The 288,358-nt window shown below is 38.1% G+C and overlaps 3 protein-coding genes and 1 pseudogene across 9 annotated transcripts; 3 read left to right on the top strand and 1 right to left on the bottom strand.

Annotated features, from left to right (window-relative positions):
* Positions 1-134,041: 134,041 nt before the first annotated feature.
* SMARCAD1 (SWI/SNF-related, matrix-associated actin-dependent regulator of chromatin, subfamily a, containing DEAD/H box 1) lies at positions 134,042-231,322 on the top strand. Of its 7 annotated transcripts, XM_036411223.2 has the most exons (24): positions 134,043-134,246; positions 134,577-134,827; positions 153,496-153,643; positions 159,254-159,422; positions 162,633-162,699; positions 172,464-172,567; positions 184,702-184,803; positions 185,957-186,038; positions 187,668-188,053; positions 200,588-200,787; positions 208,232-208,322; positions 211,541-211,640; positions 212,563-212,622; positions 212,724-212,799; positions 216,973-217,108; positions 217,609-217,746; positions 220,298-220,393; positions 220,491-220,608; positions 220,839-220,960; positions 223,240-223,428; positions 224,525-224,643; positions 225,770-225,952; positions 226,782-226,891; positions 229,520-231,322. In XM_036411223.2, exons 2-24 carry the CDS (start codon positions 134,638-134,640, stop codon positions 229,579-229,581), a joined length of 3,048 nt encoding a protein of 1,015 aa, XP_036267116.1. In that variant the 5' UTR covers positions 134,043-134,246; positions 134,577-134,637; the 3' UTR covers positions 229,582-231,322. The 7 variants fall into 7 exon arrangements, with proteins under 7 accessions (XP_045426694.1, XP_036267124.1, XP_036267116.1 ...); XM_045570738.1 differs by lacking the exons at positions 211,541-211,640; positions 212,563-212,622; positions 212,724-212,799; positions 216,973-217,108 and having other exon boundaries at positions 134,042-134,246; XM_045570742.1 differs by lacking the exons at positions 134,043-134,246; positions 134,577-134,827; positions 153,496-153,643; positions 159,254-159,422; positions 162,633-162,699 and adding an exon at positions 163,267-163,377 and having other exon boundaries at positions 172,467-172,567.
* Positions 188,741-192,587, top strand: LOC118708372 (annotated as a pseudogene).
* A 5,578-nt stretch (positions 231,323-236,900) lies between the features above and the next one.
* Positions 236,901-268,768, bottom strand: HPGDS (hematopoietic prostaglandin D synthase). The gene is made up of 6 exons (XM_036411390.2): positions 268,622-268,768; positions 254,064-254,205; positions 250,529-250,621; positions 249,563-249,672; positions 241,990-242,088; positions 236,901-237,571 (listed from the first exon to the last, which is right to left on the bottom strand). The coding sequence occupies exons 2-6, from the start codon at positions 254,194-254,196 to the stop codon at positions 237,407-237,409; spliced, it is 600 nt and encodes a 199-aa protein (XP_036267283.1). The 5' UTR covers positions 254,197-254,205; positions 268,622-268,768; the 3' UTR covers positions 236,901-237,406.
* Positions 268,769-281,449: 12,681 nt separating this feature from the next.
* LOC118722503 (protein TASOR-like) lies at positions 281,450-283,036 on the top strand (the record flags this gene model as incomplete). Its single annotated transcript, XM_036444056.2, is given in 3 exon segments — positions 281,450-281,890; positions 281,892-282,066; positions 282,340-283,036. Coding segments are annotated over 3 exon segments (1,071 nt in total), but the record flags the coding sequence as incomplete, so codon positions are not given.
* Positions 283,037-288,358: the final 5,322 nt, after the last annotated feature.

Below are 288,358 nucleotides of genomic sequence, written 5' to 3'. Positions count from 1 at the left end.
TCAGTCTCTTCCTGCACCCCCACTCCCCTTTTCCCTGAGAATCGTCAGTCCACTCCCCTTCCATACCTCTGATTCTATTATATTCAACAGTTAATATTGTTCATCAGATTTTTAAATTCCCTTGGTTTTTAGATTCACTTGTTGATAACTACGTATTTGTTGATCATAATTGTTATCTTTATCTTCTTCCTCTTCCTAAATAACCTCCTTCAGCAATTCATATAATTCTGGTTTGGTGGTGATGAACTCTTTTAGCTTTTTTTTATTTGTGAAGCTCTTTATCTGTCCTTTGATTCTGAGTGATAGCTTTGCTGGGTAGATTATTTTAGGCTGTAGGTTCTTGTTATTCATCACCTTGAATATTTCTTGCCATTCCTGTCTGGCCTGCATGGTTTCTGTTGAGAAATCAGCTGACAATCTTATGGGTGCTCCTTTATAGATCACTACCTGCTTTTCTCTTGCTGCTTTTAATATTCTCTCTTTGTCTTTTGCTCTTGGAATTTTAATTATGATATGTCTTGGTGTGGTCCTCCTTGGATTCCTTTTGTTTGGGGTTCTGCGGGCTTCCTGGACTTGTAAGTCTATTTCTTTCCCAGGTGGGGGAAGTTTTCTGTCACTATTTCTTCTAGTACTCTTTCGGTATCTTGCTCTCTCTCTTCTGGAATCCCCATAATTCTGATGTTGGTTCGCTTGAAATTGTCCCAGAGGTTTCTTACACTATCTTCAACTTTCTGGATTCTTTTATCTTCTCCCTTCTGCAGAGGAGTGTCCTCTGGCTCTTTGTGTTCTAAATCTTTGTCTTGATTCTTGCGATCTTCCAGTCTGTTTTTAGGACCTAGGTTATTTTTTTTTAAACCTTATCTTGCAAATAGTCTCTTATAGAGAAAGAAAATATATTCTTCTTACAATTAATCTAACAAAAACTTGTGATGTCTTTACCTTTCTCCTTGGGGGCAGATGAATGCCATTTTTCCCCTTTAATGGGGAAAATATACTCCTTATATTATGGAAATAAGCATTCATACCATTTTCTAGTTGGTGAAACTCAGATTTTAAGTATTTGACCATACCAAAGTCAGAAATACATTTACTAAATGGTACCCTGCTCTCTATTTCCTTCTCAAAGTGTGTCAGTAAAAGCTCCATTAGTAAAATAACCAGGAAAGCAGAAATGCTCTAGATATTTTAATTGTTAAACAGATAATCCTTAGAAAAAATGGCTCAGAGGCTGCTGCAAAATCTCATATCTACAGAAACCCACACATTTGCCTGCTGCTGCCAAAGGAATAAAAATATGACTTACACTTCTCCCCCAGCTTGCAGATATAATATGATTGCACCTCCTCATGAAACCTAACCTAGAACATGGCTGTCAGGGATTCTGGAAATGCAGTTCCTTCATATATGTACACACATGTCAAGGACAACATAGAGTGATGCTAAACTGCTAACAGATAATGTATAGGCAGGACGTAGGAGATAAGATTGAAGCAAATTATTTCCCTATCATATTGGCCAGATTTAAGCTGTAATTTAACAATTCTTGCAATAGTTATAATATTTAGGAAATTAAATTTGGGTTATTCTTTTAGGAAATTTTACTCTCTGATCTGCACTTTTATTTCTTTGACCACTTGGATAGAAATTTTAAATTTTCAAAATACCAGTTTCAATGATTTAACAGATACAAAATATACATTAAATCACTATATATCTATAGCCACATTACTACATATCTATTGAGAACATCCAAGTTGCAAGGCATTTTGCTGGAGGTCACGGTGTGGGATGAAAAAAAAAAATGGCCTTTGCCTTTCAGTTTCACAGATATTGGGAAGCAGCTGAAAATACAATCACTACAACTGAGGCAGATTGCATCCAGCTAACAAGTGGCAGGTGTAGTAACTGGAGCAGGAGAGAGTCCTATGAAGTAATGGTGAGTGACTGAAGAAAGCCGTGGGGAGGAAATGCTTTTTGAGACGTGCCAATGCAACAGGCCAGAGTGAGCAAAGTGAAAATGTTGAAGAACCTGCTAGAGTTAGACTAGCAACAGGTACCACAAACTCAGGTGCCTATAGGGACCAGCAGTAATGGGAATGAAGCAGCCTACGTGGGGACCGTGGCCAAGAAAAAAATGTAGAAGCCACCACCTAAGGAGGCATCCCTGGTGAGAGTCTCGGTCCAGTGTTATCAGAGCTTCTAATTGTTCAAAAGAAGGTGGAAATTCATATTCTAAGGTAAAACTTCCATTTTAAAATGCTGGCACATAACTAAAAAATAAGCAAACAAGCAAATTAAGGCTTTCTATTTGTGGATATTCTTTCTTTTCTCAGAATTACTTATCAACTAAATCAAATAAAACACAGTGACAGCCCATATATTGCCCAAAGGTCATCCATTTGCAACTTCTGGTCAGATACCTTCTAAGATCTAATCCAAGGAATTCTGGTTTTATTTATAAACTCATCCTCATTGAATAATATGTATTTATCTTTTAAAATTACACCTATTAGCCTGGCTGGTATTGCTCAGTGGGTTGACATCCACCTATGAACCAAGAGGTTGCCAGTTCAATTCCCAGTCAGGGCACATGCCCAGGTTTCAGGATGGATCCCCAGTACAGGCTGTGCAGGAGGCAGCCAATTGATGTTTCTCTCTCAATCTCTCTATCCTTCTCCCTTCCTCTGTCTCTATAAAATCGATAAAAACATATTTTTAAAATATAAAAAATAAATGATGCAGATTACCTCAGAAATTTTATTCCTATAAATTGGTGTCTTTAAGTTTCTTCATAAACCACTGTAGAGCTCTTAAGATTTTCATTTGCAAGAGGCCCAGAGTGAAGAAGAGAAGTGACAAAAAGAAAACATAAAGAAGGTAAGACCAATGAACTAATATTAACCAATCTCTGAAGACTGATGACTGTTGAGTTTATTTATTTTTACTAACTTGGGATAGAATAATGAAAAAAATTTTTGTGATAGAGGAAATTCTAACTTTTCTGGAATAATAACCATTAGCTACTTTAGTAGAATAATATACCGAATGCTTGTGGTTATTTATTTTTATTTTTTTTAATATATTTTATTGATTTTGTACAGAGAGGAAGGGAGAGAGATAGAGAGTTAGAAACATCGATGAGAGAGAGTCATCGATCAGCTGCCTCTTGCACACCCCCTACTGGGGATATGCCCGCAACCAAGGTACATGCCCTTGACCGGAATCGAACCCGGGACCTTTCAGTCCCCAAGCCGACGCTCTATCCATTGAGCCAAACCAGTTTCGGCTGCTTGTGGTTATTTAAAATCCAGCCTACTGTAATGTATAAAACACCCCCTTCTATTTGTGGATATTCTTTCTTTTCTCAGAATTGCTTATCAACTAATTATTTCTCAAAAACTATGTAAACATACCCTTTAACATATCAGGGGGGAAAGGTAATAATCGCAAGGCACGTGTCAGGAAGGAAATGAACACCTGAGAAGTAGGCTCAGTGCTGTCTTGCTTCACATGCAGTTGTAAACCTAGTTGAATGCTGCACTACTGAAAAATAATTAGATGTATTTTTGGCAAGAAACTATCCAAAGGAGCAAATAATAACACAAGCCATTACACAAAGAAGGTTTCTACTTTCAATCAAGTGGGCCAGAGCTAACATTGAGTTATCTATGTTAATACGTCTGATCACACAAACCTTGTGTGTGTGGTCTGCCACCTGGGGAAATCACATTTATCTGAGTTCCAAGGTAGGATAGGGCTCTTCGGGAGAATCTCTTTTTAATAGTGTTGTTATACACTCTTAGAGTCATTTCAAACTAGAAACTTGGATAGATATTTGAATTGAGCTTTTTCCCAGTAGTGCTGCGTTTTCAATAACACAGTATACGAGTACCTAATGGGACATAATGAAAAAGATCGACAATTTCAGAAAGAAAAAAAAAATCTCCGTGACAATGTTCTCTTGGTTTATGTGTTACCGCTTCATAGAACAAGCACTACAGAGTGGATGTAAGCATACATACTTTGAGCTTCAGAACAAAGAATAAAAATCTAAAAAGGTAAAAATGAAAATGTGTGCTGTTCTGCCACGATGTAGCTGAGAGTTATAAAGGCCCTGTGAGCAATATTGAGTTTGCAGTGGCACAATCACATCACGAAAGATTTACCTTCACTCTGCAAACTCAATATAGGGCAATAACAGTCTATTACTAGCAGAGCAATACAACATCAAAGAAATGTTTAAAAGAACTAGACAGAACCTTTAAATCAAAACAATCGAGTTACCTTTCCCCAAAGGAAGCACCATGGGAGAGCTCATAGCAGGGTTTTTCAAGAGGTATTACTAATTTACCATAAGTTATATTTAATACACTTTTTAAACGTGGTTTGTAACCTCTCTCCACTTTTTAAAACACAGAGCAATAAATTAAAAGAGAACCAGTCCCCAAAGAGTAAGAGACTGGTAGGGGGAAAAAGTGACAATAGTTTTATTCCTTGGGGCTAACATACCAAATAGTTCTTCCACCACTGACAAGGCCGTATTGAATCTTTTTTTCCCAATTTCAATAAGATTCTTCAAATCTGAACCTAGAGGAGTAATAAAAATTTTTACTATTTATATTTACAAAGTTAATCAATATTCAAATTCTGCTTAAAATAGCAATGTTCATGGTAACATTTTAGTAAAGTGGTAAGAAATCACCTTTAGCATTTCTAATAGAGAAGTAAGCAATTTTATCCTGCCTTCTTATGACTAAAATGCACATTTGAGGGGTTGAGTTCCTTATCCAAGTCATGTCAAAAATGGCAAAAGGATTTATTGTGGAGTAATGCTGTTCATTGTTGTCAGTTCTTAGACATTTTTATTGGCATTTTACTATTTCCCCCATGCACTCCTATTTTTAATTTTTTACAATAGTGTGTTTAAGTTTAATAAGGTATTGATATAAGATCTTATATTTACATTTTAAGGTGTATAGCATGAGTTTTGTTGTTATAATTTTGGTCTAAATCCATTCGTTTGTATTTCCCATAAAGATAAATGGAACTAGTATTACCAAAGCTTTTCATCATCTATTAATGTCTGATATTTGCACACATGAAGTCATAATTTTTATAAGCTGATAGAACTCTTCCAATTCTTTCAAAAGTTATACCTGTTTGCCTTTTGTTTAGCATTTTTGTTTGGGCTTACAGTCTCCTGATTTATACAGAGATATTTATGCAAAAAAGCTTTGAATTCTAGGTAATGTGTATCTATAATGTCTTTTCAGTACATGAATTATTTTAGTGCTGGAAACACACCCACAACAGGTGCATGAAACTGCCTGTAACACATGGCATATGGGGGAAGAATGAGGTTTGTCCCTTCTGATATAGAATGGTTTTATTGGTGTCATACTGCAAGATTTTACAATAAATCAGATTGTATGTGAATATATACTTATGTATCTGCTGTTGGAAAATATTTAATTCATGTTTATAATGCTTTTAATTTTATAACTAGCTTCCTAAATTTCTTTACAATTGACCTTTATCTCAGAACTATTTCATTTTTTTAATATATTTTATTGCTTTTTTACAGAGAGGAAGGGAGAGAGATAGAGAGCTAGAAACGTCGATGAGAGAGAAACATCGACCAGCTGCCTCTTGCACACCCCCTACTGGGGATGTGCCCGCAACCAACGTACATGCCCCTGACCAGAATCGAACCTGGGACCTTTCAGTCCGCAGACCGACGCTCTACCACTGAGCCAAACCGGGTTTGGGCAGAACTATTTCATTTTAAACTGCCCATTGCCAGATAATCTTTTCTTCAGATATTTAAACAATATTGTTTTTTTTAAAAAAAACATTTTTAAGTCCATCCAACTTCTTCATACTAATATTGTGATTTTTTTAAGGCAAAACTCTGATTCATATTTGTTATATTCTTGCCTGGGCAGTATAAAACTAATTTCATCAATTATTGTATTTTCTCAGTGAGTTTTTATAGAGTTCCATTATTTGAAATATGCAAATGTAATAGAATTTTCCTATTTTATATTGATGTATTTAGAATATATGTTGGCAGATTAATCAAGATTAGCTTGTTTATAGTTGTCACACATGGTCCGTTAAATCACAACTAAGACATATCATTTTCCCCATTCAACCTACATTAATTCTGTCTCTAACATATGATGAGAAGCTCATATCATATATAGTTCATATAGTAAAAACAACCACACTGATGGCAGTACAATGGTTAAAAGAATAGATACTCTAGGGCAGTGGTCGGCAAATTCATGGGTCAACAGAGCCAAATATCAACAGTACAATTATTGAAATTTCTTTTGAGAGCCAAGTTTTTTAAACTTAAATGTCTTCCAACTCCACTTCTTCAAAATAGACTCACCCAGGCCGTGGTATTTTGTGGAAGAGCCACACTCAATGGGCCAAAGAGCCACATGTGGCTTGAGAGTCGCAGTTTACCGACCATGTCTTTAGGGTCAAACCTGACTTAGAAAATCTACTCAACCTCTTAGTAATTGTATGGCTGTGCCTTTGTTTCTCTTCAATAAGAGAATATTTATAGGTTACTTTAAGGATTAAACCAGATATTGCCTATAAAATGCTTAGCAGTATGGTATATCATGTGTATTCTAGAAATGTTAGCTATTCTTATTGGAAAACTAACTTCAGAACTATGTAGTCCTGGCTGGGTAGCTCAGTTGTCTAGAGTCTCATCCCAATATGCTAAGGTTTCAGGTTCGATCCCCAATCAAGGCACATACAAGAATCAACCAATGAATGCATAAATAAGTGGGACAACAAATCAATGTTTCTCTCTCTCTCTTTTCCCCCCTTCCTCTCTCTCTAAAATCATTTTTTTAAATCAATGTTCTGATGCCTATCAGTTAACATCATGAGTATTATAAAGTTTTATCCAACCATGGAACACACTGGCTGTGATAACACAGAATAAGAATATTGACTCTTGTGCAGAGATTATAGAACCAGCACCTGTTGCCTAACAGTACTGGGACTTGTACCAAATATCAATGAATGAGTAACCACCCTAAACAGCTATCACAGTCATAAGGCAGCTGGTTCTACAGTCTAGACCTACTTAAGAATTGAACTAAGTCACCTGCTAAGTATAATAGTTACCCAGAAGAGTGATATAAAAGTTAATGTCAGTGATTATCTGCTTTGATACATCATGTGTATATCGCCTTCCAAGTTTTGTTTGAAGGCCTTTTTTTTTAGAAAATTTTTTTTATTGATTTCAGATAGGAAGGGAGAGATAGAACTATAAATGGATGAGAATCATTGATTGGCTGCCTCCTGCATGCCCACTACCAGGGATTGAGCCCTCAACCTCCTGGTTCATAGATGGACACTCAACCACTGAGCCACACTGGCTGGGCTGAAGGACATTTTAACATTGATACTTGGGAGTGTTCTGATATTATTAGATGTTAAGCACCATCAGTTTACTAAATCCTGGCCAGTAAAAAAAAAAAAAAAAAAAAAAAAAAAAAAAAAAAAAAAAAAAAAAAAAAAAAAAAAACAAACTACAAATCAGTGGTATTTAGTTCATCAGTACTTTTAATTAAATTGGAGGAGAGAATATGATTATTATCAGAAAGAAACAATTCATAACAAAATGGCTTAACAGAGAATTTTTTATTAGATTATACTCTTTCAACAGTGAATACTGAAACAAAAAGTTACAATAAATGTTTTATTAAGGCTTTATCCATCTTCTTTCAGCATTTGGTATTAATTGACCAATTTTATGCTTGAGTTTTATTTGGGAATATTGTTGCTTCTGCAATGGTATGTCCCTTTTTATCCTTAACCACCTCCTATTCAATGGTAGACTCTCACAACTACCTTAGAAGACACTCTTCCCTCCTGAAACAATTCTATGAATGATACAAAAATAGCTGAAAGTTAACCCTAACTTGGTAGGTACATTCATAAATTCATTTAATATGTATATTTAATATATATTAAATTTATTGCTTTCTTTAGTTATTACTTCCATTATGATTTCATATGTGTGTGTTTTTTTATATTTTTATTGATTTTATAGAGAGAGGAAGGGAGAGGGAGGAAGAGATAGAAACATTGATGAGAGAGAATCATCGATTGGCTGTCTCCTACATACACCGCCCCCACCACCACCACCACCACCAGGGATCAAGCTCAAAACCTGGGCATTTGTCCTGACTGGGAATTGAACCAGTGACCTCTTGGTGAACAGGAAAATGCTCAACCAACTGAGCCATCCTGGTCTGTGATTTTGCTTGTGATTGTGTATTTATTTGGGCTTGTTCTGAGTTTATTATTTTCTTTCAAATTTCAGATACAGAATCTATGTCTTCCACTTTTGTTTTCTATTTCCTTAATACTTGGTACAGTGCTTTTCAAAACCATTTAAATTGGCATATAGTATATATTCAAGAACATAACAAGTAATAGTTTTATCTAAGCTCCATTAAAAGATCAAGATGCTTTTAATGGCCTATCTGGTTTGATTTCCTACCTTTTATTATTATTGCTTCTATTTTAATAAGGATAAAAACCTATCACTAAAGAATTGTTACTACTCTGGCATATTTTTAGATATTACACAGCAAATATACATATACACTTCAATGAATTAATGCATTAGGACAGATAGGAAAGTTCCAGGATCCTTCAGTAAATCACAGTCAGCAGTAGTTGATAAGCAAGGTGAGTTTTCCATTTGTCCTCATCCTAGATATGCTGTTGATCATAAACTAGTCCAAGAACCTAAAACTTAGTGAAATGCTGCCAATGGCTTCAAAGAACCAATTCTGGCTCTACTATTCTTTGGTCAGAGAAATATCTGGAATCCTGGATGAGGATTACCTAAACCTCAGATTAATCCTACCTAAACTCCCAATATCCCTCAAGGTTTTCCTAATCTCTTTTAATTTTTTATAGAATGCCAACATTTTTCAGATTAGATCATTATTATTTCCACTGCACCATATGCACATTCCTACTTACTACCTATGAGCTTTCTATTCTTTCTCCTGCTAACCCTCCTAACAAAATGTTAGGCATCCTTCAAGATCTGGCTAAACATCATCTCTTTTCTCAAATTTTCAGGACTATTTTCAAACCATACTACTTACATTCCCAATATCTCCCTCATTAGTCAGGCATTTGATTATTCAACAAATATCTTTTGAACATCTGTCATTAACCAGGAGCTCTTCTTTGTACTTGCTCTGTGCCAAACAGATAAAAACTCCTGCCCTTATAATGCCTAATTTCTAAAGGAAGAATAATTATTCCTTGAATATCGTCATATTACTTTTATTGCATTTATCTCGTGCATTGTAGAGAGTTGTTTATGTGTCTCTCTCACTGGATAATAAGGCCCAGGTAACATTTATCTTTTCCATTTTTATCACCAGCACCCAGCACATTGCCCTGCACCATGCATAGGGGGAGAGACAACATACTTTACAGCTTGGAAGCTCCCTATTAAATTTGAATTGCCTCAATATTTAATATTTATGTTTGGTTTATCTGTTGTTGCTTAAGAAATTAGCCTAAAATTTAGTACTTACAACAATGCATCTATTTTGCTCGCAATTTTATAGATCAGAAATTTGGAAAAGCAGGGTATTTCATCTCTCATCTAGTTGGCTTCAGCTACAGCTTTTTAGTATCTTCCAGCAACTCTCTCTCCTTCCCCCCCCCTCTCTCTCTCTCTCTCTTTCTCTCTCTCTCTCTTTTTCCTCCCCCACTCTCTTTCTCTCTCTGTCTCTCTCTCTTTCTGTCTCTCTGTCTCTCTCTCTGACTCTCTCGTGTGTGTGTGTGTGTGTGTGTGTGTGTGTGTGTGTCCCACTCTCTTCAGATAAGGTCTCATTCTTTAGGGTCTCTCCAACTTTCTAGGAGGAACGGGCTTCTATAGCATGGCAGTCTCGGGAGAATCACACTTCTTACATGGTGGAGCCGGAGGTGCATCATTTCTACCACTTTCTAATGGACAGCACAGTCATGCAGACTGCCCGGATTTAAGGAGATAGAGAAATAGACACCATTTCTTGATACTAGTAGTGGAATGTCAAGTAGTACAGAGGGCAGTGGAACAGGCCATATGTTTGTTAGAATATTTGGAAAATATTGTCTGCCATAATATGATATCTGTCTAATGTGTCTAATCAGCCATACTGTGTTTAGGGGAAGCAGTTCAGAATTGAAGTGAAACTTAAAATGTTATTTTAAAAAAAAAAAAAAAAGAAAGAAAGAAAGAAAACCTACTTCTATCTTAAGGTTTTTATTTAAAAATGATAAATGAGTGGTGATTAAAAACATTGAGCAAGCAAAAATTCTAAAAATGTCTAATATTAATATTTTTAAATGCATCAAAGTTATTAAAGGGAATTTACTAAGTTTTTTAAATTTAAAATCTTTGATATCTAAATTATGTTTCTTCTAAAATTTATAGAACTTCCAGTTATTTCTCAAATATATTTTTCTCATTAATATTTAACACAATTGTATCCTTGACTCTTGGCTAATTTTATTTTATTTTATTTTACTTTTTAAATATATTTTATTATTTTTTTACAGAGAGGAAGGGAGAGGATAGAGAGTTAGAAACATTGATGAGAGAGATAGATTGATCAGCTACCTCCTACACACCCCCTACTGGGGATGTACCTGCAACCAAGGTATATGCCCTTGACCGGAATTGAACCTAGTACCTTTTAGTCTGCAGACCAACACTCTAACCACTGAGCTAAACCGGTTTTGGCTTGGCTAATTTTAGAAGTTTCCCAAATCAATTCCAACAGGAACAAGAAGGCCAAGCACGTCACCTCATTTCTAGACTCTTCATGGTACAGAATGTTATATGCCCGATTTTATTCCAGTGACTTACAATTGATTGGGGGACTCAAATGTTTATTAAAGGAAAACTTTCCACATAGTAGAAGGCTAAATGATTGTGTTTTCTGGGAAATCATGGGTATGTACATTCATTGTGGTTTGATGAATATATTCATATTTGTGGTGTTTTATTTCATTTTAAAACAGTAAAATGGCCTTTATCTGTTGTAATGGGCAGTGGGAAGAAAGAGGACATGACAGCTCTTGCTCCTGTGGCAGCATCACAGGCTCTGTGGCAGGACTCGGAAAGCTGGTGTTTTAGTTTATACCATCAACTTTGTATTATCATTGGACAGCAAGTTGTTCATTGCTCTTTGTACTCTATCAGTGTTATGCTATTTATAAAGCATTACTTTATATTAAATCAATGTCTATTTGGTTTAAGTAATCCAAAGTGGAGTTTATAGTTTTATTGTAATCTGAATTAGTCTGAGTTTATTTAAATGGTCAACAGTATTAGCACAAGGAAAAGCATTGTCATAATGCAGATATAGAAACTCTGGCTTATTACCTGAGGTTGAAAGGCCTTTTATTTATAATTTCCCTTAATAAGATATTCAGCTTGAAAACATGCCAAATCCCCTTAAGAGGCTACTGAAATGTCTAGAGAAGAAAACCTGCTATTAAAGCAAACTTTTTGAGAATCAAACTAAGCGCTTTGGCCATGAAAAAGTCAGGGTATATAGGAAAGTCAAATTGGACCTAAGGAGTTGGTGAAATAACCCTAAAAGAATCCTACTCATTCTCTGTGCATTTGCATACTATAGGATGGGCTCTGCTGATATGCCCCTCCTGTTACCCATACAAGTCATAATCCTGTGATGAGCGTCATTACTCCTGAATGCAGTCATGTTTTCTGTGTGAAACATTGATGGACATCAGCATAAACCAAATCAATACTTTCACAATACTACTTGAAACTCAAGCTTCCCAGTGGTGGCTAAAAACATAACAATAAAGTTAGTCTAGGGGACCAGAGCTGAACTCTTCCTCTTGTATTGCTTTACAAAGTGTTAAACAAAATAATAAAAAAGAATTCTTAATTAGGTATATATTTATTCTGCTTCCATAATTAAAAATATAAGCTTTAAGGTTTTTTTCTAAACATTTAGAATAATCAAGTTGAAATGATTTAATGACATTGCAGCTCAATTAAGTGAAATCTCAGGATATCTTTATCTTCTGAGTTTATTAAAAATAGCCATCTTGGCCCAACCAGCGTGGCTCAATAGTTGAACAATGATCTATGAACAAGGAGATCACAATTCGATTCCGATCAGGGCCCATGCCTGGATTGTGGATTCAATCCCCAATGTGGGGTGTGCAGGAGGCAGCCAATCAGTGATTATCTCTCATCATTGAGATTTCCATCTCTCCCTTTCTGAAATCAATAAAAATATGTTTTTAAAAGCAGCCCTCTTGGTAAACCTTGTGCAGAGATCTTGGTCTATAATACCATTTCCCATTAAAGGGAATCAGGCTCCTTGGAGAAATGGCTGAATCCAAGCTGGAACAGGAAATATACAAAATTTGGTTAAGCCCAAAACAGGCTAGAAAATCTGGTTAAGCCCAAAACAAGGAAGTGCTCCAAACAAATAAGTAAATACTGGAGTGTGTTACAAAGAGTCAGGAGACAATCTGAAGTTCCCACTGGTCAAACCAAGGAGTAATTATGTACACTAATGAATTATAAACAATTCCAAAAATCGCAATTCATGAAGTTCGTATCAATAATAAGTATAAATAGATAAATAAGTAGGGGAGAAGGGAGACTCTAAATTACATTAAAAAGGTTAAATGCCAACTAGTAAATAAATAGGGAATGTAAGAGCTGGAAAATCAGCATTTTGTAATCAGAGAAAAGACTGGATCAGGCAACAATTATTTATGAAAAATAAATCTGGGGAGAAATTTTGATGAAGAGCCCTTTATTTGCATGGTCTTAAAGTGTCTTTCCATAGATTGCTTATTGGTTTTAAGGGGAAATGAAAATTATATATTGGAGAAACCAGACAATACATTGACTGAATGAGCAAAATTAACGTCACCAATGAGAAGTGTATGAACATCGTGTGCTTTCAGATGACATGCCCTGAGAAGGCCATAATATCACTACATAGTATTCTGAACATACCTAGTGAGAAGCTAAGCCTAAGTTAACATAGGATAAATGCCTAATGAGAAATGAACATTCCTGTAAAAGAAGGAGGATCACTTCATAAGTTATGTAAATATCTAACCACTATGCTGTACACCTGAAACTAATATGATATTGAATCTCAAATATAATTAAAAAATAAGAAATAAAAAAATGGGATATTGTAGTCTTCAAAACTGTCAATAGTATAAAAGACAAAGAAGTTTCTGGAAATGTTCAGGATTTTTAAAAACTACAAAGACATGACGACTAAGTACAATACCACACCCTAGAGTGGACCCCCTACTAGAGAGAGAAAAGATATTGGATCAGTTCCTAAAACTGGAGTTAAAAGGATAGTAGATTTGATAAAGGTATTCCATAAATCTTAAATTTGCTGAAGTTGTTTATTGTGGTTATGTAAAAGAATATCCCTATTTTTAAGAAAATATTAAAGGTCGGCAACTAGGTAATTGCGGATTTTTTAAAGAAAATCAAAGACAATTTTTTCATGGAACTAAATAACTTTATTCTGTAATGTATTGCCCATTTTGATCAATGACCTTTTGCCATCTTTCAGGCAGCATCATAATCCCACGTTCAAAAAACTTCTGGTTTTTATTAGCAAAAACTGAATCAGGTACGATTTGACATCATCATCATTATTGAAATTTTTACCATTCAAGGAGTTTTGTAAAGATCGAAACAAAAAGTAATCAGATGGTGCAAGGTCAGGACTATATGGTGGATGTGGCAAAACATCCCAACCAAGCTCCATTAATTTTTGCCGAGTGACCAAAGATGTGTGTGGCCTTGCATTGTCATGATGGAATACAACACCTTTTCGATTTGTCAATTCGGGCCGCTTTTCTTCAACTGCATTGTTTAATTTCATTAGTTGTTCAATGTAGACATCAGAATTGATCGTTTGGTTGGGTGGTAAGAGTTCAAAGTAGACAATTCCTTTGTAATCCCACCAAACTGATAACAAAACCTTCTTTTGATGAATATCAGCTTTTGATGTTGTTTGAGTTGGTTCACCTGGCCTGCTCCACGATCTTTTCCGCTTGATATTGTTGTAAACAGCCCATTTTTCATCGCCAGTTATCAGTCGTTTTAAAAATGGATCATTTCCATTACGTTTCTTTAGCAAATCGCAGCTGCTAATGCGTTGCGTTAACTGTGATTCTTTCAGTTCGTGAGGAACCCATGTATCGAGTTTTTTAACATAGCCAAGTTGTTTTAAGTGATTTTCTATGCATGTATGTGATACATGAAGCTTCTCTGCAATCTCACGTGTTGTACTGTGACACTCCGAATTGATTATTGCTTTGATTAGGGTGTCATCAACTTCAACTGGACGACCAGAGCGTTTTTCATCTTTGAGTGAAAAATCACCAGAACGAAATTTGGCAAACCAATTTTGACACTGCCGTTCTTTTAAGGCTTCGTCACCATAAACAGCACATAACTTTTTATGAGCTTGCGATGCGTTTTTCCCTTTGCGGAAATAAAAAAGCAAAATATGACGAAAATGTTCCTTTTGATTTTCCATTTTTCAACGAACGCCAAACGAAAACTACAAAACAGATCAAAAAACTTTTTTTACTGATTAACAGCTGAATAGCCAACTATCAAATAACAAAATGTGTTTTACATTTGTACTACGTCTGCAAACCTAAAAATTCAACTGAAGCCATATATGTGTGAAACCCGCAATTACTTCGTTGCCGACCCATATTAAAGGGTAAAGGATCATGATATATGTAGCTTACCCCAAAATGGTTCCAAATATATGTGTATGCAGAAAGAGTGTGCAGAGAAAGGGAGTGAGAGAGAATTTGAGCCAATGATAAATCAAATGAGGTAAAATGATGACGGGTAAGATTGAGTAAAAACTATCAGGATGGCTGAGACTGGTTTGGCTCGGTGCATAGAGCGTTGGCTAGCGCACTAAAAGGTCGCAGGTTCAATTCTGGTCAACGGCATGTACCTTGGTGGTGGGCACATCCCCAGTAGGGGGTGTGCAAGAGGCAGCTGGTTGATTATTCTCTTTCATCGATGTTTCTAACTCTATCCCTCTCTCTTCCTCTCTGTAAAAAATCAATAAAGTATATTTTTTTAAAAAACTATCAGGATGTTATTTGAATTATACTGATTTCTGCAATTTTTTTGAAATTTTAAAATTTCAAAAGGGAAAAAAAATAGAGGGGAAAAAACAAACAAAAAACAGCTCTATTGAAGTAGCATATGTAAGAAGAAAAATATTGCTGTTTCCCACCGGCAAACTTATTCCAGAGTGTAATGTAGTACGCCAAAAGCCATTATGCAGAAAACTAGGAATTACTGTGTGCCCACATCTCAGGCGAATTTGATTCCGATTAATGTAGTAGGCAGTCTTGGTAGTTAACTAAACTGCCTTCGAATCAAAGGCAGTGTAGTACAGGTCATGGGATTGAGTTAACTGTAAAAAGCCTCGTTCTTAAGTCCCCAGGTGATACCTGACACACTCAAGCACTAACTTTGTAGGCTTGGGGACAGGAGATAAGCAAAAAGTCACACAGTGGTTCCTTTGCATTTGGCCCAGCAGCCAAGTTTAAAAGGACAAACAGGCTGTACTGCATAGAAGGTGAAATGCTTAAATGTCAGCGACGCATTGTTAGGACCTATCTGTATGCACAGCAACTATCATGTGTTCCAAAAAGAAGAGAGTACATTTCATGAAGGGAAATGAGAATAAAAGGCTGTATCCTGTTTTACCATTCCCAGAAGGCTCAGAAAAAAATCTTTAACAATTTAAGTGTTGTTGACTTTACTGACCTGTCTATTGTGTCAGTCTCAAAACCAGGGGAAAATATACAAAGTGTTTACATATTTCTCATCCGGGAGTAAAACAGGAAAGCCAGTCAGCATTGGTTTTCATTTTTAAAGTTGGCTTCTTCTTTATAGTAAGTGCAGTACATCATTAAAAGGTATAAATCTTGACTGATTATTTTGCCTTATATGCCTTCCACTAAATGTTTTTATGATAGGCTGGTTAAAGAATTATTTTCTCTTTACTTGGCATAAAAAGACATTATGTCAAATAAGGATTTTTTATGTTTTTTCCATTCCTTAAAAAATAATTTTTCATTGTTTTTATTTTATCTTTTTAAAGTACATTTCCTCAACAAATGGAATGATTTAGCTGAAATTATTTATAAATGGATTATTCAGTATGAAGAATGATTCTTTACATTTTTCTCAATAAATTGAAACTCTTTGGATGAGATTGAGAAACTGAATTAACAGGGAGAAGTAACTGAGAGTTGAATTGTCATGAAAGAAAGGGGTTGGAGAATGCTGGCCCTCTCAGGAGGGAGTCCTCTGGCTTACTTGGATTGGGTGGTTCACCCAGCCTTAAGTACCTCTTCGTACCAGTTATGAATTATTTTCTCACTTTATAGTACTCTTTGTTCAAAACAACACTTTTTCCTGTATCATCTCATAAATTCATTTCTTCCTTCCTTCCTTCCTCCCTCCTCCCACCCCCTCCTTCCCTTCTTTCCTTCCTTTTTTCTTCCCTTCCTTCCTTCCTTCCTTCCTCCCTTCCTTTCACTCTCCTTTAATGAGTGAGAAGATGGCAGTTTGGTTAATTAAATAAAGCAGAGGTGGAAGGGGGACAGAAAAAAAAGTCAGAGTCTTCAATTATAATCCTTTCTCTATTAAAAATAGGACAAATCGGAGAATCCAAGATGGCTGCAAAGGTAAACACCTAGCCACAGCCGTACACAACAATTTCAATAAAATACAACTAAAATATAAAATGGACATTACCCAGAACTACAGGAAAGTCGACTGACTGGAAATTCTACAACGAGAAGCAAGGAGAAAACCAGAAGGAAGTGCGGAGGAGCTGTAAAAGCCTAAGGTACGGAGACATGCTGCGCACGCTCTGAGAGGATGGAGCCGGAGAGGAGGGGCGGCTGAGAGCCTGGCTGGCGTTCCCTAGCGGGAAGGAGAGAAAAGCTCTGACTGTGCTGGGCCCCAGTTCCGACTGCTCTGAACCCTAGTTCTAGGCCATACCCCGGGGACCCAAGCTCATCCATAGGGAGCTGGGCAGTAAGGCAGAATCCCAGGGGAGCGGTGAAAGGAGGTCCCGGAGGCACGCACATTGCACACAGAAAAGGGAGGGACGGTTGGCTGTGCCACGGGATTGCCCTGGCTGGAAGGAGACAGGGGCTCCAGACTGCTCTGAATGCCACCTCCAACTCCACTTCCAACTGAACTGAACCCCAATACTGGGCTCATTGGGGGAGAGCATAGACTGTTTGGTAGCAGGCGAAAATCGAGGGCACCTTTCTCTCAGAAGTACTTGCACGAGTACTGAAGGACCCTGGGGATTACTGAGACTCAGGAACCACATAGGGTGGGGCTGACAGAAGCCGAGGCTGTAGGCTCCACCCCGAAACCCTGCCCCATCAGGGAAGCTGTGAAAATGTGACAATGAAATATATCACAAATGAAAGAAATGGAGGACAAAAAGTGACTGGATATAGAGTTCAAATCTATGCTTATAAGGTTTTTTAAGAATTTCCTAGAAAAGGTCGATAAGACCTATGAGGATATGAAAAGAGATCAACTAGAATTAATGAGGAATCAACAAGAAATGATAAGGGACCAACAAGAAATAAAGAATACATTGTCTGAAATAAAAAATATTATACAGAGTCCTAAAAAGAGAATGGAAGATTACAAGAATCAAGTAAAAGATTTGGAACATAAAGAGCCAGAAGACACTCCTCCGCAGTAGCAAGAAGGCAAGAGAATCCAGAAAGTTGAAGATAATGTAAGAAACCTCTGGGACAACTTCAAGCGAACCAACATCAGAATTATGGGGGTCCCAGAAGTTGAGAGAGAACAAGATATCGAAAACATACTGAAAGAAATAGTGACAGAAAACTTCCCCCACATGGTGAAAGAATTAGACTTACAAGTCCAGGAAGCACACAGAACTCCGAACAAAACGAATCCAAAGAGGACCACACCAAGACAATCATAATTAAAATTCCAAGAGCAAAAGACAAAGAGAGAATATTAAAAGCAGCAAGAGCAAAGAAAGTAGTTACCTATAAAGGAGCACCTATATGATTATCAGCTGATTTCTCAACAGAAACCATGCAGGCCAGACGGGAATGGCAAGAAATATCCAAGGTGATGAATAGCAAGAAACTACAGCCAAAGATAATCTACCCAGCAAAGCTATCACTCAGAATCGAAGGCCAGATAAAGAGCTTCACTAATAAAATAAAAAAAAAGCTAAAGGAGTTCATCACCACCAAACCAGAATTATATGAATTGCTGAAGGGGGTTCTTTCAAAGAGAAAGTAAATAAAGATAAAAATTATGAACAACAAATGCATAACTAATCTAAAAACCAAGGAAATTTAAAAAAAAAATCAGATGAGCAATATTAACTGTTGAATATAATAGAATCAGAGGTATGGAAGGGGAGTAAACTGACGATTCTTGGGGAAAAGGGGAGAGGGGGATGTGGGAAGAGACTGAACATAAACTGTGCACCTATGGATGAGGACATTGGGGGGTGGGGAAAGGGCAGAGGGTGGAGTGGGAACCTGGTGGAGGAGAGCAATTGGGGGGGGGGGGAGAAAAAAAGGAACATTTGTAATAATATGAACAATAAAATTTTATTAAAAATAAATAAAATTTTAAAAAATAGGACAAGTCACTTCATTTCTTTATAATTATGTGCTCTTATTTAAAACTTGTGAAACATAAAGAATTGTTGAAACAGATTTAAACATTTTATAAGAGTTTAATTTGCATAATAAGCAAATCTTAAGGAATATAAATCTCTGAGTCAGAACTTCCACCTTTGTGGTTAAGTTTCCCTGAGCAAGTCAACTTGCCTGGTTAAGTCCCAGTTTCTTAGTTTGATAGTCATACAAATATCTGCCTCCAAAGTTCCTCAAAAGAGTAATTGAGATCATGAGCAGTGCCTGGTAAGTAGTGAGTGTTAACTGATATGAGTTATTGGTGTTTTCATTATAAGTACATGAGGGTCATCTTGTTTACTGTCCATCACTCCACTTGAACACTCTTTTCAAGACTCCTTGTTCCATTATTGTGTCCTCATTCTTCCCAGGTGCTAGTGCAGAGTGAGTCTCTAATACCTTTGGGGATTATAAGTTTACATGTCTGTTTCTTCCCCCTGGGATAACAAGCTCCTTCCGTGCATAGATGATGTGTGTTTCAGCTCTGAACCTCAGAGCAGAGACCAGCCTGCCCTGAACCCAGACCTCCATAACACACTTGTTAGGTACTGCTGTTGGCATCTAAACTAGGATGTCTTTTCTTAAGTGAATGTTATCTCATTCTACTTCTGTTAATTAGGGAGTATTACAGCATGGTTTGAATAGTACAGATGAGGAAACTGAGGCACTGAAAAATTAAAAATTGATGAAGGTCACATAGTAAGAGGTGAAGCTGCCGATTTATTGCCAGGCTGTCTTGCATATTGTTCTCAGGGAGTGTGCAATATACATAAACACATGGAGACCTCTCATTCACCTTCAGGGAATGATGAGATCAAGCTTAGATGTTACAACCAACAAACCAAGTGGAACTGGCTGGGGAACATGCTTGCGCCTTGTATTACGCAGAGTATCCTTAATCCTAAATGAGACAACTTAGTCTCAAGGGTGAGGCCACCCTCCTAAAATCACTCATTTGATTTCAGTTAACTATCCCCTAGTCTAGGAGTTCTCAAACTTTGACATGCAACAGAATTTTGTAGAAGGCTTGTTAAAACACAGATATGGAGATCCCACCTCCAGAGTTCCTCATTCAGTATACCTGAGGTATTTGCATTTCTAATAAGTTCCTTATAATGCTGGTCTGGAGACCACACTGAGAAGCACTATCCTAGCCCAAAGCTCAACTTATAGTCCTGTATTATGTGCCTTCATGACTGATTACCTGAAGGCACACATTTATAAACTGTGTTTTATGCACAATCATGCAGTCTGGCATCAGTGATATCTGATCATGATTTCTGTTTATAAATTTAAGAAATGGCATTTCAGAATAACCTCCTGCTACACAATAGAGGCATTTTCCATGTGTCCACCACCATTTGCTGATTGACTCAAATTCTCCCTGACTTTAAGGAGAATAAGTCTGATAGGGAAATATGAGTTTGTCTGCTTGAATTCCTGCTTTTGTGTGAGAAAGAAGATAAAATTGTACCACTAACATTATGTAAATTATGTCATATGGATGAGCATTATTCTGAGTAAAAAGCAATGCGGCATTTGTGGCAGAATAATATTATCAAGCTATAAGTGATTTTTGGCCACCTGACTTTGTTTCCCCTTTTCCTTTCCCTCATCCAGGCAACTGGTCTGCTCTCAATTCTCTTCAGTTCCAGAAGAGATTGGATCATGATGAAAACATTGTTACAGATCAGTGTTACTGCTTTGATATTCTAAAGCCTAACCCCTTGAGACAATGAAAGATACCGCCAACGCAAAATTCATGAGGAAATTAAGGAGGTATTTTTCCCAAGACTTAAAAAAAGAAAAGATTTCGGAGTGGGAGGATGAAACGTCAAGAGAAGGTTCTGAGAGCCCAGCCATCACGGCTCAGTGATTGAGGGTCGACCTATGAACCAGGAGGTCATGTTTCTGTTCCCGGTCAGGGCACATGCTCAGGTTTAGGACTCAATCACCAGTATGGGATGTACAGGAGGTAGCCAACCAATGATCCTCTCTCATCATAAATACCTCTATCTCTGTCTCTCTCCCTCTCTCCCTCCCTTCCTCTCTGAAATATATATCAGTTAAAGGAAGGTTATGAGAACAGAGGTTTGTGGGTAGTGGAGAGATATCCCCCATGCTCTGTTTCTGGGCAGATACCTGTGGAGCCAGAGAAGAAGTGCTGCACAGAAGAAAAGCCACAGACTACTTCATGGATTGGTACACTCTCAAGCAGTTTGAAAACAAAAACAAAAAGATTTGCATGTGGTAAAGCATAGTGGCAGGTGATGAGGAATGTCGCCCATTTGGCAAGGGCCATAAGTGAGAGACAAGGAACATGTAAGTGGTTAGCAACCTGTTTAGGGGAATAAGAGGAGGCCAGCAACTCCACAGATGATTCCTTGGCCAGATGCCTCCCCCTGCATTGCCTTGGACTATACAACCCCATCCACTTTAATCCAATTTCCTGCAAGATAACAGGAGACTACAGATTGGCCCAGATGAACGGCCCACAGCCCTAGAAATCAATTTGCACAAGTGAATTTGTGAACTGAGAATTGTGCTCCATAACAACCTAAACAGGAAAACCCTAAGCCCTCATACTTAGTAAAGAGCTCTAACTAAAATTTACCATCTCAGGAGGGAAAAGAAGGTTTTATGAATTCCAGGAAATATTTCTAGGAGCTAACATATTACGAGGAGCCAAAAATAATGTACAGGTAGACTGCATTATCAGCCTCAGATATAATTTTTCTTTCTGCATATCAAAAAGTTTTTTCCATTTATATCAACATTTAAATATTTTAAAATGTCAGAGACATACCTAAATTCTGAGTGGGTGTTGTTATTTTCCTACCCTTCGCCATGTCCTCATATTGCTTCCAGGACAATACCAGGGTGTAATAAGCACTGTTACTTAGAGAATAATATACCCTCAAATTGGGTATACAGTTACATCAAGTTTTTATTATTAAGGGCAGTGTCCTTTGTTAAGGCACATAGTTAACTCTTTTACAAAATAAGTATAGTCCACTTAACCCTTCCATTTTTAAAGGCTGTGAATTATTTTACTCATCACAAGATGCCATTAGCATTTCGCTTTTCCTTCTGGGGTACAAATCGTTTTGCTCTCTAATTTTTCAGCTAATTCCTTTCTCCTCCTCCTTGCTGATCGGAGAACTGAAAACACAGCCACTGTGGGGCTCCCTAACCTCCAGGTAGACATCTTGGGAACACTGATGGAACTGATAACAGGCCACTTTATAGGGCCTTAAAAGCTACTCAAGGAACGAACAAGGCCCATTAGACTTTCTGTCATGCATATGACGGGGAAAAATATACCACCATAAGAGCCAGTCAATTGTCCCGCTGTGACAGCAGCAGCCATTGTGTGCCAGCGGTTTGAGGAAGGTGGCTGCACCCCGGTGTTTCTGCTCCGCTGGCTGGTGGGAGTCTCAGGTACGGCCTCCTAACAGAAGGGGCTTTGTGATAGGCTATCCGTGACAAACAAGAACAACAACATGCAGCCCAGCGGTTCGACAAGGAGGAGAAGCGCAACAAAAGGAGAGTGACCTGCTTCAGTTTCCCGTTTCAGTCTAACATTCACTTCCCCGCACAAAGCGTAGCCTGGTGTGTTGGTGTCCAAATCACATTCGGACCTTGTACGGAGTGTTGGAAGCCAAGCTGGGGTATTTTAAGTGGATTTCTTTTCTCTGCAGCCTGCTTTGAACTGCTTTTAAACCTGCAGATGCTTGGCAGAGCCTCCCAAACGATGTAGCTGAAAAAGGGAACCATGGAAAAGTATGTTCCTAGCTTAACGTTTTATTTTTAAATATGTATATGTAAATATGTTAAAGTAACAGGCTCTGAGCACTACTGTGTGCAACGTGCTTCGGAGAGCACTGCTCCAAGACATGGCTACAGCCCTGAGCTCTGATTTCAATGACTGAAGTGACAGGGGAAGGGATGATTCAGTTGTGTGGCAATAGTGACTGTTTCAGCTTTGGACAGAATTGCCCAGGGTATTATCTTCCCCAGGGAACATTTTACGAAAACCACTGGTTTTCTTAATCCCTTGCCTCCTCTCTGTTCTTACATTTTTTTTTTCTCTACTCTTTTCCTCTAGCCAAACTCATTTATCTGTGGCCAATGCCATAACTTTGGACCTTAACACATTAATAGATATACCAGAGGGAAGAAAACCATCTCAGTGTGAAGTTCCCACCTTTTTGACATGCATCCTTTCTCTGTCCCTCCCCGCCCCCACCCCCAATGCCAGCAATTATTCAACTGAGTGGAGGGAAATGAATGGTTTTTTCATTCCCATCATCTCACAGCCCAATTTCTTACCTCCCCCAGTCTATATTCCATGAATGATTATTATAATCCACCTGCTTTTCTCTCTTTCCTATTTAATTTCACTCCAACTCTGGTAAAACTCAACTGCCTGCCTTCTCTGCACTTCTGCCCAGATGGTGAATGTTCTTGGAGAAAATCAACAACCATGCAGACTGATCTTTCCCTACATGTATGATCACTAATCTTAATTTTCTGGAATCACCCGTATCCAGAAGTCCTACTGCACATCCATTATTTGAGACAAGCCTCAGATCTTTCTCTTCGAACCTCCAAAACCCCCTCCCCATCACAGCTCATCAACTCTCTGCATTCTTCCCTGAGAAAAGAGTAGCAATCAGATGGGAACTCCCTCAACTTCCCACCACCAACTTTATTAACTTATCTGTATCGGCACTCACATTCCCTGCCTTCTTCTTATTACAATGGTAAAAAAAAAAAAAAAAAAAGGTTTCCCAGTGCCTAAAAATAATAAGCCCTCCCCTTTCTTTCTGGATTTTTATCCCCTCTGCCCATGTTCAATTAAGTTAAGTCTGCAATTAATCTGGGACTCTACGTGTATTATTAGACTCTCTCTGTCTACTGGATCATTTCAATAAACATAATATCCATTTTAAAAAAACACTCCTTTGACCTCACTTCACTGAACACCTCATTTTTATGACTCCTCCACAGCAAAACTTAGCAAGAGGTGCCTAGATTTATTGACTTATTTTATCATCTCCCTTTTATCCTCAATTCACCCAGTCAAGTTTATCTCCCCTCCAATCACTTGTTAAGGTTAAAACAATGTCCATGATGTGAAACTAATGGTTATTTCTCTGTCCTCATCTGACAAACTTTCAGCAATTTCCTTCCTTCCTTCCTTCTTGAAACACTGTGTTCTCTAATTCCATGTCACAAGATAAAAATGGACTCTCTTCTCAGCCTCTTTTGCTACCCTGTTTCCCCGAAAATAAGACAGTGTCTTATATTAATTTTTGCTCCCAAAGATGCGCTAGGTCTTATTTTCAGGGTATGTCTTATTTTTCCATGAAGAAGAATATGGTACACATTTATTGTTAAATGAAAATAAAGGAAATTTATTACCTGTATATGGTACGGTAGTACGGTAGTTGTCAACACAAACAAGACAAACTGTGAATCCTGCAGTATCAAGAATTTACCCATTTATTCAATGATAATTATGTCATCATATTCTGGAACATCATCATAACAATCCAATTCCTGAATTTCCTGGTGAATTTCTTGTGACTCCATTTCTTTCAGAATCAGTGGACCAAATCTCTCATGGTTAGCCTGGGGGAGGGGGAGCGTTATTTTCAGGGTGATGCCTTATATTTCACTCAGAAGGAAACCTGTAAGTAGGTCTTATTTTCAGAGGTTGTCTTATTTTCGGGGAAACACAGTAGCTTCGTGCTGGTCCTCACTCGTTTGTTGATTTAGACTTTCTCCTGAAATCTCACCAGTTCCTGACTTCATGATCTGTGTGCTGTTGATTCTCCATTTTGAATCTCTCGCTCTGAATTATTCTCCCAAGATCCTAAACTTGTTTATGCCCATGTTTCCCCTAGTTAATGAAGGGTATCATCTTCCAACCATTTGTTCAAACAAAATTCCTACCAGACATCCTTGATTGCCCTTTACCTCTTACACATCCCAACTCACTGATATACATATTTCCTAATCAAGCATCAAGTCTGACCGCCTCTACCTCAAAAATACCCCCTTTATCTGTCCACAAGTCTTCAGCTCTGCTGCTTCCACCTTGTCCATGTCACTGTCATCTTTTCTTGACAGTAGTGCAGGAGCCTCTAAACTCCCTCTTTGCTTGTTTTTCTATAGCCCCAAGATCTATTTTCATACATAGCAATTCAAGTGAACTTTCTACAATGTAAATAAAATTATTTCAAGCCCCTTAAAACTCGCCAGTGGCTTCCCTTTGCACTCAGAATCACTTGTAAACATCTTTTCTTGCCTAAATAATTTACCCTGGTCTATCTTTCCCACCTCCCCATATCCCACTCCTCCCACTTCTCACATTGTTCCAGCCACACAAACTAACCCTCTTTGTATTCTTCACGTCCACCAACTGCTTCCCAATGTAAAAGCTTTGAAATTGCTTTTCTTTTTGCCTGGCATGCTCTTCAGGTTTCATCTCTAGATCAAGTCATGTCATCGCTGAACACCTCCCCTAACATGAGTCTCTACTCCAGTCACTATTATTAAGTAACTGTTTTATTTTTCCCGTAGCACTTATTATCATCTAAAATTATATCACAGCATCATTTAGTGTCAATCCTTCTCCCTCTAGAATATGAGCCTTATGACAAGATAGATCTGAACACTGCCCAATTCACTCTTCCATTCAACTTCTTTAAAGACACTATCCTAGCAAGTAAAAGGTGATTAAAATTATTTGATAAGAAAAAGAATTCATGGACACGGACAACAGAGTGGTGATTGCAGGTGGGTAAGAGGTGGAGGAGAGTATGGTGGAATAAATGAAGATGGAACAAATAAAATAAAATAAAATAATTTGTTACATAAATAAATGAATTTTGGGCATTAATTGTTATCACTAAGTAAGATATAATATTAAATATCAAGCTTATTAGATCACTAGAGGCCTACTACACAAAATTCATGCATGGGGTTGGGGGTGTCCCTCAGCCCAGCTTGCACCCTCTCCAATCTGTGACCCCTTTAGGGATGTCCACCCACTCATTTAATAAGTGATCAAACATCCCTCTCACAACTCAGGACTGCTGGCTCCCAACTGCTCACCTGTCTCTGCCTGATTGCCCCTAACAGCTTCTGTCTGACAGCCTGATCACCACCTAACTACTCCACTGCCAGTCTGATAATAAATGCCTAACTGTTCCCCTGCGAACCCGATTGCCCTTAACTTCCCTCCCCTGAAGGCCTGGTCACCTCAAAATGCCCTCCCCTGTTAACCTGGTCCCCCCCAACAGCCCTCCCCAGTGGGCCTGGGACCCCCACAACTATCCTCCCCTGCAGGCCTGGTCCCCCCAACTGCACTTCTCTGCCAGCCCCATCACTCCAACTGCCCACAACTGTCCTCCCCTGCCAGCCATCTTGTGTCTTAGAGTGATAGTCAATTTGCATATTACTCTTTTATTAGATAGGATGTTATTCTTTCTGTTTTGGGATAAATGCTTGAAATCCAGAGTTTGGTTTGTGACATAAGACTTTTACTTCAGGATTCCCTAAAAAGCATTCACTGCAACAAAAACATACATCATTGTAAATTAGGTTTAAATTAAAGTAAATATATACATAACTATTTTATACATTAAAAATATGTAATTGTATAGATAAATAATCTACAAAATAATAAAAGTTAATCAATAAGCTTCCATACTTGCTACTCTATCTCTAACTCAATTATTATAAATTGTTCAGAGCTACTGAAGTTTGGAGATAGACTATAAAAGTATAATATAGCACAGTTTTTACAGAGGAAAAAACACCTCCAAGACTCATAAGATAGATGCTTGCCAGCATAGTGCTGAAACCAAAGCAAAATATTTTGAAGCCATTATTTTACCTTAGAGTTTAGACCATGTCAAGTTGACAACAAAAATATTTTAATTTTATTCTTTTAGACCGAGTATTTGCTATATGGTCCACTGACAACATGGCGGTTATAGTCTTCTAGGCATTTAACAATCAGAAGTATAGTGAAGAAAAAATGTAATCCTAACTAATAAAACAGCAATATGCAAATTAACCATCACTCTGCTATACTCACAAGCCATGCCCACCAGCTACACCCATCAGCCAATCAGTGTGAGTATGCAAATAAACCCAACCAAGATGGCTATAGCCACAGAGAGCAGGAGGGAGGCTTGGGTTTCCCAGGCAATGGAAGAAGCCAAGCTTTCCGCCTGCCCTAGCCAGCCTAAGCCTTCACTCAAGGCTACAAAGTTTCAATTATAGAAGGTAAACAAATCCAAACAGAAATGGCAGCAGCAAGCAGAAGGCTTGGCTCTGCTCCAGGCTACAAAGTTTCAATTGTAGAAGGTAAATAAATTCCAGATACCAGGACCTTTGCTTGAGTCAAAAAGGGGTGTGGCTGGCCTGCAAACCACCACAGACCCCCTCCCTCAGGCCACCCCACGCCCCAAGGGAACCCTCACCCTGATCTGGGTGAGGCAAACCTGCTGTCCCCCACCCATGCACCAGACCTCTATCCTGTCCTCCACCCATGCACCAAGCTTCTATCCTATCTAATAAAAGAGTAATATGCAGATTGACCATCACTCTAAAACACAAGATGGCTGCCCCCATGTGGTAAAAGATCCTGTCCCCATGTGGACACAAGATGGCCATCAGAAGATGGCCAGCAGGGGAGAGCAGTTGGGAGGCACCAGGCAAGCAGGGAAGGGCAGTTGGAAATGATCAACCCTGCAGGGTAGAGCAGTTAGGGGTGACCAGGCAGGCAGAGGAGGGAAGTTAAGGGCAAACAGGATGGCAGGAGAGCAGTTAGGCATCAATCAGGCTGGCAGCAAAGTGGTTAGGGGGTGATCAGGATGGCAGGCAGAAGTGATTAGAGGCAATCAAGAAGGCAGGCAGGTGAGCAGTTGGGAGCCAGCAGTTCTGGATTGTGAGAGGGATGTCCAACTGCCTGTTTAGGCTCAATTCCACAGGGACTGGGTCTAAACGGGCAGCCAGACATCATTCAAGAGGTCCCAGATTGGAGAGGGTGCAGGCTGGGCTGAGGGACACCCCCCTCTGTGCATAAATTTCATGCACCAGGCCTCTAGTGTTATAATAATGCAAATACCAGAAATATAAAAAACTGAGAAAAAGCCAAAAGAATTAATCACAGTTTTTCTTGACTTAGTTAAGAAATAATTACAAACTATCCTTTACTCATTTTAAAATAATATACTCTAGAAAATCCTATCTAATAAAAGAGTAATATGCAAATTGACTGTACCTCCACTACACCCACAAGCCACACCCTTCAGCCAATCAGGAGCAAGTATGCAAATTAACCCAACCAAGCTGGCTGCAACAATGAAGAGATCAGGAGGCTTGGGATGCCTTCAGCAATGAAGGAAGCCAAGCTTTCCATCTTCCCTCCATCCAGTTTCAATTATGGAAGATAAATAAATCCCAACAAAAATGGCTGCTGCCATGGAGCGAGCAGAGGCTTGGCTCCATTCAAGGCTACAAAGTTTCAATTATAGAAGATAAATAAATTCCAGATAACAGGACCTCTGCTTGGGTCGTCAAAGGGCATGGTCAGCGTGGAAACCACCGCAGGCCCCTTGCCCAGGCTGCCCCACACCCCAAGGGAGCCCCCACCTTGATCTGGGACACACTTCAGGGAAAACTAGCCAGTCCCCACTTGTGCACCAGGCCTCTATCCTATCTAATCCTATCTAATAAAAGGACAATATGCAAATTGACCATCACTTCAACACACAAGATGGCTGTTCCCATGTGGTCAAAGATGACTGCCTCCACATGGACACAAGATGGCTGCCACAAGATGGCCAGCAGGGGAGGTAGTTGGGAGGGACCAAATCTGCAAGGGAGGGCAGTTGTGGGTGATCAGGCCAGCTGGAGAGGGTAGTGGAAGGGACCAGGCCTGTAAGAGAGGGCAGTTAGGGGCGATCAAGCCTACAGGGGAAGGCAGTTAGGGGTGACCAGGCCAGCAGAGGAGGGAAGTTGGGGGTGAACAGGCCTGCAGGGAAGAGAAGTTGAGGAGGAACCCAGGCCTGCAGGGGAGGGCAGTTAGGGGCAAACAGGCTGGCAGGGAATGGTTAGGGGATGATCAGGCTGGCAGGCAGAAGTGGTTAGGGGCAATCAGGAAGGCAGGCAGGCGAGCAGTTGGGAGCCAGCAGTCCTGGATTGTTAGAGTGATGTCCAGCTGCCCATTCAGGACAAAGCTGTGGTGATGGAGTTGAGGCAGAGGCAGTTAGGGGTGATCAGGCAGGCAGGCAGAGACAGTTAGGGGTAATGAGGCAGGCAGGTGAGCAGTTGGAGCAATCAGGCAGGAAGAGTGGTTAGGGGCTATCAGGAAGGCTGGCAGGCAAGCATCCCAGATTGTGAAAGGGTGCAAGCAGGACTGAAGTACCACCACCACTCCCCCTCAATGCACAAATTTCCTGCACCAGGCCTCTAGTGGAAGTAATATCATAGCTGAAATAAATGAAATTGAATCTAAAAAAATAGAAAACAATACAAAACATCAATGAATGCAGGAGCTGATTCTTTGAAAAAATAAATAAGATTGACAAACTTTTAACCATACTATACTCATCAAGAAAAAAAGAGAGAGGACCCAAATAAATAAAATTAGAAATGAGAGAAAAGTAACATCAGAAACCACAGAAATAAATACAAGGACTGTAAGAAAATATTACAAACAAGTATATGCCCACAATTGGACAATATGAAAAAAATGGATAAATTTCTGAAAACATACAATTGTCTAAAACTAAATGAGAAAGAATCAGAATATCTGAATCAAAAGATTACAACTAATGAAAAAGAAGCAGTAATAAAAAAAATTTAAATTCTGAATTGAATGGCTTTATAGGTGAATTTTACCAAACATTCAAAGAACTGGCACCTATCCTTCTCAAACTATTTCAAAAAATTCAAGAAGAGGGAAAACCCCCAATCTTATTTTATAGGGCCGACATTATACTAATTCCAAAACTAGATAAGACACTGCAAAGAAAGAAAATTACAGGCCAATGTTTCTAATGAACATAGATGCTAAAATCCTCAACAAAATATTAGCAAACTGGACCCAGCAATACATTAAAAAGATTATACACCATGAGCAAGTGGGATTTATTCCAGGGATGCAAGGTTAGTATAATACAATATCCACAAATCAATAAATGTGATACATCACATAAACTAAATGAAGGGTAAAAATCATAAGTTCATGGCCAGGCTGCCATGGATCAGTTGTTGAGCATTGACCTATGAACCAGGAGGTCACTGTTCAATTCCAGATTGTGGGCTCAGTCCCCAGTGGTGGGGAGCATGCAGAAGGCAGATGGTCAATGATTGTCTCTTATCATTGATGTTTCTATCTCCCTCTCCCTTCCTCTCTGAAATCAATAAGTTCCACTCCCAACTACTTTCTGTATATCTTTGTCTATCAGCATTTGAACCAGCTGCCTCTTATTTCATTCACCAGTATGTCCTACTGGACTAGATTCTCAGAAGTTAGGGGCATGTTTTGTTACTTTATATACCTCAAACTTGACATATAAAGGTACTCAATACATGTTTACTAAATTAATGAGATAAAGACATGTTCCTCTTCTTTTCTTTCCTTCCTTCTTTCTTTTATTCTTATCTTTAAAGAATATAATTCACAATCTGATAGAAGTGCCAAGCACGTGAAAATTACTTATAAAACAATGTAATGAATGCTAGAAGTAGAGGGAATGTAGTTTTATAGAAGTTTTTTATACAAGTTTTCTATGTAAAACTTAAAATTCAGTTTTTCTCCTATAAGGAACTTCAAACATACCATATTTTTCCATATATAAGATGCTATTTTTTTTTCTAAAATTGTTAGACTGAAAATCAAGGGGTGTCTTATACATGGAAGTCAGCCTAGGAGGGAGCTGCACAGGTGCATAACTGCCCATACCTTGTCAAACAGGCTTCCTCCAATCATGAGCCTTATTGTTACTGATGTCAGCTGATGCTGTCATTGGAGGTGGAAGTGGAGTTGGAGAGTACACAGATGCATCAGGGACCAGAGCGTTCTGAGCCCATAAAGATGTTAAAAAATAAAAAGATAAATACCAGTAAGCTATTGTTTTACTCTGCAAAATTCAAACTGAATGTAATCAGCTATGCAAAAGAGCATGAAATAGAGCTGCAGAGAGACAATTTGGACCTCCTCCCACTGAGTGTCTGATTAGACAGTAAGAAAATGGAAGAACAGCTCCTTAAAATGCCAGAAAAGAAGAAGGCATTAAGAGGAAAGCCTGCAAAATGTTTAAAATATTGAGTTCTTAATTTTGGGTTGGAAAAGTTGGGGGGAGGGGGGGCATGTTATACATGGAAAAATACAGTAATTTCCTACAAAATTCTCCTAAAAGCTACATTTGAAAACTTTAGATTTCCATTTTGATCATTCATTTTCAACACTGGAGTTCACTTACAATCTTTACATTATTTTTATTTGATAGGGGAAGTATTCTTTGATGTATATGAGTATCAAGACATGGATTCAACTCCCACATAGTAAAATTCACTATAATCCTTTAATGTACCATGTGATATTTAATACACACACACACACACACACACACACGCACGCACATGCACATACAAACCTCTGATGTATAAATTACTATTCTCACTAAACAGATAAGAAAAATGGTGCCGAGACCGATTTGGCTCAATGGATAGAGCGTCGGCTTGGAGACTGAAAGGTCCCGGGTTCAATTCTGGTCAAGGGCATGTACCTCGGTTGCGGGCATATCCCCAGTGGGGGATATGCAAGAGGCAGCTGATCGATGACTCTCTCTCATCCATGTTTCTAACTCTCTATCTCTCTCCCTTCCTCTCTGTACAAAATCAATAAAATATATTTAAAAAAAAAAAGAAAGAAAAAAAAGAAAAGAAAAGAAAAGAAAAATGGAACCCAGACAGATAAATCAGCTTACTCCAACAAGACCTTACTAGTACTTGTGGCAAACCAGGGACTAACCCTGGATCATGGAATTCAAACACCAATGCTTTTTATACTTTGTCACATCTATTTTTGTACATTACCAGTGCATCTTGTCATTGAATGAGGTAGCTAGTGTATTTGCATTATCACAAATCTGTTACCACAACAAACAAAACAACTGCATGAGCACCCCTGATTGATAATTAACCTACGTTTAATTCTTGATATAAAAGATTATTAATCAAAAGATTGTTAAGGATATTTACATTTATCTTAACAGCCCTGTGTATCCATTCAATTGAATCACTGTTCTCACAAACGCATGATAAAAATACAAATGATCAAAATATAAATATCACAGCAATAAAAATCTGTTGGCCTATAAGAAAGAGGCTTGACTGTATCCTTAATGTTACTCAAAAACATACTAGCAGGAAAATGCTTACTTTTTATTAATGTTGAAACTTATCTGAGTAATTGAAAGTTTTTTCTGTAAGCTGTCAGCATTTATTATGATCTGTGAGTCACAACTGAAATCTTTGTAACAAATAAACAGAAGAGACACTGTCTAAATTGAGAGAAGACAGAGGGCTAGAAAGGGAAAATGGGATGAAAAATTAGACATATTAGATTAAACAGAAGAAAGTATAAGTATATTTTATCCCATATTTTGAATAGCTACAATAGTTATGCCCTTTGTGATCCTTTTGTTTCTTTTATTTCTTCTCTGTATTCAGCCACATTTTCAATACAAATTATCGTATTATTTTGCAGAAACACTTTGTGTCCCTTGGTGGATTTATTCAGCTAATTAATGTTTTAAAAAGAATTACTGAAAGCAAATATTGCGAGAAATAATTTCCAAACTGAAATTTATACACTTGAAAGCTGATTCCTACAAAATTGATTTGGCTCTATAAAAAAAGAAGCAATCCATCAGCTCCACAGACCCAGACATGGGCCTGATAGGATTTCTTTTTCATAGGAAATTACTGCTCTGACTGATTCTTGTTAATCCAAGCAGGGTGGGGGAATCCAATGGCAGAGCCTAATCAGAGATGGAAACAGAGTGTCCTATTGTCTGAAATGATTGTCTTTGTGTAGTAGTTGAAAGACAAAGTGAATGTGTTAGAATCAAGTGAAATATTCATCTTCCCTCTTAACTTCACAAGGCTACCTCACTTTAACTGAATTGCTACTAGGTGCCTTTGCTCCTTAGCTCCTCTTGCATCCTGATAATTAAATACAATATATATCCCATATTTCATTTTCATACAGACTTACAGTAAATACTCTCTGCTGGTGAGAATTAATGAGGCCTATCCTAGTACCCCTGCCCTGATATATTCTCTACCTCAACCATTCCCTAAGACCATCTCATGCTGCTAAGGGTCATGTCAGACACAACTCCTTGTCATATAACCCTTTCGTAAGCGGCTTTAAAAAAAAACAAAACAAAACAAGCTTTTATTGATTTACTGGAGGCCCAGAGCACGATTAAATCATGCGCGTGTGTAGGGTCCTCTAGGCCTAGCCTGCCATCAGGGCCATGTCCACCACCCCGTGATGCCTCGCATGGTCCGTGGATGCTGTGGCACCCCATAATGCTCCCAGCTCACACCCTTACCCCACACACTGCCTCCCCCGACTGCCCGCCATGTGCACCCCCACCCCTCCCCTCACGGTGAGATACAACTAGTATACTAGTATAAGTTTTTTTAAATAAATAAAAAGAAAAACCTATTAGAGGAAATTCTACAACTGTTAGAACATTTGGCAATACATTAGTTGTTTTCATGTTTTCATTCCTTTTTAACAGATCTATAATTTCTCTTTCTGGTTTTTGCTAGGAAGCATTCCACTACATAAACTTTGTTTGTCTAACATTTAGATTGTCATAATATTATATAAAATAAGAAATTACAGGCAGTTTTCATCTGTTTATGCTAAATGTTTGTTTTTTATCTTTGTTTAAATTAACATGTCCAGTAAAATCAGGTTCTTTCTCTGCATGCAATGTTTCTGGTACAATGTAATGTTCAGGACCCATCTTTTCAAAAGCCTACTATTTAGGTTTAGTCTTTGTCATGAAGTGAGTAGCTAGTGATATCATTGTTCTTTTTTTATATTGGTGAAATCAATAATTTCTCATTTTGCTGCCTGAATACAACACTGATTAGACTTTTGAAAGATATTTGCTTACAAAAGTAAATTAATTCATTTTCTCTCAGCCATAAGTTAAATCTTCCTGGAAATCTTGCACTTTTTTTTTCCACTATCTTTTCTGCAGCCAGAAAGGGCAGAGGATGCCTGGAGAATGTCAAGTTGTATTTTGTGCCTTTCAGTCAATGTGGTAGAGAGTGAGCCACATAACCAGACACCCTAAGAGGAGTGAAAATGGGAATGCAGAAAAACAGCCCCTATACAAAAGAAAAGGAGGGATTACCAGGGAGAAAAAAGTAAACAAAGTGGAGGCAAGCAATTTGTCAGAGAAATAATTCAGAACAATGGACATGAGGGTGCTGAAAAGGATGGAAGGCAAATTCAACAACATGTGTAAGAATCAAGAGGAAATGAAGAACCAAGAAGAAATAAAGAATGACATTGCTGCAATAAAGAACACAATATAAAGCATCAACAGTAGATTAGAAGAGGCTGAGAACTGCATCAGTGAACTAGAAGACAAGGTAGGGAGAAACACCCAAGCAGAGCAACAACTGGAAAAAAAAAAAAAAAAAAAAGTGAGAGGAGAGCTTTGGGACAACACAAAACGAGACAATATCCACATTGCTAGAAGGAGAGGAAACTGAGCAAGGAATAGAAAACTCACACAAGTCCAACAAGCACACAGAATCCCAAACAAGAGGAACCGAAAATGACCAATACCAAAACACATCATAATTAAATTGGCAAACATCAACAACAAAGTAAGAATCTTAAAGGCTGATAGAGAGAAACAGAAAGTTACCTACAAAGGATTCTCCATCAGACTAGTGACTGATTTCTCAACAGAAACACATTAGGCCAGGAGGGAATGGAATGAAATATACAAAGTGATGCAAAGCAAGAGACTGAATCCAAGAATACTATACCCAGCAAGGGTATCATTCAAATTTAAAGGTGAAATAAAGAGCTTCATAGACAAAAAGGGCTAAGAGACTTTATTACCACCAAACCAGCAATGCAATAAATGCTAAAGGGACTGCTGTAAAAAGAAGAAATAGGAAGGGAAGAGGAACACAGGCATAAAGAGTAAAAATGGCAACAAACAGTACTTATCAATAATAACCTTCAACCTAAAAGGATTAAATGCTTCAATAAAAAGATATAAAATAGCTGAATGGATTAGAAAATATTACCCATATATATGCTATCTACAAAAGATACACCTCAGAACAAAGGACTCACACAGACTGATAGTGAAGGGATAGAAAAAAAATTTTTCAGGCAAATGAAAATGGGAAAAAAAACAAAAAAACAGGATAGCAATACTCATATCTGACAAAAATAGACCTCAAAATGAAGGTCATAACAAGAGATAAGGAAGGCCACTTTTTCATACTAAAAGGAGCAATTCAATAAGAGGATATAACACTGGTAAACATATATAAACTCAATACAGGAGCACTCAAATACATTAAAAAACACTTTTGGAAGATATCAAGAGAGATAGACAACATTACAATCATAGTAGGGGACTTTAAAACCCCACTTACAACACTGGATAAATCCTCTAAACAAAACAAAAAAATCAGTAAAGAAACACCAATACTAAATGACTCACTAGATCAGATGGAATTAATTGACATCTCCAGAACATTTCATCCCAAAGCTACAGAATATACATTCTTCTCAAGTGCACATGGACATTTTAAAAGATATACCACATATTGGGACACAGGTAAAGTCTCTCTAAGTTCAAGAGGATTGAAATCATATCAAGCATCTTCTCAGATCACAATGGCATAAAATTAGAAATTAATGACAGTAAAAACAATCACAAAAATTCAAACACTTGGAGGCTGAATATCACACTATTAAACAATGAGTGGGTTACCAAAGAGATCAAAGGAGAAATAAAAAGCATCATGGCAACAAACAACAATGAATACACAACAATCCAAAATCTATGAGACACAGTGATAGCAACCTTGAGAGAGAAGTTCATAGCTCTACAGGCCTACCTCAAAAAACAAGAAAAAATGGTAATAAATTATCTAACCTTACAAAATTAGAAAGAAGGCAATAAGAAAAGCACAGAGTAAGCAGAAGGAAGGAAATAATAAGGATCAGAGCAGAAATACATGACACAGAGACCAAAAAAATCAATACAAAAGATCAATAAAAACCAATAGCTGGTTCTTTGAAAGAATAAACAATATTGATGAATCTCTAGTCAGGCTCACCAAGAAACAAAGAGAGAGAACCCAAATAAACAAAATCAGAAATGAAAGAGGAGAAATAACAACAGACCCCACAGAAACACAAAGATTGGAAAAAAAAAAAAAATTCTACGAACAACTCTTCTTTAACAAACTGGACAACCTTGATGAAATTGACATATTCTTAGAAAAATACAAGCTTCTAAATCTCAATCAGGAAGAATTTTAAAAAACTTGAATAGGTCAATAACTATCAATGAAATTGAAGCAGTTGTTCATCAAAAATCTTCCTGCAAACAAAAGCCTTGGTCTGGACAGCTTTACCGAGGAGTCTTACCAAACATTCAAGGAAGAACTAAAACCTATCCTTCTCAGACTATTCCAAAAAATTCAAGAGGAAGGCATACTTTCAAGCTCTTTCTATGAAGTCAGATTACCCTAATTCCAAAACCAGATAAAGAGACCACAAAGAAAGAGAACTACAGACCAATATCCATGATGAATATAGATGCTAAAATCCTCAACAAAATTCTAGTAAATCTGATCCAGCATTATATTAAAAAGATCATACACGAAGACCAAGTGGGATTTATTGAGAACTGCTAGCAGGGTCACCTAAAACCATTGGAAAACACAGATATTTACATTACGATTCATTAACAGTAGCAAAATTACAGAAATGAAGTAGCAATGAAAATAATTTTATGGTTAAGGGTTACCACAACATGAGGAACTATATTAAAGGGTCATGGCATTAAAAAGATTGAGAACCACTGCCTTAGGAATTTATGTATATACTAGAGACCTGGTGCATGAATTCAGCCTGTGGGATTGGGCCAAAACTGGCTCACCCCCAAAAGTTCCTGATTGTGAGAGGGCACAGGCCAGGCCAAGGGACCCCCACTGGTGCATGATCGGGGCTGCAGAGAGACTGTGGGAGGGCTGCAGGGCACATCCGGCCACTGGACTCCAGCAGCAACCTAACCTACGGGTTGGAGCATCTGCCCCCTGGTGGTTAGTGCATGTCTTAACGAGTGGTTAAGTGGCCTTAACATATCATTAGCATATGATACTTTGATTCGTTGAATGGATGACCAGATGACTGGACACTTAGCATATTAGGCTTTTATTATATAGGATTTTGTAAGTGGGAGTATTTTCCATTAGAGAGTTCTAAATTGCCCAAATTCTGTCTCTGCAGTGAAAATCATCACCCAAACTAAAGCTCGGGTTATGAGCAGGAAGCCCAGTCCAATACTAACTGTGTGACGTTCATTTCCAGCCATCCTCACTGGATGGTAAGCTACTGCCACTACATTTCTGACCCTAACACAGCAGGTAGGTAGGGCACCCGCTCTGCAGAGCAGATGCTTCTTTCTGGTGAGACCAGCAGAGTCTACACTGAATGACATCTTGCTCTGAGTCATGGCTCAAAAAGACTAAGAAATCCCCCAAGAACAAGCAGCAGTCATGCACTTTGAGCTGGCAATAGCATTTAACCATCAAATTTAAGGTACCATATTTTCTGGCATATAAGACAACACTGTGTTCTAGTAAAAAGCCTGCTCAGATTGGCCAGAGTCAGAGAGGCAGTCTATTAAAAAAAAAAAAAAAAAAAAAAAGAACTGGTGTTGCCTCGGAAGTGGGGGGTAGCTTATACAGCAAATATAGGCCTAAATCTATGTTTTAACTGTAAAATTAGAGGTCGTCTTATACGCTGGAAAATACGGTATATACTGACCAAAAGAGAAAATATTAAAAGTTTCAAAACTTTTTAATACAACCCTAGCCAGTTTGCTCCATGGATAGTGTCAGCCTGTGGACCAAAGGGTCTTGAGTTCAATTTCGGTCAAGAGCACCTACCTTGGTTGCAGGCTCCTCCCCCGTCTAGGCCCTGGTTGGGCTCATGAAGAAGACAACCAGTTGATGTGTTTCTCTCACATCAATGTCTCTGTCTGTCTTTCCCTCTCTCCTCCACTCTCTCTAAAAATCAATGGAAAAATATCCTTGGGTGAGGATTAACAATAAGTAAGTAAATGGGTTTGTTGTTTTTTTAAAAAACTTTTGAACACATAAAATGTCTCATAGGGTGTTATTTATTTATTTATTTACTCTTCTGAAAAATAAAATGTTGTGACTGACGATCGGCATACTTCTAAAACAAAAATATATAAACCTAATTCAGTAACAACTAGTCTTAAAAAGAATATCATTGCTTTGTACATCATCTAAAGATTGTTTTTTTTAAATATATTTTATTGATTTTGTACAGAGAGGAAGGGAGAGAGATAGAGAGCTAGAAACATCGATGAGAGAGAGAGTCATCGACCAGCTGCCTCTTGCACACCCCCCACTGGGGATATGTTCGCAACCAAGGTACATGCCCTTGACCGGAATCGAACCCTGGACCTTTCAGTCCCCAAGCCGATGCTTTATCCATTGAGCCAAACCAGTCTCGGCTGTACATCATCTAAAGATTGTTGAAATTTTCCCAACAATACCAATTTGGCAAATAAGCTGTGAAGAAATTTGCTTTTTTTTTTTTTCTAATTCATATTTATGATGAGGTGTCTATGCCAAAAAGAGAAAATAAATAAAAACAATCCAGGCTAAATAGATAAAGGTGTGTGACTTACCAATGCGCTTATTGTTGAGACAATTTGGGATTGTCCTTTGAGAAAATTCAATAGCCTTTTAAATTAATAGTCATATTTATTTGGTAAGCCTTGCTCTGTAGATATAAATCATTCCCAGAAAAAGGTTGAGTTCCTTTTATGTTTTGCCTTTTTATTGCCAATGCATTGACAATAGATGTTTGTTTTCTGTAACTAAAAGAGAGGTCTTTGCTGTTGGCAAAGGCTTATGTCAGATTTATTTTCTACAAATAACAGTGTTGAGGGACTTTGAAATAACTCTCAACAATCACCTTAAACCAGTGCTACATGGGTTACTGACACCCGAAACTTCCATTGCTTATAAAATCACGATCTTCAAAAGTAGTGCCTATTGGATCACTTGTCTCTAAACGCCATCACTAAAAACAATAAGCTAGAATCTCAACTCAAAGAGTTCTTTTCTTCTTTTGAATCTCACAGGATGAAAATCTGACCCACTATGTAAATACTCACTAGTACATCCTTTAAAATGTATATTGGATTGTATACAGTTTGTGCTTTGAGTTTTTTTTCTTTTCTTTATCATGTCCAATAGAGATCTCTGAGAAGAGTAACTTAGCCCTTACAACACTACCATTTTCCAGGATGCCTGCCAAGTGAGTACTTAGGAGGATGGCCTTTGGGCTGGGAGGAGAGTGTTATCCTCTATCTGGGCACTAGACACAATCCAGGAGGCCCCCGGAGGACAGGCTCTGTTATCTGATAGCTCTTTTCCATTTCTGACTAAATAGATGTCAGGAGTTTCCAAGGGGTTAATATTTCAATTCAGACCAATAAATATACTTCTTCAGCAGCTTCCTTGAATTTAGCATGTCATATTTGTATTGTTTTTAGTTTCTTATTCTCAGAAATATGGATTCTAGAAATGATTTCTGCGATTAGAAAAGAAAATGCAGATTTTTCAACTCTTCATTGAACCCAATTAGCAATCTCCCCATGCCACTCTATCTGGGTTCATACAAAAAGAACAGTTCACTTCTTCCCTTTGAAATATTTATATTTTGAGGGCCTTGAGAATTCTATTTTGTCATAATCATAATGTGTTAAAATAATATTCATCCTTTCTACATTTAGTCAATTCAATTTGACAAATTAAATTGGTTTATGTCCCTTTTTAAAAGTCACTTTATACAACTATTATTATATTTTAAAACCCCAATCTAGCACAGCACGAACATCATAGTGACATTTACAATTTAGGCCAAGGTTTGCAACCATCACTGTAGTAAGTTAGAAAATTTTGTTCTAACAGGATGCAAGGGGCTCATACCCAAAGCCCCTGATTTAATACGTCTAGGTCAGGGCCCTAGCATCTGTATGTTTTTAGAAACCTTAAAATAATTGTATCACTTTACACATATTGTTGTAAGTGTCCCAGACATTCTTGTGTAGCCAAGGCTGAGAACCACTGACTTAGTGTCTAAAGAATTTAGATCCCTTTCTATATGTTAGTGATTTCCAAGGATGAGAGTGAACTGTACCAATGAAACTTCACAAACTATTTAAAAACAATGATCTTGTAAACAAAACAATAACCATCTTGTTATAAGGTTTAATGATAAACATTATACAGAATGTCAAAAGATATTCTCTACACTTTAGGTGTATGTTTCCCACCCCCCTTGAGTAATGGGATTATTATCTGACTATTTTTTTCCTTCTCCTTTATTCCCTATATTTTTGAAATTTCGCAAAGCATTAACAATTGAATCAAGTGGTAGAGAAGAAAGAAGAGAAAGTACGGATGGTTCGGGGGAGAAACTGACATTTGATGAGCTAGATCTATCAGGAGTCAGCACTGTCATTGTCTCTGTTTCCTTTCCTCCTTTTAACCACTTTGAGGAGTACGCTCTTAAATCCATTTTCCGAGTGAGAAAACGACTTCAGAAGGATTGTGTGTGTTTTCCAAACTTACATCACGAATAAGGATTTTAAACCAAGATTCTTTGACTCATAATTCACATTATTTCCACCAGCCCCAGAGAAAAATCTAACATTTGTTTTGTTATTTTTTCCCTGGCAATGGTGAAGGGGGAAGTAAAAAGAGGAAGGAGGTTCTGAAGAAATACGTCAGCATTTTTGTGATTATTTTGGGACCTGACACCATCGAATTTCCATGCCACTAAACACAATGACCAGGTGATTTTACACTAGTGCAAAAAGTCAGCTGCTGCAGCACATTGCAACCCATGGGGCAGAGAGCAGTGAGGTGTGTGTGTGTGCACAAGCACAGAGAGAAAGTGCACCTCTCCTGACACTAGACCTGCTGCAGCACACCCCCCTCCAACTCCACGCCTCACTGGGGGCAAGCTCCAAGAACAGAGATGTAAAATTAGGAAGAGCACAAGGGAGAAAAAGAAGTTCTTATATCGTCACTCGACCACAAAGCCTACGATAGTCTGATTAACTTGCTCTATGCACTAAAGAAAATTAAAATGTTCTTCCTCACTCTCTACTACCCTCCTCTAGGCAAACAGTTCTCACTGTCCCAAACTGAAGGAGTGTGGAGAGGCCGTGTGTGTGTGTGTGTGTGTGTGTGTGTGTGTGTGTGTGATAGAGACTTGAGGAGCCTCTATCAATCCCTGCAATTTCATATTGTGAGTGTATGAAGAAATCAAACTCCCATGCAGCAGCTAGAACTTGCAAGAACCTAGCCCAGCAGTCCAAGATGGCAGTAGAGTAGGTGAAGGCTATGCTTATCTCGTCCCAGGACCAAACTGGAATTACAACTAAAATATAAAACAATCGACCTGAATAACCAGCTGAAGATTAGCTGAAGAGAAGTCTCATAAGAAGGTTTTACAGAAGAAGCCATATGGAGATTGGTGGGAAGGGCAGACAGGAAAAGGGCTGGCCCCACTCCCACAGACAGGGCCTGGGATTCCAGAGGGACACCTCAGCTGAAAAGGTCCCCCCCGCCTCGAGGAGCATGGGGTCTCAAGCCCACACCAGGCTCCCCAGCACAGAGCACCAGTACCTCCTCCCATATAACATCTGGGTGAAAATCAGTGGGGATTCTGTCTACCAGGGAGACACAAGAGTCCTCTTAAAAGACCAGTGCCATTAAAAATAAATGGCAATCCTACCTTTTGTGACAGCGTGGATGAACTTGGTGAGTATTATGATAAGTGAAATAAGCCAGTCAGAGAAAGACAAATGCCATATGATTTCACATATATGTGGAATCTAATTAATAAAATAAGAGAACAAAATAGAAACAACTCATAGATACAGAGAACAGAGTGACAGCTGTCAGAGGAGAGTGGATTCGGGTAATTGGGTGAAAAAGGTGAAGGAATTAAACAACACAAAATAAAACTTATAAACAGACAAAATAAGGTTACTATCAGAGGGAAAGAGAGGTGAGGGGCAGTTAGAGAGGGTAAATCAACATAAATGGTGATCAAAGAAGACTTGACTTGGAGTGGCGAACACACAATACAATACACAGATGGTGTGTTATAGAATTGTACACTTGACACCAACATAATTTTATTAACCAATGTCACCCAATAAATTCAATAATCTCTCTGTATATAAAAGGCTAATATGCTACCATTACTCAGTGCTCACTTATCACATGACAAAGGTTCCTACTCCTTGGCTCGGTTTTTGTTCCTTGCTTTCATTTACTTGAATCTAGGTTCTTTTTTTTTTAAATTTGTTTTAAATATCTTTCAAATCAAAATGGAAAACTACCATGAACACTGTGGAACTTTAAAGTATATTCATTGATGTGTATGTATGTCACACTTTTAATGACAACCAAGAGAAATACAGCATTTGTGGTCGCTTGCAAGTCTGGCTGATTGACTTGGAAAAGTTGTTCCCATGGTCTATAAATGTCAAGAGCTACTGAGCAACTTTAACACAAGGCAACTTTTTCACACATCTGTCCTTTAATTTACCTGACAAACTTACATTTTGTATTATTTCTTTTTAGGGTGTATGTCTTTGTATAATAAATATAAAATTTCAAAACACTAGGTGCACCAGGGTTATAGTTGTGCTAAAAGAACAGGGTCATCAAGGTTATACCAAATGGCTTGATGATGGATTACCCTAGACAGCATTTCCCAAAATCTTTATACAGTATGTCACAAGCAGGTCAAAGATCATGTTACTCTTCTCTTGGGCACTCTGTCTTAAGATGTTCACTCTGACTCTGGGTTATATACCAGAAGAAGGCATGAGTGTTTATAGATGTTTAATAGTCACATGAAAAGTCCTAAGAATGCAGGCACCTAAATTCCAACTGCAATGTTGCCTAAGAACCTAGCAACATAGCATCAAATCAAAGGCAAGCTAAGATCTAAAATATCAGAATGGCAAATATTAAGGGAGGTGGACCTCCTTGGTTTAGCAAAATGTAGAGCGTGCCTTCAGTTTGCTCTTTACCTACAGAAAGCAAGTTATAGTTATTTTTGCAAATAAGGAAAGTCTATAGTTATTTTTGCAAATAAGGAAATGGTGCTAACAATGTTTCTTTCATTTTTAAGAGTTATTGTTCTTTCTATGGAGTGCTATTTTGCCTGAAGTAGCATGATCTCTCCCTTCTAACAATTCCGTATGATTTAAAGTTATAAATCTGTGATTTAATGTTATTTAGAAATTAATTTTGAAATTAAAGTAAAAATATTAATTTGGCATTTATTCATCTCATTCATTTCAATAGAAAATGAATGAGATAGAAAATGTAATATTTAAAAAATATTTTGGCAAGCTATTCTTTTTTTTAAGTACCAGGTATATGTCAAGAATTTTATCTCCTTTTTTGCAGATAAAAATACTAAGATTTTGAGATTAAGTAAGTTTATAAAGATTATAAAGATGCTAACAATTGTGCAAAGATTAGAAGCAGAAATGTATGCTATTTTGAACATAGTTCTATTAACAGCCACTCTATTGTACATTATAGTTATTTTTTAAACTGTATGGGAGAACATATTTGGCAATGATACATCTGATAAAGGGTTAATATACAAAATATATAAGGAACTCATACAATTTAACAAAATGAAGAAAAACAATCCAATTTTAAAATGTGCAAAGGACCTAAATAGACACTTCTCCAAAGAGGACATACAGGTGGCCAAGAGACATATGAAAAATGCTCAAAGTCACTGATCATCAGAGAGGTGCAAATTAAAACGAAAAGGAGGTACGACCTCACACCTGTCAGAATGGCTTCCATCAACAAAACAGCAAATGACAAGTGCTGGCGAGGATGTGGTAAAAAGGGAACCCTCGTGCACTGTTGGTGGGAATGCAGATGGTGCAGCCGCTGTGGAAAACAGTATGGAGTTTTCTCAAAAAATTAAAAATGGAATTCCCATTTGACCCAGTGAGCCCACTTCTAGGAATATATCCTAAAACAAAAAAAGACCCTGAAACACCAATAAGAAAGGACATATGCACTCCTATGTTCATAGCAGCACAATTTACAATAGCTAAGACCTGGAAACAGTCTAATTGTCCATCAGTAGATGAGTGGATAAAAAAAAGCTGTGGTACATTCATATCATGGAATACTATGCAGCAGTAAAAAAATTTAAAAAGTTAAAAAAAGAATCTCTTACCCTTTGAGACTGCATGGAGTGACATGAGAGTATTATGCTAAGCAAAATAAGCCAGTCAGAGAAAGACAAGTATCACATGATCACATGCATATGTGGAATCTAAGTAACAAAATAAACTGATGAATGGAGTGGATCCAGCCAGAGACATGGAAGCTTGCAACAGAGTGCAGAATCTCAGAGGGAAGGTGGAAGGTTGGGTGGGTGGGAGGTAATCAACCAAAGACCTTGTGTGCATATATGAATAACCCATGGACACAGACAATAGGGTGCTGAAGGCCTGAGGCAGGGGAGTAGGATGGCATGGAGAGAGTTAATGGGGGGGAGGGGGGAAAGGGGATATATGCAATACTTTCAACAATAAACAATTTAAAAAAAAAAAAAAAAACCTAAATTGCCGAAACCGGTTTGGCTCAATGGATAGAGCATCGGCTTGGAGACTGAAGGGTCCCAGGTTCGATTCCAGTCAAGGGCATGTACCTTGGTTGCTGGCACATCCCCAGTAGGGGGTGTGCAAGAGGCGGCTGATCGATGACTCTCTCTCATCGATGTTTCTAACTATCTCTCTCCCTTCCTCTCTGTACAAAATCAATAAAATATATATTTTTTTTAAAAACCTAAATTACAAAAAATCAAACCTTAAATCTATCCTCTTAATACTTCATATATATCTACTGATTCTCCAATAATACTAAAATGTAAAAAAAAAAAAAGATGCTTTATTTACTTTTGAGTGACACTATATATAAAATGCTGTGTCAATCATTGTGTCAAAAAAAAAAAATGTTCTTTTATTTCAATCCAGGAGAAGATAAGCTTTTCTTATCTATACTAGAGGCCTGGTGCATGAAATTTGTCCATGGATAGGGTCCCTAGGCGTGGCTGGTGATCAAGGCTGATCATGGCCTTTCAGCTTCCAACAGGGGCTTTCGTTCGTTCCGTGCCGCCCCCTGGTGGTCAGCACATGTCATATCAAGTAAGTGAACTTGTCTCCTGGTCGAACTCCCACAGGGACACTTTGCATATTAGCCTTTTATATATATAGATTCCTACATAACCAGAATGGTAATTTTCATTACATTAATAAGAATGTGTTTAAAATCCTTAAATGTGTGTTTATTCTATTTTCCTATTATCAAAATGAAATATAACATTTTAAAAACTTTTCATTTCACTATCTTTATCATATTTTTTCATAGCAAAACTGAAACCATTATTTTATAAAAAGTACTGGTTTTGCCAATACAGAAACAATCTTTGTGCTTTCAAATTATAAAAGGAATAAATGTCATTTCTAATTTATTTTATTTATTGATTTGAAAGAGAGGTCAATTTGTTGTTCCACTTATTTATGCATCCATTGGTTATTTCTTATATGTGCCGTAACTAAAGATCAAACTCCAGCTTTGGCATATCAGGATAATGCTCTAACTAACTGAGCTACTAGGCCAGAACTCCTAATTTTTTTTAGTAAAATAAGTCTTCAAGTCATTCAAGTATTTACATATTTTATTCATGTATTATTAGACTTCACTTTATTCTTTGAAAACATATAAGAAACCACCATGTTATATATTTGACTTATGGCATTTTATATTACAACTAGTGCCCTGGTGCATGGATTCATGCACATTGAAAGGAAATTAATTAGAAGGTGGTCAGTAGGGGAGGACTGGGCAATACGGGCCGAACATGCCCTGGAGCCAACCTCCCATGGTCCCTCCCAGCCCGCAGCATCTGGGGTGGCACCACAGCTCCAAGGTCATCTGCGGAGCCTTTCCTTAACCTGGCCTGCAAAAATTGGGCCAAAACTGGCACTATGACATCCCCTGAGGGTTTCTGGATTGCAAGAGGGCACAGGCCAGGCCAAAGGACCCCACTGGTGCATGAGTCCATGCACCAGGCCTCTAGTATGCATATACCAAGATCTTTGGTTAATTTCTTCCGGCCCTCTTCCCTCCCCGCTTTCCTGAGATTCATCAGTCTGTTCCATGTTTCCATGCCTGTGGTTTCCACTCCTGCATTGAGCACCTGTCCACTGGTGGACAATGCACATCATAGCTACCAGTCAGACGGTTGGAAAAGTCAGCCTGTCCCTTAGGCCTTTATAGAGAGAGAGAGATAAGAACTTAAATGGGCCTCCAAGAGTGAAAAATCTCATCTTCAAGTAATCATTAAGATAGTGGTTCTAAAGAAGTTGGTCCCCCTGCTACTCTGCCTTAAGGCCAATCAATCTCTCTTAAACTTTACATCTGCTGTGACTTGACCAAAAGAGCCTGCATTCACTAGACACTGTCAGGAAAAAGAAACGGTCTACACAGGGGTTGGGTTGGGGATTCAGATATTGCAAAGTAGCAAGATGCACAGACCTGGAGTGGTTACTACATCTGCAATACCTGTCTACCATTTACTACATGTATGACCTGGAGCGAGCTACATAAACTTGCAAATATTTTGTGTCCTAATCCATTGGTCAGAGGTAATAACTGCACCTTCCTTTTAGGTATATTATGAAGATTCAATTAAATAACCCACACACCACACTTGATGTAGTGTTTTGCACAATTTATAATTAGGCCAAATAGAGGAGATGCTAATGAAATGAAAGATATAAGACTAAATAAAGTCCTAAATCCCTTCTGGTTGTCAGGTTCTGGAAACTACTCACTTTTATTTCTCTAAGACCACTTATTCTGTAGTTAGTGAGTGAGGAGGGCACATTTTCCTTGGTGCAGTATTTTAATATGCAAATTAGGAGTGGAGTAGGGATCTAAACATGTACCTGTCATTTGCTTTGTGGAGAAATAGAGTTGATCCATTTCAAAATGTAACAAGTAAGGATGTGAGGGCCATCTGGCTGCGACATCTGTCACCCCATTGATCGCCAGGGTTGATTTGGCTGATCTGGCTGGCTAGGCAGGTGTCCCCCTCCTCCCTCACCGATTCATGTGCGTCCCTCCCGAATCTGCGCGCTCGGTCTAAAAGGACAACTTTCCCCCAAGAGGAGAGGACGGTCTTCGGTCAAGGGTATAGAGTAGCTGCGCTCCCCTGCTAGAACCTCCAAACAAGCTCTCAAAATGTAACAAGTAAAAAGAGATGAAAGATATTAAAATCTCAGAGCAAATTAATGGCAGGATTGCTCCCCTCATGATCCACAACTTAATTCATTTTGAGGTATAATATATAAATTCAAATGTAAAAATAATTAAGAATTCAATAGTAGGAAACTTGTTTTATTCAAATATATCTGTGGGCCCTGATACAGCTCAGTGATAAGAGCATTGGCTGGACACCAAGGGTGGAGCGTTGGATTCCCAGTTAGAGGTGTGTACCTGGTATACAGGTTTGATGCCCAAGCTGGTCATGCTGTGTGAGAGGGGGCAACTGATGGCTTTTTCTCTCTTGTATCCAAGTGTTTCTCTCTCTTCCTTTCTCTCTCTCTTTCTCTTCCACGCTCTCTAAAACATTAAAAAATAATGAATGTAAAACATTTTGGGGTGAAGATTAACAAACATCTATGTGGCAGGATTTGCCATATTATCCTACATACCTTGGGAGCAAAGACAATAATGATGAGTAATTACAGCTATTTATTGAAAAGTTACTATGTGCCAGGAACTATGCTAAGCGCATACTATGTACTATCTAATTTAATTTACATTAAAATTCTATTATGAAAGCTCAGAAAAGTCAATCAATTTTTTGTACTTGCATAATTACTAAGAGATGGAGCTAGGATTCAAATCTAGGAGTGATAAATTAAAAAAAAAAGAATCCTGCCCTTATGCTATGCCACACAATTGCCAGTGATCACTGAACAACTTTGATCTTTCTTGAGACAAGATACTGCCCGTGCATTTGCCCAGGCATCCTGGACCAAGGCCTGGGGTATTACTGGGACAACCCATGTTGGCAGTTCTGGGCACTGTTATCACACCTGTTTTAAGCTTTGTTTTTCTGATGACGATGAGGAAAATAATGATATCAAAGAGAAGATTTGTCTTCACTCACAAAACAGGAACATGGGAAATCTAGCCAACATTAGAAAATTAGCTAGCCTCATCACTGTTTACCCCAACTGTCTCATAATAGAAATCATTTTAAAGTGAAACAACAATTCCATTCCCAAGCTTGATTTGATCTTTCAAGTTTCTATAATACACTCACGATACCAAGCATCTTCGTTTCTTTCGTATCTTGACCACTTGTACTAAAACTGTCACTTCTGTTCATACAGAGTGCTCTAAGGCAAAAGTTGCTCAGAAGACTGGAGGTTATTTTTGCTGTTCACCTGGATTCTGAGATAGTGACGTCACCTGGATAGAGTTCTATCCTATGCCCAGCCTTTCTGTGGCAATAAGCACTTGCCTTTGTACTCCAGGATGACAAAAGGAGGTTCCCTAATTAAAAATGAAATACTGCTAAGTTCATCTCAGCTTATTTACAAATAGCACAGGCGTGATTCTAACCAGCAATGGATATAAGTGTCTCTCAATTCACATTTCTTCTTGTCACCTGAGGGCCAGCCCACAGAGTCTCTGGCTTATTCTCAGCGCCCAAGCTCTATCTTATTTTGAGACAATAAGTTTTCTAAAAATAAGGAAATGTAAGCTATTAAAATTGCATACTTAATTAACTTATTCCTACATTTTTAGGTATTATCCTTTTTACCAGTAAGCCAGACATTTGTGCAAGTGCACCTGATAAAAAATAAACCGTTATTAATAAGCATGTTAATAAATATATAGGTAAAGAATTATATGAAGATTTGCACAAGGAAATCACAAAATTTTCTATTGCATTCATGTCATTTACTTATCATATACCTTTTGAGTCTTTAATATATGCCAGGCATCGTACTTGGCACTGGAGATTGCCAAGTCTAATGAAATGCATGGAGCAGTTATCTCTGCCCTTCTACTGGCCTCCAGTGTAAATGGCAGAGGAAAGAGTACTGTAATTAAATTCATTTTTCATAAACAAAATGACGAAAACAGTGAAAATGACAAAGGTGTCATTTCTGTGAACTTACTGCCAGGAAACTGGAAATAAAAACCCAATGTCTCTTCATGCACCAGTGTTTGTACTCATACAGCAAGGCTTAATAGAATTTTTTAATTCTAGAGCAGAAGACATGTCAAATGCAGTTTACATTTCTCAGCCAGTAATTACATTTTCTTACAAGTGGCTATTACATTTTTAGAGACAGACACAACAAATAATAAGAGGTTTTATTTGAGGGGAGAAACAAGCATGCTGGGTTGTGGGGGTTTTTTAGATGAAAGGAGTATAATAAATTTATGAGACCTCACATACAGCTATAATATAATAAATTAGAAGGATTAATAGAATTGTGAGCTACAGTAACCTGCACTAGTAGAATGCCTATTTTATGGAGCTCACTAATACAGTTTATCATTGACTCCATGGGAATTCCCACAATATATTAGCTCTGGTGTAACAATAAAGCACACACAGTAAGGGGCATGTCCCTTTTGACACACATTCTCTTCCCACACTTATTTTACCAGGGAAACAACTCTGGTGCCGTTTAATTAAACTGCACCGCAATGAATTAGTCCAGGTCTTAGCCCTCTGACAGAGAGGGGCCTGGCAGTACCACAGGGGTTTGTCCCCTTATGACACCAGAGAGACTTCAGAAAACCCAGGGGGGAACATGTAGGGTCCCTCAAATGACAGGACCACTGGGCAAGTCCAGAGCTGTCAATCAGGCCACTTACAGAAGCATTCATCCCTTCGGAGAAAGTTTATATTTTCCCCATTTGTTGACCATCAGTCAATCTTTGGGGGACATCTAAATGTAGCAGGAAGGTTATGTTCTATTCCCCTAGTTGGGAACAAGCCCACTATTGCTCGCTTTAAAGAAAATTAGCCTTGCTCTTTTCAAACCCCACTGTGTGGTCATAATAAATTTATAGCCAGCTTTGGAAAGGCAAGCAGGAAAGTAATAACTGGGAATAAACTTAAGAAGATGGCAAGTTCAAATAAACTCTATTGGGGAAAAAAAGGTATGAATAAAAACATTGTTGCCCAAAGTAAAACACGCTCCAACTAAACGTGATCTAGAATATCCAAGATAGAAATGTATTACAGAGGATGTGTTATTTCCCCAGAGTTTCTGATCATCTGCCTAGTAAGGTTATATCCCCCCCAATGACACAAAAAAAACACCTTGCATTATTGATGAATATTCTTATTTTATCTGAATGCTGTTTATTAATTCATGAGGATGTTTCAGAATTGAAAAATAAAAATTTACAAAACAATTATATTTTTAATAACTGCTTCCAGCTGGATACATTGAATATTTAAGTAAGGCAACACACAAAGACCTCAAAAGAATCTATTAGACAATGGCAATTAGATCTCCAATAACTTGGCTCCGCTGGAATTACTGAGCTCCATTTAGATGCCAGACATGGCACCTTAGTGATGGGTACACCATGTCGCCACCCTGCCTTTGGCTGAGGACCCTGAGAAATGACAGTCACATTAGGTGTCGTGTAAAGCAGCTGACCCCGCACTCTGAGCACTTGATATTTGCTCCGCAAGTGACCTTTTGTCATTGTTGTCCAAAGATAGAACTCAGGTGACTCAATGTCACCCCTGCCTTTTCAAAGAATAAGATAACCATGAGTTCTTCCCAAGCCTAGCACAGAAGATGCAAATTGGCTTAGAAAAAAAAGGATAGGTGAATTAAAAGCAAGCAATAGAATATTTTACTCATAAAGAATATGCTTTCACTACTAGTACAAAAATCATCTGGACTTGGACAATTTTTTGATCCAACAAAAAGAAGATGTATGGTTGCCTAAGTGGATCATAGAGAATAAAAGTATTTCTACCAGAGTAAACACATCAACAGAGGATACCCACGGAGGCTCATTTACAGAAAGTAACATCGCTCTTTCCCTCCCAAGCAAGGATTTATTTTCTGTAAATTGGGGCTCACGTCATAGAAAAATTCCCACTACCCTATTTTCATGCTTTGGGAATAATATTATCTCCTCTACTTGTGCCTGAGCATCTCAGAAGTTGAACTACTTAGATAAGAGAAGAGCTCCTTTCATTTCCAGTCTCTTGGAGTGTTTTCACCTCAAGTGATTCTGAAATCTCTGTGTTGATTTCAAGTAGTGGCAGTTGTGCATCGTCACACATAAGCACTGTGCTAAGGCCAATTTTTTTCAACAAGATTCTTAAGAAATTAAGTCATGTCTCATCTTGACTTTTCATACTATGTAGTGACAGAAGTTGAACTACTGTTCTACTGAGGAGCAGCTTTATTATTTGTCTGAACTTACGTCTCCTTAGAAAAGAACTTGTTCACATCACTGTGCTCTTGCCCTTTCTTCATGTACCTGAGTCTCCACAAGAAGGGAAAAATGGAAAAATTTCTTTCCACTGGGCATGCAACTCTGACACCCAAAATAAAACATTGCCTTAAATGTCAAAGAAGAAACAAGTGAAACTCAAAGTTATGATAAGCAACCTGTAAGTATCTTCTCCTTCATTACTACCTCTAACATCCCAGTCAACCCTTCATTAGAAAAATTGGGACTGATTTACTGTTGGAATTTATAATTAATCACTTTTAATGTATTGGAATTAGAATAGCAAGAACAATATTTTGTGAATACAGCATCTCATTCTTAGCATCCATGGCCTTTATTTTCACAATTTATTTTAAATTCTCACATTTTCCCACTTTATAGTACTTATCAAACAAAGTATTATATCGCCCCTTGAATTTTTATTCTGAAAGGCCAAACATATCAATGAAAAATAAAATGTTGACACTCTTAATGTTTCCATATATTTAGAACAAATATTTGGCTGACCTTGAACATGGCAGCCTACACAAAAATTTTTAAACAAATTATAATGTTAACATATTAAAAATATGAAAATGCCAAGTACATACATAATAAGAAGACTTAAATACATAGTTGATGTCTATTGAAAGAAAGAGGAACATTCAGGTGCCAGAGAGAAGGCAGAACTGGCAGCTCACAAGACAAATGGAATGAGTCAGGGAGATGTGGGAGAATTATAGACCCAGGGGCAGAGGCTACGGCTTCCATTTTTATACATGGATAATAGATGTGGCCTTGAACCCATTCCCTGGGAAGAGGTAGAAATGAAACCTTTCGTGAAGTTAGAATCCCAAAAGACCGCTTCTTCAGTGTAAGATAAAGATTCCACCAAAAGTTCAAGAGACAAAAAAGGAAATTGCGCCTTCCACAAGCTCTATAAGATGTTTTAAAAATTGATTTGTGAAAGTGACTGTTCAGTCTGTGTTATCTTGTGGCATAAGAATCCTTAAGAAAAAAAAAAAAAAAAAAAAAATTAGCATATACATTCATTTTCAACTATTAAATTTAAAACAGCCGGTAGAGGAAAATGCAAAGCTACTCTGTATTAGCATTACAGATTCCTAGGTTGACAGTTATTTTCCTTCAGCATTATTCTCCAGCCTGGACAAATAACTACACACAATCATCAAAAAGATTATATGAACTCCAAAGTACAAATCCAAAAAGGAAATACTCCAACATAAATACAGCAAGCATTACAACAGAGAGCTTAGGACCCAAAAAGTTCTGGTAATAAGATAATCTGAAAGAAACTATAAAATAAGCACATTTTAAATTATTTTTTTAAATATATTTTATTGATTTTGTACAGAGAGGAAGAGAGAGAGATAGAGAGTTAGAAACATCAATGAGAGAGAGTCATCGATCAGCCGCCTCTTGCACACCCCCTACTGGGGATATGCCCGCAACCAAGGTACATGCCTTTGACCAGAATCGAACCCGGGACCCTTCAGTCCCCAAGCCGACTCTCTATCCATTGAGCCAAACCGGTTTCGGCACATTTTAAATTATTAAAGAGATTTTTTAAAAAGAGCAAAAAATATAAGGAAAGAACAGAACATGATAAAACCTCAAGATATAAAAAAATAAATAAATAAGGGGACTGGATGAAAGAAGATGAAGGGATTAGCCAAGGAACATATATGCATAACCCACAGACACAGACCACAGTATGGTGATGGCCAGAGGGAAGGGGGGTGAGGGCTCGGTGGAGGTGGGCAAAGGGCAGGGAGCAGGGAGTTGGGTACATAATAATATCAACAATATTATAAAGTTTATAAAGATAAATAGCTGCAAATGCTTCCAGTCCAAGCTACCCTTGAAAATTCTGAATACTCCTCAATTAATCTGAGATGGCTAATTTGCCTATATGAGTATATACGTGAAACTTTTAGTAAATGAAAATAAAATCTTAAATGGCTGCTTTATTCCATAATGTGTACAAAAATTTTAAAAAGAAATGGAAACAAATAAAAATCATCACCAGAACCATAGAGGAGAATTAAAAAGTTTTTAGTGACTTTTTTTTATAATGGCTAAATATTTTTAAATAAAATTGACTAAAATATCCAAATTTAGATTTATAGCTGTGCAAAATATAAATTCAGAATGGAATATTAAGCATACTGAAAAAATATGTTAAGGAAAAGGTTTACTGCTATTATTTTTGTTTGTTTTTTATTTATTTCAGAAAGGAAAGAAGAGAAAGAGAAAAAATGTCAATAATGAAAGCGAATCATTGATCTGCTACCTCCAGTACACCACCTACTGGGAACTGATCCCCCAAACCAGGCATGTGCTCTGACCAGGAATCAAACCAGGAATCAAACTGGCAAGCTTTGCATGTGCAAGACAATGCCCAATGAACTGAGCCACGTAGGCCAGGGCAATGAGAGGAAAGTTGAAGCAAAAAGACTAACATATGATACATGTAACAGAGCTATGTTTCTTAAGATGCAGTAACATATTAAATTGTAAAAAATACTAACAATTGTTCCTGGAAGCGGCAATCATGGATGTTTGACTGATTAATGGATAGAAGGATTGATATTAGATCTTTATACTTCCAACACTTCCCAAGATATAAATTACAATAAAATTATTTTAAAATACTTTTTTAATAAAAATTGCACAAAGCAAATAAGCCTCTCCTTCTAACCTAGAAGTGGTTCTCAAAGCATCCCTAAAATTGTAAGGCCTCTTGTTGGTGAGGAACTTTCTGAGAAAGCTTGACTAACATCATACTTACCCATCCTCAGAGACTAAGTGTAATAGGGAAAGACAGGAGCCCATGGTTCCCACCAAAGCAGCTGCCAGTAAATCCTGCAGCAACTCTCCCCCAAACCCCACCCCCCACCCTCACCCCCACCTCCCATGTCCTTGTACTCATAATGAAGAATTTGCCAGAATGGAATTTGCCTGTTGCTTCTGTGTCATTTACTATTTTGTAACGTGTTGAAAAATATACTAAATTGTCCCTGTTACATATATAAGACTTCTTTAGTAAACAGTATTATTTAATGAGGATCAGGATAAATTATTATTTAAAAAACAAGACTAAATAATCAAAACAAACCAAATTAAAAGAAGAAAAATTAGAAAGAATAGAAAATTAACAAGTATCAATTTAAGTCATCCCTTGCAGGTAGTGTATTTGAAAAATATTAAGATATCAATGAACTTATTGTGTTTCTCCATAGTTCCATTGGAACTTGAAGGTCTATAAAATAGCTCAATATCACTTTTATTGTAATTATTAAAAAAGCAACATATACATGTGACTTTTTAATAAATTCAAATAGACTAATAAAATAAATATATTCTTCTACTCCAACTTCAAGTCTCACTTTTTGTAACATTAATAATTGATTGGCTTTCATTATAAAATTTGGGGGCATATACAAGAATATACACACACATACACATTTATTTTATACATGTGAGAAACAAAATATGCCTGTATTCTATAGTATCTTTTCTCCCTAAAAATACATATTAAGAAATGCTTTATGTTGGCACATAAGACTTCATTCTTTGTAATAGTTAAATGTTATTTCATACATTATTGTTCTTAATAATTCCCTATTGACATATATTTAAGTTGCTTCTGGTTCTTACATTGCAATCTGCTAAAATGAGCACCCATGGAGATATATATATATATATATATATATATATATATATATTTTTTTTTTTTTTTTTTTGCATATTAGTTCAAATAAGATAAATTCTTACAATGGAATTACTGGACCAAAGGCATATGTATTTCAATTTTTGAGAGATACTAGCAAATTATTTTATATATAAGTTTATACTAACTGATCCTCCCAAAAATAGTGTATAGCAATAATTCTTTTCCTAAAGTTTCACTTAGCAATATTATTCTATGACTGCAAAACATATACTGGTTTGGGCATTAACTGTGGAATTTAATAGTTGACACCCTCATTGTAATGGAGGGAATAACTGTATAATCTAATTTTCAGAATCTTAGGAATGGTAAAACTGGCTTAGATGGTACATCTAAAGTGGTCATTAAAGAAATGTTTTAAAAATCAACATTCATTTTAATAATATTCTTTTATTTCCATTTATATTGTTTTCAAAATAGAATCTTTAAAAACTTTTGAACATTCTTCATGCCTCCCAAATAACTTTTGAAATATTTATCAAATCTTATCCTAACATCTCCCAAAAGTACATTTCTCGAACCTTAGTAATGAAAAATCAGCTTCCTAATTACCAACAATGTAAAAATAAACAGTTTCTTACCTGAAATTCTGGAACTTCTCTAATACCTCTCTTAAAGAGTTCTGTAAAGTAGAAGCTGTGGAACCATATGGAACACCCAAGAAGGAAATCTTTAAATTTGGGAATAAGCACAAAGTGGTGGCTCTTTTAGAAGAGGGCTTTCCCAACTGCAAATCAGCGGTAGGACCACTCTAGTTATAGCCCTCAGAAAAGCTGAGCTGTGATATATTAATTTACACCTACTGTGCACTGAATGAGAAGCCAAAGGCCATGGTCTAGGCACGTAACTTATTACCCCAACATAAAACAGGTATTACATCTACTAATAAAAATATTTAAGGTATGATGTCTTGGAATTTGTAATGTGACCTGTAATAAAGAGCCAAGAATTTGTGGTATAATCAGCTATCCCACGATGCCAGAATGTCCTTAATAAATAGGAAAATGACCAACTCGAGCTTGAAAATTGAATCAAATAATGCCACAGTTGATAATTACTAAAATTATGAAGGCCATAAGTCAATGTTTTCACACCAAATCTATGACATGTAATTGGCATCAATAAATCTGGCTGCATGATGCTTATTCTTATGCCTAAAAGCAGTATGGAAAAAGCAGTGACTCTGAAATGGCAAAGTCCTATGTCTCAGGAGCATAATAGTAAATAATTATACCTTTCTTATAAGAAAAATTCCATTTTATCGGACTACTTTTACATGAGAAAACATACTTAAAAGAATAATACTATATTACTCAGACACTATTCATGCCACCCAACATTGTTGACTATCCTTACATTAGGGCACTGTTTATTGCCTTTTCTTTCTTATCTTTGTTTCCTGGGATGGCTTCCCAAATAAGTTAACTGCATCCAAATCCTTGTCTCAGAGTATGTTTTGGGGGTAACCCAAACTAAGAAAATCGCTTATATATAAAGAAGTTTACTGTCCTTTTGTTGTTATTGTTGTTAATTCTCACCTGAAGATATATTTTTTTTCTATTGATTTTTAAAGAAAGTGGAAGTGAGAAGGAGAGACAGAAAGAGAGAAATAACCATGTGAAAGAGACACATCAATTGGTTGCCTCTCACGTGACCCTCCACCTCCTTCCAAGAGGGTGGGAGATCAAGCCTACAAACCAGGTACATGCCCTTGACCAGAATCAAACCCGAGACCTTCAGTCCTCAGGCTGACATTCTAATCACTGAGCCAAACCAGCTATGGAGCTTATTATTCTTTCTCGAAATCAGAAATGTATAGTTGAAGGCTGATAGAGTAGTCCATCCATCCTTGATATGTTTCTTCATCTAATTACAGGATGTCTAAGTTGGCTGCTCCACCTCTCACCACTTCCCTGCCTATGGAAAAGGGGAAAAAGCAAAGAGCCCTCACCAATACCCTGTGATTAGGAGGTTTTCTATTCCAGCTGAAGGGAGCAGGCTCTCAAGTGGCCCTATGTGAGCCCTGGGTACAGTGCCCTCCAACCCTTTTGGCTGGTTCTCTTTCTGGCTTCTGGCAGTTCCCTCCTGTGCATGTACAAAGCGGAGTGTTCTGGGGCAGCCCCCTGCAGCTCTCTGGAGATCAGTTAGGACCTTTGTAAAGGCTGAGCCAGCCCCGGGTCGGGAGGGGGAAGATAGGGATGCTCTGCCTCTAAAACAGAAGATTTTCACCTGTAGAGGGGGAGAGTGAGTTTATGTGGGTGACTGAGATGTAAAAAGTTCCCCTTATTTACGCTCTCATCTGCTGTGTCTGGAGGGCTAGGTCCCAAACACAGGTACAAGTGCCAGGAAGCCTCACAAGGGATGGTAAATTACACATGGGAGTCACGGTCCCTTGAAAGGGTTTTCCAGTGCCCCTGCCCAAATTCTGATGGTCGATTCTTAGATTACAATTGACATTTTTGCAAGAGTTTACAAAAATCTACCTAGAAAATATGGGTGGGTAATGAACCTTTAACCAGCTTGACAAAAGTCCAGAAACTGTTAGTATAGATAGCATTTTTAATCCCCATCCCCAAAACTTATTTGTATCCATTGATGTGTTCAGGATATTTTTTTCATTTTTATTTGTTATTAAGTTGAGAATAGAAAATAAGTTTGTGATTGTAGCAGGTTCAGAGGACAGGTGAGTGAAAAAATTAAATAAGGAACTGCCATTTGACCCAGTGGTTATACTTCTAGGAATATATCCTAAGAAACACAAAACACCAATCAGAAAGAATGTATGTACCCCTATTTTCATAGCAGAGCAATTTATAATAGCTAAGATTTGGAAACAGCTTAAGTGCCCATCAGCAGATGAGTAGATAAAAAAACTGATATATTTGCATCATGGAATACTATACAAAAGCATAAAAGAAAGATCTCTTACCCTTTGAGACAGCATAGAGGGGCCTGGAGTGTATTATGCTAAGCAAAATAACCCAGTCAGAGAAAGACAAGAATCACATGATCTCGCTCATATGTGGAGTCTAATGAACAAAATAAACTAATGAACAAAGTAGATCCAGAGACATAGAAGCATGGAACAGACTGTTGAATCTCAGAAGGAAGGCAAGGGTGGGTGGGTGGGAAGAGGTCAACCAAAGACCTTGTTTGCATATATGTGTAACTCATGGACACAGACAATAGGGTGGTGAAGGCCTGGGGTTGAGGGTCAAGAGTGGATTCGAAGGGGTTAATGGGCTCAGGGGACATATGTAATACTTTCAACAATAGTTATTAAATAAAGAAATAGATAAATAAGAATGAGTCATGTGTTCACATTAGATATGAAGACATCAGAATAACTCATTTTAAATTAATATAGACATAGATAGATAAAAAAATAATTAAGTATTACATATGTGTATGTACACAGTATGTATACATATATTTCCTAGCTCTGTTCACAGAGAAGGCCTAGGACACATGATTTCCTGCTCTCCCAGTAGCAACTAACATATCCAATAACCAAAACTTGGCTTCTAATATAATTCTCCAATAAAAGGAACCAGGTCCTCGGCCAAATGACCAATTCAGGAGCATATTTTATTGCTAGAAAGTAAGAAAATGCCAAACACACACACACACACACACACACACACACACACACACACACAAAAATGACACAGAAGCCAATATGAAAGAACTAATGAATAAGACTATTAATAGAACAACTTAAGCAATGATTTAAGGCAGTCTTTATATGATCACAATGTCCTCAGGGTTCATTCATGTTGGAGAATGTGTCAGTGTCCAAGTCAGCTTGGGTGGTCATAACAAATACCATAGATGGGGTGGCTTCAACAACAGGTACTTATTTCTTGCAGTTCTGGAAGCTAGGAAGTCTGAGATCGATGCACCAGCATGGTCGGGTTCTGGTGAAGACCCTCTCCAGAGTTTGAAAACTTCCTGCTGTGTCCTCACATGGTGGAGAGGGGGCTCTAGTCTCCTCCTCTTCTTAGAAGGCCACTAATTCCACCATGTGGGCTCCACCCTCAATACCTCTTATAAACCTAATTACCTCCCCAAGGCCAACCTCCTAATACTATCACCTTAGGGATAAGGTTTCATTGTACAAATTTGTAAGGAACAAAACATTCTATCCATAACAGTCAGTTTCTTTTTTAAGGCTGAACTGTGTGTGTGTGTGTATGTGTATGTCCCACATTTTGTTTACTCATCTATCAATGGACTCTTGAGTTGCTTCCATCTCTTGGCTATTGTGAATAGTGCCACTATGAACATGAGTGAGAAAATATCTTTGAGATCCTGCTTTCAATTATTTTGGTTATCTATAATAAAAGCATGATATGCAAATCAACCAAATAGCCAAACAGCAGAACCACTGTCCTGACAACCTTCCCAACAACCACACTATGACACGCACTGGTGCCAAGCCAGCCAAGGCAGGTGCAATATGCCTGCCATCACCCCACGATTGCCCCAAAGAGGGAGGCTCAGGCTCTGAGGGGCAATAGATTGGGGGGAAGGGGGCCTCCACAATCTATCACCATCCAGAGGGAGGCCCAGGCCATTGGCCATGGGGCAATCAATGAGGGGGTCTTCAAGATGGCCCCAAAGAGGGAGGCCTAGGCCACCTTCCATGGGAGATTATCAGGGTGTTCCATTGAACTGGGGAACGGAGTAGGGGGAGTGGCAGCAAATGTGGGCAGTGCCAGGCCAAGGTGGGTGCAGGAGGCAGGCAGGCAGGGTCATGAGGCAGCTAGGGCCAAGAGGCAACCAGGGCTGAGAGGACCCTGGCAGCCAGGACTATGAAGACCTACCCTTGCACGACTTTCATGCATTGGGCCTCTGGTATATCCATAAGTGGGACTGCTTATTCATAGAGTAAGTCTAGTTCTAATTTAGGTCTCAAACTTATGTCTTTGATTCATTTAAGTCAATTTTGTTATATGGTATTAGATTAAAGTCCAATTCAATTTTTTTAATTGATTTTTTTACAGAGAGGAAGGGAGAGAGATAGAGAGTTAGAAAAGTCGATGAGAGAGAAACATCGACCAGCTGCCTCTTACACATCCCCTACCGGGGATGTGCCTGAAACCAACGTACATGCCCTTGACTGGAATCGAACCTGGGACCTTTCAGTCTGCAGGCCGACGCTCTACCACTGAGCCAAACCGGTTTCGGCCCAATTCAATTTTTTTATATGTAGACTAGAGACCCAGTGCACGAGATTCATGCACTGGGGAGGGGTGCTCAGCCCGTCCTACACCCTCTCGCAGTCCAGGGCTCCTTGGAGGATGTCCATCTGCCAGATTAGCCAGCAGAGAGACATCCTTCTCACAGTTCAGGGCTCTCACAGTCCTGGACCCAGCTTCTTATCACCCACCTGCAGCGGAGGCAGGAAAGGCTCCCGTCACTGCCACTACACTCGCCAGCCGTGAGCCTGGCTTCTGGCTCAGTAGCACTCCCCTGTGGGAGCGCACTGACCACCGGGGGGAAGCTCCCTGCATTGAGCATCTAGCCCCTGCTGGTCACTGCACATCATAGTTACCAGTCAGTCTGCCATTTGGTCGATTTGCATATTACACTTCATTATATAGGATATCCAGTTTTTCTAACACCATTTGTTAAAGAGGCTGACTTTCCCCCTTTGAATGGTCTTAGCATGCTTGTTAAAATCATTTGACCATATATGTGAGTTTATTTTTGGACTTCTTATCTGTTTTATTGGTGGGTACATCTGTCTTTATGCCAATACTACACTGTTTTGATTATTACAGTTTCACTAGAGGCCCGGTGCATGAAATGCATGAAATTTGTGCACGGGAGGGGAGTCCCTCAGCCCAACCTGCACCCTCTTCAATCTGGGAGCCCTCATGGGTTATCCTACTGATGGCTTAGCCCTGAGTGGGCCTAAGCTGCATTCTGGCCTTCCTCTGCAGGAGGTAATTGGGCTGCTCAGGGGAAAGTGCCACCCCCATCACCCCACTGCTGCTGCTGCTGCCACTGCCAGCCCTCACAGCCACCAAGGTATTTTCATCAACATGAATTCTAGTCCCTTCACAAAAAAAAAAAAAATAAAAAAAAATAAAAAATAAAAAAGACAACTTTCTCTAGGCATTTTCAAAATGTCTCTTTCATAAAATATGAAATTTCTTCCTTTCTTTTTTTCTTTCTTCCTTTTCTTTAGCTTGGGAGAGGGAAAGACAGAGAGAAACATCAATATGAGAGGGACACTTTGATTGGTTGCCTCCTGCATGATCCCTGACCTTGGCCCCAGCCAGAGAGGAGCCTGCAACAGAGGTACATGCCCTTGACCAGAATCGAACCTGGACCCTGCAGTTGGCAGGCCAAGGGTCTATCCACTGAGCCAAACCAGCTGGGGCAAGATATGACATTCCTTAGCTCCTCCAGCAGTGGACCTTCATTTTTTCCCTCCAGGAGTGAGGTTGAAAAACACTAGATCACCTTTTGGTTCTTATTACCCAAGTTACCAAGAAAAGTTTGAATGGCGTACAGGAGCTTAACCAATGAGCGGTCAGAAATAGTGTTTCCTCTGCAGCTCACGTGCAGAGACAGGGCTGCCAGTGCACTGAGGATGGCAGACCCTGCTTTCTGCGGGCCTGCTCACTCACTCGCCATAGTGCCTGGCAGCCAGGCCCTGCTGTCTGTCTGCGGGCCCCAGCACCTGGCAGCTAGGCCCTGCTCTCTGTGCCTGCCTCACCCCACCCACTGGGCCACCAGCCTTGCTGTGATAGGAGCCTGTGGGCCATGGAGGCACAACCTAGAAGTGCTCCATGCACTTCCTAATGAGTGGTCGTCCATCTGGTTGTGACAGCCCTAGGCTATTATTAGTATAGATAGTAAATTTCAAAATTAGGAAGTATAAGACCTCCAACTTTGGGTGTGTTTTTTTTTAATATTTATTTGGCTATTCAGAGTCCCTTAAAATGACATTAAAATTTTATCACATTTTAAAAAATAAATCTAAAATTAAAAGTATAAAAAGATGTCATGGATATTTTTCTCTGTCAACAAATATAGGTATTGCTATTATTTAATGACTACAAAATATAATACTGTGTAGACGCACTACAATTTCTTTACACAATTGCTTATTAATGGGCATTTGGGCTTTTGCCAATGGTGTGCTCTCCAAACTGCTTCAGTGAACATCCTTTTGCAGATACCTTTTCTAATAAGGGCAATTCCCTTTTTAGAAGTTAGCACCTAGACTAACTTTATTTTTTACTTTCCTTTTTTTACTTAAGGGAAACTTTAGTCTCCTTTTTAAAGCAATATAGTTTTGTGGGGTGGGAGGAACATATTTAATACTTTCAACAGTAAAGATTTTAAAAATAAGAATGAAATAAAGCAGCCTGGTTTTAAAATGAGTTGACATTAGAAAAAGAGAAAGAACATGGTACCTTTTAACATGGTTAGACAGCTAAATGAAAAGATAACGCTCATTTTAAATGCTGATTTATACTAAACTGTACTATAGGTTAGTATTATAAATTTACATCCTATAAACAGTGCATAAGAAAGTTTGCTCTTCTCTTCTTGATGTACAGTTCTATCATTTTCATCCTTGCTAATTTGATGGGCTAAATTAATTTTTTTAATTATAGTTTATATTCAATATTATTTTGTGTCAGCTTCAGGTACAGCATAGTGGTTAGACAATTCTATTCTTACAAAGTGTACTCACGTAGTACCGTATATGTTGTTACAATATTATTAAACTAGAGGCCCAATTCACGAAGATTCGTACAAAAATGGGCCTTCCTTCCCCTGGCTACAAGCACCGCCTTCACTCCAGCCAGAGCCACCTTCTGCCTCTCACCTTGTCATGTCAATTTGCATATTCCCTCCTTATTGGTTGTGGGCACATCCATCTTTGTTACTGAGTTATGGTCAATTTGCATATTCCATCTTTATTAGATAAGATATATTTCCAATGATGTATTTTACACCCCAGTGACTATTTTGTAATTACCCATCTGTTGATGGGCTAAAGTTGATATCTCTTTGTTGCTTTAATGCATTCATTTGTCATCACCTAAACTTTACAATTCAGTGTTATATCCTCAGATTATCATGTAAATTTACAAAACTTTAGCTTTTCCCATTGTCTTTAGTAGAAATGTTTCTTAGTACATACCATAGCAACTGACTATGACTAACTTTAGTAGAAGAAAATGTATTTTTAGTAGATGATTTTTTAATTTTTTATATATTTCATTGATTCTTTACGGTGAGGAAGAGAGAGGATAGAGAGTTAGAAACATCGATGAGAGAGAAACATTGATCAGCTGCCTCTTGCACACCCCCTACTGGGGATGTGCCCGCAACCAAGGTGCATGCCCTTGACCGGAATCAAACCTGGGACCTTTCAGTCCACAGGCCGACACTCTATCCACTGAGCCAAACCGGTTTCAGCAGTAGAAGATATTTGACTGAGGCTAAAGAATCAGATTTTTAAAACAACAAGAAAGGTCACTGTGTGGGAGAACATATTTGCAAATGTTATCACTGATAAAGACTTAATCTCCAACATCTACAGACAGTTTATACAACTTAATAAAAGAAAGATAAATGATCCATTTAAAAAAATGGGCAATAGAATATTTTCAAATAGAATATTTGAAAATAGACCTAAATAGAATATTTTCAAAAGAAGAGAGAAGGAAGGCCAAGAGGTACATGAAAACATGCTCAAAGTCACTAATTATCCAAGAGATGCAAATCAAAACAACAATGAGGTACCATCTCACACCTGTCAGAATGGCTATCATCAACAAATCAGCAAACAACAAGTGCTAACGAGGTTGCGGAGAGAAAGGAACCCTCGTGCACTGCTGGTGGGAATGCAGACTGGTGCAACCACTGTGGAGAACAGTATGGAGTTTACTCAAAAAACTGAGAATGGAACTCTCATTTGACCCAGTAAGCCCACTCCTAGGAATATATCCTAAGAAACTAGAAACACCAATCAGAAAGGATATATGCACCCCTATGTTCATAGCAGCACAATCTACAATAGCTAGGATTTGGAAATAGCCTAGGTGCCCATCAGCAGATGATTGGATCAAAAAAACTATGGTACATATACACAATGGAATACTATGCTGCCATAAAAAATGAATTCTTATCAATTTCAGTGACCTGGATGGAATTGGAAAACATTATGCTGAGTGAAACAAGCCAGTCAATGAAAGAAAAACACCACATAATCTCACTCATTTATGGATAATAAGGAATATTATAAACTGATTAACAAAAAGATAGATACAGAGACAGTAAAAGAAACAGACTGTCAAATTATAGCAGGGAGATAAAAGAGATATGGGGGAGATAAGAGATCAACCGAAGGACTTGTATGCATGCATATAAGCATAACCAATGGAGGCAAAACTCTGGGGGAGGAGGGCATGTATGGGAATGGGAGGGTGGGGATTGGTAAGATATGTACACATATAATACCTTAATAAAAAAATGAGAGAGAAAAATGAAGAGAAAAAAAAAGAGAATCAGATTTTTTAAATAGGAGATAGAGACTTCTGAGGGTAAGGTAAAAAAAAATCCACAAGAAGGCTTTTATTTGGTGAGCAGATTACCACAGAAGCAATAAATAACCTTCTGCTACCCTCTGTATTCAATATTCCAATATGCTGAGAGAGAGAGAGAGAGAGAGAGAGAGAGAGAGAGAGAGAGAGAGAAAGAGAGAGAGAGAGAGAGAGAGAGAGAGAAGTATCTGATTGGCCAGGTTTAAAGCGCATGGCTGCATCAGGGATAAAAAACTGACCTCTTCAGTTTCCACAGTGGGAAGTGATTTCTGCCTCACATCAAGCAGATATCTCTGCACAAACTGTGAGGATTCCCCAACAAGGAGATGAGAATTAAAGACAGACTGAGATGCTGACGTGACCTAAATTCACACGGGCACTAGATTGGGGGAGGGCAGATCAACATGCTTATCACCTAACAAACTTTTCCTGTGCTTATATTAAAGATTAGATTAAAATACTAAGTGGATTTTCCAATATTATGAGTACCCTTAATCTTTATAAGTAGACTAGTGTTCCTCATCTCAGCCTGTACCCTCTCCAATCTGAGACCCCTCGAAGGGTTTACAGGGATCAGGCCTAAACTGGCAGTCAGACATTCCTCTCACAATACAGGATTTCTATCTCCTAACCACTCACCTGCCTGCCTGCCTGCCTAATTGCCCCTAAATACTCTGCCTGCCAACCTGCTTGCCCCCAACTTCCCCCTGCCGCCAGCCAACTTACCCCCAAATGCCCCCCATGCTAGTGTGCTCACTCACAACTGCCTCCCCTGCTGACCTGCTCACCCCCAACTGCCTCCCTGCTGGCCTACTCACTCCAAACTGCCCCCCCGCTCCAAATGACCCTCACTGATGTCCTGTTCTCCCCCAACTGGCCCTTCTGTTGGTCTATTTACCCCCAATGGCCCCACCCTGATCACCCACAACTGCCATCCCATTCGACCTGTTTGCCCACAATTGCCCTCCCCTCTTGGCCTCTAACTGCCTCTACCTCGGCCCTACCACCATGGCTTTGTCCAGAAGAATGTCCAAAAGGTCTCTTGGAAGGTCTTCTAGCCTAATTAGCATGTTACCCTTTTATTAGTATAGATAGAGGCCTGGTGCATGGGTGGAGGCTGGCTGGTTTGCCTTGAAGGGTGTCCCGGATCAGGGTAGGGGTCCCGCTGGCCAGCCTGGGAGAGGGGTTTATGGCTGTTTGCAGGCTGGCCATGGCCCCTGGAGACCCAAGCTCCCAGTCCCTCCTTTTTTGTTTTTTTGTTTGTTTGTTTTTTTCAGTACCTCCTTGAGTGGAGGCCAGGGCTGGCTGGAAGCAGGTATCTGGGATTTATTAATCTTCTATAATTGAAACTTTGTAGCCTTGAGTAGAGGCCAGGGCTGGCCAGAGCAGGCAGGAAGCTTGGCTTCCTCCATTGCCAAGGGTGACCTAAGCCTCCTGCTCCTCCAGCTCCGTGGCTGCTGCCATCTTTGTTGGGTCAATTTGCATACTGGCTCCTGATTGGCTGGTGGGCATGGCTTGTGGGCATAGTGGAGGTATGGTCAATTTACATATTTCACTTTTATTAGATAGGGTTGTTTTATACATATTTTGGACATATGATATCATCAGTAAAAGTTATGCAAATAAACATATAAGTTTATATTTCTAATATATAAATTTCTATTGGTTATTGAAACTTTAAAGTCGGGGGTATCTTTCTTAGAGTGAACACTATAGACTACTTTTTCTTCTAATCTCCATATTCTACAGTAAACCTAAGTTAGATCATTCAAATTGTATTGAGGATCAGCCTGCCATATAATTGATTTCAGCCTATCTTCATCTCCCTTCCCAGCAGATTTCCCTACCACTATTAGAGTCTGAAATTTTTTGACAGTTTTAAGTTCTGAAAATATACCTGCCTATACCCATATCAAGTGTTGATATAAAGAGATTCTAAGAATTTTTTCTAATTTAATTCACAATATTCATCATAAAAATATTTGGTTACTAAGAGAGTTGATGTTTGTATATCAGTAAACACATTTTATAGATGCCCAATGATTAAAGCTAAAATAAAGCAAAGTATAAAGTAGAAAATGTTAACTATAAAATGCTATATAAGAGACATCATTTACATGGGATACTTTTCAATAAGCTAAGGTAATACCAAGAAACCATCTATTAACTACAAAAAAAGGTTTATTTTATTATTTTCAATTTCACACTTAGAGAGTCCCTTCATAAATATTTGCATTACATTTGATAAAATGGGTATAAGTACATTATTAAGCTAAATTATTTTATGGTTAAAATAAATAGCCAGCTGAAACCGGTTTGGCTCAATGGATAGAGTGTCGGCTTGGGGACTGAAGGGTCCCGGGTTCGATTTCCGTCAAGGGCATGTACCTTGATTGCGGGCATATCCCCAGTAGGGGGTGTGCAAGAGGCAGCTGATCAATGACTCTCTCATCGATGTTTCTTTTTTTTTTTTTAAATAAATCTTTATTGTTCAGATTATTACAAATGTGATCCTCTTCCCCCCCCTCAATTGCTCCCCTTCACCAGGTTCCCACCCCACCCTCTGTCCTTTCCCCATCCCCCATTGTCCTCATCCATAGGTGCACAGTTTTTGTTCAGTCTCTTCCTGCACCCCCACTCCCCTTTTCCCTGAGAATTGTCAGTCCACTCCCCTTCCATACCTCTGATTCTATTATATTCACCAGTTAATATTGTTCATCAGATTTTTAAATTCCCTTGGTTTTTAGATTCACTTGTTGATAGCTACATATTTGTTGGTCATAATTGTTATCTTTATCTTCTTCTTCTTCCTAAATAACCTCCTTCAGCAATTCATATAATTCTGGTTTGGTGGTGATGAACTCTTTTAGCTTTTTTTTATTTGTGAAGCTCTTTATCTGTCCTTTGATTCTGAGTGATAGCTTTGCTGGATAGATTATTTTTGGCTGTAGGTTCTTGTTATTCATCACCTTGAATATTTCTTGCCATTCCTGTCTGGCCTGCATGGTTTCTGTTGAGAAATCAGCTGACAATCTTATGGGTGCTCCTTTATAGGTCACTACCTGCTTTTCTCTTGCTGCTTTTAATATTCTCTCTTTGTCTTTTGCTCTTGGAATTTTAATTATGATATGTCTTTGTGTGGTCCTCCTTGGATTCCTTTTGTTTGGGGTTCTGCGGGCTTCCTGGACTTGTAAGTCTATTTCTTTCCCCAGGTGGGGGAAGTTTTCTGTCACTATTTCTTCTAGTACTCTTTCGGTATCTTGCTCTCTCTCTTCTGGAATCCCCATAATTCTGATGTTGGTTCACTTGAAATTGTCCCTGAGGTTTCTTACACTATCTTCAACTTTCTGGATTCTCTTATCTTCTCCCTTCTGCAGAGGAGTGTCCTCTGGCTCTTTGTGTTCTAAATCTTTGTCTTGATTCTTGCGATCTTCCAGTCTGTTTTTAGGACTTCGTATAATATTTTTTATTTCAGACAATGTTTTCTTCATTTCTTGTTGATCCCTTATTATTTCTAGTTGCTCCCTTTTCATATCCTCATAGGTCTCATTTATTTTATCGGCCTTTTTTAGGATATTGTTGAATAACCTTATAACTGTAGTTTTGAACTCAATGTCCAATCTTTTCTTTTCCTCCATCTCCTTCCTTTGTGTCCTTCTTCTTGTCTGCATTTTAGTTGTTTCCCTGATTTGATGGAATAGCTTTGTGTGCTAGGTGTTCTGGTAGAGCCCAGTAGCACAGCCTTCCCAGTTACCTGCAGTGGACAGTCTTGGTGTAGCCCTTTGTGGGCTGTGTGTGCAGTTTTGTTGTTAAGCCTTGCTTATTGTTGGTATCACTGGGAAGCGTTGATCTCCAAGCCAATTGGCTGTGAGGATCAGCAGTGTCTCAGCTAGGAGGGTTTCCTACTCTGCTTGAATAGGGCGGGGTCTCGGGGTGGCGCAGACAATCTTTGGTTCCCTGTCAGTCTCGCCTTAAAAAAGTCCTGTTCGTGGAGAGTTTTGGAAGATTGGTTGCAGGCGAGCACACCTCTTTGGTAAAGGCGCAGATAAGCTTTGGATTCCTGCAAGTCCCTCCTTAGAGAAAGCCAGCCTCTGGGAGAGCTTCTGTGCTCAGCCACAGGTAGGGCGGAGTCTCGGGTTGGTGCAGACAAACTTTGTTTTCCCTTCGGCTCCTCCCCAAGTTCCGCAGTAATGGCCTCTGGCTTCACACACCTCCAAGAGATCTCTACCCACTGCCTGACAGTCTGGCCTCTCCCTGTCTGGGGCCGTTTATCAGAGCAATAGGCTGATTCTGTTTTCCTCTCAGACAAGAAAGCCAGCCGCGTTAGCTGTTCGCCCTCTCCGCGCCAGGAGTAAGCCAGTAGCAAACTCAGCCCGGCCCGCCCTCTCTGCGTGCAGGGAGTAAGCCAGCAGCAATCTCGGTCTGGCCCTTCCTCTCCGCACCGGGATTAAGCCAGCGCCTTTTCGCGCACACAGTTCTCCGTACCTTCACAGTTCCTGAGGTTCAGCATGCCTTCTCTCTCCTTCCCAGATGGCAGAGCCTCCTCTCAGCCAGCCGTCTGGCGCTTCAGGGCAATGCCTCCCCTGTTTTTCAGTTCTAAATTCAAATTTGTTGTGGTAGGCTGCATTCGGGTGTCTACCCTATGCCGCCATCTTGGTTTCTCCTCTCTCATCGATGTTTCTAACTCTATCTCTCTCCTTTCCTCTCTGTACAAAATCAATAAAATATATATTTTTTTAAAAATAGCCAACAATTTCACAAAATAAAAATATTTTAAAAACTAAATAATGTTTTACTTCATCAGTAATTAATAAAATATAAAGTCATTTTCACTCTACTGGACATAGAATTTTTAATTTTTGAATCGGCAATTCAAAATTGGTGAATGTGTATCTACCTCTCACAACTAAAAAAATATAATTTCAATGTGAATCTCTCCAATATAATCTATTTTGTATTCTTACCAAAAATGATTAACACTAATCTAATCATGAGAAAATAATCAGGGAAAAAAATGTATTGTGCAACATTCTACAAGACAATTGGTCTGGCCTTTGCAAAAATATAAAAATCATAATAAAACAGTGGGAGTAGGATTATTTATAATAAATAGTCTTATCTAATCTAAATGTAAGTATATACATGTGCTTGGACCTTGCATTGAAAGGGAGGGTAAGAAGGGAAGAAGGATCATAACTATATAAAGGGTATTTTGGGGACAATTGAGGAAATCTGAATAAGGACTATATTTTATAAACTATTATTATATTAATTTTTAATTCTTGGGGGAAAGTAATGTTGAGATTTTGTAGGAGAGTCTCCTTGCACTTGGGAGACACATACTAAGATATCTAAAAGTAAAATATCATGACATCTGCAACTTATTTCCAAAGGGTTCAACAACAACTACTAGAGATTCCAATATAAGGCATTCAACGCAGTATAATTTATATGGTGAATTAATAATTACAGTTCAAATGTCACAGTTGAAGTCTTTACATAATGAGGCTTTGCTTTGGTTATTTTTCCTAAGGAAACATATTATTTAAGGGGAGCCTTTCTAAAAGGTTCCTTTTTCAAAATAAAATAATTATCAATGTGATTTCTTTGAAATATAAGAAGTACCAATGAGTCACCAAACCTAATGCAAAGACCAATAAGTTTTCATGGATAACTCCTTCAGAGTCAAGGATTCCATGCAAACAAACCCATTGGCAAAAATAAAATAAACACATCCGTGACTTCTTCAAACTTCAGCTGCTATAGGCAAAACAAGGACTGAGGAGGAAAGACAGAAAGGAGAGAATGAAGAGCTGGGTAAATACTATGTAGATTAAGAAGACTGAAATAATAGACTTCTCGACATATTCAGATTTTCTGGAATAGGTCACACAAAGCGATTATGAGCTAACACTTTACTAACAAAATGCAAGAAATATTCAAAAACAGTAATCATGTGAAGGAAAAAATAGAGTGCTGAGGCATAAAATGTCATAAAGATAAACTTTTCCTACTACTTTTTTTTTCTGGGGTCAGTCTGGCACCTACATAAAACTCTCTCTGGATTCCTTTCCATTGTATACTGAACAATGCTTTCATGTCATCGTCGGCATATGTGCATAGGTTAGTGATTGTTCCATCTCCCTGTTGCCAAACAACAAAAAGGGTAGAGAGTGTTGAGTTGCAGTGTCTTGGGTCTACAGATGGGACCATTTGGGAAGGCAGTTTTCCTGTGGAACCTGTCTTCCCTGACTGAAACCTATTCAATAAGACTGCTCATTCCTGACCTCTGCCCCCTTGACACTGATCTGTCCTAAAGAGGATGCCAATATATTGTCTGTCAAATGTATATTAGAGAGCCATAGCATAAGGTCCCTATTTCTACATTGCACACAATGCTTTATGTCAAAGTTTGATAAACATGAAATCACGTTTTGAAAGGTTAAAAAAACAAGTGTCAGTCAGTCAAAAATAGTTGACCACTGTGAGTCTCTCTCTGCTTGACCTTGAACTCTTCCATGACTCTGAGGTCAACGACATGTCATTAGAGGAAGAATTTCTTGTAGATTTATGATAAGCTCACTTCTTTGACTCGGATCTTGACATTAGAAATAGTTTGAAGTTGTCTATCTTCAAACACCTACCTCGTGAGTGATAACATAAAGCTGTAAAGGAATCAATCTTCTTTTCAATTGTGCAAAGAACTAACAATTTTCATGCAATGAAATTGATGTTACTAGGAATTATATATGCATATCTATGAGACAAAGGACCTAAGATTTCAATAGAATCTAAAACTCAATAAAAGAGACAAAAAGGTAGAAGAAAAACAGAAAAAGTTCAGTATTTACCACAGACTCCATTTTCACCCTATTACATTTTATATGTAATAGAAGAAAGTTAGCAGGTAGAATATTATGCTAGCATATTAAAAGTTCTGAAAGAATTGTTTAAATTCACCTTTAACTTTATTATGGCTATGGTATGCCTTGGAAATATTGTTAGTAATTTATACTATGCCATAAAATATATTAATTAATGTTATCCAAGGGTAGTTAGGATCTCTTTAATATCAGATATTAAGGAATTAAATATTACTCAAGACAGGGGTACTCTGTTTAGATAGTAGAAAGTGTCATGTATTCAATTACTCTCAAAGCGCAGTGTTTTCCGAGAAATAATGTTTTTGGGGAGTCATTTTCGTTATTTTGTTTAGTTGGTTTTGCCTTCCTGAAAAAAATTTTATTTTGTTTCCCTTTCTCCAATGTCAAAGTTATTAGCAAACAGAAAGATTGTAATGAATGGCAAAAATCTGTTTCATATACTCAGTGATGATTATAATGAACATCCTTATGGGGGTTTTTTTGTTTGTTTTTGTTTGTTTGTTGGTTTGTTTTCATGCTTTAAACATTAAAAAATTACTTACCATCTTCCCAGGAATGCACAACCGGCATAAAATATATCTTATAATTTCTCATCTATGATTTAAAAAAAAGTGATATACACTTGAGTGCTCTGCAAAGGTACAAGGGCATAAATATAAGCAGCTGTCCTTAAATATTTGTTAAGCTATGTGTTTCCAGCCATGTGATACTCTCTACTGTGTGTTTTTATATCACATGGAGTGTGACTGAAAATTTAGGAAGCTAGCCAGCTTTATTATTATTTAGCAAACACAGTTCTTCAACCCATTTGAGTTTCCAACTCAGAACATCAAGTTCATTACACTTTAGTGTCTATGTACATTCCCTTACTGCCAATTGTTAAGACTTGAGTAAAGAGAGTCGCTGAGAGGAAGACAACCCTTAAACCCTATACTTGGTAACTTTAGACTCACAGCTACTTGCAGGAGAAATACATGACAGATCTATTGTTCTGTATTAGCAGGACATTGTCCCAGTATATGAACACATGCAAACTACTCAGGAAGGCCTTTGAATATTTAAGGCAAGACACTAGTGGCTCATCCCAGTGGGAACCACCGAAGAGGGGAACCTGATTAAATTTAATGTCATTGTCACTTTTTTCATTGCGAAGAATTATATAGGTAGCCATAGCTACCACAGTGTTCAGACAGCATGACCACAATATTCCCCCTCAGAGGTTGGCGTCAAGGACTGAATTATTCACTCAAAGAATGTGATTCATTGCTGGATGGGGTTCTTACAAGATTAAAAGAGTCATTAGTATATAAAATACACATACATAGAGGCAAAAATAAAACATATTGCAATCCTTTGATCACTGGCAAGGCTTTGAAAGAATAATATGTTTTTTTTAAACTACAAATGTTTATATTTTGAGTATAATTTGGACAGAACTCAGGTCTCTCTATTTAAAAATCAATATATAGTTTAAAATGTTTAATGTAAATTGTTGGAGGAGTTTAGAGCAAAATCCTTTTCTTACTCCTATTCCTTCCAAAAGGTAAGCCATTTACCCAATATTTAATTACGCTCTTCTGTGAAATGCAGCATCTCAGAGTAAAACCTGCTAATTCACAAAAAGATTGCTTGTTGAGCAACAGCAAATAAGCATTATAATATCCTAGCAATATTTACCAATTATAATGTCCTTTATTAAAATGTGTTATCTCTTAAGTCTCTAAATTTACAATTTTCTTTGTCTTGGGTAAATTTTTTCAAGTGTTCAGTCATTTAAATACATACTTCACCTAGTTAAGTCAAATAAGTATTTTTTTTTTTTAAGTAAGATCATTGACAATTAAAACTTCAGTTTTTTTTCGAGACTGGTTTTGCTCAGTGGATAAAGCGTCCGCCTGCGGACTGAAAGGTCCCGGGTTTGATTCCGGTCAAGGGCATGTACCTTGGTTGCGGGCACATCCCCAGCAGGGGTGGTACAAGAGGCAGCTGATCGATGATTCTATCTCATCGATGTTTCTAACTCTCTATCCCTCTCTCTTCCTCTCTGTAAAAAATCAATAAAATATTTTTTAAAAAAACTTCAGTTTTTACTTACTCATCTAATCAAATAATATTGCAGAGGAAAACATTATTTAGCTATCTATGTTATTAATAAATTGCTTAGACTTTTTTTTTTTTTTTTAACTACTATGAAACTCTGCTCTTTTAAAGGCAATATAGCCCTAGCTGGTTTGGCTCAGTGGATAGTGTGGGCCCTCAGACTGAAGGGTCGTTGGCTTGTTTCTGGACAAGGGCACATATCTTGGCTGCAGGCTTCATCCCCAGCCCTGGTAGGGGTTCATGCGGGGGGCAACGCATTGATGTGTCTCACATCAATGTTTCTCTGTCTCTCCCGCCCCTCACTCTCTCTAAATATCAATGGGAAAATATTCCCTCATGAAGATCACCAAAGTATAAAATAAATAAAATAAAAGGCAATATAAAACTAAAGGTTATTTGCTTCATAAGGTAGGTCACCAAAGAAGTAATTGCTGGCTTTTGATAATCTCAGGGGGCTAGTAACAAGCTTTCTCTTGCATAATGTCAGTTCACCAGTTGAAACTCAGTCCGTGTGGGCCTGACTGAAAGCCATGCCACCTGAGAGAAACTCACTGGAGTTTATAATATGAACTGGAGGCAAACCCAGTCTGATTTATGGTGGACACAAGTCGACAACCCAGCACCCACCATCATAATTAGATCCCTCGTTTGAAGTCTCTGGGGACTGAATGGGCAATGGAGTTTGAACTGCTTCTGGTCTCACCCGAGAAAGATGAAGGCTCCCTGGTGAGGCTGCTTGGAGGAGCCAGTAAAGTTGCTGTTGTGCCTTGGGCCTGTCCTCTTAGACAGCTTTCCTTGGTACGAGTACGCCCACAATTACTTTGAATTACTTTGGAAAACCAAGTAATTCATTTTGCATATATAAGGTTTAAGTAATGTTCTTTTATGATTGCCTCCAAAATAAATATGCAAATGATCTTTGTTTTCATCTAGATGGTAACAATTTCGTTAGAGGATATTAATAATATTACAAATAACAATTTACACTCTACATAAAACCTAGTTACATTATCTTCTAGTAACATTTTATTTACTGAGATAAAATCACATCTAGAATTTTCCTAAATACAGTCATGCTACAGTATGCAAATATGCTAATATCAAATTCAGAAACCATAATTCTTACGTGTTTTTAAAAAATCTCTATGTAGATTCTGTGTATTGATTATTTAAATAAGATGCCTACAGAGAGATCGCTTAATTGAAAGTTGAGTTGATTATCACGGCATTTTTCTGTAAACAGAAAAACTTTGGATATGCAACTTTGCTGTTGAAGTACCCGTGTGTATTTTCCTCGGTGAAATGTTGAACAGTGTGCCTTCAACAATAAACGGACAATGCCTTTCCTGAGGCTTGCGGTGTGGTCACGGTGTTGATCTTGTCTTTTCTTCTTAATGTGCTCCCATAGCAGAGACATTACAACGGTCATTCACAAAAACTACAGTAGAGAGAAGTTAAGATGCTTCTTCTGTAATGTTTCTTTCTTCCATCTGCAGCTGGGGGGCTACAGCTGGTGTTTGGTTTTTTGGTATCTTTTTTTTTTTTTTGGTTACCTGAATGGATTTCCGCTTCTTAACTGTACCAGCTTGTCACTCATTGTGATGATAGGGTCAGTCAGAATATTTTAGTATCCTTTGGCTTCTTCTGAGTTACCTTTCACCCTTTAAACAGTTTTAAAGCAAGTTTTGCTAATGCTGAGTGTTTTCTTATTTCATGTCCTTAGTTTCAGGGCCTTTATAATTATCTGCAACTCTCATATAATAAAATGACTAAGAGTTGCAAGTAAAAATGATTGAGAAATGTTCTCCTTTAATCCTTACCCCAGGATATGTTTTTATTGGTTTTTACAGAAAAAGAGAGGAAAGGAGAGAGAGAGAGAAACATCAATGTGAGAAATAAAAATCGATTAGTTGCCTCTAGTACTAATGAGAAATCAAACCCAAAACCTAGGTAGGTGGCCAGGCTGGGAATGTAACCCACAATCCATGGACAGTGACATACATGTTCCAACCAACTGAGCCTCCTGGCCAGAGTAAAAAAGTTTTTATTTATTGTTTTTAATATGTTTTATATTGAATTTACTTGTATTTATATGTTTTTTTTATTTCAAAGAGGAAGGAAATGGAAGAGTCCCCTGAGTTTAAGAGAGAATCATTGATCAGCTGTTTCCTGCACACCTGTCTCTCCTTCCACCCCCCCAGGGATGGAGCCCATAAAGCTGTGACCTCCTGATTCATAGGTCGACGTCAACCACTGAGCACACTGGTCAGATGAGGAAGTGTTTAAGTAATGTCTATGTGTAAAGGTTTTTTTCTTTTCAAATGTATATCATCAGAAGGGATCTTCTTAAAAATTAAATTACTTAACCAGTTTCTAATATGATATCTGTAAATATTTATGGCATTTACAGCCGGAACCGGTTTGGCTCAGTGGATAGAGCATCGACCTGTGAACTAAAAGGTCCTGGGTTCGATTCTGGTCAAGGGCATGTACCGTGGTTGCGGGCACATCCCCAGTAAGGGGTGTGCAGGAGGCAGCTGATCGATGATTCTCTCTCATCGATGTTTCTAACTCTCTATCCCTCTCTCTTCCTTTCTGTGAAAAATCAATAAAAATATATTAATATATATATATGGCATTTACAGAAATAAGGGAAAATGAAGCATAAAGTAAATAAAATTAGGTTGTCTGCTTCTTAGTCTAGATTCAATCTAGGACCAGCCATGGAAGACTCAATCCAAGGTCACCACCAGGATTGTCCAAAACCAAATATTGAAACATGACAAACTTGAGTGTCTTAATGACTTAATGATTTGCATATTTATAATAACAGCTACCATTTATGATGGCCTTATTACGAACCAGGCACTGTATATAGTACTTCACATCATAATATTAAATTAATTCTCACATTATGAAAGTTTTGAGGTAGATACAAATATGCCCATTTCACAAATGGAAACTAGTGATTAGATAAGCTGCATACATTGCCTAAGGTACATCCTGACTTCAAAACCTTTGCTCTCAAACGCTGCATTATACAGTCTCCCCATGTTTATATAGATAATTGAATATTCCTTACTTATGGATATTTTGACAAAATATTACTCAAGTATCCCTTGGAAGATAGCCCCTGGTATTTCTCAACATTGTCTTTGATTTGTTTTTGTTGACAAACTTAAGACTTACCAGATAGGTGACCTTGTGTATGTCATTTTATCTCTATGAATCCCAACTCTATGAGCTCAAAATTGAGTTAAATGAGTCCAGCCGGTGTGGCTGAATGCTGAATGGTTGAGCATTGACCTATGAACCAGGAGGTCATGGTTCGATTCCTGATCAGGGCCTATGCCTATTGCGGGCTTGATCTCCAGTGTGGGGCATGAGGCACCCAATCAATGATTCTTTCTCATCATTGATGTTTCAATCTCTCTCTCCCTCTCCTTTCCTCTTTGAAATCACTAAATATATATATTTAAAAAGCAGCTTCTAAGTTCTTCCTGTTGTACTCAAAGGCCTGAAAGTGGATGTGCACACGTAGTAGGTAGATAATAGGTATTATTCTCTAACAATTGTAATTATTCAAATTATTACTAAGAAATTCCTTCTAGCCGAAACCGGTTTGGCTCAGTGGATAGAGGGTTGGCCTTCCGACTGGAAGATCCCGGGTTCGATTCCGGTCAAGGGCATGTACCTTGGTTGTGAGCACATCCCCTGTAGGGGGTGTGCAGGAAGCAGCTGATCGATGATTCTTCCTTATCGATGTTTCTAGCTCTCTATCCCTCTCCCTTCCTCTCTGTGAAAAATCAATAAAATATATTTAAAAAAAAAAGAAATTCCTTCTATAATGTACACTTATATTAATAGAAAAACATTAAGAAAAAAAAAAAAAAAGATGGCTGCACCCAGGTAAACACCTAGCCGCAGCAGCACACAACAATTTCAATAAGATACAACTAAAATATAAAATGGACATTACCCAGAACTACAGGAAAGTTGATTGATTGGAAATTCTACAACGAGAAGCAAGGAGAAAACCAGAAGGAAGCGCGGAGGAGCTGTAAAAGCCCAAGGTACGGAAACACGCGGCGCGCACGGAAAGGACAGAGCCGGAGAGGAGGGAGGCCGAGTGCCTGGCTGGCGTTCCCTAGCAGGAAGGAGATAAAATCCGACTGTGCTGGGCCCCAGTTCTGACTGCTCTGAACTCCAGTTCTAGGCCAGATCCCGGGGACCCAGACTCATCCACAGGGAGCTGGGCTGTAAGGCGGAACCCCGGGGAAGCGGCGAAAGGAGGTCCCGGCGGAGCGCACATTGCGTGCAGAGAAGGGATGGTCGGCTGTGCCGCGGGATTGCCCTGGCCGGAAGGAAACTGAGGCTCCAGTCTGCTCTGAACGCCACCTCCAACTCCACTTCCAACTGAACTGAACCCCAATACCGGGCTCATTGTGGGAGAGCATAGTCTGTTTGGCAGCAGGCAAAAATCGAGGGCACCTTTCTCTCAGAGGCGCTTTGCAGCGAGTACTGAAGGACCCTGAGACGCAGGAGCTGCATAGGGTGGGGCTGACGGAAGCCAAGGCTGTAGGCTCCACCCTTAAATCCCGTCCCATCTGTAACTGTGAAATGCAACAACGAAATAGATCACAAACGAAAGAAATGGAGGACAAAAAGCGACTGGATATAGAGTTCAAATCTATGCTTATAAGGTTTTTCAAGAATTTCCTAGAAAAGATGGATAAGGCCTATGAGGATATGAAAAGAGATCAACTAGAATTAATAAGGAGTCAACAAGAAATGATAAGGGATCAACAAGAAATGATAAGGGATCAAGAAGAAATAAAGAATACATTGTCTGAAATAAAAAATATTATACAGAATCCTAAAAACAGAATGGAAGATCGCAAGAATCAAGTCAAAGATTTGGAACATAAAGAACCAGAAGACACTCCTCCGAAGAAGCTAGAAGGCAAGAGAATCCAGAAAATTGAAGATAATGTAAGAAACCTCTGGGACAACTTCAAGCAAACCAATATCAGAATTATGGGGGTCCCAGAAGATGAGAGAGAGCAAGATATCGAAAACATACTGAAAGAAATAGTGACAGAAAACTTCCCCCACCTGGTGAAAGAATTAGACTTACAAGTCCAGGAAGCGCACAGAACTCCAAACAAAAGGAACCGAAAGAGGACCACACCAAGACATATCATAATTAAAATTCCTAGAGCAAAAGACAAAGAGAGAATATTAAAAGCAGCAAGAGCAAAGAAGGTAGTTACCTATAAAGGAGCACCTATACGATTGTCAGCTGACTTCTCAACAGAAACCATGCAGGCCAGAAGGGCATGGCAAGAAATATTCAAGGTGATGAATAGTAAGAACCTACAGCCAAAGATAATCTATCCAGCAAAGCTATCACTCAGAATCGAAGGTCAGATAAAGAGCTTCACTAATAAAAAAAAAGCTAAAGGAGTTCATCACCACCAAACCAGAATTATATGAATTGTTGAAGGGGGTTCTTTCAGAAGAGAAAGTAAATAAAGATAAAAATTATGAAGAACAAATACGTAACTATCAACAAGTGAATCTAAAAACCAAGGAAATTTAAAAAATCTGATGAATAATATTAACTGTTGAATATAATAGAATCAGAGGTATGGAAGGGGATTGAACTGATGATTCTTGGGGAAAAGGGGAGAGGGGGATGTGGGAAGAGACTGAACATAAACTGTGCACCTATGGATGAGGACAATGGTGAGTGGGGAAAGGGCAGAGGGTGGGGTGGAGGAGAGCAATGGTGGGGGAGGGGGGAAGGAACATTTGTAATAATATGAACAATAAAAACTTATTTAAAAAAAAATAGAAAAACATTAATACTAACACATTCCATGGGAGGGGGGCAATGGTAAGATATGTACACAGATAATAATTTAATTAAAAAAAAATACTAACACATCCCAACTTGAATGCTTGTTTAGATATCCTATTAATACTTCTGTATTGTTTAAGAATACAACAAACATATTCTGCTATTAGAGTTTAAAATGTTTAAGATTTTAACAAAAAGAACAAAAGACTAAAAAATAATAATAATAATAATAAGTAAGATGTTTAAGATCTTGTTACTTGCCTAAGGAGAGCCCTCTACCCACAAGATGCACCTGGCTACCCTGAGACACACATCTTTGATTTCATTTTTAGCAGGATCCAGATTTATATACATTCCACTCGTCACCAACATGCATTAGTTTAGCTTAGCTCTAGTTGTATTAACTTAAAAATAAAAAAGCCTTTCACAATGAGAGACAACAAGCATTTATTTAAAATCAATAAGAATAGCTACCTGCTATACATTGATTCCGGCAGAAACCCAAATAATGTTCCAATTAGGCGACAAAAGCAATGGTTATTTATGAGAAAGGGAAGGAATTACATCAGTAGAAGGAAGACATTGCCCAGACAGCGAGTCTCAGTGGTTGAGCATCAATCTATAAACCAGGAGGTCAGGGTCTGATTCCCGGTCAGGACACATGCCCAGTTGCAGGCTTGATCCCTATTGGGGGGCGTGCCCTCACTGGAGATGGAACCTGACACCTTTTGGTGCACGGGATGACATTCCAACCAACAGAGCTATACCAACTAGGACCTCCGTTTATTACTATTTTTATATTTTTGACACTTGGAAAGCACTTTATTTATACTTTTCAAGGTGCTTAAAATGATGTAAACGATATTCTTGATGCTCAATTATGTTCATTGTCTAACAGTTTCTTTCTATATGATTTCTGATACAGATACAATTTCCTTGAAGAATTCAAGGGTTAATGGTAAAGTTTGTCATTAAAGCAGACTCTGTTTATCTAAGAAATCACTGGAAATAAATATAGTATATTTGCCATAGTAGTATCATTTAAATGTGGGGGGAAATTATTCTTGAGGACTTAGTTTCTAGGTGTCCTTCATCTATAAATAACATTTTAGGCTTTCAATGCTTACTATTAAAAGACAATCATAAAGAAACTAGAGTGAACAGCAATCTATTCTTATAGTAACTTGTAGCAGGTGTCAAACGTTGTTATCTTGCTTTGTTTACATGAATCCTTTTTACAAAAGCACATTTTGATTCATCAGTTTTCTCTAGTTTCCTTTGGAAAGTTATCACAAATTGCATATGTTTCTCAGTGAATGGAATCTTTAAAATAGAGACTATGACCCAGCTGGCATAGCTCAGTAGTTGAGCATCAACTTATGAACCAAAGAGGTCACAGTTCAATTCCCAGTCGGGGCACATGCCCGGGTTGCAGGCTTGATCCCCAATGTGGAGAATGCAGGAGGCAGCCAGTCAATGATTCTCTCTAGACATTGATGTTTCTATCTCTCCCTCTCTCTCTGACTTCCTCTCTTAAATCAATAAAAATATTGATTTTATTTTAAATATCAATAGATGTTATGTATATAGGAAAAAAATACTAGGAAAAATGTGAAATAACAGGAATTATTTTTATAACATCATGGTACAGATATACAAATCTTTCAGATTGACAATTCAAACCAGTTTCCTTAATTTGTTTGTTTTTGTTGCTTAGTTTGGAGATTTGTTTGGTTGAGTGTTTTTTTTTTTCTTCTCTGTAGAACTTATTTTATTCCATAAACTGGCCAGTAAATTTGATCCATCTTATGTCAGTTATCAAGAGAGACCTTTTCATACAGATTATATTGAAAAGGATTTATCTGAAAATTAATCTTTAAAACACATCCATTTAGAAAAAGAAAAAAATTCCAAACCAACTGGTAAATTCACTAGTTACTCCAGCAACTAAAATAAGTTTGAGTGATTTTATTTTTTAAATATATTTTTAATGATTTTTAGATAGAGAGGAAGAGAGAGGGAAAAGAGATAGAAACATCAATGAAACATTGATTGGCTGCCACCTGTACACTCCCTACTGGGGATTGAGTCAGCAATTCCATGTGCCCTGACAGGGAATCCAAGCTCTTGGGCCATAGAACAATGTTCAATCCACTGAGCCACACCAGCCAGGAAGTTTGAGTGTGATTTTTTGAAATTTACTCTAGATTCCTTAATGACCAGATACAGTGATCACATCAGCAAAAGATTTTGGGAATAAGAAAAACACAATTGCTATAAAGTTGTAATTTCCTAGAAAAGAATTGCTCAGGTGACTAGTAATCTGAAGGAAAACAAAGAATGGGCCTCAGCTTCACACTGTCACATGATTAAGGCATGCTATTTATGTTATATCACCAAATACTAACCTTAGATTACATTCCCATAAAGATGCCATAATTAACAATTCACAGATACATCAAATACTGTGACTCTAAGTATAAGTACTCAGAATTCTCAATAGTCCTATTAGGTTTAACTCACAGCATTAATTGTAAAATTAATGTCTTATACTTCTTTTTTGTTTTTATTTTTAATGTTGACACTCTTGCAGATGCACCCCATTTCCCTCCCACCCTGCCTACCTCTACCCTGAGTTCTACTCATTTCATTATTGAATTCAGCCTACTACACATGTCAATGATAACTGATAGATCTTTTTTTTTTTCTGTTTTAAAATGGCTTGATCTTTAAAATCAGTAAATGTAAGCTCCTTGTACTCCTTCAGAAGGATTTTAATAGAACTTTACAAACTACCATTCCTCTGCAAGGTTTGGATGATTAGGCATATTAATGGAAAAAAGGCATCAGAGAGCAAATATATGGAAAAAGGCCTTTGAATTAGGCTCTGTTACCAGATACAATAGCATCTGCATTAAGTTGCCAAGAAGCCAAAGTACTGCCTTACTCTGCAAAGGAAGTGTGGCATCTAGTGGACGTTTCACTTCTGCAATACCTTCCTGTATTTTGCAGAGAAATAGATGCTAATGGATCTTTGAGGTTTAATAGTTCTGTTATTATTATTGTCATTTTAAATAAGCTATGTTTTCATTTCCCATGTTGTGTGACTTTTTTCATACTACCTTAGCAATAAAATTCAAGCTGCTTTTATAAAAACATAGTTTAGGATCCATAGTTCTACATTCTTAACTGACTGTTTACCTTTAATTTTTGAAAAATATTGCAATATGAGATTATTAAATTATATTTACAGTAAATAAAATCTTTTTTGTTTTTCTTGGAATATTAGGTCTCACTGCTTTAAGAAAGTTAGAACAAACAGTATGCAAATACATTGCTTCATATCATGAAAATCTTTTACAAATCAGAGATTTCAAAGCAATGGCAGAAATATTGAACTTGAAATTCAGAGTTCTAAAGTGCGTGTTGATTCCATTTTGGAAAACAATATTTTCAAAATAAGATATTTTAAATTAGAAATTACAAACAAGCCGAAACCGGTTTGGCTCAATGGATAGAGCGTTGGCATGGGGACTGAAGGGTCCCGGGTTCGATTCCGGTCAAGGGCATGTACCTTGGTTGCGGGCATATCCCCAGTAGGGGGTGTGCAAGAGGCAGCTGATCGATGACTCTCTCTCATCGATGTTTCTAACTCTCTATCTCTCTCCCTTCCTCTCTGTACAAAATCAATAAAATCTATTTAAAAAAAAAAAAAAAAGAAATTGCAAACAACTTTTAGGATTTGTTGACTTAGTAATTCCCTGACAAATAAAACAATTGGACGTGGTTCCAATAAAAATTTGCTTCTGAATATTCATCATGACCTAAAATATACTAACTTACTACTTTATGGAGTCATATTTCAAAATTCACCTTTGTCTTATAGTCAAATGAATCAATGGTTTTAAATTTTTTAAATATATATATTATTGATTTCAGAGAGGAAGCGGGAATAAGAAAAACACAGAGAGAAACATCAATGATGACAAAGAATCATTGATCAGCTACCTCTTGTATGCCCCACATGGGGAATCGAGTCCGCAGCCTGGGCATCTGCCTTTACGGGGCATCAAACCGTGACTTCCTGGTTCATAGGTCAATGCTCATCCACGGAGCCACACTGGCAGGGTGGGTGGGTCAAGTGTTTTAAAAGAAAACTTATCAGGGTTCATTTTGGTACCTTTTTATTAAAAGATAAACAATTTCAAAATAAGTTTAGTGCTTTTTTATGAATTGACTAAACTTTCAAATCATCAAAGACTCTATGCAAACTTTTGTTCTACTCTAAACTGTTTTCCACTATTGATTCCTCAATGTTTCCATAGATTTGTGTGTATGTCCTGATAGAGTTGGCCTTTTAGCAATAGGAAGTTTTGAAGAATAATTTGTGAATATCAGAGGGGTAGTCTGAAGTGGCTTGGGTTTTTCACCACATTGGGGAATAGGAGCATGTACTCCTGTGTGTGCTTTGGTCCCCCCTAGTGGACATTAAGTAACACTGTAAATTGAAATTCTTTTGTAATTACCTAATGGTCAATCACAATAATAGAGACTAGCTGTAGGTTCGGCTGAGGGAACTGAAGTAATTATCCTGTGAATCTTACAGTTCACACGTAACTTGGTATCTAACCATTTATTCAAAATGTAGGTAAGATACTTCTAAATATAGGCAAAACCGTTAAGAAAATTATAAACTTCTTAAATTAAAATCTTAATAATTTGAAAAAGATTGAAATAATACATTATGTATTTGGAAACTTTTTGGCTTTCATTTAAATAATCATTCATACTTTTTTCCATGAGACTAGCAAATTTGGAAATATCCTTCATCCACTTCCTAAAAATACCTCACTCTTAAGATTATGCAGCAGCTTCTAAACTGTGCAACAGTATTTCTCAAATTATACTCCTTAGAATATAATATTCCTTCTGCATTTTTATGAATATGATGAGTAAGAACATAAAATGAAACAATCTGTGTGTGTTTTTTTAATGTAATATTTGTGTTTCATGAATTTGCTCTTTAAAGATTTAGTAAAAGTTTTTGGGAGGATGAAAGGGGGAAGAAGTGGAAGGGAGGAGAGAGGTGGAAGGGAGAAGAGAGGTGAAGAGTTGCTCTGCAACCTCAGGGCAAGGGGAATGCCCTGGAGCAGACAATTGAGCACTGTCCGAATAGTCACGGAGAATGCAACAACTTAACATAAATGCACTCCGTGTGCAGAGCTGCAAATGGCTCCAGTATCAATTAGTTACAGCAGGGTTTCTACTAGTATTAAATGTGAAACTTTCATAATGTCTAAGGCACGACACAAATATAAGGTAAGTGCTATTAGTATTCCCATTTTTACCAGCAGATCCTTAAGATTAATAGGATCTCTCCTGCAAATAGTAAACACACAAATAGTATGCCACTTTACTTGATTCTCATAAAAACCCTGCAAGGTGGGCTCTGTTTTTGTCCTTATTTTATATAGGAGGAAAAGGAGACACAGAGAGTTTAGTTGCCCAAAACTATACAATTAGGAAATGGTAGAGTATATTAGCCAGCAATCCTAGCTCTTAAAATCTGTGTGATTAAGGTCTGAAAACCTTAAAAAATAACATTAATAATGCTAATAATAGTAAAGGGAATAAGATCCTAGTAAAAAATATATATTAAGTGAATAAATTAGAACCAAATTATTATAACCTCAACTTTAGGTAAATTCTTATTCAAAATTGTAAGCATTACTATCATACATTATAGATCTTGATATTGTCCTTTAGATTGATTTGTTTTTGTTGTTGTTGTTATTATGTAATCCTCACTAGAGTATTCTTTCATTGATTTTTTTAAATATATTTTTATTGATTTTGTACAGAGAGGAAGGGAGAGAGATAGAGAGTTAGAAACATCGATGACAGAGAGTCATCGATCAGCTGCCTCTTGCACACCCCCTACTGGGGATATGCCCGCAACCAAGGTACATGCCCTTGACCGGAATCGAACCCGGGACCCTTCAGTCCCCAAGCTGACACTCTATCCATTGAGCCAAACCGGTCTCAGCTCTTTCATTGGTTTTTAGGGAGAATAAAAGAGAGAGAGAAAGACAAAGAGAAACACATTGATTGGTTGCCTCCTGCAAGAGCCCTGACCAGGACCCAGGCTGGGGAGGACCTGCAGCCAAGTATTTGCCCTTGACCAGAATTGAACCCTGAATTGGATCCTTTGGTCCACAGGCCAACATTTTATCCACTGAGCCCAACCAGCTAGGGCTAGATTGACTTGTACATTTGAGAAAGCAAGCTGCAAAAAATTGCCCTCTTGTGAATCAGCTTGTTACTATAGATCAGTGATTTCCAATCTGAATGCTGCAAGACTTTAAATAATTCAATACCTGTCTATTTCGTCGGAGGCACTGACCTCTTTTCCCTTATATTGTCAAATAAAAAAAAATTGACAATAGCCAATACAACAATAGCCATCCTGTGTGAATGCCCTGTCTTGAACCATAAATATATGGGTTATATAATAAAGTTGGCATCTTATTGGTCATGTCACATAATAAGGTTGCATCTGATTGGTTCTTTTTTCCCCATCACCATTTATCCCTTCTATTCCCTTTTCTACCTTCATCCATCCCAACACCATCCCCCTGCCCACCGCAGTCACCACACTGTTGTACGTGTCCATAAATTCTTTGTCTTTTTTTCTTCTTTGCTCAAACCCTCCATCATCCTCCATACCCGTCACCCTACCAGAGCTATCTGCCTGATCTCTACGAGTCTATTTTTCTTTTTCTTGTTAGTTCAGTTTGTACCACTTCTGGGAATTTATCTAACGAAATTTGAAACACTAATTCAAATGAATATATGCACCCCTATATTCATTGCAGCACTATTTACAATAGCCAAGATTTGGAAGCAGCCCAAGTATCAATCAGTAAATAAGTGGATAAAACAACTATGGTATATTTACACAATGGAATACTACTTTGCCATAAAAAGGAAAAAAATCTTATCCTTTGAAACAGCATGAATAGACCTGGAGAACATTATAATTGGTTAATTCTTGGTAACAGAAATCCTTATATACAAATATAGGTACCTGGTGTGGTGTTTTTTTAAGTCACTTTGGAGCAAAAACGATAAGTGATTACTTTCATTATCTTTTTATAAATCAAACAAAATTATACCTATTCTTTGCCAGATTGGCAAAAAATATATAACATATTTTTGGTGTGCTGCAGAATTGTAGTAATATGTTCATCTGTGCCATGAAACGTGAAAGGTTAAAACCGTTGCTATAGATTAATATTTAGAATAAAGCAGTAACATGACAAGGCTCTGTATCTACTTGTAACAAGAAAAAAATGTATTTAATCCAAGATATTCATTTATTCTTTTTTTTTAATTTTTTTTTAAGTAATGAACTACTTACAACATTTCAAAGGCATTGGATTAAGGGAGATTTACCTTTCTCTTTAAAAACAGCTTGCATGCAAAGGTTTGGAAGCTCCCCAGTTCTAGGTGGTAAAAGGTGAGGGTTATATAAATGTATTATTCTTCAGAAATATTTGGAAGTGAATTAGTTATATGAAACATTAAATAAATAACAGTATTTCCAAGGTATTTCTTAAAGTCATAAAAGTTCAAAATATCCCATCTGCCATTGATACACTTTAATACAAATATTTGTAGTATTCACCATTACTTTTCACACAATGAAAATGTTTTTTTCTGTTTTATGACATTGATTTACTTCTATCTCCTGGAATAATGTTCATATTAGTGACATGACCTGAGATGAGAAATTACAGATCTCAAATTTCATAAATTTCTTATACTAAAAAAGATTTTAAAATGATCTTTCACAAATTTTCTCTTTTGAAAACTGGTATGTTCCTGATTGCTTTGCAAGTGGGATATTTTATTTTTAATAGATCAAAAAACATAAATACCAATATATTAGAGTCAACACCAAAAATAACCCAACAGAGTAGGTTATTCAAAGAATAAATAACCTAAAAGGAAAAAAATGTTTTAAATTAAAACACAAATGAATAAACAAAAAGAACAAATGACCTTTGAGTAATAAAGGAAGTGAGTAGAAGCAACAATAAAGAGGTACTGCTCTGACCAGTATCTCTCAGCTGGTTGGAGCATCCTGTACACCAAAAGGTGGCAGGTTTGATTCCTGGTCAGGTCACATTCCCAGGTTGTGGGTTCTATCCAAATGTATACACACTTTAACGGCTGACCAATTGATGTTTCTTTCTTTTCAGATTTAGCCTATTGAAATTAAGAGTTTTCAAAGTACGTATACATTTATTTTGTCACACCCATATATATCATTTCATTAGTAACCATAAAAGAGCTGTAAGTGGGTATATTAATATCAAGCAGAACAGGCTTTAAGTAATATCAGGCAGAATAGACTTTAAAAGAAAAATATTTCTGGAGACAAAGATTGACATTCACCCTGACAAGTGTGCTCAGCGATTAGAGTGTAGGCTGTAAGCCAAAGAGTCATGGGTTCAATTCCTAGTCAAGAGCACATACCTGGGTTTCAGATTCAATTCCCACCCCAGTAGGGGGTGTGCAGGAGGCAGCCAATCAATGATTCTCCCCCTCTCCCTCCCTCTTTCTCTAAAATCAATTTTTTAAAAGAACATTTTTTGAAAACATCAATTCATCAGGGAGATATAACAACTATGATACAAACATATACCCATCTAACACTGAGTCTCAAAACATATAAAGCAAAAAGTAACAGAATTAAAGGGAATAATAAATAATTCAAGAATAATAGTGAGTGGCTGGGTAACTCAGTTAGTTAGAGCATATTCCCAAAATGCCAGTGTTGAAGGTTTGATCCCCAATCAGGGCACATGAGTATATAAATAAAATGAGCAACAAATTTTTTTTCTCTCTCTTTCTCTCTCTCTCTCTCTCTCTCTCTCTCTCTCTCTCTCTCTCTCTCTCTCTTTCTCTCTCAAATAAATAAATACAATTTTTAAAAACTGAACACAGCCGAGACTGGTTTGGCTCAATGGATAGAGCGTCGGCTTGGGGACTGAAGGGTTCCGGGTTCGATTCCGGTCAAGGGCATGTACCTTGGTTGCGGGCATATCCCCAGTAAGGGGTGTGCAAGAGGCAGCTGATCGATGACTCTCTCTCATCGATGTTTCTAACTCTCTATCTCTCTCCCTTCCTCTCTGTACAAAGTCAATAAAATATATTTTTTTAAAAAAAACTGAACACACAAAAAAAGAAACAAACATAAGATACAAAGAATAAACTGATGGTTGCCAGATGAAAGGAGGTTGGGAGCTGAATAAAAAGGGGGGATGATTAAGAAATACAAGTTGGCAGCTACAAAACAGGGATATAAAGCATAGGAAATATAGTCATTGATATTATAACAACTATGTATAGTGTCAGGTGGACACTAGATTTATCTTGGGGATCAATTCATCAGTTATCTAAATATCTAATCACCACACTGTATACTTGAAATTAATATTGAACGGTCGCTTAGATATATATCATATTTATATTTATATTTATTTATATTTACCTAAGCAACCGTTTGACCTAAGCTATGACACGCACTGACCACCAGGGGCAGACGTTCAACCCAAGAGCTGCCAAGCTGCAGTGACTTAGCAGCTGTGGTTCTCAGGTGACACACCTGGAACCAGAGAGGAGGGAGCTCAATTCCAGGGTGTGTCACCTGAGAACTGCCCTCTCACAATCTGGGCCCCCTCAAGGGATGTTGAAGAGCCGGTTTCAGTCTGATCCCCACAGGCTAGGCAGAGGGACCCCCGCAGGTGCACAAATTCATGCACTGGGCCTCTAATTGAAAAATAAAACAATAACGGGAGGGGGGGGGCGGGAATCTTCACACAAAGAAAAGCTCAGGCCCAGATGACTTCAAAAACTGAACTAATAATACCAACCTTTCACAAATCCTTTTAGAGAATAGAAAAGAGAATAATTCAGTTTATTCTATGAGATGAATACTATCTTCATATTAAAAAATAATAAAAACTGATCAAGAAAAAGAGAAAACACAAACTACTAAAAATCAGTAATGAAGGAGGGAACATTATTAATGATTGTATACAAATTAAAATCATCATAAGGGAATACTATCAATAACTCTATGCAAACAAACTGGACACCTAAGATAGACAAATTCCTAATTATTGCTAATTGAAATTGACTCAAATAAAACAAATAATCTAATATTATATATCTACAATAAATAAAAAAATTGAATTAGTAATTGAAATTTTCCCACAAAAATGAAGCCAGCCAAAACTGGTTTGGATCAGTGGATAGAGTGTCTGCTTTCGGACCGAAAGGTCCCAGGTTCGATTCCAATCAAGGGCATGTACATTGGTTGCTGGCACATCCCCAGCAGGGGGTATGAAAGAGGCAGCTGATCGATGATTCTCTCTCACTGATGTTTCTAACTCTCTATCCCTCTCTCTTCCTCTCTGTAAAAAAATCAATAATAATATATTTTTTAAAAATTAAGCCAAAGTCTAGATGGCTTCATGGATGAATTCTAATAAACATTTAAAGAAGAAAGATTATCAGTGAAGAAATTGCTTTGGCATATGTCTGTGATTTCACTGCCTGTGGATTCCTCTAATATTTTTATGGTTTCCCGTCTTATGTTTAAGTCCTTTATCCATTTTGAGTTTATTTTTGTGTATGGTATAAGTTGGTTGTCTCATTTCATTTCTTTTTTGCATGTATCTATCCAATTTTCCCAACACCATTTATTGAAGAGACTGTCTTGACTCCATTTTATGTTCATGCCTCCTTTGTCAAATATTAAGTAAGCATAGTGGTTTGGGTTGATTTCTTGGTTTTCTATTCTATTCCATGATCTATATGTCTGTTCTTGTGCCAGTACCAGGGTGTTTTGAGAACAGTGGCTTTGTAATGCAGCTTGATATCTGGTATTAAGATTCCTTTATCAATTGCAACAGCATGGATGGAACTGGAGCCCATTATGTTAAGTGAAATAAGCCATTCAGAGAAAGATAAATATCACATGATCTCATTCATTTATGGAACGTAATGAACAACATATACCGATGAACAAAAACAGATCCAGAGACAGAGAAACATCAATCAGACCATGAGACCTCAGAGTGAAGATAGGGAAGGATGGGGATAAGGGGGAGAGATCAACCAAAGAAGTTGTATGCATGCATATAAGGCTAACCAATAGACACAGAAAATAGGGAGTGAGGGCATGAGGGGGGGGGGGGGGAGTTGGGGGGATAAGGAGGGGATAAGGACACATATGTAATACCTTAATCAATAAAGAAATTTTTAAAAATGTTTTTCAACCTTACAATGGTAATTTATTATACTCTTTAATAGCATGGTTGTACTGTTTAATGCTTCTTTAAGTTGGGAAACAATAAAATACTTTTAAAAATAAAAATAAAGAAAGATTATAATTTCTTCCCAAACTTTTCCTGAAGACCAAAGAGAAGGGAATACTTTCTAACTCATTCTGTGAAAACAATATTATCCTCATATCAAAGACAGACAAAGATATCACAACAAAACTATAAGCCAATATCCTTCATGAATATACACACAGAAATTCTCAACAATATATCAGCAATATACAAATAGGATAATGCATCATGACTAACTGGCATTTAAAACTTGGAATGCAAGGTTGGTTTAGTGTCCAAATAGCAATTAATGTGATATCTCATAAATAGAATTAAGATCACAATACACATTAATCTCATAATAAATTCAACATAAACCTGATCAAAATTCCAACAGCCCTTTTTTCAATCTTTATTGTTCAGATTATTACAGATGTTCCTCTTTTTTCCCTCCCATAGCTCCTCTGCTCCCTGTTCCCACCCCACCCCAGGCCCTTGCCTCTTCCCCCTCCTCCAGCACATTGTCCATATCCATAGGTATAAACTCTTTGTACAATTTCTTCCTGCATTCCCCATACCCCTTACCCCCAAATAATTGTCAGTCTGCTCTCTTTCCATGCCCCTGATGCTATTACATTCACCTGTTTATTCTGTTCATCAGATTTTTTATTCATTTGATTTTTAGTTTCACTTGTTGATTGATATGTATTTGTTGTCATTTTGTTGTTCATCATTTTTTATCTTTACCTTTTTCTTCTTTCTCTTCTTAAACAATATACTTCGGTGTTTCATATAATACTGTCTTGGTGGAGAGGAACTCCTTTAGCTTTTTCTTATGTGTAAGGCTCTTTATCTGATCTTCAATTCTAAATGATAGTTTTGTTGGGTAGAATAATCTTGGTTAGGTTCTTGCTATTCATCACATTAAATATTTCTTGCCACTCCCTTCTGGCCTACATAGTTTCTGTTGAGAAATCAGCTGACAATCATGTGGGTACTCCCTTGTAGGTAATTGTTTTTCTCTTGTTGCTTTTAAGATTCTCTCTTTATCTTTTTCCCTTGGCATTTAAATTATTATGTGCTTGGTGTGGTCCTCTTTGGAATCCTCTTGTTTGGGGTTCTATGAACTTCCTGGACTTGTAAGTCTATTTCTTTCACCAGGTAGGAGAAGTTTTCTGTCATTATGTCTTCAAATAGGTTTTTAATATCTTGCTCACTGTCTTCTTCTATCACCTCCATAATTCAGATTATTGGTAAGCTTGAAGTTATCCCAGAGGCTCCTTACACTATCTTCATATTTTTGGAATCTTTTTTCTTTTTGCTCTTCCAGTTGGGTGTTTTTTGTGGTGGGTTGTTTTTTTTTTGTTTGTTTGTTTGTTTTTATTTTTTGTTTTGCTTCCTTGTAGTTCAAATCTTTGACTTGATTATTGGGACCCTCTACCCTGTTTCCCCAAAAATAGGACAGTGTCTTATATTTTTGACAAATATAAGATGCACTAGGTCTTATTTTCAGGGGATGTCTTATTTTTCCATGAAGAAGAATGCGGTACACATTTATTGTTAAATGAAAATAAAGTAAATTTATTACTTGTATATGGTACGGTAGTACGGTAGTTGTCAACACAAACCAGACAAACTGTGAATCCTACAGTATCAAGAATTTACTCATTTATTCAATGACAATCATGTCATCATATTCTGGAACATCATCATAACAATCCAATTCCTGAATTTCCCAGTGAATTTCTTGTGACTCCATTTCTTTCACAATCAGTGGACCAAATTTCTCATGTTTAGACTAGGGGGTGCTTGTTTTCAGGGGGATGCCTTCTTTTCACTCAGAAGGAAACCTATAAGTAGGTCTTATTTTCAGAGGATGTCTTATTTTTGGGGAAACACAGTAGTTTATTGTTGAATCTCTGTATATTATTGTTTATTTCAGTCTGTGTATGCTTAATTTCTGACTGGTTTGTTTGGTTTTTTTTTGTTTGTTTGTTTTTTGCATTCTCACTAAGATCCTTGAACGTCTCACTAAGTTCCTCAGAGGTTTCTAGAATGTTCTTAAATAATCTTATAACTGATTTTTAATTCTATACCCAGTATTTTGCTTTCATCCATTTCTTTCATTTGTGACATGTTTCTTTGTCTCTGAATTTTGGCTGCTTTCCTGTGTTTATTTCTAAGTATTGGGTAGCTACTTAATAACCTTTGAGTTGATAGAGTGGCCTTATGTAATAAGTGTCCTATAAGGCCCAGTGGCTCAACCTCCCCAGTCACCTGAGGTGGACACTCTTGGTGCACCCCTTTGTGGGCTGTATATGTACAGTCTTTTTGTAGTTGAGCTTTGATTGATGATAGTATCACTGGGAAGAATTGACCTCCAGGCCAACTGGCTATAGGGACCAGCTGCAACTTCAGAGGAAGAGCTCCTGTGCAGGAGACACCCTTATGAGGCATGATTTGCTTCAGTGGGGCTTTGGTGCTCACTGAGCCTGCTCCTTGAATGTGTTACTTATGGATGTGAAGTGTTATAATCTGGTATGGAATCACTCTGACCACTAGGTACATGGCTCTTGGATCTCCAAGGAGTTGCAAAGTCAGCCACTGCCTGGGGCCACCCAACAGGAGCTATAGAGACATCTGCAGATTCCTCCTCTTTGTATTAGGTTTGGAGATGCCTACATGAGGCCCAGCTGTGAAGCAAGGCCTTCTTTTGATAGTTTTGGGGCTCCCTAACCCAGCTACTGCCCATTTGACAGGTTTTAGGCTGAGAAGGACAAGCCATTCATATGCAAAAGCCATTGTGCACCGCTTGGGTGGGGTTACAAATTGGGTGGTGCAAGGTTTCAGGGAATCACCTGGGTGGATAAAACAGCAATGGCTTTGGATGATAGTTGTTCTGTCTTTTGGTTGTGAGAGGCAGCAAGTACAGGTGTTTATCTATGCCACCATCTTGGTTCTTTATCCAACAATCTTTTTTTAAGTGGACATTGACAAACTGATCTTAAAATTTATACAGAAATGCAAACTGCAGATATTTTGAAAAACAGTTTAGAAGTTTCTTTAAAAATTATACCCTAGCCAGTTTGGCTCTGTGAATAAAGCATCAGCCTGTGAACTGAAAGGTACCAGGTTCAATTCCAGTCAAGGGCACATGCCTTCGTTATAGGCTCAATCCCTTGCAGGAGGCATCCAATCAATGATTCTTTCTTATCATTGATGTTTCTGTCTCCCTTTTCCTTCCTCTCTGAAATCAAAAAAAAAAAAATATAAAAAAAAATTAAACTTACCTTACAAACTTAGATTTCTACTTTTCTTAGATTTATACATTTTCATACACAGACTTGACCATGAATATTTATAGTAGCATTATTCATAACTACCGAATTGGAAAATTTCAAATGATCATCAACATTTGAATTGGATAAACACTATGTGCTATATCTGTATAGTAGAATTCTATTATGCAATAAAAAGAAACAAAATACTGAAACAGGTGGGCCTAATGAAAGAAGCTAGCTACAAATATTAGGAGTCTCTCTATTTGAAATACCCAGAAAAGGCATAACTATAGACATAATTTTTTTTTTTATTAGTGCCTCCTGGGGTCTGGGGATTGACTGAAAATGGGAAGAAAGGACCTTTGGGGAATACTGCAAAATTAGGTTGTGGTGATTGTTTAATTACTGTAAATTTACTAAAAAAAAATAACATTGAATCATACACTACAATAAAATGATTAGATCTTATGATGCTGGGCCTGCCGGCTTTAGTCGAACAGTACGTGAAAGGGAGGTGAGGATAGAGAAAGGGTGACAAAGAGACAGACAAAAGATGGGATCAGGAGGACAAACAGTTCAAGACTGCAGCCCCGAGTTTATTTCTCTCAGCATATTTATGCAGTTATGATTACATAAATATCAGGTGAGCATAAGCAATTTTATTATTAGATCTGCACTGCTTTTTCTTGTTAGACTTTACAGACTTACCAACTTCCTTCTGACCTGCCTTGTGGCTATAGCCAGCTTCCTTGTTTTCCAGCCATCCTGCTTACTTCCCTTTTCTCACACTCTGACTGTCTCATAATATCTTGCTTTGTCTGCACACTGGCAAGCCTCAGGGAGCCAAGGGAGCGGGTGCCAGACAGCCCACCTTGTGAAACACTGTCTTCTCAGGACTTTGTCAAACCAAGACCGCTCCCCACATTATGATATCTAAATTATACTTCAATCAAGCTGTTAAAAAAATTTATAGTGTTTCCACAGTAAGTGATAGGCCTAGGATTTAAATCCAGGACTAACTTGCCTTTAAATCTGTGTTCTCTTTTATGCTGACATAATTCCATAAGAAACAGACCTTTCAGCTATAGAGGTAGCTGAGACTGAAATATTTTAGCAAAAGATGCCTTTGAGCCTGGCCAGTGTGTCTCAATGCTTGAGTATTGATCCATGACCCAAGAGGTTACCGGTTTGATTCCCCGCCCAGGGCACATGCCCAGGTTCTGGGCTTGATCCCCAGTAGGAGGCGTGCAGGAAGCAGCAGATAGATGTTTCTACCTATGTTCTTCCATTCCTCTCTCTCTAAAATCAATAAAAACTTAAAAAAAAAAAGTTGTCTTGGACCTTGTATACATATAAGCATGGTCCGTGTACACAGACAATGGGGCAGGCTGGAGAGGGTAAATGGGGGGGAAAAATAAGACATATGTAATATTTTCAGCAATAGAGAATTATATTTTTAAAAAGTACCTTTGATAACAGTAGGCTTGTGAGACTTCACATTTCTTTGTCAAAGCATGTGTCCTTAAAAGTCAATGATTATGATTACCTCCCTGGCCTGTGTAGCTCAGTTGGTTGAGCATTGTCCTATGCACAGAAAGGTTGCCATTCCCAGTCAGGGCATATGCCCAGATTTTGGGTTCAGTTCCTGGTTCAGGGTGCATGTGGGAGGCAACCAATCAATGTTTCTCTCTCTCCCCCCTCTTTCTCCCTTCTACTCTCTCTTTAAAATCAATAAAGAAAAATAAAAAGTTAAGTCAATGATTATTCGCAGATTAATATCCTTAATTAGCTAACAACTTTATTAACAAAAAGACACCGAAAAGATGTTGAAATTCTAAACATAATACACTTTTAAAAATGATTTGTTTTCCTTTATTCAACAAAGTAATAGATCATATCAGCAGCCCACTCATCCCGATTTCTGCTCTCTGCATTCTTGCAGGAGCCAGAACAGACTAGGAGTGAGTCACCTTATCCAACACCTGCATACAACAGAATCACCCCAAAATTAATTTCACTAAGATTTTTATCTACCTCATTTTTCTACACCTCTAATGATCCAGGTTTAATAATTAAATATATACATATATCAGAAAAACATGGCTTCTTTACAAGAAAAAATGTGAGAATATATATATATATATATTTGAATATTCCTGTTTCACAAAACAGAGTAAAGTAAATTTCTAATCCAATATTCATGACACTCATACACACCCTTTACTAAACTAAGTACTAGAAATTCTTGTGGTCTCAGTTTAAAAGTTACTTCATTTAGTCGTTTTTTGTTTGTTTGTTTGTTTTTACCAACTGCATTTTAAAGGCAAGTTGTTCTGCTGAGCTCTGAGAAATTAGTAGGGGAAGGAAACATTGCAACCTAAAACAAATACAATACTATAGCATGGTATAATCACTAAAGGATAAGTACTAGATGATAGAGATGCTGGTTACAAAGAGTAAAACCAGATCTAATTTAAATAGGATGTCTCCAAAGACCTCTTGATAAGTGACATTAAAATTGAAGCCTGCTGTATTATGGTTTCTCATCTTATGTTTAAGTCCTTTATCCATTTTGAGTTTATTTTTTTTGTATGGTGTAAGTTGATGGTCTAATTTTATTTTTTGCATGTATCTGTCAATTTTCCCAACACCAGTTATTGAAGAGACTGCCCTGACTTCATTGTATGTTCTTGCCTCCTTTGTCAAATTTTAATTGAGCATAGTGGCTTGGGTCAATTTTGGGTTCTCCATTCTATTCCATTGGTATATGTCTGTTCTTGTGCCAGTACCAGGCAATATTGAGAACAGTGGCTTTGTAATACAGCTTGATATCTGGTATTGAGATCCCTCCTACTTTGTTCTTCCTTCTCAGAATTGCTGCAGCTATTAAGAGTCTTTTTTTATTCCAGATGAATTTTTGGAGAGTTTGTTCTAGGTCTGTGAAATATGCCATTGGTATTTTAGTAGGGAGTGCATTGAATCTATAGATTGCTTTGGGTAGTATGAACATTTTAATGATGTTGATTCTACCACTCCATGAGCACAGTATGTTCTTCCATTTGTTTATGTCTTCCTCAATCTCTTTTTTCAGTGTCCTATTGTTTGCCAAGTACAGGTCTTAAGCTTCTGTACAGCAAAAGAAACCATCAACAAAACAAGAAAGCCCACCACATGGGAAAACATATTTGCCAATGTTCTCACCTATAAGGGTTTAATGTCCAACATTTACAGGTAACTCATACAACTTAACAAAAGAAAGATAAACAATCCAATCAAAAAATGGGCAACAGACCTAAACAGACACTTTTCTAAAGAAGATAGAAGGAAGGCCAAGAAACATATAAAAACATGCTCAAAGTCATTAATCATCAAGAGATGTAAATTGAAATGACAATGAGATACTATCTCACATCTGTCAGAATGGCTTATCATCAACAAATCAACAAATGACAAGTGCTGGTGAGGATGTGGAGAAAAAGGAACCCTCCTGTACTGCTGCTGGGAGCAGACTGGTGCAGCCACTGTGGAGAACTGTATGGAGTTTCCTCAAAAAACTAAAAATGGAACTCCCATTTGACCCAGTAATTCCACTTCTAGGAATATATCCCAAGAAACTAGAAACACCAATCAGAAAGGATATATGCACTCATATGTTCATAACAGCACAATTTACCATAGCTAAGATTTGGAAACAGCCTAAATTCCCATCAGCATATGAGTGGATTAGAAAACTATGGTTTATTTACACAACGAAATACTACACTGATGTAAAATATATATATATATATATATTATTTTTTTAATATATTTTATTGATTTTGTACAGAGAGGAAGGGAGAAAGTAGAGAGTTAGAAACATCAATGAGAGAGTCATTGATCAGTTGCCTCTTGCACACCCGCTACTGGGGATGTGCCCTCAACCAAGGTACCTGCTCTTGACCAGAATCGAACCCGGGACCCTTCAGTCCCCAAGCCCACGCTCTATCCATTGAGCCAAACCTGTTTCAGCTATTCTTAACATTTGCAACAGCATAGGTGGAGCTGCAGAGCATTATGCTAATTGAAATAAGCCAGTCAGAGAAAGATAAATAGCACATGATCTCACTCATTTATGGAATATAATGAATAACATAAACAGATGAACAAAAACAGATCCAGAGACAAAGAAGCATAGATCAGACTGTCAAACCTCAGAGGAAAGGTAGGAGAGGGTGGGGATAAGGGGGAGAGATCAATCAAAGGACTTGTATGCATGCATATAAGCCTAACCAATGGACACAGACAACAGGGGGTGAGGGCATGAGTAGGGGAAAGGGGGGTGTGTTAGGGGGGTAATTGGGGGATGAGGACCCATATGTAATACCTTAATCAATAAAGAAAAATAAAATTGAAGCCTGCAACTCAACACCAAAAAGAAAAAAGAAAAAGAAAAACAATCCAATTAAAACATGGACAAAGGACCTCAATAGACACTTAGATGGCAATAGAGATATGAAAAGATTCTCAATATCACTAATCATTAGAGAAATGTAAATTAAAACCACAATAAGAACAGCTAGTCAGTGGCTGAGCATCAACTCATGAACCAGGAGGTCACAATTCAATTCCTTATTAGGGCACATGCCCAAGTTTCGGTTCGATCTCCAATACGGGGTATAAGAGACAGCAGGAGTGCTGCTCAGAACTACTGAGTGTGTCTGATTCATATATTCTTTTTTTTTTTTTTTTTAAGTCTCTGTTTCTGTAAGTTCACTGTTGGTGTATAGAAATGCCATAGATTTCTTGGAGTTAATTTTGTATCTTGCTACATTGCCCAATTCATTTATTAAGTCAATTAGTTTTTTCATGGAGTCTTTTGGGTTTTTTATGTACAACATCATGTCATCTGCAAATAAGGATAACTTTACTTCTTCTTTTCCAGTTTGGATGCCTTTTATTTTCTCTTCTTATCTAATTGCAATGGCTAGTACTTCCAGTACTATGTCAAACAGGAGTGGCGAGAGTGGGCATCCCTGTCTTGTTCCTGTTCTTAGAGGGAATGGTTTAAGTTTTTGCCCATTGAGTATGATGTTGGCTGTGGGTTTATCATATATAGCTTTTATTAAGTTGAAATATGATCCTTGTACTCCCACCTTGTTGAGAGTTTTTATCAGGAAAGGGTGTTAGATTTTATCAAATGCTTTTTCTGCATCAATTGATATGACTATATGATTTTTATCTTTCAATTTGTTTATGTGATGTATCACATTTATTGATTTGCAGATATTGTACCATCCTTGCATTCCTGAAATAAATCCTACTTGGTCATGGTGTATGATCTTTGTAATGTTCTGCTGGAGCCAATTTGCTAGAATTTTGTTGAGGATTTTGGCATCTATGTTCATGAGGGATATTGGCCTGTAATTCTCTTTCATTGAGTTGTCTTTATCTGGTTTTGGTATTAGGGTAATGCTGGCTTCATAGAACGAGTTTGGAAGGGTTCCTTCCTCTTGAATTTTTTGGAATAGTCTGAGGAGAATCGGTTTTAGTTCTTCCTTGAATGTTTGGTAAAACTCTCCTGTGAAGCCATCTGGCCCTGGGATTTTGTTTGTTAGAAGCTTTTTGATGACTGTCTCAATTTCTTCCCAAGTCACTGGTCTATTGAGATTTTTAGATTCTTCCTGATTGAGTTTTGGAAGGTTGTATTTTTCTAGGAATATGTCCATTTCCTCCAGGTTGTTCAGTTTGTTGCAATAGAGTTGTTCATAGTATTTTGTAACAATCCTTTGTATTTCAGTGGGATCTGTTGTTATTTCATCTCTTTCCTTTCTGATTTTGTTTATTTGAGTCCTCTCTCTTTGTTTCTTGGTTAGCCTGGCTAAAGGTTCATCAATCTTGTTTATCCTTTCAAAGAACCAGCTCTTGGTTTTGTTGATCTTATATATTGTTTCTTTGGTCTCTATGTCGTTTTTCTCTGCTCTGCTTTTTATTATTTCCTTCCTTCTGCTTACACTGGGCTTTTCTTGTTGCTCTTTTTCTAACTCTTTGAGTTGTAGAGTTAGATAATTTGTTACCATTTTTTCTTGTTTTTTGCAATAGGCTTGTAGGGATATGAACTTCCCTCTCAAAACTGCTTTTGCTGTGTCCCATAGATTTTGGATTGTTGTGTTTTCATTGTCATTTGTTTTCAGGATGTTTTTAATTTCTTCCTTGATTTCTCTAGTAACCCAGCCCTTGTTTAATACTATGCTGTTTAGTCTCCATGTGTTTGATTTCTTTGGATTATTTATATTGTAGTTAATTTCCAGTTTTATGCCACTATGATCTGAGAAGATGCTTGATATGATTTCTATCTTCTTGAACTTGAAGAGACTTTGCCTATGTCCCAATATGTGGTCTATCTTTGAAAATGACCCATGTGCACTTGAGAAGAATGTATATTCTGTGGCTTTGGGGTGGAATGTTCTGAAGATGTCGATTAATTCCATCTGGTCTAGAGAATCATTTAGGATTGATATTTCTTTGCTGATTTTTTGTTTAGATGATTTGTCCAAAGGTGACAGTAGTGTATAAAAATCTCCTACCATGGCCGGGACCAGTTTGGCTCAGTGGATAGAGTGTCGGCCTGCGCACTGAAAGGTCCCAGGTTCGATTCAGGGCAAGGGCATGTACCTTGGTTGCGGGCACATCCCCAGTACGGGGTGTGCAAGAGGCAGCTGATCGATGATTCTCTCTCATCGATGTTTCTAACTCTCTATCCCTCTCTCTTCCTCTCTGTGAAAAATCAATAAAATATATATTTTTAAAAAATAAAATAAAATAAAATAAAATCTCCTACTATGATTGTATTGCTAGTAATCTCTCCCTTAATATCCTCCAGCATTTTTTGTGTGTGTGTATTTGGGTGCTCCGATATTTGGTGCATATATATTTACCAAGGTTATTTCTTCTTGTTGGATTGCTCCCTTTAGTATTATGAAGTGACCTTCATTATCTCAAGTTATGTCCTTCACTCTGAGATCTAATTTGTCAGATATAAGTATTGCTACCCCAGCTTTTTTTTTCATTTCCATTCGCCTGGAAAACCTTTTTCCATCCCTTCACCCTCAGTCTATGTGCATCTTTTTTTCTGAAATGGGTTTCTTGTAGACAACAGATATATGGGTCTTGTTTTCTTATCCAATCTGTTACCTTATGTCTTTTGATTGGAGCATTTAATCCATTTACATTTAAGGTTATTATTGATAGGTACTTATTTGACACCATTTTTATTCTATACCCCTGTGTTCCTTCTTTGCTTTCTATTTCTTTATTTTTACAGTAGACCCTTTAGCATTTCTTGCACTGCTGGTTTGGTGGTGATAAATTCCCTTAATCTGTTTTTGTCTGTGAAGCTCCTGATTTCACCTTCAATTTTGATTGATAGCCTTGCTGGGTACAGTATTCTTGGATTCAGACCCTTCCTTTGCATGACTTTGTATATTTCATCCCATTCCCTTCTGGCCTGATGAGTTTCTGTGGAGAAATCAGTTGCTAGTCTGATGGGGGTTCCTTTATATGTAGCTTTCTGTCTCTCTCTGGCTGCTTTTAAGATTCTTATTTTGAAAAAAAAAAAAAAAAGATTCTTATTTTGTTGTTGGTGTTTGCCAGTTTAATTATAATGTGCCTTGGCATTGGTCTTCTGGGGTTCATTTTGCTTGAGACTCTGTGAGCATCTTGGATTTGTGTGGATTTTTTCTTCTCTATCTCAGGAAATTTTTCTGTCATTATTTCTTGAAATATGTTTTCCATGTCTTCCTCAGTTTCCTTTCCTTCTGGAACCCCTATTATTCTAATATTGTTTTGTTTTGTATTGTCCCAAAGTTCCCTTCGACTCTCCTCCTGCTTTTTAATTTTTTTTCTAGAAGCTGCTCTAATTGGGTATATTTTTCCATCTTGTCTTCTAGCTCACTGATGCGGTCCTCTGCTTCTTCTAGTCTACTCTTGGTGCTTTCTATTGAGTTCTTTACAGTAGCGATGTTATTTTTCATTTCTTCTTGGTTCTTCTTCATTTCCTCTTGGTTCTTACTCATATTATCATATTTGTCTTCCATTCTTTTTAGCCATGTTATGATCATTACTCTGAATTCTTGCTCTGGTAGGTTGCTTGCCTCTAACTCATTTACCTCCTTTTCTGGTGATGCCTGCTTTTCTTTCATATACGGACTGTTTCTATGTCTCCCTATGATCTCTCTTTTTAGGATGTCTGGTTGTGTAGTTCTCTCTCTCCTGCTTTGATTTAAAATATATTTTATTGATTTTTTACAGAGAGGAAGGGAGAGAGATAGAGAGCTAGAAACATCGATGAGAGAGAAACATCGACCAGCTCCCTCTTGCACACCCCCTACCGGGGATGTGCCCGCAACCAACCTACATGCCCCTGACTGGAATCGAACCTGAGACCTTTCAGTCCGCAGACCAAAGCTCTACCACTGAGCCAAACCGGTTTCGGCTCCTGCTTTGATTTAAAGGCACAAAATACAACACAACCAGGTACAACACATAAGCCACTGAATAGAAATGTGTTTGCCATATTAATAACCTCCAATAAAGGTGACTAGAACCCAGCTAACAAAAACATACAATCAAACAAAAAGAATAGGCAAATCAATCTTACAAAAAAATAGCATAAAACTTCAATATAGTTAACATTCAACATACAACTACAAAGGGATAGAGAGAAAGACTGTTTTTTTGTTGTTGTTTTTTATGACAGTGACGAGGGAGGTGTGAATGGGCTTGGAGCAGGAGGGTGAAATTAGATAAACACAAGTAGGATGAAATTTTAGGAGGGGGTAAACAGAAAGAATAGGAAAAATCTACAGCAGGAAAGGGTTAAGATAAACAGGGCACCAAAGGAAAAGGATAGGAAGAGTGATGGCATAAAGGTAGGGTTGAGATAGAATAAAGCGTTGGAGAAGGAAAGATAAATATAGACTGTAGAACAGTAATCCTGAAATAAAAATTAAATTAAAAAATAATAATAATAAAAATAATAAAAATAAACAAAAGAAAATAAGATAAAAAAGGTAAAATAGTAGTAGTAATAATGTTGATTACATATACAATGTAATAATTAAAAAGGTAAAATAAAGTGAGGAAAAAAGAAAAAAAATAGTTTCTTGAGTAAACATTGCAAATAATGGGAAAAAAATTTAAAAAATTTTAAAAAATAAAAAATAAAATTAAAAAATTTTAAATAAAATTTGCAGTAATGAAGATATTTGCTTCCTCTATTGTTCTGTTTGGCACGCCTGTTTCCCAGTCTGGACAGTATTGCAGTTCCCTGCATTTCACTGCTCCACAGTGTTGTAATCCAGTCCTGATTTTTAAGCAGTTCTTGCTTTGATTTTATTACACTAGGGTCAATTTGTGATTTAGCCTCTGGGTGGCAGTGTTTCTAGGTTGACTTCCCGGGCTCTAAAGCCTCTCTAGCTTTTTTTTTTCTCCTCTCTGTGGCACTGATTTATGGAGGGGAGGGGGGGCCAAGTCCGAGCCAACTGTAATCTCCTGTAATTCTCCGATATCCCTCCGAGTCAGATCCAAATGTGTTTCTCTTTAGATATCTCCCCTATTAGGAGCCCCGTCCACTTTCACGGGTGACACCCACCGAACAGCCAGGGGCTTCTACTTGTAATCACCGCCCCTGTCCTCCGGTTTCTGCACGCCGGCTCACACAGGCTTTTGTCTTTGCTGCAAGCACTCACTCATCCTCTCCCTGTGAAGTCTGACCTTTTCGCCATGCGGTGGGGCACTCCTTTGAGTCCAAGTGTTCCCGCCGCCTGGGATCAGCGTACTGGGGCTCACAGCTGCTCGGTGGTTGCAGCTGTGGATATTCAGGCCTCTGACACGATCCAATTTCCCTTCAAGGTGGCGAGATTTCCCAGTCCAAGCCCGTAGGTAGCTCCGGGAAGGGACCTAGCCCCGCCGTGGGTGCTTCCCTGTCAAGGGCACCCTGATCAGCGGCCCCCCAGTTTCTTCTGGTGTTCGCCAGAATCTTGGCTTGCTAATAAACACTCACAGCACGACCCTCAGCTGCTCTTTCCAAGGCTCAGAATCCGCCTATCTATTCTTCCGCCATTTTGTCTCTCTGATTTATATATTCTTCTAAATTCTTCCCAACTATGCCAATGCAGATCCTTCTCGAACCCTGCCCACTGTACTAACTATTGGAACTTAGTCCAAGTTCCTCCTTTATCTTCTGCTCACTAGTTACAGGTGTTGTGTCTGAGCCCCTCACCCCCCCCCCCCCCCCCGCCCTCCCTGCCCAGGGCTGGAGCTACTTGGACACCAGATGGAGAAGCCATGAGAAGTTGTGAGCATATAAGAATAAGGCTTTTTTGCAGAAGCCAGTGGCCCAACTGTCCTATACAAACAAAACAGTCCTTCACAGCAAAGTCCATACAGGCAGGCACCCGGACACATCTGGTGAACAGATCCATCTTTCCCACAAAGCAGCGTTAGTCTCTATAACCACAGCTATTATCACATAGTAGCGGTACCTAAGCTTTCTGCCTCAGCAGCTTTGTTAGCCTCCCTGGCTCAGCAACTTTTCCTGTCTCCCCTGCCCAGCACACTGGCTAGTTAACATGGTAGCTATATATGAGCTCTTAGCCTTACATATTATAGTAACAGTATCAGCTCTCAGCTCTGTCTGAGCTCTCCTCTCTCCTATTCACTTAGGAACTACATTCTCTGTGCCTACCACCTCTACTTCCTCTCTCTCTCTCTCTCTTTCTCTCTCTCCCTCTCTCTCTCTCTCTCTCTCTCTCTCTCTCTCTCTCTCTCTCTTTCTCTCTCTCTCTCTCTCCTGGTCAAATAACATGTATATTACTCCTTAGACAAAGAAGGCCGGTTGCCAACAGTGACATCAATCATTTTGGCTGCAAAGGGCACAGTGCACTGTGTGTCCATGTACCTGCTTACAGTGTCTTAGTTTAGGTGCAGAGTGGCCTTGGACAGTTCGGTATATTGACAACAAGGCCTCTGTGCTTTAATTGCCCTTGACTATCAGGGACTTCAGATGTAGTTCTCACAGAGGGCATGCAGGAGGCAGCCAATCGATGATTCTCTCTTATCATTGATGTTTCTATTTCTCTCTTCCTTTTCTGAAATCAGTAAAAACATGTCTTAAAGTGCGCGCGCGCCCTCACACACACACTCAATGAGGTATCACTTCACACCTACCAGAATGGTTGACATCAATAAATCAACAAACAAGTACTGGTGAGGATGTGGAGAAAAGGGAACCCTAGTATACTGCTGGTGTGAATGCAGATTGGTGGAGCCACTGTGAACATTATGGAGTGTCCTCAAAAAATTAAAAATGGCACTATCTTCTGACCTAGTGATTCAACTTCTGCATATACATCCAAAGAAATCTAGAAGACTAATTTGAAAACATATATGCATCTATAGGTTCATTGCAGTATTATTTACAATAGCCATGATATGGAAGCAACACAAGTGCCCATCAGTGTGGATGAAAATATGGTGGTACATTTTATAAAATGGAATACTAGCCATAAAAAAGAATAAGATCTTGCCATTTGCAACAGCATACATGGACCTTAGGGTATTACATTAAGTGAAATAAATCAGTCAGAGAAAGAGAAATGCCATGTGATTCCACTTATAGGTGAAATCTAAATGACAATATAAATGATCAAACAAAACAGAAACAGACTCGTGGATACAGAGAACAGACATGGTTGCTAGAAGAGAGGGGGTTTGGGCACTGGGTGAAAAAGGTGAAGGGGTTAGAACTACAAATTGGTAGTTACAGAATACTGCAGTCATAGGGAATGTAGTCAATAATATTTTAATAATTATGTGTGGTGCCAAGTAGGTACTAGAAATATTGGGAGAACACTTTATAGCATATATGATTGCCTCAGAATGTCATATAACCATGTTCCCCTTTTATCTCTGGATCTCTCCTGCATGCGGGGTCTCTGATTCTTTCCTATGTGCTGGATTCCCGTACATATGTATGTATTAAATTTGATTAATTTTTCCTTGCTAATCTGTCTCCTGTCTATTTTTTAAAGTTTTTACTTTATTGACACTCTCATGAAAAATCTGCACATTTACTACAGATAAACTCACTGAGGTATCTGTACTCCTTTTTGTCATCACCAACAATGGCTTTTGCAGTCCCCATGATTTTGTTCGTTCTGTTCTAGCATTTCTTTTGCTGTTTTCTTAAGGTCTTTTCATACAGGCCATGTCTTGCAAGTCAATGTTTGGGTTCATTTTTCTTTGGATAATCTAAGGAATCTAAAATCATGCCAAAGCCAGTTGTCTTGCCATTGCTAATATGAGTTCTAAATCCAAATCCAAAGATGACATCTGGTCTGGCCTTATACATTTTTACTAGTTTTTTTTTTCTTCCAGATTTCTGTCTTAGGTACTGTTGCCTTCTCAGGGTAAAGGACATCAATAGCGTTTGTTTCCCCTGAAGTAGTCTGTTGGTCATGAACTTCCTGGTCTGGATAGTTACTGTGTCATTATGAGGGTAGCCGGTCCCCAAGCAGCCAGAGAAAAAAAGAGGTATCGCCTGTCTATTTTACTGTGTTGTACACTTGACACTATTATAATGTTATTTGTCAAATATATCTCAAAATATTTTAAATTAATTTAATTATATACATACTCTTTGATTCATCAGTTTGAAATCTAGTTTACAGAAATAACAACCTTAATATTCATGTACAAATATGTTCACTGTCCCAGCTGGTGTAGCTCAGTGGTTGAGCATAGAACTATGAATCAAAAGGTCATGGTTCAATTCCTGGACAGAGTATATGGCCAGATAGCAGGCTCAATCCCCACTGGAGGACATGCAGGAGGCAGGTGATCAATGATTCTCTCTCATCATTGATGTTGCTACCTCTCTCTTCCTCTCTAAAATCAATAAAAATATATATTTTTAAAAAAAAAAAGATGTTCATGTACCAACAAAATAGCAAAATAGTGGAAACTGAAATGCCCATTTAATAAACCAATCATTAATAAAATTAAGAAATACTATAGTCATCTTTTTCATGAGATAAACTTATATGTACTAACCTAGAAAACAGTTCATGTTAAATCATTAAATTGTTGCTTTTAATTGGAAACCAATATTATTGGTATTATGCATGTGTCTGTTATCTACCAGTGTGTATAACTTTGGGGGAAAATTGAAGAAGACACAAATCATATATAAATTGATTAATGGTGTATAGCTTTGCTTTCATCCCGTACTGTAAATACTTTGTATTTATTAAACAGAACAAGTATAGGTGGCTCTTGTTGGTTATATCTATGATCACACACTTAATGGCAAATTTGAGCAATAAACCCCAGCCTCCTGGCTCCAAAGGCCCTGCTTTTAACGGCTCGCTAAACTACCTTATCTGGAGCACTATATACAATACAAGCTAATCATCTTGGAATTCATTTTATTTATTTCTTAACCTCTCATAGCCAGCGTGACTATGTAGTCCTGATTCCATCCTTGAGTCCAGAGTGCCTTTTGTTTCACATTTCAGGCCCTCTTTATTCTCTCAGAGATCTAGCTACAAGACTGAAAGAACAAAGAGCTAATTACAGAGGTGTAAGAGAAATCACTGTTAATTGTGGTTCCCTTAAAATTACAACTTCGTTTGGGCATGTAATTAAGCCAATTACCTTGAAAATACTACTGAAATTTTCAGTAAGCAACCACCCCTCTGGCCCCTTTGCCTGGCTTCTCTGACACTGTTTGGAACTTGTTTTGAAGCACAATAGCCCCTTTGTTGCAGAGACACGAGTAAAAAAAATGCTCAAGCTCCTAGGTGACAGGATCCCTTCATAATTAATCCCAGGATGACCCCACCCCACCCTCCAGAAGTTCTTAGGCTGTAAGGCTCTCACGAATGTGCCTGTTACAACCAAGTCCTTTTACCCTATTCTTGTCTCGCTCTTTCTACCTCCTCTGCAATTTCTTCTTCCTTAAGGCATTTTATTTAAGTAGAGGCTCTTAAGTTACATAAAGGAGGCAGAGAATATTTTCTTGCCTATACAACTAAAGGAATCTTCTTGAAATGGGTTGAGATAGGATTAATAAAAATAAAAAAAGAAACCTTCCTGCCAAAAAAAGCAAAAAATTGTTATTAATAGTGCCCAGAATTAATTAGATGGGCAATTACATTAGTAATTTTTCCCCTTATCTCCAGCAGCTTTGAAAAGGCACATTTTCTGGCAGAGATTTCTTTTATGGAAAATTTTGCTTTACCTAGGCAAAGCACATGGCAGCGATTTCAAATACATGTAAGATTTTGTATTTGATTTCAAATACATGCCAATTTTTCCTAAGCATATTTTTAAATTACCTGGTCTTCTCTGTTCCTTTTTATAATATATTAGTCCAGAAGCTTGAGACCCATGCATGCTTACTCATTGAAATCTAAAAAATGTTTTTGTCCTTGGAGTTGTGCATAAGACTCTACCACCGATAGGATGAATTATTGATGCTGGTCTTACTGTGATTTTGGAGAATTTACTCTGTAGCAATTTATAAACCTCATGCATATCTATGTACATATGATAAAAATGGTGGCTATCTTTAAAAATTGTCTCCCCTTGCCAAAACCGGTTTGGCTCAGTGGATAGAGAGTCAGTCTGCGGACTGAAAGGTCCAGTTCAATTCTGGCCACGGACATGTACCTTGGTTGCAGACATATCCACAGTAACTGGTGTGCAGGAAGCAGCTGATCAATTTTCCTAACTCTTTATCCCTCTCCCTTCCTCTCTGTAAAAAATCAATAAAATATATATATTTTTAAAAATCTTCTCCCCAAAATATATGGAGTTAACGCATACTGTAATATCATGATGCTAAATAATGCGTACACAATTCTTTCACCTACTAAAGTTTTTGAGGTTTTTCCGCCACCCAGAACGAAATGGATGAACCAACTTTTTCTACTCTTCATGTTACATAATTGAGAAACTGTCATGGCAGCCACTTCCCAGGACTGGAACGAGATGATAATTTGACTATCAAAAAGCACCCTATCAACCAGCTTGTTCCAGGAAATGGTCAGCCATGAAAAACCCTTCACTCTTAATATCTAATAAGAAATCCTCCTCTTTTAAAATGACCCCCAAACTGCTTACCCTCTTATAGCCAAATGTACCTGACAACCAATTAGAATCACATAAGAGCATTTATTCCAATACTCCCGGAAGTATGGGAGAGCATCATGTCATCAACAAAAATCTGCTTTGCAGCACCCCCATAAACCAGATGCTTATACAGGGTAAAACAAAGATTACAGGGGGATTATAGGAATGGGGAAGTAGGGATTACAGGTTTGGGGAAGAAGGAGGCTAAAGTGGAACTCCATTGTTTGGACAATGCATGTATTTGTCCAGTTTTCCCAACACCGTTATAAAATTTAGCATTATCTTTCCATGAGAATGGACCCCCTTCCAAGGTTGACTCCCAGGCCCTGGGGCTTACAACTCCCAGCCAGGTCACCCTGTCCTTCTTTAACCAACACAAGGCAAGCATGGTTAACAAAGCTTGATTAATATTTCTCGTAACCATAGCTAGTCCCTAATATTATAGTTTTTCTGCTATTTCGATCATCTCATATTTATGAGATTAGTTTTAAATGAAAAAGCCTCATCCTGATGGACTGCATCTGCTTCTGCCTTGAAAGCCATCCCCAGGGATGGGGTACACCAAATGCAGGGTCATGGATATATGTTCTATCAACTGAGAATCGTCAGAAAGATTAAAACATCATATTCCTTTAAATTCCTCACAACCATGGTTATGCTGTAAGAGCAAATAATCTACTGCTGTTCGATTTTCTAGAACTGTCTCCCTGACCTGGCTCAGCTCTTGATTTATCCCATGTAGAGTCCTCGAAGAGGTTTTCAGGGCTTAACAGGCTACAGGCCAGCTGGGTCACTTCTACCGTTACCAGCATAACAAAGATGGCAGAGCAATAAATGCAGCAGGGCTCCACAGCCCGGGTGGAGATCCTCCTGGCAGCCAGGTTCCCCGGCCTTCAGAAAGTCTCTTTTGCCTCAGGCTCTGTGATGTTCCTGAGGCATAAAGACCCCCTGGTGCTGTTAGCAGGGATAAAAAGTTATCCCACATAATAGAAACCAACTAATAGTAAGCAGTTTAGTATGTCCATTACTATAAGGAAAGGTGAAATTGTCAGAACAATTCATATTGTGGTTATTAGATACAGAAAGACAATAACTCAAACACTCCGTAACAGTCAGACATTTGCTACAGGGAATGACTGCAGTAACGTGTAGAGGAAACATCCCTGCATCCCTTTCCCAGACAATGGGTCCCAACATATAAAGGTCCCTGTATGGGACTCCCCAAAATGAATGAAATAATTCTATACACTATCAATAGAATTCTCCTACTCAGCAAAATGTAAAGGTCCATTCTACACAGGTTTCTCCATTGCCAGCTTCAGAGCAGTTGGAGTCATGAGAAGCATGCCCCGGGGTCTTGCCCATTTCTCTGCCTGGTGGGCCATCGTCCTTGCTCTGCTCAGGTCTGTCTCACTGTCTACCACATCCCCTCAAGGATCTTGGTTCTGAATTCTTTCAGAGAAAAGGGGTGCAAGGTCTCTTCTGTAACTGCTTCATGCTGAGGAAGAGCAAAGTTTTTCCTTCAGCCGAGACCGGTTTAGTTCAATGGATAGAGCGTCGGCTTGGGGACTGAAGGGTCCCGGGTTCGATTCCAGTCAGGGGCATGTACCTTGTTTGCGGGCATATCCCCAGTAGGGGGTGTGCAAGAGGCAGCTGATCGATGACTCTCTCTCATCGATGTTTCTAACTCTCTATCTCTCTCCATTCCTCTCTGTACAAAATCAATAAAATATATTAAAAAAAAAAAAAAGTTTTTCCTTCAGAGCCAAGAGATCCTTGCTGTCGGTGGGAAGATGAGGCCTAGTTTTATGGAAGGAGGTGGCAATGGTGTCTAAGGCTGGTATTCCCTGAGTGACAGTAGGGCTTATAACCTGGTAGAGACAAACTACGTTATAAAATTTAGCATTATTGGACAGAAGTTAGAACAGCAAGAATTACTACAAATGCTCTGGTAGAAGAAAAATTATTTTAGTTCTAATAATTTCCCATTGAAACTCTAGAGAATTTTATACGAATTTATTTGAGCCCAAACTGGCATTAATTGCCAGAAGATCTAAAATTGAAGCAAGACCTGAAATGCTCTGGTTAATGAGTTTTGTGGTTTCTTTTATGCATCTGAAATTAAGGAAGATTAGCCAGGGCCAGAGTGGCTCAGTTGATTGGGTTTTGTCCAATGCACCAAAAGGTTGCCAGTTCAATTGTCTCTGCTTAATTAACTCAAGTAGTGACAGTCCAGACCCATTGGTTGTCCAGTTTCCTTTCCACAACTTAAATTCAATCTTTAATCTATTTTTAGTTAATTTGTGTGTGTGTGTAAGTTGGTGATCTAGTTCAATTTTTTTTGCATGTATTTGTCCAGTTTTCCCAACACCATTTATTTGAAGAGACTGTCTTTACCCCATGGTATGTTCTTGCGTCCTTTGTCAAATATTAATTGACCATAAAGATGTGGGTTTATTTCTGTGCTCTTTATTCTGTTCCATTGATCTGTATGCCTATTCTTATGCCAATACCATGCTGTTATGATTACTATGGCCTTAAAGTATTGAAACTTTGTTCTTTTTTCTCAAGCTTGCTGAGGCGATTCAGTTTCTTTTGTGGTTCTACAATATATAAGTTTTTGGAATATTTGTTCTTGATCTCTGAGATATGCCATTGGTCAAATATGACAATTGTTTCTTAAGACAATTATTTCTTCAGAACAGTATACATTTATTTATTTCTCATCTTTGGGACTATTTTAAAAAGTGTTTTCAGACAATTTAATGAAGAGCATGTCTAAGTTGTATTACAAATTTTGTGCAAGGAAAATATTAACGCAAAGCTAGATTCTTGGTTAAAAAAAAATGGTTAGAAGTAATTGTTTGCCTAAATACTGCACCAATAAAGTCACTAGACTCTAATCTGGCAGTCAGCTTGGTGACTAGTAGTTATATATATTGTGGTACCAATGTTCCAAGCTGAGTCCCCCCAGTGATCTCTGTCTCCTAGTTCTCATGTATGGTCCTCTCCCATATGGCACTAGCATTAGCCTGTGTGACCAATGGAATTCAGCAGAAGGAGTAGTATATCAGTAATGACATAAGGTTATAAAACTTCCATCACTTTCTTTTCGGACCACTTGATCGGGATGCTCCTGTCATTGTCAGGCTTACTAGTGAGCACCTGAAGTCTGCAAATAACAATCTGAATGAGCTTGGAAGTGGATCCTCCAGTTTTGCTTGACTACAGCCTCAACTAAAAACTTGATTTCTATCTTAGGGGAGACTCTGAGCCAGAATCACCCATCTAAGTCATCCCCAGATTCCTGATCCTCAGAAATGATGTGAATTAATAAATGTTTGTTATTTTAAACTGCTATGCTTGGAAAATAATGTTTAATGTGACAATAGAATCTTGAACATATATATTTTTTAAACTATTGATTTTTTTTTCTACAAAAGCTTCTGGAATTATACTTGTGAAAGTATAATTTTATCATCTAAAATAAATAGAAGAGGATGAAGGTTGGAATATTATTAAAATATTACAACTGTTGTGTATTTTTCTTTGCCGGAATTTAGATACTTGTGGAGGCAAAGAACTAGTAAGATTGCTATAGAAACATCATGCATTATATATACGCTTTATTGAATCATCTACTATAAATAGTTAAGCTGATTTAAACATTCAAGGACTTCTCTTTTTTCTTCCTTCTTTCATTTCATTTAAAAATTAATATTCATATAGAAACTTATCTAGGACTGACAGTTTGAATTCTAGTTTGCAATTTATAGCAATGAAGAAAACCTACTTTTAATGACACTCAACTATCTTTGGAGACAGGCCCTAACACACGTGATACAAATGTTTCTTTCCAAGACAATAATGATAATGTGTCAATTTCAAACAGGAATCTGTTAGAATGGAGCTGTGTGCCAGTATTTATTGAAAAACGTAAAACAATCATGAATTGAGCATAATGCTCTCCAGGTCCACTCATGTTGTTGCAAATGGTGAGAGTTCCTTCTTTTGGATTAAAAATGGTGGCAGAGTAGGAGGATGCTGCACAGACATGCTTCCAGGAACAAGCTGGAATTACAACTGAAATACAGAAAAGCTTCTTAAATAATCCATGGAAAACTCACAGGAGAGAACCCTGATACCCAAGGACTGATGGGTATCTTGAATAGCTTCTTGAAAAGCTTCTTGAATAATCAATGGAAAACTCATGGGAGAGAACCCTAATACCCAACCCTTTTGTGCCTCTGCTCCTCCTATGAGTCTCTATGCAGCAAAGAACTCATAGGAGGGGCAGAGGCACAAAAGGGTTGGCCGGGCACCCACAGATGGCAAGTGAAAGTACCAGAGAGATATCTCAGCTGTGTGTGTGGACTGGGAGGGCAGGGGCGGGGAAGGAACTAAGAACTCTGGGATCTAATCCCAAAGCTGGGCTTCCCAGCAGAGAGCCCCAACTGAGGAGGGTACCCACATAACATCTACCCTGTTTCCCCGAAAATAAGGCAGTGTCTTATATTAATTTTTGCTCCCAAAGATACGCTAGGTCTTATTTTCAAGGGATGTCTTATTTTTCCATGAAGAAGAATATGGTACACATTTATTGTTAAATGAAAATAAAGGAAATCTATTACCTGTATACGGTACGGTAGAACCGTAGTTGTCAACACAAACCAGACAAACTGTGAAACCTACAGTATCAAGAATTTACTCATTTATTCAATGACAATCATGTCATCATATTCTGGAACATCATCATAACAATCCAATTCCTGAATTTCCTGGTGAATTTCTTGTGACTTCATTTCTTTCAGAATCAATGGACCAAATCTCTCATGTTTAGCCCTTATTTTCGGGGGGATGCCTTATATTTCACTCAGAAGGAAACCTGTAAGTAGGTCTTATTTTCGGAGGATGTCTTATTTTCAGGGAAACACGGTAGCTGTGAAAAGCAGTGGGATGCTGTCTGCCAAGGAGTGGCAGCTGAAAGTTTGGGCACCCTCTTAAAGGGCCAATGCACAAAATTCCCTGTGGAGCCACCCACCTTGTACTCTGGCAGAGAGAAGGTGAAGCAGACTGGAGCTGTGAGAGCAGAACCCAGGACTGAGGACTCAGGGGATAGAACTCAGAAGGTAGACATCCCAAGTTTCCTGGGCTAAGTCATTCCCTCACACAGAGAAGGAAGGATATCTTTCCAATATAAACATCTCACTTGCCTGGGGGGGGGGGGGGGGGGGGGGGGTGGGGGAGACAGTTAACACAACCTATTGGAAAACATCTTGCCCTGAGACCATTTAAGAGATTAAAAGTAACAATTAGCCTCCAGGCAGAAGCAACTCCCCTACCTGGTTGAAAAACTCTAGCCACACCTGAGGATGATTGCCTAGGAGCAATTCAAGTCTATACTGTATTAGTCTGTAGACCAGGGGTCCTCAAACTTTTTAAAGTGGGGGCCAGATCACGGTCACTCAGAGAGCTGGAGGGCCGGACTATATGAACTACTAATTCCTACTGTAACACCTCGGCTGCGCTCACTGCCCAAAAAACCTGGCGGGCCGGATCAGACTCCTCTGCGGGCCGCATGTGGCCCGAGGGTCGTAGTTTGAAGTGTAGACAGAGGTGGTCTCTGGAGGCTTTGAGGCTTTGCCTGATCCAATTAGTCAGAAATAGAGATTGAGAGATGTAAAGGATCTACCTAATGCAGAGTCACAAACCCAAACAGACAAAATGAGGAAACAAAGAAACAACCCCAAAAGGAAAGAACTAGTGAATTTTCCAGAATAAGAGATAAATGAAGCAGAAATAAGAAATTTATCTGAAACAGAGTTTAGAGTAATGATGTTGAAAATGCTCAACTATGAAAAAAGAATAATCTGAGATAAAGAATAACATTACACAAAATAAAGAACACATTGGAAGGAATACACAGCAGATTAGGGGAAAGGTAAGTATTGAATCAGTGAATTAGAAGACAGAGGTGAAAATATCATGCAATCAGAGAACCAAAAAGAAAAAAAAATTTTTTGAAAAAAGAGGACAGCTTAAGGGAGCTGTGGGACAATGTGAAACATTACAATATTAGAATAGTAGGTTTGCCAGAAATGGCAGAAGGGAAAAAGGAATAGAGAAGTTGTTTGAATAAATAATGGCAGAAAACTTCCCTAACTCAGTAAAGGAAAAAGTCACATAAGTTCAGGAGGCACAGAGAACACCAAACAAGAACTCAAATGAACCCACACCCAGACACATCATAATTAAAATGCCAAAAGTTTAAAACTATATATATATATATATATAAGGCATCAAAAGAAAAGAAAAATGTTACCTACAAAGGAGTTTCTGTAAGGCTGACACTTGATTTCTCATCAGAAACTCTACAAGCCAGAAGGGAATGGTATGAAGTACTCAAGGTAATGGAAAGCAGGTATCTGGGACTAAGATTATTATATACAGCAAGGCTATCATACAAAATAAATAGTCAAATGAAGAGATTCCCAGACAAAAAAAAAAAAAAAAAAAAAAAAAAAAAAGGCTAAGGTTGTTCATCACCACCAAGCCAGAATTACAAGAAATGCTAAAGGGATTGCTGTAAGGGACTGCTGAGAAGAGAGAGAGAAACCTAGCCATACAGAATTAAAATGGCTATAAATAAGTACCTCTCAATGTATATGGATTAAATGCTCCAATCAAAAGGTGTAGGGTAGCTGAATGGATACAGAAACATGACCCAACTATATACTGTCTACAAGAGACCCACCTCAAAGCAAAAGATACACACAGGATGAAAGTGAAGGGATGGGAAAATTTTTTCCATGCAAATGGAAAAAAAAAAAAAAAAAGCCGGAGTAACAATACTCATATCTGACAAAATAGACTTTGAAAGCATCATGCTAAGTGAAATAAGCCAGTTGGAGAAAGCTAAATATCATATTATCTCACTCATTTGTGGAATATAATGAACAACATAAACTGATGAACAAAAATAGAACCAGAGGGGAAAAATATTCTAGAATATAATAGAAGTAATCCTGTTATTTGCAGATTTTTAATATTTCCTATCACTTTTGTGATATCATACTATATTAGTATAGTTTTGTTAATATTATCATACTTAAAATCCTTTTATATGTGAAATATTAATGTTTGTTGCATGTAATATTATTATATGTAAGATCATTTTCTTGAATAATTGGTGTTTATTACATGTAACATCATATTTTAAATTGTTTTTCTTGATATTAATGTTTATTACATGTAATATTATCATATTTAAGATCTTTTTTTTGAAATAAAAAAAACTTAAAAAATCATGAATCAATTACCACAAAGATAAGATTTAAAGGAAATTGGCCTGCCTGGCTGGTGTGGCTCAGTGGTTGAGCATCGACCTACAAACCAGAAGGTCATGGTTCAATTCCCGGTCAGAGCACATACCTGGGTTGTGGGCTCAATCCCCAGTGAGGGAGTGGAGGAGGCAGCCGATTCAAGATTCTCTCTCATCATTGATGTGTCTATCTCTATCTCCCTCTTCCTTCCTCTCTAAACTCAATAAAAAAATATTTTTTAAAAAAGGAAATTGGTCTGACAGAAAACTATTATCTGATACTATTACATATTTTTTCTTAAATAAACTAAAATTTTTATTTGAGTTTATTTTTAAAACAAGTGTATTTAAAAAATCAATTTAATATTTCCCAAATCATTAAAGTCAGTTTTATAGAAATCACAACATAAAAACAAAAAATAATCTTAAATAACACAGAAGTAAATAACTTTTTGAAACTTAGAAGAACCTCAAGGAATTTGTAAGAGCCCATTAGTCACAAAATCATAAACTGGAACACAAATATTTTTCAAGCACTAGGAATCATTGAACCAAATGTTTTCATTTACATATGAGAAACAAAGGAATAATAATTGCAGTATTTCACTGAAGGCTCAGATATGTCAAACATAAGCACTCACATAAGCATCCATCCCTACTCTTGATATCCTCAATCTTGGTTTTTGCTTTTCTTTCCAATAAATAAATAAAATAAATCACTTTTTAAAATTGATTTGAGAGAGAGAGAAACATCAATTTATTGCTCTATTTATGCATTCACTGATTGCTTCTTGTACGTGTCCTGACTAAAGATAGAACCTGTAACCTTGACCTATGGGTACCACACTCCTACCAACTGAGCTACATGGCCAGGGTGAAAATATCACTTTCTAATATATCACATAACTTACATATTAATTATAGTACAGTGTTAGGTTAAGTGACCTACTCTCATGCAGTTCAAGCTGGGATTAGAATCTATACCTATTTGAGCTAATTAATTTAGTCAAAAAATATTTGTTTACCTATCATGCACCACAACAGAATTCATCTGTAGGCCCAATTGCTCCTTATCTTACAAGGAATATAAAATTTGGGGGGAGGGAGAGAATTATTCTAAAAACTTTTATTGCCTGAGAGCTTATTTAGAACATGAATGGATATTAGTGAACTACGTATTTTATTTCAATAGTCTATGACTCTCTTTCCTAAAGAATACTCAAATGGGTGTGGGGGTACATATCCTTTGCATAATCAGTTATTTTACCTAAAAGTGTTGTCACATTCATAGTTAACTTTGTGATTAGGAATTGGAATCCAGGCACAGTAAAGACACGTTTGGTTTGTGACTCATGCTATACAGATTTTGGGTGGCTTGGTGCCTCTGGCAGTTCAGACCTGTAATGACAAACAATTGCTGGAATAATTATTTTTCTCCCTCACTTTTTAATTCCTTCATCAAATGAATAAGTACACTTAAATAGTCTGTTATGTAGGCTGAATATCACATAAATAGGTTGGGGATTTTTCTGTTAACACATCTTTCCCAGAATTTTATTAAGTGCTCACATTTAATGAATTACATTTTGATCCCCATTTTCCCCCTATAATTGAATCCCCAAAATCAATACTATGAAAGGTGTTTGTAACAATTTGTATCAAATTGTTAAAAGCATATTTACTTATTTTCTAATTATTTCTTACTTAAGTCAGCTCAACTTGGTGAGTTTCAGTCTGAGCTTGGGTCATTCATTCCTTTGGTCCCAAAAGATTTATAAAGAATCTATCTCTCAGAGCACTTCAAGAGGTTCTGTCACACAGTTTAGCGTCCATGAGGGGAAACCCTGCATGATCTAAGAACACTGAGAATGGTTGAAGAAGGGCATGAAATGACACTCAGCTAACTGAAGTAGGTCTAGACATCATCAAAATGCAAGGAACTGTTTTTCAGGGCAAGACAACAGTTTGTGTAAAGGCTAGTAAAGGGAGAATGGTGCGTGGGAGGATCAAAGTTCAATACGACTGGAGTTGGGATGAGGAGGTCATGGCTATAGACAAGACCAGAGAGAAACCCAAAGGTCAAGGGCTAGGACACCTAGAGGCTTGTGAGCCAGGTTGAAAATTTTACACCTTATCCTAGACCCGTGGTCGGCAAACTGCGGTTCGCAAGCCACCTGTGGCTCTTTGGCCCCTTGAGTGTGGCTCTTCCACAAAATACCACAGCATGGGCAAGTCTATTTTGAAGAAGTAGCGTTAGAAGACGTTTAAGTTTTAAAAATTTGGCTCTCAAAAGAAATTTCAATCGTTGTACTGTTGATATTTGTCTCTGTTGACTAATGAGTTTGTCAACCATTGTCCTAGGGCAATGAAGAGCTACTCATGTGTGCAAAGCTGATGTGAGATTTTTGGAGAATGAATTGGGGACCGGCATACAAAGATATGGAGGTTAAAGCAAGAGGAATTGAAGATAGGGTGGGAGTATTATCCAAACTGAGAATAAGTGTGACATTGGAAATGGAGTTGAAGAATCAAATGATTTTTGGTAGGAAGATATGGGAACATTTCAGACAGAGAGAATATCTTGCATTCTTGAATTTAAGGCTAGTAATTTTCTTTACCAAACAGGAATTAAAAGACTATTGAGATTAAATGATGATGGAAAAAATAAAAATAAAATAAAGACTTTGGGATGTGTGGCAAATACTGTTGTCAACATGAAAACATTTGTAACCCTCTTCTCTTTGTCACTTTCTGCTGCAGGGCCAGGGAAACCAGGTTCTTGTTTTCCTGGCCCCTCTTTGATCCAGGAGTGACCCATTTTAGTTTAGTAAACTAATCGGGGCAACCATCTAGGTGGATTTCTAATAAGGCGGGGGGAGGGGAGAGCTCATTGCACTGCCCTTTCTTCTTGCCTTGAAAGTGGATGTGACATTTGGAATTATGCAGCTTCTGAAAAACATGTGGATGAAATGCTTGGAATGCTGTTAATGAAGTGGGAGAAGAAGTTAAAAAAATCTGGGTCCCTGATGATATTTTGACCAATTCTGAGTCCAACTGAAGCATTCATCTTACATAAAAACTGTTGTTGGAAATTTTAACCCTACTAGTTTGGCTTCTGTAAATGCTTGCTTGCTTCAATAATAAGGAAAATAAGACTAATCCCATTCCATAAACTATGCTCCAGACAGAGTTGTCAAGCCATTCCTTGAGATATGGTTTCACGGTTCCTTCCCAGCATGTGGACCTTCTTTCTCAGAAGACCCGGAAGTCTCATTCCAAATTTGGGAGACAAAAGAGCTAGAAAAAGTATAAATAAAAAAGTTTTCCTTCATGGAGGTCATGGTTCAATTCTTATTCAGAGCACATTCCCAGGGTTTTGGGCTCAATCCCCAATAGAGGGCATGATTCTCTTTCATCATGTTTCTATCTCTCTCTCCCTCTCACTTCCTCTCTCAAATCAATAAAAATCTCTCTGCCTCTCCTTTCCCCTCTCAAATCACTAAAAATATGTTATTTTTTTTAAATGTCACCTAGGGAGAAATGGGTGGTCTATATCAGTGTTTCCCAACCTTCTCTCATGATGAGAATCACCTGGTGGAGTTGTTAAAACACAGATTCCCGGATCCCAACTAAGAAGTGCTAAACTAGAATTTTTGAGAACATATAGGTAAAATTGCATACCTAACTTAGTGCTCTGTATATAAAATCTGTCTTAGAGCACTAGTTAGGTATGCAATTTTACCTATATGTTCCCAAAAATTCTAGTTTAGCACTTCTTAGTTGGGCTCCGGGAATCTGTGTTTTAACAACTCCACCAGGTGATTCTCATCATGAGAGAAGGTTGGGAAACACTGGTCTATATGATGATGTGGTTTAAAGGTCCAGAGATCCTGATTGGTGGTTGTCATCATCCAATGTTGATTCATCATCTCCCCCAACCTAGCTCTTTCACCTCTTCCTCCTCCTCCCTCCTTTATTCCCTATCTTAAGAGAACCAATATCTACATCATTGTCCATTCCAGAATTCTCCTCTCCCCCAGCTAATGTCCCCCATCACATCTCAAACTATCAACAAATCTTGCCAATTCTATTTTATAATTATGTTTCAAAATGTATCCTCTTTTCTCCATCTCCACTATCACTATTCTGGTCTAAATCACTGTTGTTTCTCACTTGAACTCTTACTACATGCTCTCTGACCTTCAGTAAAACTTAAATCTATTTATTTTTCCCTCTCCAAATTCTTACTTTGAAAGCAGTGAAAGTGATATATTGCCTACAAATCTTTCCCTTGACTTATCAGTTAACATTTTGCTACTCTTAATTTAAGTTTCTCTTTTTCTGTCTATACATCTGTAATTTTTTTTCTCCTTATACTTTTGGAAGTAACTTGCAGACATCTTTACCCCTAAATTGTTTCAGCATGAACAGCCTGATAAGGATATTTTCCTTCATAAAAACAGGACCATTATTACATCTAAGAAAATTAACAATAATTTCATAATATTTATAGTCCATATTTAAATTTCCTCAATTGTCCCAAAAAATGTCTTTTAAAAAATATATATTTTATTGATTTTTTACAGCAAGGAAGGGAGAGGGATAGAGAGCTAGAAACATCAATGAGAGAGGAACAATGACCAGCTGCCTCCTGCACATCCCCTACTGGGGATGTGCCCGCAACCAATGTACATGCCCTGGACTGGAATTGAATCTGGGACCTCCCAGTCCGCAGGCCGACACTCTATCCACTGAGCCAAACCGGTTTTGGCCCAAAAATGTCTTTTACAAAATTAAAATATCACCCCCCCTTAAGGATCCAATTTATGTTTACATATTGAGGAGTGAAAAATTACTGACCTTGCCTGGAGGGTAGAAAGTTGCTACTCACCCCTCCCAGACCTGAAGGCCAAGTCAACAGTCTGGGTTAGTCAAGGCTGAAGGCCAAATCAGCAGTCTGGGATAGTCAAGGCTAAGATAGCAGAACAAACCAAGGAGGGAGATTAGGCCATCTGGCTGATGCATGCAATCACAAGGTTAAGACCACCCCCCCACACCCCCCCTTGTTTGGAATGTGCTTGTTTGAAGAATGCTTAAAAAGAGAGAGACCGCTTTGTAACCGCTGCTGCTTCTGGCCCCGCCATTGCCACGGCGGCAGCCCAGATTCGAATCTGCAATAAAATTTGTAATTAGACTCCGCAATTGGCTAGTTGGAGTTATTTCCCGGGTAGGGGTCTCTGCCTCTTGGGTGGTCTCATCTCCATTCAACACATATTACATTTGGTTATCAGGTTCCTGTAAACTCCTGTTCATTAGAACACCCCTCTATCAACATTTTGCTTTTGTTTTATAACTTTGTTTGACATGTCCAGGTCGGTTGTCATAGAATGTTTCACATTATGACCTTATCAGAGTGTTCCCTTATGCAGTGGTTCTCAACCTTTCTAATGCTGTGACCCTTTCATACAGTTCCTCATGTTGCGGTGACCCCCAATCATAAAATTATTTTTGTTGCTACTTCATAACTGTAATTTTGCTACTGTTATGAATCATAATGTAAATATCTGTGTTTTCTAATGGCTTTAGGCTCTACTGCAGCGGTTCTCAACCTGTGGGTCATGACAGGCTAGCAGGGTCATCTAAGATTGTGGGTGGTTGGTCAGTTGGCCTCACCCCCTGGTGCAACTCCTGGTTGTGGGGACAATTTAGCTTTTTATTATATAGGATTACATATAACAGGATATCGTAAAAATTAAGTTACAAAATTTTTATTAAAACATTTCTTACACCGAAACCAGTTTGGCTCAGTGGTAGAGCATCGGTCTGTGGACTGAAAGGTCCCAGGTTCCATTCCGGTCAGGGGTATGTACGTTGGTTGCGGGTACATCCCCGGTAGGGGAGGTGCAGGAGGCAGCTGGTCGATGTTTCTCTCTAATTGACGTTTCTAGCTCTCTATCTCTCTCCCTTCCTCTCTGTAAAAAATCAATAAAATATATTTAAAAAAAAAACACATTTCTTATATACTGCTATATTGGCTAGGCCGGAAAAAATATTCGTTGTGGGCCGCATGTGGCCCATGGGCCACGAGTTTGACATTCTTGGATTAGAGCATGGTCCCTACACACCAAGATTGTGGGTTCAATCCCTGTCAGGGCACACTTAAGAACAATCAATGCATGCATAAATCAATGGAATAACAAATCAATGTTTCTATCTCTTTCTTCCTTTCTCTTTCTCAAATCAATAAATAATTTAAAAATAATATAAAATAAAAGGTGCATACAGGGATGGAATCATCATCACATATTCCACCAGTTACAAAAACTGAAGACTTCTGTTTCAGTGTTTCTTAATGTGAAGTTCATGGAGCACTAAGGATTCCACAAACCTCCTGAATTATGTACAATCTATTGTGTGCATATGCAGTTTTCTGGAATACATTTCATAGCTTCTTAAAAATCATATTCTCAAAATAGGTTCATGACATTCCGCCTATCTCCCTAAATTAAAAATGAGCACTCTGGCCCTAGCTGGTTTGGCTCAGTGAATAGAGCATCAGCCTGCGGACTGAAGGGTCCCAAGTTTGATTCTGGTCAAAGTCACATTCCTAGTTTGTGGGCTTGATCCCCAGTGAGGGATGTGCAGGAGGCAGCCAATCAATGATTCTCTCTCATCATTGATGTTTCTATCTCTCTTTCCCTCTCTGTTCCTCTCTGAAATCAATAAAGATATATATGATCACTCTGGAAAAAAGAAGTATTTGCTTACAAATTGGTAATGTTTGGTTTAGTTTCTTGTTTTTAAAAAAGAAAGACCCATTTAGTCCAATGATCTAGTATCTTGTCTTTTCCATTTCATATTTGTGTGTGGGAGGTAAGATTAGTTTACATAAGTTTCCATTACTAACCAAGTGTGGTTTACATTTTTAAGATATCAAGTTAAGAAGAAATCCAGGTTTGCAAATCTCATTTTTAATCTCTGTTGCTGTTTATGATTTTGCCTGGTTTCTTCTTCAATTCAATTCAAATTTGGAAGGGTGGCTCCTTCTTTGAATTGCTTTATGATTTTGTTTTGATAAATATAGAGCCAAAAAAATTGGTTTTTAATTCCCACAGTCTTTTCTCCTATTTAATGAAGACATTTGAGGATTCCATCAAACATTTTCACTGAGCCCATTTCAAAACTAGCAGGTAATTAAAAGAATTCCGACAGCTCTGTTAGTCGGGGTTTTCTGGAAAACACGGAAGCAAGAGGATATGTACATATGTAAAGAGGTGCATCATGAGAGATTGCATCACCCGATTTTGGAAACTGAGAAGTCACTCTGAGAGCTGGAGGTGCAGGAAAGCTGGTGATGTAGTTCCAATCCAAGACCCCAGTACAAGAGCCAGAGAAGAGGTCAGAGAGGATGGATATTCCAGCGGAAGCAGAGAGAGAGAGAATTTTCCCTTCTTATACCTCTTTGTTCTATTCAGGCCCTTAATGGGTTGACTGAAGCCCACCCAAATGGGTGAGGCAATCTTCTTTACTTAGTCTACTAATTCAAATGCTAATCTCTTTCAGAAACAACCTTAAGGACACACCCAGAAATAATGTCTTTCCATCTAGCTGGGCATTCCTTAGCCTAGTCAAGTTGACACTTAAAATTACCTATTGCGGCAGTCAGTCCTGCATAAATAGTCATTTTAAGTTAAAAGGTGAATACTCTCCCCATAGGGACCTTTGAAGCAATAATTTATTTCTGAAATCTTAGTCACCACATTTGAGCAGTCCTATTCACAAAGTTCTATTTCATGGTCTATACTCGTGAAACTACTATTTTTTTCTAATTAAAAAAAATATTTATTGCCTGGATGGTGTGGTTCAGTGGGTGAGTGTCGACCCATGAACCAGGAGGTCACAGTTCAATTCCTGGTCAGGGCACATCCCTGAGCTGTGGGCTCGATCCTTAGTAGGCTGGGTGCAGGAGGCAGCCAATCAATGTTTCTCATGTACGTTTCTATTCCTCTCTCTGAAATCAATAAAAACATACTTAATTTTTTTTTAATTTATTGAATTTATTGGGGCAAAACTGGTTAAAAAATTATATAGATTCCAAGTGTTGTGAAACTTCATCATAATCACATAAAACATCAGACAAATTAGAAATGATAATGCATTTCAGTGATTAAGTATATAGAGCTAAAAAAGAGGTGTCTTTAATCTCATTTATACTACTGAGAAAGAGGAGTTGATATTATTGTAGGAAATAATTCTTCTGGCAAAAAAAAGGCAGAGAGAAATTATGAGGACACACAAAGCCTATTAGATTATGGTGTTTCAATTCAGCTGCTCCAAATTTGAGGTGACTAGGAAATGGGCCTAAGATTTCCAGACCATTGCTGAGTCAAGGAATTTTAAGATGGGAAAATAAGGAACATCTTAATTCTACATTAAAATATCAATACACTTGAGAAAAAAATGTAGAAAAATGTTTGGGTGTGTTCCCATTACTGCCTAACATACTATATATATATATATATATATATATATATATATATATACACACACACATATATATATATACATACACACACACACACACACACACACACACATATATGTGTGTGTGTGTGTGTTTTATTAATTGGTTTTATTTATTTATTTTTGAAAATTAGAAAGTGAGCCGAAACCGGTTTGGCTCAGTGGACAGAGCGTCAGTCTGCGGACTGAAAGGTCCGGGTTCGATTCCGGTCAAGGGCATGTACGTTGGTTGTGGGTGCATCCCCAGTAGGGGGTGTGCAGGAGGCAGCTGGTGGATGTTCCTCTCTCATCGATGTTTCTAGCTCTCTATCCTTCTCCCTTCCTCTCTGTAAAAAATCAATAAAATATATATTTTTTAAAAACTATGTATTAAAAAGAAGAAAGTTAGAAAGTGAATATCTTTTATTTTTTAATCAGCATTTTGTGTAATTAAGATTATTTTTAATTTATTGATTAATTAAAGTATTACATATGTATCCTTATACTCCCATTGCCCACTCTCCTCACTCATGTCTTCACTCCCCTGTTGTCTGTGTCCATTGGCTAAGCTTATATGCATGCAAGTCCTTTGGTTGATCTCTCTCCCCTTACCCTTACCTTCCCCTACCTTCCCTCTGAGGTTTGACAGTCTGATCTATGCTTCTCTGTCTCTGGATCTGTTTTTATTCATCAGTTTATGTTGTTCATTATATTCCATAAATGAGTGATATCATGTGATATTTATCTTTCTCTGACTGGCTTATTTCACTTAGCATAATGCTCTCCAGTTCCATCCATGCTGTTGCAAATGATAAGAATTCCTTTTTCTTTCTTTTTTTTTAACCTCAGGGTAGTATTCCATTGCGTAGATGTACCACAGTTTTTTAATCCACTCATCTTCTGATGTGCACTTAGGCTGTTTGCAAATCTTAGCTATGGTGAATTGTGCTACTATCAACATAGGGGTGCATATGTCCTTTCTGATTGGTGTTGCAGAAGATAAACAAAACAAAACAAAACAAAACAAAACACCCCAAGTAACGCTTTTAGAGAAAAGGAGTGACATTGTTTATTTATGCCGGCAGACCCAGAGGAATAACTTCCCAAATCTGAGTAAAGTAACATGCAGGGGCTTCTCTTCTATATCTTTCTGGGGTCTTTGTCCTGCAGATATGGATTATGCTTCTGGTCCTTTTCACGGGCTTTGCAAGAAGGTGTTGGGGGTTGGGGATCTCCCAAGTATAGGGGGTCTCCCAGGTGTTGGGGGTCTCCCAGGTGTTGGGGGTCTCCAGGCCATACCTGATGGGCTGGCCTGGCACCAGTGTTAATAACCCTCCCTCCAGGGCAGTGCACTGTTCACAGTTTTATGGCCTCTGTAACAGGTTCTACAAGACCAGTTTCTGGGAAAGAGGTAGTGACTTAATCATAGGTTTTCAAGAATGTACATTGGGCTTACTGGCATGGATTCAGATTGCTAGCACCCCTCCCCACATACCCACCCCCAAATATCAGGGTTACATTGGAATTAGCCCTTTTTAGCCTTCTCCTTGGGGTTTCTAGTTTCTTGGGATATTATATATTCCTAAAAGTGGTATCACTGGATCAAATGGGAGTTCCATTTTTAGTTTTTTGAGGAAGCTCCACACTGTTCTCCACAGTGGCTGCACCAGACTGCATTCCCACCAGCAGTGCACGAGGGTTCCTTTTTCTCCACATCCTCGCCAGCACTTGTTGTTTGTTGATTTGTTGATGACAGCCATTCTGACAGGTGTGAGATGGTACCTCATTGTCATTTTGATTTGCATCTCTTGGATAATTAGTGGCTTTGAGCATGTTTTCATATGTTTCTTGGCCTTCCTTATGTCTTCTTTCTAAAAGTATCTATTGTATTTAGATCTGTTGTCCATTTTTTGATTGGGTTGTTTATCTCCCTTTTGTTAACTTGTATGAGTCTTAATTGGTTTTATAGAAAGAGGAAGGGAGAGTGGTAGAGATTTTAGAAACGTAGATGAGACCAAGTTCAATCAGCTGCCTCCTGAATGGATTGAGCTCACAACCCAGGCATGTGCTCTGACCAGGAATTGAATGGTGACCCCGGGTTCATGGGTTGCCGCTCAACCTCTGAGCCACACCAGCAGGGCTGGAATACTTTTTGATTGATTTCTTAATGAACCCTTCACAGAATAAAGGCAAAATAAAAGCTTGGTTCTTTTTCTCTACTTACCAGTTTTCATGATAATGAATTGTCTTCTTTCATTCTCCCAAAACAACCAGTTGTATTATTTTTTTTTAATACCATAAAGAACTTGTATATTTGATGGCTTTCAAAAAATTGCAATTTTAGGTCTTACTGAAGTTCACAGAACCCCATCTTTGGTCAGTAGATGACTCCTGAATCTTTTGAAATGATAATAGTGGTCTTTAATAATTTCCTTGCTTTCTGATACAAAAAGATATTCCAGGCTCATCCTGAACATTTCCTGTCCCAAACTGGAATCTGTCCTTTTTTAAAAAAGCTCTGATTTCCTTTAGTGTTAAATTACATTTCAAGACCATAATCTTAGAGGCAGGCATGTGTATTGGGCTGGACAGTTCCTAAGTCTTTTCAGTGGTCACAGATAGAAAACACACACACACACACACACACACACACACACGCACACGTTATAGATTTATATAACCTGTGTTATATAGATCATGGTAAATTTCTACTTCCAATTCAAATAAAGGACCACTTTGCGCTCTAGGATTTGCACCCTAACCTCTCTGTATCAGATCTATTCTTCTTTCTTCTTGATAATCCTGATTCTCAAAAAAAAAGAAAATAATACTCATTTGTTTTACCCAGTCTTAGAATAACAATGCTAACACACTTACTCCAATACAGTTACTGAAAAGTTAAAAAAAATTTTTATATGTTTTTACCATTCTCCCTCCACTTTAACAGGTGTGCTTTGGCAGATTATATAAGCATTATATACTATAATGTTTCCTTTTAAACATCATATTGTCTATAAAAGACTAATATGCTAAGTGTATGTCCAACCATCTGACTGGTCACTATGATATGCACTGACCATCAGGAGGCAAACACTCAACACAGGAGCTGCCATTTACAAATAAACTGGCACTGTGGACTTGGTACCGACAAAGCAACACTTGGCTTCCCCCAAGTGGGACACAGGCCCTGCCACCACCCCAAAGTGAAAGCACACAAAATTGTAGCCAACACTGCTGAGACCCCATGCTGCAGAGTTCAGCCCACAGCTCAGCCCAGAAACGGTCGCTGTGGGCACCAGGTAAAAGCAACATGTAGCAATGCCTGCTTCCTCTTCCTAGTGACTAGCCTCCTTGGAGTTTCTTCAGCCCAGGAACACAACTTGCTTTATAGCCAGGTGCAAACATTTTACACTGTAACCAAATGTCTGTGAAGCGTTTTCCCATGCCTCATCTCATTTGATCCTCACAGAAGTCCTGGAGTAGGTAGATAGGAGACTCAGTAACATTTTATTTTATTTTCATTAGCTGGAAAACAGAGATTTAGAAAGTTTAGAAACTTGACCTGACTGAAAAAAAGAAATGCTGGACCTTGAAAATGACTTCAGGTTTTCTCACTGCACAAAATATGGTCAAACACTGTTAGAGTTAAATATTTTACCTTTTGTTCTCCCTGCGTGATCTACACTAACAATCTGCTTTGTGTCAATATTTACCGCTGTGTTGCTGACAATTACTGGGAAGAGAAGTTGGGGTGCTTCACTGGGCTGGAAAACATTTAGCTAAATCAGAAAGCAGATATAATTAAGCAAGTTTATCTATAAACTAGAGGCCTGGTGCATGAATTTGTGCATGGGTGGGATCTCACGGCTTGGCCAGCGATTAGGCCAATCAGGGGTGGAGTGTGGGCTGGCCAGCCAGGGGAATAGGCCATGGGAGATTGGCCCACTATGGGGAAGGGCCGAGAGAGGTTGGCTGACCCTGGGAGGTTGGCTGTGGGAGCACACTGACCATCAAGGGGGAGCTTCTCCATTGAGTGTCTGCCCCTGGTGGTCAGTATGCATCATATCACTTGGATGACCAGTTGTTTGGTTGGCTTTTATATATATAGATATAAAGCTCTCACTGGCACCACATGAAACACTTAGCACAACATTGTTACTATACTATTATATGTTTTCATCTGTCATTGTCAATCGTGAATTTGGTTGACACTTCTATTATAGAGAAAGGGCGAATAGTGATATTAAATATTAAATATTAAAATATTTATTCTAATAAATTTCCTTTCAATGTGCACGAACTCATGCATCGGGCTTCTAGCGTAACTATATAGTTAATCCTCAATCTGTCCTTACATCATTGTTTGTCAGGTTTTATGAAACCCATTCTTTTTTTTATTTTTTTATTTTATTGATTTTGTGCAGAGAGGGAGAGAGAGAGAGTCATCATCAGCTGCCTCTTGCACACCTCCTACTGGTGATGTGCCTGCAACCAAGGTACATGCCCTTGACCGGAATCAAACCTGGGACCCTTCAGTCCCCAAGCAGACGCTCTATCCATTGAGCCAAACCGGTTTTGGCAAACCCATTCTTTAAGAGATTCTTCAGGGATGCTCGGGAGAACAACATCCTCAGAGTTCTTGCATAATGTTAATAGCTTATCTGAGCCTTTTTAAAAATATTTATATTTTATTGATTTTTTACAGAGAGGAAGGGAGAGGGATAGCTAGAAACATTGATGAGAGAAACATCTATCAGCTGCCTCCTGCACCCCCCCTACTGGAGATGTGCCTGCAACCAAGGTACATGCCCTTGACCTGAATTGACCTGTCCACAGGCCGATGCTCTATCCACTGAGCCAAACTGGTTTTGGCTTATCTGAGCTTTTGTATTTGAAAGGCACATTTGCTCAATATAAAACCCCTGGATCACATTTTATTTACATCCTAAATACAGTTATCCCATTTTCTTCTGTCATAAAGACTTGCTGTTAAAACTGTTAAAACTATGATAATAATATAGTTTTCTGACCCTTATGGGTCAGTGACTTGCTTTTGTTTAAGTAACTCCTATTGTAATTATGTTGGATCTTCTTTGCTAAACTTGAATATTCATTATTTTCTCTTTAAATCCATTTACCTTTCTATTTTTATTTTAGTTTTTTTCCCTTTTTACTCTACTTATCTTAAGGTATTATCTGTTATGTTTATCTATATGTTACATCGAGGTTAATTTTCATTTCTAAGATTATTTTTTTTTCTTTTATTTCTCTTTCTTTCTTGAATTATGTCACTTCTGGAGGCTAATTCCAGCAGGTTATAATTATGCAAGAAGTTCATCAGAAAGCTGATGGATCTTGGGGCTTCAGCAGGGCTGAAAAACTGCATATATTATTGCCTACTGCTAGAAGAGCTGTAGGCATTTCCCCTAACGTGATATTTTCCTGTTTACCTGCTGCTGGTGGAATAGCTGAAGGAATTTCCCTTAACCTGATAATCTTTTCCTGTTTATCAAACTTTACCTGTTTGCATTCTTAAAGGGCCAATGTGTTTCCCAGCAAATAAAAAGCTGTGGATCCCAACATTCAGAGAGTCCATTCACTAGAAAGGACTCCCCTGGCTCTCCCATGCCTCCCAAATTTATATTTCATGTCTTGTCTCTTTATTCAATTTACACGGCCCTCCTCCAGATTCGTGAACCCTTGCAACTGCAGAAAGACCCCAGCATGTCACTTCTCATCTGAAATTTTAAAACTTGGGTTTATGTTGTTCTTTCGTGGCATGCATCATTCTGAAGATACTCAGCTTTTTAAAACATTCTTTTGTGGTTATCTGTATGCTTAGGCATTTTACCTAATTATTATAATCGTTTATTCACTCAACAAATACTTACTGAGCATGAACTATGTGCAGAAAGGCATTATAGCTTGAAATTGAATCACACAAGCCAATCAAGATATTGTTCTAAGCAACTAAAGTTTTGTGGTTGTGTGCCCTGGCTAGTGTGGCTCAGTTAGTTGGGCATTGTTCTGTGCACCAAAAACATGTTGGTTCAATTCCCAGTCAGGGCACATGCCTGAGTTTCAGGCTCTATCCCCAGTGGTGAGCATGCAGGAAACAGCTAATATGTTAATTTCTCACATCAATGCTTCTCTCTCTCCCTCTCCCTCCTCTCTCTCTAAAGATAAATAAAAATATTTTGAAAATTTTTGTGGTTGTTAACTATGCAACAAAAAGCTCATATACCATATTATAATTATTAATATGGTGTATGAGTTTAGTCCTAACTGTGTTTAGTATCAACAGAATATTTTTATACCATAAATTCTGTTTTTGAAATCCTCATTTTTTTGACCCTGTTATTTGGATTTATGTCTTTAGATACATGTTAATAAAAATATATTTTCCAGGAATTAAAAACATGAAATTGATTTTTTCTTCCATAAATGAATAATATTTATGTGATATAGAAAAAGAGTCACAATAATTCCCCTCCAGATCTTTGTAGATGTTGCATAATTACCTCTGGCATTTAGTTTAGTTCATAACTTTAGACAGATTATTTTTTTTTTTTTGTCCCTTTGTAAAGTGTGCCTTAACTTTTACACAGTGGTTTTGAGCACCTGGGCTCTGAAATTTTCTGCTCACATAGCTCCAAGAAGGATAACCAACTTTTCCCCAGGTCCTTCTTGCTGAGGGCCAACAGTGCTTCTAGCATCCATAGACCTAACATGTAGTAAAAGGCCCCTAGGCCCAAAGGTAACTAAGCAATGGGGGGCCGGTAAATTTGCCAAATAAAATACAGGACACCTTCTTAAAATATCATACAGACAACAAATAATTTTTCAGTATAAGTTGTTTCAAATATTGCATGGGACATATTTGTACTAAAGAAGCATTTGTTGCCTTGCTGGTGTAGCTAGTGGTTGAGCATCTACCTATGAACTAGAAGGTCAGGGTTTGATTCCCGGTCCTGGCACTTTCATGAGTTTCAGACTGGATCCCCAGTATGGGGCATGCAGCAGGCAGCCAATCAATGATTCTCTTTCTTCATTTATGTTTTTATCTCTCTCTCCCTCCCTTCCTTTCTGAAATCAATAAGAATATATTAAACAAAAAGAAGTTCTTGTTTAACAGAGTTAAGAAAGCATTTTTTTTTTTTTTTTTTTTTTTTTACAAATATGTGCCCAGACCAGAATTAAATCTGCAACTTTTTGGTGTATGGATGGATGTTCCAACCAACTGAGCTACCCTGCCATGGTGAAATTCCAATTTCTCAGGCTTTGTTACTGAATTTTATGAATCCAGATATATGTTTTATTGTGTGCCCACATTTGATAAATCTTGGGTTTGTGTTACAATTCAAAACACTGATTTATGCAACAGAATGCCAACTTAAATTTACAACGACCGATATATTTGGCCGATTAATGATGTATAGTGATTTCTTGTTTAACAAGAGAGTCAAATTACAACTCAGAAAAGTGCCTGTTTAGTCTAGTGTTAAAACAATGGGAATAAATATCCTTCCGGTAATATTTCCACCAAGATAGGTGAGTGAATGGCCATAGTCTACTCTCACAACAATCCAGTCAGCAGTGAGGAAGCAAGTGTGTATGCTTTGAAGCTCAACATACCCGGGTTTTTTTACTCGTTACGAATTAACTACTTAGCATCTGCAGGCCTCGGGTTCCTTACTTGGTTAAAAAAAAAAAAAAAAAGGCATTTTTTTAAAGGGTTCCATACACATGAAACACTTAGCACAACATTGTTACTATACTATCTGTATGCTACCTACAACACAGATTGTAACACATCGAACACCGTGCCACTCGTTACTGCTAAGGCTACTTATTGTCATTGTGCTGTTTATTATTGTTCCATTTAACAACCCTCCAGCCACGCCGGAGAAACCAGCCCACGGAGCTTCCTCCCGGGCAGAGGGAGAGGCGGGCTCCGGTTACCATGACAACGACGCGCGCCCGACCCTTTTCCGCTCGGGCCTCGCCGCGGAGAGAAGAAAAAGCTCGGGCTGCGCGTTGCGTCATCACTGCGCGCTCGCAGGCTTTCCTCCGGGTCTATTTTGGAAAGTCCCGGCCCGGCTCCCGTCGCCCACGCCAGCGATTACTATTCTTTTTCTTTTTCTTTTTTTTTTTTTTTAACCTTTGTTACATCGCACCGAGCCTGCAAGACTGTAAGTACCGAAGGGAGAAAGAGAAAGGGAAAAAGAGAGAGAGAGAGAAAGGAGCCAAGAGACAGCGCCAGCGGGCGAGGGAGCGCCCCCCGGAGATGTGGAGGCACCCCCGAACCTGCCCCGCGCCGCCTCGGTCCCATCCGCTTCCTCCCAGCTGGGCTCGCGCCGCGTCAACTTCCGGGCGGGTGCCCGCCAGCGCGGCCTGCGCCGCTCCCCGCCGCCGGCCCCTTTGTGTCCCCGCGGAGCCGAGGCGCGGGCCCCGGCACGTCCTCTCCCCGGGCCGGCAGCGCCGTCGTGCAGGCGCCGCTCGCCGTGGGCGGGCGCGCGGCCCGCAGGGGGGTTGGCGGGGGACGTGCCCGCGCGTGCTGGGGTAAGAGGTTGCACGGGGGTCAGCCTGTGGTTTGAGGAAGGAGGGGGTGTGCGGGGGTGGGGGTGGGGAACGGAGGGGCGTGAAAAGAGCAATGGAAAGGTTGGGTGGTGGGGGGGGGGTAAGAAAAAGAAAAAGAAGCCCACCTCTGCCCACCTTCTCCCCGCCGTGGCCTAACAATGAGGCGGCGCAGCCATAATCGTCCTCCTGAGCCCCTGGCACCTCTGCGGTCTCCCGATTTGCCCTGGGAATGGAACTGCTCCGGCTTTGTGTTGTATATTGTGTTCATGGCCTCCTTTTCCCCCCCCCCCCTCTCTTTTCTGTTTCCCGTAGATAATTCATTTTAAATTCCCCATCCCACAAGGTGGTGGTGGTGGTGGCTGCTGCTGCCAGGATGAATCTTTTCAACCTGGACCGTTTTCGTTTTGAAAAAAGGAATAAGATTGACGAAGCGCCCGAAGCAACCCCTCCACCCTCCCAGCCTGGCCCTTCTTCACCCATTTCTCTCAGTGCCGAGGAGGAGAACGCTGAAGGGGAGGCTAGCAGGGCAGCCAGCCCTGACTCAGATATAACTGAAAAGACAGGTGAGTTACCATGTTGCAGATGGAGGGGAGACATCAGGAGAGATTTTTGGAAGAGGAAAGGCAGAAGAGATGCCAGTGTTCGTTCTTGATGTAACACGTGTTAATGCATTGTCTTCCACTGTGCCCTTTTAAAAACAGTATTGGGACGGTCATGGGCACCATGTACCTCCAACGGAGCATCCATTTACAACTGCTTCGCTTTTATAGGAGTTCTTGGAATATGGCCCAACAGTGGAAGTTGAAATCAGAATTCAGGTCATCTTTAGGTCAGTCCTATGAGTCACCCAGTTACTTGGCCAGGTGTTGCCACTGATTCCAGTATTTCTCCAAAAAATACTGATCGCCTCCTGTGGGCTAGCTTTATTCAAGGCGTCTGAAGACAACCTCTGTGAACAAAAGATCGGATCACATTCAGATTTTTCCACTCCTTGACTTCCTGGAGATCCCCAGTGTGCAGGAGAATAATTGGTATTCTCTATGGTGAATGAGCCATTTTAGCCTCCAGCAGGTTGTCAGGGACAATAGAGTTTGAGAATAAGCCCCAAATTAGCATTTCCATTCTAATCTGTTATTCATTGGACAGTTACAAATTAGAATATATTTGAATTCTTACTATGTTTTGACATAGTGCTTCACATTCTCATTTAATTGGCACCACAGTCCTATGAGATATTACCTACATGTTGCAGAAATGAGACCCAGGGAGGTTAAATTGTTAGGAAGTAGGTATAACCAGAACTCAAATCCAAGGAATCTAATTCCTTCACCTCCTCCCTACCCCTTATTTTTTGTTAATTCTCACCTGAGGATATTTTTCCCATTGATTTTTTTTTTTTTACTGTTTTTCATTAGTATAAATTTTTAAAAATTTATCTTTATTGTTGAAAGAATTACAGATGTCCTCCTCACCCCCCATTAACCCCCTGCACCTCATTCGAGCCACATGCCCCCCCTCCCATGCCTTCATTGCAGTATTGCCTGTTTTCATGGGTTATGCAAATAAATTCTTCCGCTAATCTCTACCCCTTTCCCTCTGAGATTCATCAGTCTGTTCCTGATTTTTAGAGTAGAAGGGAAAGAGGGGAGTGGGGGAGAGACACATCAGTGTTAAGACACATTGATTTGGTTGCCTCCCTCATGCACCACAATCACACACAGCAACCCATGTATATGCCCTTAACCAGGAATTAAACCCGAGATCCTTTTGTGCACAGACTGACACTCTTTTTTTTTTTTTTTTTTTTAATATATTTTATTGATATTTTACAGAGAGGAGGAAGGGAGAGAGATAGCTTGAAACGTCGATGAGAGAGAAACATCGACCAGCTGCCTCTTGCACACCCCTTACCGGGGATGTGCCCGCAACCAATGTACAAGCCCTTGACCAGAATTGAACCTGGGACCTTTCAGTCTGCAGACCAACGCTCTACCACTGAGCCAAACCGATTTCGGCCACAGACTGACACTCTTAACTATTGAGCAACACTGGCCAGAGCCAAGCAATCTAATTCTTGAGGGTAAAAGGAATATTAGAAGTTTTATTTTAAGATTTATTCTAATAATCTCCTTTATGATGCAGAACTCTTGTATTTCACAAGCAGCTTTAAACTTAATGTGGTCCTGACAAAATTCATGACATGTATGTCTTAACTCTTGATGTCTCTATTTTGTTTGGTACTCTTCTGTTTAAATGTAGCAGTGGTCAATGTTGGCAGAGTCCCTACACAGTCATTGGTAAACTATTTTTAAATATTTTCTTATAAATGGAACATGGTGAAAAGATTTGTTTGGTTGGGTTAAGCAGTAAGTAGGAGTCAACTTTTGAAAGGCTTTCTTTGTCTGAAGAGCTTTGAACTTCTCTGAATTCTGTGGGAAGCACTGAAGGATTTAAGCACAGGAGAGATAGCCCTTTATTCTTTAAACAGATAATTTGATTTCTATAACATGCTATAGTTAATGTCTATACATCCAGGTACTTTACTATTTTAACAGTAAATACATTCATGTATTTCTTATGTAGTTAGGGCAGAGAGGGTTGTAGGCTTGAAATTTTGAGTCCTTAAAAGACTTTGTTCATCATTTTAGTTAAATGGGACATTGGATAAGTCACTTAAAATTGAGATCTACGTAAAATAAAAACACTTTGTAAACTGGGATTCAATGGAATGTTATAGTTATTTATTAATATTAGTAATCTAAAATTCTTTTTATTTTAAAAATATATTTTATTGATTTTGTACAGAGAGGAAGGGAGAGAGATAGAGAGCTAGAAACGTCGAGAGAGAGTCATCGATCAGCCGCCTCTTGCACACCCCCTACTGAGGATATGCCCGCAACCAAGGTACATGCCCTTGACCGGAATCGAACCCGGGACCTTTCAGTCCCCAAGCCGACGCTCTTTCCATTGAGCCAAACCGGTCTCGGCAGTAATGTAAAATTCTTAATTGCCTTTTAAAAAATATTTTTATTGATTTCAGAGAGTAAGGGAGAGGGAGAGAGAATATCATCAATGATGAGAAAGAGTCATGGATTGGCTGTCTCCTGCACGACCCCTACGGGCGTTGAGCCCACAACTTAGACGTGTGCTCTTGCCCGAAATTGAACCTGGGACCCCTCAGTACACAGGCTAATGCTCTATCCACTGAGCCAAACCAGCTAGGGATTAATTGCCTTTTCTAATCAGAGATATTTTTCTACTTTACTTTTTTTTTCTGTTTGAGACTTTACTCCTTTTTATTGAGATTTTTTTCTTTGGTACATAAATTCATCTCAAAAACTGAGGTTACCTTTAGGAATCATATGGTCAGTCTAGAGGACACTGGAAAATATAAAAATTAAGTTTGTTTTGGGAATGGTGAGAATTCATCTTGTTAGGAATAGAGAGAGAGCTTTGCTTTTTAAAAAAATATATATTTTATTGATTTTTCACTGAGAGGAAGAGAGAGAGGGAGAGATAGAAATATCGATGAGAGAGAGAGACATCGATCAGCTGCCTCCTGCACACCTCCTACTGGGGAAGTGCCCGCAACCAAGATACATGCCTTTGACCAGAATGGAACCCGGGACCTTTCAGTCCACAGGACGATGCTCTAGCCACTGAGCCAAACCGGTTTCGACGAGAGCTTTGCTTTAAGAAGCGAGTATTGTAAGTGGTGCAATGAATTTTGGAGAATTTTGAAAACTAAGGCTAAGTTTTTAGTTTACCTTATAAGTACTAGGGATCCATTAAAGATTTTTCAGGTAAAAGGGTAAAATGATGAAAGAAAGTTGTTTAGTAAAAAAAAAAAGTCAATCTAACAGGGTAGGGTTTAAAGAGAGTTATCATTTAGGAAACTTATAATTCAAACTTAGTGATGGCAGTAGAAAAAGGGAAGAAAGAAATGTGAAGAGTTTTCAAGTAAGGTCAAGGATTTAAAACTAGATTGCTGATAGAAATGAGATAAAGTGACTGTTAAAAAATTTTAGGTAATTGAAAAAATGGTGGTTTTGTATATTAGAGCAGATATGAAGTACCTATTGTAAGCCATTGGGCATGCCTTTAAAAATTAAGAATCAGACCGACCTATAAACCAGGTTCATTGTACAGTTACTCCATTGCCTGGGGAACCCAAACCTCTTGCTCGCTCGATGGCCACAGCCATCTTGGTTGGCTTCATTTTCATACTTGCACCTGATTGGCTGGTGGGCATGGTCTGTGTGTCTAGCTCAGTTCCCAAATTTAGTCAGTTTGCATATTACTCTTTTATTAGATAGGATATATTTTCTGGTATTTGGTGAACTTGAAAGGTAAATCTTGCTTACACAGCTGGGTAATTGACACTGTCAACTGAATTAGGTGGTACATTTAGGAAGAGAATGCCAAAACAAGTTGAGTTTGAGTTACTTTTCATGTTTCAATAAAGAGGTTTAGTAGATGGTTGTATTTTTGTATATCCGAGTTTGGAGCCTAAGAAATCAATTTTGGAATTATAGTGTGGTAGTTAACAAAATATGTCCTAAACAAGTTGTATAGTAAGAAACATCAATAATGATGATCAAAGGAAGGGAAATCAATAACATATGTAAAGGATGAATAGAATAGTCAGAAATAATAGTATCCTGGAAGTTAAAAACTAAGTATGTGAACAATATCAAATGTAGAGAAGTCAAGTTCGATAGGGACTGACCCGGGACCACTTCTCTTGGAAATGAAAAGTTATTGTTGGCCTTTGTTTCAGTAGAAAGGCAAGGAGATGACTACTCTTTATGAAGGGAAAGAGAAACAGCTTGACAGAGAAGCAGTTTCAGGAAAAGGTGTTTCAAGATTATTGAAAATAAAATATATTTGTAGAGATACTTAAGGTGGGGAGGGTAGTGAATGAAATAAAAATAGGTTGGCTCATAGATTATTTTGAGGTTGGGATGAAGGAAAGTTTTAGTATGTGCTTGATGAATTTCTTTTCTTGATGACATAAATGTCTTCTAAAGTGGTTACCATTTCAATGTGGTTGTCCTGTTGAAAGTAACAGTTGTTTACAAATGAGAAATTTTTAAAATTATATCAGTTATCACTGTTTTGTCACATACAGATTATATGATCTTGGGTACATCAGCAGTTTTGGATCTCACTTCCTCTGTCTAGAGGTTCTTTGAAGTCCCTGCCAAAAGTAAAATGGATATGATTCTTTGAATGATAATGCAGAATATATTATTTTAGTGTCATGATTCTATAACCATTGGGTGTTACTTAGTCTTTTTTAGATGTGTGATTCAAAATGTGAATAATCTGCCGAAACTGGTTTGACTCAGTGGATAGAGCGTCGGCCTGCGGACTGAAAGGTCCCGGGTTCGATTCCGGTCAAGGGCATATACCTTGGTTGTGGGCATATCCCCAGTAAGGGGTGTGCAGGAGGCAGCTGATTGATGATTCTCATGGATATTTCTAACTCTCTATCCCTCTCTCTTCCTCTCTGTAAAAAATCAATAAAATATATTTTTAAAAAATGAATAATCTGTAATCATTCTGGTTTCTTAATATCTGTACTTGAAAATCAGTTCTTGGTAAAAGATTTAGTGATGAATTGTTCTAATAGAAAAATACAAGCACTCATTTATACTAATAATAGAGGAATATGCACCCTCACTCAGACCCAACAGCAGGCTGCGTGGAATGATCAGGATGGCATAGAGGTCAGTGAGGGGTGACCAAACGACGGAACAGCAGGCTGCGTGGGGCGACTAGGGCTGCGGGGAGTGGGGAAGGGTGTTCGGGGGGGAAAGGGGGGCCGTAAGGAGCAGCCAGGCCAGCAGAGGGAAGCAGTGAGGGGTGACCAGGCCAGTATGAGGGGGCAGTTGGGGGCCACCATGCCAGCAGGAGAGGGCAGTTAGAGATGATCAGACTGGCTAGGCAGAACAGTTAGGGGCAATCAGGCTGGCAGGCAGAGGTAGTTAGGGGTGATCGGGTTGGCAAGCAGGCAATCTTTTAGGAGCCAGCAGTCCTAGATTGTGAGAGGGATGTCTGACTGCCAGTTTAGGCCCAATCCCTGGAACATCCCCCAAGGGGTCCCAGATTGGAGAGGGTGTAGATTGGGCTGAGGGGACACCCCCCTCCCCCATCCTCATGCATGAATTTTGTGCACTGGGCCTCTAATACTTAAGTAAAAACCATAAGTACATTTAAAATGTACATTGTTTTGCTTGTGTTTTCCTTCTATACCTCTTTACATGCTTACCTATTGTTTTCTTCAATCTACAGTGTTATTAAAAAGTTAAATGATACAATGTTGTGTAATGAAGGGAGCATTTACTTTTCATGTCAGTTCATGTAAAATATGCTATACCTCATTTTTAAGTGACTACATTGTTTTACCTTATAGATACATTGTAGTTCATGTATTATAGATTCCCATTAATGGACATGGTTATTTTGTTTCTTGTCTTTTTTTTTTCTTTTTGCTGTCAAAAAATGCTGTAGTGATTATCCTTTTACTCAGATATTTTTGCATATGTATAATCTTATGGGAAATTTCTGGAAATGGAATTGGCAGAATAGGGGGAATAAAAATAACATTTTAGTAATTGCCAGATTACTCTCACAAAAGTTTACCAGTTTGTATCAGTGGTTTTCATTTTCAGTGCACAACCAACTGAGCCACACTGGCCAGGGCCAGCTTGGTTTTCAGATGTTTGGTTTTTAATATTAGACCAAAATATTGTGAACCAGTTTAATCCTTAACAGGCTAGCTGGCAATTAAATTGCTTTATTTTTAGTATTTATTTCTAAGGTTATGTTTTCATTATATTAGCTATTTAAATTTTTCCTGTGTTTCCCCCCCCCCCTTTTTCTGATAAATGATTTATTTATAACTTTTAAAATATATATTTTTATTGATTTCAGAGAGGAAGGGAGAGGGAGAGAAACATCAGTGATGAGAGAATCATTGATCAGCTGCCTCCTGCACACCCTACACTGGGAATCGAGCCTGTAACCTGGGCAGGTGCCCTTGACTAGAATTGAACCCGGGACCCTTGAGTCCGCAGGTCAGTGCTAATGAACTTGAAAGGTAAATCTTGCTTACACAGCTGGGTAATTGACACTGTCAACTGAATTAGGTGGTACATTTAGGAAGAGAATGCCAAAACTAGCTAGGGCCGTGGTTGGCAAACTGCAGCTCGCGAGCCACATGCGGCTCTTTGGCCCCTTGAATGTGGCTCTTCCACAAAATATCACAGCTTGGGCAAGTCTATTTTGAAGAAGTGGCGTTAGAAGTTTAAGTTTAAAAAATTTGGCTCTCAAAAGAAATTTCAATTGTTGTACTGTTGATATTTGGTTCTGTTGACTAATGAGTTGACCACTGAGCTCGGGCAATGATTTATAACTTAAATTTTCTTCTTTTAATTCCGTTTGTTGTTTGCCATAGAGAAATTTTACATTTTTATGTGGTCAGTTTATTCTTTAAGACTTTTGGTTTTAGATCCTCAACAGGCATTACCACCTAAATACCATATTTTCTTTTAGCACAACTGTGTTAACTTGATTTTTAATTGTAGTAAAATGTACATAACATAAAATTTACCATCAACTATTTTTAAATGTACAAGTTAAGGAGTGTTAAATACATACACAGTATTGTGCAGCCAATTTTCAAAACTCTTCATTTTGCAAAACTGAAACTCTGTGCTCATAAATAATTATCCTGCTACCCCCAGTCCTTGACAGCTGCCCTTGTGCTTTTAATTTTTTTTTTTTTGATTGATTGATTGATTTTTAGAAGAAAGGATTGGAGGAAAAGAAACATTGATTTGTTATTCCCCTTATTCATTGTTTGATTTTTGTTTTTAGTATAGTATTTTTATTGATTTCAGAGAGGACTAGAGGACGAGGACTAGAGAGGATTTGAGCCATGACCTCTTGGTTCATAGTTCAATACTCAACCAAGCACTGAGCCACTATTGCTGGGCCATTTCGGTTGATTCTTGTATGTGCCCAAACCAGGGATCGAATCTGCAATCCTGGCTTATTGGGTTGATACTCCAACTAGCTGAGCTACTCGTCTAGGGCTTACCCTTGTACTTTCTGTCTGTGAATTTGATTCCTGTTGGCACATTATAAAAGTGGAATCTTACAGCATTTGTCTTTTTGTGAATGACATTTCATCCATGTATAGGATGATGTTTCCATTGTATATATACATTAATTTTGTTATCCATTCATTCAAAGATGGATACTTGGGTTGTTTTCATCTTTTGGTTCTTGTGACTCATGCTGCTATGAAGTAAGTGTACAAGGACATCTTTGAGACCCTGTTGTGAGTTATTTGGGGTATATATCCAGTAATGGAATTACTAGATCATATAAGAACCCACCATATGTTTTCCACAGCAGCTTAAATTGTTATTTTCCCACCAGCAGTGCATAGGGTTCCAATTTTTTCACAGCTTTGTCAGCATTTGTTATTTTTCTATTGGTCTTGTTTTTGTTGTTGTTGTTGTTTTGTTTTGTTTTGGTGGGTTTTGTTTTTGTTTTGTTTTTTCTGATAGCTAAACTGATGGATAGGAGTTGGGTTTTATGTTGACTGTTTTGTTTTTAATGTGTGTAAATATGCTTTTATTGATTTTTAGAAAGAGAGGAAGGTAGGGGGAGAGAGAAATATCCATGCGTTGCCTTCCAAATCTATTTCAGTTGGGAACTGAACTGATGATCACCTTTCGGTGCATGGTACCACACTCAACCAACTGGCCAGGACTTAGGTTATCTTTTTTAATCTTAATTTCATTGGGAATTTATTATAAGGATTAAGAAAGGGTGACACAGTTTTCTCCTTCGCTTTTTATGTGACATTGACAAGTCATTTCAGAAATATTTAATAAATATTTTTTCTTATATTTGAAATATCATCATTAGTTTAAATTTTCATTTGTATCTTATGAGCCATTAATCTGTTTCTTTAATTTTACATTATTATTATTATCACTCACCTGAGATATGCTTATTGGTTTTTGAGAGAGAGGGAGAGAGAAAGAGAAATATCATTCATTACTTCCAGTATGTGCTCTGACCAGAGATTGAACCCATAACCAAGGCATGTGCACTGACCGGGAATCAAACCTGCAATCATTTGGTCTATAGGATGATGCTCCAACCAACTGTGCCACTCCACACAACCTGGGCTACCACATTATTTTAAATCTTGTTCTATGTGTTATACATATAGTATATTATTGATTTTTATATAGTTTTCTTTTTTGGCCTGAAGTTTCAAGTAAGTGGTTGCTATGGTTTTTATTTAAATTTTCAAATAGCTGAAATTTTGCTTTAATGTTTTCATTAACATTTACTTCTAAATGCAGACTTCAGTACTTCTTTGGCAAATTTACTGAAGTTTTGTGGCCTAATACACAATTGCTGTAATGATTCTAAGAGTATGTGAAAAGAAGACATGATCTGAATTTAGATATAATGAAGTGCCATCTAAAAGATGAGTTTTAATATTTGTATCATTTTATTTCACTGTGGATCACAAAGGTATCATAAAATCAATTTCTTGGAACCGACTAAATCATTTTTAAATCCTCACTCAATATACTAGTCTATATACTTTAAATATATTTTTATTGATTTTGGAGAGGGAGGGATAGAAACATCAATGATGAGAGAGACTTGGTTGCCTCCTGCATGCCCCTCCAGTGGGATCGAGCCCACTACCCAGGCATGTTCCCTGACCAAGAATCATACTGTGACCTCCTGATTCATAGGTTGATGGCTCAACCACTAAGCCACGCTTGTCAGGCAAGGATACCATTGTTTTTTAAATATATCTTTATTGATTTCAGAGAGGAAGGGTGGGAGAGAAAAATCAATGCTGAGAGAGAATCACTGAGCAGCTTCCTCCTGCATGCCCCACACTGGGGGTTGAGCTCGCAACCCTTTCATGTGCCCTAATCGGGAAATGAACCATGACTTCCTGGTCCATAGATTGACTGAACCGTGCCACTGGGCCACCTGAGGATATTTTTTTCATTGTTCTTTATAGAGAAAGTGGAAGGGAGAGTGAGAGAGAAACATCAGTGTGAGAGAGATAAATTGGTTGCTTCCCACATGAACCCTGACTGCACCCCAACTGGGTCCTAGGGTACAACCTCTACCATTCAGTCCAAGGGCTAACGCTCTCCCCACTGAGGTCAACCTTGCTGGGCCATATTACTAATTTTTTAATGCAATACAATGAATGGAAAATTATCAAAGTACTATAGAGGCCCAGTGCATGAAATTTGTGCACTCAGCTGAAGCGGGGGGGTCGGGGGGTCCCTCAGCCCAGATTGTGATAGGGTGCAGGATAGGGGCCAGGGTGGGATGTGAGAGGTTGGCCAGCCGGGGAGGGACTGCGGGAGGGCTCCAGGGCCTGTCTGGCCTGTCTTACTCAGTTCCAATCAGCTAGACCCCAGCAGCAAGCTAATTTACCGGTTGGAGCATCTGCCCCCAGGTGGTCAGTGTATGCCATTGTGAGCGGTTGAGCGGCCTTAGCATATCATTAGCATATTATGCTTTGATTGGTTGAATGGCTAACTGGACACAGCATATTAGGGTTTTACTATCCTACTAGAGGCCTGATGCACAAAATTTGTGCAAGGGGCTCGGCCCTCACAGTCGTGGCAGCAACCTCAGCCTTCCCAGCCCCACTTTGTTGGGAGGTTGGTCAGCTGTCCTGTCTAATTAGCATATTATGCTTTTACTGGAGGCCCAGTTCACAAATTCATGCATGGGTTGGGTCTCTTGGCCTGGCCACGTTTGGGGCTGATCAGGGCTGTCTCGCCAAGTCCAGGAGGCGGGACTGTGGGAGGTTGGCTATGGGAGTGCACTGATCACCAAGGGGCATCTTTTGTGTTTAGCATCTGGCCCCTGGTGGTCAGTGCCCATCAAGCGACTGGTTGTAATGGTCACTTAGGCTTTTATATATAGAGATGCATATACACTGAGTGGCCAGATTATTATCTCTATATGCATAATAATCTGGCCACTCAGTGTATATCATCATATATAATAAAAGGCTAATATGCAAATTGTCCCCTCAACCAGCAGGTAGGCTGGCCAACTGCCCATGTCCCCTCCCCCTGGCCAGGCCCCACTCATGTACGAATTCATGGGCCTCTAATACACACACACACACACACACTCACACTGAGTGGCCAGATTATGCATTCACAGATCATAATCTGGCCATTCAGTGTATATAGATTATTATAGCTATAATAAAAACCTGATATGCAAATTAACTGAATAATAGAATGACCGGTTGCTATGACATGCACTGACCACCAGGGTCAGATGCTCAACACAGGAGCTGCCCATTAGTGGTCAGTGAGCTCCTACGGGGGAGCAGGCCTAAGCCATCAGGCAGACCCACCTCAAGTGGTTCCAGCCTGCGAGAGAGTGCAGGCCAGGCTGAGGGGGGTCTCCCCACCCCCGAAACACAGTGCACAAATGTTGTGCATTGGGCCTCTGGTATAGGATAATTTGCTATACTTACAGTAAAGCTTTGAAACTTGTTTCTGTTATATGTGTCTATCTAACAATATGTGGGTTTAGTGTCATAATCTAAAACAGTGTTTTTCAACCTTTTTTGGGCAAAGGCACACTTGTTTCATGAAAAAAATCACGAGGCACACCACCATTAGAAAATGTTAAAAAATTTAACTCTGTGCCTATATTGACTATATATAAAGTAATTCTCTTGAATAGGAATCAAATAAACACAAAGAAAGTATTTTATAATTACTTTATTATGAAATATTAAGTAAACAAAATAGTGAAAAATTATAAAATTCTTGTCTTGTCTGCACCTACGGCACACCAGGCAACATCTCGCGGCACACTAGTGTGCCGCGGAACAGCGGTTGAAAAACGCTGATCTAAAATGTGTCTCTTACACTGGGTCACATTTAAAAATATTTAAAAACATTGTTCTATATCAATTATTTCTGTGCTCTCTCCTCTATTCAGAGCTTATAGAAGAGATTAAAGCCTCATATTTATCTCTGTTAACTTTTTGCCCTATATATACTGCAATATTTATGCACTTCATTGTTAGTATTTAGTTGAGATGTATGTCAATTATATTTTTATTTTTTTTAATATATTTTTATTAATCTCAGAGAGGAAGGGAGAGAGAAATTGAAACATCAGTGATGAGAGAGAATCATTGATCAGCTGCCTCCTGCATGCCCCACACTGGGGATCAATCCTGCATCCTGTGCATATGCCCTGATCTGTATTCAATCTGTGACCACCTCATTTATAGGTTGACACTCAATCACTGAGCCACACCAGCTGGGCAGTTATATTTTTATTTCAGATATAAACTTTATTATTAAAATTATCTCAGGTTTATGCTGAAACCGGTTTGGCTCAGTGGATAGAGCATCTGCCTGTGGACTGAAGGGTCTCGGGTTCGATTCTGGACAAAGGCATGTACCTTGGTTGCGGGCACATCCCCAGTAGGGGGTGTGCAAGAGGCCGCTGATTGATGTTTCTAACTCTATTCCTCTCTCTTTCTCTCTGTAAAAAATCAAAATATATTTAAAAAAATATCTCAAGTTTAACACTTTTGCCTTGTCCATTACTAATAGCGTGACTTTCTTTTCCTTTACATTATTTTGTATCTCTCTTTTCTTTTGACTTAAACATGAAATGTTTTCTTATTTATCTTATAATGATATATTAGAAACTACTCTTCAATTTTGTATTTAATGTATCCTTTGTTTTTAGAGCTTTCATCAGAGAGATAGTTTGATGCATCTTTTAAAGATGCTGAAGATATTTCCCTATCTGACATTCAAATCAGAGACTTCAAATTTTATAATCTATTGTTTTGATAATAACCCTTTTAAAAGGAAAAATACATGACGTGTTACTTGGTATTTAAAGGAACTGCCTTGAAAGTCAGTTGCCATGTTAAAGAACTTAGCCATTTCACTCAACTAGAATATCAAAAATGGCATTACTGTTGTTAAGTCTGCAAATGGTATAGAGGTTTATGTGTTTTCATTTTATTTTGGGAAATCACTTTATTTGTGAACTATCAAATTGACTTAGACTATTTCTCTTTGGACACATAATCTCCTTATAATGATTTGTTTTTGTTTTTGAGTGGTCCTTGGTCTTGAACCACTTTCGTGAAATCAGTGGCATGCTCAAATGCTTTTGTTTCATCATAGACTTAGATATGAGAATGGGTATAAACATACTAGAAAAATTTGGAATGTGTGATTGTCTTCTCTTGTGCTGCCCACTAATGGGGAATTTCATTTGGAATTACCCCCTGGAATCTTGTACCGGTAGTCTCCTTGCACCATATTCTATCCCTGAAACATACTAGGCTTTTTAATTGTTCATAAATGAAAGGACAGACTGTTTTTCCTCACGTTCCTATAGGAATTTGTTTATTCCTCTCTCAGATTTTGCCTCATAATAGTTATTTTCATGGCTATTTAGCTACTATTGTTTTCTTTAGTGAACATTGGACTATAACTTGCCCTTTCTTTTTCTTTTATATACCCCACTTCCTGGTACAGTGCCTTAAACACAGAAGACATTTAGCAAATGTCAGAATTCAATACTGTCTAATCCTATCTAATAAAGAGGGAACATCCTATTTGACCCTCATACTGTCACAAAGATGGCAGCACCCACAGCCATTAAGGAGGGAATATGCTAATTGATTGTCCTGCCCTCAAAGATTGTGACAACCAGTCCCCTCTGTCTTGCCAGGGTGGCCGGCCTGGCGAGGCCGGGTCTGCCCCTAGTTGTGCCTGCCTCTAGAGTCCCCAGTCTCCTCAGCTCCCCTAGTTGCCCAGGGCTAGCCTGAGGCACAGGCAAGCTTCAGATTGTGGCTGCCCAGCTGCCCAGGGTCACCCGAGGCTTGCCCTGCCTGCAGTGGCAGCAGCAGACGTGTAATGGGGTGTTGCCTTCACCTGATCTCTGGGTTGCCTCCTGTCCTTGAAGGCTCCTAGGCTCTGAGAGAGGGCAGGCTGGGCTGAGGGACCGCCCCTCCTCCAGTGCATGAATTTTTATGCACTTGGCCTCTAGTGTCTTTATAATTGATTTTTCTTTTCACCTTCCCTATCTTCATTTTTGTATTTTGTGTATATATATGACCTTTTCTCCTTTGTGCTGCTGCTTAAAAATGCTAGCTGGTTTTGGGTCAAAAGCATCATTGCATCAGGAATAACTTAGATATTTTTTGCTGTTGCTTGTTTCCAAAAATAGTCCAAACAAATCTAAGCATTTAGCACTATTCTAATTCTAGATTAGTGACTATTTTGGAAAGTTGATATTTTATATAAACAAGCTTTTATTGTATCCCATTAGTTTTCAAAGTGTGGTCTCTGAACCTTTGGGCTCCTTCAGTCAAAACTATTTTCATACTAAAACATTACTTGCCTTTTTCTTTTTTTCCCCCTTTTTTAAAATATATATTTCATTGATTTTTTTACAGAGAGAAAGCGAGAGGAATAGAGAGTTAGAAACATCGATGAGAGAGAAACATCAATCAGCTGCCTCCTGCCGAAACCGGTTTGGCTCAGTGGATAGAGCGTCAGCCTGCAGACTGAAAGGTCCCAGGTTCTATTCTGGTCAAGGGCTTGTACATTGGTTGCCGGCACATTCCCGGTGGGGGATGTGCAGGAGGCAGCTGGTTGATGTATCTCTCTCTCTGTTTCTAGATCTCTATCCCTCTCCCTTCTTCTCTAAAAAATCAATAAAAATATATTTAAAAAAAAAATTCAGCTTCCTTCTGTACACTCCCCACTGGGGATGTGCCCGCAACCAAGGTATATGCCCTTAACTGGAATTTAACCCGGGACCCTTCAGTCCACAGGCTGACGCTCTATCCACTGAGCCAAAAACTGGTCTTGGCTTCTTGCCTTTTTCACAATGTCAATATTTGCACTCATTGTTCAAAAGCAATGGTAAATAATACTGCTGGTGCCTAACAAGAATCAAGGCCAAGACTCCAAACTGTATAGTAATCATTGTATTCTTAAAAGAATTTAAATGCCAGTTTCACTTACGAATGTTCTTTTTTTTAAATTCTCACCTGATGATATTTTATCCATTACTTTTCAGAGAGAGTGGGAGGGAGAGAGAGAAACATAGATGTGAGAGAGACACTTCGACTCTTTGCCTTCTGCTCATGTTCCCATAACCCAGGTATGTGCCAGGAATCAAACTTGATACCCTTCAGTTCATGGACCGACACTTTTAACACTAACCACACTGATGAGGGCAAGAATGTTCTTGATAAAGAAGTACAAATTATTACTTTAAATAAACTTCAACTTATCGTTAGGTACTTTTATAATATTTTGTGAAACAAATTGTGAACTACCTTTTGTTGCATACCAAAATACAATGTTATTTCAAAGGAAAGCATTTGAGTGATTGTTCAGAGTTGTGAGCTGAACTTGTCATTTTTTTTCACAGTACCATTTTTACTTAAAAGGATGATTTACCGACAACTATAGTTATGCAGACATTTTCTCAAAAATGAATAGCGATAACAAGGAAGACTAATGATAGTATTTATTTTATTTTATTTTATTTTATTTAAATATATATTTTATTGATTTTGTACAGAGAGGAAGGGAGAGAGAGAGAGAGTCAGAAACATCGATGAGACAGAGTCATTGATCAGCTGCCTTTTGCACACCCCCTACTGGGGATATGCCCGCAACCAAGGTACATGCCCTTGACCAGAATCGAACCCGGGACCCTTCAGTCCCCAAGCCGACTCTCTATCCATTGAGCCAAACCAGTCTTGGCATAATGATAGTATTTATTGCTAGTGATAAAATTCTAGTTTTCAAACGAAAGTTTGGATTTTGGAAAACTAGTATCCACAACTGTGAGTTTGACAATATCTAGTTATTTAGAGCTTGGTGGTAATATTATTGAATCTATTTAAAATATATATATAAAATATGTCAACATTTAGTAGATCTGCATTAATCAGGGAGTTAACCAGTATTTTCCAATTGACCTCTATACCCAATGTTACAAAATAATGTTGGGGTTAAAGGTCTATTAAAGTACAATATAGACCAATGAGTTTATTTAAGTTTTTTTGTTTGTTTTGTTTTGTTTTGTTTTTTTGTGTTTTTTTTTACTGATTTTGTAGAGGGAAGGAGAGAGAAAGAGAGAGAGAAATATCATTGATGAGAGAGAATCATTCCTTGGCTTCCTCCTGTACACCCCCTTTGGGGATTGAGCCCACAATCTGGATATGTGCCCTCACCAGGAATTGAACTGGTGACCTCTTGGTTCCTGGGTTGATGCACAACCACTGAGCTACACTGGCCTAGCTAGACCAGTGAGTTTTAATGGAACATAATGCAAAAGTTTATTCATATGGTTTCTGCTTCCAAACTGCAATATTAACCTTTAAAAAAAACTACCAACTGTCAACTTTGGATTTAGAATCAAAGAGGAAAATCTACAGTAATGTAAAAAAGCTATGAAAATACTCGTTTTCCTAATTTTATCACTGTATAGGTGTGATTTTCTTTATAAACCTAACAAAAACAGTATACTATAGCAAATTAATTGAAGAAACAGATAAGAAAATCTAATAATCTTCTATTAAATTAGATATTTTCACAAACGTAAAACAGTGTAGCTCTTTTCTCACTAAATTTGGTAGGAGATCGGAGTAGGAAGGGGGGATATAGTTTTCTTTTTCTTTTTTTTTTAAATATTTTATTGATTTTTTTTTTTTTTTACAGAGAGGAAGGGAGAGAGAGAGAGAGCTAGAAACGTCGATGAGAGAGAAACATCGACCAGCTGCCTCTTGCACATCCCTCACCAGGGACGTGCCCACAACCAATGTACATGCCCTTGACCGGAATCGAACCTGGGACCCCTCAGTCCGCAGGCTGATGCTCTATCCATTGAGCCAAACCGGCTTTGGCGGGGATATAGTTTTCATTAAAATATTTGTTAACATGTAAAGAGTTTGTTTAATAAATAAACATGTAAACTTTTTTTAGTTTCTGTCCTCTAATATAAATATAGCTATATAACCAATGTAAAAAACTCTTTGGGGCCTTTAGTTTTTTTAGAAGTACAAAGGGGACTTGATTTTGAGAAATACTGTTATGTTATATAATCTTTATTCAACCTCCATGTTATCAAACCACTTCCTCTGAATACCACTTGGTTTAGGGCAGAATGCATGTTTAATGTATATATTTTGATGATATTTATTATATATAGAATAAAACTATCCAGTCAAAGCTTTAAGTAATTGAGTACATTATGGAGAGTAAACCACTTTTCTTTTGTCTTGTTAACTACGCATATATTAAACGTTAGTCTTAAAAATTGTTGTGTCTTCATATATTTTGTACTACAATCTGTATAAAATAAGAGGAGAAAATAAAAGATGAATATATAAATAAGTTCAAGAAACTAAAAAAAGAAAGAAAAAGAAAAGAAAGAAAGAAAAGAAAGAAAAAAAAGAAAGAAACTAGTTTTCCTAATACAGAATTTTTAGACCCCCCAAACACTTAGGTATTTCAATGACGGGCCTTGAAAATATTATTCTACATTTTATATTAAGAGACTTTGAAAGAAAGAAGACCCAGCACTGACTTCCGATCTGGTTGAGCCTTCTGTGGTAATGGTTGTTATGACCCTGGCTCTTTATTATATAGATATTCACTAGAGCAGTGGTCGGCAAACTCATTAGTCAACAGAGCCAAATATTAACAGTACAATGATAGAAATTTCTTTTGAGAGCCAAAATTTTAAAACTTAAACCTCTTCTAATGCCACTTCTTCAAAATAGACTTGCCCAGGCCATGGAAGAGCCACACTCAAGGGCCAAAGAGCCACATGTGGGTCGTGAGCCGCAGTTTGCCGACCACTGCACTAGACCAAGGAACTGACTACTTTTACTTTAATGTGAATTCCTTAAATCTGATACCTTCCTCCTCGAACATATAAGGGAGAATGGGAGTTTTGCTGGGAGAGGGGAGAATAATTTTGGAACTCCATTCTTAGAGGAGACCTCAGTAGAATATTCACCTGTTTTGGACAGATAATGCCACTTTTTTTAGTTTGTAAGGGCTGCCGTAACTTAAATATCCCAGGCTACGTGGCTGAAACAGTAGACATTTTCCCACAGGGCTGGAGGCCAGAAGCCCAAAATCAAAATGTTGGCAGATTTGGCTTCTTTTAAGGTCTTTCTCCTTGGCATGCAGATTGCCACCTTCTTGATGTGTCCTCCATGCAAGGATTTTAAAAATACATATTTTTATTGATTTCAAACACGAAGGGAGAGGGAGAGAAACATCACTGATGAGAGAATCACTGATCAGCTACTTCCTGCACGCCCCACACTGGAGATCGAGCCTGTAACCTAGGCATGTTCCCTGGCCGGGAATTGAACCGTGACTTCCTGGTTCATAGGTCGGCCCTCAACCACTGAGTCATGCAGCCTAGAACAAGCATTTCTTTAGTTCTGTCTCTTAATGAGGACATCAGTCTTACTGGATTACGACTCCACCCTCAAGGCCTAATTTTGTCCAGTCGCCTATTTGTAGGCCCTATCTCAAATACATTGCATTCTGAAGTACTGTGGTTTGAAATTTAAACATGAATTTTGTAGCAAATATAATTTAGCCCATAATACCCACATGACGTAAGACAATTATTGGATACTAGCTCTATGCCAATACTGGACTAAATGTTTAATATCTGATTTTGTGAGATTATTAAGCATTTTAAAGGATTAAGTAACTTGATTAAGAGACATGATTGAAATTCAAGTCTTTTAGGCTCTATTGTCCATGTTTTCTTAGGTTAAGACCTAAACTAGGAAATAAAAGCATAGAGAAGGATTGGAATATAGAACACAAACTTCAGTTTTTCTGTTTTCACCGGGGTCATGCTAGTGAATAACCTATGAAATGGAAAATCATTTAATACTAGCTCTGGTTAGTAGTTTTTTTCTTTAAAAAATGGTAGAAATTTTTGGTTTTACAATGGGAACAATGAATGAAGTTAAAGATATTTAGCTCATGATTCTAATTATAAATGAAGTTAAAGATATTTAGCTCATGATTCTAATTATAAAATTTGCTTTATTTTCAAGTTGTTCAAAATGTCTTTCTCTTTTTCTCTCTCCCTCCAGAAGATTCTAGTGTTCCAGAAACTACAGTAAATGAAAGAAAACCGATATCAGATTTGAAGAATCAAGGAGGAATACAGTATATTGATTTGTCTTCTGATAGTGAAGATACTGCTTCTCCAAACTGCTCCAAAGACACAGTAATTATAGTGTAAGCAGCCAAATAGGTTCATTATATTTGCATTATCTGATTTTTTTTTTTTGAGAAAAGTTTACTTATATATATATATTTTTTTACCTTTTCCTACTATATCTTGGTTATTTTTTGCTAACGTAGAAATGTACAGAGGTTGTGTGTTTCTGGGTAATGGTGATTTTCAAAGTCATTGAGAGCAAATAGATAATTATTTTTAACTAGATGCCTGGTGCATGAAATTTGTTCATAGATAGGATCCCTAGGCCAATTGGGCCCTTCCAGCTGCTGGCTGGGGCCTGCCTTCATTCTGTGCCACCCCTGATGGTCAGCACACATCATAGTGAGCAATTGGTCTCCTGTTTGAACTCCTGTGTGGACAGTTTGCATGTTAGGCTTTTGTATATGTATAGATTTTCCATAGATAGAAAAATTATTTTAACAAATACCTTTGCTCATTTATAACTGCTTTGTGATTTGTTCTTAAGTCCGAGAGTCAAATCATTTAACAATTCTTGGGCACATTTTCTGAGGAAGCAAAGAGTTTCTATTGTAGTCATGAGAAAGATAATAAACATAAAAGATGTCAAATAATAGATATTGTCAGGTAAAGGAGAAAGGAAATACACAGTTCAGGTCCAGGGATGCAAGGTTTCTTAAGAGCACAGCTAGTAAAAAGGTTTCATTGAGAAGACGATAATTGGGCAAAGACCTAAAGGGGAAAAAGAAAGTGAACTATATGGAAAGGGGGTAGAGGATGTATTCCAGACATTGGGAATTTTCCTGTTTAATGATCCTAAAATGATTTTACGCCTGGCATTTTTTTGAGGAAAATGGGGAGGGGGAGCAAATGAAGCAGAGTAAAGGTCCTATAGTTATAATGAGTAAAGGAGGTGCTTAATCATGGTAAGCCCATAGACTATTTTTCTTTTATTCTGGATGAGATGGGAAACTAATAAAATAGAGTAAAATTGTCTGACTTCAATGTTTGGCAGGGCTTTGAGGATGTAGGGGAGTAGTTGTAGAAACATGAATATTATTTTAATAATCCAGGCAAGAAATGATGGAGGTTTAGATCAGGCTAACTACTTGTGGAAATGATGAAAAGTGGTGAGATTCTGCATATACTTTGAAGGTAGTGCAGAGAGGATTTCCTGATGGATTTTATGTGGGGTTGGAAAGAAAGGAGTAAAGTATGACCAGAACATTTTTGGTCTTAGCAACTAGAAGAGTGGAATTAACAATTAACTGAGATAAGAAGACTATCTTGAATATGCTGTGATTGAGAAGGCTCTTAGACATATAAGTGGAGATAGCATGTAGGCAATTGAATATGACATTTGAATTCTGGGGAAAGATCTAGATTACATACCTAATTTTATAAGTTGTCAGTATAGATTTTCTTTGACTTTAATGGGATGACAGTGGTTATTAATTATACAGCTTCAGGTGCACAATTCCCCAAATGTGCATAACCCATGCCCTGTATAATGTGTTCACCTCACCAAGTCAAGTCTCCTTCCAGCATATAGATTTGATATTTAAAGCCATATGATTAGATGAAATCACCAAGGCACACTAGTATAGCTGGAGAACAGATCTCTTGGATTTAGATTTAACAATTAAAACTTTTTCTCTTAGTTGCATCTATTATCAATGATTTTCAACCTTTTTCGTCTCATGGCACACCATAAATTAATTACTAACATTCTGCAACACACACAAAAAAATAGATTTATTTTTTGCCCATCTCACCAAAAAAAATGAGGTATAATTTTTATTTATTCACATTGGACTATTTTTATATTTGACAGAAAAGAGGTCGGTGCCCCTGACTAAACAGTCAAGTATTGCATGTTTTAAAAATTCTTGTGGCAAACCTGTTTCTAACTGATGATAATTATTCTTTTTAAAAAATATATATATAATATTTTATTAATTTTTTACAGAGAGGAAGGAATAGGGATAGAGTTGGAAACATCAGTGAGAGAGAAACATAGATCAGCTGCCTCCTGCACATCCCCTACTGAGGATATGCCCACACCAAGGTACATGCCCTTGACTGGAATAGAACCTCGGACCCCTCATTCCACAAGCCGACACTCTTTATCTACTGAGCCAAACTGTTTAGGGCCAGAGGGTTAATTTTTAATTTTAATTTTTTTTTAAATATATTTTATTGATTTTGTACAGAGAGGAAGGGAGAGAGAGAGAGAGCTAGAAACATCGATGAGAGAGAGAGTCATCGACCAGCTGCCTCTTGCACACTCCCTACTGGGGATGTGCCCGCAACCAAGGTACATGCCCTTGACCGGAATCGAACCCGGGCCCTTTCAGTCCCCAAGCCGACGCTCTATCCATTGAGCCAAACCGGTCTCGGCTTTAATTTTAATTTTTATTGATTGATTACTTTAGAGAGAGGGAGTGAGAGAAACACCAGTGTGTTCCACTTATTATGGTCTCTTTGATTGTTTCTTGTCTGTGCCCTAACCAGGGATCCAACACTCTTATCCCTGAGCCAAACTGGTTAGGGCTGATAATTATTCTTATGGTTTTATTATTATTTGGTGTCCTGCTAAAATGTATGTACACTTTAACAACTGATAGCTCAATTTTGAAAATAAAATATATTTTAATAATCACTGCCTTTATTCAAAGTGTGTGTATACGTTTTTTGGGGACAAAAAAGTAAATTATAGACATTCCAACATTTTACTACCTTTGATCCTTGGTTATACATCCCCCTCCTCCCAAAAAACCAATACTGCTATCAATGAATGATTCTCTAGTATCATTCCTTGATTGCTGCCTAAACCGCTCCCCTGCCAGCCTGATGGCCTTCAACTTCCCTCCCTGTGTGTTTTATAGCTGTTTTTTTATACCAGGATCCTAACCAGGAACATCCACTGCATTTGGATATTATGTCTCTAGCTCTCTTCTTCTTGATAAATCAGTCCACTCCCCTCCTCTTCTCTTTTTTAAGGGTTTCAACTTACTGAGGAGATTGTCTTTTCTTAGAGACAAAAGATTTCTCTGATTATTTCCTCATGATGGTATTGAATTTATTTCTGTAACATTTGTTGTGAACTGGACTTTAAATTCAAGCCATGTTAGATTTGTCATCTGCATGAATACCTATTACATCAAGAGATCCGTGAGTTTGTGCCACTGAATGGTCATGAGCTTGCTCACTAGCTTTAGGTTGTCATGCAGAAGAGCAAGGTTCTTTGAAAGGGGTCATCCAGAGCAGGAATTGTAAAAGGATTCCAAACTGAATACTTGTATTTTCTCTAAGGGCTAGGAGATAATCAGATAGGAAGCATGAACATAGTGAGGCAGAGTGAGAATTCAAAGTTGAGTAGTCTGGATGTAATTGAAAGGGAGACACGTGTAATTGTCTTCAAATACTGAGGACAAACCTAGTGACAAAGGAAGAGATTGATTGCAGTTTCTCAGAGCAAAGTTCAAGAAGTCATCTTAGGAGCTTAAAATACGTGTTCTGGTCAGTGCCCTAATAGGTACAATTGATATAACATGAACTAAAGGCCCGGTGCGTGAAATTTGTGCACAAGGGACAGGGGGTGTCTCTCAGTCCAGCTTTACCCTCTCCAATCTGGGATCCCTCGAGGGATGTCTGACTGCCTGGTGGGATCAGGCCTAAACCGTCAGTGGGACATCCCTCTCACAATCCAGGACTGCTGGCTCCCAACTGCTCGCCTACCTACCTGCCTTTTTGTTTTGTTTTGTTTTTGTTTGTTTGTTTATTTTTTAATATATTTCATTGATTTTTTACAGAGAGGAAGAGAGAGGGATAAAGAGTTAGAAACATCGATGAGCAAGAATCATCGATACCTGCCTTTCTGATTGCCCCCAATCGCTTCTGTCTGCTAGCTTGATCACCCCCTAACCACTCCTATGCCAGCCTGATTGATGCCTAACTGCTGCCCTGCCAGCCTAATTGTCCCTAACTGCCCTCCCCTGTCAGCCTGGTCACCCCAAACTGCTCTCCCCTGCAGGCCTGGGTCCCCCTCTTCCCCAACTGCCCTTCCCTGTAGGCCTAGTTGCCCCCAACTGCCCTCCCTTGCATGCCTGGTCCCTCCCTTGCTGGCCTGATTGCCCACAACTGCCCTCCTTTGCAGGCCTGGTCCTTCCCAACTGCCCTCCCTGATGACCATTTTGTGGTGGCCATCTTATGCCCACATGTGGGCAGCCATCTTTGACCACATGGGGAGCAGCCATATTATGTGTTGGAGTGAAGGTCAATTTGCATATTATTATTTTATTAGATAGGGTAGAGACCTGGTACATTGGTGGGAGCTAGCTGGTTTGCCCTGAAAGGTGTCCATGATCAGGGTGGGAGTTCCCTTGGAGTGTGGGGAGGCCTAGGCAATGGGCCTGTGGTGGTTTTCAGGCTGGTCACGCCCCCCGGCTACCCAAGTGGAGGCCTTGGGATCTGGGATTTATTTATCTTCTGTAATTGAAACTTTGTAGCCTGAAATGGAGACCTGGGCCAGCCAGGGCTGCAGAAGCTTGGCTTCCTCCATTGCCAGGGGCAACTCCAGCCTCCTCCTCTCTCCAGCTCCATGGCGGCAGCCTTTTCTGTTGGAATTTATTTATCTTCTATTATTGAAACTTTGTAGTATTGAGTGTAATCTGGGCCAGCAAGGGAAGGCGGAAAGCTTGGCTTCCTCCATTGCAGGGGAAACCCACACCTCCCACTTGCTCACTCTATGGCCGCTGCCATCTTGGTTGGGTGCATTTGCATATTTGCTCCTGGTTGACTTGTGGGTGAAGCGGAGATATGGTCAATTTGCATATTACTCTTTTATTAGATAGGATAGTGCTAGAGAAGTTAGTAAACTACAGATTCTGGATGTGTGTCCAAGAGAGCTGTCAAAAAATAGAACTAGCTGCACAGCAAAATTTGCACTCTGATCTCCAAAATGCCTATCATAATAGAAAATTGAAATTTCAAATGGAGGTTTTTTGTTTGGGAGATAGATGAGTAAAATTTGGCCCCTAATGTCTTTTATATAGTCTAAATATATCAGCTGAAATGAAACATGATTAAAGTTAGTTGTAGAATAAAGCCTCATTTGGAGTAAATGCTCCCTGTCTGCTAAAGAAATATTTTGTTTCAGGCAGAGATTCTGATATTGATGGGGCTATTCCGATTTTAACACTGAGATTCTAGTCACGTAAGCCATGAAAATTATTTTTTCTTCCTGTTCATGTAGTCTTTATAATTTCTCAGGGACAAAATGACAACACTCATCTGATATGCAGCATATAGGTGAAAAACCTAGGAAAGATAAGTGGGCATGCAATGAATATGTGTGTGTCTTAAAGAAATAAATGTTGCTATTTTGTTTTCTTCTTTTTCATCCCAGCTTGGATAATCTGAAACATTCTCGGAATATGCAGATTTGGGGAATGTAAATTTAAATTTATATACATAAACATTTTGAAATGAAAAATGTTGTGTTGTTTTAATCTTTGACAGATGTAGATTTCATTTAATATCTAAAAAAACTGCAGAGGTGCCATATTTTATATATACCTGTGTATACAAATAATGCAATAGCATTAACAATACATTAAATTGTTTCTCTCTGAAAATAATTTTAGTTCTGAGCCATCTGAAGATGAAGATTCCCAAGGCCTTTCTGCCATGACAGGTAGAAATAATGCTATTTCAGAATTGGAAGACCTTTCAGAACTGGAAGATATTAAAGATGCTAAACTTCAGACCTTGAAGGAACTCTTCCCACAAAGAAGTGACAATGATTTGCTTAAGGTTATACCCTTTTTTAGTAACTTCTTATTGTAGCTATAATGGTGTTTAATATCTGTATTGTATTTAGTGCTGTATTTAGTCATTTTTCTAAAGATACTTTATATTTTAAGATAATTTTGAGCTTTTATTCAGGGATTTACTTGAAAGAGTTAATAATAGGTAAGGTCATTCACCTATAGATAATAAGTTTTCCTCAATATCTCTCATACATAGCTTGTTAGTTCTTGTGTGCTTGAATTGTTTTAAAATGGGAACACCCTCCCCTGCTAATCTTCCAGAGGAGCTCACAAATGTCAGGAGCCTTTCACAATAAAGATTCAACCAAAGGACTTGTATGCATGCATATGAGCATAACCAATGGACACAGATAGTTGATGGCTCCAGGGCCTATGCTGGGGAGTGTGAGTGATCAGGGAGAAGTTAAAGGGGGGGCGGGGGAGAAGGAAACTTATGTAATACTTTAAACAATTAAGAATTTAAGTTTTAAAAATGTATATAGTACATGCTGTTTCTAAAAGGAATAGCTGCTCCTTAACTGCAGCAGGATATGACTATGTGATAGTCATCAATAGCCCATTTTTATCAGATATTGTGATTTTTCAAATAAAGTATTAAAAGGATGAATTTTTATTTAATACTAGAGGCCCAGTGCACCAGTGGGGTCCCTCGGCCTGGCCTGTGGGATCAGGCCAAAACCTACTCTGACATCTCCTGGGTTCCAGATTGGGAGAGGATATAGGCCAGGCTGAGGGACCCCACCGATGCACAGCCAGGCCTGGGAGGGTTGTGGGAGGTTGGCCTGCCAGATTGCAAGAGGGCTTAGGTTAGGCCTAGGGGCCCCAGCAGTGCATGATCTGGACTGGGGTGGGACGCAGGAGGTTGCCCAGTCGAGGAGGGCCTGCAGGAGAGCTCCATGTCATGCATACAAGTCCTTTGGTTGATCTCTTACCCACTCAACCCCTGCCTTCCCTCATAAATTAGACCACATGTGTCAAACACAAGGCCCACGGGCCAAATCCGTCCCTCCAGGCCTTGCAATGTGGCCCGCACCACGCTGTCATCACTGCACTCCGCTGTGTTTCCATCACAATGACAGTTTATGACTGTTCAGTAAACCATTCGGCCCACGATTTAGGTTGGATTTTAGATTTTGGCCCCTTCTCTGATTGAGTTCGACACCCCTAAATTAGACAGTGTGTGTGATGCTTCTATGTCCTTGATTTTTTTGTTCATCAGTTTATGATGTTCATTATATTTCACAAATGAGTGAGATCATGTGCTATTATTTATTTTTCTCTGACTGGCTTATTTTGCTTAGCATAATGCTCTCCAGTTCCATCCACGCTGTTGCAAATGGTAAGAATTCATTCTTTTTTATAGCAGCATAAGCATGTATTATATTGTATGTCAGCAACCCATTGTCTTTATGGGGTTGTGTGGAAGGCTCCTGACATTTGTGAGCTCCTCTGGAAGATTAGCAGGGGAGGGTGTTATTTTATAATTTTAATGAGAAAATACACAGAATTTATTTGTATGTTTTATTAATTAGAAACTTCTGGGATTTAACATATCACTCCCTCCATAGCAGAGTACTCTCGAGGTAATCTGGACTTCAAGTGATCTCTGTCATTTCAAGAGAATTTAAAGGTGGCATTTATAAATTACTTTGCAAAGGTTTTTAGACCCTTATAAAGGAATTGAAGTTATAAAATATAAATTTAGTTGTAGATTTGTAAAGCATATGCTTTGGATGTTTTGAAAAGGAAGAGGGACTTACAGGATATGTAAGGATCCAAGATTAGAAAACTGGTATAGAAAACAGCATTTTCATTTGATTTGAAACTTTTTAATTTAATACAAAATATAGCTTATTTTAAAAAGTAGAATTTATTTTTAAGATCTTTATTGTTGAAAGTATTACATAGGTCCTCCTTTTTCCCCCCATCAACCTCTTCCAGCTCGCTCCCATCCTCCCACTCACCCCAGGCCCTCACTATCTCCTCTGTGTCCACGGGTTATACATATATACATACAAATTCATTTGTTGATCTCTTCTCACCCACCCTCCCCTACCTTCCCTCTGAGGTTCAACAGTCTGTTTATGCTTCTAGAAATATATTTTTTTATTGATTTCAGAGAGGAAGGGAGAAGCAGAGAGAGATAGAAACATTAATGATTAGAGGGAATCATTGATCAACTGCCTCTTGCACACCCCACAATGAGGATCGAACCCACAACCTTTACATATGCCACAGCAAACTGTGGCCTGGTTATAGGTCGATGCTCAACCATTGAGCCATGGTAGCTGGGCTAAAATTTTTTTTTTAATCCTCACTTGAGGATATGTACATTGATTGGGGGGGGTGGGGTAGAGGGGGAGAGAAACATCAATCAGTTGCCTCCCATACTTACCTAGGTTAGGAATTGAGTCTGCAAACTTTTTAGTGTACAGGATAATGCTCCAACCAACCGAGCCATCCAGCTGAGGCAAAAGTCAAATCTTTAAAAACAAAGAACTTATCGGAAGTATAGGAAACTTCAGTAAGAGAAAATTATGGACTATTCAGTTTCTCCTGGGATGTAAAAATGTTACAGAACTGTGTGAAACTATATTGAAGATGTCAATTACATAAGTAATACATGAGTATGTTCTTGAACAAATTCAAACAATTCAGAGGTAGAGTAAAAATCAAAAGAGCCCTTTATCCCACTCATCTAGAAAGCATTAGATTTTTAAAAAAATGACTGCACAATTATAATATGTGAGTGTCCACTGCTAAATGTCCGTTAAAAGGGAAAAATATAAATGTCTGTTGGTCTCCCTCTCTCCCTATTTTCTCTTATCCTTCCTTTCCCCGCACTCTCCTCAGGGCCTGGAAATATAAATAGAAAGTTCTTCAGGCTCCAATGTTTAATTTTATAATTAAAATAACAAAAGCCTTGAATATGCTGTACATAATATGACTATGTTTCAATTTTTTCTTTGCAGTGATGAGTGAATTTGATACATTTTAAGATAGGCTTAGATAAGATCAGACTTTTCAATAAACCAGGTTGCCTGAAAATTTATCATAGGACTTAACGAATTTAAAACTGTGACATACATATTTCCCAACTTTATACATACTTAATATATTTGTTCTTCAATATTTTGATAAATGAAACAATTCTTATTGCTACTTTAAAAATATTATTTTTTCATTCTGTTAGTTGATTGAATCAACCAGCACAATGGATGGAGCAATTGCTGCTGCCTTGCTGATGTTTGGTGATGCAGGTATGCTGACTTAGTTTCAAATTATATTGATTTATTAAATAAGAATATCTTTTAATTTTTGATATCTGTAATAACAAAAGCATAATATGCAAATCGACCGAACTTCTGAACAGTGGAATTACCATCTAGACGACCTTCTGGATGAAGCCAGGGCTGTGAGGCAGCTGCCGAGGCGACTGGGGTTGTGAGGGCTGAGGCAGGCAGGGCTGCGAAGGTCCACCCTTTCATGAATTTCATGCATCCGGCCTCTAGTTGCTCTGTAATTTACCAAGTTTCTACATGAATTCTTATAAGATACTTATGAGATATTAATAACTTTAGCATTTTTAGATAAAGAAACTGAATCTTAAGGTTAAGTGACTTATCTGCGTTCGTATAGCTATTTTGGAATCCAGTTTTATCAATTGATTCTCTCCCCTTCTGCCCCCCAAAAGAGGGAGAGGCAGCTTTCCTGTGGTAATTTTCCTTGTTTTCTACAGATCAGATTTCATAACAACTATGTTTTGGAAGGTATATATTTTTTTCTTAAGTATCCTTTGTAATTGCATTGTGGTTTTATTTACAGGTCTACAAATCTGAGTCGGTAGGAACATAAAGTCTTGTGAAAAGTCCTAGCTGGAAATCATCATTCCTTCATTTAGTAAATACTTATGCTAAGTTCCAGTTTTGGGATACAAAGTAAATGTATTTAAAGGAGCTTGCAATATAAAAGCACTTTGTAAAGTTAATGCCATCTTAATTTTTTTTAACTTATACACACCAAACAGGTAAAAATAACTTGTAATCATGCTACCAAAAAAGTACATAAGGAAGGAAAGCAAACCCATTCTCCATTAAGCACTTTTATATTTGCTTTGTATAATTTTCAACTTTTACATTGCTTATTCATACTATTATACAACACACACACACACACATTAGATTACCAATGTAATTATAATACTGGGTTACATTTTTAAAAATTTATTAGGGTACAATTTTTAAATTTATTAGGGAACATTACATAGGACCTGTACAATTCTTTTTTTTTTTTTTAAATATATTTTATTCATTTTTTACAGAGAAGAAAAGAGAGGGATAGAGAGCTAGAAACATCGATGAGAGAGAATCACCTGTCAGCTGCCTCTTACACACTCCCTACTGGTGATGTTCCTGCAACCAAGGTACATGCCCTTGACAGAAATCGAACCCGGGGTCCCCAGGCCTGACGCTCAATCCACTGAGCCAAACCGGTTTCAGCAAGACCTGTACAATTCTGTATACTGCTTACCACCCAAAATCTTATCTCCTTTGATCACCATATATTGATCCCCTTGCCCTCTGGTATCAACCATACTGTTGTCATGTCTATGAGTTTGTTTTATTTGTCCATTTGTTACTTTCTTCTTTATAATCCACATGTAAGTAAAATTATTTGTCTCTTGTCCTTTTTCATTGACTAATTTTACTTAGCATGATACTCTCAAGATCCATTCATGTTGTCACAAATGAGAGTATCCAATCCTTTTTATGGCTGAGTAGTAGCAGTCCACTGTATATATGTACCATATCAACCAATGACAGGTTGTTTCCATGTCTTGGCCACTGTGAATAATGCTGCAGTTAACATAAAGGTACATATGTATTTACAAATAAATGTTTTCAAAGTTTATAGGTAGATTACCAGAAGAGGGATTGCTGGGTCATATAGTTGCTCTATTTTTTTTTTTTGAAGACCTTTCATAATGTTTTCATAGTGGCAATACCAATTTACATTCCCACCAACAATAATGAAGGTTCTTCCCTAACATTTGTTATTTCTTGTCATGTTGATAATAGCAATTTAGACAGGTATGAGGTATTAATTCATTGTGGTTTTGATGTGCATTTCCCTTAGAACTAGTGACTTTTCACATCTTTACATAGTATATCTATTGGCTATTGTATGTCTTCTGGGAAAATTGTCCAGCACATCTGTCTGTTTTTTAATTGGATTCTTTTTAGTTGTTGAGTTATGTGAGTTTTTTTAATATATTTTGGATTTTACCCCTTTATTGAAGGCATCATTTGGGAATATCTTCTCCCAGTCATTGATTGCCTTTTTTGTTGTTGTTAACAGTTTTGCATACTGTGCGGTTTTTTTAATTCAACACAATCAATTTATTTATTTATTTATTTTTAAATATATTTTTATTGACTTTTTACCGAGAGGAAGGGAGAGAGATAGAGAGCTAGAAACGTTGATGAAAGAGAAACACCGACCAGCTGCCTCTTGCACACACCCTACCGGGGATGTGCCCGCAACCAAGTGTATGATGAATAGCAAGATTACTCTACCCAGCAGAGCTATCATTTAGAATTGAAGGTCAGACAAAGTGTTCCACAGATACAAAAAAGCTAAAAAAGTTCATCACTGCCAAACCAGTATTATATGAAATGCTGAAAGGTATTCTTTAAGAAGAGGAAGAAGAAAAAAGTAAAGATAAAAATTATGAACATCAAATACATATCAACAAGTGAATCTAAAAAGTGAATTAAAAATCCGAGGAACAGATTAAATTGGTGAATATATTGTAATAGAACCACGGGAATAGAATGGGATTGGATTGGTAATTTTGAGGGAAAGGTTTGGGGTACGGGAAAAGTCTGGATAAAAATCATACACTAATCAATGAGGACAGTTGGGGAGATAAGGGCAGAGGGTGGGGTGAGAACTGAGTGGAGGGGAGCTATGGAGGGGAAAAAGTAGAAATAATTGTAATAATCTGAACAATAAAGATTTATTTAAAAAATAGAAACATCAGTTGGCTGCCTCCAGCATGTGCTCCAATTGGGGATCAAACCCACAACTCTGGTATCTGTCCTGACCAGGAAATCAAACCAGTCATCTTTTGATTTTGATGTATGGGATAACACTCCCAATAAACAGCCACGTCAGCCAGGATGGAATGCAGCAGATTTTTATGCATTGATTTTTACATCCTGCAATTTTACTGTATTTATTGTTTCTCAGTTTTGTTTCTTGGAGTCTTTCAGGTTTTCTATATTATATCATCTGCAAAAAGTGAGTCTGCTTCTTCATTTCCAGTTTGATGCCCTTTATTTGTCTTGCCTGATTGCTCTGACTAGAACTCCCAGTACAAAGTTGAATAATGGTGGTGAGAATTGGGCAACCTTGTTCCTAATCTTAGAGGAAAAACGTGAAGTTTTTCTCCATTGAGTATGATATTATCTGAGGGGTTGTGTAGTAGTCTTTTTTATATTGAGGTATTTTCTTTCTGTACTCATTTTATTGAGTGTTTTAATCATAAGTGGATGTCATATCAAACACTTACTCTGCATCTATTAAGAATGATTATATGATTTTTATCTTTTGTTAACGTTGTGTATCACTTTGACTTTACACATGTTGAACCATTTTTGTGGAAAGAAACCACTTGATTGTGATGTATTATCTTTTTAATACCTTACTGTATTCATTTTGCAAGTACTATTTCAGATTTTTGCATCTATGTTCATTAGCAATATTTTTTGTGTGGATGTTGTTTCTGTCAGGTCTTAGCATGAGGGTAATGTTGGTCTCATAAGATGAGTTAGGAAATATTCCCTCTTTAACTTTTTGGGAATTTTAGAAGAATAGGTATTACATCTTATTTGAATGTAGAATTTGAATGGTAGAATTTACACTAGGGGAGCTATCTTGTCCTTGACTTGGTATTTGAGAGGACTTTTGGTTTTTTTGTGTGTGCTTTAAAAAATATATATTTTTTATTTCGGAGAGGAAGGAAGGGGGAAGAGATAGAAACATCAATTATGTGAATCATTGATTGGATGCCTCCTGCATACCCCCATCGGCGATTGAGCCTACAACTTGGGCATGTTACCCGACTGGGTTCATGACCTCCTGGTTCATAGGTCGTTGCTCCACCACTGAGCCACATCCACCAGGCTTTCGGGTGGTTTTGACGGTTTCCATTTCCTTACTGTTGATCAGTCTAATTAGGTTTTCCAGTTCTTCATGGCTCAATCTAGGAAGGTTGTTTGTCCATTTCTCTAGGTTATTGTATTTGATGGCATATAGCCTTTAATAATAGCCTAGTAATCTTCTATACTTTTTTGTATTTCTGTGGTGTGTGTTGTAACTTTCATTTCTGATTTTGTTTGAGATTTTTCTCTTTCCCAAGGTTTGTCGATATTATACATCTTTTCAAAGAACCAGCTATTTGGTGCATTAAGTTTTTTCTATTATCTTTTTGTTCTTTATTTCATTTAGTTCTGCTCTGATTTTTAGTATTCATGTCTACTTATTTTGGGCATCATTTGTTCTTTTTTAAATTCTTTAAGTTCACATTAGGTTATTTGAGATGCTTCTTGTTTCTTGAGCTAGGCCTGTAATGCTATAAACTTCCCTCTTAGTACTACTTTTGGTGCATACCACAAATTTTGCTGTATTGTCATTCTTATTTGTCTCCATGTATGTTTTAATCTCTTGTTTCTCCCTTTGCCCCAGTAGTTCTTCAGTAGCATGTTGTTTAATCTCCCTCTATTTGGTATTTTCAGTTTTCTTAAGTGTTATGTCTTCTTAATGTATTGTCTCGTCTTTATGATTGTAAAATGTTCAATTTTGTCTCGTTACCAATTTTATCTTGAAATCTATCTGATATAAGTATCACTACACCCATTCTTCTGGGGATCTTCTATTCTTTTAAGTCTGTTTGCATAATGAACCTATGCAAATTCAATTCTTTTCTCCCTTCTCTTTTTATGTTTTTGTTGTTGCAAATTATTCCTTTGCTGTGCCTTTATTTTCCAAATAGTAGAAGCTATAGTGTTTTTTGATGCCTTTACTCCAACTTTATATTATATGTATTTAATGCCCTATATTGAATAATATTCACAATTTCCTGCTTTTGTCTGTCATCTTCAGTTATTTGCTGTTGTCTTTTTGTTTCAGGTAGAAACAAACATTTTTTATTAAGTAGGCCCTGTGGGCCTCAGCTTTTGTTTTTCTTGGATAGCTTTTGTTTTTCCTTAATATCTAAAGGATAATTTTGCTGGATATATTATTCTTGAATGGTGATTACTCTCACCATTTTGAATATTTGATTCTACTTGTAACTTATAAGTTTTCTGCTGGAGAAAAACCCTACAATGATAAACTAATGGTTTGTTTTGTTTTTATAGGTTACAGTCTTCCTTAGCTGTTTTGAGAATTCTTTCTTTGTCATTAAGTTTTGACACCTTTAAAATAATGTTCCTTGGATAAGGCCTTTTTTCACTGAGGATAATAGTTGTTCTATCATTCTTCCTGGATTTGAGGGTCTTGCTCATCTATATGTTTGGGAAGTTCTCATTATTTGTTTAAATAGGCTTTCTGTTCTCTTTCTTTTCTTCAAGTATACCCATTATTTTATTACTAGAGGCCCAATGCAAAAATTTGTGCAAGGGGCTCGGCACTCATAGCCACAGCTTCATCCAGAAGGTTTGGCTGCCCTAATTACCTAGCATAATATCCTTTTATCATTATAGATTGCTCTCTCTAATGGAATCAGATAGTTCTTTTTTTGTTGTTAATCCTCACCAAGGATATTTTTCCATTGATTTTAGATAGAGTGGAAGGGGTGGGGAGAGTCAGAGAAACTTTGATATGAGAGTGATATCAAAGTTTGGTTGCCTCTCAAATGAATGTTCATGATTGAGCCTGCAAACAAGGTACGTGCCCTTGATTGGAATTAAACCCAGGACCCTTCAGTCCATGGGCCTATCACTGAGCCAAACCATGAGGGCAGATAGGTTTTATAGAATTCTTTCATATTTTTAAAACACTCAATTCTTTCTCTTCATCTGAGTCATTTCTAGATTTCTACGTAAGTTCAAGATCACTAATTCTTTTTTTCCATCAGGTCTGCTCTATTTCCTAAGCTCTCTAATTCACCCGCTCCATTTTTAAAAAATATATATTTTTATTGATTTTAATGAGGAAGGGAGAGAGAGAGAGAAAATGAGAGAGAGAAAATGAGAGAGAGAAATGTCAAGGATGACAGAGAATCATTTATCAGTTGCTCCCAGAAAGTGCCCCAGCGGGGATTGAGCCCATAACCTGGTCATATGCCCTAACCGGGATTCGAACTATGATCTCTTGGTTCATAGATTGATGCTTAATCACTAAGCCATGCTAGCCATTCTTTAATCCATTCTTTATCTCATTTATTGCATTATTATTGAGCCCTTCAGCTCCAGAATTTCTTTTTTAAAAAATATATGTTTTATTGATTTCAGAGAGTAAGGGAGAAGGAGAGATAAAAACATCAATGATGGGAGAATCACTGATCGGCTGCCTCCTACACATCCCACATTGGGGATCGAGCCCACAACCTGGGCATGTGCCTTGACCAGAATTGGAACTGTGAACTCCTGCTTCATAGGTGTCAATGCTTAACCACTGAACCACGCCAGCTGGGCCAGAATTTCTTTGTTGGCTCAGTTAGATGGAGCATCATCAAAATGTTGCTGGTTTGATTCCTGGTTATGGCACATACTTAGGTTGTGGATTTGATTCCCATTTGGGGAATTTAGGGAAGGCAAATAAGTCAAGTGTGAATTACATGGGAAGAAGAAATTGGGGTTTTTTCCTTCTAAAGTAAACTTCCTTCCATACTTCATCTTGGAAAATATTAGTCATTCATATCAGTCATCTTCATTTTTCATACTATGAATTTTTTAGGTATGGTGGCTTTATCTTGCCAAGATAAGATAGCTTTCAATATATGAAATCATTAAGATGGAAAGTTATTTTGGGTGTATTTGGACAATTTTCAACAAAAGACTTTTTTAAATACCTGTAAAAGATCTTAGACAGTTCCAGAAATCATGATCATGTACATATGTTTTACATTAAATTTATCCTTTGCAGAAAATATCAACTTGCATATTAAGCATTAAGGATGTATTTTATACATTGCTTTCTGAACATTTTTATTTTGAATACTAAGTTATAAAAAAATAATATCCAAAATTTTACTTTTTTTAAAAAAGGTACCAATATGAATTTATTCATATTGTCAGGAGTTTCCTTGGCCGTTTTTTCCATTTCTCTATTTGTATGAGAATAGGCAAAACATATTTATGTATCCTATTATATCAGTTGTTTTGTAACATTTTCATTTATTAGAGACATCTTTCCATGTTACTTTAAATATTTGCCTCTTTTATAATAGTGGCATATGTATGTATCCTAATTTGTCTAATATCTTGGGCATTAAGACATTTTGGTAGCATTCTTGTGTATATGACTAAGCAGACGTTTCCTTGAAATCCATGGAAAGAATTTGTTGAACTAAAAGCTATACAGAACTAAAATTCAGAGATGTATTTTTTTAAATTGCCTTCCAAAAAACTTATACTTCATCAATTCGTACTGTTTGCCCTGTGTCCATTTATTATAAAAAAATTATCATCTAAGGTGGGCCTCTTTTTGTTTTTCTGTTAAACTGCCTATTTGTTTTCTTTGTCCATATTTTTTTAATTTCATCTTTTGTTTTTAAATATTGAATTTATATGAAATTTATTTTTATCTGGAGTATGAAGTACATCTAATTTTTCCCCTTGAAATTGATGATGGGTACTTCTAATAAAAGATAAGAATGTATGAAACATAATTTGAAATTAATATATAGTATAGCATATTAAATATCTAATTAATAATTAGTAATAGGATAGGTTTAGAGATAGGTAACTAAAGCATTATGTAACCTTTTATAAAAAAAAATAGTTTTATATTTTCTCCCACACTTAATTGCACATTCTGGCATTTTGCCATTTTATACACATATAAAGATTTGGTGCTATGGTATTGGCACTCCCCTCCCCCCACCAAAATAAAAAGATGTATTGACAAATATATGGCTAAAAAATTATTTTTTTTAAATATATTTTTACTAATTTCAGATTTCAGAGAGAAGAAGGGAGAGAGAGAGAGAAATAGAAATATCAATGATGAGAGAGAATCATGGATTGGCTGCCTCCTGTATGCCTCCTACTGGGAATTGAGTTTTCAACCAGGACCTGTGCCTTGAACCAGGAATTGAGCCGTGACCTGGTTCGTGGGTCAACTCTTAGCTAATTAGCCGCTTCAGCAGGGCTAGGCTAAAGAATTTTTTTATTGACAAAACGAAGTTCTTATTCTTTTAGTAAATAAATATGTCTAAGTGACTCAAATGATCTAGTTTGAAGTTCTTTCAGACTTAGACTATTCCTAATAGTGTTCACTTAACACCAACAAATATATGGGTAATGATGGGTAGTTATACTTCCCCTTTCTTAAAGTGGATGGTAGGAGTTAGTTGGCGAATGTATAATGCACAATTACTTTATGAAATAAATTGAAAAAAATTAAGCATTCAATTATTTTGTTACAGCCATATTATGAAATTTTCTGGCTTACAACTTAAAAGTTGTCAAGTTTGTGTTTATTTTGAATATTATATTTCTACATTTTTTAATTTCTAACTGTTTAGTTAGGGTACTGATATAATTAATATTGAAATCTTAAACCTTTGTGAAATTATAGCAGATGTTTTTTTTTTTTTTTTTTTTAATATATTTTATTGATTTTACACAGAGAGGAATTGATAGGGACAGAGAGTTAGAAACATCAATGAGAGAGAATCATTGATCAGCTGCCTCTTGCACACCCCCTACTGGGGATGTGCCCGCAACCAAGGTACATGCCCTTGACCGGAATCGAACCTGGGACCTTTCAGTCCGCAGGCCGACGCTCTATCCACTGAGCCAAACCAGTCCCGGCAACAGATGCTTTTATTTTAGCACAGTAGTATGTCTAAGGCAGAAAGTAAAAGTATTTAAGCAATATGTCAATGTATACAAAGTATTGTATAAGTAAGTAACAGCTTTTTAAAATCATGTACCGTGAGTCTAGTTTTCTTTTAGTCTTGGCAGAATATGCAGATTTTCATTACTGTTAGATTCTTGTCTTACTATTTTTAAGTTAAGACCATTAATTGCTTGCACTATCTATTTCAGTTCCTCCTTATTTGTTAAATGAGAATACTATCTAATTTGTATGTTTTTTTGGAAGGTAAATGAAGCAATAGTTTACTAGTATAAAAGTCCTCTACAAAGCCTGGTATATAGAATACAATTACTGATGTCAGCGATGCTAATCAGAGAAGCTACACTGATGGGACTCAACTTTTTCTTACTGATAAACAATACCCGTATTTTCCGGCGTATAAGACGACTTTTGAAATGAAAAAAAGTCAACCGAAAATTGGGGGCAAAAGACCAAAATTGCACAAAAATTACCTGCAGATCTTGACGGCAAAGTTAAGTCTTTTCTTGGAAGCGGGGGGTTGTCTTATACAGCGAATATAGGCCTAAATCTATGTTTTAACTGTAAAATTAGGAGGTCGTCTTATACGCCGGAAAATATGGTAAGTCACTCAGGAGAACCCCTTCCTCCGAATATTACAGTGAAGAATTATTTGTCAAATTAGTGATCTATGTTTTTAGCATTAAATATGATGGTTTACAAATGCATTATTATAGTGATTTCTACTTTTGAAGGACTGGCGTCTCTGTTCACTTTTCCTTCAATTTTATTGATACTTGTTGAGTAGACATTTTATGTCAAAGAAACCACATTGGACCTGATGTCAAGAGGACAATCTACAAATGTATTAATTATGATAACACTTTGGCTTTCTTTTGCATTAATAATTCTTATACTTACCTGTACAAATTTTGAGTGTTCTTCTCTGTTTTAGAAGGTGGTGGACCCAGGAAAAGAAAGTTGTCTTCTTCTTCAGACTCAAATGAGGAAGATGAATGTAATGGTAATCAAACCATAAAAAAGAAGAGAATGGATCATGTAAGTTACATTTGAATTGCACTATCAAAATTACCTGGTTAAGCACAGAATATATTGTTTATGAACATCAGGCCTGAAAATTCACCTAAAGGAATCTTCCTTTTCTGTCTCAATACCAAGTCAGAGAATCAGTTTTTGCATTTCATTTTGACTGTTTTGTTTTCTTTTTAATTTATCTAGTATTGATTTTTCACCTCTTAGTTATAAAATTAATTTTTAGAATATGCTAATGACATATATTTATACTTTTAAAAATTTTTCATGAAAGTTATACATATGTATCCTAATATATAAAAACCTCCTAATATATAAAAAACCTGGGCCGTAACTACCAGTAATGACCGATGCTCAACCAAGTGGCAGTCAGTCCTGACTACTTCCGCTGCAGGCCTGGTGCTCAGCACTGAATGCTGAGGTGGCTGTGAATCAGGACCAGAGAGGCCTGAGGAGAGAAGCAGGGACTGATCTGTTGCCTCTGTGGCAGCTTTTTAAAAAAAAAAAAAATCTTTATTCTACAGATTATTACAATTGTTCCTCTTTTTTTCCCCCTCCCATAACTCCCCTTTCCTGGTTCCTACCCCACACTCTGTCCTTACCCATCCGCCTCTGCAACTGTCCTCATCCATAGGTGAATGATTTTTTTCTATCTCTTCCCACACCCTCCACAACCCTTTCTCCCCAAGAATTGTCAGTCCACTCCCTTTCCATGCTTCTGATTCTATTATATTCACTAGATTATTCTGTACATCAGATTTTTTATTCACTTGATTTTTAGATTCAGTTGATCATAGATATGTATTTGTTGTTCATAATTTTTATGTTTACCTTTTTCTTCCTCCTCCTCTTAAAGAATACCTTTCAGCATTTCATATAATACTGGTTTGGCAGTGATGAACTCCTTTAGCTTTTTCTTATCTGTGAAACTTTATCTGACCTTCAATTCTGAATGCTAGCTTTGCTGAGTAGAGTAATCTTGGTTGTAGGTTCTTGCTATTCATCACTTTGAATATTTCTTGCCACTCCCTTCTGGCCTACATAGTTTCTGTTGAGAAATCAGCTACATAGTTTCTGTTGAGAAATCATATGGGTACTCCCTTGTAGGTAACTACCTGCTTTTCTCTTGCTGCTTTTAAGATTCTCTCTTTGTCTTTTGCTCTTGGAATTTTAAGTATGATGTGTCTTGGAGTGGTACTCTTTGGAATCCTTTTATTTGGGGTTCTGTGTGCTTCCTGGACTTGTATGTCTATTTCTTTCACCAGGTAGGGAAAGTTTCCAGTCATTATTTCTTCAAATAGGTTTTCAATGTCTTGCTCTCTCTCTTCTTCTGGCACCTTCATAATTTGGATTTTGGTACTCTTGAAGTTGTCCCAAAGGCTCCTTACACTATCTTCATATTTTTTGGTTCTTTTTTTTTTTTTTTTTTTTTTTTTTCTGGTGGAATGTTTTTTGCTTCTTTGTATTTCATATCTTTGACTTTGATTTTTGGGATCCTCTGGTCTGTTGTTGGATGTATGTATATTATTCTTTATTTCAGACAGTATATGCTTAATTTCTAGTTGGTCCTTTTACATATTTTTGAGGGTCTCACTAAATTTATCGGTGGTTTCTAGAGGATTCTTGAAAAACCTTATAACCATGGTTTTGAATTTTATATCCTGTCGTTTGTTTTCTCCATTTCTTTTATTTGTGACCTGTTTCTTTGTCTCTGCATTTTGGCTGCGTCCCTGTGTTGATAGAGTGGATTTGTGTGCTAGGTGTCCTATAGGGCCCAGTAGCTCAGCCTTCCCAGTTACCTGAGGTGGACACTTTTTTTTGTTTAAAAATATATTTTATTGATTTATTACAGAGAGGAGGAGAGAGGGATAGAGAGCTAGAAACGTCTATGAGAGAGAAACATCGACCAGCTGCCTCCTGCACACTCCCTACTGGGGATGTGCCCACAACCAATGTACATGCCCTTGACTAGAATCGAACTCGGGACCTTTCAGTCCACAGACCAACGCTCTACCCCTGAGCCAAACCGGTTTGGCGAGGTGGACACTCTTGATGCACCCATTTATGTGCTGTGTGCTCAGCCTTGTAGTTAAATTTTGATTGTTGTTGGTATCACTGAGAAGAATTGACCTCCAGGTCAATTGGCTATGAGAATCACCTGTGTCTATGCTGGGAGAACTTTTGTGCTGAGACACTCTTATGGGGCAGGACTTGCTTCAGTAGGGCTTTGGTGCTCACTGAGTCTGCCCATTGAGTGTGTCCCTTATGGATCTGAATTTTAATCTGGATGGTCCCACTCTGACAATTGGGTACACTGGCTCTTGGATCTACAAGGAAGTGCAAATGTAGCCTCTGCCTGAGGCCACCCAGCAGCAGCTACAGAGAGATCTGCAGATTCCTCCTCTTTGTTTGGAGGTGCCCAGATGAGGTCCAGCTGTGAAGCAATGCAAGCTGCTGTGAGGCCTTGTGCCTTCTTTTGGTTGTTCTGGGTCTCTCTGACTCAGCTGCAGTTTGTTAGATAATTTTACGTTGCAAAGGGCCTGGCCATTCATATGCAAAAGCCTCTGCACACTGCTCTGGTGGGTCGGGGTCTCAGGGCAGAGCAGACAGCTATGGCTGATCTTCTGCCCTGTCCTAAGAGGCCTCTGGGTCTCAGTGTCCCGCAGTAATAGATGCAAGCACCTCAGAGAAAGCTGCCCTCAAGTTCTACCCAAAGCCAGTCAGTCCAGTTTCTCCCTGTATGAGTCTGGGTCCCCAGAGTCTCACCTGCAACTGGAGTACAGAGCAGTTGGGAGTTTGTGTCTCCCTCCTGATTGAAAAAGACAACAGTGCTCTCAGTTGCCAGCCCTTTCTGGGCACGCACTTTCGTACCTCTGCACTTTATTTCCGAAGCTCCTCTGAGTCTCAGCATGCTTCTCTTTCCTTCTACTTGTAGAATTCCACTCAGCCAGCCTTCCTGTGGTTCTGGATGATCTCCGTTTTATCTTTTAGTTGTAGTTTTGAAGTGGTTGTGCAAGGTAGCAATTTCAGGTGTTTATGTATGCCGCCAACTTGGTTTTTCCTCTTAGGCAACTTTTGATCACCACTTGCCTCTCTTTTTCTCTCCCAGTATGGCCGGCATGTATGCCTCTATTTCTCTCCAGGACTCCACCGGGCTGTCGATCAGTCCTGCCTTTCTAAGCAGGCCCCATTGATAGGCCTAGAGACACTGACTGGCATAGGAACTGACTAATCAGAACCAAATGTGGGTGGTGTGAAGAACCAATGGCTGCCTAGTAGGAGAAGCTTTTGATGTTGGTTGGCATAGCAACAGACCAATATGAACCCAATGTGGGTGCTGTGAAGAATCAATGGCTGCCTAGGAGGCGGAGCTTTAGACATCGACTGGCATTGAAACCCACCAATCAGAATCAAATCTGCATGCTGTGGGGAGCTGATGGCTGCCTAGCAGGCAGAGCTTTTGACATTGACTGGCCTAGAAAGTGACCAATCAGAACCAAAGCCAGAGGAGGGCAGTTGGGGGCGCTATCAGGCCAGCAGGGGAGGGCAATTTGGGGTGATCAGGCTAGCAAGCAGAGGCAGTTAGGGGCAATCAGGTAGGCTGGAAGGTGAGTAGTTAGGAGCCAGTGGCCCCAAATTGTGAGAGGGATGTCCCCAATTGGAGAGGGTGCAGGTTGGGCTGAGGGAACCCTCCCTCTGTGCACAAATTTCATGCAACAGGCCTCTAGTGGTTATATAATACTTATTAAAAACAGTTGTTAACTACCACCAGTAACATTTGCTCCTTCCCACTGGCAACTATTTATAATTCTTCTAAATGACTTTTTTTTTGTCTTAATGACTTTTGATATTTAACCAGTTATCTAAAATAATAGTGGTTATGCTTTTATTGGGTTGATGTAATTTTTTACTATTTGTTGTATTAAAAAAATTTTTTTTCGTTTTTGAGACAGACATACACAATGATGTTAGAGAGAACATCAGTTGCTTGTCTCCTCCATGCATCCCAATCAGTGATCAAACCCAAAACAGTATGTACCCTGACTGGGAATCGAACCTGCCACTTTTTGGTGCATGGGACAGCGTTTCAACCAACTGAACCACACCAGGCAGGGCAGCTCTAATTTTTTATTAACTTTTATTTACTTTATGAATAGAATTAATAAGAGGCCTCCCAGTAAAACCAGACATAATCTTCCCTGTTTCTTCATTCAGAAAACAGTTTCTTCTTGGTAATAAAAATAAAATGCCACAACTAACCTCTTTCTTTTAATGTGATTTAGGTAGTATAAGAAGACTAAAACAGCCAGGTGGCCTTCTTTACCCTAATTTAATTAGACATTTGTTATGTCCCTACATAGAAACATTCTTCTCTTGGGAACTACCGTGTTTCCCCGAAAAGAAGATATCCTCCGAAAATAAGACCTAGCGCAACTTTGGGAGAAAAAATTAATATAAGACACTGTCATATTTTCAGGGAAACAGGGCAATACTGATGGGAGTAAAAATTCTGTGAGTAGGTTTTGAGGTATGAAGAAATGCTGTAGTGTGAGAGACAAAGGTCCATGTTTTAGTTTTCAGATCTATTGTACATATAAGGACTGTCTGAAAATACCATCAAATATGCTGATTCAGAACATTTACCCTGCTTGTACATCCTAATGAACAACATATCAGAGTGTTATCTACTAGTTCACATGCTGAACTTCCACTAAACAATACTACATCTGTAAGTCAGCTGCTTCTAGGTATTAAGGCACATAGTAAAATCAGTGAACTTCCTGAGCATGAATCTATTGATGCACTTTCTTCTGATGAAATTAGCTTCCAGTCAGAATTATTGTTGTGTTACAGTGTACTATGATTGAGAATGAGGCTTTCTATACACTAATAAAAGAGTAATATGCAAATTGACAGTCACTCAAACACATAGGATGGCTGCCCCCATGTGGATACAAGATGGCCACCACAGATGGCTGCCCTGTCAAGGGAGGGCAGTTTTGGGCAAGCAGGCCAGCAGGAGAGGGCAGTTGGGTGAGACCAGTTCTACAGGGTAGGGCAGTTGAAGTGGGGAAGCAGGTCTGCGGGGGAGGGCAAACCAGACCTGCAGGGGAGGGCAGTTGTGGGCAACCAGGCTAGCAGAGGAGCACAGTTGGGGGGTACCCAGGCTAGAGAGGAGGGCAGGTGGGGAGGACCAGGCCTGCAGGGGCGGGCAGATGGGGGGGGGGGGCAGGTTAACATGGGAGGGCAGTTACGGGTGACCAGGCCAGCAGGGGAGGGTAGTTGGGGGCAATTAGGCAGGCAAGGGAGCAGTTAGGTGTCGATTAGCCTGGCAGGCAGGCAGGGGGGTAAGCAGTTGGGAGCCAGCAGTCCTGGATTGTGATGGGGGGTTCCCAGATTGGAGAGGGCATAGTTTGGGCTGAGGGACACACACACACACACACACACACACACACACACACACACGTGCATGAATTTTGTGCACCAGGCCTGTAGTATCTGAATAAGATGTATTAATTCTCTGGGCTGTCATAGTAAAGTACCACAGACTAAGTAGATTAAGCAACACAAATATATTGTCTCGCAGTTCTGGAATCTAGAAGTCCAAGATAAACGTGTCAGAAGGATTGGTTACTTCTGAGGGCTGTCCCATCCCTCTCTCCTGGATTCTGATATTTTGCTGGCAACTTCAATGTTTTTTTTTGGCTTGTATATAGAGATTCATCTTCACAATGCATGCTCCCTGTGTTTCTCCAAATTTCTCGTTTTTATAAGGATACCAATCATTATATTAGGACTCCCTTTAATGACCTCGGTTATATTTTATTACCTCAGGAAAGACCCTATATCCATATAAAGACAAATTCGTAGGTACTGAGATACAAAATTTAATATGTATTTTGGAGGCACACAATTCAACCCATAATTGGGATATCAGAAGCAGATGTTTAGGGAAGGTAAATTCATACAAGTTTCTGTTACAATCTCTTCCATGATGAAAGAGGTTCGAAGTAATCAACTTCCCACCAACAACTGGATGAATCGCTCAAGGAACAGTGCTATCATGGGAACTCATTATTGGCCTCTGTTCTTCCCAGGTTGAGTACTCAGTAGTAGCAATAGTCATAAATTTGACGTGGGAAGTCTTATCTTGATGATCTGTATGGACAGCTTTAATGCTTATTGCAGTGGCCATCTGTTATATAGAACCATTGAACAAGATCCAAAAGCCTAAGATCTTATTGGCATTCACAGAATAGATCAAAATGCTTATTTAAAATCTGCTTTACAATACATGCCCTTTGCTGAACATTCACATGGAACACTGTTTACTTTGCATTCTGTTTTCAGAAAGCCTGAAAAGTTTAGCAGTGTACCTCTTCCCCCAGACTTCTGGTCACTAGTCTTCCATTCTTGTTCTTTTCCTTTGCTACTTGCCATGATTATCATTGATCTATATCTCTTGCCCTCTCTTTCTATATAAAATGGACAACAAGGTGCACCACCCTAAGTTGTAGACAGGGCTTCCCTCTTAAATAGGATTATATGTATAGTTGTTCACTTTTAGCTTCTTCTAACAATTATGTAAATCCTTTGAAAACCAATTTCAAGATATTCCCCTCACTAAATCTGATCATAAATAATTTCCCACACACCTGAAATCTATATAATTTTATTAACTAATGTCACCCCAATAAATTCAATTAAAAAATAGAGTTCCCTGAAGTGCTATATATACTGGCTGACTCTTGAGACTTACTTGAACCTTACTTGCAACTTATTTGTAAGTCAAGTCCAGTCTCAAATACACAATTTCCACTTGCTTCTGCTCATGCTCAGAGTTAGGTTTGGTGGATCAGATACCCAAATCACATACCAGATCAAGTCTCTTGATCAGTTGATGTCTCATAGTCAACCATTCTGCTCCCACCTTTTTTTGAAGCCAATATGTTTCACAAAGAGAGATCAGTCCATTCTATTTTCTAAATGAGAATTGTTCCAATGCAGTAAATATGTTAAGTGAACAGTTTGATCATTCCCAAGAATTTTACATGATAGGTATCAGGTGAATGCAGAAAACTATACCAAGCTGAACTGGACTACATAGGTATACACAAAACACATATACCTCAAAATATCTACTAGCTGCCTCATTTCACTGTATTTTCTACCCCACAAAATTGTGTTTTACTATTGTGTCACGTTTGTGAATTTCACCATTTGAGAGAAGCAGTCACTCAACATCCCAAACATATCTAAGCATTCTGGTTCAAAAATAGCAAACAGTGCATACAAAAGGCAAATTTTAAGTATGGAGGAGAAGTTAGAAACAGACATTTGGAAAGAAATGAGAACGTGATATATCCTGAGCAGTAGGTATAAATGAATCCACATTGTCACAAAAATAAAAATATAAGACTGGACCACCTTCAAATACTGTGAAGTCAATAAGAACAGGTAGAAGAAATTTTCTATAGAGTTTCCTCAAAAAACTAAAAAATGATTATACCATATAATCCAGGAATTCCACTCTGGGTATTTATCGGAAGAAAACATAAAACATGAATTTGAAACGATACATGCACTCCTATGTTCATTGAGGCATTATTTACAGTATCCAAGGTATGGAAGCAACCTAGATACCAATTAATGCATACAATGGAATATCACACAGCAATAAAAAAGAATGAAACCTTGCCATTTGTGACATCATGGATGAGGGTATTATGCTAAGTGAAATAAGTCAAGCAGAGAAAGACATGATTTCACTTATGTGTGGAATCTTAAAAAGCAAAACATAACAAAAAACAGACTCAGGAACAGTCCAAAAGGGATGGTTACAAGAAGGGAGGGGAGAGTGAGTGAGGATGGGTGAATGGGGAAAAGGGAATATAGTGAATACTAATATAATACAGAGGTGATATGCAAATTGACTATCACTCCATTATACAAGATGGCTGCCCCTATATGGTCAAAGATGGATGCCCCTATATGGTCACAAGATGGCTGGAAGGAGGACAGTTGTGGGCAATCAGGCCAGCAGGGGAGGGCAATTAGGGTCAACCAGATCTGTAGGGGAGGGCACGTGACGGGGGACCAGACCGGCACGGGAGGGCAGTTAGGGGTAATCGGGCTGGCATAGGAGAAGTTAAGTGTTGATCAAGCTGGCAGGGGAGTGGTTAGGGGATGATCAGGTTGGCAGACAGAAGTAATTAGGGTCAGGCAGGAAGGCAGTAGGGAACCAGCAGTCTTGGATTGTGACAGAAAGCATACTCTAGGACAGTGTTTCCCAACCTTCTCTCATGATGAGAATCACCTGGTGGAGTTGTTAAAACACAGATTCCCGGATCCCAACTAAGAAGTGCTAAACTAGAATTTTTGGGAACATATAGGTAAAATTGTATATTTAACTAGTGCTCTAAGACAGATTTTATATACAGAGCACTAAGTTAGGTATGCAATTTTACCTATATGTTCTCAAAAATTCTAGTTTAGCACTTCTTAGTTGGGATCCGGGAATCTGTGTTTTAACAACTCCACCAGGTGATTCTCATCATGAGAGAAGGTTGGGAAACACTGCTCTAGGATTTAAGACTTGGAAAGGTAGCATTACAGTGATGTTTGGTACCAGTGCCTGGTAGAGACTTGGAACTGATGAAATCAGTAGTAGTTGTAGTTGATCATTTACCAAAATGAGCCTTTTAAAAGAAATAGTTAAAGTCGGCCTTAGAGTTCACACTACAGGTGGAGTGCCCAAATCTGCCTTGATAGTTTTACTCAACTCTTCTCTGTTACAAAGGATTATTGCAAAACTCCAAAATGAAAAAGAAAAAAAAATTATATTTGAAAATTCTTAGTTTATCTGAGACTGAACAAAACGTTCTTTTTTCTTTCTGCCTCCAAAAAAAAATATCTCAGTTATAGCCTCTTGATAAAAATACGATAGCATTTATGGCTTATTATTTGAAGTGAGCATTTAAAATGCTATTTGCTGTTACTAAAGGTGAGTATGGAGATATGGTTATAAAGTTTTGGAAGAGATTTAACATCAGGAAGGCATTGCTACCATTATAGAAGCCTGTAGCGATACAATGGAGTGTTACATTACCTACAGGGGAAAGTTCTTAATTTGTAACTCTGCAGATAAATTTTTAAAATTCAAAACAAGTGTGTTGACATAGGAAAACAGGTTGGCTTTGAGTTCCCAATCCTGATATAGCCACAGATGACTTGAAATAGGTTGCACCTGTTGGTTATGTAGATGTAGAAGGTGAAGAAGATAAAAACCTAAGGGCTTCACTGGGTCAGTGTAACACATCAAGTTATCAGGTCTTTTTAAGTGTTGTTGAAAACAGACTGGTTCAAAGGTAATGGCTTGCTGCTGAATGTAATAGGAGAGTCGTGTTGCATGACATCCAGTTGAATTTGGAATTATACAGGCAACTTCAGTAAGAAATGAAGAAGCTTAACAGCTCCATAGATTTATTTGTTTTGTTTTTTAATTCACTATTTACAATTTCAACCAGTATAGGAGAGACAACAGAAATACAGTGCGTCGTGCCCTTCTATAGCTGGTGCAACTTTCTTTTCCTTTTCAGATAGCCTACTCCCCCTTTCACACACACACACACACCCCTCCCTCCCCCCGTCACTTCACAGTAACTCATATCTGCAATTAGACCTTACAGTGCTAACATCCCCAAGAAAATTTCAATTCGGATTTATCATGCCATTTTTAACACTGTAGTTTTTATTTTCATGATCTTGCACAGCATAGTAATTTTGGAAATGTATACAAGTTATAGCAGAATGGAGTATTATTGGCAGAAGCAGATCTGACCTTCAAAACCATGTGAGTCTGTGCTGGGATTTCTATTAGGACTTGCCAGAGACATCATGCAGCATTCTTATTAATCCAGGTTCTTTTAAGAATCATTGCATGTGCTCAATAGTTATGAAACCCAACTGGCGGAGCACATTGTACTGCACCCTCCGCCTACTACAGAGCCTTCTCTTAATGTGGGCCCTATTCATAACTGACAATGTCAAGGGCTATTTTGTAAACAGAGTAGAGCAGCACACACTGCAGTGAATTATACCTTGCCAACCAATATCCAGAGGCCAACCAAGTGTTGTCCCTTTTTGTTTTAAGAGTAGAATATGCAACACACTCCATAAAAATCTTGAAAGTGGTGGGCCCAGAATTTGAGGGTGGTTATTTTCCACTCTGGGGTGTTTATTTCTTCCTAAGGTCATCTAAAGCACCATTGCTTCCTGCTTATCAAGTCCAGTCAATATGATGTCTTTAGTGTAGAGGGACAAAGTCATATTCTGTGGATTGTGGAAAACAGTAAGAGTCTTTGAGTACTTTATTATGAAAGAGAGCAGGAGAGTAACCAAAACCAGAAGCCTGGGAAGGTGTATCTATCATTGACTTGCTTAGGTAAAAACAAATTGCTTCTACTTGCCCTTTCTAATCGGGATAGGGGAGAGAGAAGCATCTGCCAGATTGATAACTGCATAGTTATATTGATCTGCTCCATTAAAAATACTACATCTGGTATAGCAGCTGCAATTGGGGTCATCATCTGTTTATATTCACCCAAAATAATTTTCCAAGACTCATCCAGCCTTTAGGCCAAGGAGGCACATTGCATTGGGATGGGACAGTGGTGTCACTCTCTGCAGTTCCTTCCGGAATAATGGTATTGCTGCTGCTGCTGCTGCTTTAGAGGGCTAAACTGGGGACTTGGGTTTGGTATTGCCTGAAATGATGGTCCTTATTCAAGGAGCTAATACGGGGTTTCTGCCAGTGCCAAATATGTCTGTCCCAGCTTTTCATTCTGGAACCAGAAAAATAACTACAGGACTGACTCATAACTGCTGGACCCACAGAAACAGATTTGTGCACGAGTGCCACGCTCTATCCACTGAGCCAAACCGGTCTTGGCTGATGTTTAATTTATATATTGTTTAGTTTCACAGAGGGTTTTTTAATTGATTTTTTTTTTTTTTTTAGAAATATCAATCTGTTCCACTTATTTATGCATCCATTGTTTGATTCTTTTTAAAAAAATATATTTTTATTTATTTCAGAGAGGAAGGGAGAGGGAGAAAGTTAGAAACATCAATGATATGAATCAGCTATCAGTCACCTTCTGCATGCACCCTCTACTGGGGATCGAGGCAGCAACCTGGGCATGTGTCCTGACCAGGAATCCAGCCATGACCTCCCAGTTCATAGGTTGATGCTGAACCACTGCACATGCTGGCCAAGCCTGGTTGATGTATGTGTCTTGACTGGGGACCAAACCTGCAATCTTGGCATATTAGGATGATGTTCCTGGGCCCACCCATAATGAAAAGCTGAGCTATCTGACCAGAGCCCACATAAGTTTTTTGACTTTTTTTTTTTAATCGTGTCACTTAAAAAAAAACAAAAACATTTTCATTGATTTCAGAGAGGAAAGGAGAAGGAGAGAGATAGAAACATCAATGATGAGAATCATTGATTGGCTGCCTCCTGCATGCCCCCTACTGGGAATTGAGCCTGTAACAATGGGCATGTGCCCTTGACCGGAATCAAACCTGGAACCATTTGGTCCCCAGGCCGACACTCTATCCACTGAGCCAAATCAGCTAGGGCCATTGTGTCACTTTTATTTTCTGTCTGAGCAATTTATACTTAAGCCATTTTATGAATCAAGACTGAAGTAAAAGTAAGTCTCAGTATTTGTAATTGGAGGTATGAAACTGAACACAGATGAAATATTTTTCTTTTTCCAATAACTTGTAGAGACTTTAATATACCTGAATTATTTCAGGTTAATTTGAGAAATTCTAGTTTTTTATTTTTTAGCAGACTTATCTCATTTTGACCACTGTATGAATGAACTGTGAGTTGTCAGTTGTTGGATATGCAGTCAAGGGCTTTCAGGGATCTTATACCAGCAATATATATAGTTTTTAAATCCTTAACCGTATAAATTTATCATTTTATGTGAACAAAATGAAACATTTTTGGATTCTTCAGATTGAATGTGATAACTTCCAAATCAAGTCAAAATAGAAATGTAATTTGTCTTTAACCTCTGGTTATTGATAATCTCTTAAATTGGTTCTCTTTTTCTCCTCATTAGGGAGAGGAATCAAATGAGTCTGCAGAATCTAGAAGTATTTGGGAAAAGCAGGAAAGTATTGTATTGAAATTGCAAAAAGAATTTCCCCATTTGGGTAGAAAGGTGAGTAATGTGCTGAAATTTAATCAGCATGTACTAAGTGTTTATATTACAAAATAGTGTTTGAGATATAAAAGCTATGAATGAGTTTTACATTTTTCTAATTAAATATTTTTCTTTAAAATATCTTTATATGGCTTGTTAATTGTTTACATTGTTTATTTACCGTATTTGTGAACTATAGTATCAGCATTAAAACCATAATCATAACAAATATAACTGTAGTAACAATTGTTAACTTATGTATAAAATGTAAATTAGCTAGAGAGCCATCTATAACCCCAAGTCAGCTGATTTATCTATTTTTCCTGTTCTACTTTTTTTAAAATTTCTCATAAAAATTTTAAAGTGTCTTGGGTTCAGTTCCCAGTCAAGCACACATGCCTCAGTTGTGGGTTCACTCCCCAGGCCTGATTGGGGCTCATGCAGGAGGCAACCATTCAGTGGGTGTGCCTCTCACATCAACGTTTCTCTCCCTCTCCCCCTTCTACTCTCTCTGAAAAGCAATGGGAAAAATATCCTCAATTGATGATTAACAACAACAAAAAAGCAATTTTAAAGTGTAATACTTCATTTCATTGTGTTAATATTCTGTAAGCTTTGTTCTATTTTCCAGATAGTGAAAATACTTTGAGTCATTAAAGACTCATACAAAGCGTGGTGGTGGTAATAGGACCAGAGTTTAATCATATGATTGAATATGGAATCACATTATTTGTTTAACATTTAGAATACTTGCATTTGATTTTTTCAGGCATATGTACAGGTAGTACATCTGCTAATTCTGATGAGCTGAAAGCAAAATCTTATTGCTATACTGCTTTTTTACATATGTTGAAACTGTATGTTTTGAAATTTACAGTTTGTAAAAGCCCAGGTGTATATAGAAATTTAATTGAGCAAACACTTTTTAATCCTTTAATGTTCAGAGCATTTCATTGGGAAAATAAAAATGCAAAAGAAGTCAAACGTCCTTTTCTTTGACAACTGATATATATCTGTGAAGGTGAAATTATATACACAGACAGCATTTGTAAAGCAGCATGAAAACAAATGTGAAGCAATCAGATGCTTTTCTTATTTTTAAAGATCATAAAAGTTTTCTCTGAACTGCTAATTTTAGATTTTTAACGAACCATCCATAACTTATTTCTAGGAACTAAGGGACGTACTCAAGGAACATGAATGGATGTACACAGAAGCCTTAGAATCTTTAAGAGTGTTTGCAGATGATCAAGGTAATTGTCCATTCTGTGTATTATAAAAATACATATTCCCATTACAGTCTATATTTTAGTTTATAAGAAAATAGTAAACCTATTATCTAGTATTTAGAGTAGGGGTGTCGAACTCAATCAGAGAAGGGGCCAAAATCTAAAATCCAGCCTAAATCGTGGGCCGAATGGTTTACTGAACAGTCATAAACTGTCATTGTGATGGAAACGCAGCGGAGTGCAGTGATGACAGCGCGGTGCGGGCCACATTGCAAGGCCTGGCGGGACGGATTTGGCCCGCGGGCCTTGTGTTTGACACATGTGATTTAGAGCATGGGATTGTAAAAGATATTAGAAACAGTAAAGAAAAAAAATATATAAATGGCCAGTTCCCAAATGTTTTGGCCTATTCTTTATGATAGTGTAAAATGAAATAATAATAAATTTATTTTTCTGTTTGGATAACTTTCTTTGATATTTATGGCTACTGTAATCTATCATGTTTTATTGAATATAAAAAAAACTCACACCAAATTTTTTTGCATTTTAATAGCTCTCTGAATGGATCTTAATGATTGCCGGTCACTGTTATGTAGAAGTCCTAGCCTGCACTTGCATGAATGTCAAAAGTACCAATATCAGAAACTTAAAAAAATGGGACTCACTGGCATGGAAGAAAATCCTTGGTGGAACACTAACCTTAGGAATCAAATAGTTTATGAGAAATAGTTGGGAAGAGTTGAATCACTCAAGTTTAGTAACATCCTTAAGCAAGAATTAAGTATACTAGCTCTTTATAATTGGTTTTTGGTTTTTCTTGTTTTGAAAATGATTCCTTTTAAGAATGGCTATACTACAAATGCTTTTGTTGGCACAGAAAATGATATTGTGTGGAGTAAAGAAAGCCACTGATATCACCAATTCTGAGTCAGAAAATTGATTCAGAAGAGATAGGTTATGAAGTGAAGAAATTACCCAATTTATCTTGCTTATTTTTTTAATATATGCACAAGAATGAAGGTGTATTATAATCAATGTGTAAGTCTAAAAGCTCTTTGAGTAGGTAAAACAAAGACATTCTAAATATAAATTCTTGTGTAAAAATTAATTGGTACATATTTTCTTATTGCTACATTAAAATTACCTTCAATTACAGGCATGTTAGAAATTTGGAATATGATTTATTAATCAGTGATAAAGCAGTGGTGCCTTTTAATATATTTAAATACTTTTTTACTAAGTAATGATAAACAGACTACTTAGAGGTAGTAAGGGAAAAATTAATTATAATATGGAAGGTTTTAATTTGGGTGAGCCTTGTAGGGATGGCTGCAAAGTAACATCTGGGACATGTGGGTATGGAGCTGCCATTTATATTTTAAGACCTTTGTTAGAAAATGTGGATTTATAATTAATACACTTTGAAAAAGAAGTTATCACCTGTTTTTGAAACTAATTATTCTAACTTATTGAATAACTTCAAATTGTACTCAGTATTTCTCTTAGTGAGTATCAAGATTTAACAATAATTTATAGTTGAATTTTGTATTCAGAAGGAAAAATACACGTTTCAATATTTTTCTTATTTGAAGTGTTACATTGTTTAATTTATATCTTTGTAATTTAGTTATTTTTGTCTTTCTTTGTACACAGAATATGCTTCACAAAGTGAGTTTCCAAATGGAAAAGAAGTTTCTTCGAGAAGTCAAAATTATCCTAAAAGCATAGCTAAAGCAAAACTTAAACAGAAATATGCCATGAAAGCACAAAATGGTTTTAATAAGAAACGTAAAAAAAATGTATTCAATCCGAAGAGAGTTACTGAAGACTCTGAATATGATTCAGGTTCTGATGCAGGTAGTTCACTAGATGAGGACTATAGTAGTGGTGAAGAAGTGATGGAGGATGGTTATAAAGGTAAAATTCTTCACTTCCTTCAAGATGCTTCAATTGCTGAACTTACTTTGATTCCTCAGTGTTCTCAGAAAAAGGCTCAGAAGATAATAGAACTCCGGCCCTTTAATAGTTGGGAAGCTCTGGTAAGGCTACATTCTTTATCTCCGTGTGTGTGTGTGTGTGTGTGTGTGTGTGTGTGTGTGTGTGTTTAATTCACAGTACCGTTTATACTCAATGTATCTTCAGCCCAGGGAAGCATAGATGGGTGGCCTTATCCTCTGTAGAGGCAAACATTACTTTCATTGTAAGCCAATAGTATTTCAAATAGTGTCATATGACCTAATTTTGAATGAATTAAGGGGTGATTTTCTTGAAAAAAAAACTCAAGCTGATTGGCTAGGCATACTGTCACTCATTCTTTTGCATAGAAACTTGGTTCATTTCACTGCAGAAGAAAAAATTAGAGCTTACATTTAGAAAGGAGTTGTTTGCTAGCCTGTTCTGATCTGTTACTGCTGATACACCATGCAGAAAGCAAGAATGTGGCAGAAATTTTACTGCAACTACTTGAAGAGCAGTAGCAACATCCAGGGGAGCTCCATAATTCAAAATGCCAGCCTAGGTGTTTTATGCTTCTCCACAAAAGAAACAATTGTTTATTTTCTTTTTCTTTTAAAAGTGACAGCTCTAACATGTTTTTCTTGGTTAAACAACGCGGCCATTTTATGGAGTATAGCTGGCTGCAGCGTTTTTAATTGGAAAGATAGAAAAGTGTGGAAGCCTAGAATTCAAGCGTTAGGGGAAGGGAAGGCATAAGCACTGGTAAGTACACTCGGCATGATCATTTTCTGGAATTTGATTTCCTATAAACAAGTTTTAGTCAAAATATTTATATTTTGAGTCTTGTAAATGTGAACAGTCAGCAAATCTTATTCATACTCTTTTCTTTTAAAATGTTGCTTGAACTTTTGTGAGAATGTGGACTTTATAGTATGAATTGTGTATAGGCCCTGTTGTGAAAACAATATAGATTATTTTTTATAGCTTTAGAAGATAAACTGACCCTTGATGCTTTATAAATGTTCATGAAGTTTTTATTCGCTAACTTAGGGAGAAGTTGCTTTTGTGATTAATTTTGTACTTGTGACAAACAAGTTCCCTTGACAAATGTCTTGAAGTGGTGTTATCGGAGGGTTCCTAAACACTGGTTGTAAAAACAAGTTTTAAAAAAATTAAAATCCATGAAAAATATAGAAACAAAATAACTAGTATTTCTCAGCTTTAGGAAAAAAAGTCATTTGTTTTGCCTTGAAGCCTTTGCAGAGAACATCTGTCAAAGCAGGCCCTTCAAACGTGTTCAGCTTTGCCTGAGTGATTTATTTGTTCAAGTATTTGCTGAAGGGCTTTCTTGTTCATCTTTTCTTCCTTTTTTAATTTCTTTTCATCTTTAATAGTCTCCTCTGTTATTGCAGGGTTTCTGTTGCTCAGGCTTGTTGGGATTCTAACTTACTTAATAAGGAATGCAGTTATCCGCACTAGTGTATTTAGTCACTGTAACTACTTGTCCAAATATCTTATAATAACAGTAAATTAAACCAGTTGTATGTGCCAGATGCTTTAAAAATATTCAGCAACTTAACATGTAGAAAGCATATTTTCCCTACTAATTAATTGGCATAGATTAAATTAGTCTTAACATGAGTTTATAGATTGTGTGTTACCTGCTTAAACCTTGTCCCCTTTCTAAAAGTTGAATACAAGGACTATTTTTTGCTAGCTATGCATGTAAATGTTGATTATTTTATGTAACATTTAAAAAGTAAATTTGCTACTTGAGTTCAGTATTCAGGGCTTTTCTGAAAAAACTAGGAAAAAGAAAATGCTTTTTAAATGAGTAGTTTAAAATTAGCAAGTCAGTGTATATAAACTTTGAGTTTTAATTGGCTTAGAACTTATAAGTTTATACTTTCAATTACTTTAAAATTTTGAATATGACTGGTTGTAGAGCAATTTAATATTTTGAAATTATCAAGGAAAAAGTCAAATATTTTGGTAAAAAGCTATATAATTACTCCTTCCCTATTAATCAAAGAGGTTTAATAGCATAAGTGTGAACAACTTCAAAATGAAACAAAAGAAAACATTTGCTTTGTCTTCATAGCTGCTGTTTTAAGAAATACTTATGAGAATTAGTTGAAATTTTAATTATGTTACTCAGGCATACTTAATGGAAACTATAATACATTATACAAGGGGTGGCAAAAGTAGGTTTACAGATGTGCTTATGTGAAAGTTTTTTCTTGGATGGTTATTTATCAATTATTGCATTATTTTCCATATGAACCACTGTAAGCCTACTTTTGCCCTAACACGTATAATAACAGCATGCAAAAGTCTAGTAAACTGTTAACATTATTATTGAAACTTATTTAGTCTTCGGTATTTGGAATTTGGCAATATTTATTAATATTTCATTAAATGCCTACTAAGCCAACATATTAATTACACCTACATTTTAAATATGATTTTGGTTAAAACTGAATTTTCTGTAACATTAGTGGGTTAAATGGAACCATTAGTATTTCATTGTCTTATTTTAAAAATAATTTGAATGTGAAAATTATGTTAGCACTGCCTTTTAAAACAAAAGTTATTTGAATAGTTGTGAATCATTGTTAGGACTTTCTTTTCAGAGAATTGCAATTAAAAAATTAATGATCTTAAATATACTAATGACACTCACTTTACATGAGGAAAATTTGGTTTTTAACAAAAAAAAAAATCAGTGCATTAGATGAGTGTCTATGTTTTTAGCATTATACTCATTTTTTTTCTTTGAACCCGAACTTAAATATTGTGTGTCAAAGTTTTCTTCATAACTTTTTCTTTTTACTTAATAGCAGTAAAGTATATGTTTATTTTAAGAAACCACATCATTAAATCATGTAAACTTTGGAAATACAGCAAACCAAAAATGTCACTAGTCTTAAAACATGTACTGTTAATGTGTTAAAATTGGGATTTTTATTGCCAGATTTCACACATTTGATGGCATCAGTTCACCAACTATTTCTGAATTTTTGATTAGCCTTGTATAAGGTGGGTTAGAGATGCAATTTTGTCTATACATTGCATTTGTATACTTTATTCATGAGTAACTGATTCATGAATAGCTCTGCCTGAAAACTTCATTTATGCATTTACTTCTTTACCATTTAGATCAGAATAGATATACTTTTCCATCTTGATTGTTAACCAGGCACCCTAGGTTGAGTTCATTTTTTAGTTTATTTAAGCTCTTCATTGAGCTATTCCGATCTACTAGAAACTTAGACTAACAACCACAGGTTTTCTTTTTCTGCTTTGTTTTCTCAGTAGTACTATAAAATTCTGTCTGATTTTGTCACTTACAGTATTGTAATAGCTACTGCTCTCTTCCTGATAGAGTGGCTTCAGTAATGCTTGTACAAAATTACAGTATTCAGCTTTGTTTTAATTTTTTTGAATTTGACAAACTTTTTTTTTTTTATAAATTTATTCTGAATACTTTGTAAGCTGGTGGCAGGTATTTATAGCAATGAATAAGATTAATACTCTGTTTTCAAGACTGCTACTTGTTAGGTGAGGAATCAAATCTACGGGTAAACAATATCCTTATTCCTATAGAAATTAAAAAAAAAATTGTGCTGTAAGAGTGACACACTGTGGCAAGAGAGAGGTACTTCAGTTTATGGCTATTTTGAAAGGACAAAAATTCTTAGAGTGGTATTTGAATTTTTTGTCAAAGAGATAATAACCTGGGCCATATTGATACTATTTTTCTCATGTAATTAATTTTCTAGCAAATAACAATTACCATTTTTTCTTTCTTTCTGGAAAAATAGCTTTACAATTTAAAAAAATAATAATTTGTTTTCCTTGTCTAAAATTGAAAGAGTACTTGCAAGAATAAGGAAGAAAGTTAAATTTAATAAAAATTCTAACAAAAATACCCACTACTTAATTATTTAGCATTCATCTATTTATACCTACATTTTTATATTTAACATGTAAATAGGATCATATTTCTATGTCATCAATAACTTAGACTTATTAGCAGATCCTGTATTTACAGAATACTTTGTATTTCTTTAAAAATTTTTTGGTAAAGCTAAGTAACTTACAGAGTTGTTAAATGCTTTATGTCTTCAAAGAATAGTAAAATAATAATAAGGGTGTTCTTAGACCTCCCTTCCCACCCCCCACTCCTACATACACACGTACTTAGTGAAGGAATTGTGGAATTAAATATTAGGGTTTTCGCTTTTTCCCCCCTCTTCTGGAGACAGTGGTTTCCATTCACCATGGTCCAGCATTTGACATACTATCAGAGGCTAGCCTACACTAGGCTGTCCCAAACCCCTGGTAATACAATTCTTTATACCAGGATGGTTGGGAAAGCACCCAAAATCTGCATGTGTGCCCAGGCCGACTTTTCGGAGTCCATGCTGTGAGACCTAAAGTTCTAATGAGGTTGTCTCAGAAGAAAAAAGGGCCTATGGTGGTTCCATGTGTGCCAAGTGTGTTCATGACTGGATGAAGAACGCTTTCTTTATTGAGGAGCAGAAAATCATTATGAAAATGTTGAAGGCACAAAAACAGAATCAAAAAGCTTTTTTAAACAAATCTTTTGAGTAATAAAAATAATTAAAAGGAAAAAAAAATAAGAGCTTTAAAAAAGTATTTTGATATTTTTAAATTTATGTATGTATTTTTACTGATTTCAGAGAAGGGAGAGAGATAGAAACATCAAATATGTATAGCTTATCTAATAAAAGGGCAATATGCAAATTAACCATCACTCCATCACAAATATGGCAGCGCCCAGTCCTCTCAGCCCTGCCAGAGTACCCTAGTCCATGGGGGGTGTCTGCTCAGAGCAGGCAGCATGAGCAGATGGGCGGAATGCTTTCTTCGTCACCACAGTGACAAGGCAAGCATTCTGTGCCTGGCTGCGGATGTGCCTCTGGCCAGGCTTGGGCATGGATGGGCCTCTATGCCACAGAGAGCTTCTGGGCAGCAGACACAGAGCAGCCAGGCCCTGCAGAGAGCTACTGGTGCATGGATTTGTGCGCAGTGCTACTGTTGTATATTTGTGTGTGTGTATATATATCTCTGAACTCATAATAATCTGGTCAATCAGTGTGTATCCTATATAATAAAAGGCTAATTGCAAATTGTCCCCTCAACCAGGAGTTTGACCAGCAGGCAGGCCGACCAACTGCCCATGTCCCTTTCTCCTGTCCAGGCTGGCCAGACCCCACCCATGCATGAATTTATGCACTGGGCCTCTAATATATATATATATATATATATATATATATATATATATATAACCTAATTATGGACAAATGTAAATTGACTGTACTTCTGCTATACCCACCAGCCAATCAGGAGTGGTATGCAAATTAACACAACAAAGATGGCAATAAATTTGCATGCACAGGCGCCAAGCATATACAGACACACACACACACACTGAGTGGCCAGATTATTATGCATTCAGAGATCATAATCTGGCCACTTTGTATATATAGGTATATACAGATTTCAAAAAGGGAGAGAGAGATGGAAACACCAGTGATGAGAATCATTCATTGGCTGCCTCCTGCATGCCCCACATTGGGGATTGAGCCGAAGCCCAGGACCAGGAATCAAACCATGACCTCCTGGTTCGTAGGTTGATGCCCAACCACTGAACCATGCCAGCCTGGGCGAAGCATCAAATATTGAGAGAGAATCATTGATCAGCTGCCTTCTGCACACCCCATACTGGGGATCGAGCCCACAACCCAAGCATGTTCTCTGTCGGGGAACTGAACAGTGACCTCCTGGTTCATAAGTTGATACTAAACCACTGAACCATGTCAGACAGGCTTATGAATCTATTTAGATTAACAAGTTAAAAAAAATAGAGACTTGTACTGCCCCAAAATCCATATCTATTCCACTCCCAGTCTATTTTTCATACTACAGATAACTTCTTTCACTTTTCCTAGCAAATACAAAAAAACATAATCCTATTTTTTATTTTTCAGTTGCAGGCCTTATCTGCTGACATAACAGAAATCATAATATTAATGTAGGATTAGCTCCCTTCTCATTATCTATCTCACCTCACATGCCCATTTCCTATTCCCCAACCCTACCAATATAAGTTAATATGCAATCTTAGAGATTTTTTTTAGTATCTACATTATGACTATGTAAATGCTTTTCATTGCTGAGCCATGTAGTATACTACATAAATTGCTTTATTTCCTTGCTTACTGTTTTGTTTTCTCTAGTTGTTTGTTGCCTTGATTTTTCTGTTTGCTTAGTTTTCTGTATACTTATTACTTCAACTCTGTACTCCTCCCCAGCTGTCTGAATTTACCTTCAGTCTTTAAATACTTCAGATATCCTGTCAGTTTTATATTCTTGAGGAAGTATCTTTTAGTGTCTTATGACCAGCCCTGAATTAGACTGTTGTGTTATAGGCAAGCTGATCAGCTGTGGCCTTGCGATCTCATTTCCTTGATAACTAAGGAATCCTGTTGTCTCTGTTGTGTTGATCTCTTGTTTCTGAATTTCACGCACATCTTTTCATTTATTCCCTTGGTTTTGTAAGGGCTTACCACGGGGTGGGTGAATAGTACAGTGGAGCTAGATGGCCTAGTTTTAGATCCCAGTTTTGACATTTTCTAGTAATTTATATAACCTTAAGCAAATTCTCTCTGTTTCTCTATGTTTTCATCTGTAAGTGGGTATAGTTATGGTACTGTCCCATATGGAAGTCTAAGCTCTTGGAAAATGTTAGCTGCAGATATCCACAATACTTTACATTGGAAGTGCTGTATATGCCATTTGTTGTTTTCTGCTTCTCTCCCAATATCAGTTCTAGCCATATTGTGTGAAACTTTTTTGATCAAACCATTTTTCTTTTTTAACTCCCTTAGGGCTTTTAAACAGATTTATGGCTGGTCATATTATCCACAATATATTAAGACTACATTTTTCAGCCTCCCTTGTGGTAGGTAATTTGGCAAAGTTCTATCCAATAGGATGTAAATATAAATATATTACAATTTTTGGAAAAATGTTCTTTAAGGATCTTTTCTTCCTGTTGGTTGAGATGTTATTGTGATAATGAGAACCACATATTAAGGATACTGAAGAATAAAATAGAATTTTTTTTTTCTTTTTCTTTTTTAATATATTTTATTGATTTTTCTTACAGAGAGGAAGGGAGAGAGATAGAGAGGTAGAAACGTTGATGAGAGAGAAACATCTGCCTCTTGCACACCCCCCCTACCGGGGATGTGCCCACAACCAATGTACATGCCCTTGACAGGAATCAAACCTTCAGTCTGCAGACCAACGCTCTACCGCTGAGCCAAACCGGTTTCGGCAAAATAGAATTCTTGATTTGGAACTACTGTACCATATCTGAACTCCTTCCTCTGGTCCTCATTTGTATGACAGAAATACACTTATGTTTTATTTACACTTCTAATGCTTTGGGTTCATTATCATGCATAACTGAACTATATATCCTATCAGATTCATCATTCAAACTTTCTCCTTGAAAATCTATCTACTTTTTATATTCATGGACAGTGTAGTATATCGCTCACTATCAAATAGACCTAAATTCTAAACTAGCAGCAGTAATTTGGATCATCTCTAATGTTGGTTGGCTTGTATGGGATTAGGGGAGGAATAGTGGGAAACTTCGACTGTTGAACTTCAATGCCATACGCGAATTTCAAACATAAAAATTAGAATAGTATAATGAACCTCCCATGTGTTCACCACAAGCTTCAGTTACCAGCTGATGTCTGATCTTATTTATCTATATTCCATCTCTTACTATGTGTAAAAAGATTTCAGAATTCAGTTTGTATTCCTAAAAATTCAAATGCATACTCAAAAAAGTTTTTTATCCCTTAAAACCATAGTAACATTGTCACACCTAATGTCATCAATAATTCCTTAATATTAGAAAATACCCATTCAAATGTTCAAATTACTATTTCATAAATGTTATAAATATTTTTTGTTTATTTTTTTAGAGTTAGTTAGAATTAGGTTCCAAATAAGATTCACATACTGAGCTTGTTTGATAGGCCTTTGTAACTATTTTAATCTGTAGGTTCTTTATCCACCTATCTCTTTTCCTGTAGTATCTTTGGTGGAAAAAAAAAAACTGGATCATTTGTTCTATAACTTCCTAGACTTCTGGTTAAACCTCTCTGGTATAGTTTAGCACAAACATGTTAAACAAACATGTTTTTCTGAACCAGTGAATTTCTGTGAAGCTAAAACTGAAAGGTTACATGCTCCCATCAGCACTATTACAAGGTTGGTGTTGTGTTGTTTCATCGGGAGACACTAGTGTCTGGTTGTTCCTTTTTTGTAATGTTAGCTTATCTCTTACTTCTCTAGGTTCTGTCCTAATGAATTGATCTTCTGTGAATCAAAATGGTTCTTATTTCTGAGCTTATTACTCTGAAAGGACTTCCTAGATTCTAAATTTGATTAGTCTTCTTGTGAAAAAAGTGCCCATTAAAAGGCGAAAGATTTATGCGATCTGAAGAGAAACCAGAGTATAAAAGTGCCCATTAAATTTGTTGTCTCCCTTATAATACCACTTGTTAACACTTAAAATTATTTGTTGCATGTCTTTTCTGATGACCATAAACCATATGAGGACAGGGACTGTGTCTACATACCAGGTACCTTCACCAATCAGGGTAGTACTTGCTATAATAAATGGTAGTTGGTTATAGTTTAAAAATTTTTTGTTTAACTATAAGGTCTTAAATTTTATTTAGGAAGGTACTAGTTATAGTGAACAGAAAAGAACATGGATTTTAGAATCTCTTATCTTTGTCACCTTAAAAATTGAAGCTTCACGTTATTGATCCAGAATTGGTAGTCTGATCTTGTAATTGCCATGAGGACTTAATGTTAGAGAATAAAAGACATCTAGTAGTTTATAGCACATAAAAAGTACAGAATACATGTTCTTTCTGTATTTCATAGTTATTTGTGTTGGTTCTTTCACAAACACACACACATACTACAGTAGGCATGAGATGGTTTTTTGTTCTGATGGAACCCCCTTAAAATCTTCAAGTCACTGATTCTAATATATCCTGCTTTTCTCTGGAAAGCAGAGAGTGGGAGGTCACATTGTGATTATGAATGTTTTCCTTGTGAAAATGTATAGTAGTGTGCAAATAACTTTATATTTCACAATGCCATTTTGTGAAATGATCAATTTTTATTTTTAACTCTGCAGTACATTGGTTTTCAAACAGATTAGAGATTTTCTTCCTTGCCAACTTATTCTAGGTTAGATATGAAAAACGTATATTTTTATAAACTGCATTTTTATGAAATTATCTTAGTATATCATACAAACATTTAATCTCTATTGCTTGAGATTCTCTGTGAATTTAGAAATAAATTCATAAAGATTATTTAGAATTGTTAATGTAATTCATAATATGAAAGAATATGCTAAATAAGATAGACATGAATCAAAATCATGTGTGGTTCTATTCTAACAGATGATTTTACTTAATTTTCTGTATTCCATTCTGGATTGTGGACTTTTTTCTTTTTGCCCAACTAGCTTTCAGATAGCTAGTTAGCTTTCTAATCCTTTCACTAAGGATTTTTCTAATGTTTTTCAGCATATATATTTTCAACTACCTATTTGGAAAATTTTTAATTCTATTATAGCTTTTATATTATGCAGTATTCATTGTGTCCTTTAGAAAAATAAGTAGAAATACATTTTAAAAGAAATTCTTACTAAAACAGGTGTATTAAAATTAATTTTTGGAAAATCTATCAAATTATTGAATTGGTCATAGTTAATTTTTAAAAAAAAATATATCTTATTGATTTTCTATAGAGAGTAAGGGAGAGGGATACAGAGTTAGAAACATCAATGAGATAGAAACAATGATCAGCTGCCTCCTGCACACCCCCCACTGGGGATGTGCCTACAACCAAGGTACATGTCCTTGACCAGAATCTAACCTGGGACATTTCAGTCCACAGGCCAACACTCTATTCACTGAGCCAAACCAGTTTTGGCAGTCATAGTTAACTTTTGATTCATGCATTATCTTTCCAATTAATAATCTAAGCTTAAGAGTGGAATATCAAGTGACAACAAATAATTGGAGGGTTTTTTTTGTTTTGTTTTGTTTTTTAAATAAGTTTTTATTGTTTATATTATTACAAATGTTCCTTCCCCCCACCACCACCATTGCTCTCCTCCACCAGGTTTCCACCCCACCCTCTGCCCTTTCCCCACTCACCATTGTCCTCATCCATAGGTGCACAGTTTATGTTCAGTCTCTTCCCACGCCCCCTTCTCCCCTTTTCCCCAAGAATCGTCAGTTCACTCCCCTTCCATACCTCTGATTCTATTATATTCAACAGTTACTATTGCTCATCAGATTTTTTTTTAATTTCCTTGGTTTTTAGATTCACTTGTTGATAGTTACGTATTTGTTGCTCATAATTTTTATCTTTGTTTACTTTCTCTTCTGAAAGAATCCCCTTCAGCAATTCTTATAATTCTGGTTTGGTGTTGATGAACTCCTTTAGCTTTTTTTTTTATTAGTGAAGCTCTTTATCTGACCTTTGATTCTGAGTGATAGCTTTGCTGGATAGATTATCTTTGGCTATAGGTTCTTACTATTCATCACCTTGAATATTTCTTGCCATTCCCTTCTGGCCTGCATGGTTTCTGTTGAGAAGTCAGCTGACAATCGTATAGGTGCTCCTTTATAGGTAACTACCTTCTTTGCTCTTGCTTTTAATATTCTCTCTTTGTTTTTTGCTCTTGGAATTTTAATTATGATGTGTCTTGGTGTGGTCCTCTTTGGATTCCTTTTGTTTGGAGTTCTGTGCGCTTCCTGGACTTGTAAGTCTAATTCTTTCACCAGGTGGGGGAAGTTTTCTGTCACTATTTCTTTCAGTATGTTTTCGATATCTTGCTCTCTCTCATCTTCTGGGACCCCCATATTTCTGATGTTGGTTCGCTTGAAGTTGTCCCAGAGGTTTCTTACATTATCTTCAATTTTCTGGATTCTCTTGCCTTCTAGCTTCTGTGGAGGAGTGTCTTCTGGCTCTTTATGTTCCAAATCTTTGACTTGATTCTTGCGATCTTCCCTTCTGTTTTTAGGACTCTGTAAAATATTTTTTATTTCAGACAATGTATTCTTTATTTCTTGTTGATCCCTTATCATTTCTTGATGACTCCTTATTAATTCTAGTTGATCTCTTTTCATATCCTCATAGGTCTTATCCATCTTTTCTAAGAAATTCTTGAAAATCCTTATAAGCGTAGATTTGAACTCTATATCCAGACGCTTTTTGTCCTCCATTTCTTTTGTTTGTGAGCTATTTCGTTGTCGCACTAAGCAGTTACAGATGGGACGGGGTTTCAAGGTGGAGCCTGCAGCTTTGGCTTCCGTCAGCCCCTCCCTATGAGGGTCCTTCAGTGCTTGCTGCTGGCGCCTCTGAGAGAAAGGTGCCCTCGATTTTCGCCCGCTGCCAAACAGTCTATGCTCTCCCCCAATGAGCCCGGTATTGGGGTTCAGTTCAGTTGGAAGTGGAGTTGGAGGTGGCGTTCAGAGCAATCTGGAGCCCCAGTCTCCTTCCCATCAGGGCAATCCCGCGGCACAGCCGACCGTCCCTTCTCTGCGCGCACTGTGCGCACCTCCGGGAACTCCTTTCGCTGCTCCCCCGGGATTCCGCCTCACAGCCCAGCTCCCTATGGCTGAGCCTGAGTCCCCAGGGTCTGGCCTAGAACTGGGGTTCAGAGCAGTCGGGGGCCCAGCACAGTCGGAGTTTTATCTCCTTTCCGCTAGGGAACGCCCGCCAGGCACTCCGCCTCCCCCTCCTCTCTGGCTCCGTCCTCTCCGCGCGCCGTGTCGCCGAACCTTGTGCTTTTCCAGCTCCTCCGCGCCTCCTTCTGGTTTTCTCCTTGCTTCTCGCTGTAGAATTTCCAGTCAGTCAACCATCCTGTAGTTCTGGGCAATGTCTGTTTTATATTTTATAATAGTTGTATTTTATTGAAATTGTTGTGTGCGGCTGCGGCTAGGTGTTCATCTGGGCGCAGCCATCTTGGATCTCTCCAAATAATTGGAGTTTTAAAAGTTTAGAGATTGTACTGATGATAAATAGGAGAAAATATGTTTTAGGAAGATTAATCATTTACTATTGTAATATGTCATAGTCATAGGAAGGGGGGAAAATGGCTAGAGATCAGGTATGCAGTTATTACATTTGGTGTTATTACCTTTGGTAATAAAGGTGAATCTGAGATTTTAAAGACAAAACTTGAGACATTATAAGAAAACAGCTACTATGGTCACAGTTATAAGTATGGAATTGTGCATTCTGGGGAGAAAGATATTGTATGTCAGTGTGCTAAGTTTGAGGTTACAGGATTGTCAAAGTGAAATATAAATATAAATGTAAATATGAAGAATCAGGTTTTCTTAGCATTTGATTAAGGTCATTAGTAAATTTTTAAATTAAATTTGTTTCCTTAAAAGAAAGAAAATGTTACCGACTTTCTGTTTACTAGATCTGAACTGTTAACTTGTTTCCTTTTTATGCCATAGTTCACAAAGATGTCCAAAACTAACGGCTTATCAGAAGATTTGATATGGCACTGTAAAACATTGATCCAAGAAAGAGATGTAGTTATAAGGCTTATGAACAAATGTGAAGACATTTCAAATAAATTGACGAAACAAGTTACCATGCTCACTGGAAATGGAGGTGGATGGAACACAGAACAACCCTCTATTTTGAATCAAAGGTAATATTTGTTGTACACACCTATTCATTATTTCACTACAGTTGTATACAATTTCTAAATTTATTTCTGTAATATGCCTAGGGAACTTAAATGTGGAAGTGATATGAAAATTAATAATGTTAAAGGGAAGCCCAAAGTTTTTTAGATGGCACATACACCTATGTGATTTGCTTTCCATTGACTTTCCTCCTTCCCCTAATTAGGATATTTTACTCCATCATACCATAAATTAGAGGAAATATCATGGTCTTATGTGACCTAGGTTTTCTTGTCTGATTACATATACAGATAATTTCTAAATCACAGACACTGAAAAGGTGGTTTTAGATATGCTTTTTCCATAATTTAATATTTTAAAAAATCAGCTGCTTAATTGCATCAATGTAAAAATTCCTGTATTAGCTTAATGTCTTTATTTTTTTAATTTTTAGAATGAGAGATAAAGAGAGAGGGAGACACACTGATCTGTTGTTCCACTTAGTTATTACGCATTTACTAGAGACCCAGTGCATGAAAATTCATGCATTGCGAGGGAGGTCCCTCAGTCGGCCTGCCCCCACTCACAGTCCAGGAGTCCTCAGGGGCGGAAGGCAACCAGTGATCAGGGGAAGGTGATGCTCCCATCACACCTCTGCTGCTGCCACTGCCTAAGTTCAAGCCTTAGCCAGCCCTGGTTACCTGAGCCTCGGGCAGCCCTGGGTCGCTACCATCTAAGGCTTGCCTGCACCTTGGGCTAGCCCTGGGTGGTTGGGGGGCTTAGGGTGGGCCCGGCTGCAGTGCCTATTTGCCACCCTCTACACACACACACACACACACACACACACACAGGATTGAAAGGACTGCGGAGAGGAGGGCTAAGGGGGCTGGACACCGCCATCTTGTGGTTATGGGTATTTACGGTGTGACGGGAAATTGGCATACTTCCTCTTTATTGATTGAGTCTTATATGTGCCCTGACCTGGCACATAAATTTGGTGTATCTGGATGACTTAACCAACTGAGCTATTCAGCCAGGGCCTATTTTTAATTATAAATAAAATGAAATGGTTAAAATATCCTGTATCTATTTTATATATTTTAAATGCTTTCAATAGCCCAGATTTGTAATTATTTTTAGGGTAGAACAACATAAAAAATGGAAAGGGCACTTTTATTAAATAAATTATATAAGGAAAGATTGTTCCCCCAAACTGTTAACTCTTAGTAAATACCTTGTTACAATTCTTGCAAAAACTAAACCCTAATTTTAAGTGAGTGGTTCGGGAACTCAGAATGTTCAGAATATTTCCCTTTTTTAAAAATGTGCAAAATTATTTACTGTGATGATATTTATAGGCGGCAAAAACATAAAAACAATCTTTAAGTTCCAAAAATCAGAGAATAGTAGTTAGAATGAATTATGAGGTACATCTGTTCAGTATATTTCTGATAGGTATTTAAATAAGATGAGCACTAGGGCCCTGATCAGTTGGCTCAGTTGATTGGAATGTCATCCTGTACACCAAAAATGTTGCAGGTTTGATTCCCAGTTAGGACACATACCCAAGTTGCAGGTTCAATCCCTGGTTGAGGTGTGTATGGGAATCAACTGATCAATGTTTCTCCCCTATACCTCTCTCAAATCAATAAACATATCATGGAGTGAGGATTTAAAAAAAAAAAAGAAGAAGACTAGGATCTCCTTAAAATTAATTACCTTAATTGGTGATTTTATTTACTTCTTTTTGTAGTGTTCTATGTTCATGATCAAAGCATATTTGCTGATCTCTGGTTAATTAAAAGTCAAGGTGTGGTTACTGGCCTTTAATAGTAAGCTACAATCTTTTCTGTGACCTTCTAGGGTGCTATGGGATGGTGTGTAGGGAAACGTGATGCAGTTCCCACAAAGAAGCTCTTTTCTCTGTTGCATAGAAAGAACTATGGTCAAGTCAGCAAATTCATCTCCTAAAAGTGTAGTTGGAGCTGGTCCTTCTTGTTCTACAGCATTGGATATGGGGAGTTCTTCACTCTACAAGACTTGCCCAGTTGAGTCTACTTTATCATAATTTGGAGTTTTAAAAATCAAGTGCTTTATTGCATCACTTAAAATTTTTTTTTCTTAAATCCACATTTACAAAGTCCTATTGTTTGTAAATACTATGATCAGGTAATAAATTGCCCTTTCCATTAGACTGAGGATTTTTAATGGAATATTTAATAGATGATAAAAGTAGTTTTTAAAAAAAGGTGTTTTTTTTTTATTGGATCTAGTCCAAGGTACAACTTCTAAAAACCTTTATAGATATTCTCTATAGATTATTTATAAATGCACTTTTAGGGGGTGAAATTTGTTGTCTTGGTTTTTGTTTTTAGCCAAGGTAGGAATTGGACAAGCAATTTTACTTGTTACACTAGCCAGGCATTAAGAAGTAGTCTTTGCCTCTGGAAAGGATTTATTAGCACAAAAGAAAATGTTAGACTGTGCTGATGAATAAGCTGCCATGCTCTTTCTTAACAGAACAAAATCTCTGTAGTGAAGTTTACTTTGAAGCAAAAATATATTGTGTTTATTTTCCTATTACAAGTTTATATGAATTATATAAGATGGAAAATGACTTTTAGAGATCAAGGAAATACAGACATACCATAACTCCTCATTAAAATCAAGATCTTTGCAGGGAAAAATAAGATTTTTCATATGTATATCAAAATCACTGCATTCATAATCTTTATCTTAAAATGTCAAAACTAAAATAGCCTAAAGTTAAAATATATGAGAGAAAAAAGATAAAAAACTCAGTATATCCTCTTTTTTATTCTTATCATAGATATGTAGCCATCTGTTTATCTAAAATTCATTAAACTGTTTTAACTGAAGAGATTTATCAATGTTTAATATAAAATGTGTCCTGTCTTTCTGGGCTAAATTTAACAAAATTCTTTTGATTTTGTTCTCCCTCAACTTGACAGAATGGTTCTCTGTCCTATTCCTACACAGTTGCTATGAAACCATTTGACAGTGGTATGAATGCAAATCTATATTGTAGGTGTGGTTTGACTAACTCAAAATACCATGTTGATGCAGATATTTTAGTAGTTTGGATACACACCAATGTTGTGGCAGTATTTCGGCAGTGCTGTTACATTCATGGGACATAAAACTTTGGTCAATTAACATCCTTAATCTGTTTCATATGAACTACTTCAAACCAGGCTCTGTAGCCCTGTATTTTTCTGTATTTTAAACTCAGATTTAACACATTGTATATACTCCTGTTGTTTCTAATTCTTACCTTTTTTTTCTTTTTTAATTGTCTAAAGTTTTATGTATGTCTCCTTTTTCCCTAATTGACCATTTCCACTCCAGCCATTCCCACCCTGGGCAAGCCCCCACTACCCCAGCGTCTGTGTCCACTGGTTATATTAATAATGCATGCATACAAACCCTTCGGTTGCTCTCTAACCCCCCAACCCCACCCACACCATTTATCTCTGGATCTATTCCTATTCATCAAATTATGCTGATCATTATATCCCACAAATGAGTGAGATCATGTGATATTTATCTTTATCTGACTGGCTTATTTTGCTTAGCATAATGTTCTTCAGTTCCATCCATGTTGTTGCAAATGGTACAAGTTCCTTCTTTTTTATAGCAGCGTAGTATTCCATTGTGTACTAGTAGATATACCACAGTTTTTAAATCCACTCATCTGCTGATGGGCATTTAGACTGTTTCTAAGTCTTAGCTATTATAAATTGTGCTACTATGTATATAGGGGGTACATATATCATTTCTGATTGGTGTTTCTGGTTTCTTGGGATATAATCCTAGAAGTGGGACCATTAGGTCATATGGGAGTTCCATTTTTAACTTTTTGAGAAAACTTCATACTGTCTTCCACAGTGGCTGCACCAGTCTGCATTCCCACCAGCAGTGCACGAGAGTTCCTTTTTCTCCACACCCTCGCCAGCACTTGTTTTTGTTGATTTGTTGCTGATAGCCATTCTGACAGGTGTGAGATGGTAGCTCATTGTTTTGATTTTTTCGTCTCTTGGATGATTAGTGACTTTGAGCATGTTTTCATGTCTGTGGGCCTTCTGTATGTCCGCTTTCAAAAAATGTGTATTAGGTCCTTTGCCCATTTTTTGACTGGATCATTTGTCTTCTTTTTGTTAAGTTGTATGAGTTCTCTGTAAATTTTGGAGAATGAACCCTTATCTGAAATGTCATTGAAAATATGTTCAACCATGCAGTTGTTTTGTTGATGGTTTCTTTTGCTGTGCAGAAGCTTTTTATTTTAATGTATTCCCATTTGTTTATTTTCTCCTTAGTCTCCATTGCCTTGGAGCTGTGTTTGTAAAAATATTGCTACTTATGATATGTCTGCTACTTTGCTGCCTATGGAGTCTTGTAGAATTTTTATGGTTTCCCATCTTACATTTAAGTCCTTTAGCCATTTTTAAAAAAATATATATTTTATTGGTTTTTTTACAGAGAGGAAGGGAGAGAGATAGAGAGCTAGAAACATCGATGAGAGAGAAACATCGATCAGTTGCCTCTTGCACACCCCCTACCGGGGATGTACCTGCAACCAAGGTACATGCCCTTGCCAGAATCGAACCTGGGACCTTTCAGTCCGCAGACCGACGCTCTACCACTGAGCCAAACCGGTTTCGGCCCTTTAGCCATTTTTAATCTATTTTTGTGTATGGTGCAAGTTGGTGATCTAGTTTTTTTTCTTCCTTTTTTTGCATGTATTGATATTTGACGAAAATTCCCAGTACCATTTATTGATGCTCTTTCCTTCTTTGTCAAATATTAATTGACAAAGCACCATTGTATGCCCTTGCCTTCTTTGTCAAATATTAATTGAACATAATTGGACAACTGCCTGCAGCCCCCTCCCTCCCAGCCTTCTCCACCCCGATCAGCTCCCACCACCCCAATTGACCCCAGGCCTCTTCCCTCAGCCAGATCCCCTCGATTGGCCGCCCACACAGGGGTGGGGCTGACAGCCCACCACCCACAGCCAACACCACCCCAATCAGCCTCCAACCCCAAAGGGAGTTAGGGTTGGAGGCTGATCCGGCCTGCCCAACCAGTCACCAGCAGCCCCTCCCCCAAGCTGGCCAGCCATTCTCTCCCTGTTTTCTCCTCCCAACAGGCCCAGTTTCGTTCTTTCCTGATTGGCCCAATCTCCACTCATGCCTGAATTTGTGCACTGGGCCTATACTTTAATTATAATGTGTCTTGGTGTCAGTCTTTTTGAGTTGGTCTTGTTTGGGACTCTGTTAGCTTCTTGTATTTATGTGAGTTTTTTCTACTTCCCAATATCAGGGAAATTTTCTGTCATTATTTCTTCAAACAAGTTTTTTATTCCTTGATAAGTTTCCTCTCCTTCTGGGACCCCTATTATTTAGATGTTGTTTTGTTTTATGTTGTCCCAAAGTTCCCTTAAGCCCATTTTTGTTTTTAAGGGTTTGTTTTTTCCCCAGTTTCTGTTCTGCTTGAGTAATCCTTCTTCTAGCTCACTGATGCAGTCCTCTGCTTCTTCTAGTCTACTGTTGATTCTTTCTACTGTGTTCTTTTCAAAAGTAGTTAATGTCCTAATCAAAGCAGCTATCGGAACTGCATTGTGATTGTGGATGAAAAAGTTTTATTGAAATGAAAAATTTTATGTAGTATATTTTTAAATTTCCTCATCATTTTTTAAAGTTTTATGTGTAGTGAAAAATATTTTAATAGACTTGTTTCTCAGCATGGGTTGATAATGAAGAAATTCAATAACTTTTACTTGTTAAGAGCATTTTTTGGCTCTTTGTGATTTACATTGGAGTAGCATGTTTACCTTTGAATACATTTATAAGTGAAGTAGTGTGCTGACCTCATCACGTTTCATCACTTTCATGGCATGTGTATAGGATGATTTAAGCATTGTGAATGATTCAGAAATAACTTCATGCCTCAGTTTTGACCATAGAGTCGGGGGAACAGGGGGAGGTTCGGAGTGAGAGAGGAAGAAAACTCTTTTATGTTTGCTGTTTAATGGTTAGGAGCTGAGCATTGGATCGGTCCTAGAGTGGATACTGGCTCTGGCACTGCACACACGGGTTTTGTTAGCTACATGACATTGGACAAGTTACCTCTCTGAGTTCCAGAGAACTTCTCATCTGGGAAATAGAGATGATAGATAATAGCACCTACTTTATAATGTAGATGAAATGAAGTAATAATGCACATGAAGACCCATAGCCAAGTGTCTGAAATATTGTGAACATTCGATTACTGGAACTTTTTCTCATCATTACTGTAGTAGAAAGAATTCATTTGGATCTGGAAGTTAAAATATCTATGATATGTTGTATTTATTATTACTTTTGTAGTGAGCAGCAAAGGAAAAATGTTTTGTCCAAAAAATAATGAACTTTAAAATGAACTATAAAGATTTTAGCCGAAACCGGTTTGGCTCAATGGATAGCGTCGGCTTGGGGACTGAAAGGTCCCGGGTTCGATTCCGGTCAAGGGCATGTACCTTGTTTGCGGGCATATCCCCAGTAGGGGGTGTGCAAGAGGCAGCTGATCGATGACCCTTTCTCATCGATGTTTCTATCTCTCTATCTCTCTCCCTTCCTCTCTGTACAAAATCAGTAAAATATATTAAAAAAAAAAAAGATTTTAGCAATACTGCTGATTTTTCCCCCTGCGTATACTTTTAATTTTTTTTCAAATAAAAAATGTTTTATGGATGTAATCCCCACTGTTGAAACAGATTCTGATTTAAGAAGGCTATCATTCTATCCTATGTCTTTTACCTTTTCTAGTAGTGGTATCTTGATTTCAGAATCTACCCATTAATTATATATTTTGCCATACTTATGTCCATAGCTTTTTCATGTGATAAAATGTGTATAACAGGAAATTAAGAGGACAGGATAAAAAGCTGAAGAATGGGGGGGCATGGCCTTGTTCTAGGTTTTCATGTTAGATGTGTTGTATGCTGTCCTAATGAGAATTAGAAAAGGCTTATAAGTGAACTAGACAAATTATGCTCATGCATTTTTGTCTTCATACTTTTAAGTTTCTTAATGTACTAAAATTCTAATCAGTACGATACCATTTTTTAATATAAACATTAACTTAGAAATGTTACTATAGTTAATATTGCAGTTATTTAGTTAATTTGTTGACATTACATTATAACCAAATATGAGAATGTTTTTTTAATTCTTATTGCCAGAAGAAATAAATCAACAAATACAGAATAAAATTTGACAAGACAGAAAAAAACCATTATATTTTGTATTGATTTTTAAGTACATATATATAGTTCATAACAGTAAATTAAAAGGTAAGATTAGATCTAGTATTTCAGTTTTTGTGTGCATTGTAAACCTAAATCTCATGTGAGAAAAACTAATGGAAGTATAAATGTATAACACTTGGTAACTCTCTCTTTATCAGTTTATCACTCAAGCCCTATCAGAAGGTTGGTTTGAATTGGTTGGCATTGGTACATAAACATGGACTCAATGGCATTTTGGCAGATGAAATGGTAAGTAATAACTATTTCTAGGATTTTTCATTAAAAGACATCCTTGCTGTCATTAAAAAAAAAAGAAAATTTTCCCCTTAACTGTAGTTTACTTCCCTCACTTCAGTATCTATATCCCTTTGAGCCCCTCCTGGTTTTCTATTGCTTGTCTTAGCTGTAGCCTCCTTCCTACCCCAACCCCAAATGAATATGGATTTATTGTCTATCTGATTATCAAACTAATGAATAAGATTGTACTGTATGCGCTTTTCCATAGCTGCCTTTAAAATTAAAATGTATCATAGATACCTGACCTTGTTAGTAAATAAATTCATGCATTTATCAGAACTGCATCAACATCATTTCCACTATTTTACTAGATGTGTCTGAGTTTTTGTACTTTCCCAAATCACATTTGCTTGAACTTGGACAGTTTATTACAGTCAATAGTCCAGGTACTATTGCATAGAAACTTGCTTTTTAGCCTTACCTTCTTCCTCCAGCTATACTTTTTTCCAAAGTTTTTATTAAAAACAAGTCATGATCTGTGGAGAAAATATTTATTAAATATATATATATATATTGCATTGTGTATTAGATTTCCAAAATAAAAAAGAACAAGGATAGTGATCTTTGTTCTCTAATTACATTCTAGTAATTTTGAGGGCTTCCACTATTTCTATACACATGTGATTTTAAAGCAAAGATACTCTCTAGCTATTTACCTGATAGAAAAATGAATAATATATGCAGGATTTCAAAATATGTATAGCAGTTAGATATAGAATATAGCACATTACAGTTGTGGAAAAAACTGCATTTGAGCAGTCATTCTGGGTTTTGAATCACAACTTTGCCTTTCTTAAGTCATTTGGTCTTTATCAATGATCTAATCTCTCAGAGCCAACATTAATAAATGTAGTAATTTTTATGTTACAAAATCTTATATTTGATATCAAATGAGGTTTATTATGTGAACCAGTTTTTGTAACTTGTAAAGGACAATATTTGTGACAAGTTAGTGTCTTAGTCTGTTGGGGTACCACAACAATATCAAAAGCTGCATGGCTTATAGAACAGAAATTTATTTCTCATAGTTTTGGAGGTTGGAAGTCTTAAGATCAAGGTGTAGCATGTTTGGTTTCTCCTAAGGCCACTTTGTTTGGTTTGTAGTTAGCCACTTTTTTGTTGTGCCCTCATATGGCCTTTTCTCCATATGCATATATCCTTGGTGTCTCTTTGTCTTTCTCTGTCTGTCTCTCTCTTTTTAAAAATCCTCAACAAAGGATATGCCTATTTATTTTTAGAAAAAGGGGGAGAGAAAGAGAAACATCAATGTGAGAGAGAAATCAATTGGTTGCCCTCCTTTCATGCCCAACTGGGAACTGAACCTGCTATCTTTCAATATACAGGATGAGACTTCAAACAACTGAGCCATATTGGCCAGAGTTCTCTTTCTGTTCTTTTAAGAGAGGTTTGGGCCCTACCTTTATGACCTTATTTAACCTTAATGATCCTATCTTGAAATATAGTCAGTTACACCAGAGGTTAGGATTTCAACATATGAATCCCAAGTGGGAGGGAGGAAAGGGAGATTTCAGTTAATAGATGATAATGTCTTTTTCCCCTGAGGAGCTACACATTTTCAATACCTTTTTTAAAAAAACTAACACTTTAAACTCCTATATAATAAAGAAGTTATATGCAAATTAACTCACACCCTCACAGATGGCTGTCTACAACTAGGCCAACAGGGGTGTTAGTGAAGGATGACCACAAGCCCCTCACCCAAGGCTTCCCCACACCCCAACGAAACCCCATCCTGATCCGGGACACCCTTCAGGGCACCACCCATGCATCAGGCCTCTATCCTATCTAATAAAAGTAATATGCAGATTGACCATCACTCCCATCACACAAGATGGCTGCCCCCACGTGGACAAAGATCATGCCCCCAGATGGAGACAAGATGGCCATCAGAGGAGGGCAGTTGGGAGGGACCAGGCCTGCAAGGGAGGGCAGATGGAGGTGATCAACCCTGCAGGGGAGGGCAGTTAGGGGTGACCAGGCTAGCAGAGGAGAGAAGTTAGAAGCAAACAGGCTGGCAGGGGAGCAGTTAGACATCAATCAGGCTGGCATGGGAGTGGTTAGGGGGTGATCAGGTTGACAGGCAGAAGTGGTTAGTGGCAATCAGGAAGGAAGGCAAGCAGTTGGTAGCCAGCAATCCTGGATTGTGAGAGGGATATATCTTGACTGCTAGGATTGGGCCTAAACGGGCAGTCGGACATCCCTCAAGGGGTTCCAGATTAGAGAGGGTGCAAACTGGGCTGAGAGACATCCCACAACCCCCTCCCCTGTGCACGAATTTCATGCATCGGGCCTCTAGTTGATATGTAATTTAGCTGCAATAAAGCATGCAAATGCTCACCTTAGTGAATTTTTACATGTATGTATCCCTGTGTGATCACCTCCCAGATCAACATTTTTATCATCTCGGAAAGTTCCTTTATTACCATCACCATTTGGATGCCTATCACCATATCAGTCTTTTCTGATTTTGAACTTTATATAAATAGAACCATGTGGTATTATATTGCTTATATCTGGTTCTTTTGGTACAAAGTTACTGAGATTCATTTGAGTATTTACATGTATCAGCTACTATATTGGCATATAGAAGTCCATAGTATAAGTATGCTATAACATGTTTATTCTCATGTTGATGGGCATTAAGTTATTTTCAGTGTTTGGCTCTTATAATAAAACTAGTATGAACGTTCTTACCCAGGTCTTTTTGTGGAAATATTCTCTCATATATCCTGAATATAGTCTTGGGAGTGGAATTGTTGAGTAGTAGGTTATATATTTAATTAGTCATTAGAATATTTCCTTAGTCTATCTAGTGTGTATTAAATGTTTGCTTTATATAAATAGTTAACCAAAGTTATATCTTTTATATGCACTAACTACAAAGGTCTTCCATATTAATGTATGTCATATATTAACTAGGAGTTAGGATACATCTTGCACATTAAACTAAGTTATAATTTCCCTTGGATATTTGTTTCTTTTATCTCATTACGAACTGAGAACCTAGTAGAAATTCTCATAGTATTGTAATATAGGGAATCAAAACCAGGAATATATTTTTTCTTTTGCATTTTCCAGTATTTATTTGGGTTTTTTGTTTTGTTTGTTTGTTTATCTTTACATTTCATATATTGTCTTTTGAATTTTAGGGCCTAGGAAAAACTATTCAAGCCATTGCATTTCTGGCATACCTCTATCAGGAGGGTAATAAAGGTCCTCATTTGATCGTTGTTCCTGCGTCAACTATAGGTTTGTAGTGTTGTGGACAACCATACTTGACTGTATACTATTTTTTTAAACATATTTTATTGATTTCAGGAAGGGAGAGGGATAGAGGTAGAAACATCAATGATGAGAATCATTGATTAGATGCCTCCTTCATGCCCCCCACTCAGGGGGATTGAGCCTACAGCCCAAGCATGTGCCCTGACCAGAATCAAACCCAGGACCCTTTAGTCTGAAGGCTGACACTCCATCCACTGAGTCACACAGGCTAGGGCTTAACTATATCCTATTTAACATAGGGAGAAGAAAAGTGTGTATGTTTGATTTCTTAGTTTGTGGAGATAAATACTTATTTCTGTGGTCTCAGTGTGGTGTGTGTGTATGTGTGTGTGTGTGTGTGTGTGTGTGTGTTTGAATGTACTAGAAGTCTATTTTAAAGAAAAAAATCTCAAATGTATGTCAATTATTATAGATCAAAGACCATTTGATAAAATTTAGTTTTCATAATAGTTATAAATTGTTTTGATGAATAACTAAGAAATTAAGTGCATTTAAATTTATAATTAAACATTTATTGTGTCAGAAACCGTGCAGTTCATCCGTATTCAAATTACTTTTACATTCTTGCTCAATTGATTGAATGTAGAATAGAGTAAGGGAATGTATGTATGAATGTAACCAAAAATAATTTTTCTTTAAATTAGAAATCATTAATCACCTATAAATACAATGGTTGGTTCTCTGCCCTTTATTTGATGCCACCTCAAACAGTTGTAATCATGAGGAGAAAATTGGGAAGGTCCTATAATTAAAAAAAAAAAAAAAAATCATCTTGTATTACTTTATAAAATAGTTACTGGGTAAAATTTTTTAAACTGTAGTGTTAATTTTATTTCATACACATATCCTGTTGTAGCAGATGCAAGTAATATCTCTTATTTCATAGATAACTGGTTAAGGGAAGTTAATTTATGGTGCCCCACTTTGAAGGTGCTCTGTTACTATGGTAAGAATATGTCATTTTGCTTTATTAAAATTTTTTTAATATTTTAACATACAGTAAAGTACAGTAAGTACAATCAAAATGCATGTTGTTTTAAATTCTAGGTTCTCAAGAAGAACGTAAACAGATAAGATATAACATTCATAGTAAATATGAAGAATACAATGTAATTGTGACCACGTAAGTATTGAGAAAAAGTTTTTTGGGGGAAAAATTTGTGTAGCTTCTAAGTTTAAAAAAAAATTTATTCTTAATATGAAGGAAAGTTTATGCTAAGAATTGTTCAACTAAAATAATGGAATTACTTACAATGAGGATCAGGCATTTTTTCAGTTTGGTATATAAAAGCAAGATAGCAGGTTTTTGCTACCCTGTTTCCCCGAAAATAAGACAGTGTCTTATATTAATTTTTGCTCCCAAAGATGCACTAGGTCTGATTTTCAGGGGATGTCTTATTTTTCCATGAAGAAGAATACTGTACATATTTATTGTTAAATGAAAATAAAGGAAATTTATTACTTGTATACAGTACGGTAGTACGGTAGTTTTCAACACAAACCAGACAAACTGTGAATCCTACAGTATCAAGAATTTACTCATTTATTCAATGACAATCATGTCATCATCTGGAACATCATCATAACAATCTAATTCCTGAATTTCCTGGTGAATTTCTTGTGACTCCATTTCTTTCAGAATCAGTGGACCAAATCTCTCATGTTTAGCAATAGCATTCTGAGACAGAGCCTAGGGGGGCCTTATTTTTGGGGGGATATTTCACTCAGAAGGAAACCTGTAAGTAGGTCTTATTTTCGGGGAAACATGGTAGTACATTAGTTGTTTGGTTGGCTGGTTATAAAAAGATTTTGTCTACTTGATTGCAAGTGTGCTGTAATAATATTCTGTAAGTTAAAGTAACTTTTAAACTCATACAACTCAATGATAAGAAATGAACAAAGGACACGAAAAGATTCTCAACATCACTAATCAATTATGGAAATGCAAATTAAAATCACAATGAGATACCATCTCACACAAGTTAAAATAAAGTCAACAATCACCTGTGTTTGGCAAGGGTTTGGAGAAAAGGGAATCCTTATACACTATTGGTGGGACTGCAAATTGGTGTAGTCACTATAGAAACAGACTGGAGATTCCTCAAAAAATTAAGTCTTCTCTAAAACCCATCAATTTCACTGCTGTTATTATCCAAAGAGAATAAAAACACTAATTTGAGAAGATAATATGCATCATTTATTAGCCAAGATTTGGAAGCAACCTACATGTCTATCCATATATGAATGGATAAAGGAGATGTGGTATATATGTACATGTAAAATGAAATATCACACAGCAATAAAAAAGAATGAAATCTGCCCTGGCTGGTTTGATCAGTGGTTAAAACAACTGCCCGTGGACTGAAGGACCGCAGGTTCAATTCCCAGGCAAGGTTGCAGGTTCCCCAGCCCCAGTAGGGGCTCATAAGGAAGGCAAACAATTGATGTATCTTTCACATTGATGTTTCTCATGTAGATGTTTCTCTCCCCTTCCTCCCTCCCTCCCACTCTCTAGAAATAAATGGAAAAAATATCCTTGGGTGAAGATTTAAAAAAAAATGAAATCTTGCCTTTTGCAACAACATGTATAGATCTAAAGAGTATTATGCCAAGTGAATAGATCAAATTGAGAAAGACAAATACCATATGGTTTTACATATGTGTGTAATCTTTAAAAACCCATGAAAACAGACTCATAAAAACAGGGATTGTTGTCAGGAGATGTTTAGGGAGATAGGTAAAAAAGGTGAAGGGGAATATAGTTATTAATGTGATTAGTTTGTATAGTGACAGGTAATTACTAAAATTAGCAGGTAATCACATTGTAAGATATAAAAATATTATACACCTGAAACTAACATAGTATTGTATACCAACAATAGTATCTAATAAAAGGATAATATACAAATGGACTGTCACTCTAACACACAAGATGGCCACCATAAGTTGGCCAGCAGGGGAAGGCAGTTGGAGTCGACCAGGCCTTCTGGGAAGGGCAGTTGGCGGGTACCAGGCCTGCAGCAGAGGGCATTTGGGGGGGATCAGGCCTGCAGGGAAGGGCAGGTGGGGGGGGACCAGGCTGGCAAAGGAGAGCAATTAGGGGTGACTGATCCGGCAGAGGAGTGCAGTTAGGGGGGACCAGGTCTATAGGGGAGGACAGTTAAGGGTAACCAGGCCAGCAGGGAAGGGCAGTTAGGGGTTACCAGTCTGGTGGAGGAGGGCAGTTAAGGGCACTTGGGCCAGTAGGGGAGCAGTTAAGCATCAATCAGGCTGGCAGGGGAGTAGTTAGAGGGTGATCAGGCAGGCAGGCAGGCAGGCAGGCGAGTAGTTGGGAACCAGCAGTACTGGATTGTGAGAGGTAACCCAGATTGGAGACAGTGCAGGCTGAGCTGAAGGACCCTCCCACACTGTGCACAAATTTCATCCTATATAATAAGAGTAATATGCAAATTGACCATCATTCCAACACAAGATGGCCACCCCATGTGGTCAAAGATGGCTGCCACTATGTGGACACAAGATGACCACCACAAGTGGGCCAGCAGGAGAGGGTAGTTAGGGGCAACTAGTCCTCCAGGGGAGGGCAGTTAGGGCCAATCAGGCCGGCAGAGGAGCAGTTAGGCATCAATCAGGCTGGCAGGGGAGTGGTTGGGGATAATAAGTCTGTCAGGCAGAAGCAGTTAGGGGCAATCAGGCTGGCAGGCAGGTGAGCAGTTGGGAGCCAGCAGTCCTGGATTGTGAGAGGGATGTCCGACTGCCCATTTAGGCCCGATCCCACATGGATGGGTCCTAAAAAGGCAGTCGGACATTTCTCGATGGGTCCCAGATTGGAGAGGGTGCAGCCTGGCTAAGGGACATACACACACACCCCTGTGCACAAAAAGTATTTCTTTAAAAAATAATAGTAAAGTAACATTTACGGTATTCCACCAAAATAATTTATAATATTTCTATCTTGCAAGTATTAATAATAAATGCAATGCAATCTCAGTGAAAATTTTGAGTTAGAAATAAGGATGAATAATATAACTGAATAAGTTAACCATTAATAGCTAATTGGCATAAACATCTAGTAGAAAATTTATGCTGTCATATCAACTATGTATTATTTTAAGAAGGCCATGATTAAAATAATTCATTCAAGCCGAAACCCAGTTTGGCTCAGCGGATAGAGCATTGGCCTACAGACAGAAAGGTCCCACATTTGATTCCAGTCAAGGGCATGTATCTTGGTTGCGGGCACATCCCTAATAGGGGGTGTGCAAGAGGCAGCTGATCGATGATTCTCTCTCATCAATGTTTCTCTCTATCCCTCTCTCTTCCTCTCTGTAAAAAATCAATAAAATATATTTTAAAAAATAATAGTAATCATTCAAAATATTTTTATATATTCTTGTACTTGTAGTTGCTATTAACTGTTATTTCTTGTATCTACTGTGTTAGTTTAATATAGTAGTATGTTCTTAACAGAAATATCTTAATGTCCTTTTTTCTGCTGATTTTTAAAATATAACAATTAATGAAGTGAAGTGTACAACAAGTGCAGATTACATATACATTAAACCAAAATTGGCTTCTTCCTAGGTATGCAGAAGTTGTCTGATTACAGTATAACATTTAAATTTTCTTATAGCTACCTCTGGAGGCTTTTTTTTTGTTAGTTATTAATTTCAGAGAAGGAGAGAAAGATAGGTACTTCAATGATGAGAGAGAATCATTGATCTGCTGCCTTTTTTTATATATATAATTTTTTTATTGATTTTTTATACAGAGGAAGAGAGAGGGATAGAGAGTTAAAAACATCAATGAGAGAGAATCATCAATCAGCTGCCTCTTGCACATCCCTCACTGGGGATGTGCCCGCAACCAAGGTACATGCCCTTGACCAGAATCGAACCTGGGACCTTTCAGTCCGCAGGCTGACGCTCTATCCACTGAGCCAAACCGGTTTCGGCTGATCAGTTGCCTTCTGCACACCCTCCACTGAGGATTGTGCCTGCAACCAAGGCTTGTGCCTGAACAGAAATTGAAACTCGACCTCCTGGTCTATAGGTCAACACTCAATCACTGAGTCACACTGGCCTAGCCAATTTTAAACTTGGTTATATGTACATCAATAATTACTGGATAATTTACAATACATTAGTATTTATTTGAGCACCAGCTAGTGGTATCTTTTAGATACCAGTGATTAAAAGTGTATAAATAAAAATAATTGTACAAAGCAATAAATCTTACTAGTATCCAGGCTCATAAAGGTATAACCCTAGAGATTTCTCTCTTCTTTTGGTGACAGGTATAATTGTGCAATCAGCAGTTCTGATGACCGTAGTCTCTTTCGACGACTAAAACTTAATTACGCAATTTTTGATGAGGGCCATATGCTGAAGAATATGGGCTCTATTCGCTACCAGCACCTTATGACCATTAATGTAAGAGAGTGTTTGTGACTTTTTCCAATAATGATAACATTACATATTATGTATTTTAATGTAAGTAGTATTTTATATCAGGGGTCAGCAAACTTTTTCTGTAAAGGGCCAAAAAAGGAAATATTTAGTACTTTGTGGATTATTTAACCTCTGTTGTTCTTTTGCTTTTTTTTTTTTTACAACCCTTTAAAACCGTTCATAGCTCATGAACCTCTATTTACCATCTCTGTCCTGTGTGATATTAAATATAATCTATTTTCATTACCTCATAAAGTGATATAAGGATGTAAGTTACCTACTTAAAAAGTAAAACCATTAGTTTTATACATTCTGCCTTAAATTACAATAGATAATTTTTTTAATTACTCATCTTTCATTACAGAAAGTTACATTATTAATAATGGTATTAATCCCCTCCCACCACCACTGAGGAGGGTAGACAAATAAGGATGTGTCTATAATTTAAAAAACCAACTAATCTTAATTACCTTCATTCACAGGCAAATAACCGTTTGCTGCTCACAGGCACACCTGTACAGAATAATCTATTAGAACTCATGTCGCTGTTGAATTTTGTTATGCCACACATGTTTAGTAGTAGCACAAGTGAAATACGAAGGATGTTTTCTTCTAAGACAGTAAGCATAAATTTATATTTTCTCCCAAATATGTTATTTTGTGTTTTACCTAGGTTATTCTATTTTGTCTTTTTTCTTGTTTTCATTTTGAAATTTAAATAGTCAATATTCCTATTCTTGGATAAGTTGAGAAATCTGCGAAACCCACTGAGAAATGAATTGGTGACTTCTGTAATCTGTGTCTAAAAGTTTTGGTTTTTATCATTTTAATTTTCTGAAAAATAACTATTCTAAATTAGTGGAAGGCTCTGATGTATAATATTTGGGAAAAGTTTTGATCATTGCTTTTTCTTTATTAAAATTTTGGTCAGGAAAACTGGCATTTTTTTAAATGGCTAAACTTTAGAAGTAGGCTAAGATGGAAAATTCATATCCTGCAACATATGTTTTGAAATAAAAGTTCACAAATAACAATAGTAACAGTTTCTAAAAGTTACAATAAAGAAATCTGTTTAGTTGAAAATCTTGTTAATTTTCTCCTGATTGCTTAGAAAAAGCACAGTGCAGTCTTCAGAAACTCCTAAATTCTTCCATACAGCAATGTTAATATAGATTCTTAATTCTTCTGTCATAACATATTTTGCATGCATTTTCTATGATAGTCTTCTGCTACAATTAACTGCCTTTTTAACTTTCACTGATGAATTTTTTCTCACTTGATGACCTAGCAGTTCATAGGATATGAAGGATACCTTTACATTTTAGAATAAAATTCCACATTTCTTTAATTCTTCAAAATTAACCAGTTTTGACTAATAACTATGCCCATTTTTTTTTAGATCACATGATTCGCATCACCTGTACTAGTTTTCTTTTAGGGTCATTTTCCACAATTAAATACAAGTGTTTTACCTCTCTCATACCCTACATCTCACCTTTTCCCTCCCCCTTTCTCTCTCTCTCTCTCTCTCTCTCTCTCTCTCTCTCTCTCTCTCTCTCTCTCTCTCTCTCTCTCTCACACACACACACACACACACACACACATTTTCATTATGTTCTCTTGGTAATCAGTAACAACTCATCAGCTAATGACTTCTGAAAACATTGTGAACTTAGAACAGTTCAGGAGAATATACAATTTACATGTCATGAAATCTCAAAATACTTATGGAGCTTTAAGAAGTATTAGGTTTAGTAATAATTAATGTCGTTTTCTAATACTTTTTTAAATCGAATTTATTTAAACAATACAACAAAATTTAATCAACAATATAGTTGCCGTTGTTTTCTACTACTTGTGCCCAACGCTCAGGAAGCATTTTAATCTCTCTGTTGTAAAATTCTTGTGATTTTGATGTAAAAAATTCGGTCAATGCATTTTTGAGGCATTCTTCATTATTAAATTTTTTTCCAAGAAGAAAGTTTTGCAAAGAATGAAACAAATGGTAATCGGAAGGGGCAATATCAGGAGAATATGCAGGTTGAGGGAGAACTTCCCATTCCAACTGGCGCAGTTTTTCAGCAGTGATTCTTGCAGTATGCGGTCGTGCATTATCGTGGTGAAGAATTACGCCCTTCCGATTAATCAGCGCGGTTCTTTTTCTCTTAAAGCTTGGGCTAACCTTTCCAATTGGGCACTATACACTGCACTTGTAATGGTTTGGTTAGATGGTAAAAGTTCATAATGAAGAATTCCTTTAAAATTCCACCAAACACACAACATCACTTTTTTTGCATGCAAGTCAGGTTTTGGAGTGGGCTGCGGAGACTCATTTTTGTCCAACCATTGAGGCCGCCTTTTCAAATTAACATACAGCACCCATTTTTCATCTCCGGTAACAATTTGCTCTAAAAACGGCAAATGGTTTTGACGAGAGAGGAGCGAACTGCAAATTGTGACTCTTTGATTGATTGTCGGTTGTTGTCGGTCAACTCATGAGGAACCCATTTTCCAAACTTTTGGACTTTGCCAAGTGCATGCAATTGATTGGAAATTGTTTTTTGTGAACAATTTAAAGTTGTCGCAAGCTCTTGTTGGGTAATTTGAGGATTTTGCACCAAAAGAGCTTGAAGAGCTTCTTGATCAAAATTGGACACACGGCCTCGACCACTCTTGTCATCTAACGAAAAATTTCCCTCGCGAAATTTCTCAAACCAACGCTGGCATTTTCTGCCACTAACTGCATCTTGACCAAGAGCACTACAGATGTTTTTGCAGCCTCACTTGCTTTTCTTCCTAATTGGAACTCGTAAAGCATGCAGTGCCGAATATGCTCTTCATCCGCCATCTTCTTAGCCCTAGTTTTGCAACAAAAACCAAACCAAACACAAACTTTTTCAAGCAAAACTTGTTAATTGCACTTCACATGTTCTGTAGATACCACGTGTTTGAAGGTTATGTCAATACAAGTCAACGCCAAGCAAGATTTTAAACAAATGTTTAAAAACGACATTAATTATTACTAGACCCGATATATAATATAAATGTGAAGTTCCATCTAAATAAATGGAGTTTCTATGCAAAACAAATAAAAATTTCATGTTGTGTAATGTTATTGTCACCATTTATATGAATATAATTTCTGAAAGAATATGTTCTTATTTTACTTAGAAACCAGCAGATGAGCAAAGTATATATGAAAAGGAGAGAATAGCACACGCAAAACAGATTATAAAACCATTTATTCTCAGAAGAGTAAAAGATGAGGTAACTCTTATCTGCATATTTTTTATTATGATTGATTTTTAAAAGTCTGTGTTCGTCTTTATCTGATTGTTTTACTTAAACTGGTTTCCTCGCTCAGGTTCTCAAGCAGCTGCCCCCCAAGAAGGACCAGATTGAGTTGTGTCCCATGTCGGAGAATCAGGAGCAACTCTACCTGGGTCTTTTCAGCAAATTGAAAAAGTCTATCAATAACTTAGGTATAACCTGATTTTCATAATTTTTTGTGAAAAATGATCCTGTCCTAGGGCTGCATTTTGTTTACTCATAGTGGCCTTCACTCATTTTTTTAAGTTAGTGTTAATTTTTTAGCTCTTTGTTTGCATTGAGATATAATTTTAGCTCTTTGTTTGCAAGATATATATTTCAACAAACAGCTGTCAGCTTGTTTTTTTGTATTTTTAAAAAAATCTGTCTCTTTGGATCACAGAAAAAAACACAGAAATGTGCAATGTCATGATGCAATTGAGAAAAATGGCCAATCATCCTTTATTACATCGCCAATATTACACAGCTGAAAAACTCAAGGAAATGTCCCAGCTTATGCTAAAGGTAAAGATTCCATCTTATGCTAACACTAAGCTTTATTACCACTGTTAAACATGAGGTTAAATTGTTAGGCTAAAAATCAGACCATTGAACCTAATAAGCATATTAACCCTTTAACCACATTTAAGAAAAACAAATATGTTTTAAGACAAAGTTCAAGATAATTTGGGAGACATAAAAGTTAAGGACTGACCAGGAATCAGCCAACTATCTCCAGAGGGACAAATATGGCAGTGTCTATTTTTATAAATAAAGTTTTATTCTAACAGCCACAGCCTTTGTTTTTGTATTGTCTGTGACTGCTTTCTCAATAAAAGGGCAGAGTTGTATGTTTGCCAAACAGATCATTTAGCCTACAAAATCTAAAATATTTACTGTCTGGCCCTTTGCAGAAAAAGTTTGCCAATTCTTGATCTAGTCTTCATAATATACTTATTTATTTTTTTACCAAAAGATTTCTCAGATTTTATGACCTACATAGTAATTTTTCTCTCTTTTTTTTTCATTTTATCCTTTATTTTGTATATAGTTTTAGCCATTACTCTTTATTTTTTACCTCATTCTTCTTTAGCAACTACCCATATTTCTCCTGCTAAAAGCTTTTTTTATAAAAAAATTTGCTTTAAATATATATATATATATATATTTTTTTTTTGCTTTTTATTTTTTTTATTATATATTTATATTTTTTTTTATTGATTTCAAAGAAGGAGAGGGAGAGAGTTAGAAATATCAACAATGAGAGAATCATTGATTGGCTGCCTTCTGAATACTCCACACTGGTCATTGAGCCTACAACCTGGATATATGCCCAACTGGGAATCTATCTTTGATCTTCTGGTATCAAACCCTGACCTCCTGGTTTATAAGTCATTACTCAACCTCTGACTCCCACTGGCTGGGCAGCGGCCATTTGTTTTGATTTTTTTTTTTAAACTATTATTTTAAGCTTAATATGGAAATTTCAAACATGTAAAAGTAGAGAGAATTATATAATGAAATCCTCTGCCCATATAACCTTCACACGTTTTCTGTAATTATTATCAGGAATGACACTGTTTATTTTTTATCTATTTATTTAAGTGTTATATTAATTTCAAGTGTACCTTATAGTAATTTGACATTTTTATATCTTACAATGTGATCACTCACTAATACTGTTTATAATTTGCTACCACAAACTTATTACATCACTAGAGGCTTAGTGCACGAAATTTGTGCACTCTAGACTGGGGGGGGGGGGGGGGGATTACCCAAACAGGCCTGTGCCCTCTCACAGTGCAGGAGTCCACAATTGATCACCCCAAAGAGGTAGGACCCACCCACCCATTGGGGGTCCTGCCTCCGCCCTGCTCAGTCTCGGGAAGCCACTGGGCCTCGCCTCCACGTCACACGCTGCATCGAGTCCCTGCCCACCCAGCCTCCTGGTGATGGATTAAGAGGGCATAATGACCATTTGCATATTATCTCTTTATTATATAAGATTACTGACTATATCCACCACCCCCCCTTTTTTTTTTTTAACCATTCTCCCTTCCCCTTTCTCTTCCCCTCAGGCAACTGCCCATTTGATCTATTTTTATGATTCTATTGTTGTTTGTTCATTTGTTTTCTTTTGTATTCTACATCTAAGTAATACCAGATGGTATTTATCTTTGTCTGATTTATTTCATTTAGCATAATACCCTGTTGTTGCAAATGGCAAGATTTCATAATTTTTATTGCTGTGTAATATTCATTGTACATATGTATCACATTTTCTTCATCCATCTATGGACTCTTAGGTTGCTTCCATATCTTAGCTATTGTAAATAATAATGCACTGAACATAGGAATGCATATATCTTTTCAAATTAGTGTTTTTGTCTTCTTTGGATAAGTGCCATAAGTGGAATTACTGAGTTATATGATAGATCTGTTTTTAGTTTTTGATATATCTCCATATTGTTGTCCCTAGTGTTGTTGTGATTATTTAAACACATGGTTATTTAAACCACTATGCAGTCCCACCAGCATTGCACAAGGGAATCATTACTGTTGTTCCATCTAGTCCCTTCCCCAAGATTATTATGAAATAAATTCCAGATCTTATTTCATCTGTAAATATTTCTTTATGTTAATTCTAAAATATAGGAATTCCCCCCCATTATTGTACCTAAAAAATCTTAGTTTTCTTTGTTACAACTATGGTCCTAAAATTTCTATGATTTAAATATTTTATCAGATATGAACAATAAATTATCTTAATTTTGAAGTATGTGTATTATATGTTTTGCTTTGAGGAACCTACACATTGTGAAGCTAACCCTGACCTGATCTTTGAAGATATGGAAGTTATGACAGACTTTGAATTACATGTACTTTGTAAACAGTATCGGCACATTAATAACTTCCAGTTAGACATGGACTTGATTTTAGATTCTGGAAAATTCCGAGTTTTGGCACGCATTTTGTCTGAACTAAAAGAGAAGGTATTAAAGAAGAATGCTACTCCTTTTGTGTTTTCCCAATAAGTTAAACTTCTTAAGACAATTCTGGCATGATTTGATTTTCTTAAAGTTTTAGCCGTTGTCTGTTCTGCAGTCTTTTAGAAATGAGTGTTTTGAGCATTTGGGGGAGATGCAATAGTTCCCCCCCCTTATCTGCCCTTTTGCTTTTTGTGGTTTTAGTCACCAAAAGCTAAACATGATCCAAAAATATTAAATGGAGAAATCCCAGAAATAAACAATTCGTAAGTTTTAAATTGCACACTATTGTAAGTTTTGTGATGCGATCTTGTGCTGTCTTGCCTGGACATGAATCAGTATATGCCAGCATATTTACACTATGTACACTAGCCCATTAGTCACTCAGTAGTTCTCTCAGTTATCACATCTATTGTTGGCTATCAGAACGGCTGTGTAACGCAGTGCTTGTGTTCAGGTAACCCTGAATTTATTCATTAATGGTCCAAAGTGCAAGAGTAGTGATGCTAGTAATTTGGATATGACAAAGACAAGATGTAAAGTGCTTCCTTTAAGTGAGAAAGTATGTATGTAGAGGGAAAAACTATATGTAGGGTTTGGTACTATCCCTGGTTTCAGGCATCTACCATGGATCTAGAAATGTATTCCCTGCAGATAAGAAATTTCCACTGTATATGGGAGTATATTTTCCTGATTATTCTTCCTCAGTCGAACCTCCAAAAGAAAAATAGAAGTTATTAGAACATGTCTATATTGGTGTTTTTTTTAAAAAAGAATCTTGTCATTATTTCATACGTACCACTCAATCTGTATGATTGATACTATGTTAAATGGTTAAGTAATACTACAGTTTATATGTGAAATAGCTTAAATTTGTAAGATCACAATCCAAACAGTACTTTGTAGCTATTCCCACTTATTGTCCTTATAAATCAAAACTGAAAATTGAATTTAGTTCTTAAGTTTAGAAATTAATTTATATACAATCTAAAAAGAATTTTACCTTAGTTACGATTACTTGATTTTTATTAAAGAAGCAGTTGAACAGTAAATATTTATATTTTTCTTCCCATGTATTTAATACATATATGTATTTTCACAGGGTGATAGAGTTGTATTATTTAGCCAATTTACCATGATGCTGGATATTTTAGAGGCTCTTTTAAAACATCATCAACATAGGTACCTCAGATTAGATGGAAAGACTCAGATTTCTGAAAGGTTGGTATACTTTACCTTCTAAAATTTCTATCCACCTTACCCTCAAATTAGATTATTTGCATTTTAAATGTCTAGAACACTTGATAGAATTGTATTGCTTTGAGTCTTATATGTAGTTACTTCCAGTTATTACCTAAAGATGAGGAACATTTCTTTTTTTTCCTTTTTTTTTGGTCTGAATTGCATGAAAGTATATTTTGAAACAGTTCTATAATTGTATACTTAGTAGTGTTTTTCTCTTTAAAAATCAAAGTCTAAAGCATCTGTAAACTAAAATTGTTTTAAAATCTTGGCCTTTCATATTTTAAGAGTAAGTTATGTTTAGTTTCCAAAGGTTAAAAATGGTTATCTTCAAAAAAGGAATGTTTTTTCTAGAATGTCTAACTGCATTATATCTTGATTTATTTATTTATTTATTTATCTATTTATTTATTTTTAAATATTTTATTGATATTTTACAGACAGGAAGGGAGAGAGATAGAGAGCTAGTAACGTCGACGAGAGAGAAACATTGACCAGTTGCCCCTTGCACACCCCCTACTGGGGATGTGCCCGCAACCAAGGTACATGCCCTTGTCTGGAATCGAACCTGGAACCTTTCAGTCTGCAGACCGACGCTCTACCACTGAGCCAAACCAGTTTCGGCTTGATTTATTTTTTATCAGCCAGAGTGAATTCCCTCCCCCACCTTCCCTACCCCTCTGCATTACAGTGAGGAAGTCATGCTAAAAGAGATTACACCAGTACAGCTTGATCTTGAGATTCAGTTCATACTTACATTGTCTACTAGTAGGTAGCAATTGACAGACTTTGGAGAAGGTAAAAGATTGAAAAGCCTTATGTAGAATTCAGAGAAGCCAGAACCATTAAACAAAGGACAAAATAGTGCTTCAGGAATTAATCAAATCTGAATAGTTGAATTAAGTAAGAATTAGTAGAGATAAATGTTATAGAAAAGAAGTTGATGAATTGGGAAGATCTTTCAATAATATAGTTGCAGGTAATGTAGCTATAATACAAAAACCATGCATTTACATCTTCAATTTTATTTTTCATGTGATGTGATTCTTTTCATTTCAGTTTTATACCTTTGGGTGAGATATAACCTAATATATTTATCCTACAGGATTCATTTAATTGATGAGTATAATACCGATATGGATATCTTTGTATTTCTGCTGTCAACAAAAGCTGGTGGCTTAGGAATAAACCTGACTTCAGCAAATGTTGTTATACTTCACGATATTGACTGTAACCCTTATAATGATAAACAAGCAGAAGATAGATGCCATAGGGTAGGCCAGACAAAGTAAGTATTTTCAGTTGAAATTTATTTTTTTAATAAAATGCAAGTTTATTGTGTATGGACTATGAGAATATAGTCTGTCAGCTGTCCTGACTTAGTTTGAATATTTTTTATCAAAGCATGGCTGCTGATGTATTTTATAGCAGCAGTGTTGAATATGAACTTCACTGTGTAACCTATTCAATTTCTAGTTTTTAAAACAAAATAGCCTCTCACCCCAACACAAATAGTTCTGTACCTAATAAAAAGGTGGTATTATCAATGAGCCAGTGCCTTTGAAATGATTTATAATTAAAAATACTTGCTTTTTAGACAATTTAAGAATTAGATAGACTTGGTAATATACATACTTTTGCTACCCAATTACTCTTAGGAAATAGATTCTTTGAGTTGTAGATAGTTTAGGTGATGTTAATATTGACATTGGTCATAGGACCAAATGTAGAGGTGAAAAAATACCTACACTTCAACTCTACTTTCACATATAAACAGCAGACAGTGTTTTCTTTGTGGAGTATTTGACAGTATTTCCAAGACATTTTGATATATTCATTTATAAACCAAATAGGGATCAGTACCTATTGTGGGGTTCAAACCTCCTATATAATTATTTCTTAGAATCTAATAATTAAAGCATGTTCCTTTTTAAAATGGTATTACCTATCTGAACCCAGAACTGTTTGTTGTAAACCCAGTACTATTATACTTAAAGTACAAAGTTATGTACATATTTGTTACACATTTTTAAAAATGTTCTTATAGAACTCTAAGATGATTTATAGTTCAAACATTTTATATTTATTAACCAATGGACATATGTTTTATTATTTAGAGAAGTACTAGTTATAAAATTAATAAGCCAAGGAACGATTGAAGAGTCTATGCTAAAAATTAACCAACAGAAATTGAAACTAGAGCAAGATATGACCACAGTAGATGAAGGTAAGTTGTTTATTAGCAGAAACTTCAGTATTTATTTATATGGAAATACAACAAATTAGCAATACAAAAGGGTAACAAAGATGATCTGGTGTACTTAACTGGCATACAGTGTAGGGATGGTGTAGGAGAAAAGAAAGATACTCATTTCAAAAGTACAACAATAACTAAGATAATTTTGCCAGAATTGATGTAAAATAACACTTTGATTTTGGAAAATTCTGTCTATTCTATTCCTTATCTCTGACACCAAAACATTCCAGAAATAAATTAAAATTGTATCTATAATCCTACCTAATAAAAAGAGTAATATCCAAATTAACCATCAATTTGCTCCACAAGCCACACCCACCAGCCAATGTGAGCGAGTATGCAAATAAATCCAACCAAGATGGCTACAGCCACAGAGAGCAGGAGGGAGGTGTTTCCTCGGCAACTGTGGAAGCCAAGCTTTCCGCCTGCCCTTGCTGGCCTAAGCCTCCAAGGCTACAAAGTATCAATTATGAAGCTGAACAAATCCAAACAAAAACAGCTGCCGCCATGGAGTGAGCAGGAGGCTTGGCTCAAAAGTTTCAATTGTAAAAAGTAAATATATCCCAGATACCAAGGCCTCCAAATCACCATAGGCCCCTCGCTCAGGCCGCCCCACACCCTAAGGGAGCCCCACCCTGATCCGGGCCACCCTTCAGGGCAAACTAGCTGGCCTCTATCCATGCACCAGGCCTCTATCCTACCTAATAAAAGAGTAATGTGCAGATTGACCATCACTCCAATACAGAAGATGGCTTCCCCCATGTGGTCAAAGATCCTGCTCTTATGTGGACACAAGATGGCCAACAGGGGAGGATAGTTGGGAGGGACCAGGCCTGCAAGGGAGGGCCATTGGGGGCGATCAAGCCAGCATAGGAGAGAAGTTGTGGGCAAACAGGTGGCGGGGGAGCAGTTAGGCATCAATTAAGCGGCAGGGAAGTGGTTAGGGGGTGATCAGGCTGGCAGGCAGAAGCGGTTAGGGGCAATCAGGAAGGCAGGCAGGCTAGCAGTTGGAAGCCAGCTGTTCTGGATTGTGAGGGGAATGTTGGACTGCTTGTTGAGGCCCAGTCCCACACTGGGATCATTATATTTGGATTGTTTCACCTTTCTACAATAGCACAAACACTAGAATTTTTTAGACTGTTCCACTGCTCAGAATAAATACTGGCTTAGTTAAAATGTTTTATTATGATAAAGGTTTATCTTATTAACCTACAGCTTCAATAAACTATCAAATTACTGCACTGAAATGTATTACCATACGGGTGGGGGGGTGTCCTTCAGCCCAGCCTGCACCCTTTTCAATTTGGGATTCCTCTCACAATCCAGGACTGCTGGCTCCCAACTGTTCACATGCCTGCCTTCCTGATTGCCCCTGACTGCTTCTGCCTGCCAGCCTAATCACTCCCTAACCACTCCTGCCGTCTGATTGATGCCTCACTGCTCCACTGTCGTCTGTTTGCTCCTAACTGCCCTCCCCTGCAGGCCTGGTCCATCATCTCCACCCCCCCCCCCCCATACACACACACACACACACACACACACACACACACACACACACACACTGCCCATTCCTACTGGCCCGGTCGCCCCCAACTTTCCTCCTCTGCCGACCTGGTCACCCCCAACTGCCCTCCCCTGCAGGCTTGATCACCCCCAACTGTTCTCCCTTGCAGGCCTGGTCCCTCCCAACTGCCCTCCTCTTGTGGTGGCCATCTTGTGTCTACATGGTGACAGCCATCTAGTGTGTTGGAGTGATGCTCTGTCTGCATATTTCTCTCTTATTAGATAGGATAGAGGCATGGGGCATGGTGGGGCCAGCTGGTTTACCCTGAAGGGTGTCCCAGATCAGGGTGGGGGTTTCCGTGGGGCAGCCAGTGCGGGGGCCTGGGTGGTTTGCAGGCTGGCCACGCCCCCCGGCAACCCAAGTGGAGGCCCCGGTATCTGGGATTTATTTATCTTCTATAATTGAAACTTTGTAGCCTTGAGTAGAGGCTTAGGCCAGCCAGGCTGTGTGGAAAGCTTGGCTTCCTCCATTACCAAGGAAACCCAAGCTTCCTGCTCTCTCCATGGCCACAGCCATCTTGATTGTGTTAAGTTGCATACTCACTCCTGATTGGCTTGTGGGCGTGATTTGTGGGTGTAGTAGAGTGATGGTTAATTTGTATATTGCATATATTACTTTTTTATTAGATAGGATATTAAATCAGCAACATAGTCTGTGATGCCATACTGTCAATAGGAGCATGAGCACAGAGGAAGCAGCTCTAATGTACAGAGGAATTCGAAGAGATTTTTTAAATACATTTTTATTAATTTCAGAGAGCAGAAAGGAAATGGAGAGGGAGGGAGAGATGGAAACATTGATGATGTGCCCTGACATAGAATATAACTGTGACTGGTTTATGGATGGATACTTAATCACTGAGCCACACCATCCAGACATATTTGGAAATATTTTAACAGAAAATGCCACTGAAGCAAACGGGGCCTTGAAAGATGATTAGGAATTCACCAGAGTAGCAAAAATTGGAGAGAAAGAATATATTTTATGAAATATTAAAAAGTATTAAACTCTTAATGCCACTTTCTAACCTGCAGGAGACGAAGGGAGCATGCCAGCAGATATAGCCACATTACTTAAAACGTCAATGGGCCTATGAAATAAGAATTGTGAATTCCTGATCGATGAGGAAATATCAACTTGGTGCATTCAAGGACATTTACATTATGATGACCATGGGGTTTGTGAACATTTGTAACTTTTTATAATTTCCATATTACATTTCTCATAGTATGGACAACTTTTTTGCCACTAACTGAATTCTCCCGAAGCTCACATATAAAGTTTCAATAAAAGCCACAAATATGTAGTCGTAAAGATGTTGAATAATCATTTTACAAAACAGTTTTCTGAATGGGGATTAGTTGGTGATTGTTTGTAACAAATATGCTAATGCTTTAGAAATGTCAGTATTTTTGTAATTATTTCTACCTCCAAATATATATATATTGTCTTTCACTGGATAATGTGTGTAGATTTTTACATGTGCCTTATTTGACAATGCTTATGTCTTGTTTTTGCTTGTCTTATTTGAAGTTCTTTTTTTATTACGTTAGGTTTAAAAAATACAGCTGTATAGATTATATAGCTTTCATTTTATTGCTATTTGAAGCAGATGTTCACCACTGTCAACAAGAACTCAACCTGAATTTAAAGGTGGCATTCCATATACTGACACCCCAGGTCCTCCCAACTACTTCTGTTAAAACAAATACATTTGGCTAGGCACTAAGTTGTTTTCCAGTGAATAGTATCTAAAGAAGCCCTTACCTTGCTCCATGGAATAATTAATTCCTTCTGTTCATTTCCCAACTGCGTTAATTGTGCATATATTACTCTGCCCATTCCTGTGCATGTTTTCATTGATTTCCCTCTCCTGGCTTTTGCTTCTCTTGAAACTGTTGCCCAGTCATTTCTGCTCCAGTTCTTTTTACTCTCTAAATAGTAGTTATTCTGCCATATCTCCACACATCAGCAAAATGTTGGTGACATTTTTTTCTAGCCTGGCAGAACAGATTAACAGGCTATCTCACTTAAAAGCAGACTGAATATGACTTCATGTTAAGGAAGCATTAGTACTGCATGGAAATAGGTCATTACCTTTACCTTCTTATAAAGTATGATTTACCAGGTTCCAGAAATTCCAGTACAGGACCTCCTGAAGAGAGCCATTTTTCAATTCCAATTCAGTGTGGGTGACAAAGTGAAACTTAGAAGTAAAGTTGTCTACTTGATATTTAACTCTTTATTAAGTCTTTCTTTAAAATTTTGCCTGTCAGTCTATATTGCTGTTTTTATTACACATAAATTTTTTTTGTATAACTTGTGAGTTTCATGTGTTTTGTTTTTATTATGTAAATACCATTATAAATAAAGTTATTTATAAATCAAAGATTTGTTAATTGGAGATTATACTTTACAGGCATCCTGACTTGCTAAGATGCTAGGGTAATACAGTCCTCTGTAGTTAGAAGGCTAATGAAACTCTGATAGTGATTTTTCAGATATTGTGGACTCTGAAAACTCATGGCTCAAAGTTTTGATGGTATATTAAAGATATTCCGTTTATTTTAGTATGGGGACTAAAAGGAATCGGAAAATATTACTGTCTCCTCCTGCGTCACAGTACCCAAATTACTTTGTCAATTTTTTAAGAATATTACCTTTTAAAATATTACAATAGATTTCTCATAACTTTTTTGTATTAATGTATCTTCATTAAGAGGCTATTTCTTTTGTTGTTAAAACCATATTTTTATCTTCAATGAAATGTAGTAGTTGGGTTCTCCCTGTAATGCTTTATTATGTCTGGGGCTTAATAAAAATATTTGTGATCTTAAGTTGCATTTCACACCCTTTTTAATAGTTTTTAACCCTATCTTTACCCTTAAAAACAAAAATATTGAGCACAAATTAGGTCATATTACGTGCTTTATATTGTCTGTTTCTTTTTTTTTTTTTTAATATATTTTATTGATTTTGTACAGAGAGGAAGGGAGAGAGATAGTTAGAAACATCGATGAGAGAGAGTCATCGATCAGCTGCCTCTTGCACACCCCCTACTGGGGATGTGCCTGCAACCAAGGTACATGCCCTTGACCGGAATCGAACCCGGGACCTTTCAGTCCCCAAGCCAACGCTCTATCCATTGAGCCAAACCAGTCCCGGCATATATTGTCTGTTTCTTAATAAACGAATTTATTACGTAGGGATCTGTTCTCATGAGTGCCTTCATTTGGCTGATGTCAGTAAATACAACCCATTAATTAGTAAAGGGAGTATATGAGGCCATGGTTATTGGAGTAATATCTTGACCAACTGAAGCAGCCTTTTTTAGTATGTCACGCAAAGATGGAAAGACCTACACTTTATATGTTTTCACAATTATATTCCTGACGCCTATAGTCTTAAATTGATGCTAGAAGGTACTGATATTGAAACATTAATATTGTTCCCAGTTATTGGTGTTATTGTATATTGGTTAATAGAAGTTATCAAGAGATTTGGTTACTATTTGCGTGACCTTAAGTGAGACCCTTAAATAGTTCATGAAATTAAATTGGTTTTTTTAACTCTTACCAAAGTACGTGTTTTTTTTTCTGATTATAATATGCAATTCAATTTCTGCTCTGAATCATTCATATTCTCTCACTTGCTCAGTGAGGAGATATTTACTTTGGGTTGCAGATGGGATAATAAAATGTATTGTCCTTCAGCAAAAAAATGATGACCTGAAAGGTTAAGGTGATGCTGATTGAGATGAAATACTTCGAAACCTGCTGTGATTCATTTATTTGAATAGACTGAATATGTGTAAACAAGTGAGACTGATCATTTATTTTGAATTTTTATAATTTTAGGTAAGCATTTTTTATGAAATTTATTTTTTATTAAAGCTTATCAGAATGAAATCACATGCAAGAAAATGAACATTTTAAGAGGGAGGAAGAGTTATTGCCTGTATTATCTAGACCAGTGTTTTTCAACCTTCTTTGGGCAAAGGCACACTTGTTTCATGAAAAAAATCATGAGGCACACCACCATTAGAAAATGTTAAAAAACTTAACTCTGTGCCTATATTGACTATATATAAAGTAATTCTCTTGAATAGGAATCAAATAAACACAAAGAAAGTATTTTATAATTACTTTATTATGAAATATTAAGTAAACAAAATAGTGAAAAATTATAAAATTCTTGTCTTGTCTGCACCTACAGCACACCAGGCAACATCCTGTGCCGCGGAACAGCGGTTGAAAAACGCTGATCTAGACTATTATGTAAAATTATTTTGTAAAATATACTTTATTTAAACTGCCTTGGTGACGAGTACTTTGCAATGAGATTCACCAATAACCTATTATCATTTATTCACAGCCATTGACTGTATAAGAATATACATTTTGTTTTCATGTGTAGTCCTTAGTAATGTACAAAGCATTTAACATTCTCCCATTTCATGGGACATTGCTGGGAGGGAAGAAGCCCCTTAAGAGTATGTTAAGCTAGGCTTCCCTGTTCCTTTCTTCCTGTCCCTGTGACTGCTCAGCTACATTTCCTTCTGCTGCCCTGTATTTCAAGTGTAGACCATGTATTTCATTAGTTTGTTTCTGTGCAACATGACATACTGAAATGTAACCCAATATTAATATTGACCTGTAAGTTGAACCCCATTTTTATGTTCCAATAGTACATGGTTAAAAAGGATGTTAGGAGCAATCATATTAAATACAGTTCTTTGGAAGGCTTCTATTTCAACAATTGTATGTGTGTGTGTGTGTGTGTGTGTGTGTGTGTGTGTGTGTATAAACACAGACTTCTTGCTTTTCTATGATAGTATGGGGCTGTAAAAATGACATCAAGTTGAAATTTGCAAAATCTTAGTCATTGGGAAAGTGATGATTTCATGACATTTAAAAAATTTTGTGAACACATTAAAAACATTGGTTCTAAATGTATAAGCAAGTGAAATAAGTAGCAAAACTATTTTTAGTACACTATAAAGTATTAGAAACATTGAGAAAGTTTTATTTCTATAAGTATGAGGAGTTTGAACAGTACCATTTTGTGTAACTTGCAAGCATTATTTTAATACCTTTTTAGAGGAGTTTTGGGTTCACAGCAAAATTGAGCAGAAAGTACAGTTACCATACCCCTTCCCCAACACAGGCACAGCCTCCCCCACTGTCAACATCCAGCACCACAATGGTATATCAGTTATGATATATGAACCTACATTGACACAACATAACCGCTCAAAGACCATAGTTTATATTAGGGTTTATTTTTGGTATTGTACATTTGATAGTTTGACAAGGAAATCCACTATTAAAGTACCATACAGTTGAAACCGGTTTAACTCAATGGATAAAGCGTAGGCCTGCGGACTGAAAGGTCCCAGGTTCTATTCCAGTCAAGGGCATGTACCTTGGTTGTGGGCACATCCCCAGTAGGGGGTGTGCAAGAGGCAGCTGATCCATGATTCTCATGGATGTTTCTAACTCTTCTTCTCTCTTCCTCTCGGTAAAAAATCAATTAAAAAAAAATTTAAAAAATTATCATACAGAATAGTTTTACTGTTCTAGAAATCCTCAGTACCTTACCTATCCATCCCTCTGTCATCCTTAGCCCCTGAAAACCATTGATCTTTTCACTGTCTTCATAGTTTTGCCTTTTCCAGAACATTAAATAGCTGGAATCATATAGCATGCAGTCCTTTTATCTTGTTTGTTTTTCCCAAATTATAAAGTTTATTTAGAAAGTTACAGAGGTAGTAGAAGTGAGTCACCTGGGCCATGGAGGCTCAGGGGGCAGACTTACAGAGGCGGCAGAATGGCCCTCGGAGCTTAGAGAGAAAAAGGCAAAGGATGCAGGCCTGGAGGGACACGGGGGAAGGGGAAGGCACAGGCGTGCTCAGAGGGAGAGCGCAAGTGTGCAGTCATTTTCTATTGGCTGCTTTCACTTCATGTGCATTTACGTTTCCTCCCGTGTCTTTTCATGGCTTGATGGCTCATTTTTCCTTAGTGCTGGATAGTATTCCCTTGTTTGGATGTGCCAAAGTTTATTCAGTCACCTACTTATAGACACTGTGGTTGCTTCCAAATTTGGGAATTATCAATAAAGCTGCCACAAAAATCTAAGTGTAAGTTCTTGTTTTGACATGAGTTTTCAGCTCTTTTGAGTAAATATCAAAGAGTACCATTTTGCATTCCTATCGGTAGTGAATGAAAGTTCCTGTTGCTCCACATTCTTGCCAGCATTTGGTGTTATCAGTGTTTTGAATTTTTGCCATTCTAACGGGTATGTATTGGTACCTTGTTTTGTTTTTAATATATTTTATTGATATTTTACAGAGAGGAAGGAAGAGGGATAGAGAGTTAGAAACATCGATGAGAGAGAAACATCAATCAGCTGCCTCTTGCACACATCCTTCTGGGGATGTGCCTGCAACCACATTACATGCCCTTGACCAGAATCGAACCTGGGACCTTTCAGTCTGCAGGCCGATGCTCTCTATTCATTGAGCCAAACCAGTTTTGTCTGGTATCTTGTTTTTAATTTGCAGTTCCCCAGATATATATGATATTGAGTATATTTTCATACACTTATTTGTCATCTGTATATCTTTGGTGAGGTGTCTGCTCAGGTCTTTTGTCCATTTTGTAATTGGGGTTTTTTTTATTGTTGATCTTTAAGAGTTCTTTGTATATTTTAGAAAATAGTCCTTTATCAGATAGGTCTTGCAAATAATTTCTCCTACTCTGTGGCTTATATTCTCATTCTTTTGATCTCTGTTCTTTTAATAGGAAGTTTTACACCAGTTTCACCTTCCCTGTGATATCTTTTTGTTGTTGTGAGTCCTCACCGAAGGATATATTTTCCATTGATTTTTAGAGAGAATGGAAGGGAAAGGGAGAGACAGAAACATCAATGTGAGAGAGACACATCCATTGGGGTGGGTGATTGACCGCCCTTGACCAGAATCGAACCTGTGACCCTTCAGTTTATGTGCAGATGCTCTACCCGCTAAGCCAAACCAGCCAAGCCAGGATATCATCTTTGTCACAGCTCCTTTCCTCATTTATGTTGGTAAGTGTGCCTTCACCAAGTTGTGGCTGCATATCAGCCTCTTGAACTGCATTAGTGTCAACATTCTCACAATCAGCTCTTTCCATTTATGTTTAGTTTGAATTTCACCCCAGCATTATCATTTTTGAAACAGGAAGTTTAGGGGAACATAGGCAAGTTTGGGAAATGTTTAGAATTGGGGTCCATGGGGAAAAAAAAAAACACACACACAGGGCTGCAGACTGGGAGGAGGTACATTTCTATAACACAAGGAAGCCTGGTGCAGTTGCATTTCCATAAGACAAGGGAGCCAGTAACAGCTATATTCATAAGACAAGGGAACTGGAAGTAGCCAAGAAAGGTCTATATTTACAAAATGAAGAAGGAAGAAAGGGTGACAATGAGGGAGGAGAGCCTCAGAAGTCACTATAGTAACCAATTTGGAAGAAAATATTGACCAATCAGGGGATGTCAGGACACAGGAACTGCAGCCTTTACAAACCATGAAAACAGGAAGCCGGTGGGACCCTTCCGTCCTCCCGCTCCCCACGTGGGAGTCTGTACTTGTTTGTCAATAAATCTCTCTGCTATATAATAAATGCCTTTGCTATACTAGCCTCTATTCGTGGATTCATTCTTCGATTCCAGCGGACAAAGAATCCAGTTCCAGTCCAAAAATTCCGTTTCACTTTCATTTCTTTATTGCATTTTCTGTTGTGGAGTCAAAACCTGGGTTCAAAATAAGACCACCCGAGGCTGCTGATTAATTTAAAAAAGCAGGCAAGGGTTTATTGAAATATCTGGCCAGGACAGCTGCGGGAGCACCACACGCAGGTGGTCTCCACACGACTGCACCGTTTCAGGGGTAGGCAGTCCCTTTTAAAGGTTCAAACCACAGGAATTTTCCTTTGTTCTAAATTCTAAATCCTAAAGAATATGTTCTAAAGACAGGTCAGCCCGCAGGGTCGTTGCTAGTCACATCCTGCTGGACATTGGAATGTGGCCCTATCTTGCGATAGCCGACAACACAGAAGCAGAGCTCAGCGGTTAGTCTCTAAAGGTTTTCTACAGTTTCTATCACTGAAGCTACTGAGTCAGTGGGAATCAATCTCCTGTGGTCCTAGTCCCAGGCAAGGGAAAATTGCCTTAGCCTCCAGGTCTCCACCTAGAAGCTGAGGTAAGTATTCCGTGTCTAATCAGGCAGGAGCCAGACTTAGCAGGGTTAAAATTTAAACAGCAGTTTTTACCAAAGTATGGTTGCCACTATATTTCATTTTCATCGTTATTAGTGAGTTCCCTTATTCAATTACCCACTTTTGTAAAATGGTTTATCACAGAGAAACAAGCAGCCAATAAACAATACTTTATTGTCTGTGGGTGCATAACACACAGATGTGCAGGGACCAACCATTAACAGACTGAATGAAGTGACATCATTGGTCATGGTCCTGCTGTGCATCTTTTTTACATAGAAATTTGCAGGCTAAAGAGCTAGCAACAGGGTTTATACTTAATGCAGTTACTCACAGTTACCATGGTAACTGAAATCCAAACCATTTTCAGGGGGAATGTGTTATTTAATAAGCTATTGTGGCCAAAATTAATGCATGACAGAACTGGTGCAAGGTGAGGTCTTAAACTATTTTTTCTCAGTTATAAGTATTCTAAGTATTCTTGTCGGGAGGTGGAGGGGTGGAGGGTGGGGCTATGGATACTGACAACTAAATGTCCTTTTTTTTCCTTTTCAAACAGAATATGGCAAATGGGAGTCTTGATGTAGTGGGGGAGGGGAGACAGGCTGGTGTAGCTTCTTATCTGGTGGGAGCGAACAGCAAAGTCGGAGGCAGCAGGAACCCCTAGAGTCTGGTGTGGGGCCTTCGTTGTATCCAGTCAGCAATGGCAGGGATGGCCTGGACTTTCTTCCGTAATGCCACCAGCCTGGGATGGATGTCCAACAAGTCAGCTTTCAAGGCCAAAAGGGTCGTGCTGCAAATTTCCCAGTAGAAATCTGCCCAAGTTACCTGATTGAAAAGAAACAGAAATTTCCACATCAATGTAAAAGGCATAACTTCTTAATCTAAAAAATAGGTTTTTTTTAAATTCAAAGTAATCTTTTGTTATTACAAAAGTGGAATGTGTGTGAGACAGTATAGGGGTCACACATAAACTCCATCTAACAGGCCTGACTATGACTTCCTGGTTTCAGTAAAATTCTGTAGTTAAAATTAACCTAACCACATCCTTAAAGGAATGATTGTATGGCGATAACATCATTTCTTAACATCATATTCTGCAAAATTTTTGTTTTGTCAAGTACATGGTAACCGGAATGTTTGTACAAGCATTATTATGGGCCCACTGACCACGGAAAACATCCTGTGGCCCGGTGGGTGTGGCTCAATGGTTGGGCATCAACCTATGAACCAGGAGGTCACGTTCAATTCCCAGTCAGGGCACATGCCCAGTAGGGAGCCGTGCATCTCTCTCATCATTGGTTTCCAGCTCTCTCTCCCTTTCCCTTGCTCTCTGAAGTCAGTAAAAATATGTTTTAAACAGCCAAAACTGGTTTGGCTCAGAGGTAGAGCGTCGGTCTGCGGACTGAAAGGTCCTGGGTTCAATTCCTGTCAAGGGCATGTACATTGGTTGCGGGCACATCCTCAGTAGGGGGTGTGCAAGAGGCAGCTGGTCGATGTTTCTCATCGATGTTTCTAGCTCTCTATCTCTCTCCCTTCCTCCTCTCTGTAAAATATCAATAAAATATTTTTTAAAAAATGTTTTAAACAAAAAACATTCTCTGACTACCCCAGGATCAACTGCCACCAGATGACCTTTGTGGGACAACTGACCACATCCTCATTCTCAAGTCTTGCATCCATGCCAAACTAACCATCTACAAGAACTTCTCTTTTTCTGATCAAATCCCTTGTGCACAAACTCTTTTCAATAAACTCCATCTGCTTGATCTTGTACTGAGTTCAGTGCTCCTTTCTATGAAATTGAAACTCAAGAATCTGGCATTCAAGGTCCAATAACGTGTGTATGATAGAAAATTACAGATAACACCATATTCCCAACACTCAGAGGGTACTAATATTAACTCCTGTATATAAGGTGGTATTCTGTGTGTGTATGTGCATTTTTAGAAAGATGAGATCTTATAGTACATACTCTTATAACTTGATTAATCTTCATCTCTCTGACTATATTTTCATCTTATCTAATACACAATCAATACTTTTCCATCTGTTCCAAAATGTTCTTCATAGGACAAAGCAGAATCCATTTTAAGACCATGCGTTTTATCTGGTTGTGTCCTTTAACTCCCTTTAATTTAGAATTGTACCGTTTTTTTTCAATCACTGCAATAGTTAGGATTCCACACTAGTCCTATACAATGTCCTTACTTCATGGTTTGTGTGATCATCTCCTTGTTTACCTTGTTCTTTTACAATGCAGAATGTAAAGGAATAGGGTGTAAGTTATACCTACGGAATTTATTGTTTGTTTTTTAATTTGTATCCTATATAATAAAAGGCTAATATGCAAATTGACCAAACGGTGGAATGACCAGTTGTTACGATGCACAATGACCATGCTCAATGCAGGAGCTGCCCCCTGGTGGCCAGTGCACTCCCACAGGGGGAGCACCACTCAGCCAGAAGCCAGGCTCATGGTTGGCGAGTGCAGTGGCAGTGGCAGGAGCCTCTCCCACCTCCATGGCAGTGCTAAGCCATCAGGGAGCAGGCCTAAGCCTTCAGTTGGACATCTCCCAAGGGCTCCCAAACTGTGAGAGGGCACAGGCAGGGCTGAGAGACATCCCTCCCCGCCCCCCCCCCCCCCCCCAGTGCACAAATTTCATGCACCAGGACTCTAGTTTATATTAGAGAGGGAGAAAGAAACATCGTTTTGTTGTTCCACTTATTTATGAGTTCATTGTTCCTAAAAGTGTTCCAACCAGGATCAAACCCAAAACCTTGGCATATCAGGATAATGCTCTAACCAACTGAGCTCCCCAGCCAAGGCTAGAGTTCATAGTTTCAAGTTACTATTTCTGGCTAACACACATTTTATTGTATCACATCAGATGATTTAAAATAAAGGTGTCTGACTATAAGTGGTATCCTAAGATTGACCATGATGATGACAGGCTGGTCCTGCCTTTGTATACTTTTTTTTATATCCTTGTCCCCTTTGTGACTAGAAACGAATCTGGATGACATTACTTTGGCTCAAAAAAGTGAAGTTCAAATGTGGACTAGTAGCTTGCTTTCTTTTCTTTTTTATTTTTATTGTTGTTGTTAATCCTCACCTGAGGATATTTTTCCGTTGATTTTTTAGAAAGAGTGGAAGGGAAAAGGTGAGACAGAGAAACATCGATGATGATATTTCATTATTATTATTATTATTATTATTATTTTGGTTAATCTTCACCCAAGGGTATTTTTCCATTGCTCTTTTAGAAAGTGAAAGAACAATCGATGTGAGAGAAACACATTGATTGGTTGCCTCCTGCAGGAGGCTTGACCAGGACCGAGGAGGAGCCTGCAACCAAGGTATGTGCCCTTGACCTGAATTGATCCCGGGACCTTTTGGTCTTCAGGCCCACATTCTATCCACTGAGCCAAACTGGCTAGGGCAGTGATATCTTATTTTAATCTCTCCTAATTTATTAACTAAAATGTTTTTTATGAAGACAAATTTGGCCATCAATTTTTATTATCTTGAGATACAACAACTGGTTTTATTCAAACCTCCCACTTTTCTGTTGATTTCATAATAATAATTTGGCTCTGTAGCATCTTCTAAAAGTAACCAGTGAAACTTTGGTTTCGGGGGCTGTGTGTGTCTGTGTGTTTGGTTGTGGTGATCATACTCATGGATTCATTCATTCTGATTTGTTTCAGTCCATTGCAGTTAACATTCTTACTGCAGCTTGAATTATCTTTGGCCAGTAGGAGCCTCTTCAGGTTGACTTCTGAGACCTTTGGACACAACTCCTGTTGGCTTTGAGAATTTATTTCCTTCTGGTATGACAAGGAATTCCCAGTTAATCTTTTACGTTTCCTGTCCCAAACTGAGAATGAGCCTTTCTCCAAGAAGCCCTGGTTCCGTCAGTATTTGAAGACCAGAATCTCAGGCTTAGGGGTGGTCAGGACAACTGTGTTGGTCATTGTTGAAAAAGAGATACTAAATGAATTTTTCTTATACTTTATCTTAAGATAAAGTACAACATGAGTATATACTGTTGCATATAGTTTACACTCAGAAATAGAATGTTTACTTAACCTTATTGATCTTACATCTCTATCTTCTTTCTCCCATAGTGAAAGGTTCTCAATAGCATATATAGTCAAATTTCTGTGTTCTTCATATTATGCTATTTCTTTTTTGTTAATGCTCACCCGAGAATATTTTTTTTATTGATTTTTAGAGAGTGGAAGGGAGAGGGAGAGATAGAGAAACATTGATGAGAAAAAGGCACATCAATTGGTTGCCTTCTGCATGCTGGGATAGAGGCTGCAACGGAGGTACATGCTCTTGACCAGAATCAAACCCAGGACCATTCAGTCTGAGCTGACTCTCTACCCCACATGTGTCAAACACAAGGCCCTCGGGCCAAATCCGTCCCGTCAGGCCTTGCAATGTGGCCCGCACCGCGCTGTCATCACTGCACTCCGCTGCGTTTCCATCACAATGACAGTTTATGACTGTTCAGTAAACCATTCGGCCCGCGATTTAGGCTGGATTTTAGATTTTGGCCCCTTCTCTGATTGAGTTTGACACCCCTACTCTACCCACTGAGACAAATCAGCTGCAGCTTTATATTTTCTTAGTTTTCTTTTTAATTGATTTCAGAGAGGAAGGGAGAGGTCGAGAGAGATAGAAACATCAATGATGAAAGAGAATCATTGATCAGCTGCCTCCTGCACACCCCACACTGGGGATCAAGCCCACAACTTGGGCATGTGCCCTGACTGGGAATTGAACTGTCACCTCCTGGTGCATAGGTCTACACATAACCACTGAGCCATGCTGGCCGGCTTAAAGCTCTGTTCTTCAAAGTAGTTCTTCAGTAGTAGAATACATAGGTACTTACATACTCTATACCTCAATCTGACACAGGTTTATTTGTTTCACTTTGCTTTGCAGTGATAGCTTTTAAAGATGTTTTTGTTATTATTGTTATATATTATATAAAATATTTTAGTTATTGATTTCAAAATTAAGTCTACCAAAAAATGTTTATTCAAAAAAAATGTTTGCTTTTATCTCTGCTCTCTTACTCCCTCCTAATGAGTAATCCCCCCCCCCCCAATAGGTTTTTATATCTTTGGTTTATCTTCACAAATAAATGAAGATATATATATATATATATATATATATATATATATATATACACACACACACTTGTACTTTTTAAGCTGTAAAACATACTCACAGAGTTACCAATGAACCACTCTCTTTCCCCTAAGAAAGTATCCAAATCTTGTAGGAGATGGGGTGCATCACATGTAAGTAGCTCATTAAACATCTGCTCCTAAGAGGGGAAGAAAAAGATCACTTTTAGGAAAATAGGAAGAAAAATAAATAGCATGATCTGCAGGGGAAGTAGATTTTTCTTTCTTTAGTTTTCCATATGAGGTTGAAGAGAAGTAGCTACGTGGTAGTATTTTTTAATGTATGACATTACAGAGATTTGCATCTAATTCTCTATAGATCAAAGTCATTCCTTTATTACACATGGATTAAAAAAAATACTTTTGTTACCAGTTCTTATAGTTTCTTTCATTTGATGACTAAATATTTCATCTATAAATCTTTTCATGGTTTTTATCTTAATTTTTATTAATAGAAATGATTCTACTATTTTCTTAGCCTCCAGTTTTCCAATTTTCTTAGCCTCACACTCTTCTAACTTAAATAACATAACTGAAATTAATTTTGTTTTGTAAGGCTAGATTTCTCCGGTTTGACAGTCTTCCATTTCACCTGCACACTTAACAGAACTAATCCATAATGAATCATATGCTCATGGGCCTTTATGGATTTTTTTTCTTGTTGGCTTGATATTGTGCCTCAGTATATTAGGAGATTTGTCTGTCTTGAATATTATCTACAAAACCCACAATCTAGGTACCCCTTTTTTGCTTCATTATATAAGGAAATATGACAAACCTAATAAGAATCTTAGAAAAAATTAACAGATATATATGCATTAAAAAAAATAACTTAGTGTTTTTACTTGAATCTCTGAAGACCAGATAAGTTATGATCTATTTCTTGGTGAGAAGTATTTGTTTACATATGAAAATTTGGGTTGGTTTGTTTACTGGGTAGGAAATGTAAGTCAAAGTAAAAAAATTTTATTTAAAATGTATTTAATTTATTAATATCCATAAATGATCTACACAGGCATACCTTGTCTGCTGCACAATACTTTATTGCTCTTCCCAAATAGTATGTTTTTTTACAAATTGAAGACTCACAGCAGCCTTGTGTTGAATAAGCCTATGGTGCCCTATTTCCAACAGTATTTGCTCACTTCATGTCTCTGTGTCACATTTGGTAATTCTCCCAACATTTTAAACTTTTTCATTATTATTGTATTTGATACGGTGATAAGTGATCAGTGATCCTTGATGTTACTATTGTGCTTGTTTGGGAAAGTCTTGATCTGCATCCACATAAGATGGCAAGCTTAGTTGATAAATGTTGTGTGTCCTGACTGCTCCACCAACCAGCTCTTCCCCAGTTTCTCTCCCTCTTCTGGGACCTCCCTCTTCCCTGAGACACAACAATATTGAAATTAGGCCAATTAATAACCCTTCAATGGCCTCTAAAACTTCAAGAGAAGAGTCAATTGATGTGGCAAACTTCATTATTGGCTCTCATTTAAAAAAAATGTTTTTACTGGAGAGAGAGAGAGAGAGAGAGAGAGAGAGAGAGAGAGAGAGAGAGAGAGAGAGAGAGAATTGGTTGCCTCCCATACATACACTGCCTGGGAATGGAACTTGCAACCTGGGTATGTGCCCTGTATGTGCCCTGACCAGGAATGGAACTGGCGACCTTTCGGTGCACAAGACAACACTCAACCAACTGAGCCACATCGGCCGGGGTTCATTGCTGTCTCATTGTAAGAAAATGCCACAGCCAACCCGACTTTCAATAACCATTACCCTGATCAGTCAGCAGCCATCAATATCAAGGCAAGACCCTCCACCAACAGAAGATTATACTCACTGACTGCTCAGATGATGGTTAGCAACAAAGTATTTTTTAATCATAGTATATACATTGTTTTTTTAGACATAATGCTATTGCACATTTAATAGACTATAGTATAGTATAAATGTAATTTTTATATGTGCTGGAAAACCAAAATATTTGTGACTCTATTTATTGAGCTTTCACTTTATTGCAGTGGCCTGAGACTAAATACACAATATCTCTGAGGTATGCCTGTAATAAAATCCAGCCTTTATTAAGGTAAGTCAGGTAGTGGATAACTACTTTACCAATTTGTTGATTTACTTCCTGGAATCATAACTTAAGTAATATGGATTGCTGTAACATAATGCCTTATATTTGTAGAATATAATTTGCAAAAGCATCTATAATAATAAAAGCATAATATGCTAATTAGAATAGACAGCTGAACAACCTTTTGGACAAAGCTGCAGTGGCAGGGGCCGAGGCAGAGGTGGTTAGGGGCAATCAGGCAGGTAAGTGAACAGTTAGGAGCTATCCGGCAGGCAGGCAAGCAGTAGAGGGGTTAGGGTGATCAGGCAGGCAGGCTAGTGAGCAGTTAGGAGCCAGCGGTCCCAGATTGTGAGAGGGTGCAGGCTGGGCTGAGGGAGCCTCCCCCTACCTGTGCATAAATTTTGTGCACCAGGCCTCTAGTTATTACATATTTATATATATTTTCCAGATTTTACAAATTAAAGGTAGATATCTAATCATTATGTTGATTTATATTCTTTACTGGTCTATATCACTTTGGCACATAACATTCTCTCTTTGTGGTTAATATATCCATAGTTTTAAATAAAAGAGTGTGAATTCTTCTGTCTCTTACACAGAATTTCTGAGCTGACACAATGGGCCCCAGAGCTGGGTGGCAGGCACTTCCTGTAGCTCAGCACAGCTCAGCATCAGTTGGAAAGATGGTTAGAAACCAGAGGGAGTTAAACAGAGTGGGATGTAACTGCTGGACAGCTTTCCTAAATCTCCTGAATCTCACCTGGGTAATTTTGTTACTTTCCCTAATGTGCATGTCCACAGTAAGGTATACCAATGACTGTGTATATGCAGTACCAAATAAGAATCTTATCTCTGTGCCATTGACTTCTCCTTTAGCCCAGGTTCTCTTTATGTGTTTGGTCATCTTAGTCTAATGAATAACCAAACAGGATAATCATTAGTATTTTTTAAAGTTATTTTAAATAATACTCATCAAAATAACAAAGAAGATGAACTCTGATCACACATTCTAGGTGTGCACTTTCCCAGGTGTGCACTTTTTATTTATTTATTTATTTATTTATTTATTTTTATTATTTTTTTTTAAATCAATCTTATTGTTCATATTATTACAAAGGTTCCTCATTTCTTCCCCCCTCCACCAGGTTCCCACCCCACCCTCCGCCCCCTCCCCACCCCCCATTGTCCTCATCCATAGGTGCACAGTTTATGTTCAGTCTCTCCCCCCCTCCACCACTCCTCCCCCCCCCCCCCCCCCCCCCCCCCCCCCCCCCCCCCCCCCCCCCCCGCCACCCAGAACAGTCAGTCCACTCTCCTCCCATATAGCCGACTCTATTACAATGAACAGCTATTATTGTTCATCAGGTTTTTCAATCTCATTTTTTGTTGTTGTTGTTGTTTTTTAATTAATAAACTTTTACACTTCTAAGAATAAATTTTAAAATCTAATAATTTTAAACCTTGTTTTTTTTTCTGCCCTGGGAATTGAGAAGCAATTTAAACTTGCCCTTAGGCTATCAAAAGGTGTAGCCATTCAAGTGTAAATGGACACATTGTTTAAAGATAGCTGCTGGCTGGAATTGGATTACCTGTTCTGGGTGGGAAGGGCTTGTCCTCCCCTTTCTCCATTAAAATTAAGGTGTTAGCTTTAAAACCTCTTTTTGGCAAGAGTCCTTAAACTTTCAGAACTTCAAATTTTTCAGATAGTAAATCAGTTACTTAGCATTTTCTCAAATCACTAATACCTCCACATGCCCAAGGATACACTTCACACAAAAGACATTTCCAAATAGGTCAACCAGCCTCATCCAGGCCCAACCCAAGGCACTCACAGATCAACACCCCAGCACTACAACAACTCAACACATCCCGATCTAAGCCTTCATCACTTGATTCAGCAGACCCTCAAGTTCCCCCAAAAGTTTTCAGCCATGCCTGAGAGGCCCAGGTGTGCACTTTTTAAAATGTGTTTTCTAAGAGAGCCTAGACAGCCACTCTTCTGTTTGGTGGACTCTGTACTGTCCTGCTGCTCCTCCAGGGAGCTATGAGGTGTTTCTCCACCCTGAGAAGTCATTGCTATGGTATTCCATCCAATGGCTTTTAGAGGAATTAGAGAGGATGGTGTATTTCTCCAAAGCATTATTTTTAAGTCCACATTACCGAAACCACTTAGTATTGAAAATGGGCCATGAGCATCCCTTCACGCCTGCTCATCCTCCATCTGACCGCTGCCCCTGTTCTCCAGAGGAGGAAATGGAAACACACATTGCATAACCAAAGAAATGCTAGTGGTAAGATCAAGGATTATCAGGGTGACCAATATCCAGAGACATTTTTTGTCCTTCAAATTAAATTTAAATTCATTTTTTAAAATTGTAAATTGAATCACCAGCAAACAGTGCTAAAACATTTATAATTATGTGTATTTGATAGATTTTTAAAGCACATGGAATAAGAGAACTATTATACTTTCATCATCCATCTTTACTGCAATATTCTGCTGTTGAAAATTTTATCTGACCACAAGATGGCAGCAGTACAATCCACTACAAGGAGACTAGGGGATAAAATACACAAGACCTATGCAGTTTCATCGTATACTAGCCAGGTTCTGCTTATTAATCAGACAGTCTGAAGCTCTTTGCAATATTTCTGAAACACATTCTCCCTTCATATAATTTATTCATGTGTTTGGGTAGCATCCTGTGAAATATTTTGTTGAGGTAGGTGGTAAGAGAATTGTTATTCTAATACAAAAGATACCCTTACCATAAACAAAGAACATTTTCCTCTGTGACATGGCCACGGAAGGGTACCCAATAGAGAAACATATAAGGGAAAGCCCATAAGTTGACAGACTGCCAATCAGTGAAGTCTTTGGCATGTGGAACAAAAAGCTTTAGAGGAAAAAAAGTCACATACAAAAGGTCGGTAATTAGGTTGGATTCAGACTTCTCAACAGCTAGAAGACCATAGTTAAATGTTTTTCAAATACTAAAGAAAAACTACTTTCAATACAGAATTCTATAGCCAGTCAAATTTTTAATTAAGTATCAAGATGAAATAAAAACATTTTTAGACAATTAAGGCCCCAAACTTTTTCCTATGCTCAGTAAGCTATTAGAAGATTGCTCCACAAAAACAAGGCCCTAAAGAGGATTAAATGAAGAATCCAAGATGAGAAAGATCTCAGGATGAGACAACTGGGCACTGGGTAGCTAGGGCAGTGTTCGGCAAACTCATTAGTCAACAGAGCCAAATATCAACAGTACAACGATTGAAATTTCTTTTGAGAGCCAAAATTTTAAAACTTAAACTTATTCTAATGCCACTTCTTCAAAATAGATTCACCCAAGCCATGGTATTTTGTGGAAGAGCCACACTCAAGGTGCCAAAGAGCTGCATGTGGCTCGTGAGCCTCAGTTTGCCGACCATCGGTCTAGAGCACATGTGTCAAACACAAGGCCTGCGGGCCAAATCCGTCCCGCCAGGCCTTGCAATGTGGCCCGCACCGCGCTGTCATCACTGCACTCCGCTGCGTTTCCATCACAATGACAGTTTATGACTGTTCAGTAAACCATTCGGCCCGCGATTTAGGCTGGATTTTAGATTTTGGCCCCTTCTCTGATTGAGTTCGACACCCCTAGTCTAGAGCAACCAAACCAGAGACACAAAAGAGGGACATATCCATACTATCTGCGGTCATATCTCCTGTCATCAAATCTTCATTTTCACTTTTGGAACCAGAGTATGTGCCCCAAATAAACAAAGGAGGAAATAAAGTCAGAGAATGGCATCCAAGAGACAGGACCCCAACTCAAAAGAAAGACAACGCTGGGATGGCAGTGAAGGGAAGTATGAGAGCCGTGCAGAAAACCGAGTCAGCTCTACAGAGGCTCTGGCCAGATATCAACAGGAAAATAATGAGAATAATAGATTATCATATCACTGACTCTGTGGAAAACTATATTGGTAGGTTACAGAATAATATGGGAAGGTTTAACAAGAATAAAACAAATGCAAAAAAGACAATTACTAACTTTGAAGAGGAAAAGTGAGAAAGGAAATATTATCAAAGTGTACTATGGCCCAGCCAGCATGGTTCACTGTTCCATTACTGGTCAGGGCACATTCCCAGGTTGTGGGCTCAGTCCCCAGTAGGGGGAGTGCAGGAGGTGGCCAATCAATGATTCTTTCTCATCATTGATGTTTCTATCTCTCTCTCACTCTACCTTCCTCTCTGAAATCAATAAAAACATTTTTCAGCCGAAGCCGGTTTGGCTCAGTGGAAGAGCGTTGGCCTGGGAACTGAAGGGTCCCGGGTTCGATTCCGGTCAAGGGCATGTACATTGGTTGCGGGCACATCCCCAGTGGGGGAGGGTGCTGGAGGCAGCTGGTCGATGTTTCTCTCTCATTGATGTTTCTAACTCTCTATCCCTCTCAATTCCTCTCTGTGTAAAATCAATAAGGTATATACAGAAAAAAAAGAAAAAAAAAACATTTTTCAAAAAACTATACCACCATGCACAGTTTTGTTTGTTTACATGGAGATACTGATATAATTTTTTAAATTATAACTATACTAGAGGCCCAGTGCACAGATTTGTGCACCAGTGTGATCCCTGGCCTGGCCTGTGGGGATTAGGCAAAAACTAGCTCTCTGACATCCCCTCAGGTGTCCCAGATTGCAAGAGGATACAGGCCAGGCTGAGGGATTACACAGATGCATGATCAGGGGTGAGGAGGGACCACAGGAGTGCTCCAGGACTGTGTCTGGCCAGTCTTGCCCAGTCCCAATCAGCAGGACCCCAGCAGTAAGCTAACCTACTGGTCAAGCTAACCATCTGCCCCCTGGTGGTCAGTGCACATCATAGTGACTGGTTGAATGGTCAAACGGTCAATTAGCATATTAGGCTTTTATATATATAGATTGGAAGTTTACAGGAAGCAGAGAGGTTGATTATGTAAGAGTGAAATTATTTAAAAAATATATATTTTTATTGATTTCAGAGAGGGAGAGGGAGAAAGAGATAGAAACATCAGTGATGAGAGAGAATCATTGACTGGCTGCTTCCTGTACGCCCCACACTGGGATCAAGCCTGAAACCCAGGCCTGTGACTTGATCTGGATTTGAATGGTGACCATGTGGTTTATAAGTTGACACTCAGCCATGAAGCACGCCGGTTGGGCTAAGAGTTAAATTCTTATTACTATACTAAGATGTCCACAGAATCTAAAATAAGTCAATTAAAGTAAGCCACTTTTATATATCCTATAGATATATGGAGATGTGAAAATCCTAGAGCAACATCTAAAAGGATTAAAAAAAAGTGTTGTTTCTTAGAGGTTATTGTGAAAAGGGTAGGGCAGAGAATCACTGTACTTTGTTTGAAACTTTTTAATATAATTTGACATTTTTAAGCTATAAGTTTGTCTAACTCTGATAAAAGGGGACTTAAAAAAGCACCTAACATCATGTTTGACAAAGTGGATCTGATTAATAACAGTAATAGCAAACTGATCACATTACTTTTATATCTTGTTTTTTCTCAGCCCAAGGAAATAGTGACATGAAATCATCCAATGTGTCCACAATAGCATCAACTTGACATTGTTCCAGTTCTGTTTTTCCAGCCAAATCTGTAAAATAGAGGCCCACAAATATGTACAACATTAACTTTTTTAGTAGGCAATAGATTCATATAGCTCAAAAATTCAAAACAACAAAAAACTACTCAGTGAAGACTAACTTGCACTCTTGCCCCATCCATCTTATTTTGCTGTTACCAACTACCATATTTTTTTTATTAATTTGTTTTATTAATTTCTTTTATATTCTTTCATTGTTTCTTTATGTGCCTCCCCCATTTGTCCTAATGATTTCTCCTTACACATCACTTAAGGCGTTCTTGCTCTTTTTTCAGCTCCATGGAATTTCCGTTAGTAGAAGTGCCATATTTTATTTACCCTGAGCTGATTAGGTTTGCTTTCAATCTTTTGCTAATGCAAGCAATACTACAATAAATAACGAGTATATTAATTTTCATTTATTTTTCAAAAGTAATTGTTTTCATTTTTGCAGACAGGTTTTTATTTTATTTTATTAATATTGTATATTGATTTCAGAGAGGAAGGGAGAGGGAGAGAGAGATGGAAACATCAATGATAAGAGAGAATCATTGAGGTACTGGGGATCAAGCCCAAAACTTGAGATCCTTCAAGCTCAACTCAAATGTCATTTTCACTTCAAAGTCAAATCTTCATAGTCAGAAGGAATCTCCATCTCTTCTAAACTTCCAAAGAATTTCATTTGTTGAACTATGTGTTAGTGCAACATAAAGTATATATATATATATATATATATATATATATATATATATATATATATATATATTATATACACATATTTTTGGTTAAAAAAAACTTGTTTAATAAATATAATATATATATATTTTTTTCAGTCATCTAAAATCTTAAAACACAACACATATACTACCTGTATTTTTGGTCAAGTATCTTGCTATTGCTAGGCTCTGGTGAAGATTAAGTCCATCAACTTCCAAAATGGGGATTTTGCGAAATGGAAGAGCTTCAAATAAAAAGAGAAAAGAATCAACTTCCATAATAAAATCTATTACAATACTCCTTTCTTTTACTGATAATTATGGAAATAAGACATGATCTTAAAGTCATGGAATTATTGAATATTTATTAAGCATCCTCTAGTGCACATGTGTCAAACACAAGGCCCGTGGGCCAAATCTGTCCCGCCAGGCCTTGCAATGTGGCCCGCACCGCGCTGTCATCACTGCACTCCGCTGCGTTTCCATCACAATTACAGTTTATGACTGTCAGTAAACCATTCGGCACGCGATTTAGGCTGGATTTTAGATTTTGGCCCCTTCTCTGATTGAGTTCGACACCCCTACTCTAGTGGAATCTTTACATTTTACAAGGGTTTTTTTTTTTTTTTTTTTAATATATTTTATTGATTTTTACAGAGAGGAAGGAAGAGAGATAGAGAGCCAGAAACGTCGATGAGAGAGAAACATCGACCAGCCGCCTCCTGCACATCCCCCACTGGGGATGTGCCCACAACCAACATACATGCCCTTGACCGTAATCGAACCTGGGACCTTTCAGTCCGCAGACTGAAGCTCTATCACTGAGCCAAAAACGGTTTCGGCTGTTTTTTTTGTTTTGTTTTGTTTTTTAAGAGTTGTTTGTTAGAAGACCTTCTATACAGTTGATGACAGAATCAGGTTGAAAACCCAAGTGTACAGTAAAACTCTATATTATACATGCATTATCTCATATACTTACATATGCTTACTACTTAATTAAAAAAAATCTTTCTTTTAAAGCTTCATTAATTTTTGAGGCCTTAATCAGCGATCACATAATTATTCTTTAACACCATAGTCTGAGTCCTAACCAGTTTGGCTCAATGGATAGAGTGTTAGCCTGTGAACTGAAGGGTCCCAGGTTTGATTCTGCTCAAGGGCATATACCTTGGTCACGGGCACATCCCCAGTAGGGGGTGTGCAGGAGGCAGCTGACAGGTGTTTCTCTCTCATCAATGTCTCTAACTCTTTATTCCTCTCTGTTCTTCTCTGTAAAAAAATAATCAATAAAATATATAAAAAATAAAAAATAAAAATAAAATCATAGTCTGAATAATATGGAAGCTTGACTTACATGTGAATTATGGTAAGGAATTTAGCAAAATTCTCTTTTTGATGAGGGACTATTTGAAGTATATAGTAAGGCAGCAAGCATACAAACATAGGACAGACTCATAGCAGATAGCATATTAATATTTAACCTGTAAGCCCTACTTTATTGTTATCAAATCTATTATGTTTTTGTCAGAAAGCAATATATATTATAAAAAACTTCTAAAATGAAGATAAATAAAAATAGTTCTACTATATAATTATAACTATTTTATTATTTTAATTGCTTTCCCATATATATTAAAAAGAGTTTTAGTGTATATTTGTGGGATTTTATGCAAATGTTATAAAATTTTATCCTCTTTAAACCACTTTTGAGTTCAGTGTCTGTTACTTGAAACTATATCCTAACTATCATAAACTTTAAGATCCTTTTCAACTTTATAAAAATATATTTTAAAATATTAAGAAAATGCAGCAATTCCATTTTCATTAACAATGCAAAGTTAAGGCAAAATAGGATATGAGGCACTAAAAGAAAAATCTAAAAACATATCTAAAAGGTGGCATTTTAAATGTATTATCTCTACCTCTTGACTTAGTGATGGAGTTAATTTTCACCAATTTTATGTCCATAGAAACCCAATATAAAAATCCTGATATTGGAAGAAATGTTTGGACATTAATGGCAAATTTTCATAAAAACAGAAAACAAAATATTCTAACCCACTGGAGAAGAATTCTCTGATAACAAAAAGAGTAGCTTTTAAGAAACTCATAATTCCAAAAAGCACGTAGCAATACTTAATGTTCACATACCATTTATCATAGTGTTATTGTAGTTAACATTATCTAGTACAAGAAACTTGGTTTGTCATATTAAATTGACCTATGTTTGAAAATTGCTAGGGCTGTGAACTTGGAAAAATTACCTAAACTCTGTGTGTTTCAGTTATCCCAATTATGGAATTAAAATAATATATCCCATGTAGGCATGCTAGATAAATTAAATGAAATAGAGGCTGTAAAGTATCTATCAAGTGCCAGACAGTCTTCAAGGACCCAAGAGTTATTTTCTTCAACTTCATCTTTCTGTGATTTTATAATAATCCACTTTAGACATAATTAGTACTTGATATTTCTAGATAACATCTATAGGATGCCTTACTTATTTAGAACCACACACTGTTGTTTGTTAAATGTTATATTTTCAATTCTTCCCCATTGTCCTCAATGCTAAGTAGCATGTTTTGATTGGGTTACTTGACCGATTTGTCTATTTGCTCTTTTCTCTGATCAAACAGATCCCAGTTTTGTTTTCATATCCACCCCTCTCTTATATAGTCACATGCCTCATAAAAATTGATTCCATCCCTAATGTCAGAGGGAGGCTGGATGGTTCTCAGGGTCTTCCCATCATCCTCTTGGCCAGTGACTGATTCAAAAAAGGACATGTGACTCAATTTGTGCCAGCAAGACATGGGAAATTTGCGGAGGTCTTTTGGGAAAGTTTTTCTTTATTCTTCTGGGAACACTTAAGGAAGCGGTTCTCTCTTACTCTTTCCCCTACTAATATATCCTCTGAGCATTGCTGTTCAAGGCTGTGCGGCTGGAATTGCAGTAAGCACATGGCTACCAGCCACATGATACAGCCAACACGCTAAGGAGGAAATGAATAAAGCCATCCTTGGAAGCCTGTTCTGCTTCTGGATTTTCAGTTTTGTGATACAAGTCATTATTCTTATTACTTAAGCTATTTTGAGTTTCGTTTTCTGTTAGTGGGGCACATCTGATCCCTTGTTAAAACATAGAGATCCATAGCAATTCTAATTATCAAGAATATTGACTTCAGCTCTAGCCAGTTTGGCTCAGTGGACAGAGTGTCAGTCTGCAGATCAAAGGCACCAAGTTCGATTCCACTCAAGGGTACATGTCTCGGTTGCCTGGGCCCTGGTTGGGGTTGGTGCATGAGGCAAACAATGTGTTTCTCTCACATCAATATTTCTCTCTGTCTTGCCCTCCTTCTTCCACTGTCTCTAAAAATAAATGAAAACTATCCTTAGGTGAGGATTAAAAAAAAAAAAAAAGTGATTTCAGTATCCTCATTTCAGTTCTTCTGACAAAATTTCATATTGGTTTATCTTTATATTCTCTTTCTGTGGTGTTAGTATTTTCTCCTTGAATACGAAGTTTTCTGGGTCACATAGCATTTATTTAGCTTGCCTGCACTGCTCTTTTTCAATATAAAGCTATGTGAGATTAAAATTCTTTAGTTTTTCATTTCCCTGAAGAAAGAAAACATTCTGGAAACATATTTTCCCCACATTTTCATCAACTATTATTTGTGCTACTTACTTGGTTTGATTTTAGGCCAATCAGCTTGTTCTATTCTGTGGTCTTCATACTTTATGTCCAAATATGCAAATATGTAACGAATAATTTCTGCTCTCCCCCTCATATTAAAATAAATGAGTTTGTAGCTTGGCATTGTGTAATCCTGGAAAGAGAAAAATGGAAGGATTATTTTTACAGCCCTCTAGGGATGTTCAACATTTTTCTTTGGGGGAAATTTGAAAACTTTATGGCATCTTTTGAGATAACAGGAGATATTAAAAGATATTTCAAAACCATGATTATAAATCACTATCCTAGTAACATATGGGGATGACTTGAAATAACATCATGACTCTTTTTAAGAACTAGCTGGAACATTCCAGTGAAATAACCAAATTTAATCTTATTATTAAAAGACTTCTGAGTAAGACGGTATCTGCCCACCAACCTTCGGAGGATGGAGTCAGAACTCTTCATTTTAAGATGTCTTTGCCCTGCCTTTAGTCTCTTGTAATAGATGGTGTTTGACAGTTAGTTTGTTGTTTGCTTTGTTGGCACAGCTGAGTTTGTGAGGACAATTGGGTAAGGATGGAAGGAGCAGGGTGCACCCAGCAGGAACATGAGCCAGCCATGCCAACCTCTCACCCCTCTTTCCTCACCCATGGCTTTTCCCTCTGGGAATCAAAGGCCTAGGGAAACATTGCTCTCTTTTCTTTCCTACTGATCCATGCTGCTGGCTTTCTTGGGTTGCTTGCACCATTACAAACATACCCCATCTTGGGGACCTCTGTTGGGAAGGGACAATAGCGAACATGTATCTCCATTCCCCCTGAAGAGGAGCAAGGAAGAAAGCAAGCAAACTTTCCTTATATTTCAGAGAGTTTCCTAATACTAGCTCTACTGGCTAGATGCATGTCATTATATAATTTTGTGGTATTTTTATGATTTGTATAATTTCATTTCCATTGTTTGTTTATTTATTTATTTATTTTTTGTATCCTCACCCAAGAATATTTTTCCCATTGATTTTTAGAAAGAGTGGGAGGGAGGGGAATAGAGAGGGAGAGAAACATTGAAGTGAGACGGACACATCAATTGGTTGCCTTCAGCATGTGCCCTCTTAAGGAAATGAACCTGCAACCCAGGTATGTGCCCTTGACCAGGAATTGAACCCACAACCCTTTGGTGCATAGGCCAACTCTCTAACACTGAGCCACACCAATCAAGGCTCATTTCCATTGTATTGAAACAATTAATTATTTTAAGCACTAATAGTAGACTGTACTGTATTGTAATTGTATAATAATTAGAAATATTTTCATTTGAAATTCAGTTCTTTCATGTAGATACTGTGTATTTTTGAGCTAGCCAACAAAATCTCACTGAATTTTATTTATTTATTTATTTATTTTTAAATAACTTTTTATTGTTCATATTATTACAAATGTTCCTTTCCCCCCCTTCTCACCCCACCCTCTGCCCTTTCCCCACCCCCCATTGTCCTCATCCATAGGTGCACAGTTTATGTTCAGTCTCTTCCCACATTCCCCTCTCCCCTTTTCCCCAAGAATAAACAGTTCACTCCCCTTCCATACCTCTGATTCTATTATATTCAACAGTTAATATTGTTCCTCAGATTTTTTTGTTTTAGTTTCCTTGGTTTTTAGATTCACTTGTTGATAGTTACGTATTTGTTGTTCATAATTTTTATCTTTATTTACTTTCTCTTTTGAAAGAACCCCCTTCAGCAATTCATATAATTCTGGTTTGGTGGTGATGAACTCCTTTAGCTTTTTTTTTTATTAGTGAAGCTCTTTATCTGACCTTCAAATCTGAGTGATAGCTTTGCTGGATAGATTATCTTTGGCTGTAGGTTCTTGCTATTCATCACCTTGAATATTTCTTGCCATTCCCATCTGGCCTGCATGGTTTCTGTTGAGAAATCAGTTGACAATCGTATAGGTGCTCCTTTATAGGTAACTACATTCTTTGCTCTTGCTTCTTTTAATATTCTCTCTTTGTCTTTTGCTCTTGGAATCTTAATTATGATTTGTCTTGGTGTGGTCCTCTTTGGATTCCTTTTGTTTGGAGTTCTGTGCGCTTCCTGGACTTGTAAGTCTAATTCTTTCACCAGGTGGGGAAAGTTTTCTGTCACTATTTCTTTCAGTATGTTTTCGATATCTTGCTCTCTCTCATCTTCTGGGACCCCCATAATTCTGATGTTGGTTCGCTTGAAGTTGTCCCAGAGGTTTCTTACATTATCTTCGACTTTCTGGATTCTCTGGCCTTCTTGCGTCTGCGGAGGAGTGTCTTCTGGCTCTTTATGTTCCAAATCTTTGACTTGATTCTTGCGATCTTCCATTCTGTTTTTAGGACTCCATAAAATATTTTTTATTTCAGACAATGTATTCTTTATTTCTTGTTGATCCCTTATTATTTCTAGTTGATCCCTTTTCATATCCTCATAGGTCTTGTTTATTTTATCGGCCTTTTCTAGGAGATTCTTGAACAACCTTATAAGTGTGGTTTTGAACTCTATATCCAGTCGCTTTTTGTCCTCCATTTCTTTCGTTGTGATCTATTTGGTTTAGGCATTTTCGCAGGCAGCTTTCCTGATGGGGCGGGGTTTCAGGGTGGAGCCTACAGCCTTGGCTTCCGTCAGCCCCACCCTATGCGACTCCTGAGACTCAGGGTCCTTCAGTACTTGTTGCGAGCACCTCTGAGAGAAAGGTGCCCTCGATTTTCGCCTGCTACCAAACTGTCTATGCTCTCCCCCAATGAGTCCGGTATTGGGGTTCAGTTCAGTTGGTAGTGGGATTGGAGGTGGCGTTCAGAGCAGTCTGGAGCCCCTGTCTCCTTCCCATCAGGGCAATCCCGCAGCACAGCCGGCCGGCCCTTCTCTGCGCGCAGTGTGCGCGCCTCCGGGACCTCCTTTTGCCGCTTCCCTGGAGTCTCGCCTTACAGCCCGGCTCCCTATGGATGAGCCTGGGTCCCCGGGGTCTGTCCTAGAATTGGAGTTCAGAGCAGTTGGAGCTGGGCCCAGCACAGTCGGAGCTTTTCTCTCCTTCCCACTTGGGACCGCCAGCCAGGCACTCGGCCTCCCTCCTCTCCGGCTCTGTCTTCACTGCGCGCGCCGCGTGTCTCCGTACCTTGGGCTTTTACAGCTCCTCCGTGCTTCCTTCTGGTTTTCTCCTTGCTTTTTGTTGTAGAATTTCCAGTCAGTCAACTTTCCTGTAGTTCTGGGTAATGTCCATTTTATATTTTAGTTGTATTTTGTTGAAATTGTTGTGTGCGGCTGCGGCTAGTTGCCTACCCGAGCAGCCATCTTGGATTCTCCTAAATCACACCTTTTAAAGAGAAAGATAGTAATATGGATTTGGGGATTTAATGAATTAATACATGTAAAGCATTTAGAACAATGCTACATGCTTAATAATTATTACTTAATAATAACAATAACTTTGAACTGGTTCTAGAGGGAATAGAGCACACTAAAAATAATAATTATAATAACTGCATAAATAAAAATCATAAGTAACAATTATTTACTTAAACTGGTGTGTTTAAACATTTTATTCTCTACTAAGGAAATCTTTCAAAGATATTACTAGGCTGTTAGATAAAAAGAAAAGCTGACTCAAGCCTCTAAGTTCCATCTGAAGTCACATGAAATGAAAGGTCAAACACAAATCATAAAAATCTAGATCACCAAGTTCATATTTTAGGTGCGTGCATTCATGGTATCTATCTGTGGGGAGGACGACGGGAAAGCGTGGTCTGGTTGACTGTCTAGACCCCCTCAGGGCCCAGGAAATGATGGGATGGTGTTTCCTAAGGAATCGTTTCCCTGGGCCTGGGTTTCCCATGTGTTGAGGTTGTGGAGGGGTGCTCCTTGCTAAAACATCCCCCTGGTCATTCTGTGTCCTGTCCCATCCCGTTAGCATCCAGTTCCCACCCAAGTGAAAGACGGTGCTTGCCACACGTCTCAATATGTGAGGGAATGTTCTCTGTGGACAGGAATTCACTGGAGTCAACTATAAATATTCCAACACGGAGAGCCCTAAATTCCTTTGAGAAAGAATGCATATAGGGAGTTCAAAGCTGGGAAACTAAAGGAATTGCCCATCAGAATAATGAGACTATTTTCAAGTCTTTTTGAAATGCCGAGCTTAGCCGAAACCAGTTTGGCTCAGTGGTAGAGCATCGGTCTGCGGGATGAAAGGTCCTGGGTTCAATTCCAGTCAAGGGCATGTACCTTGGTTGCTGGCACATCCCCAGTAGGGGGTGTGCAAGAGGCAGCTGGTCGATGTTTCTCTCTCATCGACGTTTCTAGCTCTTTATCTCTCTCCCTTCCTCTCTGAAAAAAGATCAATAAATATATATTAAAAGAAGAAAAAAAAGAAAAAGAAATGCCGAGCTTAGAAACAAATAGTGGGAAAATATGAGAGCACAAAAAATAAATGAAAATTGTGAAATAGTAGGTATCCTTCTGAAAAAAGGAAACATTTTATGTAATCATAAAGGAAAAATTATTATCTAGGAAACAAAAAGCATAATTGTTGTAATTCTTTAATCTATGTTTTAAATCTTAAAATAACCCCCTCAAAAAAAAAAAAATTCTTCAGAGTGGGAAAAATGTCATTTTTTGCGGCAGTTTTTACTTGAAAAGCATTTTACACAATTTTTAAATTGATTTTTATTGTCTTAGGTAAAGGGTTCTACAAAAATAAATAAATTATATATTCTTCTTATAAACATTACATGTACATATAGGTTCATATATGCCCATTATGGTCAACATTAAGATGTAAACATGTAACCTTTTCTCATTTGGTCAATGCCACATAAAAATCAGTGTCTCACTCCTCAATTCTGCATGAAAACAAAGGGATTGTATTGTTGTTAATTTGCAACATTATGCTATTTTATAGTTCGTTTCACTCAAGCACAGAAGATGTTTTATTTTTAAAAAATCTATATTGATTAAGGCAGGGGTCTTCAAACTACGGCCCGCGGGCCACATGCGGCCCGTGGAGGAGTCTGATCCGGCCCGCCAGGTTTTTTGGGCAGTGAGCGCAGCCGAGGTGTTACAGTTCGGCCGCCAGGACCTGCATATACACTGTCACTGCACGGCCGTTCTGACCCCTCTGCCTCTTTAAGAGCACAGTGCCTGCTGGGGCTCAGAGTGTGCGACGTGTGCCGCTGCATAGGCACGTCTGTGCTGTGCTGCGCGGCAATGATGTAAAAAGGCGCCCGCTTCACCCCCAGGCAATGTGGTGTCTGTGTGCTATGCCTGCCTGTCAGTGAGGTTCTCCTCCTCTCCCTCCACTGCCTTCACCAAAGGTTGGTCGAAAGTCCCATAGAAAGAAATTTTTGCCAGATGGGGGGTTTCTGCCCGATTGGGGGGTGGGGGGTTGGTGACTCATATGAAAATTCCCCTTTTGGGGCGGGCGGGGGCGTTTGGTGCTGAAATCAAAATTCTGCCAGTTGGGGGGTGGGCGGTGGGGGGTGGTTGGGAGGTCAGGGCTTCGGTGCTGAATTGCCCATATGGAAAATTCTGCCAGTTTTGGGGGGAAGGTGTTTGGTGCTGATATGTGAAATCAAAATTCTGCCAGGTGGGAGGTGGGGGGAGGTTAGGGGTTCGGTGCTGAATTGCCCATATGGAAAATTCTGCCAGTTTTTGGGGGAAGGTGTTCGGTGCTGATATGAGAAATCAAAATTCTGCCAGGTGGGGGGGGGGGGGGGAACTTGGACCAAGTCTCTTTGTGGAAGAATTGAGACTGACAGCATGCTGCCCCAGCCAACAGCCTTTTTTTTTCCATGAGGCAACCCTGATTGCATCTTCCTACTAATATAGCCAGGCCCATTCCAAACCAGAAAGTCAACTCCAGTGTAAAAAGACGATTAAAGCCTTTTAAAGGGGTTTACATTAAAAATTTTATATGCATTTTGCATTTCCTTTTCACTGTTCACATGCTGATTCCGAACATATCAATTTGGCCGTTATATAGGGAGATATAACTGAACCCCATCAGGGACTGAGCTGGTCTGCTTAGAAAAGCCTGCAAGAGGTAAGTGTCCACATCGGGGGCAGAGACCTACTAATGGGAGTTCATACACTGTGTGTGTGTGTGTGTGTGTGTGTGTATATATATATATATATATATATATATATATATACACACACACACACATATTAGTATTTTACTAATAGCAATTTGGAATCCCTAGGAAACAATGATGTCAAGAAAAAAAAAAAAATTGACTCCGAGTGTAGGATATTCAAAGAACAGTGGACTTATGATTACTTTTTCACGCGGTACAAAGAAAAAGCTGTGTGTCTGATATGCCAGAATATAGTTGCTGTGTTCAAAGAATACAATTTGCGACGCCACTATCAAACTCAACATAAAGATAAATATGATTGTTTGGTCGGAGAAGTGAGAAAAGATAAAATATTAAAACTGAAACATACACTGACAACTCAGCAAAATACTTTTGTGAAGCAGAAGCAGCTAAATATTTCATCACTGCGGGCAAGTTTTCAAGTTGCCAAGCTAATAGCGCACAATGGCAGACCATTTGTGGAGGGAGAATTTGTTAAAGAATGCCTTCTTTCTGTTGCCAAAGAGATGTGTCCAGAGAAGGCCGATTTATTTAGTACAGTGAGTCTTTCAGGAGCTACAATGACACGAAGGATTGAAGAAATGGGAGACAATTTGCAGCACCATTTGCAAAACTCTGCAAAAAAACTTTGCTATTTTTCCTTGGCACTCGACAAAAGCAATGATGTTCGTGATTCTGCCCAACTTCTCATTTTTATGCGTGGGTCAAATGAGTATTTTGAAGTCACAGAAGAGCTTGCTGCACTGCAAAGTATCAAAGGTACAACCACAGGAGTGGATATATATGAAAAGGTTTGCCAAACTGTGAATGGTTTGGAGCTGGACTGGGCTAAACTAGCCAGTGTGACAACTGATGGTGCTCCTAGCATGGTGGGGTCTAAGAGAGGAGTAACTGCTCACATTAAACAAGAGATGGACAAACATAACCATCCTCATCCAATTGCCATACACTGCCTCATCCACCAACAAGCACTGTGTTTTAAATCACTGAAGTGGGACTCTGTTATGAAAATTGTGGTATCTTGTGTTAATTTCATTAGAGTTCATGCACTAAACCACAGACAATTTCAGGAATTTCTGTCTGAGCTAAATGTTGCCCATGAGGATGTTCTGTACCACACAGAAGTCCGTTGGCTGAGTAGAGGGAGAGTTTTGAAATGTTTCTATGACTTCCGCAGATTACAGCTTTTCTACTTTCAAAAAACAAAGAAGTACCAGAGCTCAATGATGCAGAATGGAAATGGCACCTTGCCTTTCTGACAGATATAACAGAGCTACTCAACAGTTTCAATCTGCAACTTCAAGGAAAGGGGAAGCTCATCTGTGATATGGCATCGCATGTGAAAGCATTTGAAGTAAAATTAGGCCTTCTCATCAAACAAGTAAAGGAGGAAAACTTCAGCCATCTCCCAACAATTCAAAACCTGTCAGCGGACAAACCATTGGTTGCATTCCCAAAGAAAACTGAATTTCTATGCATCTCTCCCCTCTGAGACATATCCAAATATCAGGAACCATGCACTCAAAATGGTACTCATCTTTGGTAGCACTTATGTCTGTGAACAGACTTTTTCAAGAATGAAACATCTGAAATCTCCAACCAGATCAAGATTAACTGATGCCCACTTGCATCACTTGTTACGACTAGCAGTGACAAATATGGAACCGGACATTGACCATCTCATTAGCCAAAAGCAGGCCCACAGTTCCCATTGAAATACTGGTAAGTGATCTGTTTATTTATAAATGTTCTTCATTTTATTTATATTGTATTTGTTACCTTTTTGCGAAATAAGATATGTGCAGTGTGGGTAGGAATTAGTAGTTCATATAGTCCGGCCCTCCAGCTCTCTGAGGGACGTGATCTGGCCCCCACTTTAAAAAGTTTGAGGACCCCTGGATTAAGGTATTACATATGTGTCCTTATCCCTCTTCCCCCCCCAACCCCCCCGGCCCCCAGCTCATGCCCTCAGCCCCCTGTTGTCTGTGTCCATTGGTTAGGCTCATATGCATGCATACAAGTCCTTTGGTTGATCTCTCCCTCTTACCCTCACCCTCCCCTACCTTCCCTCTGAGGTTTGATGATCTGATCGATGCCTCTCTGTCTCTGGATTGCAAAGAAGATATTTTAGAACTCTTGGCAGAGATGGGAGTTATCTACATTTCTCTGCAAATATATCTTTAAATCTAAGATTTGGCACAGGTCTGTGAACATCTGACAACTGCTTATCTCTCCTTCCAGAACATCCTTTCAACAGTCGGAACTCATTAATGAAGCTATACTGGCACACCACATTCTTGTAGTTACTTGCATAATTATATTTTCTACTGAACAAGAGTCTGTCTCCTTGATTTCTACAGCTACAAATCCCAAAATTGAAGACTTTTGTTTTTCAGGGTATATGTGCTCATTTTTATAACAACAACAACAAAATGAGTAAAGTTGTTGTTGTTATAAAAGTAAATGCAGTTGGAAACATTTACTGATTTTAAAAATCCTTTCTATAGCTTGTAAAGCGTTAGGAATTTTAAGTAAATGTTTCTTTGGCCAATGAAAATAGATAAGGAAATAGAGGGTAGTATCTAGAATAATATATTCCCACCCACCCCCTCTTGTTGCATTTAGCATTGTCACAGTAATCTCACTTTATTAAAAGACTTTATTTCATAAAGATGATGGACCAAAAGGATAACGGTAAAACCTATCCCAGTCCCCACCAAAGGATGCAGTGAGGAACAAGATCAAGGTTGAAGGCAAGGTATGGTTTTGGAGTCACTCCTGACACTACCTGAATGGTCTTGAGCGAGTCACCTATTCTTAGATTCAGTCTCCTGACCGGTAAAATGGTGAGGAACCTATTGTGTGTAAAATATGGTGCTGGCACATGGTATTAATGCTGTTGTAATAACCTGGTTATTAGTTAACAGGGAAGGAGCAAGAGAAGACCAAAGAATAGAGGCAGGCCATTCACACGTCTTTGCCAAAAAGTTGCATTTGACACTCTCCAGTCTGTTCCCTGCTGCTCAATGCGGGGAAGGGACTGGACAAAGGCGGTTGAGACACATGCCCAGTAAGATCTGAGTAACATAGAAAGGTGCCTACCTGTCTCCCACTCACACCTGGAAACAAATTAGTGGCCAGGATGGGTGTGGCCACTGCAAGTGCGCGAAGCCTGAATATTTAAACTTCCAGACAAAGGAGCACACGCTCTTCTCTTGCGTGCTGCCTGGGCTCCTGACTCCTGTTGCAGGGGGTTGTGCCACCCTTCACCCACATGACTCACGGCCACGTGGGACTCCACACAATGAACTAATGGACTTTAATTAGCTTGGATGCTGAACTATGCCCAGCTGCAACATGGATTGCAAGCTCTGCACTCTGGGCTTGCTTTTGGCTTTGCTGAACCCATAGCTGCCCCTCTTTCAGCACTTGGTTAAGGGATGTAGCTCTTGAAACTAGGGTCTGGCGTCCATTTTTATAATATGTCTTAAAAGGTCAAATTGCTGCCCCTAAAAGGAAAAGATCTGAAAATTCACAAAATAATTAATGTTACAAATAAAAAAGAGATCATAGCAGGTAAAGCAGACCATTAAAAATCATAAGCTACCTCTACAAATAACTTTATGTCACTAAATCTAAGTGGAGAAATTTTGAGAGGTTTATACATCAAAACAAACATAAAAAAGAAACCAAGAGCCTGCTTGGAACAATAATCAGAAAAGAAACCAAATTGGTAATTAGTCACACCCATCAAGGAGACAGGGCCCCGATGATTTTACAGGAGAATTTTACTTAATCTTCAAGGAAAAGGTAATCCTTGTCTTTTACAAGTAGTTTCAGGGAATTGAAAAATTAAGAAAAGTCAAAGGTATATTAAAGAGGAAGAGTATAGATGTATCTTACTTATAAACAGAGATATAAATACCCTAAATAACTTATTAGCTGTTCAAATTCAGTAGAGTGAAAAGAGAAATAAAATATAATGACAAGATACATTTATTCCAGGAATGGAAGATATGCCATCACCAAAACATCTATCTGTATAATAAACGACAGTAATAAATTATAAAAATTATAAATCATATTCTCAATAGATGCAAAGAAACCCTTTACAAAAATTAATCATTCATTTGTGTTAAAAAAAAAAATCTATTAAAAAAAAACAAACCCAAAACACAAACCTCTTGGCAAACTGAAAATAGAGAAAAACTTCCTAAACCTAATAGAGTCTCTACAAAAACCTCAGAGCAAATATCATACATAATGGAAAACAAAATAGAAGCATTTCCTTTAATGTCAGGAATAACAAGACCCTACTACCATTCAACATAGTCCCAGGTGGCCTAGTTAATTCATTAAGATAGCATCTGTAAGGAGTGGAAAGAAGATAAAAACTATTTTATTTATAATCAAAATGATTGTCTATATTCAAAAATCCAAGATAAACCTGATCCTGAATTTCAAATGGAAATGCTAAGGACCAAGTAGCCGAGATAAACGAAGAGAGAAGGAGAGGACTGGACGTGCCAGATGGCAGGACATATAGAAAACCTTGCAATTCAGGTAATGTGATCTTTGTTTAGGACTTAGACACACAGAGCTGCATAGCATCTCAAAACAGAACCTCTGATAACACACAGCAGGTAAGACATTTCAGTGGGGACACAAAGGGATGAAGTCAAAATGGTTCTGAGTCATCTTGGCTGGTTTTACTCAGTGGATTGAGCATCAGCCTATAGAATGATGGTTCCCAGGTTGGATTCTGGTCACGGGCACGTACCCTGGTTGCAAGCTTGATCCCTGGCCCTGGTTGGTGCATGTGAAGGAGGCAACCAATAGATGTTTCTCTCTCCCATCAATGTTTCTATTTTGCCCTCTCCCTTCCACTTTCTCTAAAAAGCAATGGAAGAATATCCTCAGGTGAGGATTATCAACAACAAATAGCTCTGAGACAAAGGAGGAAAAATACACATAATCAGATTCCAACTTCACCTAATACATGAAAATCAGATTCCAACTTCACATAATACATGCAAATAACACCCAGGTGGGTTATAGACCGAACTATGATTTGACTGGCCTAGGCAAATTCTAGTGTCGTGCTGGCCTCTTATTTCCTCTTAGCTTCATTGCTGAGACCTTCCACTGTCATTCTGTGTTAAGAATCCCAATAGAGCCAGGACCGGTTTAGCTCAATGGATAGAGCGTCGGCTTGGGGACTGAGGGGACCCAGGTTCGATTCCAGTCAAGGGCATGTACCTTGGTTGCGGGCATATCCCCAGTAGGGGGTGTGCAAGAGGCAACTGATTGATGACTCTCTATCATCAATGTTTCTAGCTCTCTATCTCTCTCCCTTCCTCTCTGTATAAAATCAATAAAATATATTTAAAAAAAATAATAATAATAAAAAAAGAATCCCAATAGATAGGGAGAGCTGCATATTATTTCCTGAAATGATACAGAAACCGGAAGTTAAACAGTTGTTTGTGCTTAAAGAACTCCTTTAGTCTTAAAACTAACCACTACCTTCTTTCTATTCCAAAAAAGGTCATGTAAAGTTCCTGATTCAGCAGACAAATAAAAAGCCCTCTTAGAATTCTCTTTGAAAAAACCAAGATACATAGTTTCTTAAAAACACACCATATGAATAGTGACTAGTAAATACCCTGGATAGAAACTTTCACATATGAATGCATATGAATTTAGCCATTAAATGCAAAAGAAGATTTAGCTTTAATATATGCTAAACTAGTTTAGAAATTAAATATTTTAGTGTTTTTGAAAAGTTCTGTCTTCCTACTAGCTTTGTAGCTCTTTGTACTTCATATTACCATAGTACATTTCAGTGTAGTTATTTGATAATTTATTGTAGCAGTAGGTTAATAAAATAAACTTTTATCATAATAAAAACCATTTTGTTTTAACTAAGCCAATATTTTATTCTGTACACTGTTGTAAGAGGAGTGAAACAGTCTAAAAAATTCTAGTGTTTGTGCCAGAAAGGTGACCACAATCCAGTTTGGCTCATGGACAAAGCATCAGCCTGTGGCCCAAAGGGTCCCAGGTTTGATATCAGTCAAGGGCATACACCTTGACTGCAGGCTCCTCCCCAGCCAAGGCCCTGGTCAGGACATGTGCAGGAGGTAACCAATTGATGTGTTTCTCTCACATCGATGTTTCTGTCTTTCCCTCTCTCTTCAACTCTCCCTAAAAATCAATGGAAAAATATCCTCAGGTGAGGATTAACACACACACACACACACACACACACACACACACACACAACAAAAAACACACAAAAAAAACCCACAAACAAACAAACAAAAAAAAAAACAACAACACACAACAAATGCAACTCTTTGGCAAAGGAGACTAATATTCAATTATTATGGTTGTGCCCATTAAGATTTCAACAGGTAACTAAAAAAAAGAAATAGGATTTTTGGAGTAATTTTGATGGGTAGAAAACTTACAAGTAAGGGATTATTAACCATATTACAGTTCAATCCAGAATCTAAATGCTGTTTACCCTAATTTATTTTATTCATGAAAGTGTTGGCCTACATGAGCGAGCTCTTAGTTTTAAATAAAAGGAACTTCGAACATACTTGGGAATTGGAGATACAGTTTTATGTTAGTGATTTTTTTATGTCTATGAGTTTTCAGTATAAAAACAAAGATTGCTTGTGAATTTGCCTTCTGTTTTTTGTTACAACCAAACTTGACCAGTAATAATCAGAGCATAATGTATGTACTCTCATTGACTAGACTGCAGTGTTTTGAAATGCAACAATTGTATTCAGACAGCAATCACATGAGATGTTACTGTCTGCGTGAGAATTTCTTGCACATATTGACATGAAACCCATTAACAGTTGGTGGTAAGGCTTGCTAGTTTCCCCCATTCCCAGTGTGCCTGAGCATTTCCAGTTCCGTTCTGGAAAAGTTGCCAGGTTGGAGTTAAATTGTGGGACAAAAGAAAAATATAAAAATTTTTGTTAACTGAGTAAGTTATGGATTTGAATCAAATACCAGATGTTTAATTTTTAATTAGCAAGACAAGACATCTATTTTCCTATCAAAGACCAACTAAACAATCATTTTAAACACTTGCCTCACATGAAATCCAAATCACGAGGAATAATTAAAATATGCTTTGGGAACTGTGAGTTCCAATTTCTGGCCTGAGGCAAATGCCTTAAAGGATGTATGAAACCAATTGATGATAGAATTCAATTCTTGGCAAAACACGGGGACACTTCAATAAAATGAGCCTTAAAGTGATAGAAAACATCTATAATAATAAAAACATAATATGCTAATTAGACCTGATGTAATTCCAGACAACCTTCTGGATAAAGTTGCAGTGGCAGAGGCTGAGGCAGAGGCAGCAGCTGTGGTGGTGGGGGAGGGAGGGGCCAATCCCCTTGCACAAATTTCGTGCATCAGGCCTCTAGTAATAAATAAAATACCTGAACGTTTTTTTTCTTGCCTGAGAGAGGCCCTTCCTTCTAGGGAGGTACTCAGTCTCCAACAGGTGCAGGGTCAGCATGTGCCCAACCCCGAGACTAACTGCCCCTTGCACTGTGTGCTCTGACTGCCTCAGTCGCCTCTCTTGCCCCATCTGGCCCTGGGGGAAAGACCTGTCATCATCATGGCCAACAGGTACTGAGCACTCCCCGTGTGCTAGTCACTATGCTGAGAAGGTTTCAGTATTAACGCTAATTCCTTCCGACAGAGCCACAGCAACGTTGCCCACGCATGTCCATCTTCCTTCTTCCTAATAAAAATAATACCTATTTTACATGGGGATAGGGAAGAATAAAACCCCTACACCTTTAAAATAAAAAAGAAATAAAGAAAGAAAGGAAGGAAGGAAGGAAGGAAGGAAGGAAGGAAGGAAGGAAGGAAGGAAGGAAGGAAGGAAGGAAGGAAGGAAGGAAGGAAGAAAGGAAGGAAGAAAGAAAGAAGAAAGAAAGAAAGAAGAAAGAAAAGAAAGAAAGAAAGAAGAAAAGAAAGAAAGAAAGAAAGAAAGAAAAGAAAGAAAGAAAGAAAGAAAGAAAGAAAGAAAGAAAGAAAAAGAAAAGGAAAACGGTTACCTTCTCTACTGCTTCACACACTGAAAACATCACTTGGGAAAAATCTGGAACAATTCACAAACCTGGAACTAGGACAAGCTTTTCCCCTGGGGTACTGACAGTATTTTCTATGTTAAAATCCACTTGCAGGATCTTTTAAAAATCTTCTAAAACCACCCAGTACCTGTATTTCTCTTAGAAATTGCCTTTTGATTTCCACTCAGCCACTGACACAGAGAGGCTGTGAGCAAGTGAAGTGGTGAGAAAAGATAGTCACTCCACCACAAAGAGAATATGACAGTAATAAAACTAAAACCTTCAACAGTAAAAGGTATCTCGTTTCTTATCTTAGAGAAGGTCGATCATATCACTTACTTGTGCCGAGTCTCTGTGGAGTCTCTAGATTCTTTCTCACCCTCCTCTGTGACTGACATTTGGGTTTATATGATGAGCAGCTCAGGGTCACAAACCAATGAGAGAAGAAGTGACTTACTTCCACCTAAGTCTCCTTCTTCATTTCTTAGATGAAATATGCCTGCCAATCAGTTCAAGCCTGCAAAGACCTCTCTGTTGGTGGCATTTTATAGGATCTCTGTGTATACCAAAGAGAGATTTGCATACAGGCACTAAAGTCAAATATAACGGTGTGCTGTGCGCCTATTGCTAACGATGTCCATTTACTTTTAAAGTCTCACACACGGGCTCCTGGAGAATGAGCAAATGTTGGTGTGAGGAAACCCTCTTTACAGATGTGCACGTGGTTGGCTTCTTCAAGTCAGTAGGGTGTTGGGAGGATCCTCGGCTCACCACCTTCTCCCGGAACCTCCCAGCACCTCATCCTTCACCTGCTGCATGTTCCTTCATGCAGTGCCTGACAGCACAGCGTCTTTTGCTTGTCTGCCCCGTAGCATGTTCATTGTTTAGTTTACTATGTGTCCTCAGATTTGGGGCGGGGGAGTGCAGAGCACATTGTCGACATTAATACATATTTAATCAATGAATGGTCTCAATGTGTATTTCCCCACAATTCAATTTTTACAAAGTCTCCTAGCTGCTAGAATATTGTACTTATACTCACTTCTCCAAAGAGTCATATTGTTTAAAGTAATCCTGGAATGGGATATTCTGATATAGCTTGTTGGTAATCCTTAAAAAAAAAAAAATTACATATATATATATATATATATATATATATATATATATATATATATATTTATGCAGCAGGTGAAGGATGAGGTGCTGGGAGGTTCCGGGAGAAGGTGGTGAGCCGAGGATCCTATTATATATATATATTTCTTTACTGATTTCAGAGAGGAAGGGAGAGGGATAGAGAGATAGAAACATGAACGATGAGAGAGAATCATTGATCAGCTACCTCCTGCATACCCTGCACTGGGGATCAAGTCCACAACCTGGGCATGTGTTCTTGGCTGGAATCGAACCTGGGACTCTTCAGTCTGCAGGTCGATGCTCTATCCACTGAGCAAAACCAGCTAAGGCAGCTTGTTGATAATCTTTATACTGGTTAGTAACAAGTGTGTACTGTTTTTTAAATGCATTTTCTTATTCCTTAGTGCAGGAATTAATTGCAGTTAGACTAGTAGGATGGCTCAGTGAAAAGATCCAGTGCACCACGGGGCTCATAGCTTGTCCATGAAGCATTGAGTGACAGGCCGCTTGCAACTTTCAGAAAATTTTACTCCCAGTCAGCAGCAGCATCCAATCAGCCATGCAGTATTTCCTATTTCCACATATTTTAAACTTTATAAAATGTGTGCACACCACGTATTGTAAACATGCGAAATGGAAATAGTGTAATTATCTGTCAAAGTGTAATTACAAAGACATAATGACAGCCCCTTACCTGCCAAGTAGATTCAGTAAGTCACTATCAGGTGCAAATGGATTGGGAGCTATACAATGGTAACACTTTTTTTTTTTTTTTAACTTTCATTGAGTTTTAAGTTACATTAAAAAAAAAAAAATCTTCTTGCCCTACTGGGTCTGGCTCAGTGGATACAGCATCGACCTGGGGGGTCCCAGGTTCAAACCCGGTCAAAGCCATGTACCTTGGTTGCAGCCACATCCTCGGTGGGAGGTGTGCAGGAGGCAGCTGATCGATGGTTCTCTCAGCAGTGTTTCCAACTCTCTATCTTTCTCCCTTCTTCTCTGTAAAAAATCAATAAAATATATTTTTAAAAATCTTCTTGCTCTTCCCTGAATCATTTTTAATCCCCATCTTATGGATGAGGAAAGAGAGATATGGGGAAATTAGGTAAACTTCCCAGGAATTTTGGTTGGACAAACTATGGCACTCAGTGCATTGCTTGGCAGGTGGTTTCTGCTTGATAAATATTAGTGATGATGGCCTATTTCTTTAATAATGGAAAAAGAAATATATTTTAAAAAACAACCCACATGTAGTTCCTCTTTGTTTGTTTCCTTCGGTAAAGGGGAAGTGTTCAGACAAGCCCACTGCCGCTTTGTCTAGCTGCTCTGCTGCGAGAGAAAGAAGGAAGTCTCTGGGAGAAGCCCACAGAGCTTTCTTCAAAGGGCTTCACGGTTAAACTCAGCTTTTTGAGATACCAGAGCGAGAAAGTATTTAAACTGGATGGACAAGGCAGGAAATGGAATGTGTGTCTCTTTCTGCTTCCAACCTATTTAGGGAATTGAAATGCATTTGCAAATCTTTAGTGTCTTTGTTTCCCCAGATTTCCATGGTGACCATGCTATTTTTTATTTTTATTTTTTGGACTCCCCAAATGCTGTGAAGAAGGATACACTAATTATCTCCAAAATTGTGAGGAAATGTTTTCTGCCCAGCTCTTTGGCTGAAAGAGGACTCCCAGATGTAAGCAAGTAATTATAGTATGAATTAGCTCATATTTGCTAACTGCTTCCTATGGGCCACGCGTTGAGCAAAGTGCTTGCCATACATTGTCTCATTTAATTCCCACAAAGTAACATCGCAAATGGTGTGCATGTCCTTGAATGCAGTTATGTAACTCACCAAGGCAGTGGTCGGCAAAGTCATTAGTCAACTGAGCGCCAAACCGTGACTTGCAAGCAGCATGTGGCCCGAGAGCTGCAGTTTGCCGACCACTGGACTCGGGCATGCCATGAAAACATTTCTGGATGTATGAATTCTCAAACATTTGAATCTTATTCATGAGTTCATTTTCACCCTTCTGTCAAGAATGGGAAAAATCCGCTATAAAAAAGAAGGAACTTTTACCATTTGCAACAGCATGGATGGAACTGAAGAGCATTTTGCTAAGCAAAATAACCCAGAGAAAGAAAGATAAATATCACATGATCTCACTCATATGTGGAATATAATGATCAACATAATTTGATGAACAAGAATAGAGCCAGAGACAAATGGTAGGGGAGGGAGGATGGTTAGAGAACACCCAGAGGACTTGTATGCATGCATATTATCATAACCAATGGACACATGCACTGGGGCAGTGGGGGCTTGCCTGGGGTGGGAGTGGCCGGGAGGGTGTCAGTTGGGGAAAAAGAAGACAAATGTAAAACTTTAGACGACAACAACAACAACAACAACAACAATAATAATAAAGAATAGGAAAAATAAGTATTGTGAATGACAGGGGCCACATGCTGACCTGACAAGCTCAGGGGAGGACTGCATGGTAGTCTTGAAAACTAGAGACCTAAAGAAACCACAAAGGATGTTCTCAAATTAAAGCAGTTACGGTGGGCAGTTACGCCCAAGGCCAGTATCTTCACTGACAAGGTCAACCTTTACTTTAACTGAGCCTATCTGACATTTCGCATCTATGATAACATACCCTTGAAATATCTGGTTGACTTGTAACTTCCCTTTTTTCTGGAGCCTCTGGGGCACAGCCAAATGTGGTGGACACCAGGACTGATACCACACACTCCTTCATTATCACGTTAATTATTCCGACACCCACCTCAGTATGTGTCCATCACTTTACTTTTTATCCAATCCCACGGGTTTCCCACCGCTTTGCTTTATCCCACCTCCTTAATCCATCACCAATGAATTTCATGTAACCGACCTATGTCCCTCCTTTGATGGCAATGTATAAATACAAATGTAACCCACCATTCTCAGGAGCATTATCTCAAATCGTTGAGGTTCTGCTTCCTGGCATATGACGACAGTTTGGCTCAAACTCACAAAAGTTCTTTACAGGTTTCAATGGGTTTTTTACATTAACAGTGTAGAGGGCCAAATGGGAAGACGCCTGGACATTCTTTAGATTCTTGCTGACTGGGCCCCGGATATTGGCGGAGTCATGTCAGTTGCACTCCCAGGGCTGCACTCCCAGAGATGGTCTTAGTTCCTGGCTTGTGTTTGTCCAGGAGGAAGGAGTGGGTGGAACCCGGGCTCTCCCAGGCTCCTTGTTTTCCTGTGAAACCCCTGTTGGATTGGAGAATAAATGGATGTGCTGCGTGGCTCAGGAGGTCATCAGTCTGTCTCTCCAGCAGAGGAGGTCAGCAGCCCTCCCAGGTCCCAGCTGGAAATCTATTTCTATGTCCTCTCTCTTTATTCCTATTATTTCTCAATCCCTGGCCACCTCCACTTAGAACCGGTTCGTTCATCTCTCTTTCCATGTGGGACGCGGAAAAGGGAGATCCCTGCCACATCAGGCCCCCCGCACACAGTATTAGAGTAAGTTAACTTGGTAAGAGTTTTCCAGAATCGATTACTGTTATAGTATCACTATAACATACACAGTAGTAGAAAGGACCACATATTGAATCTCACCTCAGCCTTTCCTTATCTTGACCCAGAAAAGCCTCGTTTCCTCTCTCAGTTTTAGCTTTTAGAAAACAGGAGAGTTGGCCTCATTACCTCTGAAGTCACATTCTGTTCTATTATTCAGTGACATAACCCCGCCCCCGTCCTCTCACCTCCAAAACATTTCGCTGTTTTACTTGAAAACTAAGTCCAAAGGCAGAGTTTTGTCCTCAAATCTAGTAACAAAGACGAATCACTCAGGTCAACGGAAGGCCATCCTCTCTGCTAATTCCCGGCCAGAGCAGGGACTTCGTTTTTACAAGCACTGGAGTAATGGAGACAAAAGGGTAATTTAGGAGACATTTTTGGCAAGGTTAAAGCATTTTCCCAGAAGTTATCAAGAAGGCAAGCAACCGAAGTGTACCTATTAAAATGATTTGTGTATTTGTATTTTTTTTGCATATTTTGAAAATACATTAAATCTGAAGGGCTGTGTTTTCCTCATGAAGTCTAGAAAGAAGGTTTTGAAGAATAAGAAAGTATCAGAGAAATTCCAGGACTACAGGGCACTAAAAATAGCAAACCCTGCTATCTGTGCTGCTCCTGTACCTGGTACTCAATGCTTTAATTTGCCACGGTCTCAAAACCAACAAGCAGCAGGTCCAATATTCAAGAGTGATTGATATTGACATATATGTGTAACTTTCTTTAGCCTGACAAGACACATCAAGTACATTTCTGATCTAAATTATTTCTTCTGAGCAGGTTTTTTCACCATTTATTCTAGAAATTGGTTTTGCATGCCTTCATATCAAGCATGTAGGATCACTGGCAAAATTCTTTCAGGCAGGCCTGCAATGCAAAGAGGAAATTGCTTAGAACAAAGGACATCTTGTTTCTGCTGACACGAGGAACATCTGCTGTAAGAGACACGGAGCTCTGGCGAAAGAAGAACTGCAGAAGCGGGATGAAGCATCAATCCTTTATAGAACAGACTTAAACAAGAAGATTAAAAAAATAGATTGTTTAAACAAAGAAGAAATCATTATCATTTATACCAAAATAACAAAAAGATCCTGAAACTAATGAATAAACTTACGCTAAAGAAAATATTTTTCTGGCCTTTAAGATACATTTTTGTTATGTTAACATAAACACACACACATACACACACACACACACACACACACACAAATCAAACCATTGAAACCTGTAAAGAGTTTATTTGAGCCAAAATGTCAACATATGCCAGGAAGCAGAACCTCAACGAATTGAGATAATGCTCCTGAGAATGGCAGGTTACATTTGTATTTATACATTGCGATCAAAGGAGGGACAGAGATGGGTTACGTGAAATCCATTGGAGATGGATTAAAGAGGTGGGAAAAAGCAAAGCGGTGGGAAACCCGTGGGATTGGATAAAAAGTGAAATGATGGACACATACTTAGGTGGCTGCAGGAACAATTGACATGATAATGAAGGAATGTGAGGTATCTGTCCTGGTGTCCACCACATTTGGTTGTGTCCCAGGGGCTCCAGAAAAAGAGAAGTTACAAGTTACCCAGACATTTCAAGGGTATGTTGTCATAGATGCCAAATGACAGATAGGCTCAGTTAAGGTAAAGGTTGACCTTGTCAGTGAAGATACTGGCCTAGGACGTAACTGCCCACCGTAACTGCTTTTAGTTAAAGTTTAATTTCAGACCATCCTTTGTGGTGACTTTAGGTCTCTGAGTTTGCAAGACCGCCATGCAGGCCTCCCCTGAGTTTGTCAGGTCAGCAAGTGGCACCTTTCGTCCACAGAGCCATATGGAGAGAAACTATCAGCTGTTTCCAAAATTCTGGGACTGAGTCCACCAAGGCTGGAAATGGTGCTTTCTGGCAGCAGTACGTTCTGTTGGATGGAAACAGTTTCAATAGCTCATAAGGATCCATGAACTTCAATTAGAATGAACCACTATCGTCTGGGAAAAAGATCCAGAATTGTCAGTAGGCCTGAGGTTTCAAGGAATTAAATGATTAAATGATTAAAAAAAAAAAAAAAAAAAAGTGTCATCTCTGCTCTGGCCAGTGTGGCTCAGTGGTTATGTAGCCAGACAACCAAGAGGTCCAGGTTGCCTGTCGCTGTTTCAGCCAATTAAGCAGAGGCAGGACTGAATCATAAATGAGCATTTTTTTTTTTTTTTTTTTTTTTTACAATAATGCCGGCAGTATGGGAGAGCAGCAGGTCATCCACAAAAATCTGCTCTGTCTCTCCCTATAAGCCAGCTGCTTATGCTGGGTAGAAGGACGAAGACTGCATGGGGAAGTAGGAATTACAGGCATGGGGAAGTAGACGGGATAGGATCATTACAGGTTACCAGTCATGCGGGCTTGGGGGTAGGGGTCACAGAGGGCGGACGCCTCTCAATGCCTCGGGACCAGATAACAGGCCCTAGGGGCTGGGGCTGTAAAGAGTGGGTGCCTCTGGGACTAGATTGTTTCAGCCATGAGGTTGTAAATCTTTCCATAATGACAGGCAGTTCTCTGAAGGAGGATGGACTGCATGTCCCAGGGCGTACAACTCCCAGCCAGGCTAGAATGTGTTTTCTTTCTTTCTCTAGTCAGAACAGAACCATCACGGTTAACAGAGCATGATTAATATTTCTTATAATTGTAGCTGGCCCCCAATATTCTACAATATTTCTGCCCCTAACAGTGAGAGCATTGGCACTGAAGGGCATGCACCTGGGTTTTGGGTTCACTCCCTACCCCCAGTTGAGGTGCGTGTGGGAAGCAACTAGTGGATGTGTCCCTCTCATATTATTGTTTCTCTCTCCCCTCCTCTCTGTCTCTTTCTCTCTCCTACTCTCTGCCTTCCGCTCTTTCTGAAAAGCAGTGGGAAAAATATCCTCTGGTGAAGATATAAAAAAATAGAAAATAAATTTGTCATCTGTGAACACCAATGAAAAGATATGTGTAACTGTGATTCTGAAAAGAACTGAATACATCCTAAATATCAACATGGTTTCCATGGCCCGTGTAACACGTCAGCCAGACACAATAGTGCTGAGATCACAGCTTTTTGGTTAATTGTTTTTCTAGAGTGGTTTTGAGCTTTGCCCATATGCTTCCTTCCTCAAAATCCATTTGATTTCCTCTCAAAATTTTTTCTTTCTTTCAAAGAACAACCTGCTTCCATCAAGTACTTCTGTTTAATCAAGGAATGAAAAGTATACACATAAATGAGTAATTAACATGAGATTATAGCCTGATTAACATTCATGCAACCAACATGTATTGAACACTAGTACCAGCACTATAAGGTGTCTCCTATAAAGATTTCCTTTAAAAAAAAAAATGAAACTCTTTGTGTTTTATTATTTTTAATCCTCACCTGAGGATATTTTTTCCCCATTAATTTTCAGAGAGAGTGGACAAGAGAGGGGAAGACAGAGAGAAATACTGATGAGAGAGGAGCACATAGATGGCCTCCTGCACACGCCAGGACCAGGGCCTGGCCAGCAAGGAACCTGCAGCCTAAGTACGTTCCCTTGACTGGAATCAAACCTCAGGCCATTTGGTCCGCAGCCCGATGCTCTATCCACTAAGCAAAACCGGCTGGGCAAGATTTGCTTTGATGACAGGTGCTTTTGGGGTCAGGTAAGAATACTTAAAAAGAAAAAATTTTTGTAAGACAATTTTCAGGTTCCTGTCATTAAGATAGAAGGTGCTGCCCTGATTGATTTGGCTCAGTGGATAGAGCGTCAGCCTGCGGACTCGAGGGTCCCAGGTTCGATTCCGGTCAAGGGCATGTACCTTGGTTGTGGGCACATTTCAGTGGGGAATGTACAGGAGGCAACTGATTGATGTTTTTCTCTCATCGATGTTTCTAACTCTCTAACCCTCTCCGTTCTTCTCTGTAAAAAAAAATCAATAAAACATAGGGAAAAAAAGATAGAAGGTGCTGTCAGATACTTTGAAATGCTCCTTTTGGTAAAGACTTATCCTTTTATTGATCACTGGAGGCCTGGTGCACAAAATTTGTGAGCTCAGGGGGGTCCCTCAGCCCGGCCTGCACCCTCTTGCAGTCCGGGAGCCCTCAGGAGATGTCTGACTGACATCTCCCCAGGCCTAACCGTCAGTTGGACATCCTTAGTGCTGCCATAGAGGCAGCTTACCACTGCCACTGAGCTTGCCCGTGTGAGCCCAGCTTCTGGCTGAGCAGTTTTCCCCCTGTGGGAGCACACTGACCACCAGGGAGAAGTTCCTGCATTGAGTGTCTGCCCCCTGGTGGTCAGTGCGTGTTATACTGACAGGTAGTTCTGCTGTTTGGTTGATTTGTATATTAGCCTTTTATTATACTAGAGGCCTGATGCATGACATTTGTGCAAAGGTAGGCCTTTGCAGCCCCGGCTACCTCCTGGCCTGGCTGCCTCATGGCCCCGCCCCCTTCTGCACCCACCTTGGTCTGGCACTGCCCGTGTCTGCCACCACCCACCCCTTCCCTGGAGCCCCTCAATAATCACCCCACAGAGGGTGGCCTGAGCCTCCCTCTGGGGCGATTGTGGGGCCATGGCGAACCTGCGGACCAATCGCATTGCACTCACCTCAGCTGGGCTGGTGCCAGTGCATGTCCTAGTGTGGTTGTCTGGGAGGTCGTCCTGACAGTTGTTCTGCTGTTCAGTCATTCAGTCAATTTGCATATTACACTTTTATCATTACAGATAGGATGCTCTTTGCTAACGATTGTCATTCTGAAAAGAATTGAATACATCTTAAATATTAACATGGTTTCTATGGCCCGTGTAACATGGGATTTGATGCAACACTTAGAAAGACAATTTATTAGGAATTTTGTGATTTATTTGGCATCTGTACTTCTTAGTACATTCTAATGAATTGATATTTTAGTTTTAGCGGTTCATGAAATATTGAGTGACCTCATTCAACTTCTGTAATGGCCAGACCAAGGAGAGCAGACCTTACCTTAATGGAGATTTTCTAATTGCAAGTATTTTGTTAGCCCAACTGGGAAACACAGGCTTTCTTTTTGGCAAATAAATAGAAATTCATATGAAACTGTATATTATATTGATTTAAACTTCATGTTCATATGATACTATGTTTGTAAATGTTCAAAATAAAATGTTTGTTTTTTATTTCATTGGATATGGTGCTAGCCTTACCCACCTCCCTTTCCCCCTGCCTCTCCATGTCAAATTTCTATTTGTTTCCTGTCTTAAAACACCAGGTCAGAAAGAAGTGCCCTTCAGCTATGCAGCTTAAGAGAACAAGGCTCTAAAACACATGAGCTACCAGGATTCAACTGCTGATCACGGTTCTTCTTTTTTAGGTTTACAAATGCAAAGTATTGCATTCTTTAAAAAAAAAAAAAAAATCAAAGGCATCTTTTATCTTTTATCAAAGCCAAAGGCATCTTTTAACACCCTTTGAACTTCAAAAAGTAAACTTTGAACTTAAGCCAGTTGAGTGTGTAGTCTTATCTTAGTTCCCATTCTCTGGATCTTATTTATTAATCTCTGTTTATGAACTCAAAGAATAAGGATAACAAAAATTCCTGAAAATGTGCTCTAAAAAAATAAGTATTTAAGATTTTTTCCTGCCCTGCCGGGGTGGTTCCCTAGTTGAGCATCAATTCATGAACCAGGAGGTCACAGTGTGATTCCCAGTCAGGGCACATGCCTAGGTTGCTGGTAGGGGGTGTGCAGAAGGCAGCCAATCGATGATTCTCTCTCATCATTGATGTTTTTAATCTCTCTCTCCTTCTCCCTTCATCTCTGAAATCAATAAAAATATATTTTAAAAAAGATTTTTCCTGCATTGTCTTAAGAATTTATGAAGAAAACGCTCAAATTAAATGTATAGATTGATCTCCAGAAACCAAAAGGATACAATCCTTTAAAAAAATATATATTTTATTGATTTTTTTATAGAGAGGAAGGGAGAGAGATAGAGAGCTAGAAACGTCAATGAGAAAGAAACATCGACCAGCTGCCTCTTGCACACCCCCTACCGGGGATGTGCCCGCAACCAACATACATGCCCCTGACTGGAATCGAACCTGGGACCCTTCAGTCCGTAGACCGACGCTCTACCACTGAGCCAAACCGGTTTCGGCAAGGATACAATTCTTATACAACCTTCATTTAACATTTTAAAAATTGCTTTCTCTTTCTTATTATTCATATCTTGTCTAAATCCTATTGTTTAAATTTCCAAAATTTTAAGCATGACATAGTCACAATACAGGGTAATATCTCCAAGCCCCACTAAAAATGAGTAAAAGTATGCAAAAAGTACAGTTAGCAGGATAAATCAAAAGGAGAGAGACATTAAGATACATTTCAAAAAACATTTGGCAAGTGGAAGAGCGGCACTTGATGGAACTCATATAGTCAGTTATGACCCAAGTTTTCCTGAAAGTGGGGAGGACATACACTGAGGAGAAGCCATCCCAATAACCCTAAAGAACCCATGAGACACCAGGGCCCCAAGACCCACAAAAGTGTCCGTGAGATTCAGGACCAAAAACAAGGGAAGTGATAAAAGTCAGCAGTGAAATCACTGGACCCCTGTTGCCCTGCCCTTTCTCAAACCCTCACCAACCTCTGTCTTCAAAAGCAAAGAAAGGGCGGGAATCTTGGGGAAACAGAGACCCTGCAGGATATGAGAGATAAAATTGAGAATTCTAATTTTTTTCTTATAAATGTGTGGTGTTGGAAAATAATTTCCATAAAAAGTTAAAGTGAGAAAATTATTGTCAATTCAAACATGCTTATTTCTTAATAGTGATCATTGGAGGACCCTCTAAGGCACACGGCATGTCTGTAAAGCAGACATTATTAGACCTGGATGAGAAAATTAAGACTTAGAGTAATTTGCTGAAACCAGTTTGGCTCAGTGGAGAGAGCATCGGCCTGCAGACTGAGGGGTCCCAGGTTCGATTCCTGTCAAGGGCATGTACCTTGGTTGCAGGCACGTCCCCGGGGGAGGATGGGGGGGCCGTGTAAGAGGCAGCTGATTGATGTTTCTAACTCTCTATCCTTCTCCCTTCCTCTTTGTAAAAAAAAATCAATTAAAAATATTAAAAAAAAAAAGTCTTAGAGTGATTAAGTAGCTTATCCAAAGTCGCACACCTACTAGTGATTCTTGTGCTCAAATTCAGCTCTGCTACTTCACAAAGATTCCGTTTACAGCCGCTCTGCACATAGGGACATTTCTTCAGGAGAAAGAGAGACATGTGGTGGAGCATTCCTTACAAGTTTAGAAAGTCTAATTATTTCATTGTTTAATTAGATTTATGAACTTGAAATTTAATGGCTGGTATAAATACTTTCAAATTTTTTCCCTAGACCTGCAAATACTCACAATTAAATTGAGAAATACAAATTAACTGAACAATGTTGGCCAATCTTACCAAGAGCTGCTTATCTTTTCCCCATTAGTTATTTCCTCTGAGACTGTTTTTCTCTCATTCTAATGTGTTCTAAATCCTTTGTCCCCTTATCAAAGTTTTGCTCTGGCTAATAGTTTTTAATATGATTTCTACTCATTCAAACAATGAGCTTAAAATTTGTTGTATTTTTTACCAATCTTTGCCAGGTAGTCTAAATAGAAATTTGCATATTCACATCTGAAAAGTTCCTGTTTTCTCCATAGGAATACTTGGGCGGAGCCATCCCTCGGGAAAGGGGCTGAGGTTGGGGGAGGAGAGTGAAGAATTGGTAGAATGGGTGGGGGCATGGATTTGTGGGGAGATCTAGAAGGAAAAACTTTACCATAGCTTTTGTTCATTTGCCACAGCCAGCATTTTTTTAAGGCAGGTTAAGTAAAATAAAAAAGTATATCAAAAACAAAAGTACAGAGGAGAAAAACTCTGCACCATAAAATGTTGTGTAAAGATGATATGCAAATAGGGGAAGAGCCATGTCACCCAGTATAATTCAGATGATGTTAGGCTGGGGGACATTCTTTTTTAAAAATATATTTTATTGACTTTTGACAGAGAGGAAGGGAGAGGGACAGAGAGTTAGAAATATCAATCAGCTGCCTCCCACACACCCCCTACTGGGGATATACCCGCAACCAAGGTACATGCCCTTGACCGGATTCGAACCAGGGACCCTTGAATCCACAAGCCGATGCTCTATTCACTGAGCCAAACCAGTTTCAGCTGGGGAACATTCTTGAATGTGTTCCAGCCTCGATAGCCTCTGAGCAGCAACTGGGAAGCTATTCCTCCACCACCCTTCAGCACGCTTCCCCAGTTGAGAAGACCCTCAAAAAGCCTGGCTTGAGAAGCTGGGTTTAGATTTATACCAACTAGCCTGTCAACCTTGAGAATATGAATTTGCTCCTGTGTCTGAGAAATGAGGAATGTGACTTCCAGAATCCTGCAGTTTGCTTCAGAGTTCCTCCAGCAAGCTAAGGGAGATCTGCTTGGACTACATGTGTCCTTTGAAAGGTACCTGGCCTGGTGACTTTAAAGAAGCTCCCCTGCGTTAGTTTTGCTGGTGTTGATAGTCTGGATGATGTTAAAAATCATACATACAATGAATTATTTATATCTGGAGGTTTTATTGTTTCTGATGAATCCATTCTAAATCCAGAAGTTATCACAATTGAAAACCTTAAAAATTTTTTGACATTCCTTGAGGAACTTAGTACTCCAGAAGGAAAATGGCAATGGAAAGTCCACTGTAAGTTTCAGAAAAAACTAAAGGAACTGGGCAGATTGAATGCTAAAGCTCTAAGTCTGTTGACGCTTCTGAATGTCTATCAGAAGAAACATCTGGTTGAAATTTTGTCTTACCACAATTGCGATTCACAAGCTCGAAATGCTCCAGAATTGGACTGCCTCATTAGACTTCAGGCTCAGAATATACAGCAACTACACATTGTTTTTTTTAACAGAAAAGAATATCCAGATGCCCTCAAGTTATACAGACAGTGGAATAGTAGTTGCATCTGCTGCAGCTTTTATGCAAAACTTTAAAGATCTCGTGGGCTATCACAACTTGGTCACAGAAGAAAACCTTCCACTGCTTGGTGCTAATGAGAATCTTGAGTCGCAGTCAGATGCTGTTTTGACATTAACCCCTTTGGAGCTGGGAGTTGGGATTTCCCAACATTAAACGTGAACACATTTCGCAGAAGCTTTTAGCATCGGATTATCTGGACATTCACACCTAGTGTGAGTGTTGTGACTAAGTGAACTTGTGGCAGAAGACCAAGATTTAAGGGATTGTGGACTTGCAGACCCTGACGCATTATATTGTGTGAGTAGTGTGTAATTTTAAAGTTTAAATTGTGTATTTCAATAGAGTAGGACTTTTTGTTTTTTAAATGTAGCTCTTTTAGAAAACGATGAAAAGGATGAAGAGGATATGTCTCTGGATTCAGGGGATGAAATCTCACAAATAGAAGTGTACAGCAGTTCAGAAATATTGGCGAAAGAGACCAAAGGATCACGTGGAACAGATCAAAATAAGAATATTCAAATTGAGTTGCAGTCTTCTCTTGACGTGCAAAAAAGTTTATTAGAAGATAAGACTTATCAAATTGATTCTGAAGAGAGAGCTTCTATTGATGTAAGCTCTGAAGGACAGAACAATTCAGCTGAACAAGATTCATATAGCAACTTTCAGGTTTATCAAAATCAATTAAATATGTCCCATCAGTGTAGTCATTTTAATGCTCTCACTCACCAGACATTTTTGGGAACACCATATGCCCTTTCATCAAGTCAGTCTCAAAGTGAAAATTACTTTTTATCTGCTTATTCTGAAAGGTTGGGGGGAAAATGACTTTCCAGGCCATCTTCAAAAGAAAAATAATTACAGTAACTTTTTTTTTTTTTTACATAGGTTGTTAATGGACTTTTTCTGTTTCTTAAAAGTGAATTAACAATTTATATTTCATTCTTTAAGCAAGAGGTTTCTGTCCTTACTGAAATGTTTCCCCCCTTTTATTTAAATCATGATGGCCTGTAACCGTTAAAGCATATGGAAATTGAAATAAATATATATATATATATATATATTTTTAACATAAAAAAAAAAAAAAAAGCCTGGCTTGATCAGGCCCGGTTGCTGGAAACTGCTTGAAAATACTCTAAGTCAATTATGCTGCACATCTCTTTTCCTTTCTGCTACCTGGGTTCCTGACAAAGTATGTTAAATGCTAAGGTTTACAATCTATGTGGAACGCTAAGGCCCATGAGAGATAAAAGAGAGAATTCTAAAATAGAATGAAAATTATTTAAAGTGAGAATTCTCAAAGAGAGTGAAACAGAAGGCATTTAAAATGAATTGCCTTATAACTTTTCTCTTTAAAATTTTTTTCTGCTTTTTCTTTCTTTTTCTATTTTATTCTCTCCTTCTTGTAGAGACATTTGTTAACGTTTCTAAGTAAAAGTACATTTGTTAGTGAGGGGGGGGGGAATTCGTTATGTTGGTGATGATAAATTTGTTGCTTTATTGGTAAATTTAATCTTCGTGTGAGTATGTGCTAGAGAAGAAAACGTCACTTTGGCTCTGCGTGCAAATAAGGATAATGTTCAGGCAAAAGCAAGAGGGCAAGGGACTTGCTTTAATTCATTTGGCCATGTCTCCTTTCCCCCTACAGTAAGTATTTTGGACATAAATCTGTACAATTTGCTTTGGAGTATACTTTCTCACCATTTGATTTAGGACTTGGCTGTGTGACTTCCGGTGCCCAGTGTAATGCTAGCAGATGTGATACAACCAGAGGGTGAAAATATACTTGTAGTTGGGCCTCGTCGGTTTTACTCAATGGATAGAGCATCTGCCTGTAGACTGAAGGGTCCAGGGTTTTATTCCAAATAAGGGCATGTGCCTCAGTTGACCCCTGGCCCTGGGGCACGTGCGTGGAGGCAACCAATAATGTGTCTCTCTCACGTCAATGTTTCTCTGTCTGTCTCTACCCCGTCCTTCCACTCTCTCTAAAAATCAATGAAAAAGGATCATCAGGTGAGGATTAACAACAACAACAAAAGTATATTTGCAGTTTGATTTTCCCTTTTGTATTCCTGTGCACTGTTGTAAGAAGAAATGCTCTGAGTAGCCAGTGGTCCCAGAGTGAAAATACAGAAAGTCTCAAGCAAAGCTAGACCAGTTGCCCTGCGATGTGCTTATGAATGAGGATACTAAAATGTTGCTGTTAGCCACTAAGGTTTTGTTATGCGACAGTATGGCAGCAATAGCTGACTAATAGTGTTGTGAGGGATTTCTACAAATACCAATGTGATCCTTTCAGCTAATTACAACAAGGGGAGAAATTTTGAAAATAAAAAAATAACGCATAGAAAATATACTGCTCCTTTTCAAGAAAAGAGGTATTTTAAGAACACTTTGCCCATAAATATTTGCCAAGGTTGGCAAGAGAAGAGCTTTGCAACAAACCAGCCAATGTAGCAGAGTACAGGAGAGGCAGAGTTGGAACAATCAATACATCTTTAAGAAATATCATCTATATATGTAAAGAGCCAGGGTTGTAACATCCACAACGACCAAATGCTAGGCTGCTTGCATAGCAGGTGAGCAGGCTGAATTGTTGACCTCCCAGAGAGAGAGAGAGGTGGGGCTGATCAGAAGCTGCAGCGGCTGCTAGCGAGGCTGAAGAGAGAAATAGGGTAATCAGACCCTGCTTTTCTCTCCAGCCTCGCCAGCATTCAAGCCTCTCTCTCTCTCTCCCAGAGATCTCCAGTTCAGCCTGTTTGCCAGCAGCCTGGGGTTGCTGCTGATCAGCTCCACCTCTAAAATCAGGCCCAGAGATAGGCCCAAAGATACTGACTGGCATAGAAACTGACCAATCAGAACCAAATCTGGGTGAAGTGCAAGAAGCCAAAGGCTGCCTAGAAGGCAGAGCTTTTGACACAGACTGGCATAGAAACTGACCAATCAGAACCAAATCTGGGTGAACTGCAAAGGCAGAACTTAAGGTGGGGCTGTTTGGTATAAAGTGTAAGAAAGTGATTCAATTTTTTAATGACCAGTTTGGCAGTATAGTGCATATGGCTGGCTATCAGTCCAGATATAGGAATTATGTCTTTTTGTCTCCCAAGAGTATCTCCTCCTGCTGAAAAAGGCTATTCTCCCCATTTAAGCAGTCCTATCCTATATAATCTATCTATGGTAATAAAAGGGTAATATGCTAATGAGACCAGGTTGACTGGCCATCTTCCAGACATCTGACTTCCTTCTGGACAAAGCCATGGTGGTGGGGGCCAATGCAGAGGCAGTTAGGGGCAATCAGGCTGGAGGGGAGGGCAGTTGGGGGTGATCATTCAGGGAGGCAGAGAGGTTAGGGGTGATCAGGAAGGCGGGGGTTAGGGGGGAAGGGAAGGTAGGGATGATCAGGATGGCAGGGGGCAAGGTAGGAGTAATCAGGCTGGCAGGGGGGCAAGGTAAGGTTGATCAGACCAGCAAGCAGAAGGTTAGGGGTGATCAAGCAGGCATGCAGAAGGGTTAGGGGCAATCAGGCAGGCAGGAGAGTGGTTAGAAGCCAGTAATTCTGGATTGCAAGAGGGATGTCTGACTATTGGTTTAAACTTGGAAAGGGTACTGGCTGGGCTGAGGAACCCCCTCCATGCATGAATTTCGTGTACTAGGCCTCTAGAACTATATAATCTTATATAATAAAAGCCTAATATGCAAATTGTCCCCTTGACCAGTAGTTCCACTGGAGTTTGACCAGGGGACTGGGTTGGCTGGCCAACCTCCTGAATCCTTTCCCCCTGCCAGCCAGTTCCTGATTGGCCCTGATCTGGGTGGCCAGCCAGACCCCATCTGTGCATGAATTTGTGCACTTTCCTCTAGTATATTATATGAGATGAGAGAGACAGAGACAGAGAATTGATTTACGCAATTATAGAGGCCGCAAAGTCCAAAATCTGGTGGCTAGCACCTGGTGGAGGCCAGGAAAAACCCATTGCTGCAGATGAAGTCCAAAGGCCATTTGCTGGAGAATTCTCACTTGCTCAAAGATGCTAGTCTTTTTGTTCTATGCAGACCTTTAACTGATTGGATGAACCCACCCACATTAAATAGGATAATATGCTTTACTTAAAGTCCACAGATTAAAATGTTAATGTCATCCAAAATCAACCTCACAGAAACACTTGTAATAATGTTTGTCCAAATATCTAGCCACCCAACCCCCCAGTTAAGTTGACACATAAGATTAGCCCACACAGTCATTTGAGGTTAATATTGATCATAAGCCTAAACTTGGTGTAGCAGGATATGTACCCAAGACTGATATAAGAGCATTGAAGTCATTGATATGAAGAAGACTGAGTCCCGGGTCAACCAGTGTCCAACAGAAGACTACATACTAATTGTTTCAACAACAATCTTGAGAAAGAAAAACAAAGTTGGAGGAATCCTGCTACCTGATATCAGACTATATACTACAAGGCCATAGTAATCAAAACATCATGGCGCTGGCATAAAAACAGACATATAGATCAATGGAACAGAATAGAGATCCTAGAAGTAAAACTCATGCCTATATGGCCAATTAATATTTTAACTAACTAACTAATTAATTAAAAATATATTTCTACTAGTTGCTCTGTGCATGTATCCATGTGCCAGTAGCTCTCTGTGGGGCCTGGCTGCTCCATGCCTGCTGCCCAGAGGCTCTCCACTGTCCAGAGGCCCATCCATGGCCAGGCGAGAAATGCTTGCCTTGTCACTGGATGGATGACGCAAGCTTTCCCATCCCCTGCCACTCCATGCCCACTGCTCAGAGGCCCTCTGTGGCTGGGGTGGAACAAAGCAAGCATTCCACCAGGCCGCTCATGCTGCCCACTGTAAGTGGCTAACCCCTGGGCCTGGGGGTCTCTGGTGGGGCTGAGAGGACTGGATGCTGCCATCTTGTGGCTATGGGCACTGCCATCTTTGTGACGGAATGATGGTTAATTTGCATATTACCCTTTTATTACAAAAAAACTTGGGATGGTGAACAAACACATAATACAATATATAGATGATGTGTTATGGAATTGTATAGCTAAAATCTATATAATTTTATTTACCAATATCACCCTAATAAATTCAATAAAAAACAAAAATAAAACAAATGCCTTATAAAAAAGAAAAGAAAATATTCTCCAAATTGAGCTTGAACTTTCATTTTATATTATTTAGTTTGTGTCTTGAGTGACTACCATACAAGTGGTTCTGAAGTCCCTGCCAAAATCCTCCTCAATGCATTTGGCTTGGTTTTGAAGGATAGCATTTATTGGATACATAAGATATAGCTTATGTCCTTATCAAATCATTAAAATAAGTAGACAAAGATAGTCCAAATTGAACTCAGTTTTAAATTAAAAGTATTTTCCCTAGCTCCAAGAAAATGCCTATTGTTGTTCTAGTATATGTGTTCCATACTCGTATTTGTATTTGCCAAACAATCATTCCTCCAGAGATACCCTATGACTGCTTTTAATTGAAACACGTTGGACTGCTTTATCTGATGTCCAAATCCTACAAAAATATTTCTATGGAAAACTGGCTAATAGTGCACTGTGCATCTTTAGGCCAAGGTATGTACTACACAGCTCAAATTATGTTCAGTTCTAATCCATGGGGAGCAATGCTCAACACAGAGTTGTTGGTCCTGTGACCCAGGAGATTATTGTCAAATATCTCAAATAGGATTACTAAGCCAAGTGGCTATGTGTTTTTAATGTAAAACTGACTCAGGTTTATATCTGTCATAAACTCAGGGTGGTTTTGTTTCAAGGTTTTTTTCATAATAGTAGGTAAGCTATTCTGCAGTAAGTCTGAATGCACATTACTAAATTTTTAAATTTCATTTTGTTTTTATTTGAAAAAATTTTAATATAATTCCAGGTTATTACAAGCATTTTCCATTAATTTAAACATGTGTTTAATTCTGCTCATATATAAAGTGATTACTACCCAAATAAATTCGAATGGCTTATTGCAAATTCTTCTTCAGTGATGCTTAAGGTTCCCCCCTCCCCAAAAGAAAACCCTATATTTTTCTCCAATGTAGCTTTTGATGTATATATAATTACTGCATTCCTTGAAGAACACCACCATAGATTATTATTCTAGTTGCTGATTAAACTATCAGTTAATGATTTCTAATTAAATAGATTCATCAAAACATCATGTTTGACTTTTTGTTTTGAAAGATAGTGCCTCCTTGTACCCTACACTCATATATTACAAGACTCTTGGTTGTTTTGTTTGATTTTGGCCTTGATGGTATCTATTTTAGTTAATGATGATAATACAGCAGAGCATAGAGGAGTGGTTCCTGATTCTGTTGCTTTGCTCTGAGTTAGTTGTACTGGTCTCCTTGTCAGTAAGGA

The sequence above is a fragment of the Pipistrellus kuhlii genome, unplaced genomic scaffold (genome assembly GCF_014108245.1).
Source record: "Pipistrellus kuhlii isolate mPipKuh1 unplaced genomic scaffold, mPipKuh1.p scaffold_m20_p_1, whole genome shotgun sequence".
NCBI classification, from domain to species: Eukaryota; Metazoa; Chordata; class Mammalia; order Chiroptera; family Vespertilionidae; genus Pipistrellus; species Pipistrellus kuhlii.
Note: the sequence above shows the minus strand (reverse complement) of the source record. Positions and strands in the feature narration are given on the sequence as shown.

Bases quoted from the DNA above. Each gene is read 5' to 3' on its own strand.
- SMARCAD1 (XM_036411223.2), top strand. From the start codon at position 134,638: ATGAATCTTTTCAACCTGGACCGTTTTCGTTTTGAAAAAAGGAATAAG. The intron at 212,623-212,723 runs GTAAGAATATGT...TTTAAATTCTAG, and splicing joins GAAGGTGCTCTGTTACTATG to GTTCTCAAGAAGAACGTAAA. The intron at 220,609-220,838 runs GTATAACCTGAT...TTTGGATCACAG, and splicing joins AAAGTCTATCAATAACTTAG to AAAAAAACACAGAAATGTGC.
- HPGDS (XM_036411390.2), bottom strand. From the start codon at position 254,196: ATGCCAAGCTACAAACTCATTTATTTTAATATGAGGGGGAGAGCAGAA. The intron at 249,673-250,528 runs GTAGTATATGTG...TCTATTTTACAG, and splicing joins ATACTTGACCAAAAATACAG to ATTTGGCTGGAAAAACAGAA. The intron at 242,089-249,562 runs GTAATGTGATCA...TTCCCCTCTTAG, and splicing joins AGAAAAAACAAGATATAAAA to GAGCAGATGTTTAATGAGCT.